Raw genomic sequence first — 283519 nt, 5'->3', positions numbered from 1 at the left:
TTAGTTTTTGTCTCATTCTTTCTAGGCTAACTTGGGCCTCAGGGGTTATCTGTATGCTGAATACACAAGTTGTAAGGAACTGTATTTATATATTTATAAAAATATATTTTTATATTTTATATTTATAAAAACATAAAAATATATGTAAATGTAACATATATATATATATATTCCCTACCACTTTTTATGAGGTTAAAAATAATGTAAATTGTGCCTCCATTTCTCTATTAGAATGAATTAAGTCAGTATAAATTTATTCTTTAAATATATAGTCATTGGCTACTTAATATATAAAGCACAGTGGTAGACCTTGTGGGTGGGAACGTTGAAGAATTATAGCCCAAGTTACTGAAGACTCACAATCGAAGAGAACATACCTAAGATAAGATAAACTGACTTCAATTTTTTTTTGTTTTATTGTGGTAAGAACAGTTAACATGAGATCTACCCACCTAACAGATTTTTAAGTGTACAATAAACTGCTGTTATTTATAGATGCAGTGTTGTACCACAGATTTCTAGAACTTACTCATCTTGCATAACTGAAACTTTAAACCTTTTGATTAGCAACTTCCCATTTCCCTTCCCCCGCTGGTAACCACCATTCCACTCTCTGATTCTGAGTTTGACTATGTTAGCTACTTCATATACAGGAGACCATGCAGTATGTGTTCTGTGGTTTACTTCACTTAGCATAATGTCTTTTAGGCTCATCCCATGTTGTATTACATAGGGCAGAATTCCCCTCGTTTTTAAGGTTTAATAATATTTTATTATATGTATATGTCGCTTTTCTTTTAAAGCATTCATCCATAGATGGACATTTAAGTTATTTTTACATCCTGAGTATTGTGAATAGTACAGCAATGAACATAGGAGTGCTGATATCTCTTTGAGATCCTGATTTAAATTCTTCTGCATAAATATCCGGAATTGGAAATGCTGGATCATATTGTAGTTCTTTTTTAATCTTTTGAGGAGCCTTCATACTATTTCCACAGCGCCTCACCATTTTACATTCCCACCAGCAACATACAAGGGCTCCAATTTCCCCACATCCTTGCCAAACACTTGGCATTTCTTCTTTTGATAACAGCCATCTTCATAGGTGTGAAGCAATATATTATTGTGGTTTTAATTTGCATTTTCCTGATGATTAGTGGTGCTCAGTATACTACTTTTATATGCACTGCAGTTTTGGAGTTATGAAAGTGTAGTGGAGGGAGAGAGAAATGTGGGAAGGCTTCTTGAAGGAAGTGTGCTTTATTATGAAGCTTCAAACATGGATAGAACTTTAGATGAAGGGAATAGATTGAACAAAAGTATATTTCTTGGGTATGCCCTGTGTTTACCAGATTCCAAATGTACTTGGTGATTCTCTGAGAAATTTCTTTACTCTGATAAATTAGATTCCTATGACCTGTATTATAATTTCACTATCTATACTCATAATGATATCTTCAAAGTATTTTTACAAGACTCAAAACATTTTAATATTTATAACGACTTTGCAAAAAAGGCACCATTAACCCTGTTTGTAGATAAGCAACTGGATATCCAGGCAGGTTAATGGAGAAGAAAATAACAGGCTTTGGAACTAAACCCGTTTTTTTAAACCTTAAGACAGATTTTTTTTTCTCATTTAGAAAATAAGCTGTTTTATTTCATATCTGATGTAAGAAGACAACATAGATTATATCATGTCTCTTTTTAATTCTTAGAAAATGAAAAGCTTACTTAATTTTGAGTGTTAATAAAAGTATAAACACCTGTGAACATTTTTAAAGATGGCATTTTAATAGAAAGATAAAATAGTTTTGAATCAGTAATAAATTTATCACATATACAAAAGGAGATACTTAGATGAATCTGAGAAAGAGCAGTAAATTAAAAAAGCTGTACTACCCTATGACCCAGCAGTAGCACTGCTAGGAATTTACCCAAGGGATACAGGAGTACTGATGCATAGGGGCACTTGTACCCCAATGTTTATAGCAGCGCTCTCAACAAGAGCCAAATTGTGGAAAGAGCCTAAATGCCCATCAACTGATGAATGGATAAAGAAATTGTGGTTTATATACACAATGGAGTACTACGTGGCAATGAGAAAGAATGAAATATGGCCCTTTGTAGTAACGTGGATGGAACTGGAGAGTGTGATGCTAAGTGAAATAAGCCATACAGAGAAAGACAGATACCATATGTTTTCACTCTTATGTGGATCCTGAGAAACTTAACAGAAACTCATGGAGGAGGGGAAGGAAAAAAAAATGAGGTTAGAGTGGGAGAGAGCCACAGCATAAGAGACTCTTAAAAACTGAGAAGAACTGAGGGTTGATGGGGGGTGGGAGGGAGGGTAGGGTAAGTGATGGGCATTGAAGAGGGCATCTTTTGGGATGAGCACTGGGTGTAATATGGAAACCAATTTGACAATAAATTTCATATATTAAAAAAATGAAAAAAAAGAAAAAACTGTAGTTGCAATGCTTTTCATTAATAGCATTATTTAGAACTCTCTTTGGGTGTAACTGTCTCTTATTTTCAAATACATGTCCTAGAACTTCATATATTTATAAATGTTAAGAGAGATTCTAAAATATACTTCATTTTTCTCTTATCTTTATTTTCCCCTTCTTCCATATGATAATCTCCAGAAAAGAAGTTCTTATCTTCCTCTATGATACCTTCTTAAAAGCCAGATGTAAAAAAAAATTTTTAATTAAAAAAAGAAAGTCAGATATATATATTTTCATTTTTAAAATGTTTGAAGCAGAAAACAAATGATGAGTATGTCACAGTGAATGACAGGTGACAGAAAAGTTGACAGAGCTTTTTTTGGTTTTTGTTTTTTCTTTTTCTCTAATGTCCCCCATAAAAGTCTTCATTTCCAATGACACTGACAATATATTTCCACCATTAAAAATATTAAGAGTGTACTTAGTGGCTCTTGGCACAAGAAAAGAGTCATTTAAAAGTTACCCTTATTTACTTTTTATAGAGTCTGTCCAAAAGAATATCAATATTTACTGAATATAGCAAAAGAGCTATAGATTTTTCTCATCCAAGAAAGTGGTCAACCTCAGAAATAGCTCTCAAAAATCATTATCTCCAGATATACACTTGGTCCTGGATTTTCAGTCAGGCCCACTTATCTTTTCCAATGCCAACCCTTTCTTTTAAGCCTTGGAGATCTAGAGTAAGGCAGTGCATTACCCAAAGTGTTCGTAAAATGCTCATTAATCTCTGCAGGTGATGTTTCAGACCTTGAAAGGGGCAGGATATCCACCTCACCTCATTCAGCTGTCGTACCTAGAATTCAAAATGTTGTCTTCTGTGAGAAAAACACAAGAGATAGTCTATATTAATCTGTATTCTCAATATTTGTATAGTGAAATGAAAAGGTCAATATATTTAAAACTACATTCTAAAATATTAGATTTGTTATTTTGTACAAAAATAGTTGTAATCTATCATCCAAATGAAATTTAAGTCCGCTTGTTTTATTGACCAAAAGAGGGCCTTTCAAGCTGTCGGTAGATGCATAGGTGTTCATACAAATGCATAGAAACATGTACGCCTGTTTTTTAGTTAAAATATTTTTTAAACTAACTTGTAATAAATTTTAAACAAATAGTATGAACAACATAATTAATTTGTCCATAACAAATATGGTCCCTCATGGGTGACTTGAAACTCTGGAGGTCTAATTTCTTGTTTCATCACCAGTAGCTCACTGTTAGTGGACACAGTACCAACCTGTCTCAATTACAGCTTTGTCATCTTAAATGGGAGTAACTCCATCTGGTGATCTAGAGGGTGGCTGGGTCAGCTGAAGCTCGAGTCACCTCTGCTGTGATTCTATGGTGTCAACTCAAAGTTAAGATTCTGATCAACTATGTACTCATTACCTCTTTTAGTTCTATCCTATTTCTGTCTTTTCTCCATAATTTACCACTTCTCTTTTCTCATGAAAATGTGAGAAAATACATTTTTTGTCATCATGAGAAGAACCTTCTTCATATCCTCGAAGAAGCTTGACAAAAAGAAGCTGCTCCAGCCCACAACTAATCACTGAGATGCTTTTCAGTTTCAACTCTGATATTCTACATTTTACCACCTTCCTCAGCCAATGAGGTTGACCTACCTTCATGTATTTCTTGTTGCAGAAATGTTGTCAGATTGAAATAAACATTTATTAAGGGCTTTGATCTTCTGAAAACAAAAAGCCTTATAAAAGTTTATTAGATGAAAAGCACTTTCATGGTTGGGTGTCTGGGCTTTTTTAAATGCCATAGACAATATAAGAATTTCAGAAGATTATTATAAAGATAGGATGTCTGCCACCCTTTGGGATTTGTCTTACAGTCTCAGCACTAGAATTTGATAACTATTCAGAAAGGAATAGATTTTTTAAGTTGTTGCAGTGTCCCCAAACCATCTGTGTTAAATCTCCATGGTAAGTCTCCCTATATTTTGGTGTATGTATGGCATCTAGGTGGTGACTTTGAGAGACTTCATAAGAAAAATCACCAAGGTATTTTTTAGCCATGGTGTCATTCTGCCTTTAATAGCCACTTAATTCCTCCTTAGTGAGTTAAAGAAATAAATAGAAGCTCTTAAATGGGGCATATTACTTTGGTAGAGTAAATTATTAAATAACCACAACATAATGAAACCATTTGGTTGTTAACATTTATACATGATTATTCAGATAAAAAGCAAGTATCTGGAAAAAGGAGACACTGACGTCTCAAAGTTGGCCTTGTTCCTGAATTGTTTAACTGACTTAATCATTTAATTAACACTAAGTTATGAACATAGGAGTTGTCATGTGAAGACAATAATTAACACATCCAGCTAATTTTGATTCCTCAGAATTTATTCACTCTTCATTTTACCACTATTATTTTTATCATCCTTTGCCTCATTATTCTTGCACCTCTCTCAGATTGCCTTTCTTGCCTCTAACCTCTATTTTGCTGCTACAATGAACAAGTCAATTCTTTTTGAAAAATCCTTCAATTACCCCCAGTGACTATAACAGTGATTACCAAAGTGGGTGTATCACTCTCCCAGGAATGTACTTGGTAAATTACTGCTGTGTACGAATAAAACACCAGAATTTCCATTTATGATTTATCACATCCTTTTAGAACATGTTCTGTTTATTTTTTTTTATTTACTCGTTTAATGTTTATTTATTTTTGAGAGACAGAGACAGAGTGTGAGCAGGGAAGGGGCAGAGAAAGAGAGGGAGACATGGAATCTGAAGCAGGCTTCGGGCTCTGAGCTCTCAGCACAGAGCTCGAAGCATGTCTCAAACACATGGACTGTGAGATCATAACCTAAGTTGAAGTCAGACGCTTAACTAAAACACTCAAGCACCCCAAACATGTTCCTTTTATTTGAATATTTGGTACTGTTTTCAGTATTGGTACACTAATACTTGGATATTATTCATAAATAAATATATTTATATTAAGATGTTTTCTTAAAATATTTGTAATGATAAAGATAAAATAAGGTACCACTATACACCTATTAGAATGGCTAAAATTAAAATGACTGACCTTGGAATGCCCAGGTGGCTTAGTTGGTTAAGCGTCTGACTTCAGCTCAGGTCATGACCTCGCAGTTTTGTGAGTTTGAGCCCTTGTATCTGGCTCTGGGCTGCTCAGAGCCTGGAGCCTGCTTCAGATTCTGTGTCTCCCTCTCTCTCTCTTTCTGTCTGTCTGTCTGTCTGTCTCTTTCTCTCTCTCTGTCCTTCTCCTGCTTGTGTTCTATCTCTCTCTCCTCAAAAATAAACATTAAAAAAATAAAATAATATAACATAACTTACCTTACCTAGTGTTGGTAAGGATGTTGAGAAGCTGGATTTCGTATGTATTGCTAGAGAGAATGAAAAATGGTACAACAAAATTTGCAAACAGCTTGGCAGTTTTTAAAAAAATCTTCTATATGAGCCAGTCATTCCTGTCTTAGGTATTTACTCAAGACAAAAGGAAATGTATGTCCATACAAAGACCTACATGAACGTTTATAGTACTTTTATCTGTAATAGCCCCAAACTGGGAACAACTGAAGTTGCCATCCTCAGGCAAATGGATAAATGAATTGTGGTGTACAACCACTTAATTAAATATTTCCCAGCCATAAAAAGTAATGAGCTATTGATACGCACAACAGCACAGATGAATCTCAAAATAATTACGCTGAGTAAAAAGATGTATGATTCCATTTCTATAAAACTAGAAAATTGAAATTTATAGTGAAAAGAAAGCAGATCAGTGGTTGCTTGAAAATAGGGAGTGGAGACAGGTGGAAGAGAGGGACAGATAAAGGACATCAGGAGATTTTGTAGGTATTAGATACGTTCAATAATCTTCACTGTGATTACTATTTAGTGGGCATGTATGTATGTCACAACTTACGAAATTAGACATATATGTACAGCTTACTGTATGTTAATCACATACCTCAATAAAGCTATTGTAAAATATTTCTTTTTAAAGTTTAGATTCCATTTGCCAAAGAAAAAGTCTTAGTATGTCCTATAAGACCATTATATGACCTTCACCACCTTATTCTCTGGCAGCTATGCAACGCTCTAGTTACCTAATAATAAATAATTACTTCCACACATTAAGTTGTTTCCTATGTTTGTGTCTTTGCTCATCCCCTTCCCTATGCCAAGAACACACTTCCCTGATTCTCTTTATCCTTAAAGTCTCAATTTAAGTATTGACTCCTCTAGAAATCTTCCCATGGCTAGCTAAGATCAAGACAGGTACCACTCCTCTGTTTCTCTAACACGCAGGACATACTCCTATCTTTGTACCAATAATCATTAGCACATGTGTCTCTTCTCCTTAAGGACAGGACCCTCATTTATTCAGCTAGATATACGTGGGTAATATTTTAAAGTAATGGTTCAATAGAAATTTGTTGAAGTAATATAAGAAAAAAGTAGAGTAGACATTACAAGTTCTCATTCTGCAAATCACGCTGTGGTTTATGAGAATATGCTGGGTCAAGTGTTTTCTGAAGTTAAGTTGAAGGCATTGTTAAGGTATATCAAATATTCATATTGTTTTTGTATTTGTAACTAACATCCATGTTCAGAGTCACTAAGAAAACATGCATTGTTTCTCAGTGTGGGTTGATTTATAGCATTGTGTTTCCTGGTTACGTCTGCTAATGCTTAGTTTTTCTACCTATTATATAAGAATCTTTATGTAAAATTGCAGGCATAAGCCACAGGGTATAGTGTGGATTTAGTTTAAAACAAATCAAGTTAAATCACAGCTTTAACCCGCAATTTAGGTTACTTGTAACAGAATGTAGGCTCAATCATTCCTCCACTATAAAATTTTTTGATAAAACCTTAATGTATTTGCTTCCAGATCCAGATACATGACATTTTATTTAGGAGACTGTAAGTCCCTTTTTACAGATTTAAATAATCAATTTTCAAATTTTATTTTAATGTAATTAGCAAACCAAATTGTATCTGGTTATTTTGGTCATTGGATCAAACACTCTAATGCTAACTCTAGTCTCACAATGAATGCTTGTTATTTTACACAAACAAGGTTATTCTTCTCTTTGTTCATCCCTGCTATTGCTAAGTGTTTGCAAGATTTTTGTGTTCTACTATAGTAATAGCAGTTTTCTTCCAGGACTCATTCTACCCCCAATCTGTATTCTTTCCATATGTTATTCAATCTTGGACTTGACTAGGGCAATCAATTCTGTCAGGACAGAGTTTTTTTTCATCTTCATTGCTGTGTCTCAAAAGTATTTTATTCCATTTTCTTTTCAATAGACAAGGGGTTCTACCCTCCTTACGTATTTAACTTTATTTATATTTTCAATTTCAACCATTCCTGTCTCCCTACTTTCATAATAGCACCTGAATTGTATACCTCTCTCCCACTGCACCATACACACATATCCCAAGAGTTCTACTTCAGTTTTTATTAGAGATGCATATAGTTCTTGTTTTGCTTATAGTGAAATAGACCTGACTCAGTTGCCTCTCATCTTAATGAAGCTAGAACATGCCATTTAAAATGACACAATTTGGGGCGCCTGGGTGGCGCAGTCGGTTAAGCGTCCGACTTCAGCCAGGTCACGATCTCGCGGTCCGTGAGTTCGAGCCCCGCGTCAGGCTCTGGGCTGATGGCTCAGAGCCTGGAGCCTGTTTCCGATTCTGTGTCTCCCTCTCTCTCTGCCCCTCCCCCATTCATGCTCTGTCTCTCTCTGTCTCAAAAATAAATAAACGTTTAAAAATAAATAAATAAAATAAAATAAAATGACACAATTTGGGGCACCTGGGTGGCTCAGTCAGTTAAGCGTCCAACTTCAGCTCAGGTCATGATCTCAGTTTGTGAGTTCAAGCCCCGCATCAGGCTCTCTGCTGACAGCTCAGAGCCTGGAGCCTGCTTTGGATTCTGTGTTTCATTCTCTCTCTACCCCTCCCCCCTTGTGCTTTGTCTCTTTCTGTCTCTCAAAAATAAAAATAAATAAAAATAAATAAAATGACACAATTTTAGTTATTTTTAATGTAAATACAGATTACTTGAGTTAGTACTATAAAGTCAGCATGAGCCAAGTGCTGACTTGCAGGTCCCAAATGTAAGCTTTTTCTGCCTGTTTATTGGTGGATTGGACCTGAAATATGTCTTCCTGTTTTTTCCTGCTTAATGTTCCTTCCAATGTGTCTGTTAGAATATATTATTTCAAGAAGGATGGCATGGGCAAGAGAAATTCTTAGAACTTACAAGGAAAGTCTATTATAAGAAAGGTCAACAACGAGTATTCATTTGTATTCCTTATATACAAGCAATAGTCCTAGCCTTAATATATGTAATAGATTGTTCCCCTGTACTGAATTTTTCACCTTCTCCTTGTCCATAGCTTTGCCATGTGAGTTTTCAGTGCCTTTCACTTCCATGGATCAAGTGTTCTTCACCACTACTTGACTTTAGATTTGATCATGTGACTTACTTTGGCCAATGCAACATTAGCAAACATCATACAAGCAGAAGCCTGAAAAGTGCTTACTCTATTGGGCTTAGTTCTTCATCGCCATCATCTCCATGAGAAACATAGGTGCTATGTAGTTCATTGGCACATAGCTTCCAAATCCAGGTACACTTTTTACTCAGTGTTTATAAAATTAATCATTTACCAGGACATGTTTGAATACCATAAAATTCATAAGAGACTGGTACACATCCAAATAACAATTTATTAATCTCATTGTGATTTTTACATACAGTTCACATGTTCTCTCTCTGTTTTCTGACCCATGTGGGAACTCAGTTATAGTTATCATGTCCTTTTTGGATATGGAGTATGAATACAGGTTAATTCAACTAAGATAATTGTAAATATTCTTCCCCTGTATTATTACAAATTATTGTTTTGTTGTTAGAGCTGGATAAAAACTTGAGTCTTGTTTTCTGTCCACTTTCAAGTCCCTCTATCTTTTTTCTTTTTCTAACTTCATATATATATATGTATACATATATATATATATGAATACATATATATATATGAATACATATATATATATATAAACACTTCACATATATATATATATTCACACACATATACATACATAGGTGTAGAATGTGTATAGGTGTATGTATATATGTATATGCACACAAACACATACACATATTTATATTCATAAATGTGCATATATGTACATGTATATATGTAAATAGTTAAATGGAATACAGGGTCATAAAGAAGAACTATATTTTCCATTAACTATCTCCATCTATATTTGTCTTTCTATTTTTTATTATTAATTTTAGTTATTTCTAGTTGCCTCCTGATGTGACAGATAAAAAAAGGACTATTTTTACTATTGCTGAATGTCCTTCCCTTCCTAAATAGCAAAATTGCTATCTTATATTTCTGCAGTCTGTTAGTTTTGTAATGTTATTATGTCATTAGTCCTTTAGCTCTAGTTTGGTCAAGCAAATGATCTATGTCTAGGCTACTCTATAAGATAAGCAAATTAGCAATCATCTCCTTCAACTCCGTTCTACTTCTACCTCTGAACTTCCTTTATTTATATTTTTATTGCCAAGTCTTACAGCATTTACAGTGTACTCTGTAACTATGTGTTCTGTGTTTTGTCTATATGTAGATTTTAAAGATTAAAATTCCATACAATACTTGCTTTGTTATGACTATGCATATAAGATTTTCTATGCAACTAATTAATATATTATTGTCAGGATTCCTTTCTTATACATCCATTGCTTTTTTGGAGTTTTAAATGGCCCCTTTCACTTGTTTTTGTTTGTATTTAATGCTGTATTAATTTGAAGGGTTGAATTGAAAAAATAAAGAACTTGTAGTAATCATAGACCTTACCCAACACCAAACTTTGGCAATGATAAAAAGGTTGTAGGTGAGTGCCAGGCATGATCAGAACTTTATTTTCTCAGAAGAATCCTAAACCATCATAGACAAGCTTTAAAACATATCCATTTCTCCTGTATTTGAATATGTTTTCATAGTAAAACATAAATCTTGAGCAACATAGACAGAAACATTGTTTGTAAAAGAACCATTTCCTTTTCAATAATCCTCCTTTTTATGCCCTATCAAATATTTACCTATGCCCCATAAATTTATAATCCCAGATATACTTATAATAAATATTTTAGTCAAACATGGTATATCCTGAAAGAAAAATTTTACAGGAAAGGGACTGCCAGGTGTCTTTCCACTAGTAATTCTATTTACATTTGCAGAAGAATGCCTACTCAATCCCCTTAACAGATTTATAAGAAAATGTGGTCTTGATCATTCATTTTGCCTGGCCAAATGAAGAAGGAATGAGCACTAGGACTGATGTTAAGATTTTTCTTACCATGTCCTTAAGACTTTTCAATTCCTAAAAGATCATATCAGATCTTTAGACTAGTCTAATTTCCTTTGCTTCCCACTATCTGTCCCACTGTCCCCTTCAGTACCTCGATTGAAGAGACTTCTATAAAATTTTCAAGTAACTTCCCAGAAAAGGTTGCAAGAAAGATCAGTATTTTCAGTTCTTGTCTTGGAAAATGTCTGTATTATATCACATTTGATTGATTTTTTTAGCCCAGATCCAGATTTCTAAGCTCAAAATCATCTTTTCTCAGAATTTCAGAGGCTATATTAAGGTATTCTTCAGCATGTAGTACAGCTAATAAAAAAAAAAAAAGATATATGCCTGGTTCTTATACATTTATGGGACAACTGTATGTTTGTGAATGTGCAGGTGGGTTTTTAGGAGGAAGGGAGTAAACCTGAGTTCATCACTCCATTCCTTACTGCTTTTTAGTGTGTCATCACAAATGACTATCACTATTTGCGAGTTATTTTAGAAACAGTTTATTTCCAGAGTCATGTCAGTTGACTATAATGAATTGAATATTTCATTGGCATCTTCACTGTACAGAGGTAAAACCTTATGGAGGAAGTTCACTTTGGGAAAAATTATACCATTTATTAACCACTTTATGTATAAAAATGTGCTAAATGTTTTACATCATTGTCATAGTTAACCCTCACAGTGATCCTGAAGTTGGCTTATCCTTGCCATATACATTTTAATCTCCTATTACATAAAAGGAAACTGAGGTTTGAAGATCTTAAGTATGCTTTAGGTCACACAGATAACATGCAGCTGAGGTAGAAGTTAAACCTAGAACGACCTTGCCTAGAATCCCACCCACTGGATTAAATTGTCTCCTTCTCACATGTAGAATAAAATGATAAACTTAAGATCCTTTCCAGTTCTCAATTTTTTTGCCAAGAACAACAAATTTTTCTAACACTTGCCTGAATTACTTTCATTTTTTTTTTCCAGCCTGGAGAAATCATTTCTCTAAGCATAGTTGCTGAGGTTCCGTTCCTGTTGGGCAGTAGATAATTTGTCAGTTTTTCATTCTAGCCAAGTGAAGATGCTCATATATTCAAGTCCACATAGTAATGTCAATTTCATAGTAAAAAAAAAAAGTACACTACAGTTTCTTATAAGTACTGATCATGCTAAGATTTTATAATATAGGGCTAATGGCATTCTCTAAAAATGATCCCCACAAAGGTCTGGAGCTAAAAATGGGGATGGTATTGAGTAAGTGCAACACACTTCATTGAGAGCCATTTCCCTGGTAGGATTGGCCAGCAGTCCATAGTTGGAAACGGGAAGTCAGGCAGTGTTGGCTACAACAACATGCGGATTGCCAGGAGGACACAGGAAGATAGAAATTTAGCTAGAATGAATCAGGGAGGATTTTCTGTTTCTGTTCCAGCCCTTTGTTTGTTGCATATTTTGACCAAGGGGCAGGGGTGGGGGGACTTTGTGAAGTAATAAAGCTGTTGTTACCTACCCCAGGGAAACATCATCCATTGTAGAGTTGTGACGCTCCAGCAGATCCAGCATGTTGAACCCCAAAGCAAGCACAGTCCAAAATCTGAAGGGAAGTATTAGATGGTACACAGGGCAATGTATGTGTACAGGTTTTTCAGTCCAAAGTAGCTCAGTAAATCTCATTGTCTGTAACAAACTACAAAATTAAAATTGGGACCATGGTATATGAATTTTACTCTTAATTACATGTTTTAATTTAGTTTTGTGGTACAAGTGCCTGTACTGCAGATATTTCCAGGAATTATGCAAAGGTAAGACTGTGCCATGCAGACATAATCAATGAAATGAATAACCTGGTAACATTCAGGTAACAAGGACATTGATTCAGTGAAGTTGAATGAATAAATGTTAATCCTGGTGCCTGGCATTGAGTAAGTGCCCAATATATTTTAGTTCCTTTTGACTCTAACTTAACTTTAAATTCAAAATTTTTATTTTTATTAATATTTTTTGAGAGATTGAGAGGGAGAGAGCATGAGTGGTAGAGGGAGAGAGAGAGAATCTTAGGCAGGCTCCACGCCCAATGTGGAGCCCAACACAGGGCCCAGTCCCATGACCCTGAGATCATGACCTGAACCCAAATCAAGAGTCAGATGCTTAACTGACTGAGCCACCCAGGAGCCACATAAATTTTTATTTTTTATTCATTTTCTATTTCAGACAATTGAAGTATGCGAGGCAACATTTTTTCTTCCAAAGTTCATGTTAAATTGCATTATAATCTCAGTCTCTCCCAATGGCAAAGCAGAAAGGAATAATTTAGATTAATGACATGACTTTACCAGCCCTAAAAATATGATGATTATTAATTGTGAGACCCTAAGTTAGTAATTATCTCTGTGTCACAGTTTCCTTAATGCAGGTGTATTAATTTTATATTATTACATTAAAAATTACCCACAAACTTACTGGCTTAAAACAACACACATTTATTATCTCACAGTTCTTACAGGGCAGGAATCTGAGCATGGCTTAACTGGATCCTCAGAGCTAAGATCTCTCACATGGCTATAATAAATATTCAAGTGGAGCAGGATCTTGCTTCCAAATTTATTTATATGGTTATTGCAGAATTCAGTTCCTTGTGGGTTTTTGGACTGATGTTCTTAGTACCTTTCTAGCTGTTACTCGGAGGCTGACCTCAATTCCTTGCCATTTGAGACCCTCCCACATAGTAGCTTACTTCATCAAAGCCAGAAAGAGAATCTGCAAGCAACACTGAAGTCATGGTATTTTATAACCTAATAATGGAAGTGATATCTCATCACTTTTGCCATATGCTATTCTTTATAACTCAAATTAGCAAGTCCAGCTTATGCACTCTCTTCCTCTCTCTGTCTCTCAAAAATAAATAAACATTAAAAAAAAAAGCTGACTACTGTAATAAGTTAAAGCAATGAATATCTGGAATATATTCAGTGTTCAAAAAAATGTTAGCTAATGTTATTACTGCTAATAATAATAATAATTGTGTTTACACATTGCTTCCATATTGAACAAATAAAAAATTCAGGTATTTTACTTTATTTGATCCTCTTCAACTATATTAGATGTATGGAATAGATATTATTATGCCTATTTTATAAATGTGGAAAATGTTAATTATTACAAATTAATTGGATATCTGATCCTGAGTTTCAGTGGAAAAGTTTCCAAGGAAAATGTTGGAAGAAATAGGGAAAATGTGCTATATAAACAACCGTTGGTCCCCATATTACCTGAAGATGGGCTTGTGGATTGGTCCTCAGCACACCTTATGTTCCAGTTGTCTATAGTTCTGCAACAAACCACTCTACAACTGTGGTATACAATAAGGACATGTATTTATTTTCCTCACAGATTTGGGAATTGAATAAGCTCATGAGGAAGTTCTTGCTTTGAGTCTCTTGAGCATTGGCAGTCCAATGTTACCTAGAGATGGAGTCGTCATTCTTCTGTTCTAGAGCCTGAGCTGGGCAGTCTGAAACAGCTGGAGCCCAAACAGGAGGGACATCTTTCTGTATCTTAGTTGTCTCTCTTTGTAGGCTTTCTGCATGGCTTACTCGAGATAGTCAGGCTCCTTGAATGGTTGGTGAAGGCTCCAAGAGTGAATGTTCTAAGATAAGTCAACAGAAGCTATTGTGGCCTTTTCTAATCAGATTTAAGAAGTCACACAGCATCACTTTCACTGAAATCTATACATTGAGACAGTCACAAAGGCTCTACTAAGTGCAAGGACAGGGAACATAAAAAAACACTTCTTCAAAGGAAGAATATTGTATAGTGTTGTGGTTTAAAACCACCACACCATGCTCAATTAGGTTATTACTATAAATATAAGAAAACGTCAGCAAATCCTGTTTTTCTCTCTCCCTATTCTCTTTCCCATGTATCACCTTGGTTCCTTTTCCATACTCCTCTCCTTTACACTAATTTAGCTATACTTTTTAAGAGTTCTTTATATTTTCTTCACCTTCCTTCAGTTTTGCAAATGTTTCTCAAATTGTTTCTTGGCGCTGGCTTCCGAATTGCCTAGTCACAACGAAATGCAGAGTTCAAAGCATGACAGACCATTAACTGAGGCCATCATACCTTTAAGTTTCCATGCTTCTCTTTCATCATTTTCAGGCTTACATTTATCTCATCTTGCTCCTCCTCATTACTCCTCCTTATCTCACAGATCTAATGTGTCAGTGAACTGGGGGGAAGTCTTAAACACACAGCATGTGTCTGTAAACAAGGGCTTACAAATTCATATCCAGAAGGCTTTCAGAGCTCATAAATGAAGAAAGAAAAAAAAAAAAAAAAAGGAACACTACTTCCTGTGTAACTACAAACAGCATTGCATTCACTGTGAGCAAATTTGACTTCTGCAAATTGCCAGTGTGCCCTAAGCAAAAGTAAAAAATGTATCATTAAGAAATAAATTTTAAATTCATTACAAGCCTATTAAAATGGAGTTATAGGATTTTCTTGAGATATTCAAACTATTGTGTAACATAGGTGTTAAATGTAACATGTCCGCTTCAGCATGAGGAAGCAAAGATTCAGGAACCAAGATATTTGGCAGTATGGGAAGGAAGACTGTCATGTGTACAAATTTCTTCATTTCTATCTCAAAACCTGCTCTATTATTTTCTCCTCTTTACCTGTAAACAAAACTCCTATATCAATAGTAAACCAGTAACATACCTGTAATTGAATGGGTTGGGTATCCTGCTTTTTGCAATGAGGGAAAACATACCATGGGACTTCTAGTAAGAAGGTGTTAGACAAGAATTATTTTAGGAGTTGGTGTTGTGTTAGTTATTTTGAAAAGAGTTTAAGCAAAGTGAGGCTTTGCTCTGGCTTGGATACTGTTATGAAGTATGGTTAATTTTATGCCTGTTTATCGCATTAACCCTTATCTAGAAGCAAGGAAGCATAGGCTAAAGCTAAAATTATAATTGGTAAAGAAGTAGCAATCACTCATTAGCCAGGAAACGAGTGTGTTTGGTCACTTTGTGATTTGGATAATGTTCTTGTTTTTGTGAGCATGCTCAGGTATCATTTCAAAGAATTCTGGTTTTTTCATGATCCGTCATGATTACAGAGTGGCTGGGCCTTGTCTAATGTTGATGGTGGTGGAATTATTTATGTTCTACAGGTGAGCACCAAAACACAGCTGATGGTTCCAGACCCCATCTGTCAGAAACTGCTTTCTTTGTTCCCACTTTAGACAAGTAGTTGCTCAATTCCCTTGTCTTTAGTTTTCTTCATATAAAATAGGGGAATAAGAATGGTATCAATAAGAATTATTGATATAAGAATACTTGCCTAATAGAATCTTTCTATCTCTTTCTTTTTCTCAGTTAGCTAGAAATCAATACATTTCAGCCTCATCCCATGATTATATTCTTTAAAAATCCTTCTCATTTTACCTCTTTGCTAATATTTATACTGGACTCATAAAGTTTCTCTCGTATTTCTTTTATTTTAAATATCTATCTTCGTTTCACTTTTGTTTTTTTTTTCCTTTTCGTAATTTTTAAATTTTGAAATAAAGCACACATATGGAAAAGTACACAAAACATAAATGTGAAGCTTAATGTGAACACATAATCCCCAGTTTAAAATGGAAAAGAGGAAAAGTAAAAGAAACCACTGCTGCCACCATGGCATTTCCTGTGTTCCGTCCCAACACCAATCATCTTCTCCCAAAAGTACCCACCACCCAAACTTTTGTAATGATGATCTAATTACCATAAATTATGTAATTGCTTTTATAGTCTTTGTTACTATATTAGATGTACATCTTTAATGGTTTTGACTGTCACAGTTGTTCTGAAAAGAACAGATTGAGTGTTAAATAAGTTACTTTGAATGTGAATGTCAAAAAACAAGCAGGAGCAAGTAGAGTAATTGAGGTACCACACTGGTAAATGTGGTTTTAAAAAGTATCAGCCCAAGATGAGGCGAATGGAACTTAATTTCAGCATCTCTGGCATTTTGCCTTTTCTTCAATGTTTGTAGCATTTTAGGTCCTCAATTCTGCTTCTTTATCTACTACCAGGAGAGATTCTTATATCATCATTTTTACTTCAGTACAAATGGATAAACTATAGAGTAAATGTAAATCATTATTCCCTCTCTTTAGAGTATTTGCATTGAAATATTTACTCTTTATATATTCTTGCTGATGGAATTTTAGGATTCAGTCAGTAAAGAAAAATGACATTTTGGGCACAGAAATGTTCCCTTGGCAACCTTAATGTTGTATGACACTCGTATATTTTGATATTACTTTAAAAAAATGACACATTGTCTAATTGGTGATGGAAACCAGGCCTGTACTGAAAATAAGTAGGCTTGAATTCCACACCCAGGTCTAACTGCATGATCTTGAGGAATTCATTTCAATGTGCTTGTCCCATAATTTGATTAGAATTGGCTATGTATCACCTCAATTTTAGGTGACAGGAAGGTAGTGATGTAAGGCACTGACCCTGCCTTCAAGGAATCCTGAGTAAAGTGAGAGACGAGTAAGCAGGCTGCCAATGTAAGCGTGGCATGATATGTAATATGAAATAAATCCCCAGAGTATGCTACAGGAAGTCCAAAGAAAGCACTGGACCCTCACCCAGAAGAGTTAGCCTAGTGAAGAAGGGGAGAGAGGAATTTTAGGCAGTGAAAATACAAGCAGTGAGAGAATGCACAACAAACTGTAAGTAGCTGTTAATATAGTTTCATCTGTAAACTGGAGTTGAAGACTAGAAGTTTCATCTGTAAATTGTAGTTTACAGAGTAATGGTGACTGAAGAGAAAAATACGTCTGCTACATTAACCTTGAGGTCATGAAAGCAATGGAGAGCTATTGAAGGTCATTTAATAGGGTAGTTACATAACCAAATTTTCAAATTAAAAAGACTGTTCTATCTGCAGTGAGAAGTAAGAATTGGACAAAGTAGACTCAGAATGGAGGTCAAAAAGAAATATAAAAGATGGATTCAGTGAAATCTTGATTTTGATATTTCTGGTAGAGGTTTAATAAATGTGTTTTGTTTGAATGAATGGATGAATGAATGAATGAAGTAGCTATTTAGGGCTGGGTTCAGGTTTCTGCCCTTTTTCAGAGCTGGGACTACCAAAATGGGTGATGTCAGCATAGGGATAGTATTTGAAGTCCTGAAAATGACTATTGTTGAGGAAGTGAGAAAAGGGATATCAGACCTCCCTTACCAGATGTGAAGATATGGTTGGGGATATTGAAACCCCCTGCAGTAGTGTCCTTGGTCCTGATCAGAAAATAGGACTACAGCGCCGCCAGTACTAAGTTTGTATGCTAAAACCTGAGGTTATATGATCCTACAGAATTGGTAAGTCCATTCTGTGGCTAATGTCAAAAACTCTTAGAGGGTGTTCGCAAGAGGTATGAATAAGAATGCCAATTATAACAGTGTTTCTAATTTCAAAATATTAGAGGGAAAAATCTTAAAGACTATCAAAAAGACAAAGATAAGCAGATAAATTTTAATACAATTATCAAAGGTTATTCAGTGAAATTGATACACTAGGATTGATTATATACAACAACGTGGAAAATCTCAATGATGATGATATGCATGATACATCTTTTAAAATGCCAATTATTTATAATCTGAAGACATAGAGAACTGTGCAACATATTTTATATGGGTATCTACATATGCAAAAATATCATAAAAACATGAGAGAAACATAAACTCCAATATAATTATAGGGTTATTTTCTGAAGGGGGGAAGCATGAGGATTTCAACTGTACTGCAACCTTTTTAACTCTTTTTTTTTTAAATATATTGATTTAGCATGTCAAAATATTAATATTCAATATTGATAAACATTGCATTATACTTTTGCAGGTTCTCAAGCTTTATATATCATGCTCAATATATTATTCTTCAACTTACTATATTAACTCACTGTGTGTTTTTGAGATTTATCTGTATAGGAGTTGTCTTATTATGCCCTGTTCTCTCCAGTATGTTTAAAATACATCATAAAAATATTTTTAAGAAGGCAAGGGAAGGAAATGAATAAGGAAATACATAATAACCAAAAGAATGTGAACCCAGAAATATTATCTGAGAGTTGGTTGACTTTGTTGCAATGCCTTATATAATAGCTTCACCCTCTAGGGTGTTTGTCCTGGGAACAAATCAGTAAGCTGATGGTACAGATGTAATTCCATCCTATACCATCTCTCTAGTCCCTCTTCCCTGAAGCAAAGGGGGTCTAAGTGCTCTGGTACATTTGGTATGTGGAAAATGGTTTTTGCAACCTTGGACCTGAAAGGCAGTCGCACCATCAGGAGTCCATCAATTTCTGTAACATAAAATCTTTTTTTCTGTCTGATATCATAACCTACTGTAAAGGAGAGATTGAAAAGCTTGTTTTATTATAACAGAAGGCATTGGAACATAGTAATAATGCTTGTGAATGGTGGGAAATTAAGGTCAGAAGTCATAACACTAATAACCAACATCATAATGAGAGTCCCAAGAACAGGTTCTCTTCATTTAAGTAAAAATAAGTAGTAAGAATGTGTCTACAAGAGAACCAGAACATAGCTTTCATTCAGCTGCTTGTTCCGGTGGTCTGATATTTTCCATATCCTGCTCATTGGTTTGACAAAAGATATCTTTGAGGGAATCTCTGAGTTATTTATCCTTACTCCAGATACTAGCGTACTTGGAGGTTATTTGTAGTGCTGAGGATTGTAAGAAAATATCAGGGTTGGAAGACAAAATTGCTCTGAAATAGGTTGTTACAGAGAAAAGGGAAGTAGTCAGTTGCTTTAGGCAAAATCAACCAAGGTGAATCAGGTACACAAATCATGTTATTAGTAGTTAGTATAAAAGTTTGTATAAATGTATGAAAGTTGAGGGTTTTTTTAAGCTAATATCTTAATGATACGTCTTTTTGAGTATTTATTTTTGGGTTTGGGACACTAAATATGTTGATTTTTTATAATAAAACTTGAACAGCCCCATCCAAAACTGTGATACAAACTTTGGGTTACAGATGCATATGCTTGGAGCAGATAATGCTATTAATATAGCATTATCACTGGAATTCAATTAGGGATGATTTTGACCCCAGGAGACTTTTGGCAATTTAGCAATGTCTGGAGACATTTCTGGTTGCCACAGCTTTGGGGAGGGAAGCGTGCTATTGGCATCTTATGACTATAAGTCAGGGAAGCTGCTAAACATTCTCTAATGTACACCACCCGCACCCACACAAATCTCAAAAGATCATTTGGCCCAAAATGTCAATAGTGGTGTTGTTGAAAAACCGTGATGTAGAACATAGTGATGGCTAAAGCAAGTCGGGGCTGACACAAAAGGATCGTGCTAATCTTAAGGCTTCCATCACCACAAGGTTGGTATCATTATTGTGGGAAAGTGATAATCAAAATAGAAACCTTATGTGCATTACTATCTCCTGGATTTCTAAGGTGTCCCTTTCCTTGGACAAAGTTGTCAGATGCCAACATACTGAACTATGCCATGGGACCATCATGAGCCCTTTTTCAAGGCTTTCACCTAAAACATGGTGAAGGCCAGTTTGGCATCATGACCATGGGCGAGGACATACCCAACCTAAATACAGTTCAATTGTCCATCCTTTAGACTAGATGACCTTAGCCTTCATTGTTACCTGGGGTGCCTTTGATAAACCTAAATCTTGGCTTCTTCAAAATGCAGAAGCGTATCAACCCTCCCTGCTGCCTAATCCAGATACTTTATCTGATTAAGCTAAGGACTGGATTCTCTAAAAATATCCTGCCTCCACTTTTCACTCTTAAGTTATGATACACTCAACTCTAAGAATGCCCCACAGTTTATGCGGCATGGGGTGTAGTCTTGCATCAGCCTGAGGTGTTCCAGATAGGTAGTTTTGTCCTTATTAGTATGCCACAAAGGCATAACTAATAATCAGCTGATTCTGTTTCCAAAGTAGTTACCTTTTTCTGCAGTCAGTTTTCTGACGTGGAGATGGAGGTCACTTAAGCAAGTATTCTCCCAAGCCATGGCCTCCTACAATTCTGGCCTAACTGAGTTGGTTTACTATTGGTAAAGACAGGGTAAAGATAAACAGAATGTGAATTTCCGGAAGAGTGTAGCCATGTTAAAGGGCGAGATAAATTGTCTAGCTTTGTTATCACCACAACTGGTAACCCTTCTGAGGATGGGGTCTAATTATTCATTAATGTAAGCCCAAGAGATCATACAACAACATATAATCTTTGTTGATGAATACATCAAATTTCATGATGATGTGAAAACAAGAAAAATTATATGGGAAAAGCCACACATTTCTGTTCCAGATATAGACAAGGTTGCAGGTGCCAAAATACCCACCCCTCTAGTGTCTCTCCATGCTACTGAGCTTGTCTTAAAGGTTAGAGATGAGCATGAAAAAGATAATGAGTCCTCTTAGGTGGTAACTAAACAGAAGTCTCCTTGGAGGAGGAAAAGCAAGTAGTAAAACACAGCTAGCAGAAGGTCCAAGATTTTGTGGAAAACATTATTTCTGAGCTCCTAAAAGAGCATCAGCTTGGCTTGAATGTGTGGCTCCTATAGTAGATCAGTCATGTGATTACTTCAGTCCTGTGGGACAGTTCCTCTACCTCCCATACTTGAAAATATCTACTAGCACATGCTGATACATTTACCTACTTAACACTCACTGTTTATTGGGCACTGAACCTACCACTCTATGTGCGTTCTCTTTAAGTCTCACAATGATCTCATCAAATAATTTCTAGTAGTGTTCACATATTAGTAATTTAAAGTTCAAGGTGTTTTCATTTGCTGAAACTCACACAGTTCATAAGTGGTGGCACAGGGATTTAGCTGCAAGAAGGCTGACTCCAGAGGCCATGCCCTTAATCTCTATGTTGTTCTGTCTATATACAAAAAGAGAAGGTTTTCCTAACTTTTTACACTTATTTAGAATTCTCTTTCCCAGTGGTTCTTAGACTATTGCTCTGGGGATTCAGGAATCCCTGAGACCTTTCAGAGGGTCTATGAGGTCAAAATAATGCAAGCAGGAAAAACCAATGAATTTTAATGTAACACTTTGAAAAGCTCATTGACAGTGTTTCACTTTCTGTTTTGCAACTAATCTCCAAGAAACTACCATTTGTTGACTTTTTATGTAATGTTAAAGAATGTCTGCAATTACCTGAATGATTATCAAAATATTCAGTCACAAGTTGAATACAAAAACCTATGTAAAAATTTAGCTGCTTTTTATTCAGCCATGTGTCAGACACACCATACTGTGTATCCATGCCCTTGTATCATCCTGTACCCTTTGGAATCTGTAACTTTCTCCTACCAAATAGACCATGGAAATGGTGATGGGATATCATGGCCACGATTGTATTTCATGATGCAAGACTTCATCTTAGACTGGAGACAGAGACCCCTTTGCTAATTTTGAAGAAGGAAGCTGCCAGGTTTTAAGAGAATGACATGGCAAAGAATTGCTGTCGAGCTCTAAAAGCTGAGTGGCCCCTAGCCAACAGTCTACAAGAAAATAGGAACTTCTGCCCTACAATGGCAAGGAAATGAGTTCTGCCAGCAACTCAAGTGGTCTTCCCTGCTTGGGCCTCCAGGTGGGAACATAGCTTGGCAACACCCTCAGTGCAATGCTGTGAGATCCTAAGCAGAGGACACAGTGCGGTGAGCCCTGGACTTCTCGCCCACAGCAACTGTGAGGTAATGAATACTTGTTGTTTTAATCCTCAGAGTTAGTGGTAATTTTTTAGGCTGCATAGGAAACTAATGTACCACTCATTAAAGAGATCTGTAAAAAATATAGTTTTCTTCTGAACATGTAATGAGCCCATTATTCTTACACACAAGTGAATAAACTTTTAAGACATTTTTAAATTTTTAACTTATTTTTTTTTTAAGTTTACTTATTTATTTTGAGAGAGAGAGACAGAGAGCATGAGTGGGGAAGGGAGAGTGAGAATCCCAAGCAGGCTCTGTGCTGTCAGCACAGAGTTAAATGCTGGCCTTGAATGCACAAACTGTGAGATCATGACCTGAGCCAAAATCAAGAGTCAGACGCTTAACAGACTGAGCTGTCCAGGTGCCCCTGATTTTAATTTCTAATGCAAAAAGTATCAGTAAATCCAACATAGACAAAAGCTCTCTGGGAATTTTCACTGTTTTAACTGTGTTAAGGGGTCCTTAGACTAAAAATGTTGAGAACCACTGCTCCATCCTAACTTTTAATTTCACTTTCCAACATTTTCTTACCTTTGCAGCATAAACAAACTCTAGCCATGAAGAAGTGTCTCTATTTTCCTAATATGCCGAGTGTTTTCAAGTTTCTGTGTCCTTGCCAATGTTGAATCAATCATGCCCTTCCTATCTTTGCCTAATAAAATCTTGGTCGTCATTCAGGGTCAAGTTCACACTTTGCCTCCACTTCTAAGCTTAGAAAGCTGAGTAACATAGTCATTAAGTACACAGGGACCTGAACTGCAACCTACTCCCAGCCATATGACTTTGTAAAAAGTATATAATCTCTTGGGGCTTCAGCTCCATATTGTGGCGAGAAGGCATAAGTGAATTGGGAACCATAAGAGTTAATTGATACAGGCCATGGCTCTAATAACAATTAAATAAAGTAAATCTATAATAATGATAAGAGATAATTTTTTGAGTACTATGTATATACTAGAAGAAGCTTCACATGACTTACTTTATTGGATTATCCTGAAAATTCAACTACAATAATGCACCTTTCACAAATAAAGATTCTGAGATTCAGAGAGTTGAAATATCTTACCCAGATATCACAACTATTGTTCTGACCTCAGAGTCAAATTCCTGACCATAATGCCCCCTAATGAGACTGCACTTTATGTAGACTTCTATCATAGCACTTACTTCATTATCTTTTGCTTTTTTTTTCAGTTTTGTTTGTTTTGCTTCACCACTTAAATCAATAAATCATGAACTACCCTGTTTGAGCAGGATGTCTTCTTCAGCCTTTTCACCTCAATGCCTATCACATGTCCCTATTTATTTCCTTCATGGCATTTAGTATACACAAATTATTGTATTTGTGTCCTTTTTCTTTTTGTCTCCAGGGACAGAAACTTCAGATCTTTTTTCCACTATATTTCCTTAGTGTTTAGAACATTTCCCAACATAAATTAAGCATTTGGTAAATATTTGTGAAATGAGTAACTATGCCAGATACATAGAAAGTAAGAAATTGATTGCTGTTAAGTGTTACTCTATTAAATTGATCCACCACAAATATGACAATCTAGGCTCTCAACATCTCCCACATGTGTCTCATAATCCAACACATGTTTCTGTATCCTTTCCCCAAATTTAGAAAGCCTTCCCTTGTCCTTTCTAATCAGCTCATACACGTCTTTTGAGACCGAGATTAAAATTAAACTCCACTTGAATCTTTTTCATAAGCATTTCAATATATAATGACCTATTTGATATTTACTCATGTTAGGTATGTATTTATTAAAATTAAAAATTTCTGGGCATTTATTCAATTGTAGACAACGTCTTAGGTCTGAAGATGGAACATGAAATAAGAAAAATGGCTTTTTTTAGTTTCTGCACAGCAAAAGAAACAATCAACAAAATAAAAAGTCAATCTATGAAATGAGAGAAAGTATTTGCTAACCTAACGGTTGATAGGAATATCTAAAATATAGAAGAAACTCACACAACTCGACAGAAAAAATAAGTCAAGCTATTCAATTAAAAAATGGGCAGAGGATCTCAATAAGCATTTTCCCATAGAAAACATGGACATGGCCAACAGGTACATGAACAGGTGCTCAACATCACTACTCATCAAGTAAATGCAAGCTAAAACCATAATGAGGTATCACCTTATAGCTATTAGAATGAGTGTTATCAAAAAAGGCAAGAGACAGCAAATGCTGAGGGGGATGTGGAGAAAAGGGAACTTTGTATGATGTTGGTAGAAATATAAGTCGGTCCAGCAACCATGGAAAAAATTATGGAGATTCCTCAAAAATAAAACTAGAACTACCATATGATCCAACAATCCCATTTCTGGGTATATATCTCAAGGAAATAAAATCATTCTTTTGAAGAGATATGTGTACCCCCATGTTCATTGCAGCATATGCACAATATCCAAGGTATGGAAACAATTTAAAGTGATATCAATAAAGGAATGGACAAAGAGAGTGTGACATACACAATGGAATATTATTTGGCCTTACCAAAGAAGGAAGTCTTGCCATTTGCAACAAATAGATGAAGTTCGTGGGAATAATGCTAAGTAAAACAAGCCAGACAGAGAAGGACAAACACTGCATAATATTACTTATATGTGGAAACAAACAAACAAACAAACAAACAAAAGTCAATCTCATAGGAACAGAGAGTAGAATCATGGTTGTCAGGGGCTGGTGGGTGGTGGGAATGGGGAGAGGTTGGTAAAAGGGTACAAACTTTCAGTGATAAGATGAACAAGGTCTGAGAATCTAATGATGACTATAATTAGTATTTTATAATTGAAATTTACTAAGAGGGTATATCTGAAGTGTTCTCATCAAAAAAAGTAAATGTGTGAGATGATGGATGTGTTGATTAACTGGATTGTGGGAATCATTTCATGATGTATACATATATCAGATCATCATGTTAAACACTTTAAATGTATTACAATTTGTTAACTATATATATATGTATATATACATATACATATATATATAAATATATATATGTATATATATAAATATCATGATATATATCAGAAGGAATCAGTTTTATTGACCGATATATATCCAAAGGAAATTAAATCACTATCTTGACAAGGTATCTACACTCCCATGTTCATTGCAACCTAAATGTCCATCAACAGATGAATGGATAAAGAAAATGTGGTATCGTGATGTCATCAAAAAGTTGAAATAGCTTTCTACCATTTTCTTTTCAAAGAACACTGATATTGACAATCACCCATGGACAAGAGTCCCTTTATGGAAGTCGGGAGTCAAGCAAATAACTTACAGCACTCCATTAGAGAAAAAAAATCCCAGATTGGAAGCATTGAAGAATGTAAGAGGACCACCTTTACTTTACCTGTGTCACTCCACCTTCAAGGTGACACAGCTCAGTTCCAAGAGTAATCTTCTCAACCCATAATTTCTCCCACAGGGGAAAGTGGGAACACGTCTGTGAGAACCAGCCTTCCCCAGCAATGCAAACACTGTCAGAGATCCACTCCTTGCCCCATCCAAAATACTGAGGTGTGCTACATGAATTGGAGACAGAGGAAGGCTAGGAAAGCCATAGTCAGGGCTCTCAGAAAGCAGCATAGAGACCCAGATCCTATTAATCACTTTGCAGATTCCATCAGGATGCATGTCTGAGAGCTGCTGGAGATGCATCACCTGCAGACCCCTGCCACGTGGCTGATGGGTACCCCCAAACTCCATGCACCTCACTGACACACATTGCCCCAGCTCCATGGGCATTACTCTGTGCTTGCTTCTGAGAGCAGTGAGAGTGAGACTTTGTAGACAGCAGGTGAGCAAATGCAGAAAGTTGGACAGACTGGGAGAAAGTTGGGCAGATTGGGAGAAACTGCACAGACTTGAGCATTCAGCACCACCCTCAGGAAAGCAAATGAGAGTCTGTCAGAACCCATCCCAGGCCATACCCAGTGACCTAAAAAAATATTTATATACATAATAAGTTGTTTCTCCCAGAGCCTTTAAAATTCTAAGATGGAATTTTGCACAGAAATGAGAACTCTTTTCAAAATAGATTTTATTAGAGAATCACATTTGTTTTATAAGAATATTCTATTTTTACTCATACTTGGCACTTTTTTCATATTTTTATTTATTAATCATTTTTTTCATTTATCCAACAGGGTTTATTACATGGAAAACTGATGAATGTTTGTTGGATTTGCAGAGAAATGAAAGGTATGGCCCTGCTCTGAAGTTGGCATCAATCTAGGGGTAAGTAAAGGGATGTAAATGAAATGCAAAGAGAGTCCTGAAGAAAGAGCAATTTTTTTTATGTTTGTGAAGACAGATAAGGGAGTAGAGAAAGGAATCAATTTGAACCGTGCTTTCTCATGCTAAAAGGTCTCCACATCAGGGAGCAAATGAACCAGGCATTTTAGTGCAAGGTAAGTGAAATTGCTTACTGATATTTCATGTAGAGAAGCCCCAAAAGTTAGGTTATAATCTATTTAGAAATTTATATCATCTTCTGATGGTATCACACGCCTAGCATTTCATTATTTAAAAGATCTCAGATGGCCATTTCTAAACCAAGGGGTACTTTTTATCCCCCACTCCTGCCCCCTGCAAGAAAACTCAATAATACTTCGGGCTGAGAAAAATTCTGTCGTAGAAAAGAGACATTTATAATGATATCTTTCCTATCTAGTATCAGTTAACTTACTTTGTTCCTCTTTGTTTTCTAGTTTCTGGGCCCTGGATTTTAAATAAAAGATAGCTTTGGTGACCTCAATAGATTTGTGTGGTCCAAGATCAGGTCTGATAAATAATATATGCTTAGAATATCCATTATTAATTCTCACCACCAGCAGTAAACAATGGGAGACTAGCCTCAGCTCTCCTGCCTCTTCCACTGAAGGCGGTTAGCTCATTCCATAAGGTGTTTTCTGAACTTCATCTGCTTATTTATATATATGTTCTGAGATGCTTTGGGAACCTCATCACAAAATGTTTTTGCATTGGGTCCTAATGGAAGTCCCAGCATGCTATTTATTCCCCACGAAATAGAGTTTGTTAAGATGCATTGTGCTGCAGCTTGCTGGACAATGTTCAGAGAAATAGTACATCCTTCCATAAAACTGCAAAGCATGCAGTCCAAAGCACAAACAAATCTCACTGTACTAAAATCCCACTCTTCAATCAACACTGTATTCCAGCCTGTCATATCTCTACAACAGCTGCAGAGGGAATAACTCTTGTATAGAGGTTTAGGGTTTTCTTTTAAAGTAAGATGTGTGTACAAGTGACTTGCGAAAAAGAGGGCAATAAAACTCTGCAATCTTTTCCAATTTTTTCTCTCCATATTTAATGGTGCCTGGCATTTCTACAGATGACATTTAATATTTGAAAGGGCACAATTTCTTTTGGTGCACAGAGGAGTTTCTGTTATGTTTCTGGCAGATAGAGAAAAATTCATATCTCTACATGTGATCTGCATTGAAATCTCTGTGTGTGATGGATGTGTCTCAGTGTTTACACCCTCTGCATGGTACCTCAACTGGATCTACGTAAATTCTCTATTTGGTACAGGTGTAGAATTGCTCATATTAGCCAACAAAAATTAACCAAAGTTCCTAGAGTTGAAAGTAATTAGAGAAAGATCTAACTTGATGCTCTTCAAATTGTGTTCTCCAGAGACCAGGCATTCGGGATATCACCTCAGGGGCAGAGGAAGCTATATGAGGAATGCTGTGGGTAGCCTTCTTCGCTCAAGCAGACAAGCTATGCTTGGGAATGTTACATATGTTAAATCTTTCAGTGAAATTCTGTGAAAAATTAAGATTCATTTATTTAAAATAAGTAACAGTACAGGACTACTGAGTTCAAGTTATTTATTTCACAAGTGGGGGACTTTATGTAAAAGAGACCTAAACAGAAATTGAGTTAAATTGCTAGTGTTAAACCAAGTCCAAGGAAACAAGACAGGAAACAACAAAACCAGAAAATCCCATCATGACTATAAAATAGAGGACTTTTGCTAGAAAACTTGACTGAAGTGAAGTAAGAGTGAGGTCCATTTCACTTGTTATGTTGCTGCAAGTTCTTGCACTCCATATGTTGCTCCTTGCCTGGTGTATAGATAACCTTTTAGTCTTCATTTGATTAGTGGCTAAGAGGAAAGAGAAGATCTCAAAAGTGTATCATTCAGGCAAAGACTTCTTTGAACTTTAAAAGAAAGGTTGGTACTTTGTATTAGTTTATTGGGAGGACATAATGGATTTACAGGAGGAGCTCTTTGGAAAAACTGATTTCCATCTTTTTTTCCCCAATTGAAAACTTTTTAAAGCAGAGAGTTCTATTTTTCCTTCTTATAACTCCAATCAAATATAGCACAATATGTTGCTTGCTTGTGTGTGTGCATGTATATGTATTTTTATATATGAATGTGTAAACACACATAACATGTATTCAAGTGTAAAATGCTGAGTAGATAAATAAATCTATTTCTTGATCCTTTGCTCCTGAAGGAATCTATCAGGAATCTATCTAAACATCCTGAGTTATATGCAGGCAAATGACATAATTGTGGAGTATTGAATAGCCTCAACTGCCTAATTGAATTAATCAACCCATTAAATACCTGTTCAAAGGGCAAGAGACACTCTTTAAAAAATCAGAGAATATATGAAGAAGTCACAGGCCTGATTCTTGCTCTCAAAGAATTTGGATCCTCAGGCAATTGTTGACAAATGGTTGACTGCTGATGGTACTAAAAAAGCAACAGTGTTTCCCAAACGCTGCTGTACTATTGGAATCACTTGGGATTCTTTAGAAAATAATGATGCCTAGTCATCATCCCCAATTATGTGTAGATATATGGAGTACAACTTGAGCATTACTGGTTCTTCAGAGACCATAAGACACCCTTTTCTAAAGAATACCAAATTCTCTGTTATTATTAAGTCTCTGCCAAGGCTGAAACATGAAGACTTCTTCATATTTGATGCTCTAAATTTCATTCAGGCATCATCAGCTATGAGCAATTCATAGTGTTCAATGGGATCATTTACTTTTCTTTCACTATTAGAAAGAACAAGTTGGGGCACCTGGGTGGCTCAGTTGGTTAGGCGTTCGACTTTGGCTCAGGTCATGATCTCGTGGTTCATGAGTTCAAGCCCTGCATCGGGTTCTGTGCTGACAGCTCAGAGCCTGGAGCCTGTTTCAGATTCTGTGTCTCCCTCTCTCTCTCTGACCCTCCCCTGTTCATGCTCTGTCTCTCTCTGTCTCAAAAATAAATAAATGTTAATTTTTTTTTTAAAGAAAGAACAAGTTAAACTAGCCACTTAAGCTTTAGACTTGGGAACAGCTCATGGCAGTTTTTCAACCCCTTTTTCCCATTAGGAACTTATGAAAAGCTTCTGAGATATTCTAATGTAATGGTGCCCTAATTTTATGGCACATTAAAATCTCCTGAAACCAGAAGTTCAAACCTGATACTGATTATATCAGAATGGGGCTGAGAGCCAGGTCTCATTGCTTTTAAAAGATCCTCAGATGATTCCAGTGTGTGGCAAAATTTGAAAATCACTTTTCTAATGTCAGAGACCCATCCCAGAGTTTGTGATGTAATTGTCTGAGGCAAGGCATGGGCATGAAGAATTTTATAAGGTCCAGAATCCAATACATGGATTCCAATATCCATTCAACACAGAAAACAACTGAGTTAGAGAAGTTGTTTAAATATGGTAGCCTATTGGAATCACCCACACAAAGATATGGGTGGGTGGATGGATGGATGGATGGATGGATAGATGACAGATAATAGATAAATAGATATTTAGAAAGATAGATAGAGGTTTTTTTTTTAACATAGCAAAATTTGAGAACCATTGATTCAGAGGCTTTGTTTTTTACAGTATAGCTCATGGGCCACTGGTGATCCCTCTTGAAGATATAGATCATAGAGTCCTTCTATACATTTCCTAAATCAGCTGCAGAGTTTGGACACAGAAATACTCATTTTAACAAGATCCAAATAAAGTTTAAAGTTACTGATCTAGAGCAGTAGTTCTGAACTCAATGATGAGTTTTCCCCTCAGGATTCATTTGATAATGTCTGGAGAAATTTTTAGCTGTCACAACTGGGGTGCATGTTGCTGATATCTAGTAGGTAGAATCCAGGAATGCTTATATACCTCCTAATATGCCAATGTGGGCAACAGCCCTTCACAATAATTATCCAGTCCAAAATGTCCAGAGTGCAGAGGTTGGGACACCTTATTCTAGAGTAGTGGTTCTCAAAGCTTAAAGGGTAACATGATCACCTGGATTGTAAAATGTAGATTGCTGGGCCTCACCCCAGAGCTTACCTAGTAGGTCTAGGAAACAGCCAAAGAATATGCATTTCTAACAAGTTCTGGTGATCTTGATACAGCTGATCCCCAAACTACATTTTCAGAAGCATTGATCTAGAGGTTGCGTCTCATTTGTCATCTAATGCTTCTGTCTCTGCTTTACTAGAAATAAAGTTCATCAAGATATGGAAATTTAAATATAATACGGGATACTACTGGGAGCTTGAAAACATTCATAGACCAGAGCACCCTAAACTTGTAAAATTAGGCTTTTTCAGAACCTGATAAGTTATCCGTCTTCATTGTCAGTATTGGTATTCAACTATAGGGCCACAATTTTGATTTCAAATATTTCACTAACCTCAGTGTAACATTTATAATTGTATTTATTTGATCTACAGGTGATTCCTGACATTATTCTGGTAAGAAGTACATTTAATAATGTAACCACCACACCTAACTATCTGTGGCACATTAGGGCAGAATCGCTAACCTTGTTCAATACCTTTTTCACAAGCAAATCCTGTTTATAAAACTTTTTAATAGTACACTTACCTAACCAAACAAAGACAGGCCATCTCAGACCACCCCTGAGGTCCTTCTCACTGATTTTTTTAGGACCATTCTTTTCCCAGATCATTGTAATCAGCAGCACTGGACATACAAAAAATGTTAACATCTCTGAATTGAGATGAAAAGTGTTTTCATCAGGCCCTCAGTTACTGCTCTCTCCATTAGAGGCGTCAATAACAAGAGAGACAAAAATTATAAATCTGTAACTAGGCAACAAGGACAAAGCTAATGAACATTAGGCTGGAGATGGTAGCCTTTATAAATAAAATCCAAATAGCACCTTAGCTGAATATATTTTTCCAGTTTATTGCTGTTTTGACACAAATGAAACCAAGATATATTTCCCATACTTTGTTTGCTTTTTCTTTTTTTTTTCCTCTAGTTTATGTCCTGCGTTATTACTTTGTGGAAAGAGACAGAGTGGATGTAAAGAAGTCCATAAATTGAAACAAAATTGTTTTACTGTAAATACTTCTACTTACATATATTGTCTTATTTTAATATGTCTATTCAGCAGGTTTTTCAAAGTAATCCTTGGGGCCTCCCTTGTGTTTGGTCATGCTATCTACAATTAAAAATTTTAAATTATAAGGCTATTATAAAAAAATCTGAATAAAAATGAATATATGGAGGAAAACACTAACTTACAGACAGAACCATGTACACTTTGGTATCATTTTCTCCTTTCAAAATAGGGAACAAAGTGTTATATGAAAATCTAGTAAATTCATTCTGTTTATATAAATGTACAATTTTATTTCGAATATAGACACTGTCTTTTTCTGGTTTAGGTTTTCATATGGTTGATATTCACCAAGCACTTGAACTGCAAGAGAACTGGATTCTTTAAAACAATCTTAGGAATGTTTTTTCCCCCTGTGGGTGTTCTCTTAAGGGTTTTCAGTACAATGATGCAAATATTAATTTATTGTCAAAGAAAATAACTTTAGTAAAAAGTATTTTGTGTGATTTTCTTTTGGAATTGCAGATATAATCAGCTAAACATACACACCTATTTATTTATTTTAGTTTAGTAGAAAGACATATGAGACTTCTATAAGAATCTCATAGAAGTATGAATTTGTTATCTATATGTGGTCCAGTAACCTCTAGCATACCAGAAGGGCTCTTTAGAGGTTCAGTTTTCAAGTTGAGTGGTGAGTCCTATTGCATAAATAATAGAACTCCAAATGGGGCCTATAAAAGTACTCAGAGGAGACCTCTCAAAAAACATCAGCCCCAACTAAGCAGAGATTACTTGAGGTGGGAGAGGAGAATTCATTCACCCTTTATCTTAGAATCAAGTTGATTCTTGGCAGAAAAAAAAATATAAGTTGGGTGCATAAATATGTGGTGTCACTTGTTCTATCCCAATCTAGGGAGGAGATGACACCAATTTCCTTGAAATTTCTTGAAAAAGAGAACTGTAAGAAAAATTGTAAGAGAGGCCTTCCCTTTAGTAGACTACTAAGAGTTTGTAATACAATTAGGATGAAAACCCCTCTCCCTATCAGCATTGGTGGCTTTGAGAATGAGGAGGTCCACAAGGTAGAAGAAGGATGACTAATTCAAAACTCCAGATTACAGGAAAGCCAGTCTAGATCAAGAAACTATATAGAACACAAAGCTAAAGCATCTGACCACTGAGTAGACATTAACATCAGAAGATAGAGAGGAAGATTTTGTGCCAGACCAAGGTAATCTTAGAAAAGTGAAAACTTGTAGTTAAGTTTTTCTTGTAAGACTTCAGAGGTCCCTGAGTAGCTTGGTTGGTTGAGCATCTGGCTCTTGATTTTGGCTGAGGTCATGATCCCAAAGTTGTGGGATCAAGCAATGTGTTGGACTCCACTGAGTGTGAAGCAGGCTTAAGAGTCTCTTTCTCTGCCCCTTTCCCCCACATGCACACACTCTCTCTCTTTCAACAGAAAGAAAGAAAGAAAGAAAGAAAGAAAGAAAGAAAGAAGAAAGAAAGAAAGAAAAAGAAGGTTTTTCTGCTAAGACTTCAAAGACTAAATTAATTTCCTTTTTCTCCCCTATACTCAGTGATTGTACTCCCATCACAAACCCAGTTAGTGGAGGCTCTTTGAAAACAGTAGGTTGCACTTTACTCAATAAAAACATACATCATGAGGTTTTCGTAAAATGCAAAAAATGCACTAGCAAAGGAGGACAGGGAGGAAAAGATAAACCAAATGATAGTCACAGCAATATAAAAGGCAAAAGTATGTAAGGAGACAAAAATAATACAACTTTTTATAATAGTTGTTGTCTTCTGGTTAAAAGAAAAGATTTTAAGTATGAGAAACAAAAGGCATCACGGTCTTTAAGTCTATGAGGGTGAGAATGTTTCATTACATCAGTCTCACACCAGGGCTTTTGGCAAGAATATTCCCTCAACATTTTACAAATTGTTTCAACTACTAATAAAGTGATTATGATGCAGCCTGGAAGTGCAACACTTAAGTTTTATAGCAAAATGGCAGAACCAATAAGGAGGCCTTAAAACCATAGAGCACATGCTAATTGAGTGGAAGGAAATATTGATTGGAGTAGAAATGACCAGACTGCCAATTTTCATCTGCTTGTCATATGCCATCGCACACACATTTAAGCAAATGTGCAATTCCAATGATTACAGCAAATGAAGATAAGGATCATCAAAACCAGGCAAAATGCATAGGACAGATTTCCTAAAACATTCTCTTTCTTCCGTTTTCTGCTTTGCATAGGAATCGATGAGTGTATACCTGCGCATCTGTGTGGCTGTTGGGAGTGAGGGAATATTTTATCTTCTTTTTGGCACGTCCCCTTATGAATTAATTTTCAAGTTCCAGGAGCAGCAAGAACAGGAGGAAACACATAGACTGGTAGCTACTTTTGTGACCTAATTGCTTGGAGATATATTGGCACAGATAGGAGAAGGAAAGAGAGTAGAAGTCACAATATTAGTAAGCATCTGCTTTGTCTCATATGTTTTGTTGGAAGTCAAGAGGAAGAATGTTAAATATGCCAAAAAAAATCGTATTTCCTATCCTCAAGAAACTTACAGTCTTAATAGGAAGTGTATTTTCTCCTTTTATTGTTTAGCCATTTATTAAGTAAATATGTTTTGTGTGTCTGCCATGTTTCAGGCACTGAGCAAAGGTACAGAGATACTTAAGATATTTTTCACTTGACCAACTCTAATACTAAAAGAATTTTTAATCTTTTAGAAATAAAAAGTCTAGTCACTCACTTTTGTGATCTACTCTTGCTTTTTTAATGTATTCCAGTTCTTTGGAGTAGCCGCCTCAGGATTGCAGTATCTAATACTTGCTTTATTTTCAGCTCACTTTGCAGAGTTCATCCTCTGCTCTTTGTGTTTTAGTCCCACTACCCTCTTCCTTACCCTTACTACACTAAGCTTCTGCCTATTTCAGAGCTTTCCCACCATCTGTTCTAGAACACTCTCTCCCTTGCTTAACTATGTCCTTCCCATCCTTCAGGACTAGGACGGGTTTATATGCAATCCTAGAACTCTGAACTTTTGAAGCACTTATCATAATTGGAATTGCTTAGCAATTTAGGTAATTATTTGTGTTTTTTATTACAGAATAAACTTTTCACGGAAGCCAGAATTTGTTTAGCTTAAATGTGTAGCCCAAGAACCCAGCACAGAGTTTAATGCATCTTAGATTCAATGAATAGTGTGAATAAATTAATGGAATTTTTTAAAACCTAGAATATGTAATTCAGTAGTTGTTAGAGGACAGACATGGTGCTTTTTCATCATAGTGTTCCAGGGACAAGAACAGTGACTGTGACATGGTGGGGTTTAGTCAGTCGGTGAATAAACAAGTAGTGTTCTGACAATAGATGCATTAGAAGAGGAGAGAGGAAGCCCCAGTGAGCACAGGATGTGTGTGTGTGTGTGTGTGTGTGTGTGTAATTAAAAGTAAATAAAATTAGGAAAGCAATCCAGGTGCTCAGTTGGAAAATAAAAGGGTTCTTAGAGAATGCTTCTTTTAGACATTAACATCTTAGTCCCTACCTGAAAAAGAAGAAGAAGAAGAAGAAGAAGAAGAAGAAGAAGAAGAAGAAGAAGAAGAAAGCAGCCATGCCAAGAGAAGCAAATAGCATTCCAGGCAGAGGGAGCAGTGATTCCAAAAGGCCTAAAGGCAGGCAAGTGATTGGTGTGTTAGAAACAACAAGAAGGTGTTCTTATAGCCTGAAACATGTTGAGTAAAAAGGACAGTGGCAGGGAAAGTTAGGAATTAAGCCTAAGGGTGAGATCACCTAGAGTTTTGAAGGCTATGGTATGATTTTTGGATTTTAAACACAATGGGAAGCCACTGAAAAATGTTAAGCAGGGATGGCATGATTCAATTTGTGTTTTATAAAGGTCACTCTGGCTACTGTGTAGAGTGCACTAGAGGAGAAAAATCCTGGGTACAGGCTGCAATACAGTGACTGAAAATTAGAAAGACAAGTTGAAGTTTTCCTTTATCTTACTAAATTAGTACTATGGTACCCCAAGGTCAGGGAAATTGTTCAACCTATGTTTTATTCCTTCTAAACTTCTGCCGTGTTTATTTTGCTACAAAGGAAAAAAATGACAGTGTAAACATCTCTACTTTTAATTTTTTATCTTAGAAATATGCCAGAAGCAATAGTCTTGAATCTGTAACTTACTGATATGCTGTTGGTTTTGTTTAGGAAGTGGGAGAAAAAAAAAAAAGCCCTGGGCTGTCACCACAATGAGGTGAATACACACCTGGTTTATGCAGATCCTGTCCCTTCTGCTGTGTATGTTTCTCTAGGTCTACGAATATTCAAGGCTAGCAAGTCTTGAGGGGTCTTGTTTTCCTTTCTCATGTCATCATAGAAAAATATATGCTCCGAACAGGGCTCTACTATTACAAACTTCTGGGCTGTTAGATGAATTCCTGCACAACTAAGCTTAGATTTATTTTCCTCATTCTTATGTGTTTTCTAGAAATTCTTTTTAGAAACAAGAGACCATTGGTATAGACAGAAACACTGTGTGGTAAATAGCCTTACGTGCATATACAGACCGACAAACATCCTGCAACAAACAGCCATTCCAATAAGCATATGCGTTGATACAAACGTTCACATGCACATTTCTTTTCCTAGAGTATAGAGTGTTTTAGTAATTGCATTGTCCCAAACACAGCTGCTTATCTCCAAATAACAAATGGTTTTGTGTTTTCTCAGACTTTGTTGGGAGAAAGGGAAGACATAATATGAAGCTGACTATTGAAATTTCATGGATGGTTTTCCATCCTGCTTCCAATCATGTCACTTTGTGGTCTCAATACTTGTTCTTGGTTGAAATTCAGCCAGGGATAGAAGAAAGAACAAAATGTGAAATACATGAAATCTGTTCTCTTGATGATGTTTTCATTTTAAAATGACAATTTGTCAATTAAAGGTGAATATCTGAGAAATACTGATTCTTAAAGTGGGGAAATGTCCTGTGTTACTTATGAATACATAAAGGGCCTCACCATATTTTGTTCAAGTTATTACTTGAGAAACGGTATTTTCTAACAGAGAATGACAGCCGAATATGTGGCCTCCAATAAATAGATGAGGGATATCATTGTGGACTGTTTAGTGAGGTATAATTATCATGTGAATAGCAGTGAACTGATAACTAATGATCAGGTATTTAGGAGTCAAAATTACAATGTCTGGATAGTGTAAAATAAGGTTCTAAAAGTGAAATGTCAAAGAGCTAATGCCTAGGGCTGGGTTTAGTGACATCACAATGTAATCATTTCCTGGAGGGTTCCTTCTCCATTCCTCAGGGGCCACATCTTTTCATTTGATGGAAAAAGCTGGACATTGAGTTGTAAACTCTCTCTGAGAGAAGCAGAAACTGAGGCTCACTGTAAGCAGTAAGTGGCAATCTCCAAGCCTTTCTAAAAATGGGGTTTGATGAGGGAAGAAGAGAAAGCATGAGGATGGTGAGAGCTTGCAAAAAGAGACTGAGTAAACCCTAAAGGTGGAGAAAATAGATACAAAGAAGCAAATGGGGACATAAGAGTCAATATGATTAGTCTGACAATTTTGCTGGTGGCTAGCTTCAAATCAGAGAAAGTATGGACATGGGCTCTTTATTTTATTTTTCCAGAAATGCTGCTCACATTGAGAGAGGAACAAGAAAATTTAATATAGCACTTTTACAAGTGGGTGAAAAAAAGGATTAACTCAGCAGGTTTGGGTTGCTCAAACCTTTTCAAAGAAAGGCTTGTTTTCATGACTGGCCTTTAGTGGGATCCTGAGAACTGAGCTCTTAAAATGTTCTATCTGATAAGAGTGTCTTTTGCATGCCTGAGACCTTGAACCATAGTGCCCAGTTTGTCCAGATAGTTGATTCTAACTGTGATGTATGCTGAACAGCTGCTTTCCCACTAAGGGTCTGGAGCTTGAATGACTGAGGTCAGTCACATAGGTGGCGGTATGCTTATGTGACCAATACCCAATAAAAATCCTGGACAACCAGGCTCGGAAAAGTGTCCCATGTTGGCAACCCTTCCCATGTGTTGTCTCATGTAAAAAAATTAAGTACATTTTTTTGACACTAGTGAGAAGGGACTATTGGAGACTTGATACTGTTTTCTTCCAGACTTTACCCCATGTGGTTTTTTCCCTTTGTTGAGTTTACTCTGTATTTTTTTGCTATAATAAGCCATAGTGGTGAGAATAACTTCGGAGTCCTCTGAGTGAATCATTGGCCTGAGGGTGGTCATGAATACCTCCAGTGAAAATGTCTTTTATAAATGCAACTGTTAGCCAGTCTGACCAGTGGTAGAGCGTCCAATGGGGGAGACCTCCAGTTTCTAAATTCCTCATACAATATAATTTCAAGGAAGTGACAGGAAGCCTATCTCCGCTGACAAGGGATACATATGCTGATGTAACTGAAATGGCCTATTTAATATTCCAACATAACTTCTTACCTCTCCAGACTAAAGTGGAAGAAACTGTTTGGCTATCAGTAGCAACTAGTTGCAAAATAGTTTAGATTTTTTATTGAGTCTAAGCAATAATTTATTGGTACATAAAAGAATCACACTTTCCCAAGGAGATGATTTTGACTGGCGGAGTCAACATCATTAAATACTACTATTGGTCTTGCTCTGGAGTCTGTACCTTTATATTTTGAGCTTCTTGTGAGCAAGAATCACTATCTTCTTCGTCAGGACTTATATATTCACCTTCTACATCATTTATAGTCTATATAAGTGATTTTCCATTTGTCACACAAACAGAGCTATCCTCCTTCCCCAGTTTTGTCCTTCAAGGGACTACCCCCTATAAACTGACTCACCTAGACTACCTTGCCTTGTGGATTTATATTGGGCTGGATTCACAGCAGTCACTCTCTGGAAATTTGAGAGAGGAAAGACAAAGGAAGAAGCAGCTTGCCTTGCTGTCTCTACCTGGGTACTGTTCATATGGCAATGTCTATATTCTTTTACAACAATAACTCCTTCCTGATAGACTGATTCCATAGCACTAATACTCCCTGGGCACCCTTTCCTTGCACCTTTAGGCCTAGAGGTAATGATAACTTCCATTAGACTCTCTTTGCTGTACCAGTGGAGTGTACCTTTTGTTTACCACCGGTCATGAGACTGGCACAAAGACATATACTCATTGAATGAATTTATGAACAGTCAAATGGATGAATAAATTAATGAATAATCCCTGCTTCCTCATGATTTACAGAAGCTACTTTGACACATTAAGCCAAGCCAAATGCTTAATTTGCTGCATTTTTCCAAGTTGTAGTTTGGCAGATGCCCTGAAAGTTAAGGCAAAGACAACATATCTATGTTGAGGATTTCATGTAAAGCTGAAGGAGGAATGTAGGGGGCACACAATGAGGATTAATGTGTACATAGCCTATACAAAGGCCAACAGTTTTTTTCTGCCTTGGCTTCTCTGGGATCCCCATGTAACCACCAGCTCTTACAATCCCAATGGGAACAAAAAATGTCATAGTTCTAGAAGGAACAAAATTCACACTCAAAAGGGTGAAACAAGGGTAGCTTAATGAAAGGGATGTGACAGAGGTGTGGGAAACCTCGTCCCCGTCTGATGAGAGTTCAAATCCAGGGAAAGGTCTTCTGTCAGGCATCAGAACCAGCTATTGGCAGAACCACAGTGCTGAGGCAGGAAATGAGTGAGGAAAATAAGTACTTCAGACTCTTTCACCCTGGCTTACAATCTACTGAGAGTACCTCCCATTGATGCAGTCTTGAATTCAACCCAGAAGATAAGGGTGAGGCAATCCAAGCCTCCCAAGGAATACAGCAGGGTGAGCCTGTATTGAAGCAGTGAGCCACGTGGAGAATAGCCACCATAGTATGTTTAGAATATTTTCCAAGAGCAGTGTTAAACCTTGGTTTAAGCCCTATCTAGTAAGAACATTAATAATCAGGAATTTAATAAAAATCTGCCTTTGAAAGCAAATTTATGAGATTTAGAACCACCCCATGGGGAAGGTTTGACAAATAGTATATAATACCTTAGGTATCATATACACTAGATATTTATCAGACACACCAGGTAAACACTAGTCCCTCTAATTGTGATTCCCTAATGATACAGAAGGGAACCAGGGTTGGCCCTCTGGTCTCTGAAGTCATCTTCCAGTTGTCCTTTTATTATTGCATGCTGTACCACAGTACACTCCTTGAGCACACTGCCTCTTTTCCTCTTTTATCTTGGTATCAGCTTCTGTTTACCCCATTCAAGATATTCTGCCTGAAAATTCACTATGCTTTAGTTTTACCAGCCGATAGCCATTGGCTTAGAAATGATTAGGGTTCCTCCCCAAGAGGAAATCTTTGATCACTGAAGTCAGATCCAGCTGTGAAAGTGTATGTTTTTCTGCTTGGTTCTAACATTTTCTCTTAATTAGGGCAAGAGAGACTGCCTTGGGAAGTTGATTCTTCACCTGTACACAGAATATCTGCACTTATTTTCTGTGTTGCAATGTTCTCCTAGGAAGTACTTGGGGATCCATTGGTAAGACTTGTTTTTGAAGTAATTGCAAGGGAAAAATGAAGCGTACGTCAATGAAAACTCAGTTTGATTCTATTCCTCTCTCTCTCTCTCTCTCTCTCTCTCTCTCTCTCTCTCTCTCAGTACAGCACCCCCAAATATCAGGTTGCAAACAACAGTATTTAATAAATTTCACTGCTGGAGAATAATCCAACAGAACAGCCCAAGGCAGAGTGAACACAGCAAGGTCTTCCTGATCTCACATGAGCAGTACCCTGCCCCCACCTCTGGCTGCAGGAGACTGCTCCTAGAACCACCTGTCCTCATGTCTAGTATCTGGATGTGCAGAAGAGATTCAAGCAGGTCCACATACTTCCAAATAAAATGTCCACATGATTAGCATGAGGTAGTGGAAGGCTTTACATGAAGATAACTGATAAGGTTAGTGCTAGGGAGAAGAGAAAATGAAGTCGAACTTGAAGTTATGATTGAAGTGAAAAAACAGCAAAGACGGTGAGATGAGAAACCAACTCCCTGAATGCTGAACTTGAAATTCACAGCTGAAGTTTGAGAGGATTTAATATGGAGTAACTTTACTCCTACAGGGGAATTGTGCCAATATTTCAAAAATTCATATTATGTATGTTATTAAGGAAAGATACAAGGAGTGGGGAGAGAGTGGAATTTCTGATACTTGAAATTGATATCAAAAAGGCAGCAACCCACTTGTTTGGTATCTGCATAAACGTTGACAATGCAGACCCCTTGGATCTGACTCTTCATAAGGGTTGTGGTTTTGAGCCATACCCACTACCACCTCTAAGTGTGTTTCTTTTGTTGTTGTTGTTTTCCTCAATAAGCCAAGGTTCAAAGTCCTAGCAGCTCTCTGACCATGACTCTTACCTCCCATCCTATTTTTATTTGGTCAGGGCGATGAATTGAGCTCCCTAATTTCATGATCAGGTTAAACTAATCTATGATCACATTCCAACTGGACAGGGCTGTAACAATGACATATTTTACCAGGAGACAAGATCCTTATATTTTCTAATGATCTGGTGTCTTGAATAGTGGGGCTGTAAGAAGGGAGGGTAGGGAATATTTTAGAATGAGAAGACCTCTTGCTAGCCACTGGGATAACTGTTCATTTTGCCTTATGATTAAATGCCAAGGTCTATATGTATAGCTAAAAATGGGCTGAAATAAAAGCTTGGTAAGCAAATTGTACATGTGTTTGTTTATGGATGACTACTTAAACAGCATCAGAATAATGTTTTGATAGAGTAAGTGAAGTGTTTGTTTTTATTTCCAAATGATTTTTTTTTTTCATATGTTCCAGACCAGTTCTTGCAAATCTGGGTTTTTGAGTGACTTTTTTAAAATTTTTTCTACTTTGTACTACATTATAAGTCCACCGCAAATAGATACAAACAAATTTAGATACATCCCAAGCCAACTAGTGAAATTCTCTACAAGTGGGGAGCACAGGTAAGAAAAAAACTTAGGTGAAAGCCGTCCAGACAGACAGGTTGCCTGGAACTTAAAAACATCTCAGTTTAAGTTATCTCCCCAAGGCCTACTCTCTGCATTCCAAATAGCCAGGCATTAAGGTTGTAAAGGCATTAAATGTCTCAATAGGATTAGTGTTGGGGAGATGTCAACACTTTCTCTACCACAAATACATACAGATACCCATCCCCCCCCCCGCCATCACATACTTATACACACATACACAGCTGTACATTTCATCACTTCAAAGAGAATTTTCATTTTAACAGGGATTCTTCATGAATTGATAACTCAAAGGAATGACCCAATCTTGGAATTTTAAGTTGGGTAAAACCTGAAGAATACTATGGGCTCACGTCTCAGTTTATAATTTATAGTTGCTACCTTGCCCTCCTCCACCTAATTCTTCTAATGTTTGACACTTGTCTAAAGAAAACAACCTTGTATTCCACTTTTTCTGTGTTTTCACACATCATCTATTTTGTTTTGCCCAGAGAAGGACTTAATAAAGATTACTGGATGCTAAATTCAACGGTGTTTGGTTTTCAAAAGATACATTTTTCTTTCAACATTCTTGTCTTCAAAGGCTAATGGGATGTGCTGCTCTGTTGGAAGCCAGAGTTAGGTAGGTGGAGAAATCACAACAATTATTCCTAATTGCTGCTGAATCCTTGGCTTCTTTAGCAGAAGGGGGAAACCGGTTTAGTTGACAGAAGTGCATATCTGCTAAATAGGAGAAATGCAATTAGTGGTGAGTTGAGAGGTGGGAAAGAGAGATTTTACTTTGTAACAACTGGAAGAAAAAGGACTTGGAAATTATTTAAATTAGGCAAGATGCATGAAGCAGCACAGAAACTGCACTACTCAAGGTCTGTCGTAATCACCAACTGCCCTTCTCTTTCAAACATATTTGGAAAACAAGTGAATTTTGTTCTTATCATCTCATTAAATCTCATTAATGAATAACTACACTCATTAATTAGAAGAAGAAAAGCAGGAGCTTTGTAGTTAGGTAACTTCAAGTGTGAGCTGAGCTCTGCCATTTATAAGCTGTATGACTTTTCGCATGTTGTTAAACATTCATTAGCCTGTTTTCTCTAAAACTGAACAATAATAGAATATGTTCAGACAGTTGTTATAAAGTTTAAATGAGATGATTATTCTTGATATCATTATATAATTAAATTATTCCATTCACATTTAAATACAGGTTCTTATTAGCTGCAGGATATTAAGCAATTTATTTAAACTCATCATCTGTAAAATGGATCTATTAATGTATAGCTTTGGAGAACAACATGAACAATTAACCAAGTATATAACTATATATACCTCATATATCATGAAGTATCTAATCTGTGCTTGGTTTATACTACTTGCTTAACAGATACCTATTCCACTTTCTTCTTTCCTCCTTTCCCCCACTCTTCCTTTCTTCGTTCTCTATTCCTTCCTTTTTCCTTCACTGTTGAGGTGTATAGTTAACACATTGGGAAAGATGATACCTTGATAGCATCTACTCAAAATTCCTCTTCCAGCAATTGCCTCCCTCTCCCCCTGGATGCTCTGTATCTGTGATTACAGCACCTGACAGAGTTAGGATAAATAATACACCTAGTTCAAATCTGAAACCTTCAGAGGTGAAAGATGGGTCATTTTACATGTGAGGCCACAGCACATCTTTGTTTCCTCTAATAAAACAGTAAATCAATGGACTTCCCCTATCTCTTCTCCTTTTAACTTTCAATGTAAAGTGTCACTTTGGCTTATTAAAGACAAAAACAATAGTCAGAAGATGAATTTGATCAAACCAAAATGTTGTCTTGCCAATAGCCTCTGAGGAAATCAGGTACCATTAGGCAGGTAGATAAATACACAGTCAGGAGGCTCTGACCCTGGAGCTGGGAGAGAGGACTGCCTTTCCTTATGCCTCAGAAAAAACAAAAGTCAGGGACTGACTAATGACTCCTATGTTTTTCATAGCCAGTATTTGTAGGGCCAAAATGCTTCAGAATTCAGGTGGCACTGTTGAAATACACCTGTCCTTCATGTCCAACTCAATACCAACATCATTTAGGAAATCTTGCCTGCCTACTCCAGTCCCTCCATCTCAGAGTTCATAAGCATGCCTGGGACATAGGACTTCAGGAAGACTCATAGTATGTTCTCAGTGAGAGATCCTGGTTTTATCAAGTTTCACATATTTACCTTTTTTCTTCCAAGAGAATCTACAATGCCAATCACATGATTACTGTGAACAATCCTAGTTTATTGATAATAAATATGAACTACAGTTCAAAGTCTTAGAGAACTATACTTGAGAATTCTTTACGTCAAACAATTAAGTTTGGGATATAATTTAAAGTATTGGGAATTATCATGATTTAAAACAAAGAAAGGGAAAAGGTAATGTATTAGTCAACTTTTACTGCAGTGAAACTGCATAACAATTATCTTCAAAATCCAAGTATCTTACAACAATAAATGTTTCTTTTTGCTTACTCATAGTTCTTTGGGTTAGCTGTGGATTCCCTGAGCTTGGCTCCAGGTGTCATACTGGCTTCAGATCTGTTCCATTTGTTTTCTTATTCTCCTTGGGCCAGCAACTACCTGGGCCATATTCTCACAACACGTTGCAAAAGCACAAGAAGACAAGCCAAAATCTGCACATATAAATACTGTCCTTGAATCTTGTTGGCAACATCTATTTGGCTAAGAAATTCATATGGCTAAGATCAACGTCTTAAATTTTATAGAGGAGAAGGAATAAAGAATTGGAAACAGTTGACTTTCCACAGTAACTAATATTTAAGTTTCTTGGCGATCACAGATTTGAATGATTTACAAATATCCCATTTAATCCTTTATCAGTCTTATGATGTGGCATTGAATATCTCCACTTTATAGGTGGGGAAACTGAGGTTCAGATAGGTTTAGTGACATGTTGAAGGCCAAGAAGAAATGATGCATTATGGAGCAGGAGTTTAAGGATAGGTTCCCAAGCCATCTTCTTTCCATTAAGTCATACTGATGTTGCATAGTGGACATTCAAAAATAACCATTATTTTTATTATATTATGTAGCATTACTAATACTGGACGCTGTTGTTTGTACTTTGCATGTATTAATTCTGTCACCAACTCTTTGTGTTATATAATATTATTATTTCCCATTTCATAGATAAGAACACTGAAACACAGAAGGTTAAACAACTTCTCTAATATTCAGACCACCTGTTTCTACTGCTCTGCTAAGCTGCTGTATGATAAGCCATAGTCATTCTGGTGTTATCCTCCAATGGTGATGAGGTAATTAACAAAACGCATGATACAAACTGTATATTCATGCCATATTTACATTCAACCCTCTTGCTCACTTTAGAATTGGTACCTGAAATATATTCTGAATCTGTCTGCTTCTCACCAATTCTGCTTCCAACTTGCTAGACTATTCCAGATCATCTCTTGACTGAAGTTCTGCAGGAACTTCTAACCAGTTGCCCTGACTCTCCTCTTATTCTTTTGCAATGTATTTTCCACATAGCAGCCCGAGTCATCTTTGGGAAAATGTAAATCTGATCATGTTCCTTCCCTATTGGAAACTGTAGTGCTTTCTTTTTTATTTTAAATAACATGCAAACTCTTTATTTCAGCCTGTAGGGCCTCACATGACCTGATTCCTGCCTACCACTTTGATTCCATCAAGAACCACTCTCCACTTCCCAAGTGCCAGCATATAGTTTTCTTCCTCCTCAGGTAACATCCCTGGCTGTTTCCTGCCTTAGGATCCTTATAATACTGACTCATTGTAGTACTTATAGTCCGAACAACCCCCAATTGAATGTAATTCTTAGCATTTACACTATTTGACATTTTTTGCTTTGTATATTTATTTATTTATTTTTTGTCTCTCTAGTACATTGAAGCTTTAAGGGAGGAGGGACATTGCCTGCTTGATCAGTGTTAACTTTCTTGTTTCCATTATCTAGAATACCACCCACACGTAGTAGGCACTGTCAATATCTGTTGAACATGTGAATGAATCTGTAAATGAATACATAAAATTCACAGACTAGATACAACCATATGATCTCATTTGTTCCTTATGAAGAAAAAATCCATTATTATTCATATTCAGAGTTTGAGGCTTAATATGAACACAGAATTACTAAACATTGTAGATAAGCACAAACATTTCTAAATGGTTTAAAATGGCCAATGATAATTCTATTTCTATTCTCCTAGGCATGTGTTAACTATTTTAAATGCAAAATGGTTAAAAATGCCAAGAAACGTGAATGAGTTGTCTGTGTGGTACACATGTTGAAAAAGAGAGAGAGAATGAAGAACTTTTTGTTTAGTGAGATATAATAAAACTCACTTTTCTTTGTACTTTTGAAGTAATTTGAAGACTTTACGAGGGAAATATTGAATATATATGACATAAAGCTTTAAACCAACTTTAATAACCAGACTCTTAAATCGTGCCTTCATTTCCACTGTGTACATAACTGTATATACTTTTTAATATACATTTTTGGTCATTCTCGGGAAAAATGGTTAGTCTATGATGATAATAGATCAGTCAGGATATAATCATTTACACATTTTCAATGTGCTCAGCCCTGAGCACACACAACACACTCAACACACAATTATTCTCGAATGCCCCCTGTGTGCCAAACAGTGTGGAAAATTCAGAGAAATTAAAAATGTATTCCATGTCCCCAGTGAGCTTCTAGTATGAAACAGATGAGAAGCATAATCTTTATAAGCAAAGTAGCAAATTACATAAAACAAGATGCAATTAAAATTTCAATAGTAGTTAATGGCAGAAGTACAAGGAGACAAATACAGGGTTCATAGGAAACGTTATTAAAACAACAAAAGGAATGGTATGACCCAAAGAAAAAGAAAGGAAATGAATTCACCTCAGCCAGGGAAATCATGTGGGGAACTCCAAACTAGAAAACAAGTATGCATTTGTCTGTGTGTGTGTGTGTGTGTGTGTGTGTGTGTACATGTGTGTGTCTGCATGTGTGTTAAGTACTTTGCCACCATGCACTATGCAGGTAGGAAACAGAAAATCCATATAACTGATTACTGTGTCCTAATTCTCTATTTAACTGGTTTTTTCCATTTTGGTTTATACAATGTAGACCTCACCTCACATATACAAGTTACCTCCTAGAAATAAGGGCATGTAAGCTTAATCCTGTGGAGGTGAATTTTCAATACTGTGACGAAGTAACTTAGATCTTTCCCCAACTCCACAGCTGCAACATCTCATGCCAATTCTTAGAAGTGCTGCTTTTCATAGGCAAAGGATTACTATTAATTTCTCCCTACCACCCGCCATATCGATCGCCATCCAATTCACAGAAGGGAAGAAATCATTCCTTATTCAGGAAATGGAAGCAAGTTTGTTCATTTCATATAATGGCCAATTTAAGTTAGAAATCTTATCCATTTCCTACTTTAGTTACCTGTTTCACAAGCTCAGCATTTCCCAAGATGCCTATTTTATGAAGCCAGCAAGGATATTCAGAGAAATTTTCCATCACATATTTCATATCCTAGGATTGCCAAGCTCATCAGAAAGACAATACTGGATTGATTCCAATTATCAGGGAAAATGATAGTCATGTAAAAGACAAGTAGACACTTGAGGATCACTTATCAACATCTAATTCAAATTATTGAATATTGATTCCAGGAAATAAGATATTTAAAATACATATACATTGCTAGATGAATAAAAGAAACTAGACAGATTAAAAAATAACAATGAGAACAAAACAAATAGATCTTAATAAATATTTTTAATTTATACTATTTAAACTTATGTATCTGTTATAGCAATGATACTATTGCTTGAAAGTTTACTGGAATTACTTATAAGACTGTATTTGGAGTAGTTTAGAAAACAAAGACAGAGGTCCTGTTTTTTTAATCAAACCGTATTTTTGACTCCCAAATCTTTGTAACAAGATTAGTCCGTAAAAACCTCCTGGGTATAGAAATTATTTTTGATAATGATAATCAATTAAACCATAGTTCCAAGGACTCTCTTTCCTCTCCTCCCACAAAAAAAGAAAAGAAAAAAAGAAAAGAAAAATCAAGAGAGAAAAAAAAAGGTGACATAGAATCGAAAGACAATCTTTCAATAGAAATCCTAGGAGATATTTGCATAACATCATTATAATAAACTATAAATTATGTATTAGTTTTGATGGAAAAATAATATTTTGGAAATATAAATTCTGCTTTATCTGTGGAAAATTAAATCTCACTAATGTTTTGTGTGAATGTGTGTGTGTGTGTGTATTTACTTATTGGGATTCCTGAATTGTAGGTTGTTCTAGGGGAATCCATCACTTTTCTGTGGTAGTGGGTTTTTTTTCTCTAAAATTTATATCAAGTGATTAAGAAATAGCACAATCTTATGTTGACAAGATAACTGGGGAATAAAAACAAACTGTTAGTACTAATCAGGAGCAAATGCCTTTAAAAAATCACTTTATTTTATCAAGATTTAAAGATATTCATAAGTAATTATCAACCATTTCTTTTAAAAAGTTCTATAGACAAACTGTTTTAAGAAAAAAATTAAATAACCACTCTTTTCAGTATGTGTGCTGTGTTGCCCCTATTATTGACTTGAAAACATGAAACTTCATGTGACAGAAATTGTTGACTTTCTATCAGGAAGAAATTTCATCCTCTTTCACTGGTAAAAGGAACTTGGTTTTATTCCACTATCCCTTCAGCATTATGCTCAGGTACAGTGGATTCTGCCTGATGATAAATCATAACTAGTCATGGCTAATGAATGATAGGAGTCTTCATGTAGCCATTAAACATGGAAAGGAGGTAGATGGGAGCTTATAGGCATGATTTACTGCATGATCAAAGAGATGACATGAGGAGAAACCCTGCTTTTTCTTATTACTTTTGGGCATTGTTGTTATGAGGATACAAACTTGGAGATCTTATAGGTGTGATGTGTCTATAAGAAAAGAACCAACATAAAAATAAAAATGACAGGTGATCCTTATGCACCTTAGCATTTGCTGATCTGTTCAATCAAGCAAATCTAAAACCATCTACTTCCAGAAATGTCATTATGCAAGATTATTAACTCTTATTTTTAAAAAACACTTTTAGACCAGTATTCTGCTACCTGCAGCAAAAACATATCTTGTGAACCCCAAATGAAATCATTAGCTTTAATCAAATATCTTCCAGATTAGTTGTACTATTACATGCACAGGGAGAAAAAACAACAGTAGAATGGCCCTCACCCACAAGAAGTTTCTGTTTAAGAAGCTTCTATGTAAAAGGCTTATATGTTATGTATTTGTTAAAATGCATTCACTGGCATTATCTCTTTCTGTAACAATAAAGCTTTAATTAAGTACTGACAATGTGTAAACACTTTGCTAGATACTATGGGAAATACTCTGATGTTGCTGAGTCCCATTCCCTTCTTAATTTTCAAAGGGAAAATATTTATTTATTTGTTCTACAACTATATTCTACAAGTCTATTGCAATACAATACAAAAAAAGATTTGATGTGGTCTGTTAGAAATTGGTAGAGAAACATGAAAGGAAAGAGAGTCATGTCAGATGAGAGTTCTCTATCACAGTCTTCATTTAAGTCAAGAAAAAATAACATGGTGGAATAGGAATAGACAAGCAGACCAAAAGAAACATGATGCATATAATGGTAACGGGGGGATAAACGTGAAGAAGATCTACTGAGAAAATAACCCATAGGAAAGAAGCAGTTGATTCTTCATCTCTTATGAGCTCCTAATTAGTTGGGCCAAACCAAATAACAGGTATTGGCAAAGATGTGGAGAAAAGGGAACTATAATTGTACACTGGTGGTGGGAATGTAAATTGGTTCAGTCACTATGAAAAACAGTTCAGAGGTTTCTCAAAAAATTAAGAAGTTTTTATGTTAGAAAATATAAAAACTACCTATATGATCCAGCAGTCCCACTTCTGTGTATATATTTGAAGGAAATGAAATCATTATCTTTTTTTTAAAATTTTTTTAACGTTTATTTATTTTTGAGGCAGAGAGAGACAGAGCATGAACAGGGGAGGGGCAGAGAGAGAGGGAGACACAGAATCCGAAACAGGCTCCAGGCTCTGAGCGGTCAGCACAGAGCCTGACGCGGGGCTCGAACTCACGGACCGTGAGATCATGACCTGAGCCGAAGTCGGACGCTTAACCGACTGAGCCACCCAGGCGCCCCTGAAATCATTATCTTAAAGAAGTATCTGCTTCCTCATGTTCATTGAAGCATTATTTAAAGCACACAAAGAATGGAAACAACTTACATGCCCATCAATGGATTAATGGATAAAGAAAATGTGGTATAAATATACTATGGAATATTATTCTGCCAGAAAAAGGGAGATCCTGCTATTTGTGACATGTATGGAATGAGGGAATTATGTAAGTGAATAAATCAGACAGTGAAAGATACATGATCTCACTTAGGTTTGGAATCTCAAAAAATCTAACACATAGAAGCAGAGAACAGTTTGACGGTTGCCAGAATTGGGAATTGGGGAGTTGGAAGGAAAGAGTTAAAATGTACAAATTTCCAGTTATAAGTAAGTCTTAGTAATATAAGGTACAGCATGGTGACTGTAGGCAACAATACTTTTTCATATATTTGAAAGCTGTTAAGATAGTAGATCTTAAAAGTTGTCACCACAAGGGGAAGAAATGTAACTACATTAAGTGATAGATGTTAACTGAATTTACTGTGTTAGTAATTTCACAATATATACCTATATCAAATCATTATGTTGTATACCTTAAACTAATGAATGCAATGTTATGTATCAATTTTATGTTTTAATAAGACTGGGAAAAATAGGTAAGGAACAAGACAAAAAAGAATATGGACCTATAAGAATTTTAATATACTGCTAAAAAATGTGCATATTTCTATAACCAATATGGAAAACATTTTGTCAATATTCAGTAAATTTGAAAAAAAAGCCACACACTATGACTCAGGAGTTTTTATCCTGGTTACATAATTTAGGAATTCTCACACATATTTGCAAAAATAAGCACATAAAACAATTTCTAACGTTTTAGGGGAAAATAAAAAAGAACTTACAAACTAATGCCACATGTTATTTGTGGTTTTATATCTATTTGTCTATATTTTTAATCAAGTTACACATGATATTTGATAGTCACAATATAGCCATCCTTCACTGTTCAAAAATTTAGACCATTTAATATTTTCTTTGTTATTTAATAAAGAACACTGGAATGTAAATTAGTTACCTTAAGGAAAACCTTGAGTCACTGAAATAATGTCGAAGTAAATAACCCACATTTTATAGAAGTTATGAGTTGCAAAAAAAAATGCCTGAGACAGTATGTACTTCATGGATTATGACACACTAGTGTGTTCAAACAATAAGGCTGAGAACTAGTTTCTGGATGACATAAACTAGTCAAAAGATCATGTCGAAAGACTTGGGGAAGAAAAACAAATGTAACCTGCTATATTAGGTTATGTAATCCAGAATAAGGGAGTGATAGACTACTACTAAATTCAAATCACAGCATAATTATGTATATGTATGTTTCTGTATGTTATATGTTTCTATATGTATATTTTATATATAATCAATTATATAATTAGTATTGGATGTTGCAAGGTAAGTGTATTCAAATACGAGCAATAATATCTTTACAAGATAGTAAAATTCTTTAAATGAGGAACAATTAATACAGCTGAGGCCATAGGGGAGATGAGTCTTAGAGAGATTATGATTTCATCTTCAGTTACAAGAAGCATGGAGACCCTGTGGAAGAAGATTTTGAAGTTGGTGTAATTCTGGAAGACAAAACTGAGACTGATTTGGTAAAAATTTCAGGGAGCCATTTCAGCGTAGTGTAAAGAAGACAGGCTAACAAAGCTACGCAGCAATAGAAATGACTACATTGTGAAGCAGTGAATACTAATCTTAGGAAGATTCAGAAGTTTATGCAGTAACATTGCTATTCTTACAGAAGGTGTGACTCTGTCATCTCTCAGGAATCTTCCACCTGTAGAATTATATTTTCATGCAACTGTGATTTGGTAGTGTTACATAATGCTTCATCTGGCTCTGGCACATAACACCTATGGAAAAAATGACTTAACTGTCTTAGAATGCTCAGCGATACAAATGGGAAATACTATCTTGAGTAATTAAGATATAGGATGTGAAATCACCCATCACCGTTGTTAGCACATAAGTAGTAACCAATAAATATGTATATATTTAATTCAGTGATTGGAATGTTTATACAGATTTCATTCATCAACTGTATAGTTTAAGTGATGGTGATCAGTGTATCACCAATAATTGCATTAAATATATTGGTTCTGCCCACACCAATAGAGTTGAATTGAAAACTCATACAGTTTTCTGAAAAAACTGAGAAATCAACTGCACCTTCACTTAACTTTGACTGCATTTTGCCACAGTGCTTGTCATTGCCACACTTCCTCAATTCAATGGAATTTCCCAATGAAACACTTTAGTTTTCAGTGCTGCTGAAGTTGCCAGCAGTTTCTGTCATGGACGGGGGGGGGGGGTGGGCGTGGGTGGGGGGGGGTGGGAAGGGCTATTACTGAGATAGAATATTGCTCAGTAAAATACGATGACTACCCATTGGGTGAACTCAACCACATTTTGTTATGTGAATGCATCAGAATTTGGATTGTTGTGGGTCTAAGGAAATAATATTCTATTAGGTTTGCAAATAGGCAAAATGTAGGGGGACCAAGGTCAAGGATTTCATGTAGTTTCCAAATACCTATTCCACACAGGCCATGATCTAAAGTGCCCTAGGCTTGCTTCTGAAGTTTTCTATTCTTGAATCTATTCTAAAAGGAGTGATTAATTATAAGTGGGAAGATTTCTCATTCCTCTCCCATTTCCAGCTCCTAGGCAAAGGTGGCAAGTTGTGATTACTTTTTAAAAGAAGTTCCAGGCAACTGTCTTCATGGTTTCATTGACAGTGTATTCCCCAGCCAGGGGTCATGGTTATGCCTGAGCAAAGTAGGCAAATGTGGACAGAGAGGTAGCATTGTTTGCCTATTCATCTCTCCTTCCTCCCAAAAGATTAATTTTTCAAAAATAAAAGCATAATGCTCTATTGCTCTTCATTGTGTATGAAATGCCCACTTAATAGGCTTTTTAATATTTCCCATTAGAAATACAAGTTTTTTTAAACACATATTTTGCTTTGGATTTTCAAATTAAAACTTAATTAAAAAATTTAAGTTTATGTATTTATCTTTGAGACAGACAGAGAGAGAGAGAGAGAGAGAGAGAGAGAGAGAGAGAATGAGTGGGGGAGAGGGAGAGAAAGGGAGAGAGAGAATCCCAGGCAGGCTTGATGCTGTCAGCACAGAGTCCAATGTGGGGCTCAAACTCATGAACCATGAGATCGTGACCTGAGCCAAAAGCAGCCACTCTGTACAACAGTGTGGAGGTTCCTCAAAAATTTGAAAATAGATCTACCCTATGACCCAGCAATAGCACTGCTAAGAATTTACCTGAGGGATACAGGAGTGCTGATGCATAGGGACACTTGTACCCCTATGTTTATAGCAGCACTTTCAATAATAGCCAAATTATGGAAAGAGCCTAAATGTCCATCAACTGATGAATGGATAAATAAGATGTGGTTTATATATAAAATGGAATAAAACTTAATTTTTAAAGCAGTTTTCATTCAAAGCAAAATTGAGAGGAAGGTACAAAGAATTTTCATACAGTCCTTCGTCCATGCATGCATAGCTTCCTCCATTATCAACATCTCCCTCCAGAGAGGTTTATTTGTTACAATTGATGAACCAACATTGACAATCATAATCACCCAAACTCTATTATTTTCATTAAGGTTCACTGTTAACGTTGCCCCTTCTATGGATTTAGACAAATGCATAATGACATATCCATCATTAGAATATCACATAGTCTATTGTTATTGCCCTAAAAATTGTGCTATGTCTATTCATCTCTCCCCCATCTTCCATCCTGGAAACCACTGATCTTTTCATTGTATCCATAGTTTTGTCTTTTCTAGAATGTCATATACTTGGAATCATATAGTATGTAGCCTTTTCAGATTGGTTTCTTTTATTAGTAATATGCATTTAAGATTTCTCTGTGCCTTTTCATGGTTTGTTAGCTCATTTCTTTCTAGCACTGAATAATATTTCATATCGTAGTTCATTTATTCACCTACTGAAAGGCATCTCTAAGATTTGCTTCTAAGATTTGACAACTATGAATAAAGGTCTTATAAACTTCTTTCTGTATGCAGGATTTTGTGTGGACATAGGTTTTCAACTCCTTGATAATATACCAAGGGGTATCATTGCTGAATGATATGGTAAAACATTTTGTAAGAAACTGCGAAACTGTCTTCCAAAGTGACTGAACCATTTTGTATTCCCAACAGCAATGAATGAGAGTTCCTGTTGTTTCACATCTTTGCCAGTGTTTGGTGTTGTCTGTATTCCGGATTTTGGACATTCTAGTAGGTATATAGTAGTATCTCTTTGTTGTTTTAATTTGCATTTTCCTGATGACATATGATTTGCTCATCTTTTCATATGATTACTTACCATCTGTATGTCATATTTGGTGAGGTATCTCTCAACGTCTTTGGCCCATTTTTTTAATTATGTTGTTTATTTTCTTATTGTAGAGTTTTAAGAGTTTGTATATTTTGAGTGACAATCTCTTATCAGTTATCTTTTGCAAACATTTTCTCCCAGTCTGTGGCTTGTCTTATCATTCTATTGACACGATATTTCAGGGAGTAGAGGTTTTAAGGGTAATAAAGTCCAACTTGTCAATTATTTCTTTCATAGATTGTTTCTTTTCTGTTGTGTATAAGAAGTCATTGCCAGACCCAACTTTATCTAGGTTTTCTCTTATGCTGTTTTCTAGGAATGTTGTAGTTTTGTGTTTTACATTTAGGTCTATGGTCTATTTTGAGCAAATTTCTGTGAAGGCTATAAGGTTTTTGTCTAGATTCCTTTTTTTTTTTTTTCATACAGATATCCAGTTGTTCTAGCACCATTTGTTGGAAAGACTTTGTTTGCTCTATTGTATTACCTTTGCTCCCCTGTCAAAGATCAGTTGAATGTATTTACATGGATCCAGTTCTGGGCTTTCTATTCTGCACCATTGTCCTATTTGTATACATTTTCATCAGTACCACACTGTCTTGATTACTGTAGCTTTATAATTTGCCCATTTTCTAATTGGGTTACTTGGGTTTTTGCTGCTGAGTTGTATGACTTCCTTCTGTGTTTGTATATTAATCCTTTATCAGATGTATGGTTTGGAAATATATTCTCCTATTTATAGATTGACTTTTCATTTTATTGATTTTTTTTTCTTCACTGTGGAGAAGCTTTTAATTTGATGTAGTTCCACTTGTTTATTTCTGCTTTTGTTGCCTTGCTTTTGGTGTTGTATAAAAAAATTTCCAAGACCCAAGTCAAGGACACTTTTCCCCTATGCTTTTCTCTAGGAATTTAATGGTTTCAGGGCTTACATTTAAGTATTTAATTCAGTTTGAGTTGATTTTTATATATGGTATAAGATAAGGGTCAGTTTCAAAGTAGTATATGGGAAAAAATATTACCCAATACATAAGTCTAAACTCTTATATTTAACCTAATAAAATACTCTCCCTACTCTCTTCTCCATGTTTAATAAAGAAAAGGCAAGGATGATTATTTTATTTCCACTCCCTTCCCCTTCCCTCACTGGTATAAAACCAAATTCCCTAAGTTATATATTCAGTTTCAATACCATTGTGAATTTTATGGGCTTCAATAAACTCTCTTTTTATGCTTTTGAAATCTTAATTTCTGGTATTTGAAGACTTGCCATTCTAGATTTCATGTTTAGCCATATATGTAAAAAATTATCCTTTTTTATTCAGAATAGAGAAAGGGTCTTTCTAAATGGTCTCTGTCCACCTTTGAAAGGTAGACCTAAATGCCACTTAAAATCAAAAGATAAGGTAGGTGTTTTTATTACACTCATTTCACAGATGATAAAACTAAGGCTCTGAGAGAGTTACTGATTTTTCCAAGATCAAAAAATGAAAATGTATCAATGAAATTTGAATGTATTCTTCAGATCTAATGGGATGTAGAATCTGCAAGGAGCTTTTGCATACTAATGTGTTTATATTTCAAAAGGGTATATAAACAGATAAAAAGAAAAGCAAAGGTAAATAAATATAATATTAATTAAAATGCCCCCAAATGAGCTGAGGCAGGAAAATTGCTAAGTTAAGCATAAATGCTGCTTTTTCTTATTTTTAGCACAAAAGATCAAGGAAAGATAGTTCTTCATTCTGGGGCCAAGCGTGTAGCTATTATTTTCTTATTTTATTAATATCTGAGCTTTTTCCAAGGAGGTATTGAAACTGCTGAATGATGAATTAGCTATAAAACCAGAACATTTAATCAATATTTGACTTTTGTCTTCTCTGTCAAGTAAAATGACCATTAGACTCAAATAGGAGCACAAACACAAATACTGGAGGCCGTTTCCCAAGGTGATGTTCATGATAGATCAGGATATTTTATGTGAACAACTAGCTATTTCCCCAGGAGACAAATTTGGCACTGAAGTGAAGAACTAGTAAGCAAGATCTCTGAATGGCCATTGGTGATCATCATGGAGTCATTATTGTAGATAGAAGATTAATGTTTGTAAATGGGCAAATATCATATTGACTTTTATAAACATTTGACTTTTATCAAAATGGAGTAAACAAACTGTGGGCTGGCTCACTTAATGTTGAACCCAGGCAAGGTGCTGTAATCAAGGACCATTAACATAAGTTTCAGTTCACTTAGGATCACATTAAACCCACTCACTTCCTTGGGAAATATGAGATGAGTAGATAGTAGAAAAATCAAGTAGACATAGAGATCAGTAAGGCATTTGGTAGTATTTTTTATAAGACATTTGAAACTGCAAAGGAAAGTAAAGATGATATGCAGCAGTAATTTATTGGATAAGAAATCAGTTGACAATCTTACATAAATGTGAGTTGGATTTTGATCAACTGGCTGGGTGATTTCTTGTGGTTACCTCAGGGTCTTACATAGAGATTATTCTGCCTAATCTACTTTTATAACATGTTGTTGGCAATAGAGATGTCATGTTTGTCCAATTTATGGATAACATATAGCAAATTTAATATTTAAATCGGTACATGTTTTGAGTAGTATATTTGGAATGGTGCTAGAACACAAAATCATATAACATGACCATACCATTCAACTGAATAATGATATCCCATAATGCACATGCTAAAAATAGAGGGAAGGGTACAAAGTAGTAATTATTTTTCTAACAAAAAGTCATAGATGGGTGGAAAATATCTCCCTGGTAAGAGGATAGAGGAGTAAGCTGTTTGAGTAAAAATAGAAGACATTTATAAAGTAGAAGCCCTTTATGAAAGATACATGTTTTACTTCCTATCAACATATTTCAAATTAATGAAATGAGGACAACACACAGATGAGCATCAACAGATTTCAGAAACGGACAAAATAAAACATGATGTAATTGAAAGAAAAAAGGATAAATAAGTGTCTGAGTATGAGGAATGCATTGTAAATGTGTTTCAGGACCAAATCTATTCCTCTTATATTTGGTCATCAAACTGAAATTAAGGAGACAAATATTTAAAAAATATAAATTTGGTGAAGCTCATCATATAAATTGCACAAATACTTTCTGTTAGTCAAAAGCACACTTGAAAAATGAGGCAAATATCTGGAAATGATTTGAGGTGTTTTTAAAGATGTGAATGGATATTACTAGAAGTATTATATAGGAGAAGAGTTGATTTCTTGTATTGATAAGTAAGACAAAAAGAATAAAGAAGACATCTAATAGCTGATGAATAACTACTATAGTGCAGGTTTTTTAAGTGTTTTAATATGCACTTTGGTTATTTATACCTCAAAATTATTCCATTTTTTCTGATTAAGAAACTGAAAGAAAATTTAAAAAGTTATGTTACTTTCTCGGGGTTCCTGGGTGGCTCAGTCAGTTAAGCATCTGACTCCGACCCAGGTCATGATCTTACAGTCCGTGGGTTCAAGCCCTGCATTGGGCTCTGTGCTGACAGCTCAGAACCTGGACCTTGTTTCAGATTCTGTGTCTCCCTCTCTCTCTGTCCATCCCCCACTCATGCTGTCACTCTCTGTCTCTCAAAAATGAATAAACATTAAAAATTTTTTTTAAGTTATGTTACTTTCTCAATGTCATATGACTTGTAAATAATAAAGATAACCTTTGAATTAATGTCTACACTAAGTCCTTCTGTGGACGGGTGTAAGCTAGAACCTGATTCAGTTTACTCTTCAATAAGCAAAAGATCCAACATTCCACCCCCTTTTCCCCACCCCCTGACATATACATGGAATCAAGGATGTAGAATTGATCAGAAAGGTTTGGTAAGGGTCACCTGGGTGGTTCAATGGGTTGAGCATCAGTCTCCAGCTCAGCTCATGATCGCAGGGTTTGGTTTGTGACTTCCAGGTCCAGTCAGGGCTTTGCTCTGACAGTGTGCTAAGCCTGCTTCAGATTCTCTCTCCCTCACTCTGTGCCCCTCCTTCTCTCTCTCTCTCTCTCTCTCTCTCTCTCTCTCTCTCTCTCTCTCTCAAAAATGAATAAACATTAAAAAAATATAAAAAAGAAAAGATTTGCTAAGCTTTGTCTTTATTACCCCTTAGCTTAGCATCTAAACCCTACATACAGGGATTTGGCCTAGCCATATAATCAAAATTGAATTTAGGAGTAAAAGAGGCTCATACCATTTCTTTAAAAGAAAGAGTTAAATTCAGTAATTTACACACCATTTTCACTTCTGTTGTTTCAATCTCCCTACAGACCTGTGAGAGGGGCTGTAATCCTCTATATAGAGGAATCTTTAACTGAATTGTTTCCCAAGGATTCAACTAATTATATATAGAACTTGAACTGGAACTTAATTTTGAATAACAGCCACTTGCTTTTCCACTTATATAAGTGGCAATTAAATAAATTCATTTATAATCTATTTTTTTTAAGTTTATTAATTTTTGAGAGAGAGAGAGAGCATATAAGTGGGGGAGGGACAGAGAGAGAAAGAGGCACAGAATCCGATGCAGGCTCCAGGCTCCCAGCTGTCAGCACAGAACACAATGTGGGGCTGAAACCCATGAACTGTGAGATCATGACCTGAGCCGAATTAAGACACTCAACCGACTGAGTCACCCAGGTGCCCCCTCATTTATAATCTGTTTTTATACTATGTTTATGGATTAAACTTTACTGTATATTAAAGAAATAGAAAAACAAAAACGAAGCACAGTTTTTAACACAATAAAGCCTAGGGTTGCTCTCAACATAATTGTTGCCTGATATATTTCAGACTGGTTTCCTAGCTTATTTGAAATATGATGTTGTTCTGAGTGGTCTCCCAAATTACTTTTGTGATCTTGACACCCCTATCTTCCTCTGAATACTATGTTTTTATGAGCACACAATTTTTTCCAAGTATTTACTTCTTTCAGGTATAAGCATGTTTTTGAAGCCAAAGTTGACTGGATTACTGGGTTAAATACAGGGCAATTTCTTGAATGTTATGATTTTGCCATCACAGATACTAAATGAAGAACAAAAAAGAGATACTGCAAAAGTGTCAGTGATGGATGATGTGAAAGATTGCTTTGGAATCAATAGGATAACTTCCTTAAGATTGCAGCATTATCTGTGGCATGAATGTCATGTTTAGGGGAGAAAATCTGACAAAACAAAGCCTATTAAATGTCAATGCAGTGTTAGTATCTATTGAACATAATGAAGTTAATTTAGCTTAATCTAAAAATCAAAGGTAGTTATATAAGATATAAAAAGTTGTTATTAAAAATAAAGCACATTTCTGCCAAGGTGGCATTTAACTACTTGACCCAGAAGTTAATATATAGAAATATATATTTTGAAAATATTTATAAATAGTATATGGAAACATGCATAGAAAGAGAAGTGATGTTGAAATAAAAAAAAATTACCCGGTATGGGTAAATTATCAGTATGATAGCCTAATGATATATTTTGGAAATGAGAAGCACAGCTCTCTCTTGGAATGTACATTTAAGTACTTCTTCCCCTCCCTTGTCCCTCCCTTCTTATACTCCTCTCTTGCCTCCAAGAAGGAAAAAATGATCACATTACACACACACACACACACACACACACACACACACACAATGTATAAGTAGACAATATTAGTCCTGTTTTTCAGATAAGGAAAGTGAATTATAGAATAATTAAATAATTGACCCATTGTCATATTTTGAGTAAATATTGAAATCTTAACAGTGTATATGTAGTGTCCTTTCCTTGGTGTGTAAAGAAAAAAATCACAGGCTTACAAATTTCAGGATCATGACAGAAATAATTTTCCTGTGTCTGAAATGTTCTCTAACACTGAAAATTGTAGAGTCAGAGAAAGAGCAAGGTGGCCCTTAGAATTTTGTATGTGATGAATAACATGTTGCTCATGCATTAGAAAGGAGAGAGAAGTTCCCCAAACTGGAATGAGATCTACTTCTAATAAAATATATGCTCACAAACAGATATCAGTTTAGACTCTTAAGATAGAAAGCATGGGAAAAGTGGGGAAAAAAGGGGGGGTGGGTAGGGTGAGGAGATGAGGGCACCCATCTAACTATACAAGGAAAGAAAGGAAGCAAAATCGACTGAAGAAATAGGTTAGAGTTTAAAAACAACTAGATAAATCTTCATGGAAGTGTAAGATAGTCACTCAGAGAAATGATAATAGGTCATTAGATAAAAATATTGCCAGGCTTTCTGCTGCATAAAAAGAAATGACATAATGGAATATTTGAAATGCCATTGAAGTCATGATTGTTTTTCTAGTCAATACTGTCAATTCATACTCATTGCATATTATTGTCTGGTGAGTGTATTAAGTTGAAGATAATTTGAGGTCATGAATAGAATAATGTATCCTTTACATGCATATAATGTAAACACAGTATCAAGTTAATGTAAGTTTAGCTTCTGGGGGTCCATATTGAAATCTTCCGGGAACAAGCCAAAGAGACATTTATAATTGTGTTGAGGAATTGAACTTATTATCACTCTTATACTTATATAAGAGTAGTTTATTGGATTGGCAAAAGTGGACTTCTAATGATATTGACAGGACTTTTGAAACAGGTTACTTCTGTTCTTCCAAGGGAGAAGAAAGACCCTTGCTCAATAAAACACCTGAAAGGTTATCACATTTAAGTTTAGAGAAACACTAAAAATGAATAACAAGCCCAAGTTTCAGTATCCTGTCCACTGTTATCCAGCCTGTGAATGCATCTTGTTTGACATTATGGATAGTAAAGGAGACAGGAGGACCAGTTAGAAGGCAGCTCCAGTATTCATGGCAAGACTTAAGATCCATCCCTGAACATAACTATAGAAATAAAAGGAGAAATTTAACAAATATAATAAAAAAATAAAAACAGAGCTTAGTGATGGATTGGATATGAAGGAAGTTAAACAGAAGGAATAGATTAGGATATGGTGATGTCACTCTCTGACATAGAGAACACAGGAGTAGCCCTTAGTTAGGATGGAAAGATTATGAAGTTCTGTTTGAAGACAGTAAATCTGAGAGGCCTGTGGAACATCCAAGTGGAAATATTCATTTTTAAGGGATGGGTATTGAGATTTGAGTTTCAGTCATTTAAGTCTTTAAAACCTTTTAATGACTTCCTATTAATTATTTTCCAAAGTTAATTTATTTTCCTTGAATCATTCTTTGGAGAACGTAAGAGTTTTGGATTTTATAAATTAGGATAAACACGGAGAACTTGAGTAACAGATGTGAATAATTTGAAGTAACAAAACATGATTGCTCAATTTTTATAACATAGTTTATTTATAAATCCAGGAAAGTCAAGACATTTTTGAGCACTAGATTTTCAGAAAAGACATAGAAGAGGTCTGTTATTCTAAAGAATGTATATTTTTCCCCAAAAAAGATGAAATACACCCTTATGCAAAGTAGAAATCACATGCCAGCAATAGAATAAGTTTAGTTAGCATCTGGAAACAAAAATAACAGCAATATCAATGTTTTGTCTAAACAGAAACAGATTGATCAGAGATAACTCCTAAGTTAAAACAGAGAACTTTGTATTATCTCTATCATTATTATAGTGCAGTGGAAAATTTAATGAACAAGGTTCAGTAAATGAAAAATCTGAGGCAATAAATTAAGAAAATATCATAAGACCTGGGACTTATAGAAGTCAGAGATAAACCACTCTATTAGATTTTTAACCACACCCCTTTTCCATTATGTTAATTTGCCTTCAGATGTGGATGTTGTTTAGAGGTGACTATAAATAATCTTTGAAATATTTTTTTCCAATGGTGATTCATATTTTAAGGAATTATCTGATCTCATTTTGGAGACCTTGTTTCCAAAGGTTTCTCAATTCTTTGAGAGACCACACAGAATGATGTAAAGTGTTCATCTATTGAATTTAGTCGGGTTTAGGTTGAATTGTTGCTTAACATTTTGCTAGGCATTTGATTGAGAGCAAATTTTTTAGCATCATTAAGGGGGAAGAAAGTGATTTGTAAAATGACAATAATAGCACATACTTTCTAAGTTTGTGGTAAAAATAAAATGACAGAATAACATGAATAGCCAAACAAGGTAATCTTCAAGTACTAGGTGTGGTCTATGTATGTATGTATGTATGTATGTATTTTACCAGGGATAACACTTGTAATTGTTGAAGGAAAAAGATTAATTTCAAATCTCAGTAGTGCACCTTCCTGCTCTTAATTCAGGCAGAGAACTTCTGCTTTCACTTTTCCTCAGGGAAGAATGTGTCAGTCATGCATATCTTAGAACTCATTTTCAGTGTCTTTGTGCCCTTTGTCAGGAAGTGTAGGCAGAATGCACTTCACTGTAAACATAAATGCTTTGCTCTGAAGTAAAATTTAATTTTAACTGCTCTATGTTTTTAGATTAGTCAGAGTTGACCAGATTATACTGGATTGGGACACTCAGAGATTCAGGCTAATGGAGAAATCATTACTCAGTTTTGAAAACGAATTCGGGTGACGCTTATACAAGGAACCAAGATACCATGGGTATCTCAGAAGATACCCATGTCACTTCCAAGTGTGACTTTTAGTTCCACTCAGCTACTAAATGACAAGGAAGTACAATGTTGTCCTGATTCCGGAAGACAGAGCCACAAATATTTAGGAACTACCAGTTAGCACTGAATACACATGCGTTAGATCTGTTGAGAACATGTTGCCAAAAATTCTGGGTATGGGAAATGCAACTTTCTCTTACAGAAGTACATTATCTCTCTCAAGTTCTCATTTTGCGTACTGGCAAAAAAAAAAGAAATAATAACCTATTAATTGCAGGAAAATTCAGTCACTTCCAGGTTTTCTTAGTCATTCTTAGTCAATATAGATTTAAACTGAGCCAAATTAGCATTTTTACCATCTGCAGAGAAAGATAATCAGGGATATGTGTCATTTACCGCTTGGTTCCTAAGGTCTGGTTGTTTATTCATTGTCTATAAGGTGGTTCTCATAAGATGTACCATAAGATGATATAGTAGCAGGAAGCCAACTTTCCTCTCTTATACTAAAATCAATGGGAGGAAATAAAACATAGCCCCAAAAGTAGAAGTTAACAGAGGAGGCAAGACAGTAATATATGAAAAGATAACACAGAATTCACAGCAAGTATCAAAAAAATTATTATCAATATAGAATGCTGGAAAATTTGCTGAGCAACATAGCTAGCCCTCCAAGTTAGGGAGATTTCAGTAGAGAAAAGAAAAAAACTCAAATCTTAGTCTACCCACAACCAATAACAAGTTATAACAACAGATCTATTTACATTAGATCTAAGCTTTAATAACAGTTAAAACACATTGTTTACCGATGTTGGTTTCTTATACACTTAATGTGCAGTTTTCTTTAATTCTCATAATTATTTTATGAGGTCAGAAGGAAATTTAAGCTCATTTTAAAGATGTGTGATGTTTAAGGTAGCTTAGTGACTGAACTGTTGAGTGTCAAAGAAAGAACTCATGTTTAGATATTTCTTACTCCAACTGCATGCTCCTAACCACTCCACTGTTCTTTATTTGCTGTTTTCAACTTATTTGGTATTAATTTGCAAATATGGCACATTTTCATATACTCAAATTTCATCATTCATGAGTGAATTAGAGGCTCCATTGTGCCCTAAGTTTGTGTTCTGACTTCATCTTATAATAGCCATTTTAACATGAACAGGTCATTAATTTTTTCTGGGTCTCTATTTCCTCATCTATATAATGGAGATAAAATGGAGATTCAATAGTTGCTTTGCCAATTATTTTGGCTAGCAAACTAGCTACTGTATAGAGGACACTTAATAAGTTTTACCAGAAGATGTTTGACATTCCACAAGGAGACAATGAAATATTAAAAAGGTAAGGATTAGCCTATAAAAGTAGTGTTCGTAAGGTAATTCTGGAACTACCAAGCACGTATAAAGCCTCCAAAAGAGAAGCATTTGGAAACTTATCTGATAATGTTGGATTATAATAAGGCAAAATATTAGTGTGAGACAAAAAGCATTTCAAAGACAAATTCAACTTCAAATGGCCAGAGAAGGAAAAAAAAAATTAACCATCTCCAAGTCCCAACTAATTTCATTGTTAGGTGCCCAATGCGTTACTGTTAATACTTTGAAGAAAATAGCTAAGTATTCTGTTTTCATTAGTGCAGTGAGTGTACTCCACCAACTCCACCTCAGTTTCCTGGATTGTAAAAATAATGACAACTTTCTAATTGATGTGTAAGTAGAAATTTGGGTAGCCTAAGGCCATGATGGACACGATCCTCCAATTTTTATTTTATTTATTTTATTTATTTTTATGTTTATTTTTGAGAGAGAGAGAGAGAAAGAGACAGAGTGTGAGTGGGAGAGAAGCAGAGAAACAGGGAGAGAGACTCTGAAGCAGGCTCCAGGCTCTGAGCTGTCAGCACAGAGCCCGACGCAGGGCTTGAACTCTAAAACCATGAGATCATGACCTGAGCCAAAGGTGGACGCTTAACCGACTGAGCCACCCAGGCACCCCAGGATCCTTCGATTTTAAAGCAATGTCTAGAAAATATTCAGTGTAGAGGACAAAGAAGAACAGAACAAAACTGTAAACCACAGTCAATGTGAGAATTATACTAGGAAATGTGTAAGGCTATACATCGAGAATAGCAGACTCATCCTCATAATTGTAGACACATTTCCTCTTACATTAATGGGTCTGTAAGTAATTGTACTAAAACACAACTGCAATACTGGAAAACTGCAGATATATCAGTTTAGGTGATCTATAACACACAAGAATGGGAAACCACAAAGTACAAGTTTGTGTCGTGTTAATTAGCGTAACTCTCCATTTCACACAGTCAATAAAAATTCAAGCTGATTTCCCGTATCTGTGCAGGATGTGAGAGTAATCAATGTTCACAGTCCAGTTGTGAGTTAGGAGATTCCAACATTAAGATTTCTGACAAGAAGAGTCTGACTAAATCTATGTGTCTTTCATCATAGGTAAGTGCTACCAGCGCTAATAATAACAGGTCAGTGAATCAACAGCTAGGTTTAAAATGTCTATTGTCAATAGAATTTGCAAGTACTCAAATAAAAGTCCAAATAGCTTTCTAAATTATTTCCACTAGTGCATGAGTAACTAGGTTTTGACTATCTACCATCTGTTCAAAATTGTGCTGCTGTTAGCTTCTGTTCTGTTTCCTCTTCACTAATTGCTCAGATCTATACATTCACCCTTATCCCCAGCAATGTACATGTTTCAAATCTATTCTAGTTTGAATGTCAAAGCCAGAGCGGTGTGGTTGTCAATAGCCTCAGGTGTGCTCATCACTAGAATTAGTCCACTGATTGTAAACCTGTTCTGCCACAGGGAGTGCTCCCAAGGCACCTGTAGTATCCTAGCTAAAGCTTTCCCATGTAATCTGCTGTCACCTACTCCATTACACAAACACTCTATACTAACTGATTGTGTTTATATTTGGATCTCACTACCTGTAACTCACATATTTTCAAACAGCCTGAGCCCCTAAACCAATGGGAGTTCCCCTAAAATTTTGCTGAGCTTTTGTTAATGAAGTGACCTGAAACTTATTTCCTATAAGTAACACATTCCTCTCTCAGTCATTGCTCAAGATCATACCTACATTATATCAGCTGTCTCAACCTAGGAAAAGAAGATCCCACCTTTCTACTCCTCTGACTTAGTAGGAAAAAAAAAAGTGTCTTAAATTACATGCTGATGGGTATTCAGAAAGTCATCTATCATTATCCTTTCACAGAAGATAATGACCTAACATTCATAGTCACTGAGACATTGGCTGAAGAGAAGACTTCCATGATTCATTACTAGGATAGTCACACTGCAAATCTCATGTTAATTCTCTTCCAGGAGAGCCTGACAGCAATAGAGTAATAGTTGATGTGGAGACATATTATGGAGAGCTCTGAATACCAGGAATAAGAGTTTGCAATATACCTGATAAGTTGTTTCTTGAGTAGGAGAAATCCAAGTGAAAGTAGAGTTTTAGTATAGTGATCATACACTGATTTTCTCAGAAAAGATCTGGTTTTTACATATGTCTGGTGTAACTTTTAATAGTGCTACCTTTCACTCTCAAGAAATTCCCGTTTGGAGAAAAAATTATTATCACTCTGTATTTTATGAAGTTGATGAACTGAGATAGTTTAGATTAATGGGCAAAGTGTTCATTGTGTGTAATGCCCAAAAAAGTAATGTTTTGCTCAGTATCCTTTACCTACCATCTCTTGGCCAAGCAAACATGCTCTTAGTTCACATGTCTCCTCAATTTTCCCACCTCTGCTTAGAACCGTTCTTGTTGTGTGCAGATGAAAATAGAATTTCTTAGTTCTGATTTGCCTGGAGGTTAATATTCTTTATTTTCTTATCATATTGCTCAAAATATTGTTTTTTCCAATAATAATTTTACTATTTTGTTATTGAAGCTAGATGTTTAATTATGCTACTCTCTTTTATTTTCCAGAGGCCTTTTGCTTTACCATCTTGGCTTAAAGAATCAAAAAAAAAAAAAAAAAAATCTGTGCCTGTTTCCTAATGAAGTGTCAATATAATTAACCATTTAAATCTTTGTTAAACAGTTACTAGGAAATGGGGGGATGTGTACTCAGTTAGTCAATCTTCAATTAAAATTCAGATTTAAGTCCCAATAACTTAGAAATGTCTGTATCAGCTGTGAAGACTGTGATAGGTGCAGTGCAAATCTCTTCTAGATATAAAAATGAAGAGACTATACTCTCCCATATCATCACACAATATCATTCCATGAAAGACATAGTGCCTCCTAAAATAAGTGGGATAAAAAAAAATTCATGGAGATATATAAAGAACCTAATCAAACTATATATTTGGGTGCTGTACCTTAATAGCATCTAAACCCACCAGGGAAGCATAGGCTTTTCCTTGAAGCAGTGGACAATAGCGCTGTGTTTATTTATAGGAAACTGTTGGCACATAGGTGGTTTAAGTACAAAGACAAATACGTACAGTTTGCTTTGGTGAAGGGACCTCACCTAACAGAGCAAAACATGGTGCAAAGCAAAACCTGACTGAGGTGGCCTGTACTTCTGACTTTGTACATCATTTTTCGTCCAGGATTAGGATTCTAACAGCAATCATTTACACCAGGAGAAAACCAAAAGGAAATAAACTGACCACATATATGTACAGGTACCAATCATATTAGACATCCTTTTTTTCTTTTTAAGGGACAGTGCATCAGGAAAAAAATGGCTCATGAAAATACTTATTAATGGAAAGACAAAAACATTAATTCAAAGTGCAAAGAAAAAGAATGGTTTCAAGATGATTTACTATATACATAAAAGAATACTTTAGGAATCACAATTCCACATAATTCAAATAGATTTATGAGGTAAAAGATATTTTAAAAAAGAAGACAAATAACTAAAAATCTAAACGAGATATATGAAACAATGAAACCCAAGACATTGGACATCAAGCAATGGAGAACTGTGATCCCTAAGAGATAGGGAAAATGAATTGAATCCTGCATTGATTTTAGCTTCTTGTCTGGAGCAATTTCCAGTTGAGTTCAGGATGGGAAACACAGTCTTCATCAGTTGAGGAGACAGAAGTTTGGAGTCTGGAGAAGCTAAGGAGGCTAGAGTACACAGGGCAAAATAGCAGGAAAAAGCTCCACAAAGAGGGAATTTCATATATCTGCATAGCTCTTATAGCTTCCTGAATATATGGAATATAGTAATAACTTTTAATGTTCTTGTTTATTGATTCTGCTGTTACCACTTATAGGTTAGTTTTAATTTGTTTATTTTTTTTCTTATTATTATGAGTGGTCTTTTTCTGAATCTTTCTGGTAATTTCTGATTTTTATGTCAGACATGATTTTTACCTTGTTGGATGCTGGATATTCTTATATTCCATAAAAATTGTTGAACTTTGTTTTTTTATACAGTAAACTTTGTAGAAACCCTTTTGATCTTTTCAGGTCTTGCTTTTAGGTTTGCTAGATGAGACAAGAACTATATTGATCTAGGTTTAATTTTTTTCCTGCTGGTGAGGTTTATTTCAACATGATGCTCCCTCCAATGTGGTGGTTTGAGTCTGGGTAGTGATTATAGCTGCTACTCTTGCTGTTGTCTGATTTCTGGGTATTGTTCCTGCTAATCCTTTTGGTTGGTTCTTTACTCTTGGGTATTTCCTCAGATGCAGGTAGTGGCCATTACTGAATGACAATAGAATTCTCTGTGAGATCATCAGAATGAATTAAAAAACCCAAGAACTATATACACTGCCTAAAAAAAGAGTCATTTAAGTACAAAAACACAAATAAAGGTAAAAGGTTAGAAAAAAATAGAACACTAACACTGATCAAAGAAAGCTGGAGTAAAAATATTAATATCAGATGAAGGAGACTTCATGGCATAACTTTCTAACCAGGGATGAAAAAGATCATTTCATAGTGGTAAAGGGGTTGATTCATAAAGATAATATAACAATTCTGTGTATGCACCTAACACATAACATTAGTTTTTAAGTGTCTAAAGCAGAACTGATGGAACTTAAAGGAGAAATCTTATTGTAGAGAAATCCTCAAATATAGTTAGAGATTTCAGTACTTCTATCTCATAATGAATAGTACAAGTAAGGAGAAAATATCAAATATAAAGAAGTATATAGAAATATAGAAGACACTATGTTCTTTTAAAAGATATGTTCTTTTATCACAATAGAATTAAAGTAGAAATCAATAACAGAAAATAAAAATACCGAGAATCTCCAAATACTTGGAAACAAAATAACACGATTCTAAATAATGAGTCAAAGGTGGAATCAAAAGTAAAATCTATAAAGTACTTGAAACTCTAAAGTACTAAAAGTAGAGTTTAGTAAAGTGCGAAACGTTAAGACAATCTTGATCAAAAACCAATGTTCAATGTTCAGATGTTTTGAGGGACTGCTCTAGGGACTGGTTTCTGTCTACCCTGAATCTCATGTTCACAGGAAAAGGCTCTAGGATGGAGGCTTGCTGAGGACAAAAGCATGGTTTGGACTGGTACACACATGCTATCATCCTTCCTTCCAGCTCAGTATGGAACACGTGGGAGGAAAACCACCTGCATTCTCCTTGGGAAGAAAGATTGAATGAATGTGTCCAATATTCAGGGTTTTTAAGTGGCCTGCCTGAAGGTCTGGTTTCTGTCTCATCTGAGTCAGGGCACAGACAGAACCCAGCATATGCTAAAAGGGCTGCTTAGAACAAAAGGGTTGTGAGGTTTGTGGAAGTCCAGAGAACCTGCAGTACTGCCTATAGACACCAGAGGGAGCAAGAGATCATAAGATCCTGAAAAAAGAAACTTTCAAACCTTTCTAATTGTGAATTTATAAGCCCAAGTCCAGTGGAGATTCATACACTGGAAATGTCTGAAAAGCTCCCAGAGTCTCTAGCTGGGCTGATTGGGGAAGTTCTTTCCCTATTTGATGCCAGTCTGTAAAGACTGGTAGAGATAGCTCGGGTTTTGTTTTGTTTTGTTTATGTTTTTGTTTTTTTTCAAGTAGGCAGATCCTAACACAAAGTTACCAGGTACATGAAAGAAAAGAAAACCATGGCACAAAGGAACAAAATAATTCTTCAGAAACTAACCCTAAAGAAATGGAGGAATATGAATTCCCTGAAGATAATTCAAAATAAGCGTCATAAAGATGATGAAACATTCAGTAAAACCATTGAACAAATAGAGAATATTAACAAAGAAAACAATGAACAAAATGAGAATAGCAACATAAATGGACATGATAAAAACAATAATGAAACAGAAATTTTGAAGTTGGACAATGCGATAACTGAACTGAAAAATTCACTAGAAGGGTTCAACAATAAAGTTGATCAAGCAGAAGAAAGAATCAGCAAACTTGACTACAGATCCTTTGAAATTATCCTGTCAGAGCAGTAAAAAGAAAAGAGTTAAGAGAGACTAAGGGACGTATAGAACATTAAACATTCCCACATTACTTATATTATCCAAATCCAGGAAGAACAGAGACAGGATGGGGCAGAAAACTTATTTGAAAAAATAATTATCAAAAACTTCCCAAATCTGGAGGAAGAAAATGTACATTCAGATTCAAGAAGACTAGCGGAATAACTATGATGGAATGAAGGAAGTTCAAACTGAGATACGATATATTTAAATTGTCAAAATTCAAAACAAAGATATTTGAAAGCAGCAAGAGAAAAAATGACATACAAGATGGCTACCAAAAGACCATCAGTGGATTTCTCAGAAGAAGCCTTGCAGGCCAGAGGGCATGGGATGATAAAAAGCAAAGTGAGAAATGAAAAAAAAAACCTGCCAACCAACAATAATATAACCAGCAAAATTGTCCCTTAAAAAATGAAAGAGAAACAAAGTCTTAAATAAAAGCTAGGAGAGTTCATCACCAATAGAACTGCCTTACAAGAAATGATACAGAGACTCCTTCAATTTGGAGCAAAAGAATTCTAGATATTGACATGGAAACATAAAAGTATGTTGCTCACTGGTAAAGGAAAACATATAGACAAATACAGAATGCTGTAATACTGTAACAGTGGTAATTAATTTTAAAACAAGTTTTTTTTAACTATAACTATAAAATATATTAATGGATAAACAATATAAAAAGATACAGTTTGTGACATCAAAAACAAAGTGTGTGGGAAGGTAAGTAAAATAATAGAGTTTTTATACTTAATTGAAGTTATCAGCTTAAAGTAGATTGTTATAATTATGCTTTAGGTAGCCCCATAGTAACCACAAAAAATACCCAAAGAAGATGTTGTTTATAAGCCCAGTCAGTCTATGGCATTTTGTTATACCATCCCAAGTGGACTAAGGCACCACGGAAATGCAAATATAAACCACAAAAATACATCACCTCACATTGTTAAGATGGCTATTGTCAAAAAACAGAAAATAAATGTGTTGGCAAGGATGTGGAGAAATGAGAACCTTTGTGCACTGTTGATGGGAATATAAACTGGTGCTGCCACTCGCAAACAGTATAGATGTTTCTCAAAAAATAAAAAATAAAAACAAAGTAATCAGCAATCCCACTTCTGGGAATTTATCTAGAAGAATACAAAAACAAGATATCAAAGAGATATTTGCACTCTTATGTTCATTATAGCATTATTCACAACAGCCACGAGGTGAACACAACCCGGTGTTCAACAACAGTGAATGGGTAACGGAAATGTGGTATATATATATATACAATGACGTGTTATGCAGCCTGAAAAAAAAAGGAAATAACATTATATGCTACACTATGAATTAATCTTAATGATATTATGCTAATTGAAATAAACCTATCACAGAAGGACAAATACTGTATAATTTAATTTATATGAAGTATCTAAAGTACAAACTCATAGAAGCAGAATACAGAATGGTGGTTATCAAAGGTTAGGGGAGAAGGAAATGGGGAGCTGCTGTTTAATGGGTTTATAATTTCAGTCATAAAAGATTTTCATAGGACTGCTGTAAAATAAAGTACACATAGTTAGCAATATTGTACTGTACTCTTAAACAATTGATCGATTTCATGTTATGTATTTTTTTTACCACAATAAAAAAATAATGCTGAGGGAATATAATCTACTCAGAAAGCAAAGAGTGGAGCTTGGAAAGTGAGAAGAAAGTAAAAGAAATGGAAGTAATACCTAAACTTAAATGGGAAGAAATCACTTATTGGCCAAAGAAAGGTTTAAATTCAGATCAAGCAATTTAATAGAATAACAGAATAATGAGAAAAGATAATAAAATGAATTGCTATACTATAAAAATTCTATCTGACAAGAATTCAGAGTTAAAAGCGGAAAAATGGTTATCTTTTGAAAAGAAACAAAAATCAGACCAGTTTAGATTTTTCCTTAGCCTCCCTAAATACCAGAAGCTAATGGATTCAATCTTGAGCAAGAGCAGATTGTGTGATTCACAAAATAATAAGCCCCATCCATAAAAGCAATAGTGAGGCCCAGAATGACAGCTGTACAGCAGGCCTAGAGATCATTTAGAGCTGATGAAAATAAAAAGTCATGGGTAAGAACATGAATATACCACAAAGGCTTCCTTCTTATCTATCCTAGGCAATTGGTCTGAAACATTTGTTACTAAAATTCAAATCTAATCACGTTGTTCTCCCTAATCCAAGGTACTGGTATTCAGGGGTTGCTCATTACCTTCAGAAGAAAACTTAAAAATGATCTAGAAGGACCTACACACTTGATCCCTACTGCATTTTCAGCCTCACCACCTCCCTCTTATAATTCCTTAATTTTTAGCTGTACAAGTCTACTTGCATTTCCCTAGACTCATCATTTTCTCTCACCCTTTTTTATTTTGCTCCTATTATTCTTTATGAATTGATTATTTTCCATATTTGTCCATTTTAAGACTCTGTCTAATGGTCTTTTTATCTTCTAAATGTTTATTAATAGTGCCAGCCTTAGTTAAATATTGCTTTTCTGTGCTCCTTCTATAACATCCCATTGAAAAAAAAGTGAATTTTGTTATAGCACCATTACCACTGTGTTGTAATAATTGATTTTTTTTCTGTCTACTATAAGAGATACACATACCTTGAGGAATATGTCTTATTTATCATTATTTTCCTAAAACATATAATGAATTCAAAATATATCTGTGTGCATGTGTATGTGTGTGTATATTTTTTTAGTAAATACTTGTTAAGTGAACCAATGAATGCAACTAAAAACTGTGGTTTCTTCCATGTTGTTCCAGTGTTTTAGTATTCTTCAGAAAATAATGACTTCATTGAAATATTCTATTTTCTTTTCTGCAGCGAAATAGAAAAACTATTCAATGTAATTTTCACACAATTCCTCCTGTTCTTAAAATATCATTGTCTAGAGAAATGTTAACACTTCATGAAGGTAGAGAGTAACCAGGATCTAGATGCCGAATATTCCCATAGCTCATATAAGGATGGAAGACATTGAGGTCTCAATTGGCATAATAAAGACTCTATTTGAACAACCAGGACATTCAGTAAGAACCTAGAATCATCAAATCATGGTAGTAGGGCTGAAGTTCCCCTAAATCAATGGGTTTCAACAAAGGGCAATATTGTCTACAAGTGGACATTTAGAAATGTCTAGAGATATTTTTGGTGTTTCAACCATGGGGGCCAGGGGTACTACTCTTATCTGGTGAGTAGGGACCTGAGATGGTACTAAATGTCCTACAATTCCCTGGACAGGCCACTGAAACAAAGAATTATCTGGAGCCAAATATTAGTGGTGTTGAGGATGAGAAACATTGTCCTATGCTAAAAGCTACTCTAGATTTTCCCTAACAACACTTAAAAGTCTTAAAGGGATCAAGCTGATTGGCAAGAAACTTAATAGCCTTGCTTTCCAAAACACTCTTAAATGAAGGCATCAAAATCCAGCATTCAAACAACATAGGATTCACAATATCCAGAAGGCAATTAAAAAAAAAAAAATTCCAGGGAGCAAGATTCCAGGGAGCAAGAAATGTGATCTATTCCCAGGAGAAAGATCAGGTGGAAGAAACAAACCAGAAATGACAGAGATGATGGAATGACTTTAATAAAGACTTTAAGCAGACTTTAATAAGAACTTTAAACAGCTTTTTAAAATATACTTAAGAATTTAAAGAAAAAGATTAACATAATTAGGTTAGTCATCAAGGAATTAAAAGAACCAAATGGGACTTTAATTTTAAAAATTTACTAGATTTTATATTAATAGCAATTAGATACTTCAGAAATGATCAATGATCCTGACAACATAGCTGAAACATAGAAAAAAAAAAGAAAATTTGCAAGGTAAGGTAAAAATTAAATAAAGAGAACCTCAGTGACTGTGGCCAAATAGCAACTACTATACTAAAAATTTTAGAAACACATATTTGAAGAACTACTAGCTAAGAACGACAACAGAAAAAAACACCACACTTGATAAAAACTATAAAATCACAGTTCTAAGAACATTTCAATAAGTAACAGCAGAATAACCATTTGTTTCAGGTATACATGGAACCCTTGCTAATATAGAACATATTCTGAATTGTAAAGCAAATCTCAATACATTTACATAAATTAAATCATGTAAAATATTTCAGAATTAAACTGGTTACCAATAAAATAAATATATATATTTTCTAAATCCCCAAATATATGGAAATTTTAAAGTATATTTCTAAATAGCCATCGGAAAACTGCAAAGGGAATTAGAAAATATATTGAAATATTTTGAACTGAACAAAAATGAAAAAATAAAACAGATCAAATGCATTGCTTCTGGCTTCTGCTTCAGGATTTAGAGATCTGGAAGAGTAAAGCTTCTACACTGAAAATAACAGCACACCAAACAAACGGCAGAGTCATTAGTTTTCTTGAACCTGTAAGAGCACTTTGGTCACAATGCAAGCAACCAGTCCAAAATCTAAGGAAGAGACAAGCAATTACAGGGAAGGATGTGACATGAACATCGGCTTATACAGATACAAGCAAGCATGAGAAAGAAGAGTAAGAATTAAGCTGGCAGAATTAAGCTAGGAGTGGTTGGCAGACTGATGGAGCCTCAGTCTGTACACTGGGGCTTTTCTTAGTGTCCCAGGGTGGCCATAACAAAGTACCACAAATTAGGTGGCTTAAAACAATAGAAAATTTTCTCTCAAAGTTCTGGAGGCTGAAATTCTAAAATCAAAGTGCCTGCTGAGCCATGCTCTCTCTGAAGCCTCTAAGGGATGATCCTTACTGCTTCAGCTTCTGTTAGTCCCAGCATTTTGTGGCTTGTGGCAACATGAGAACTCCAGCCACTGTTTCTGTCTTCACGCAGCCATCTTCTCACTTGTCTCTCTCCTTCTTTATGGGCACCTATGCTATTGGATCAAGTACCCATTGTACTCCAGAGTGACATTATCTTAACTGCTTACATCTGCAATGACCCTGTCTCCAAATAAGTTCACAGTCTGAGGTACTGGGGGTTAAGGCTTCAACATGTCTTTTGAAGGGATACAATTCAATCCATCACAGGGCCCAAAAAATTTTCCCTAAGACCTAGGGAAGTAGAACCTCAGCCCCTTGGGAGGTGGCAGAACTCCACCCACATCCTTCTCTCCTATTTTCTCTATGTTAGAAAGCTTTAATCTGTGAAGAAAGGCAAGAAATAGTGTCCCCGATTGCTGCTGAAATGAGGAAAATAAACATTCCCAACTACACCAGAGATGGAGATTGATATATTCTTTTTTGTTAAGATACTCCTATCTATCCTTAGTCAAGTTTAACGTGTGTGTGTGTGTGTGTGTGTGTGTGTGTGTGTGATTATATGGAGGAATAAATTTCACTAGCCTTAGTCATTTACCATGTAGTACAAATTTGGCTTCTTGCATCAGGCAGGATTGAGCAGAACGAAAAGAATATTTTCTTAAGCCAACTCCACCAGCATCATAATTTAGCAGAGGGCATAACTCCATTTTTCACACTAGAGTGTTCTGGTCATCAGTCAATTTTTATTTTAAGTAGAAGTGTATTGGCAGCAGAGTTCTGGAGTGTCATCTGTAGGGGAATGTCTAACTCTGGGATAGGCTTGTTTTCTCATTGAAAGAACCATTGCTGTGATCCATCAAATAGTAGCTCACTCTATACATATTTAAAACCCATCCTTCATGAGAAACTGTGGTGTTGCTGAGTCGTCCTCACTGTGGCAAGACAAGATATTAATGGCCCCTGCTGCCTCTCTCTGAAACATCTCCAGAATATACTATGCATCAAATGAAGAATTAGCATTGGACCAGAAAATTCAAAACAGAGGTCAGTAGCAATAAGTGAAGAGGAATTCTCTTTTCTACCTTCTGAAATTCCATCAATTACTTAGTACAATAATGTTCCAAATTCCAAAGTATGAAACCAATAATGTTACTTCCTAACCTAAACATTATTCTTAAGTGAATAGCAATGTTATTCAAAATCTGTTCATATTTATAAGGACTTAGAAAGGCTGAGCCCTCACTGAGGCAAGTTTCAAACGTGTGAATTAAAAAAAAAACTTTATTTTTGGTAAAATGTATCATTAATGCAAGTGGAAAGTTGTGATCCTGAATCCCTCCAGTGCCATCATTCTCCCTGGTAACATCTGAGGACCCAAGAGAGGTACAGTTATCTTTGAAGCCACTGTGAGACACTTACTCCGACTAGGATTCAGATTCTAATTCTGATGGCTCAAGTTTTAAATAAAAGAATGACATCTGATTTTCAGAGTTATGACAAAGAGTGGATAGTGGATCTAAGTCTCAGGCCTTGATGATTCTGAGAATGAGGAATGTATTACTGACCTCACACCTTACAGCTATGCAGGATTTCTTTCCTTAGCTAAAATGTACTTAGCATTTACTGTGTGTCAGGAATTCTGATAAGTACTTTATATAATTAATTTCATTCAGTTGTCGCAGTTACCTTTTGTGTGGGTACTGTGATTATTTTCATTTTTTATTTCATACAAATCAGGGTACAGTCATACTTTGACCAAGTTCCCACAACTTTCTAAATTCTTTCTTCTTAACTTTAAGAATGAACTCTTTTTTTTTTTTAACTTTATTTATTTTTGAGACAGAGAGAGACAGAGCATGAACGGGGGAGGGTCAGAGAGAGAGGGAGACACAGAATCGGAAGCAGGTTCCAGGCTCTGAGCTGTCAGCACAGAGCCCGAGGCGGGGCTCGAACTCACGGACTGTGAGATCATGACCTGAGCCGAAGTCGGACGCTTAACCGACTGAGCCACCCAGGCGCCCCAAGAATGAACTCTTAAATGCCATGTGCAACAAGTACAACAAAATCTCAGTATCTTACAAAATCCAAGTTTTGCTTTTGCTCATTTTTGACCATCATAGTTCATTTAGGACTTAACTCCCTACTCTCTTCATTCCACATGTGTGCACTCTAGTTGTAGTACACCGTCCTCATGTCAGGGGGAAGACAGAAGATGGCCATCTACAGAATAACTGTCAAAACTTTGGCTTAAAAATGGCATATATCAAATTTGATGGCCAAGTCTGACATTAAGAGGATGAGAATAATAATCTTTTAGTTAGGTTAATATCCTGAAGAGAGGAACAGTAAATATCTTGAACAACAGTACAATTTATTGAAATAATTGCATCTTATTATTAATGGAGTGGTATCATGAATTAAAATATGATTTAGAATCATTTAAAAGAATATCTACTTTTTAAAATGACAATGAGGGGGCGCCTGGGTGGCTCAGTCGGTTAAGCGGCCGACTTCGGCTCAGGTCATGATTTCGCGGTCCGTGAGTTCGAGCCCCGCGTCGGGCTCTGTGCTGACAGCTCAGAGCCTGGAGCCTGTTTCAGATTCTGTGTCTCCCTCTCTCTGACCCTCCCCCATTCATGCTCTGTCTCTCTCTGTCTCAAAAATAAATAAACGTTAAAAAATTTTTTTACAAAAAATAAAATGACAATGAGTATAAGTAATCTAAGAGAAATAGAGTTGATTTAATGTTTCAAAAATTATGATTAATTCAAAAGATTGGGCAAGAAAAAATTATAAAAAGCTTACTCTAAATGTATTTCATGAGATACTTTTAGATAAAATGTCCAGTGGTTAGGTGTGTGCTTGAAATAGGGGTTTGTGAGCTTTTGAAATAGGGGTGAGCTTTTGAAATAGGGGTTTGTGATTAGTCAGCATATAACTCATCATTAAAATACAATAAGTGGATGGAATTCTCCTGGGAGAAAAATCTAGACTAAAAAGTGAAGTGGCTGTAGATGGCACATGAGAGAATAACACAATTTAAGTAGAAATAAGAGGTAAGGAATCTAACAAGGTATATTCTAAAAGAAAATGACAGCTATAGTAAATCAGAAAAACAGGATCAAAAATCAATTTAATCAACTTAAATCTCTACATTTTCTACAGAATTGAGTTTTGATCATAGCTGGAATCTTGAAATTTCATTATGTATGCTGATTATCCTGTGGAAAAATGCTGTCCAATAAAAACAAGCCAAATCCTTCCTTTGTAGAAGAGGAAGTTCAATACCACAGCTACCCTCCACCTCCCCTCCAACTGGTTTTCATCTTTCATTCTCTGACATCTATTTCAAACGTGCTCTGGAGTTTGGGGTCAGTTGGTGTGCACTACTAATCAACAGAGACATGAAAAGGAGTGGTGAATGGAACTTTACTAAAAGTGGGAGCAGGATAGGTGGGAGCCCACCTTATGTGAATATAGGGCAAGTAAGTCAAAGTTCCTGCTTGTAGAATATTACTCTTATAGCTTAGGTCTCCACTGCCTGTTAAAACACAGAGCTCTCTGGGAAACAGAATGCTTTGAATGAACTGTACTCTCTTGGTCATATTCACAAAACACATCCAGCACTTACAAAATGTCTAGAGGCAGGAAGTTCAAAAAATGTCATTAATGGGAAGCAATTTTAATCTGATAGTTTTCTGAGAACAGATTTTGACAGGATATTGATAACACCATTATCCTTTCACTAGCTCAAGCTAACCGTATCGATCTTATCCTTGGTTTTGTCCCTCTCTCTCCTGCCCACATACAATCTATCACCAGCTGGGTGAATTCCACTTCCCAAATATTTCTGAATCCACCTGTTTATCTTCATCTCCTTGTCACCACCCTTTCAAATTCTTATCATCTGTTTCAAGGATGGCTGTTGATCTCTTGGCTTCCATTTTTTGCCACTTTTACAACAATGGATGATTTTTTTAGAATGTAAGTCAGTGTATTTCACTCCTCTCATCAAAGGTCCTCAATGGCTTACATTTTCTCTTGAATTTAATTCTAACACTTTTACTCTAATCCATAATGTTCATCATGATCTCATTCCCCCTGCTCTCTGTTTTCCCCGTGTCTTTCTATATCAAGAGAATTCACTTCTCTTCTTTAAAACACCAATACCCTTTCCTGGTTGTGGATCATTGAACTTGCTGTTCCTTCTTTCTGGCTTGCTCTTTTTCCAATTCTTTGCACAGTGGGCTCATTTCATCCTGTAGATTGGTTCAAATTCTACCTCCTCAGAGGAGTATCTCCAATGTTCATATATAAACTAATTTCCCCTTGCTGTTTACTTTCTTATAACCTTGTTAATGTCCTTCATAGATTTTTCACAATCATCAGTGATCTAGTATATTTTTATAAATTATTTATTACTGTATACTTCCCCCAGATAGAAGGGTAGAGACTTTATCTGACCTGCTTAATGTATCCTCAGAAACTAGCAGAGTACTCATTTCAAATATATATTTCATACACTTGTTGAATAAAATAATTAATGGATGAAAAATAAGGAAAAGACTAGCTTCTGAAAAGCAAATGGGGAATAAAACTGGGAGGTGGAGAATTAAGAAGACAAAGTCCACAAAACTCACAGTTTTGCTGAAGTCTGATTCTGTGTGTATTGCTTTTGTGTATTGAGCCAGTGTGTGGGTAAAGGAGAGAGCTATAGAGAGAGCTCAGATGATGCATCCTTCAGAGAAAAGCTTCCCAGATGCCCTTGGGAACAACAGATGGCTGCTAAGCTTCCATTTGTTCCCTCTGAGCCTTTAAAATCTCACCTTATTCCCAGCTCTGAGTCGAGGGGAAATATCAAAAGGAATAGAAATTTAGAAAAAAATTGTTTTAGCCTAGCATTGCTCCAGTCACATGTCTCCCAGAACTTTTCACGTGTAGCACTAAAGCCCTTGACATATTGCAGGAGCATCAGAGACGTACTTAAGGATATATATAAAGTTAGGAATGTACTTAAGACCAGACCTCTACATGCTAAGATATCTATCTTGCCTTCCTCTTTCTCCTCCTTACCTATTACAAATACATTCTAAACACTTCCCCATGAGCTTTGAAGAATTCAACCACCTCTTGTACCATATTAATAACAACTATTTTCTATACAATGCACTGCAATGAGTACTTCCCATGCATTAATTCATTTCATCCTCATTTAATCAACAAAATGACAGGTTGTCCCCGTGTACACATAAGAAAAGTGATGTTAGTTCTTTAAAGCTTATAGAATTTACCTAAGATCATATATCTGGTAAGTGATAGAATTGGGATTTGAACACTGGTAGTTTGCACCTGCTTAATCGATTGTTTCTCAGTGCAGTATGATCAAAAGCAACAATTCTGCCCACTACAGAGCAGGACATCTAAAAGCCCATCTAGAATATGTAACTTTTCTTTAACCAAGTTTAACTCCTTTCACTCTTTGCAAAAAGCCTACCAGAATGCATTTTATGTCAAATGCAAAAGAAATAAATGTTTTTCTTAGACCCTTTCCATAGGGAGTAAAAATTCAAACCACTCTCCACAACCCCTCCCCCATTTTAGCTTCAGATATTGCATAAATGTATGGGGGAAGCTGGTGGTAACACTGATGGGTAGTGCCGGTGGACTAGAGACATACGGCTTTGCACACACTCTAATGGAAGGCATGATTAAGGTATTAACCCTTGAGGTTATGTAATGATGACTATGTGATCATTACCCTTATGATTACATGAGTCTCTGATGGGCCGTATGGAGCTAAAAGAGGTAATAATTGTATACTTTGCAGGGCCTGGTGTAAAATTAAAATGAGAGACCTCTTCTTTAAAAATTATTAAGAATTTCACACAAACAGCAAAACATTAAACCGAGTTCAGGGCCCTCCTAAACACATGGACTTGTGTGACTACATAGTTGTGCACCCGTGAAACCCTTCCTACTTGCAGACAAGCTCTGAGGAAAATTGTCAAGATGGAAAAAGTTTCCTTTTACTACATTAACATCTGACTCCCTGAAGATTCTCGTTTCCACCTTGCCCAATATCCCTTCTGTGGTTTTCTTCAGGAGCCTGAACTCAGCCAACAGTGCCCTTGTAGAGATTTTCCCTGTGTTGTCTCCATCATCAAACTTTCTTGTCTTTTCCTTCTTGAAACATTGATTAATCACATATTATATGATTCATCTTTAATTAATACTGGAGATTGAGAGACTAAAATTATATAAATTTGCAGGGGAACACAAACTAATGGGAGGTAAAAAGAGTAAATAATAATTTGCTATCTAATGGCTTAGTGCTATTGTAAAACCAAGGAAAAGAAGCCAATACAAGGAAAGAAGGAAAGGAAAGGAAAGGAGAGGAGAGGAGAGGAGAGGCGAGGAGAGGAAAATAAAAGAAAGGAAAGGAAAGGAAACTACCAGTGTTCAAATCCCAATTCTACCATTTAACAGATATATGATCTTAGGTAAATTCTATAATCTCTAAAGGATCAACATCACTTTTCTTATGTATACATGGGGACAGTATGTGCAAGGTCCTTTTGCTGATTAAATGAGGATGAAATGAATTAATACATGGGAAATACTCATAGCATTGAATAGGAAAATAGTTGTTATTAATATGGTACAAAGGAAAAGAAAAGAAAAAAGAAAAGAAAAGAAAAGAAAAGAAAAGAAAAGGGAAGGAAGGAAGGAAGAAGACAAAGAGAAAGATCTTTAGTTGAAAAAGAGACATATGCACCAATTTGAAAATCTCAGTTCTCCATGTCAGCTGTGATATTCTAGGTAAAAAAGACATCATCTTCTTAGCATCCAGTTGTTTACAGCATGACAAATATTTGATGAATTCATTTGAAATAATATAGTGATTTTTCAAAGGGTTTGGAAAGAGAGTGGAGAATCCTCATAAATACACAGGAAACTTCTTGGATCTTTTGCTTCACTCTAACGCCATTGCTCATCAACCCATCCTGTGGGAGCTGATTCCATTGGGACAAAGTCAAGATAGACTACCACAGCTAGCCATGTCTGTTAATAGGAAAGAATTGCAATTTCCTTCAGGTGGGTGATCACAAAAAGTTGAGAATTAATGATAACATACATGTACTCAATTACAATAAAATTAAGTTTTAGTCATGTTTCAGTCTCCATAACTAGCTAAGGTAGTTGGAGGAGGGTTTAAGAGGAAGAGGGACAGATACATGTTCATAAGGCTAGCATTCCTAGTGTTATTTAAAATGTAAATCTGCATTTGTAATACTCTCCCCTCTCCAAAAGATCTAATGAAAATCTTGAGCAAAACAGTACTTTAAGGCCCCAAGGGCATTCCTCTGGAATTTACATTCTGAGTTTTTTGTAAGCTCATGAAAATATACTCTAAAGTAACCCCATTCTTGGTTATGGGACTTTCAATGACTCTGCCCGATTAAAATAACTGTTCTGATAGCTTGAGGCCTTTTTGATGCTCCTTCTTAAGCACATATGGTGTTATGTATCCTAATGTAGTCTAGGAGTAACTTCATTCTATATACTTCTCACATACAGAGAACCCAAATAGTGTGTATGTGTAATAAAACCTCAGGTGATCTATTTTAATTTTTTAATGTTTATTTTTTTTTGAGAGAGAGAAAGAGAGATAGCACATGAGTGAGTGGGGAAGGGACAGAGAGAGAGGGAGACACAGAATCCAAAGCAGGCTCCAGGCTCCAAGCCATCAGCACAGAGCCTAACACAGGACTCAAACTCATGAGTTGTGAGATCATGACCTGAGCTGAAGTCGGATGCTCAACTGACTGAGCCATCCAGGTGCCCCTTAGGTGATCTATTTTAAAAAAGAGCACAGTTAAGATAATAATTCCCCTTATGAGTAGAATAATTGCTTTCCTTGATGTTTTCATACACAGAGAGCCAATGCAATAACAATAGACAAATTTCTGGGAGTGGCTAGACAGGCAAATATAAAGGCAGAAAGTCAGGAACACTGATTAATAAGGAGATGGAATCTTACAAATTAGGCCTCGGTGGCCTACAAAACTCCCTATCAAAGCTGATCCCCAAATCTGATGTCATTGCTGTGGCTAATCAGAGCCATGGGAAGGACCACAGGCATGTGTCTGTACCATAATGGCAAATAGGATAAAGTTACCTTTCTTCAAGATTGTGCAATACCCTGAGTGCCAAGATCAGGATCCCAGTCTTTAAATCTATCAAGATAGAAAGAGAAAATTATTATCTAAGAAATATTCTAAAATTCATAGTACTTTATATTTATTTCTGAGAAAACATTACTTTACAGAAGATCCAACACTGTTTACAATGCACATGACAACACATCTTATGTTTGTGTTGTGTATGTAAATCCCCTAAATTTATGATTTTGCTTCACAAGATATAGAATATACTCCCAAAAGTCCCAAGTAGTGTATATAGAAGGTCAAGGGACTTTTTGAGGAAACTGACTTTCTCCCCAGAAAATGAGGAATATTGTGTGATTTGCCAAAAAGTATACAAACAACAAGAAGAAACACACTCATCCTTCAGCAGTTCTTGAATTCCCTTCATTTTCTTATGGTTTATGAAGGAAAGAGATCATATAAATAAGAAAATGGAACCCTTATGACTTACTGACATTTTTATGGGATCAGAAGTCAGATTTTGGCCCCAAAGGAGAAGATTTCTTTTCAGTGATTAACATATTACCCAGAACTCTCTGGCTTCCTGGAATTCTCAATAAAAATTCCAAATCTCTTGGCAATAACTTTCAAGCATCACAATATCTGCCAATAAAAGAATGATCATTCAAGTTGTGTTAAGCATGCTCTCACTTTGGTTGTCTGAGAGTCCGATTAGGGAAGACCAAATTGCTATTGTTCTGTGAGTATTGCTTGACATGAAGAATGTATCTGGAGTGGAAATCACTCAGCGCTGCTTGGTGCGATAAACTAGGTGTGTACCTTGTTTGGGGAGAATGTTTATCATGGTACAAAGACCTCATTTCAAAAGAGAAAAAAATTCAGGTTAAAAAGTATTTATGATTTAGAGCTCAGGATTTCCATCCCCTAAATTTATGATCTTTGGATAAATAAATGTGGTAAGACACTATGTGCAGCTTTCTTGGAAAACAAAGTTTCACTTAGGGAACCTGAAGGTGAGATACTAAAGGGAACTAAGGCATCTGAAAAATTACAAATAGGCTATGGCAATGGGGAAAAGCTATATGGACCCACCCAGATAAAATCTTTGGGGAATGTAGCACAAAAAGAAAGTGAGCAAAGGATCCTGTGAGAGCCAGATGCTCATTCTTACATGAAGAGAACTACCTCAAGCAAGATCCACTTCAATCTGGTTGGAAAGAAGTTTGATCTGAGTCAGGAAATAATTGTTGTCATGTTCTATGTAGACAAGGAAACTACATGACATAATAAGCCATTAATTGTTTTGCATTCTGGTATCATTTTCCAGATGCATACAGTCAAAATAACTTAATGAAAAATTTGACTCCAGTTGTGTCATTTCATCTTTTTTTTTTTTTTTTTTTTTTTTTTTTTTTTTTTTAATAGAGAGAGAGTGTGTGTGTACCTGTGAATGGGGTAGGGACAGGGGGAGAGGGAGAGAATCTTAAACAGGCTTCATGCTGAGAGCCTGACCTGGGGCTTGATCTCATGACCATGAGATCCTCACCTGAGCCAAAATTAAGAGTCAGAAGCTTAACCAACTGAGCCACCCAGGTGCCCCCCAGTTGTATGATCTTGATAATACCATCTAACTTCTTTGGTTCTTAGTTTACTCACTTTTTTTTTTAACCCAGGAATAACATTTCCTGCCTTCATGGAATTGTGAGTATTAAATGAGTTATTCCACATAAAGGATTATGTATGTTAACGTCAAAGTGCTGTAACATTTTTGAGTACTCAAAAAATATTTTCAGTGGTAGTACTAGAAGTAGCAGAATATATGAACTGAGGCCCAGAGAACTGATGATTTGAAGGTCAATGGTTGGTGGCAGAATTGAGTTTCAAATTAGATCTCCAATCTCCCTTCCAGGGATTTTTCTACTACATCACATCCCCTAAAAAAGCTCATCTCTGAGCTTTGATGATTTCATGTTCCAATATGATCAGGACCTATCTGGCCTCTTCAACCATGAACTTCCCTTATAGTCTAATAAAAAAAAAATGACACAAATATATAGAGGCAAGCAGCAGTAGCAAGTCAGGATTTCATCAAGAAAAAATAACAAAGTCCAGTTAGCTAATGCTGCACTCAATTTGCCAGTTTAGCTTTAACTTCTCCAAGTATTTTCTACATGAGATGCCCATCTTCATTCAAACTGTTGCATTTGAATTTGTAATATTACTTTCAAATTCAATTTTATTAAAATTGAAGCAAAAAAAAAAAAGAAAAAGAAAAGAAAAACAGAGGGTGCCTGGGTGGCTCGGTCAGTTAAGAGTCCAACTTTAGATCTTGCAGTTCATGAGTTCGGACTTCACATCGGGCTCTGTGCTAACAGCTCAGAGCCTGGAGTCTGCTCCCTCTCTCTCTGCCCCTCCCCTGCTTGCCCTTGGTCTCTCTGTATCTCAAAAATGAATAAACACTTAAAAAAATTAAAGAAATAAATTGAAAAAACCAAAGCAAATTGAAAGATGGGTTCTTTGAAATAAGGCAGAAGTAGAATTCAGAAACCACAAATGACCTCTTATTTATGCATTTACATACTTAAGTATTTATTCTCTTAAAAGACGCAAAAGAACTTATAATTAAAATCCTTCCATTGGTCAATTTTTCTGCCTCAACTGCTCCCAGGTGTCCTCTGATATTTTCTGGAGTCCTGCAGGTTGCCAAGCACTTGTGGTGCTGGATCTGTGGTGAATCAGTGAAGGTGTGGCAGCCTGAGATTTTATTCTAGCTATGGACCTGGATGTTGATAATTTACCTTATCTAAGTATATTAGGCAGAATAATGACCTGTCAAAGATGAATACACCCTGATCCATGGTATCTCCGAATACATTACTTTATATGGTAAAGGGATTTTGCAGATATGCTTCAAGTTGAGATGGGAGAGGATCCTGGATTATCCAGGTGTGCCCAGTCTAAGTATATGAGTCATTAGCAGTGGAGAATTTTCTCTGGCCACAAGGAGAGATGAAGCAGAAAGAGGTCAAAGAGATTTCAAGCATAAGAAGTATTTGTGCCATTGTTGCCTTTCAAGATGGAGGAAGGGATCCACTAGCCAAAGAAGGCAGACATCCTCTAGAAGCTGAGAAAGTCCCCCTGGGCCAACAGCCAGCAAGGGAATAGGGCTTGCAGTCCTATAATAACACGGAACTGAATTGTATCAACAAATTGTATGAACGTGGAAGCAGGATTTTCCCTTGAGCTGACACTCTGATTTCTAAGCAGACAAATTAGCTGGACCCACTCGGCTTCTGATTTGAAGAAATGCAAGATACAAATTTGACTCATTTTTAGATACTAGCTTTATAATTTCATCACAACAGTATGCATATAGGTTTTTGTTGTTTGTGTTTTTTTTCTTTTAATTTTTTTAACGTTGATTTATTATTGAGAGACAGAGACAGAGACAAAGCATGAGCATGGGAGGGGCAGAAAGAGGGGGAGACAGAATCTGAAGCAGGCTCCAGGCTCTGAGCTGTCAGCACAAAGCCCGACGTGGGGCTCGAACCCACAAACCGGGAGATCACGACCTGAGCCAAAGTTGGACGCTTAACCAACTGAGCCACCCAGGTGCCCCAATATTTTTTGTTTGTTTCTTTTGTTTTGTTTCTTAATGCTATTTTGACCCAGTTTTGATGCCCTCAGTAGAGGCAGGTCAGTTCTCTTTCTTAAGCAGCTGAATCCAGATCCCAATCAATTCCCCTATCTGGCTCTTACCCTCTGGGCCACCACACACCCACCCTAATACTCCCAGGTTCAGTTACCAGACTCTCAGGGACAGTCCCTGTGCTCTAGAACCTGCTCACCTCATCCATTCCTTTCCATGGAAACCACAACAAATGCGCCTGCCAGTGGTTTCCTTCTCTTTGCCTCCTGACTGACCCCAGCGCTTCCCCCAGAGTGTCATGGCGGTCTTCTTCTCAGGCAACTGTGAGTAAACATAAAACTCTTGCCAGTATCTCTTTCTTCAGCTGTATCTGGTCTCATTATACCTCACCTGAACTAATGTGGGTAGAACACAGGGATAGAAAACTAATACATGAGGTTACACCAAGGTTATACAATGACTGTCATATGTTCCAACCCTCACAATTTACTTAACTGTCCTGAAAAGGAGGCCATAGGTTTATTGGGGTACTTGATGGCACTTTCTTCCCTTCCCCCTCATTAGCAATTCTGCTGCAACTCTGTCCTGTTGTAACATTTTTATTTATTGGTGAGACAGAATTAAGAATATAGGCTTCAGAGTGATGTTCAACCTATTTCTGTGAAACTCTAATATCGCTAAACATGTATTTCCTCATCTATGAAATTAATAAAGTTGCCTTACCAGGTTGCTGTGAGCATGAAGTGAATAAAATGTGTTAGTATATGCCTTTGCTTGGTAGAGTGCCTGATATTCAGTAACATAATATAGTAGCTACTGTTTACTGTTATAATTAACTTTGGGATTATTCTTGTCCCACTGAGTCTCTCCTTTCCCTTTTACTGGCTCTCTATTCTCATCTTTCACTTAAAAGATAGATTCACAGCAAAGTTTATGTATCAGCATTCTCACCATCTTCTCCTTCTCTTTTTCTCCCTTCCCCAACCACATTCAGGGGTAAAGGCCAAAGAAGCAAATGCTTCAGTAATTTGACAAACATGCCAAAAAAGTACCAAAATGGTTTAAAGAACCATAAAAACATTATTCGAAGTGAAAGAAGTCAGGCAAAAGAACCACATATGTTTTCCAGGATTTCCTTTTTAATTCCCAGACAAGTTCTTGTTTCCCCAGCTGAAATCACAACCTTAGGCGATGAGACATTGCCAGCAGTTAGCTGTTGTTTTGGAAATGCCTTGGAGGTAGGCTGCAACTCCTTTGTGAGTTGAGCTTAAATCAAATGAAATAGCCACCATATGTTTGACAATAGAAGTTTACCGGGTAACTGCAAGTTCACACAAATACTGACTATACCCTAGAGATGGTGCTTTTAACAGATCTCCAAGTGGTCATATATTACTGTTGTCCACAATGCTGCCAGATCCTGGTAACAGTAGCACTGGGATGGGAGGAGATATGGGAAAAGCCATACATGAAAATGCCCCAGACTGCTGATATTCAAGTGTCTGTAGATTCCCTGGGATAGAGAATTTTCCGTTGATTCGTGACTTCATTTAATTGCCAAATGTCTGCACTGGTTGATTTTAGTTGTTTTGCTTTTATTTTTATTATTTATACAGAGAGCAAGTTCACCTATTCCTCATTTCACTGTTCTAGAACTGATTAAACATTATTTTTAAATGCATCATTAATCTCTTCTATGTTTGCTGATTTTTCATCTATTGTATCTATCAGTTAATCATAGAAATTTGTTAAATCTCAATTTGATGATAGATTTTTTTTTTAGTTCTGTCAATTTTTGTTTTATATGTTTTGAGACTATCTTGGGGACTTGATTTGATTTGATGAGGATTTTGATTATGTATAGTATAGTTATACCAGCTTTAATTTGATTATAACTTCCCTAGCATATATTCTTCCAATTTCTAAATTTTATGCATAGTTAAGTCATATCTTTTTCTTATAACAAGTATCTGAATTAAAAATTTCTATTCTGACAGTCTTTCAAAATGTAACATTTGGTCCATTTACTTTTATTGTAGCTGTATTACCCCATTTACAGTTCCCTCTGTTACCTTATTTTGTGCTACTTGTACCCCTTTTAAAAATGTCTCTTCTTTCCTACCTTAATTTGAGTAATTTTTCTTAGTTAACTATCCAGTAGTTTGGAGGTTATATAATTTATTTCTATTTTATTATTTTAGATATTTTGATGTGCACATTTAGGGTATAATCGCAACAGTCTTCTTACTTTTCTTACCTTAAAATATTAACAAAGATTATAAAGCACTTCAACTATAATTGGTAAAAGTCCATGGTATTGTTTTTGTTCTTTTAGACCTGCATTGATATATTTTTAAAATTTATTTATTTACTTTGAGAGTGAGTGTAAGTGGGGGAGGGGCAGAGAGAGAGGGAGAGAGAGAATCTCAAGAAGGCTCAGCACTGTCAGCGCAGAGCCAGATGCAGGGCTTGAACTCATGAACTGTTAGCTGAAATCAAGAGTCAGATGCTTAACCAACTAGGCCACCCAGGTGTTCCAACTACAAGTAATTCAAAATTACTTGTTCACATTTACCCATATATTCACCATTTTCATTGTTCATCATTAGTTTACGTTTCTCAGATATTCTACCTTGGATACTTTCCTTCTGTCTGAACTATAACCTTAAACTTTTCATGAGTAAGTGTTGGTTGGTAGAAAATTATCTTTTTGTTTGAACAAATCTTTATTTTTCCCCTATTGCCAAAAGAATGTTTTGTAAGCTATACAATCCTAGATTGAACAAGAATATTAATATATTGACAGTGTCATTTTTGGTCATCTGGTTTCTATTATTTTTGTTAGAAGGCAGCTGTCAGTCCAATGTTTACTCCTTTTTAGAATATCTGTCTTTTCTCCCTGGTTGAAATATTTTTCCTTTGCAGTGTTAGACTCATTCTGATGTATCTTGATGGAGATTCATTTTTATTTGTCATGATTGGGATTTTTGGCATCTTGAATCCATGATGTTCATGTCTTTTATAAATTCTTGAAAATGTTTGTTATGGACTGAATTGTGTCTAACCAAATTAATATGTTGAAGTCCTAATCTCCAGTGCAATAGTATTTGGAGATGCCTTTGAGAGGTAACAGACTACATCAGGTCATGAGGTTTGGGCCCTAATGTTGGGATTAGTGCCCCTCTAAGAAAAGACCTCAGGTTGTTTTTTTAATCTCTTTGTCATGTGAGGACACAGAAAGAAAATAGCTGCCTGCAAGCCAGGAAGGAGTTTTCACCAGAAATCAAATTTGCTGGCACCTTGAAACTTGGACTTCCCAGCTTTAAAACTGTGAAAAATAAATTTTAGTGGTTTACACTATCTAGTCTATGGTATTTTGTTATGGCAGCCCAAACTGACCAAGACAGTTCTAAATCATTATTACTTCAAATATTTCTTTGCCTAATTTTTTCTCTACTTTTTGTTTAACACTTTTCATCTGTTTCACTTTCCTACCTTCTAGACATTTTTCCCCCAAATCTATCTTACAAGTAATTCTTTAGTCTCTCTAATCCTGTTCAATGTGTTCTTTTAAGAAATTTCGTGTTAGTTTTCAGTTTTAGCGGTTATGTTTGATTATTTTGTGAGTATAATTAACTTGTTTTTAAGTTTCAGATGTTAAGTTTGCAATTCCTTCTTTTTTATTTAAGTATATTTAACAAATTGTTATGTTCTTCACTTGATAAATCACAGTATCTGAAGATTTAGGGATTTGATTTTATATTTTCTGCTAGTGTTTTTTTAGTGGTTCGTGTGTGTGTGATCGAGAGAGAGAGAGAGAGAGAGAGAGAGAGAGAGAGAGAGATTTTTGAATGGAAATATTGTAGTTTTTAAAATTAGTCTATCAGGAAGCTTTACTGCCTGATTGAAGATAAGTTCCTCCAAAAGAGAAATGTTTCCTTTAATCAAGAACCTGAGAACACTGAAAAGCCACTTTTTAACTCAAAATCCCCTTAGAACACTAGGAACATGCAAACTGGGACTTCACATACAGGTGATCACACACAGTTTAGTGATCATGAATTATTTCTAACATAGATTTTTCACTGTAGGGCCTGTTTTGACCTGAATTATACACTGTTAGTAACAAAGGAATATCGGGTTTATTTCTAATTCATCTTTACATGAGAGGTGCTGTATTTCAGGGTCAACGTTGTGTCAAGGGTAGGCTTGTTTCTCTTGGACTCTCCACTTGGAAAGTCCTAGACTTCCTTCCTCTTCTCTACACACTGAGGGGCTGCTAAAATCAAAACTCTGTGGTCTTCAGTTTCAGCAAATGTTCTCAAAGGAAAAATTGCTTTAATGCCCAATTTACCTGTCGGAATTCCTACTTCCTTAAGCCATCTTTGACCTTGAAATATTTATTATTAGACCATCAGGTCATTGATACATTTCAAGAAATTATTTTAAAGTCATTTTTTTCAAATGTTTAGAACATGAGTGTCATACAGTTTCCTATTATTTCATCCTGCCTGAAACAGAAGTAAAAAGAGTTGGTGTGATTCTATTGTACATAGAATTTCTGTCACCTAAAATTACTACTCTGTTGTATAATTATCTATATTTTGTGTGTGTGCATATATGAAATACATATTATATATTGTATATATTTATTCTGACCCTGGTATCTTCCCCTCTCTTTACTGGCCCCCACCATATCCATCCTTTGTTAATCACTCTTCCCAGTCTAAGTACCTTGGCAGTTATAACATCAAATGGATTTCACTCTGCCATGTGACCTGACACTACACAGAGCTGATATTAGGATTAGTATCAAATAAAAATTGTTGTTTATTAACTGACTACAGTGCTGGTGGTTTCCTCAAATCTAAAATTGGGGGCCTTAATTAAAAGTGAAGACAAACAGGGATGCCTGAGTGTCTTAGTCGGTTGAGTGACTGACTCTTGATTTCGGCTCAGGTCATGGTCTCACAGTTTGTGAGTTCAAGCCCCACGTTGGGCTCCAGAACCTGCTTGAGATTTTCTCGCTCTCTCCTCTCTCTCTGTCCCTACCCCATTCACTTGCTGTCTCTTTAAATAAATAAACTTAAAAAAAATGTTTTTAAATGAAATCAAACAAAGGAGGGCTATGCACGTGAAGTATTTACAAATGTGATTTTCTAACACCGTATCCCCCCTTCTGCTGAGATCGTTCTCCGATGTTCATGAATCTTGTTCCTCAGTAAATCAGATCTGCTTCTTTTTGTCTTTGATGATTTCAGTAGTTTGTATATATGGCAATTCATGATACACAACATTTAATCTTATTTGGCATTAAATAAACTCTTACAAATTAAAGGATTAATTATTTTTCTTCAATTTCAGGAAATGCTCAGGTTCAGATATTTCCTCCCCACTGTGTAATTATTAGTGTTCCTGGTGCTCTTATTACACTGATGTTGACACTTTAACTTCTGCCTCCCTCATTTCATCGCTTTATCCTTTCCTTCTAAGTGCTGGGTAAAGTTCTTTACATTGATCCACTGACTTACTCATTTATTCTCTGAATGTGTTCATTTTGATGGCCAACCTATCCACTGAATGCTTTCGTTTAACCTCCTGCCTCCACCACTTATGATGAGCTTTCCTTTTCTTAGCCTCCTGCTAAGTGATGAGAGTTCATGGCAGTTTAAGTGCTCTGGCTGCTCTAATGGCATACTACCACCCCCAAATTGCTCAGCCCAATTCTAACCGCATCTTTCAGTGCACTTAACTTAAGATTATTAACGATAAAATGTCTCCCATATAAACGGGGAGATGATTATGGGGAGTGGTTGCTGCTGTTGCTTATTTCTTTTAGTTTTGCTTTTGTTTAATTTACAATGGGATTTTTCACGAATAGTACTATTATAACAATCTCAAATTCAGCTTGGTAATATTTTCATCTCTGTCCCTAGAATTAGCTTCATTTTATAAAATTGAAGATTTTGACTTCTACTTAAAAATAGGATTCATTCTTCTTATAAAAATATATGAAATACTGTATATTAATGTCTATTTAGTCAAAACAAAGATAACACCTACATAGCCTGCAAAAGAAAAAAAAATTGAATATGAAAATGTTTCATTGTATTAGTGTTCCTGCTCTTTTAACAGTGTTTAATCATGTTAATACAACTCCACCATATGTTATTTTTGACATATCAAAGTGGTTTTACTCTCAAAATATTTTTTCACTTGTTTGCCATGAATATAGTCTCTCTTGATGAGTGTCTCACCTAAATATGCACCTGGAAAAAAAAATCACTGTTGTTAGGTGGAATTATCTGTAAAATGTCAATTAGATTAAGTTTGTTGGCCGTGTTGTTCTATATCCTTACCTATTTTCTGTCCTTAAATGTTATATGACTATTTAAATTACCTGTATCATATTGGCTGAGTTGTGCTAGTTTGCACCTTTAGAGGAATTGATCTAGTTCATCTACATTGTTAAATTTATGTTTATAGAATAATTAATTGAATTTCTTTATTATCCTTTTTATGTCTGTAGTCTATAGTGAGGTCTCTAATACTAGTTTTATATTATTTATGGCTTTTTCTTTTTTTTCCTCAATCACGCTAAATGTTTGTCAATTTTCATTGATATTTTCAGAGAACCAATCTATGTTTCATTGACTTTCTGTATTTTATCTATTTTTATTAATTTCTCCTGATTTTTCTTATTTACTTTCTTCTGGTTTGTTTACCCTTTCTCTTCTAAGTTCTTGAGATGGAAGTTTACAGTATGGATTTGAACATTTTCTCTTTTCAAAGATATGCATTTAGCAGTATGAACTTTCTTCTCAGCACTGCTGACCTGCATACCATACGTTGTGATATGTTGTGTTTTTATTTTCATTCAGTTCCATGTACTTTAGAATATCTATTTAGACTTCCACCTGGCATCATGATTACTTAGAAGAGGGGGAGGTGTTATTTGTTTGTTTGTTTGTTTTTAGTTTGGAAATATATGCACATTTTTCTGTTATCTTTATTGGTTTCTAGTTTAATTCATTGTTGCTAGGAACACACTCTATATGACTTCTTTTTCTTTTTAATTATTCAGTTTTTTTTTTAATGGCCCAGAACATTGTCTATCTTGGTGTATGTATTGTCATCACTTGAATGTGCTATTAAGTAGAGTAATTATGTTTAATTATTGATAGTTTAGGACACAAGCCTGACATTTTTATTTTCTATTCTCCATTTTTGTTTCAGTGTTTTCTTTTTTATGCCTTCCTTTCAATAACTTAAACATTTTTTTTGAATTTCATTTTTATTTCCATATAGTGTTTTTGGATGTATCTTTTTCCAACTTTTATAGGGGTTGATATAGGTTTTATATTATATATACATAACATATTCCAGACCACTGGTGTCATAATCTTACAGTTTGAGTGAAGTACAGAAACCCTGCCTTCTTCATGTCTCCATACCCTCCTGCATTTACAATATAGCTTCTTCAATATTTTGTTTACATATATTTAAGCAAAATCAGATGGTGTTATAATTTTTTGCTTCAAACATCAAACACAATTTATAACACACAAGAGAAGGTAAGCCTACTACATTTAACCCATATTTTTGCTTACTGTGTTCTTTCTTCATTCTAGATATGCTAAAGGTCTTTCCTTGTTATTTACTTTCTGTTTAGAGAACATCCTTTAGCCATTCGTTTAGAGTGAGTCTGATGCTGACAAATCTTCATTTTTCTTCATATCAGAATTTTTTGAGAGAGAGAGAGAGAGACAGAGAGAGCGCAAGCAAGGGAGGGACAGAGAAAGAGGGAGACACAGAATCTGAAGCAGTTTCAAGGCTCTGAGCTGTCAGCACAGAGACCAATGTGGAGCTTGAACCCAAAGACCGTGAGATCATGACCTGAGCCGAAGTCAGATGCTTAGCCAACTGAGCCACCCAGGCACACCTTCAACTGAGAAGTTCTTAATTACCTCTTCATTCTTGAAGGATATTTTTTCTGGGTGTATAGGTTTCCAGGTTGACAATATTTACATTTAGCACCTGAAAAATATTCTGCAATTTCCTTTTGGTTTCCATGGTTTCTAATGAGAAATCTACTGTCCTACAAATGTTTTTCCTTTACAGGCAAATTGTCATTTCTCTCTTATTGCTTTAAAGAACTTTTGTCTCTAGCTTTCAGGTGGCTCGTAGTGTGGATTTCTTTGTATATATACTGTTTGGGGTTTACTCATTTTTTAAAATCTGTAGACTTATGTATCTTACCAAATTTGGAGTTTCAGTGATGGTCTCTTTGAGTATATTTACAGCCCAACATCTTTCTCCTTTTTTTCTTTGATTTCAACAATACATTCATGCTAGAGTTTTTGTTATAGTCCCACAGTTCCCTTAGGCTATCAGTTTTATCTGGCTACTTTCTCTCACTATCTACATTTGCTAATTTCTATTACTCTATCTCCTGTTAGCTGATTTTTTTCCTCTGTCTCTCCTCTCTGCTGCTGTGTTCATCTACTAAGATTTTTATTTGAGTTACTGTATTTTCCTGTTTTATAATTTCCATATAGTTCTTCTTTTTATCTTCTATTTCTTTGTTGATTTTTAAATTTCTTGGATGGAACTTTTTATTCTTTTAAATTTTGTTTCAAGCCTGTTTGTAGTTTTTCACTTATATCATACTGATTAGTTATCTTTTTTTGTCAGATGATTCTAAAATCTAACATCTTGATGTTTATTAATTTGTCTAGTCAATTTGAGATCTTTCTGGTCCTTAGCATGAGTGCTTTTTCAATTGTATCCTGATCATTTTTGTATTATGTCAAAGGATCTTAATTATACCATATATTCTAGCTGACTTTTTCTGACACCACTCTGGCAGAAGAAGGGGATTGCTACATAGTTACTGATAGTAGGAGATAGAAGCCTAGATTCTCTACTTGGATACTGTGTATACCTGAGGGAAGGGGGCTCCTCATTACTGTTGAGTAGGGGTGAGAATTCTGGCTCCCTATGTGGTCTCCACTGACACTGTAGTTGCATTGATCTCATAATTGCTGGGAAATGAGGAAAATGCTGACTGTCCACTAGACCTCTTCTGATACCACTTTTTTGGGGAGGACTATGGTTCTTGTTACTGCTGTGGCTAGAAATCTTGGCTTTGCACATGGTTTCTATTGCCACTGGAATAAGTGTCCAATGTTAGTGTCCAGTAGGAATGAAGGTCCTGGCTTCCTGTTCATCCTTCTGACACCACCCAGCACAGTTAGGGCATATATCATTACAGTCTTCCAAGAAAAGATGTCTAGGATTCCCACTTGATCTTTGTTGTCATGAGTACAGGTGGAACCACAGTTTTTTTTTTTTTCTGTGGTGCTTGGCTGGAGTAGAGAATACTGTCAAAGGGTTTTCTTCCTTGCCTGGCTACCACTTCCTGGTCTTTGACTAGGGAATTCAGGTTTTTGTTGTTGTGTTTATTGTCATTATTGTTTTTCCTCTTGGGTCTGTGCCCCTTAGTGTTTCAGTGTCCTAGCTTCTTTGCCTCCAAGACTGGAATATGTGACATAAAAGGAAATTATTTTTTTTAATATTATTTTTTTGAGAGAGATAGAGAGAGAGAGACAGAGACAGAGACGGAGTACAAACAGTGGAAGGCAGAGAGAGAGGGAGACACAGAATCTGAAGCAGGCTCCAGGCTCTGAGCTATCAGCACAGAGCTGGATGTGGGGCTCAAACTCACAAACTGTGACATCATGACCTGAGCCAAAGTTGGATGCTTACTTAACCAACTGAGCCACCTAGATGCCCCCATAAAAGGAAATTTCAGAGAACTCACCACCATGTCATTCCTGAAGTTCCAAGTTCAGTAGGACTTCTGCCTTCTTCTCCACACTTTCTAGAGTCTCCTTTTTGGGTTTCATGTGTAATATTGAGAGTATTTAGTTGTATCTAGGAAAATAGGGAAACATACCTACTCCATTTTCCCGAAAGCATAAGTTCCAGATTGAATGTTGTATATAATTATATTGTATTTCCAATACTGGATTATTATTTATAGCTCTTTTAAAATAATTTTGTAGTTTACCATAGAGTTGCAGTATACATCTTTAATAATAACAGTCTACCTTCAAATAATATTATACTACTTCATGTATAGAATTAAAACTTTATTAAAAATGGACTCCCAGTTTCCTCTATCCTTTTTTGCCATCATTATTTTAATATATTTTACCTTTTACATATGCTATACATATACTGACCATTGATAATCTTTTTGTTTAGGCAGGCATTTTTTGAAGTAATTAAAATACCAAAATAATAGTGTATTTACCTTCAAGTATGTCACTCAGAGCACTCTTCCATTTCTTTGTGTAGGTGAAATTTGCTTTTTGGTGTCATAGTCTTTCTGCCTGGAGAAATTCCTCTTGACATTTCTTAGAAGGGATGCTGGCAATGAATTTTTTGTTAGTCTTTATCTGGAAAAAAATCATTATTCCTCCTTTATATTTTGAAGATATATTTGCTGTTAGGATTTTTTTTCTTTTTAGCACTTTAAAGACATCATTCCATTTTCTTCTGATTTGCATAATAACTTCTAACAAAAAGCCTGTTGTAATACTTATCTTTGTTCCTCTATATATAATGTGTCTTTTATTCCTCATTATCTTCCAGATTTTTTCTTTATTTTTAGTTTTCAAGAGTTTTATTAGGATATATCGTGTGTGGGGGGGGGGGAGGGATGTGGATGGGAGGGGAGATTTATGTTGTTTAGTCTTACAGAAGTTCCTTGGATCTGTTGTTTGGTATCTTTCATTAATTTTCCAAAATTATCTGCTCTTATCTGCTCAAACATCTTTCTTCTTTTCTCTGTCTTGCTCTTCCTTCTGGGATTACAATTACATATGTGTTAGACCAAATGAAACTGCCTCGTCTATCTTGGAAACTTCAATTGTTTTCATTTGCTTTTCTCTTTGTACTCCAATTTACATTGTAGCTATTGATCTAGAATCATATTCACTGATTCTTTTCTCAGCTGTCAGTCTATTGATGAGCTATTGAAACTAGTTTTCATGTTACTGTATTTTTATGTCTACCATTTATATTTGATCCTTTATTATAGTTTCTGCTAAAATTCATCACCTGTTCATTCATATAATAGACCTTTTCCAGTAGATCATTAAATATTTTAATCATAATTATTTATATCTCCTGTCCTAATATCACTGTAATATTTGAATCTTATTCTGTTGACAGTTTTGTCCCTTGACAATATTTTTATTTTTCCCTATTCATTTGTAGGTTTCATCATTTTTGGTCGAAAGAGATATACCTTTTGTAAGGTAGTAGAGATTGAGTTAAATCTTATTTATTCTTGGAAATGGGCTTTCCTCTTCTTTTTCTAGTCCTTTGCATGGAGGATTGAGTTAATTGAGCTGAGATTAGAGTTTTTGCTACTAAGGTTTTACTCAGTACATCACTAGTCTTTAAATTTTTCTAGCATTGCCTTCTGTTTAGAGTGGAGCTAGAGAATTGTTTATAATATTTGCTGAATTCTGCATTTAAATTTCCTCTCTGTTCCTGTATCACAAAGAGCATTTTGCTTCTTGCTTTTGCTCCTTCCCCTGCAGTATTTTGGACTACTCTTACTTGTTCTTTTACACTTGCTAGCTCTGTGGCAGAGCCAGGGGAGGTGGAGGAGAAGGGTCACATGAAGAAGAAAGTCTTCTCTGTTTTTCTGGTTCAGCCTTAGTCTTATGCAGATGGTACATCCCTGAGTCTCAGGGATAGTCTTTCTCAGAGATCTGGCCCTGTCCCCAGTGGAAAGGGATCCTTGATGATCTGGATGTTTTCCTGTCCCTTCCCCAAGGAAAGAGGGATTTCTTTTGTTTCCCTTAAACAGTTGTTATTATTATTATTATTATTTTAATGTTTATTATTTTTGAGAGAGAGACAGAGTGAGAGTGGAGGGATGGGGTGGGTTGGAGGAGGGGCCAAGACAGAGGGAGACACAGAATCTGAAACAGGCTCCAGGCTGACCTGTCAGCACAGAGCCCTTTGCAGGCTTGAACTCACAACCAAGAGATCATGACCTGAGCCGAAGTCGGATGTTTAATGCTTAACCTACTGAGTCACCCAGGCACCCCTCCTTTTGCCAGTTTTGACAGGTATTTATCTGTACTGAGAATATGACAGAGTTTATTGTTCTTTCCCCAGCTGATGTTGAATTTTCTTCCTTGGGGAGTAGAGAAGAAGTATCCGGGCAAGGTTTCAAGTTTTGTTCCCATGGCAGCTGCTGTTCCCCTTACCCAGGTCTTTATAATAAGAGATACTCTTTCTAGTCTCTTGCCCTGCTCCCAGTATTTCTCATGATAACTTAGTGATGCCAGTGGAGAAGAGCCAATGAACTGGAACTCTTGGGTTTGCAGTTTCCAAAATTTCTATACTTTCATACTAGTCTACAATCAGCATTCAGATATTGATTTATATTTATTAAAAATTCACAATGAGTTATATGATGATTTGTGTCTTCCATAGATAAGCAAGCAACTCCTTTACTCTCTCCTTGGAAGAGTATCTTATATTTTGGGCTAGTTGATTTTCTTGTGAGTTCAGCCCTGATACATTCAAGAAGGTTGTAATTTTGTAGATTACTGTTTTTTGTTGTTATTGTAAGTGTGGGTGGGAGTGATGGTCTTTTCAACTTTCCATATCCCAAGACAAAGTTGAAAGTTACGGTGACATTTTAAAGTAAATTGTGCAATGGGATTTGTAACTCTGAGATAAAAGATACACTTTTGCCAAAATTTGGAAATGACCAAGTAACTAAATATGAGGATAAAGATAATACAGCCCTTAGTTTCTGAAATGTTATATGAAGTTAATGAATATGAAACATTATGTTTTAGTTTATCCAGAGTGACCACATTACTCTTTCTGTATTAAATGAGGCTCCATATATCAAAGCTCTAAGAACAGTCTCCAAGAAGGAAACTTATACTACTCATGGTATCTAAAGCTCTCCCATGTCTTTCTGAAGAACAGAGAAAGAGGGATCAAGGAGGTGTTTGTAGCCATTAGAAAAATAAGCTGACTCTAAGTGCTAGCTAAATTCCTGAAATTAAATATATATATATATATATATATATATATATATATATGTGTGTGTATATATATATATATATATTTATTTATTTATTTATTTATTTTTTATTTATTTATTTTTTTTTACATACAACGATAAATGATGAAACTTACTTCCCAGAACCTTCTCTACTTGGGGACTTCAATTTACAAATCTCTCTCACAACATGCTTCCCTAAACTTCCGGGATAATTTTATCCATAGACACAAGTAGAAAACCCACCTTTGGCTCACTTTCATAGCCCCATGTGTTTTAGGACTTCTAAAGGAAGTACTGTTTCGATTCTTGCAAGAGGTATAATACAATTACACCCTCAAATATTTCTATAAACAAGTGGATTTTTTTGAAGGAGGATAACATGGATTACATTTCCAATTAAACTAGTCAATCCTAAATTTTAAGTAACAATCAATATTATAAATATTTTCTTTCAAAATCAACCTGTACTTATCCTTGAAAAATTCTTGCCCTCAGAGTATTCTAGAAATTATTACAAAACAACAACAACAACAACAACAACAACAACAAAAACCAAACCAGACAAGCAAAAGGGTGAAGGAAGATTGCTGAAACCTTGACTTTCATTTTGCTTTAGCTTTGAGAGAAGCAGCTATTTTTATCTTGCTGATTTATTTATGAGACATAAGAAAGAAGTCGGTAGTGGAACATTTCCTCTGAACTGGATTTGAGCATCAAGGAGAAAACCATAAGGGACGCTTTGGTTACAATAAGAACCGACCCTACTAGTACCCTGATTGTGAAACACAGCTTTTGTGACTGATGTTGTTGTTTGAAAGGGTTTCCTTTCTTGATTAGCTTTCATTCTCACCTGTTCTATACTACCTGGTCCCTGCTGAGCTGACCCTGAGAATAAAGGTGTTTTTGTAAAGTTTTCAATTCTGTTCCCTGCCAGTTGGAGTTCAAAGTTTGTCTGAACTCCATGGAGCTTTCTTGATTCACATGCAACTTTTCGGCTTTTGAAATTTACCCAGTAAGAAAAGAACAAGGTTTGTGGCCAGTATCAGATGAAAATACTAGGACAATTGTGAGATCTTGTAAAGCCCATTGTATGCAGCATATCTCACAAATGTAACAGGAAGGACCCCATCTGACATTCATGGTTCCTATAGGTTACTCTGTCCACAGTCCAGCATGTATTAAAGAAAAATATATCTCTTATTTACTTGTCTTTTCTGAGTGGTTCTTTATGTGGCTAAATATTCTGCACTTTAAGAGATTTTTTTTTTTTAATTTAGTAAAACACCTCAGTTAGTTTCAAGATATGTAAATAATGGCCTTGTCCGGAGATAGAGAACTCTTCTTAACAGGTTAATGAAAATGTTTAGGTTTTTGACTAACACCTGTGGGAAAGGGATAGAGGAAATCTAATAATATGGTGAGAGACTGGGCCTGGAGAGTAAATACATGAAGATGTCTGAGGTACTGTAATGAAGAGAGAGATCTAGTATTAAATTTAGAGTTTTTCTTCATCATGCACTAGTATACAATTTCCCAACCCCTGCTACCCCAAACCTTCAATGACTACCTGCCATACAATATTATTTGTTGTAATATTTGATGCTAGAGATGGGTGGATGAAGCAAAGAGAGACCATACAATAGAAGAATACAGCACAATGGTGAGTCACTAGATGCAGGAACTAAGTAAACAGGCAGGCTTAAAGGCTTCTGCTTTAGCCTCTGGTTTTCTTCCTTGACTAACAGGAAAAGACTATTGAATGAATTGCTGATGCTTATGCTCAGAATCATAAAGCATATCAGTTTTCTTCCAACAGTCAAGGCCAGTAAGAATGGAACGAGTCATTAATAGCTAGATTCTAAGCATTGTGGCAAATTAAAATGTCTTTTAAAATATTTGGTATTTAAATGAAAAGTGAGAAAACAGGTAACAAATATAGGGATAAAATGGGTCAAATTAGAAATTTGCTGGGCAAAAAAAGCAGCATGAAGTTGGGACATGCTCAGACCTTTACTCATTTACCACTGTGGTAGATATTAGTGCTGTTCACCAATATTTCCGGTTGCTTTCCTTACCTGTTTCCATGATCCAGAAAGTAAATATTTTTATAAAAGCGCAATCTTGGTTCTTCAGATGAAGGACAGGTAACCTGGAAAAATGCGTGGACTCTCAACATACTTTATGTAAGCAAGAAATCAATCTTGGTTGTTTAAAACCACTAATATTTTGAGATTGTTACCAAACAAATCCTAATTAATGCTATCACCTGCATTCACATTGTTTTTAGAGATGTCACAAAGTAGTTGTATGATACACTTATCCTATCTTAGGCTTTAACAGACTTCTTTCCTCAGCATTTGTAAAACTTGTTTGAGAATTATTTTTATTTGCAGGGAGCATCACTACATGTGCTTAATCCTCCCGCTCCTCAAACATCAAGCCATTAGCATTATCTAAGGCATAGATCAATTCTTGTCAATGGTGTCTTAATGAAAGTGTGTTGCAATTATTTTGAGGTATGTCTCAAGTGATCTATTTACTAATTATTATTAAATACATAAGTTCATGAGTGGAATAACATTTTCCAAATTAAAGTGGGTTCAAATTTATTATATAATGGAAATTTTACTTCTTGCATTCTAATATTGAATTGAGGTGAAAGGTGTAAAAATAAAGTTAGTTCATAGAGCAAACCTGGCTATACCCATTGGACCACACTGCATTCAGGACTGCCATCTTGTGAGTTTCATGATGAAAACAAGTGTTGCAGTTCTCTGTCGCTGGTTGTAGAATACCAGAGGTGGAACAGACCTTGTACAATCTACTTACTGATTTTATATTGTTTTTTGTAGTCATGTGAAGGCCATAGAGCAGGCAAAATTAAGTTCTTATTGGGCAAATGTCAAACCCACCTTTTCTACTTCACACAAAACATTTTCATTTGTGTTCACATATATATCATCTGCTTAAAATATAATCTGACAATACAATGTGACACATTGTGACAACACAATGAAAATTCTTGATAGGTCAACCCTCTTATTTACTGGTTTAAAAAGCTTAAAAAAGTGAAGCACTGCTTAAACAGAGTAAATTTTATAACTTAGACTTAAACTTAATTTTCTTAAACACTGTTTAGTATTATCCAAATAATATTTAATTCAATAACAGACAGCAAACCCATTTTGCTTTTTATTTTATTTTCTCTTTTCACCTTCCATGGATACATCAAAACCAGGCTATTTACAACCACGATTGTTAGATAAAAGAGCTTTCTTTTTTTAATAAGTACTCTACTTCATCCTTGTAGTTTCAAGTAAAAGAAAGCTTAATTATTCTTTTTCTTCTGACCTATGACCAAATTTCAGAAAACATTCAGAGGCAATGTAATTAAATAGAAAGAACCAGGGCTTTAGAATGAACAGATCTGAGTGGCCATCTGAATTGTTAATTAAGATTTTTCAGAATCATTTTCTTCATCTAAAAAGTGAGGAGAATAAAACCCTATCACATATATGAATTACACAGATCATCCAGCAGGGTTCCTTGAACACAGTAGACAACTCACAAATACCAAATCCCTCCTCTTGAAGTTTACCTTTGAATTTATCAAATAATAAATATATCAGACCATTTATTCAAAGGCAGAGTAGAACAGTGCTCAGGAGAAGTGGGCATATGGGCAGCCTGCTTTGGTTCAAATATGGCTCCAATATATGCTTGCCATTGGACTGTGGTCAAATTATTTAACTTCCCTGTGCCTTAGTTTCTTTACCTGCAGAACAGGGATGGAAAAGTATCTACTTCATATAATTGTTATGACAATTAAATCAATGTATACATTTAGAAAACTTTCAAAAGTACCTGACACCGATTAATTAGCCAATAAATTATGTGTTGTTGTTATTGTTAAACATTCACAATATGTAAAGACCTACCCTGAGATTTGGGGCAATATGGAAAAGGCAGATTTACTTAACTAATTAGTCATGTCAAAATGATTTTGAAGATAATGTACAAATTTCTTATGAGTATAGGCTGCTTTAAAGTACTTTTGATACCTTGAAAAAAACCTCATTAATAAGCTGGCATCTTTTGAAAAACTATTGATGGCAATGAATATATTAGCATTCTAATTTTATCACAATACAAATGTAATAAAACCTGTTTTATTTTAAAATATTTCATTATTCAAGCTTCAAAAGAATTCAAAATCTGCGTTAGTCCGAATTTACTCAAATTAGCCTTGTTTGACACTTTTCTATAATTTGATAGACTCTTGACTGCAGAAAGAAACCCCAATTATTGAAGTTATATTGTGACTTAACACACAAACACACCCAAGAGATGAGGATTTGCCAATGTGTTATCCATTCAGGTTAAATGATTTTGGGTTCCACTCCAGTAAAATTCTGCTTGAAGCATAACTGTGTTGCCAATGTTCTCTCATATGATGAAAAATGAGTATACCAGCCAACTCTGGTCTGAAAACTAAATTAGAAATGAACTTTGAAGAAAAAAATCCCTCACTTCTAGAGAAAAATAAGATCTTAAAAATGAATTAAACCTAGAAATCAAACATTGATAAGGGCCTTGTATCCATTAAAGCAAGTACTATTAAAACTATTCATTCATCTGAGTTTAAAAGGTAATGCTAACACTTTCAACCTAAAGGCCAATTTCATCCTTGATGTCTTGAAAATTATCATTGGAAGCAGTGATAGCATTCAATTATAGGGATGCTTTCCAAGAGAGCACTAACAATCCCCACATGTACCCCTGATTTTGCCAAAGTCCTACAATATTTTTATCATAAAATCTTATCTGTTTGCTTTACAATTTTTATTAACAAATAATGGAAAGAATAGCTCAGATTTAGCGTTTGATCTGTTTCCAAGTGTTGACTGTTGGACTCAGTGAAAATCAAGCAGGAGAGAAGAAAGGAAGGAAGAGGAAAGAACAGTCATTAGAGTAGATGGTAACATAGAAAAGAAAATAGGCCAAAATGAATTGTCAAATGGCAGAAGGTAAGTGTTAGTAAAGGACAGGGACATGTCAATTTAACTGTCAGTACCTAGGCATATCCCTCATAAAAAGATAGTCACAAGCAGGAATGGATCCAAGTTTTGATTTATCACTGATGCCAGACAAAGATAAGGACTCCCATAAATAGTACCCCTGTTATCTTGCAATAGCTTGACAAGCCTCTTCAAATGAGGAGAGGGGGAAAAAATAGGCAAATATACTATTCCTCACAGGATCAGAGAAATGCAATCTGACAGAAAGTTAACATATTAACTCTTGGGCATCAATCAGTTGACATCAGGCCAGAACACAAAGAGCAAATTGCTCTCCAGGTATCTCAAATATTGAGCAATAGAGCTGAATACTGAGACCATGGAGAAATCATCATTTTTGGAGAATTATTAATGGTTAAAAAATCTTGAGTACCCATTGTGACCATACATTGTCCTTGGCACTTGATTTGTGATGTAGAGAAAATAATTTGTACTTGGATGAAAATCTATGCATTGTCTAGAACATACCCTTTAGAGTTTTCTGGTTCTGGTTTTATGGGGGGCCATTTTACAACTCTCTAAATTGTAGATAACTAATAGCAATGAAAAACATGCCTACAAACATGTAAATTTTTTGTACCAGAGGTTCAACTGACTTCCCTAAGGTGGAAATAGCTAGTTGGACCTCTGTTCGTATGTTCATGATTCTAGGTTTATAAATATTTCTCTTCTTTGTATTCTCCTATAAACTGGTTGTAACATCTCACCTATTTCCTCATTGAAATGATGAGTTAAATAATATATTTAACACATACTTATGTTTTATGTACTTGGGAGTCCTTTTTTTTTTTTTTTGAGAATTAGACTGAGATGAAAGGAAATTTACAAATACCCTTTTTCAATCCCATCATCCTATAGGTAAACAAACTGAGTCCCAATGTGATAAAATGACTTTTGTGAAGTTGCCCACTTACTGGCAGAGCTAACACTAGAACCTAATCCTTTCCCAACCACACCCAAAGCCGCATGAATTAGCCTTTTTATTTATTATTAAGACTTTACTTTTTAAATATAATTTTTGATTTTTTTTTTTTTAATTTTAGAGAGAGTGCAAGTGGGGGAGAGCAGCAGAGAGGGAGAGAGAATCTCAAGCAGGTTCCGTAGTCAGCGTGGAGCTCCACACGGGTCTTGATCTCATGACCCCGGCACCATGACCAGAGCTAAAATCGAGAGTCATATGCTCAGCCTACTGAGCCACCCAGGAACCCCAAGCCTTTGCATTAAAAAAAAAAAAAAAATTTAACGTTTATTCATTTTTGAGAGACCGAGTACAAGTGGGGGAGGGGCATAGAGAGAGGGAGGCACAGAATCCGAGGCAAGCTCCAGGCTCTGAGCTGTCAGCACAGCGTCCCACATGGGGCTTGAACTCAGTGAATCGTGAGATCATGACCTGAGCTGAAGTCGGACGCTTAACCGACTGAGCCACCCAGTAACCACCCCCCCAAAGCCTTTGCATTTTAAAGCAGTTTTAGGTTCACAGCAAAACTGAGGGAAAGGCAGAGAGATGTCCCATATACTCCCTGACTCCACATGTGAATAGCCTCCTCCATTATCACCATCCCCCACCAGATGGTACATTTGTTAAAATTGATGAGCCTGTATTGACATACAATCATTTGGGTTCACTCTTGGTGTTGTACATTTTGTGGGTTTGGTCAAATATATAATGACATGTAACTATCATGAAGGTATCATGATAGGGTATTTTCATTATCCTAAAAAAATTTCTGTGCCCTGCCTAGTCATCCCTACTCACATACACACAACCCCTGGCAACCACTGATCTTTTAACTGACTCCAGTTTTGCCTTCTCTAGAATGTTGTATAGTTGCAATCACACAGTATGCAGCCTTTTCATATTGGCTTCTTGAATTCACTTTTTAGTTAGCTTTTTAAAGAGAGAGAGGCATATAGCCCAGAGAATGGATGGATCATAATAAAATTTCAGGCAACTGTACACTGGTGTGTTTGGGAGTACAGGATTTTGAGAGAGAAAGGAACCTTTTTGGACATCTTTTCATGTCTGAAATAAATCTTTCAAGATGATACCTAATTCACTTATATGTAAACTTAGCTCTGCGTGTATAGTAGAGTAAATGGCAAGACCTGAGAATTAACTGACAGTCTGGGAATCACTGGGAGCTAATAATTATGCTGGCTTCCCCTCCTGATTCCAAAGTGCAAACATGCTTTAAACAGATTGCCAGTTCCCCCAGGGAAGAGAGAAGGAAATGGCTGGATTAAAGTCAGAAAGCAGGGAGCCAAAAAAATCTAGTATTCATTACCATCCCCATCAATGAATATTTATCGAGCTCCCACAGAGAACCTAGTATCAGGGCTCAGGAATTCAGAGAAGTAAATACAATTTAGAGCAGTAAAAGTTCTCTCTATCCAAGTCTGCCACATCGCAGTGGGGAAGAACCCTAGATGCCAAAGGAAAGAGAGGAAAGAGCCAGGAAAAAGCAGACTTTCTCTTCCCTCTTCCTCAATGTTCAGAAAGGAATACATTCTGTCCTGTAGGCTTGATTTCTCATTTTTGTTTAAATACCTGAACGTGAAGATGTCCATTTTTTAGTTTCAAAATTTATATTCACTAAGGCTATCTTGGTGTTTTTTAAAAACTTCCAAGTGCCTTCAGACTCTCAGGTTTGGTGATAATTTGACCCGTAATGTGAAGAATAACAAAATCTGTGTGATGGCAGATATTCTTGACAAAGAATTCCTTTACGTAAGATCTTAACTTTCCAAGAAATGACACTTCATAGACAGACTTTTGTACCTAAGCAGGATGGTGTGGCTTTGAAAAAGGGTGGAATTTTGCATCTTCTATGAAAATCCTATCTTTGAATTATAAGAGTGTGTGGCTTATAGTACTATAATTAGAAAGGATCATTGGATTACTTGTGTGCTGGCAGTCATTCTTATGAAAGCCTACCGATTCTTGATGAGAATTTCCAATTATTTCAAAAAAACAGCAGGCTCTGTGGCTCCTCCTCCGGGGGTTCCTCGTATAACAAGGTAAATTCAGTTCATGCTGATGCTGGAAACTGCTGGCACAACTAGAGTCCCCCTTTTGTCCAGACAAGATAGATCTGGTGGTCGCTGGAGAACTCAGGCTTCTCAAATGATGCCCACCCTCCCTTCTCCATCATGCTTGTCTCCTGTCATGGGCCTCAGCTGATTTTTACTGGAGTGAGACAGTTATGCTTCATCTCTGGGCTAGCGATTAGACCTAGGAAGGGAGAAGGTTTACTTTGATATTATTCATTCCTGGCAATTCTGTGTTCTCAGTGGAAGGAGACACTCAATTTTAAGAAAAAAAAAAATTTGCTTTAGGTTTCATGTTTGAAACTAGGGTAATAGAATTAAGCCATTTTTTTCACAAGATCATTTTCCATGGAAATGCTGCCCCAAAGTGAAACATGCATAATTGGTGTATCTCGTTTAAGTCCTCCAAAACAAGTGAGTAAAGAACATGCCATCATGCCCCACATCTCTCTATTCTGTCTCCTCCTTCTGTTTACTGTCATTCTGTATTCATCCTTCTTTTTAAAAATTTATTTTGAGACAGAGAGAGAGAGAGAGAGAGAGAAAGAGAGAGAGAGAACAAGCAGGGGAGAGTCTGAGAGAGAGGGAGAGAGAGAATCCCAAGCAGGCTCCACGCTGTCAGCACAGAGCCCTGTGTGAACCTCAAACTCGCAGTGAGATCATGACCTGAGCCGAAATCAAGAGCCAGATGCTTAACCGACTGAGGCACCCAGGCATTCTCATCCTCATTTTTATGTTCTTTCTCCATGCCAGAGTTTCTCAACCTTGGGACTATTGACAGAATCAAATAATTCTTCACTATAGGGGACTATCCTGTTCAATATAAGGTGTTTAGCAACATCCCAGGAGCTAGCACCAGGAGCTAGCTGCACTCCCCAAAGTTGTGACAACCAACCAAACTATGTTTCCAGATGTTGCCAAATTTCCCCTGGGGGTTAAATCTCTCCTGGTTGATAATTACTAATCTAACCCTGGATATAATTCTTCCAACTCTGCGGTAATCAGCTGTATAATCATGGCCATGTGACTCCACCTCTATGGGCAACAGTTTTAACACTTTAGCAGTTGCAGAATTTTCTACACGGCATCCCTCTTCATTCTTTAAACCCATTCTCCTGCTCAGGGCTTAAGCTTACCAGTGGGCCCAGTTCATATTTCCTTTAACACCTCTACATTATATATGTATATACTTTACACATTCTACCTGCATTGTAGCCAAAGTTAAATCTGCTTTTTTCACTAACATAGTTCTGCCAGCTTCACTCAACATTTCAGTAATATGTATTCCAGAGACACTGAGTTTTGGATAATAAATGAATGAATGAAATTATGAAATGTTGAATTAATTGCTGAATCAATGAAAGAATGTATTAATAATTTTAATGGCTTGAGTTACCTTCACATGACAAAAGTACTGCGCACCTTCTAAAAGCAATTTTTCCTCCGTTTCTTCTGCTTATGTCTAGAGATTGACTGAATGAAAATATTTTTAAGTCATCACATCAGTTTTTCCTACATTATTTTGTCCAAATATCAAGGCAACCTTATTGCTAACCAAACAACTCTCATCTCACTTTCAATCTCCGTTGTATATGGCCTCTGCTTCCCCAGGTTACTACCCCTGGATTATATAATAAGGAAGCTGGACCAAATAATAACAAAAAGGAAAAAAAATCTTGTTAAAAACTTACTAGTGAAAACACTGGAAGGGTTATTTAGAAAGTTCCACTTCTGGGGCGCCTGAGTGGCTCAGTCAGTTAAGTGCTGGACTTTAGGTCATAATCTTATGGTGGGTTTGAGCCCTACATCTGTGCTGACAGCTCAGAACCTGGAAGCTATCTACGATTCTGTCTTTCCCTCTCTCTCTGTCCCTCCCCCACTTGCACTTTCTCAAAAATAAATAAACATTAAGAGAAAAAAAAGAAAATGCCACTTCTAATTCATTAAATTATTACCCCTATCCAGCCTTATATATCTTGATTCTTCTCCTTCCCCTGTCCCCTGGGTTAAATCTTTCCCAACAAAATACATTTCTGAAGAAGTTATAAAGAAGCAATTATTTCCATTGGGGTTTTTGTCTCTAGAGGAAAGCATCATTTCCGATGGCCAAAATTGCCTGTCCTGCCTGTACAACTTCCTGAGCTTTTATGTAAATATAACCACAGCTTTTTTTTTAAGCTAAAAAAAATCACACACTTTTAGTGAATCCATAGTTTAATAAATAAATTTTTCCAGGGTGCCTGGGTGGCTCAGTCGATTAAGCATCTGACTTCAGTTCAGGTCATGATATCCCAGACTGTGGGTTCAAGCACCGCATCAGGCTCTGAACCTGCTTCGGATTATATCTCCCTCCCTCTCTGCCCTTCCCTGACTCATGCTGTGTCTCTCAAAAATGAATAAACATTAAAAACAAACAAACAAACAAACAAACAAACAAACAAACAAACCTTTCCTTGGGGTACCCAGGTGGTTCAGTCAATTAAGTGTCTGAATTTGGCTTAGGTCATGTTCTCACTGTTCCTGAGTTGGAGCTCCATGTTGGGCTCTGTGCTGACAGCTGAGAGCCTGAAGCCTACTTCAGATTCTGTGTCTCTCTCTACCCCTTCCCTGCTTTCTCTCTCTCTCTGTCTCTGTCTCTCAAAAACAAATGAACAAAAAAAAATTTTAAAAATATGTAAACCTTTCCTTTACAAGCATCAAATATAGGTTTAAACTGTATGCCTTGAAGTTGGCTTAAGATCCTATGGTTTTATCATTTCAAGCTCCAATAAGTTTCAAAGTTGAATGGTTATATCCTACTCTGAAGGTCTTAGAATTTGGATACTTAGGTACCCATGAATAAACAATTAGTGCTTCTCAATTATGTAAAAAGCCATAGATAACAAACAAAATGAATGGGCTCTCTTCCTAGGGGCAGGAAAATGAACTCAACTTGACTGAGAATAATGCTAAGGAAAATGAGATCAATGCTTAGATGCATATGAGAAAAACAATTACTGCATAGGCTAGACTTGCTTGGCCAGGACCTTTGCCTCCTATGTTATGGTGCAAAGTCACTGGGGGAAAGATTACCTTTGAGATGACTGCCTCTGCACTGTTGAAGACCTTGTTTACAGTGAATACCTCAACTGAGTGTTCCTACTTAGAGAATCATCCTCATCAATGTTATTTGGGTTGTGTTAATGGTTTGAAGCATGAAAACATAGTATTATTGAAATATAACTTGTGGGCTATCTAATGCAATCATTTTTTATAGTCAAGGAGTATTTAATGCAGGAAAATGACCCATAAACCATCTCTCCAGCAATATACTGTTTGTTTTCAAAAATTTAATGTAAATTTCACCTAAATTTGGTAAAAAGATTGATGACAATCACAGTGTAGAATTTTGACTGTTTGATTAATGTCTTTTAATCATTCAAAATCTTTCCTAATTTCCTTTATGAGCCAAAGGACATTATTACAATACAAGTCATTCCTAATATTCTATATAAATGGATACTATAAATCCAGTCAACTGGTCTTCTGCTATTCCTTGAATAAGAATTCAGCCTTTGTTCTTGCTGCTTTCTTTGCTTGGGATTCTCTTTCCCTAGAATCTGCATTGATGGCTCCTTTATTTTCTGTTCAAACTTCATTATATCCCTGAAGCCTTCTCTGTCTACTGCATGTAATATAACATCATGCCATTTCTGGCATTTCCTATCTCTTTATTCTGTTTTATTTTTCTCAAAAAAATACATTGTATTATTTGCTTGTTTTCTTGTGTCTTCTAATAGAATGTAGGTGCCATGAGAGCAAGGGCTTTGTTTTGTTTTCTGTTGTATTAATGGTACCTGGAAGAGGGACTGACACATCATAGGCACTTACTACATATTTGTTGAAGAAGTCAACTAGATCATCAATTATCAAGTCAAATTAAAGTTGTATTTTTAAAGAAATCAATCAGAACTGAAGAAGAATATTTAGTAATTTAGATCTGTTATAAGACTCTCCACCAGATCCCCAGACTTTAAATTAGAAGCCAAATCCTTCTGATACCTTATGATGTATTTAAAAAGCATATTTCCTTACTTTTATCAAACATTTAGGAAAATAAAGTTCACATAAAAATAAGGATTTCTGGATTACTTTGAATATCTGAATCCCACTCTCTATAGTTGGAGCCAAACAGTGGCTCATTCACATACATCAGTTGTATGCTCTGTTGACCATCACAACCTGCAGACCTCTTACGGTTTCTTTAATCTGGCCGCTTCTAGTTATGTCATTTGCTTGGCTACTGAAAGCATTTAAAGTTACAAAGTTTGCTAACTGAACTGCTGAGTGCTTTGTCTAACCACTTAGAGGAATTAATGACTAATCACTGAAAAGGTGAATCATCACAACTAGAGTTATTAATGGTCACCAACACACCTTTAATACACAACTCACAAAACAACACTAAAGCAGAGAGTTGGGGGACCGGGCTTGTTTGGCAGTGATCACGCGAGTGGAATCTGTCAGACACTATCAACACTTCTGCAACACATCTGTGCCATCGCATTCTTCCCTCATTGAGCCCTTCTTTCAAGTTTACACACCCAAACTCTCAACCCTGAATAGAGTTAACATACCGTTCTTGAAATGGTAACCTACAGTCTTTAGCTATGATTAGTCCAGTGACTTGTATAGAGAAGTGAAAGAAGAGGACATGGAGCCGGTTAAAATGACAAAATAGGCAGTAAGGGAAATTTCAGACTTCTCAATTTGGTCAAGTAAAACTGTCTCAGATGCCACATCTGTGAAATAATCACTGTTGCTTATTGAGAACTCAATATACATGATTCTAGATACTTTATACATATTAACTTATTTTACCTTTGCAATGACCCAATAAGCAGTTAATTAACTAGGTCAAGACCTAAAGCTAGGAAATGTGAACCAGGATTTAAACCCAGATATTCCAGCATTAGAGAACATTTTGCCACCACATTCCAGAGCATTGTCTTCATAAAACCCACTAATGTATGTAAAGTTCTTTTTAAATTAAAAAAGATTATTTTACAAACCTGATTACCCTTTATTCTTCTACAAATGAACTTTGAGAGTTTGGAGGTTGTGGCAGAGAAGTGCAGCTACTCTTATACCCTGAGGGAAGAATGGTCTTCCTCTATGGAGAAGGTCTCCTCCTGTTTGACCCAGTGCTCAGCTTCAGAAGGGAAGCACGTGGAGTGGTGTCAACATGAAATGAACAAACCTTTTAGAACTCCTGTAAAAAGGAAGAGAGTTTAATTCAAGCCCAAGTTAGGACAGCTTCCCTGCCTGAGATATGTAGTCTTCACAAAGAAGAGAATGCTCCATAAGGGAAGGTTTGGAGGTGTGGGGTTATGTACATTTTTTTTTTACATTGAAAGTTACAAATTATTAAACAAAGGACATTTCAGAAAGTTGCAGACCTTAAGTTCTAGTGTATGCAGGGATATATGACTTGAATCTTATGGAAGTCAGAGAAGTTTCTTACTTTTTCTTATCTTTTGTGTTCAGAATGTACCCTTTTGGTCATTTTCTTTAACGAAGCAGGTGTACAATGTGTGCTTGGGGCAGAAATAGAGTCCATGCTTTGGGGTTTCGCAGAGTCATTTTGACCTTGGTAAAAATGTTAAAGTATAGCTTCCCTAGGAGCCTAGGAACAGGGCCCACAACCAGTAAAAGTTGAAAATTTCTTTTATCAATAGTGAGAGAGAAGGGAACATTTGCCTAGATAGACGATTCAGCCATATCAACCTGGCTGTCAGTGGGGTGACAGATGTCACAGCCAGATAGTCCTTACATCCCTTATGTAAAGTTCTTAGCATAGCTCCTGACAGGTAAGTTGTCAATATAGTCGAGTTATTATGTAACTTAGAACTTTGAAGTCCCAGTGGGTTTCTTTTTTAGTTTCCTTTTCTTTTTTTGTTTTTCGGTATAGTCTCCTTTGCCCCATTTACAACATCCCCAAAACAATGCTCTTGTTAAAATTCAAGACTCCTTCATTGGCATTTCCTGAGCCAACTGTGGAACCTGAGTCTCTCTCCATCTGCTTCTAGCTCCTATAACTGGATTTCTATTTCATTTTGGTCTGCTTTCTAAATTCGTCATCCAACAACCTGTCTAATACCCCCAGCAACACCTGCATCCATGAATTAATCTTGCCAGGCCCTTCCCAATTTCTGGAGCCCTGCCCCTGGGACTTTGTGTTCCACTTGGTAAATAGAGTTCTGAAACTGGTCCAAGCTCTGTTCTGTAATAAAATATGCAAGCTCAAGATGCTATTAATGAAGCTACGGCAAAAACCCAGGGGTTCTACCTCCAAGCTGCTGTCTGAGTCAGTGATTAAAATAATCTAAAATACCAAATCTAATTTTCCTACACACATGCTTATATATCCAAACAAGTATATTAGAATTCTGTGGGTTTTAGACTATCCCTCAACAGAATATTAGACAACAGGAACATACACATTTATTAGATAAGAGAAGATTCTTTAAATTATTCTATCATCTCAACTATGCCATTATATATTTTGTACTTGATTTTTCTCATACAAAACTAAATTGAAAAATTATTAAAAAACAAAACTATCTAGGCATCTCTAGAAAAAAGAAAAACAGCAAAAACATTTTCTCCATTTAATCACCCAGCTATGAAATCAGCACGTGATTTCTCAGTTCTGTTGGCTTTAAGTGAGCATGAGGAGTGAGTTGTCACAAAAGACTCCTCAGGTTGCTTCCATATCCTGGTTATTGTAAATATTGCTGTGATAAACATAGAAATGCATATATCTTTTTTCATTAATGTTTTCCTTTTGGGGGATAAATACCCAATAGTGGTATTACTGGATCATATGGCATTTCTGTTTTTAATTTTTTGAGGAACCACCATAGTGTTTTCCACAGTGGTTGCATTTTTGCATTTATATTCTCACCAACAGTGCACAAAGGTATCCTTTTCTCCACATCCTTGCCAAAAGTTGTTATTTCTTGTCTTTTTGATTCTAGCCATTCTAATTGTTATGAGGTAACATGTCATTGTGGTTTAAATTTGAATTTCCCTAATGATCAGTGATGTTGATCATATCTTCCTGTGTCTGTTGGCCATTTCTATGCCTTTTTGGAAAAATGTCTATTTAGGTCCTCTGCCTATTTTTTAATCAGATTGTTCTCTTTCTTTCCTTCTTTTCTCTTTTCTTTCTTTCTTTTCTCTCTTTCCCTCTCTCTCTCTCTCTCTTTCTTTCTTTCTTTCTTTCTTTCTTTCTTTCTTTTTTGGTGTTGAGTAGTATAAGTTCTTTATATATTTTGGGTATTAATTGCTTATCAGATATATCATTTGCAAAAATCTCCCATTCAGTAGGTTGTTTCTTTGTTTTTTGATGAACTTTTTTTTTTTCTGTGCAAAAGCTTTTTTCTTTTGTTATATATAGTCCCAGTAGTTTACTTTTTGCTTTTGTTTCCCTTGTGTGAGACCTATCCATAAATATGTTGCTAGGAGTGATGTCCAAAAGACTACTGCCTATGTTTTCTTTTAATAGTTTTATGATTTCATGCCTCACATTTATGTTTTTAATCCATTTAGAGTTTATTGTTGTGTGTTGTGTTAAAAAAAATAGTCTACTTTCATTCTTTTGCTTGTTAATTATACTTCAATTAAAAAACTATGCCAAAAATAAGAAAAAAAACATAAATCATACATAGCAGGAAACAAAGTATTATGGGCTGGTAATGCTAAGAGAATAATAAGGTGGCATTATAATAACATTATAACAACAAAAAGTCTTTTCAATGTATGCTGGGTCTTCTCAAACTATAGCCAAATCCCAAATTATGATCTATACAATTTAAGGGAACTTCACAATGTAAGAATATAATCTTTATGTTGTGGAGACTAAGTTTTTAAATAGTAAGATCCCAGGAAGTTTTCAAGAAGGAACATTTTATCCACCAGCATTGCAACTAGGGCAATAGGGAGTATTTTGAGATTGGACACAAAAAGAAATGAACTAAGACACAGACATAGAGAGCATAATAATGGATTGTGGAAGGAGAGAAAAATAACTGAAAACCAATGGCCAAAGCCAAATGTATTCAAATGTTGTAATGTGAAAATAACTTTCATATGATCGTTTGAGGAGTAAAAAGACTAAAGATTTTATAGAGTAGATTGAGGAAGGTAAGTCAAAGTTCAGTTTTGTCCCATGAATTATTCACTGTTCGAATTCTCCAATGCTGTATGACAATAATCATAAGGATATAGAGGAAGCAAAGCTAGGGTCACAGCATTTGGGTCGACAGTTGGGATTAATGAAGAGGGAATTTGAGGAGTAAGGATGGAGGCTTAGGTTTTACAGGTTCACAGTGAAGAGCTTATGGTCCTTAAGGATCATTCACAATACACAAGGAATATTTTTCAAATTTTGATAGCTTGAGAATAGTTTTAAATCTGGAGACAGGTTTTCTTTCTGTTCTTCTCCTCTTGTTTCTGAGAGTATATGGATAGGGCAAGAGTTAAGGATACCTAGATCAGGATTTCCTTAGAATTTTAACCAAGAACTAGAGTTGAAATAATTGTGAGGTTTGAAACTTCCCTGTGACAGCAATGGCTGTAGATCATTAAGATGTTCCATCAAGAGAGAATCTGCTGTGAGGAGAATTGTTGCTGACAGACTGCAGCTGCCACAATTTCAGGATCCAACCGAGCATTTTTGATGAAGCTACCGTACCCTTTACTGCTCCCAACCAATGACTGCACACAAGGATAAGGCTAGGGATGGGCAATCGCTGCCTGGAGCAGGTCTCCCCTGATGAAAAGCTTTGCTTTGGGGGCTCTCAATAAGCCTGGACAAGACTTTGTCTCCATCCATCATCCTCCCTCTTTCCTTCCCTTCTTTTCCAAGGTCAGACTGCATTATCATCCAAAGGCTCTGCTTGACTGCTCCTGCTCCTTCTTTCATTACTGTCAGAAATGTTTCCCCCAGTAAATCTTCTGAACTTTTAAATCTGTCTTGACGTCTTACCTTTTGGGAGACCCAAACTGACACATTAACTCATTTATCAAAATAGTGAAAACATATCTGAGGAACTGTGTTTAACTAATGGATACATCTCTACTCCATATCCAAAATCTTCTAGAGGTCATGACACCACTACAAAGAGGCAGGCAAAGCAATCCACAGTAACCACATTGATCCAGAGAGGTCTTCAAAAACTTCCTTGGTCTTTCTTAGAAGAAAGGAGACACTATAGCTCACATCCATATAAGTGGATATAGCCATTTTCCTTGTAATAGCCTGGATTATCTACAGAGGGATTCTGAAATGTGAAACAAATTAATTTGGAACAAGTCAATGATGATTGATTGTATTTTCAACCTGTTTTTCCTTCATATCTACTTAAACATAGGCATTAGAATATTATTTTTTTCTTTATTTTGTACAAGTGAGTTAGTGATTGTTGTAGATATTTTCAAGAACATCTTCTTATTAATTGCTTTTTTGTAAGGCCAATTCCTTTTGTTCTTCTTAGTGGTTAAAATTCACTTAAATACTGTGTTGGGATAACTGGCAAGGAAAGGTACTCTATTTCCTACATGTAATTAAAAGTATGTTGAACCCCAAAGTCTGAAACTACAAATAATAAATCCTAGCAGTAAACATTATAATATTTCTTGATACTTCAGTAAACAATAAGTCAAACACTATAAAAAAGAGTTTACACAGTAAATGAACAAACATATTAACAGCATTAATTGTGATGATTAATGTATATTATAGTAACTAGGGTGAGACCAGATGCTTATCTAACGATTTGGGGGAGAAAAACAGCTTATTTTAAGGAGGGTTTATTTGGAATTGAGATGGCATCTTAGAACCAAGAGAAAATACCAGGCAATGCACTATGAACATACCCCAGTATTAAAACATATCAGATAACTAATGTCATGTTTCAGTAGACTCCAATTACCTTTAGACCCATTATTACTGCTATTCTTAATGCTTCATCAGGAATACATTTTTTTCCTTCAAGTTTATTTTCAATTTTGTTACTGTATTCTTTAGTTCACTTTATTAAGCACCAGTCAGGTATGAAGCCTTGTGAATATCAACAGCAACAAAATGAACAAGATATAGTTTCTGAACTCTGAGATCTAATATGATTATTTTAAATACATCATGGAGTATAGTTCCCTGTTAAAAAGCAAATAGTTCTACAACTACAGACAAAGGAGATATGTGATTGCCTACCAAAGTGACAATATATTATTTAGACCAAGACACTTTTGAGAATGAAAAGATGAGCCATTAATTGTTATTCTGAATCCAAGGGCATTCACTGGGACTGACCAGACAATCTAGGATATTTAATCATCTATCTGAAACCAAATTCCCTGGAATGTATCTTTTTCTATAAAATGTCATATGCACTCTGCTCTGCTGTGTATCCACATCTCTCAGGTTTGGCAGATTCACCCTAAACAGAAACAGAAGAAGGTCAGGCATAGTGTTGGTGCTTAACTAGTATCCTCCTGAAAGTATGGAGAGAAGTTAAACTCGTCTGAATTGTTAATATCACTTTCATGAAGCATCCAATACATGTGACTGACTCTATGAGAGAATGAAAGGACAGCACATGAGTGATTAGATATTTTATTCTTATTCTATCATTTTATTAGATATATATATTCAGTGGTGAGACACCAAAAAACAGCCTACCAGCAATTTCAATAGGGTTAAAATTTATTTACTTACTATTTTTATTCTCAAAGAATAGGGGTAAGAAGTCTTCAGACTGACCTAAACTTATCCACAATTGGGAGATCCAGTGTGGTCTAAGTCACTGGAGACTTAGATCTAAGTCTAAGAGAATTAAGTCACCAGCTTTAATAAAAAGCATCTTTTGTGAAAATTTCAACCCACCAAAATATCTGTCACCTGAATTCCACCAGACTTTACAATATTCTTTTATACTTATGTCTTTTTAAGCTTACCTTCATATGTTTTCTATCAACTTAAATATTAACTCACTTAAGTCAGTAATAGGACTCAGGGGTCACACAAAAGCTTTATGAATAATATTTTTTGCTCATCATGTGAACATTTAATCCTTTCCTTGACTATAAATAAGCAGCCAAAGTTTATAACTGACTATTCATGTACTACAGTAAAACAAAGAACATAAAGAACACTGTAGCTGCTCATAAATTGAAGCTTTGGTCTGAATTACATCATTCATATTATTTCTCAGAACTGAGTCCACATGAAATCATTTTTTTACATTCAAATGATCAAAAAGTCCTTTTCACATATTGAAAAGTTACTTTACTCCTATGGCTCTATGCTATAAATACAGTTGAATGTGGAAGACGAATATTATCTTAAGTTCCTTAACAGCAGACATGATGGTATATATACACTGGGTCAACTGTGGCATCCCTGGAAGGGTTGCCATCCCTGGCTCTCCTTTCAAGAAACAATTTATTATTCAACTGCAAGAAGTGTAGTTAGCCAACAGCTTGGAGCTGTGAGTGCATTTAGGATCCACCTCAGCTTTTGGGTGATGGCCATATATTTCTGGGGCAGCTCCCAGACAAGGAGTTAGATAGTAGGCTAGTATATCTTGGATATTTCTCTATACATTGAGATTCTTCTAATGGGCAATCTCTTCTCTGGAGGCCCCCAGTTGAGTTGGCCAAGACTTTGTCAGTACTGTATTACTCCTGCCCAACCCTTCTTCCTCCCTTTTGTTATCTTTCACAGGCATTAATCTCCAATAAACCTCTCCACTCTCAGCTTCATCTCAACACGTGTTTTATAATAGGCCCAACTAAGACACACAAACTATTTTAAAAAGTGTCTGTGCCTTATGTCTGGTGCCATTAGTTCTTCCTTCATAAATTATTTCAAGGTCTGCTATGTAGTATTTTTCAATAAGCCAGCTCTGGGATTGCTTATCCCTAAGCTTTTTTGGACAATAGTCCTCACAGAGAGTTTTATGAAAGCTATAGGCCATCTATATTAGAAAAACATACATAAAAATTAAAATTGATATGCATTTTCAGGGTTTCATGGAGCCATGTTTTAAAACTGGCAAGTGGACCCATGCAATAAAAATCATTCCCTTAAAGAAAATGTCAAATTTTGTGTGGTTTGGAATACAGAGGAGAGATTGAAGGCTTCTCACTTGGTGACCATGCCTGTAGGGTCTGAACTGCCTGGTGTGTTAAGTGTCTATTCAATATCCAGTTTATTGGTCAGAAATTTTCAGTGGCTCCTATTGTACACATACAGAAAAAAAGCAGTCTTTTGTCAGCCAACATTTACTTTAGATAAGGCCAGCCAGTGTTTCTTGCCTGTCACGCCCTTTGTGTTATTCTTCTTCAGTTATACCAGATTCTAACTAGTCCCTTTGTGGACTCAATTCCTAAACTTCTAAATCTTTTCTCACTGTAATACCTATTCATTGAATTTATTTTATACTACTTCCTCCCATTTCTATCAGTTCCTATTAATTTTTTAAAGATCAAATGCAATCCATCCTTCTTCCTATGGCTTTCCTAGAATTTACACATCAATCTGTTACTCTCCCAATTTATTCACTCTTTGTATATTAAAAAAGAAAAAGTAGCAGGCATATCACCCAGTGTTTGTCTCCAGAAATAGGTTATATTGAACTTCTTTTGCCAGAATTTATTATTTCCCACCCCCCAGAAGAAGGTCAAGGACACAGAATTAGAGTACATTAGCTGCCTAGCACCACAAACAAATGACATACCTTCTACTTCTTCTTCTTTTTTTTTTCCTACTAGTGTTTTTCCAGTAATTTTGGCTGGTCATTTTAAACAACAAGCCAAGGAAAAGTAAGGAAGAATTGCACATTAGGCACCTCGTGGAAAAATATTTTTAATATGTATGGAGATATTACCATACATAAATGCATATTTGTTGTTACATTTTGCTTCACTGTGTTTCATTCTGCCTACAAGGAACTAAACTTACTTATGAAAGAATCCCAGAAAATCACTTTAAGTTTTGCTACTATAACAAAAGAAGTTTCAGAAAGAAGTAGAGGCATGCCCATAACCCCTGTCTCATAATAAATTCATGTACAAGATAGTTTAAAAGTAGCTCCATTTCATGGACTGTTCTATATCAAGAGAAAAGGCTGTAATTGATATTTGGAGCTCAATGAGAATGAGCTTATCATATCCTCACCTAAGTACAGGTTTTATTAAGAGAGGAAAGGAAAACAAAAAACTGTGAGGATTCTGGATAGGGAAGGAATGTGCAAACAGATAAAGTAGAGAAAAGAGGAGTGGGAAGAGGAAAAGAAACAAAATAAAATAAAAGGATAAAAGGAAATTCTAGTTGTGAAAATACATGGAAGGAAATGAGAGTGGAGGGAGAAGAATGCAAATATTGATGACTGTATATTTTTCCTTATTAATCTACATATTCTAAATCCAAAAGAGCTAAAAAAAATCCATCAAGTTCCACTTTAGGCAAGTGGACCAAGAAAAACTCACATTCCAAGAACAATCAAAAAAGCTTAATAAGAAAAATAAAATATTTAAAGTCACTGGAGAGTTACTAAGATAAAGATCCCAAATAGAGAAGTCAAGTAACTTGATCTTGGAATATGGGCTCTTTTTGTTCTGGGTAACTGGTTATTAGGTAAGCAAAAGTGGTGGTTGAGAAGCTAAAGTGCTGAATTAACTTTCAGTAATCCCAGGACTAGAGAAGCTAAATTGTACTTAAGGAGGGATCCTAGTAAACACCTTAAGCTTTCAGTTAGACCCAGACGTGCTGTCTTCAAGGACTTAGGGTGAAACAACATAAACAACCTGGCAAGAATGAGCACCTCTCTGTATAATTTTAACTCTTGGAAAGTAGAGGTGATCTGTCCTAGAAGACACATTTAATTCTCAGTGAAGAATAAACTCATATACATTTTATTTACAATTTAAAAAAAAGTCCAAAACTTAATCAACGACAACCAGGCCTAACAAAAGAAAAGAAATAACCAAATGTAAAAGAAACAATACAAAATAAGCAGACCAGGGTGTGGAATACTCTTAAAAAGTTAAAAGTATACCTAGAACTCGATCATTCCACTGCTATAGGTGAATCTCATTTTCTAGAGTTTTATGTCAATGGAATTATGTAGTATATACTCTTTTTCATTTGACTGCTTTTATTGAGTATCATTATTCTGAGACTTATCGATACCACTAAGTGTAAGTAAGTCCATCTCTTTTGTTGATTGGTTTAATGTTCCACATTTGTTTATAGATTTGTACATGTATTTACGTACCATACTTGTTTATGCATTAAACTGATGAGAGGCATTTGGTTGTGTCCAGAGTTTGGCTATTATAAATAAAGCTGCTATGAATATTTATGGACAAATATTCATAAGGTATAAGCTTTCATTCACTTGGATAAATAGGAATGGAATGACTAGATCATCAGGATATCTGTTCTCACTGCTTTTAGTCTATATAGTATTGGAAGTCCTAGCTACCATAATAAAGCAAGAAAAAGATATTAAAGCATAATTAGAAAGAAAAAAATCAAACCGTTATTTCAGTGGCATGATGGTGTATATAGAAAAATCCCAAGGAAACTACAAAAACTCCTAGAAAAAATAAGTTCAGCAAGTTTGTAGTATACCAAGTCATCACAAAAAAAAATCACTCGTGTTTCTACGTACTATCAATAAACGCTGGAAACCAAAATTAAAAATAAAGTATGAGTTGCAAACATTCTAAAAATAAAATCCAGGGTGCCTGAGTGGCTCAACTGGTTAAGCGTCTGACTCAATTTTGGCTCAGGTCATTATCTCACAGTCATGAGATACAGCCCTGCAATGTAGGTGAGCACAGAACCTGCTTAAGATTCTCTCTCCCTCCCCCCCCCCCGCCCCCTAATATTAAAATAAATAAATAATAAATAAATAAATAAATAAATAAATAAATAAATAAAATAAAATCTAAGAAATCTAACAAGATGTATGCTGAAAACTACAAAAGACCTTATTATGGTGGCTAGGATTTCCAGTATTTTCCACTTTTCCAGACTAAAAATGATGAGAAAAGATATCCTGACCTTCTTCTTGATCTTAGGGTTATAGAACTTAGTTTTTCACAATTAACAATGGCCATAGATGTAGATATTTTATAGATGCTACATATCATGTTGGGGAAGTTCTATTTCTAGTTTCTGACAATTTTATCATGACTTGAATTTAGCCAAATGCTTTCTTCTGTATTAATTAACAGGACCATGTGATTTTTTTGTCTTTATTGTGTTAATGTGATGCTTTGCAATTGATTGATTTTTGACTAATGATCTAATCTTTAATCCCTATAATGAACTCCACTTGTTTATGGTGTATAATTTTTTTATGTATTTGTCGTCGTCGTCTTCTTCTTCTTCTCCTTCTCCTTTTTTAGAAAGAGTGCACATGCGTGCATGAGTTGGGGAGGGGAGGACAGGGAGAGGGAGAGAGAATCTTAAGCTTTCAGTTAGACCCAACATGGAGTCTGACATGGGGCTTGATCTCATGACTTGATCTCAAGATCATGACCTGAGCCAAAATCAAGAGTTGGATGCTTAACTGAGTGACCTAGGGTCCCCTATATATTTGTCTTCTATTTGTTAATATTTTGTTGAAGATTTTTTTTAAGTTTGTTTGTTTATTTTTGAGAGAGAGCTAGAGAGAGAGAGAATGTGGGATAAGGGCAGAAAGAGAGAGAGAAAGAGAGAGAGAGAGAGAGAGAGAGAGAGAGAGAGAGAACAAGAGAGAGAATCCCAAGCAGGCTCTGTGCTGTCAGCGCAGAGCCTGAGGTAGGGCTTGATCCCACAAACTGTGAGATCATGACCTGAGCTGAGATCAAGAGTTGGGTGTTTAACTGACTGAGTCACCCAGGTGTCCCTGTTGAAGATTTTTTAACTATATTCACAAGTGATCTTGTTCTATAATCGCTTTTGTTTGTTTGTTGTACAGTCTGGTTTTGTGACTGATGTATTACTGGTCTCATAAAATGATTTGAGAAGTGTGATAAATGTTCCTCTTCTGCTAATTTCTGCAAGAGATTATTTAGAATTGGTGTTAATTCTTCTTTAAACATTTAGTAGAATTCTTTGAAATCATCTCGGCCTGGAGTTCTTTTTCAGGAGTTTTTTTTTTCTTTTGTTTTACTAGTGAATTAAAAGTTTTAATAGTTATAGGGGCATTTAAATTGTATATTACATATTGACTGAGCTGGTTTATGCATTTACAGGAATTGGTTCATTTCATCTATGTTGTCTAATTTATCTGTCGAGAGTTGTTCATAGTGTTCCCTTATTATCTTTTTGAGGTCTACAAGGTTAATAGTGATATCTGGTACTTCATTTTTGATACTGGTTATTTGTATCTTCTTGTTCTTTTTTTTGTTTTGTTTTGTTACTCATGTTAGAGGCATGTTACTCATGTTAGAGGCACGTTACTCATGTTAGAGGAATGTTACTCATGTTACTCATGTTTGTTACTCATGTCAATTTTATTAAGGTTTCCAAATAACCAGCTTTTTCTTTCATTGACTTTCTCCATTATTGAGCTGTCAATTTCATTAAATTCTGCTTATATTTCATTTTGTAAAAATAGTTATTTGTGTTGAGAGAGAGAGAGAGAAAGAAAAAGAGGGAAAGAGAGGCAGAAAGAGAGGGAGAGAAAGAATCCCAAGCAGGCCCTGCACTGTCAGCATGGAGCCCAATGTTGGCCTCAATCCCATGAACTGTGAGATCATGACCTGAGCTGAAATCAAGAGTTGGACACTTAACTGACTGAGGCATCCAGGTGCCCCTGCTTATATTTCTTTTTATATTTTTTGCCTGATTTGGGTTTATATTACCCCTTTATTCCTAGTTTCTTACAGTTAGAGCCTAGATAACTAAATTAAAACTTCTTTTTTTCTAGTGTAGACATTTGGTGTTAAAGACTTGCCTCTCAGTACTGCCTTAACTGTATGCTGCAAATTTTTATATACCCTATTGCCATCTATATTTGGTTCAGTATAATTTTTAATGTTGCTCTAGACTTCTACTTTCATCAATGGATTATTTAAAAGTGTAACTCCAGATGTTGGAGATTTCTGGTAGATCTTTCTATTTTTACTTAATCTGACAATCTCTGCCCTTTATTGAGGGTGTTTAGATAATTTATATTTAATATGATTATCGATATGCATAGGTTTAAGTTTGTCATCGTGCTATTTGTTTTCCATTTATCCCATCTGTCTTTCCCTTCCTTTTCTCTATTTTCTTTCCTTCTTTTGATTGAATGCTTTCTGTATTTCTATTTTTCTTTATGGTTTAATAGGTATATCATTTTAGCAGTTGCTCTAAGGTTCAGATTATGTATCTTTAACTTATACGTATAGTTTCCTACAATATTATACTTTTATTTCTTTCTTTCTTGTCTTTGTGCTATTGTTTTCATATATTTTGTTTATATATATCTTATAAACTACACAGCAAATTATTACTATTTTAAAAGAGATTTTAAATATAAGAAAAATATCTCACTGTTTACTCATGTAGTTGGCATTTGTCATGGTCATCATTTCTTTGTGTAGGTCCATATTTATTTTATTTATGATATCATTTTCCTTCTGCCTGAAGACGTTCCTTAACATTTCTTGAGTTCAGGCCTTTTGGTGATAAATTCTTTCAACATTATTGCTGGATGTAGAATTCTAGGTTGACTCTTTTTTAAATTCAATACTTCAAAGATAGTGCTCCACTTCCTTTCCATCTGCATTGCTTCTGAGGAGACATGTGCTCTAAACTTCATCATTATTCTTGTACACGTTATGTCTGTTTCTCTTGATGTTTTTAAGATATTTTTCTTTATCATGCATTGTGAGAAATTTGATTATGATGTAGTTTTCTTCCTATTTCTTGTGCTTAAGTTTCATTGAGATTCCTGGAGCTGTGTTGCTTTTTAAATATAATTTGGAATGCTTTTAGTCTTTATTTCTTTGGATAATTTTGTAACACCCTTATCTTTCAGGACTTTGAATTACACACACATTAGTCTGCTTGAATTTTTCTACAGCTAAATGATGTTATTTTTATTTTAAAAAACTTTTGCATTTTGAGTTTCATTTAGGTAGTTTTTAATCACTAGGAGTTCAAGTATACCAATCTTTTGTCTGCAATATCTAATGTGCCATTAATTGCAACCAGTGTATTTTCACCTTTAATGTTATAATTTTCATATCCATAGAGTCAAATTGACTATATTTTTTTATATTTTCCATGTCTCTATTTAATTTTTGAACATACAGAATATAGTTATAACTATTGTTCTAATTTCCTTTTCTGCTAATTATAATATTTTTTTAGTTCTGATATGGTTTCAATTGATTTATTTTTCTACTATGTTAGGTCATATTTTTCTACCTCTTTGTGTACCTTGTAACTTTTTTTTATTGGATGCTAGACTTGAATTTTACCTTGTAGGTGTGGATAAATTTGTATTTCTATAGATATGTTTAAGTTTTGATTTAGGATACAATTAAGTTATTTGGAATCCATTTGATCTTCTCAGATTTCTTTTTTAGATTTGTAAGTGAGAACAGAACAGTATTTAATATACCATTAGTCATTCCCCATTACTGAGGCAAGTATCTTCTGAGTATTCCATTCAGTGATCCATTGATTGTAATGTTTTCCAGCCTGGTTTGTAGGAATAGGAAATAATCCTATCCATCTGCCTGCTGATTAATGTTCTCTCTAATCATTTGGCATGGTTCTTTCCTTATATTTTCCTAATATTTTCCACTGTTATTTCCTTATATGTGTGCAGTGATCAGTCTTAAATGAGCTTTGTGCTACCCAGAGTCTCAGTTAAACTCCTAAATTCAAGAAGTCCACTGAAAGAAGTTCCATAGTCTGTAAACTCTCTCAAGATAGTAGTCTGTGGCAATTGAAGAGCTTGCCTATTTGTCCCCATACCTCAGGAATCATTCTTTTTAATGACCTGGTTTCTAGTGTCTTGAAAATTATTTTTCGTACAAAAAGTTGTTGTTGTTGTTGTTGTTGTTGTTGTTGTTATTGTTATATGCAATAGGATAAATCTTATCCATGCTGCTCCATCTTGGAAAGCAATGAAAGTCCTTTCAGCAATATCAGTACAGCAGTATAAAGGATTGGGGAAATGTCAGTCTTTTAAATAAATAATATTATATTAGTTAATCTTACTCATACCTCATACCATATAAAGAAATCAACATTTGTTGACTTAAATTTTACGATGTACATTCTATATTAATATACATACTTAATTTTTAAAAGATTGAGACACAGTGTATGCATAGAAAAAGAAGCTATGAAATCCATATCAGTACAGAACTTCTAATATTATGGAGAAGATGCAGAGAGTAGCCAAAATGGTATGACCTATTTTCTGATTTATTTAACAAATATGAATCAAATACCTTTCAGTGAAGTGCTTTTGAGTAACATAAAGAGGATAAATAAGGTCACTGTTCTCTAGAAACTTAGTTGAAATAGATAATAGCTATATAAAAGATTTTTTAGGTGAGGAGGAAGCAAAATGCTAGCTTTCAAAGAAAAGAAATGCTATTATAGTTGAATTGACCAAGAAAACAGATAAATAATAGAAGACGTGGGTAGATAAGAAGCCATAAGCAAAAAAGTATCAGAGAAGGAATTTGGGTTATTTGGGGTCAGAAATTGGTGTAATATTATATCAAATATTTTGGAATAGAAATTGTGCAAATAAATGTATAAATAAATGCATCGTCGTAGGCACGTATATAAAATGAAGGGTTTTATCTCAAATATAATGGCTGGAGTTTTATAAGCTTAATCCATTTGAGCTTCAGTGGGAAGCTGGTTTGGTATAGGGTTAATTAAAAGAGGAGATTTTGACAGAGAGCATCAGGAAGGGTATTCAGGAAATAGAAGTTAGAACTCACAAATAATTATTTGGAATTACAAAACCAAAAATAGTTACAGAGTTTGGAAATGGCAAAAAGAAATATATATCTGATTAAAGCAGAGACACGGGGTAAAAATATACATGAGATTAATCAATCAAGAACTAGTAAGTGAATGACAGCTGCATCTTTAGCACTTGGCAAGGTGTGCTCTGGGATACAAATGTGTCCTCATCAATTTTATTCAAGAATTATTGATGCTTATGATGTGCAAGATAGAGAGAACTACTTCAAAGGGCTTAAATCAAGACCAGCAAAGAGGGGCATAAATAATGCAGAGATAGAAGCATTTTAAAGCAGTATCAACTAGGTCCAACTGAGAGGTAGGAATAAATGGTGCTGGGGGAATATACTTGATGGGCTGGAATTGTTAGTACAGATTTCATGAATGAGAAGATATTATTTTATCCAAGCCTAATGTGAGATTTGTATAAGAAAAGTCTTTCAGGTAGAGGAATTAAAAAAAGGGTAAATGATAGGTGAAAGAAGAGTGGAAAAATAACTCACCAGAAAAATGGAAGATGCAAGAGTACCAGGATGTAAGAAAGAAGAATCACTCCAGCCCCCTAAGCTCTCTATTTCCCTTAAGCTCCTATAGCATTAAACCCCAAGTCCATTTCTGTTGGCCCTCAACTTAAAATGTTCCCTAACTGCTCAGTTTATGGAGCTTATTTCCCCTACCAAGCTAACAATGTCAGTATAGGCACCTACAGTCCATGTATTCCCAAAGTAATATGTTTGGGTTATAAAGAGTTTAAGCCCTGGAGTTGGACAATGTGCATTAAAATCTTGAATCAACTTCTTGCTAGATAAGTTATCTTGGGCAATTAACTTCATGTTTCCGAGCCTCAGAAAAATATGTTTACCAACCATAAAAATGAATAAAAATGACTTTATCATTCTCCTAAATGTTGATAGTAATAATATTAACAGTAATATTATTGATGGTTGATAGTATGAATTGATAGTTGATAGTAATAATATTAATCTATCTGTATACTATCTTGTTTGAGGGTTAAATGACTGGTATAAAGCTTTTGTGAGTACAGTGCCTTGAATAGATATCACTGCCATAATTTTATCGCTTGGCACCAAGTGGAATGGTATTTTAGGTTGTATTATCTCTCAAAATAGCAAAACTAATCAGAAAGATGTACCTGCTCAGCTATAGAGAAATTGTTCTATTAATTATGGTATAATCATTCAATGTAGTAATATAATTTTTACATTATAATTATAATTAAATTATATTATTATTTTTCTATAATTATGCAGCCATTAAAAATCACATATCTACTGGCTTTATAACAATATGGGCAAAAGCTCAAAATATGGAGCCAAGACAAAAGATGGAGTACAAAACTCTTTAACCCATATCAATGTTTTTAAAGTCTAGAAAGTAAAATAACATTAATAGTGATTCCATCCAGGTTATAACTTTGTGAGCAATTTCTTTATTCTTAAATACTATTTTTATTTTCCAAATTATGTTACTCAATGAATGTGCATTAATAAAACATAAAAATACATAAAGTATCATTTTAATTTTTTTTTAACATTTATTCATTTTTGAGAGTGAGACAGAGCATGACTGGGGGAGGGACAGAGAGAGACACAGAATCAGAAGCAGGCTCCAGGCTCTGAGCTTTAAGCATAGAGCCTGACACGGGGCTCAAACTCACAAACCGTGAGATCATGACCTGGGCTGAAGTCAGATGCTTAACTGATGAGACACCCAGGTGCCCCTAAGTACCACTATTTTAAAACAATACAACTTACCCACAGCATGGAGCTTGAAAAAGGCATCAGAAATCTAATTCTTTGTTGTTTCTGCAGCCTTATTTGCTAAACTTACACATCACTTTCACTCTTCATTCACAGGTACTCAGTTAGTGCTAGCACATACTTTAAATACATCTGCAGGTGTAATTGAACAAAAAAGACAAAATATATTCATGTAAGCACAAAATGCAACATCCTTGAGAAGTATGCAAAATATCCAAAAATCTATTAATGGCATTGTATCGCAATAGGATTGGCAGCTGTGTAAATTCAATTTTCTGATCTATTCTTTAAACTAATTAATTAGAATTCTTGCTGACATATGTTCATGTAGAGGACCACATGTTCACTGCTGATATTCCCACAATAGCTAGTCACAAAGAGTTTCTCATTTGTCTCTCTAGGTTAGGCAGAAAGAGAAAGAAAGGTGAATTCCACAGATTCCAGGTGTGTGAGAAGCAAAGCTAAAATTCAATACATTCAACTCAAATATGAGATTATTAGGGAAATTTAGAAAGTAGCAATCTATAAAAGAGAGATGAATTAAAGATGCATTGATTAAAGACAGGGTTTTTAAAATTGTTGTTCTTGTTGTTTTGGTTTTTGGTTTTTTGTTTTGCATGCCCATCAGGATTTTAATTAGTTAACATTCATTTTGAATATCTAAGAGGAAGTTGTGGTAAGCAGATTTTCTCATACATATTTGACCCCTTTGCTACAAATCTCTCACCTTATTTTACAATTTAATTGAGATTGTTGACATATTATAATGTGTATCCATTTGAGTTTTGACAAATGTGCACAACTATGCACCACCATAATCAAGTTACAGAACATTTCTGACTTACAAAAAATTGTCTAATGCCTCTTTCAGGTCAAATGACTCCCTCTACGCACCCATACTTTGGGCAACTACTGTTTTGTTTTTTGTCATATAGATTAGTTTTACCTTCTTTAGAGTTAAATGAAAATAGAACTATATAGTGTGTACTCTTGTGTCTAGCTTTGTTCACTCAGCATGTCTTTGAGATACATTCATATTTGGCTTTATTAGTAGTTCATTCTTTTTTATTACTAAGTGGTAATTCATATACTTAGGTATTCCACAAATTTCTCTCTTCACCTGCTGGTGGGCATTTAAGATGTTCTGAGGTAATGACTTTTATGAATGAAGGCACCATGTACCTCTGGGTATAAGGCATTATGTGGAAACACATTGTCTTTTCTCTTGAATACTCCATCTAGAAATAGAATTTCTGGGCCATATGGTCAATTTATGTTTATGTTTATGTATTTGGGCACTTTTATCCTTGACATGATGTGATTATTTATGTACACTCTGGGTTCTGTTATATTGTTCTGAAAAGAGTGGATGGTTGCTTTAGTAGGCAATTAATTTGACTAAACACAAATTTAAAAATCTCATGCCTCTGGTGTATGACAGCTAAAATCTCAATTTCTTAAGTCTTATTTCCAATGAGTTTTGTTTTGCCTTATGTAACTATGATTCGTAGATGAACTAGAAATTTGGGCTGGGTTTAAATATAGAAATAGGAGTAACCATTCTCTTGCTTTCTTATTTCTGGTGTTTTCTATGCATACACACTTCTGTACCCAGTGTACTTCCTCTGGTTCTTTCATGCAGAACTGGTCTTTCTATGAGATTTCTAGCTGTCTGACACTGAAGCCTTTGGGATTATCTCTGTCCTTGTGATCAAGTTGCAGAAAAGGGAAAACTTACTCCACACTTGTCACTTGTTCCACGTTTTGACTGCCCCTTAAAACTGCTATTTTTTCTTCAGTTGCCAGACTCTGAAGTTGCTTCTGGAATTTTAAAATATTATTTGTGGGAATATTGGCTTACTAAAATGTCATACTTTTATACCATGTATAGAGAGGATTTTTAAATTGCAAGGATTGAGGATTTTAATTCATATAAGGCTATATTGGTTTCCTTTTTCTTCTCGAAAATTCACTTTTGCTAGTTTCTGGTTTTTCAGGGATTTTTTTCATTTTATCTAAAGTTATTATTAAAGTGTTGCTGAAAACACTTCCCTTTTATCTATTTAATATTTATAGCAGTGATTTTCAACTGGGAGTGACTATGCCCCCCTCCTCCAGGAGACATTTGGCAATGTTTGGAAATGTTTTTGATGGCCAGGACTTGGGTTGCTACTGGCATCTAGTAAGTAGAGGCCAGAGATGCTGCTAAACGTCTTAAAATGTGTACAACAGCATTGCCACAACAAATAATTTTCTGGTCCAAAATAGCAAAAGCCAAAGTTAAGAATGGGGTCTGACGTGATATTCCCTCTTTGATTCCTGATATGATTAGCTTGTTAATTTTATGCATTTTTATCAATCTAGCCAAAATTCATCAATTGTACAAGCTTTTGGTTTCATTGAATTTTATTGTTGTTTGTTTTCTATTTCATTGAATTCCATTCTTGTTTTTATCATTTTATTTCTTCTACTTGAAGTTAAATTTGCCTTTCTTTCTCTACCTTTTATGGTGGAAGCTTAGATAACTGATTTTAAATCTTTCCTTTTCTAATATTAACCTTTAAAGCCACGTATTTCCCTGTAAGCACTGCTATAGCATCTCACATATTTTTAATCAATCCGAAATATTTTCTAATTCTCTTTAGATAGTTTTTTGGCCAACAGATTATTAAAAAGCATGTTATCTAATTTCCAAATATTTGGGGATATTCTAAATATCCTATTGTCGGTTGAGTTCTAGCAAAGTCTGTTCAGAGACAAACTATGTATGATTTCTGTATTATCAGAGACATACTCTCTATGATTTCAATCTTTATAAATTTACTGAAAAAAATGTATATTCTTTTGGGTGGGTGAAGTGTTCTATAAATGTCAATTAGGTCAGGTAATTTGATAGATTTGTTCCACTTTTGTATATCCTTACTGATTTTCTTTCTTTTTTTTTTTTAATCACTTACTAAGGGAATAGAGATTAAACCACAGCTATAATTGGAGACTTGTCTATCTCTGTTTTTAATTCTGTTGGTTTTTGTTTTATGTACTTTGAAGCTCCATTATTGCATGCTTGCACATTCAGAATTGTTATGACTCTTATCATTGTGTAATTGTCTTTGTATCCCTGGTAATATTTCTTTTTATGAAATCTATTTTGCCAGATATTAATTTAACCTCTATATCTCTTTCTTTTTCCATTCTTTTACCTTGAACTTATTTTTATCTTCATATTTACAAGTTTTTGTAGACAGGCTAAAGTTCTATTTTAGTTTTTTATTCACAGTGAGAATTTCTTCCTTGTATTTGGACTATTTTATATTTAAGGAAGTTATCAATGTTGTTGGTTTTTAAAGGTCAAAGTATATTAATTGTTTTTAAATCACCAAAATGCTTTTTGTTTTTTATTTATGTCATCTGGCTTTGTTCTTTTATCTACCTTATCCTGACTTCTTTTGGAGTAATTGTACACTTTTTCAAGATTACACTTTTTTCTTTTTCAATTTTTTATTTAAATGCTAGTTAATATAGAGTATAACATTGGTTTGAGGAGAATTTAGTGATTTATCACTTACATATAATACCCAGTACTCATCATAACAAGTGTCCTCCTTAATGCCCATCACCTATTTAGTCATCCCTCCCCCCCACCTCCCTCCAGCAACCCTCAGTTTGCTCTCTATCATTTTAAGCATTACTATTAGCTTATTTGCTATTTATTTTAATTTAGTGGTTACCCTATGGTTTACATTATGCATCTTTAACTTATGAAAGTCTACCTTTAAAAATATACCACGTTACATACATAAAACTTTATAACAGTATACTTCCATTCCTCCCGGTCAGTAACCAGTTATTTTTTTTGTTAGTGGAGAACTAAGTCTCATAGAAGTTACATCCTTATGGGAAGAAGCAGGTGTTTTTCTCTTTATTATGGTTCCTTGTTCACAAGCACAAATTAATTTTGTAATGTTCCCTATCATTTCTTTTAATGTTTTAGCCATTATTCTATTGTTTCAGAGAGTACTACTTTATACTCTCCAAACCAAGTGAATCTGTAAGCTCTCATTTCAAGAAGTTATCATTTATATATTTCCAGATATATGAAAGTTTTATATAATAAGATCCATTAAATATCATGTTTAAAACAATAGTGAGGGCATCTCCCAAGTAATGGAGATTTTAGTTTTCTGTAACCATTGTATTTTCACATTATTCTAGAAATCACATGTTGTACTGGCATTGAGAATTTGGAGATATGAACTTGATATCCCCAAAGCGATATAAAGACATACACCTTGCATATGTTCTACTTTAGTTGATGATTCCTAAATTTTCTAAAGAAAGGAAGCTCATCTATTTTAATTCTGTTAACCTGCCATAGCATTCAACTACATTAAGGAATGAGCAAAGGTGTTTAAAGGTAGCAAAAACATCCTGTTTATTGACTGTTGTTTACTTCTAACTGAAGGAAGAGTTTTGGTTTCGAACTATGTAAAACTGAACACTGCCTGATGATAATGGCAGAAGTTCTCAGTAGGCAAAATAATGACTGCTTCATTTAATAGTTGTGTTGGGCACATAGATCTATTGAGAATTCCTAACAATGCCATCGCTCAGTGTCAAGTACACACATTTTGTGGCATCCTATTCAGTGAGTTCTTAGCTATATCCTTTAAATTACTGTGCAAAAAGACATTCAGGGCAGGAATCTTTGAATATGCTACCATTACCATTAGGGGCTTTGATTTGTTTACTTCCTGTAGAGTCACCCAATGTAGAAAGGCTGTTAATAATTGAGGCTAATAGCAATAAATTTATTTCTATGCCAACACTACATAAATTATTTTAAGTTTATTTATTTATTTTTGACACACACAGAGGGAGAGTGAGTGCATGAGTCAGTGGGGGAAAGGCAGAGAGAGAGGGAGAGAGAGAGAATCCCAAGCAGGCTCCACGCTGTCAGCACAGAGCCAGACATAGGCTCAATCTCACAAACCAGGAGATCATGACCTGAGCCAAAGTCAAGTGTCAGACACTTAACTGACTGAGCCACTCAAGTGCCCCAACAACACTAAATAAATTAAATCAATTCTATAAAATATTTGAAAGATATTTCAAAGGACCAATATACAGAATATGTGAAGAATTTATAGAAATTAAAAAAAAGTTTGAAAAAACCACAGAAATTGAACAAAGGATAAAAACAGAAGTTTTACAATAGAAAAATGTAAATGATGTAAATTTATAATGGTGATCAAAAAATGCAAATTAAAGTAGTAACTAAAATAGTAACTAATAGTAACTAATAATAAATGAGTTTTCCCTCATTATTAGATCAACAAATTTTTAAAGAGACAGAATATTATCAAACATATGGGAAATGGTTATCTTCACTCATTGTGGTTTAGAAAATAGTTTGTTATGGCTCTTTTAAGGGAAATTTGGCATTATAAAGCCAAAAGAAAAATTGAATTCTTTGTTCTCTGGATGCTTTGTCCAGAGGGAAAATGCCAGGTGCAAATGAGGTGACACAAACTATAAAGAAGCTTATAAATGAAGAATGACCAACATCTTGTTTAGTTAGGAGGAAAAATAATCAGAAATCAAATGTAGAGCATACAGGATTTCAGTTACTGAATGATTTATAGATACAAACGGTATCCAACATTTGCACTTCTGGTCCAGCTCTGGAAACTACTACCTGGGCTTACATCCTCATCTCTTTTTACCAGATTGGCTTTGTCACTTATCATGCCTCAATTGCAGTGTTTTTATCTATAATTGGAGATAATCATACTACCTTACTTTTATTGTAAAGATTAAATGAGACACAAAATACTTAACATAGAGCTTGACACATAATGAGCACTAAATACGTGTTACTTATCATTATTATACTTAATATCCTACAGTAATGATTCATTCTGTACATAAATATATATGTGTAAAGATGCTTTTTGAGTCATTGCTGATTATTTGAAAAATGTTAACAAACTATGTGGCCATCAATAGGTTAATAGCTAAATAAATGACCACATATCTGAAATGTTTCATAAAATACCAAAGTGAGTTTTTATGTGGTGAAAACATCAAGTCACAAAACAAAATGTGTAGTATACAAAGGATATTTATGTGAAAAATTATTTGTATTCATACATAACATGTATGTAGTGCATAAAGAACTATCAGGAATGGTATGCCTCAAACTATAAACACTAGTTATCTGTAAACAAAGGAGAAGGGGTGAAATGGCAGTTTAATACCATGTTTTGTACCTTTCAACACAATAAAAATCTATTCACATATCCTTTGTGTAATTAAGAAACAAAATAAACCCAGCATCTCTGAGCACTCCCACTGCTCTCTCCTCTTGGTTCTCTGATGCTCAGACTGCTTTTGCTTGGGTCATAAACTTCAGCTTGTGTTATGTGTCTCACCCTTGTTTGAAAGTTATGTTCATAGTGACTCTTCCACTTTTGATCCTTTCCTCGATACAAGCTCCATATATAATTCTGGGCAAGAGACTCTTGAAATGAATTAATTACCTGACGGTGACCAACTGGTTCTAGTTTGCATGGGATTTCCTTGGTTTTGGCAGAAAAAAATTGTCATTCTTTACCGGACCCTACTCCTTATACCTTCATCTCCAAGGGCATCATGTCAAAGATGATAGTAATGATATATTTTCAGAAAGACATTTTAAAAAATTAAATACATCTTCTTCTTTGGAGACCATCTCTATTCCTTTTCTCACTATTTTATAATATAGATATCATAACCTACTCTGCATCAGTTTGCAGCACAGCAAAATTTGTGTGTCTTACTTTCCTCTAAAATTTCAAAAGTAAATCAAAGATTTGGAAAGTGAGTGCCCAGGAAGATACACTTATAAAATTGCTGTTTACTGTGTGTCCCTATGTATGGCTCGGAGCTAGAATGACCCCATGGACCATTGGTAATAATAGAAAGAAAGAAGAAAAATGTCCTGCCAAGTAGAAATAATACATTTTGCAAAAGTGGCTTTTAGTAAATATCCACTTCCTCCCAATTTCTTCACCTATAAAATGCTTTGACATGAATGTAGTCCCCAGAAAGCCCAAAATCTACAATTATGTCTTTGGCTGCTTCTTTGAAGGGTGAAATGCCAGGTGCAAATAAGGTGACAAGAAGAGAGCATGAGTTTTTCTTAGGGTTGACATTCTGTTTAGTTAGAAGGAGAAATGTATTGTTGTTTTTTAAGCTTTCAGTTACATTTATTCTTTTAATACATTCTCCATCTGTGTTTACTGTTTTCTTGGCTTGTGCTAGATACTAAAGATACAACAAGAAATATGATTAACATGGTTCCTGATCTTAATGTCCCTAATGTCTAGTGGGAGACAGGCTTTGGATAAGCAGTTATAATAAGATGTGAAAAGTGTGCTTATATGCAAAATATAGGGTCTGTCTTAGAGCTCATAGGAGGGACACCAAATTTAAGATTCTATCATACTGGTCTTTAGAAGCAGAAAATAATATTTGGGATTGAAGGGATTTTAATTATTGTATTAGTCTGGATTCTCCAGAAAAACAAAACGAATAGAATAGGTATATATTCCCTTACACATATGCGTGCACACACACACACACACACACACACACATATATCCTCACACAATTACGGAGGCCAAGATCTGCAATTGGCAAGCTGAAAACCTTGGAGAGCTGATAGTATAGTTCTATCCTGAGTCGATAGGCCTGAGAACTAGGAGAACCCGTGGTATAACTTCTAATCCAAGTCCAAAGGCAGTAGAAGACTAACGTTTCAGTTCAAAGACAGGCAGAGAGAAAGAATTTTTCTTATTCAGCCTTTTATGTATTCAGGCTTTCAGTGGATTGGATGAAGCCCACTTATATTGGGGAGGGGCAATCTATTTTACTTAGTCTGCTGATTTGAATGTTAATCTCATCTAGAAACACCATTATAGACACACACAGACATATTGTTTAGCCAAATACCTGGGCACCCTGTGACTCAGGTCACATCATAGAAATCATATGGCTTAGAACCTTGTTTTACTAATGAGGCCAAGGTAGATAATGTAACTTGGCCAATGACACAAGAGATTGGAACGCAGGTTTTCTGTTTCCAGGCTAGTATCTGTTCCACGGAAACATAGGATAAATTTGTTTTCAGTATTATATTCTCTGTGGGCACAGAACTCCTTACCTCACAGATTTCACTTCTTTAGTGCTCACATGGAACTTGCCTCTTTGACAAAGCCTGTATTATGGACCAAGGGTGATGTTTTTTATCTTCATCCAACCATGAGTTCTAATTCCTCAGGGCCTGGCTTTCTGAATGAAATTTAGCATCAAATCCATTTAGTATTATCCACAAGTGTATATCCACAAGTGTATAAAAGTGTATATTATCCACAAGTGTATAAAAGTCTAGGGGCTTTTTCAAAATATATATTCCTGGTCCCTGGGTCTAGTAGTTTGGTTTAAGTCTGATAGATCTTTCAAATACCTTTCAAATATACAACAGATCAGGTCACTACCTCTACTGCACATATGACTGGCTCCAGTGGAAAATTCATGGGATTCATATGTAGTCCTTGCTGAGGAAATGTTGTATCCCTAAAGCCTCAACATGTTAGCATTTTATCAAACCCCTACCATGTTTTCTCTGCCCTCAAGATGAATTTCTTTCTTTCTTTATGTTCTCCTACAAGAGGTAAGTATAGACACTTTCCTAGCAGCCAACTTAATAGTCAATGATCTCTACCTTCTGTTACAAGGATTCAGTGACAGAACTGTATCCCTACCGGGATTCAGACATGACTCTCTGTTTCAGAGAATCTGGTGTTATGGGCTTATAAGCAATAGGTTTGCATGGATACTTTGATGATTACTCTTTCTGTTTAGCAGAATTGGGGTGACTAGTAGATCTATGGCAATAGTAGAAGTGTTCTGGACCAGTTATGAGATAGCTTCAGGGACCTTGAGTAAAACTTGAGGAAGAGGCTCAGTAAGGACTGGAGAATCTGGGACAGTAAAGTTGCAGAGGCAACACATTGAAATCAACATATTATTTAAACAGGGCCTATGGTAGGTGGAATAATGGTGCCTCAGAGATAACTACACGTGTATCCCAGAACCTATGGATATGCTAGTTTTCATGTCAACAGGGATTTTGCAGATGTGATCTTCATTATGCAGGTGGGCTGAATCTAATCACATGAGTGCTTAAAAACAGAAGAGGACCTTTCCCTGCTACAGTTAGAGAGAGGTGGTTAGGATAAAGGTCAGAGAAATGCAAGGTTGCTGGCTTTGAAAATAAATGTAGGGACCAGGAGTCAAGGAATGTAGGCAACCTCTAGAAGATGGAAAAGGCAGGGAAACGAAATCTCGCCAAGATCCTCTAAAAAGGAATACAGCCTGGCCAGCACCTTGATTTTAGCCCGCTTAGAACCATGTCAGACTTCTGACATCCAGAACTTTAAAATAATAAATTTGTATTATTCAAGCCAATAAGTTCATGGCAATTTGTTACAACAACAATAAAAAACTAATACAAAGTCTTTAACCAAGTATGATATTTTATGTCAAGATTAAGATAGAACTACTGGAAAACATTCCCCTCCTGGTGAAAAAAAAAGTCCCTGTCCTGTTGTATAAAACTGTTTTCCAAGTTTCTTTTTGTTTCTTTTTTAAGTTTATTTATTTATTTTGAGAGAGACAGAGGCAATGTGAGCCAGGGATGGGCAGAGAGAGAACCCCAGGCAGGCTTATCCAATGTGGAGCTTGGAACCCATGAACTGTGAGATCATGACCTGAACCAAAACCAAGAGTCAGATGCTTAACTGACTGAGCCACCCAGGCACCTCTTCTTTTCCAAGCTGTTTTGATGGTTTGAGTTTAACCTGACTGCAGAGCTTCTCATGCCTGCTAGCTCTGACTATAAAGCAGCAGGGTGTGGCCTCAACCCCTGTATTTTCAGCACAGAGCACCAGGCAGAACAGCTGTGGGTCTCATCCACACCTTCTCATAAAGTTGAACTGATGTCATGAACAATCAGAACTATTTTCAATTGAGTGCATTCGAGGGGGTTGTTCTCAAACGAAGAATTAAGTCAAATTATTCATACTAAACTAGGAACATGAGGGCAGGAAGCTCCACAGTTGGAAGTCACATTAGGAGCTCTGTTACGTTCTACAGCCTGGTGAATGTATGTCCGCTTGGTGTAAACTCTTTTCTATCCAGAGGTAGCATGTGTACCCTATGGGATTTCATTTTTGTGTACCCTGAATTGTACATAACAATCAGAGAGAGACATTTAGACAGTAGAGGTTGCACACATCTTTGTATTCAATGAAAATTTGCCTTACACAGTGTAGGTAGGGGAGATGAAGACATGAATCTGCTCTTTCCAACTTGTTCTCTGCACTGAATCAGCCTTTTACAGTGTAAGCATCTCACCCTGCTGAATATCATTTTACAATTTTCATTTAAATCATGGCCCCTAATCATAAACCAGCTATTTTAACAGGTACTTAATCAAAGGCATTCTTTCAGGGTTGATTTTATCTTGATGCTATTGTTTCCTTATATAATGACCATAGAAACTTAACTCTAAAGGAAGATTCATCAATGCATGTGTGTGAACACACATGTCTCACAAGGTCCCTAAATTCCAAGGACTTCCTATCTAGTTGCAAGAAACCAGCACATAAAATATTTAAATAACAACAGAAGTGTTAATATGCTCCATAATGGGAAATGTGGTCAGAGCTCCCTACTGAATTTCAGATGATAGAGTTGCTATTGCTGTACTAATCAGCAAAGGCCATTATGGAGGAATCTAGCATATAAACAGGTGTTGCTTTATCTCTTCTGTTTAATATGCAACTTATATGTTAATTTATTTTATGTTTTAATCTGAACTTAAAATGTTTTAGAGGCTACCATGTATCATGTGTTGTACTAGTTTCTTTGTAGATAGCAAATAAACATTAGTAGGCAAATTTTTATTATTATTATTTGTTATTATTATTATTATTATTAATATCCTCTATTTTTTTTTTATTCTCACAGTACGTGTGGAATGGCTAGATTCTACAAAAACTCGCCTCTGGCCCTGTCAATTTAGAAGTGACATTATGCATAGATAGAGGCAGAATAGCTGACTATGACTTGTAGCTTATACCTAGAATGATATTTATATCCTCTAAAAGACCCCAGATATCTCCACAAATATGATCTCAATTCATTCTCAAAATCCTCTAACATTAGTGATTTTTCCTTTTACTATAGACCTTTGATCCTTTTACTGATTTGATGTAAATCACCTTGAGGGTCATAGTTATTTACACCTCAGAGTGAAGGAAGAACCTGACAATTGATGGACAAAAACAAGAGTTGAAGACATATGAGTACTTGGATGCAGGTGTGAATTGACTTTGATAAAGGAGGAAAAGGAAAGAAAGAATAAATTTGAGACCTCTAAAAACTCTTTTCTCTTGCTTTACCTTTACCAAGAATTCCCTTGCTTAAAAACAAATGCAGTTAGACTTTTCAATGGATGCAACTTAAAAAACCCTGAAAGATGGCCTGAAATAAAATAATAAATGTCAAGAAGATGATGGATGCATGAAGAACCCTGAATCCAAATGGTACCACATTCCATTTATCTGAAATGATTCATAGTCAGGATTACCAGACTGTAACAGGTGGCTACTTTTAAATACAGATGCTAAATGTCATACCTGCAGATGGTTCATCAGTAGAACATGTAAAAAACATCTTAATTATATATTATGAAGTCTTTTCATAAAAAATTAAAAGATAGGCATTCATTATGCTTGTTTGAGTTATATCACTGAGTACAGATGCTGTTATGAGTTAGCTGGTGCTTTAATCAAAACAAGTATCAGTGGATCAATTTAATGATATGAAAGTTCTGACTTAGGTTGAAAAGTTTCTGGTAATGCAAATTTCTTGCAGTTTCCTGATTTATGCATCAAAAGAGAGGGCTCTCCTTCACCAGAATCCCACATCGGTATGTGTTAGAGTAAAGAAAAAGATACTCAGCTAGTTATCCTTAAATAGAAGCATTTCAGATTGACTTGGAATACTCCTGGAGGCATATCACACCTGAAGCCTAAAACTGGAAACATTTAATTCCTTACATGGACTTTGGAATCATTGTGGCTGATTTATAAAAGAGCAGAGGTCACTCATGCACGCATATACTTTATAGTCAAATTATTTTTTGTTTTACTATGTCTGGCCAATTTGTGCAATAGACATTGCTGGAATGACTTACTATTGCCACTCAAAGATAGAGATTTAATTCAATTTAGCATATTAAAAAAAGTGTGTTAGACTCTGAATGTGATTCCTCATAGAGATAGCTCTCCAAATGTTGTGAGACTCAGCAAATCCTCCCGGATTGTATATGGCCCCAGGTGATATCAATAGTGTATTTGTTAACTTATTATTCTCGTTACCTGATATATTCATGTCTTACTTCATTATAATGAGCAATAGATGTTTAAAGCCCACCTATAATACAGTGTTAAATCCTCTAGATCCATTGCCTTGTCTGATAAATAGGGGAAAAATGAAAGCTGTGTGTGTTATTGTTTAGGTGTGTGTGTGTGTGTGTGAGAGAGAGAGAGAGAGAGAGAGAGATTTAGACATATTTTCATAAACTAAAAGTACCTTTTAAATACGAGGTTTACTATGATTGGTTTTGACATAAAATCAAATCTAAGGGAACTTCCTTAGAGCTCTGAGCAAGTTGATTTGCAGGCAGGAAGCTCAGAGTCAACCCTGCCAGGAATTAAGAGTAAATGCCTGGAAATTTCTCTAAGGGAAGTACTATTATTTCTTTCTTGTCCTCCTATTTTTAGTTAAAATGAGAAAGCAAACAGAACACTGCATTTTTAATTATGATGACATAAACAATATAACGACATTAAAAAGTAAACCACTACAGAATCTAAAAATGAAAAGTAGTATTCCAAATTCACTGTTCCCATCTCCCAGAAGTACCACTGTAAAGTGTTTCTTGTATATCCTCCTTGTAACTTTCTTTGCAAAGCAAGCACATATATTTACATATCTACTGATATTTATAAACCTTTCCTTTACATATATAGTAGGATGCCTCACCAGAAGAAATGCATGCCAGAATTTCAATTTGTATTTTTTATTCTTACTTGCCAAGAGATGTACCAGCTATTTCACCATATTAACATAAACAGGTAATCACCTTATAATCACAAACAGTGAGTAGATGTACAGTGAATTGACTGATTGTCTAAGGAAGTGAGGTATAATAAATTTCTATACTTTGAAGCTGTCCTACTACCTTAGTAGCTGTGGAACCAGATGGGTTTTCTAGGTCTATGAGGTGGCAAATTCTGGAACCTATATCAGTGCAGCCCTCTGAGATCCACCTTATAGTTGGGGGGCTTGCAGTGAACTTAAGAGAAAAGATAGACTATAATAACTCAACTTGGGGAAGTCAGGCTTATCACTGTTGTGGAAGAGAGATTGGCATGTGCTCACAGTGGTCAGAGGCAAGCTTCATCTGTTGAATCATGCATGTCCAGACTTAAAGTAAGATAATGGTGAAGTACATGAACACATGTTTTCAGTGGAGAGGATCACAGGCATTCCAAAGGTAAATCTTAGAGTTCATGATAATAGGGCATGTGAAGGTTGCATAATTAACTAACACAAATAAGATTTCACCTTCTCTCTTAATGGGCAACTCTATCTGTCAAGAATGTAAGTGACAACAGGGATCTGTTTATTCTGACCTATTGCTAATTCTCTGAACAAATGACATACATTTTAGCTGGTTTAACAGTTAAAAGTTAAAAGTTCTGTTCATGCTTGTGTAGCAAATTTGGGATCATACTATCCTCAGATCATTACAAGTTTCTTTTCTCACTTCAAATGCCTCCCATATCTTCTCACATCAGCACATGCACATCCGTACTTCTTTATTCTCAATTGCTGCATAATCTTCACATTGTGCAAAAGTATCATGAATTACTTTTAAAAATCCTGATTGTCATTTAAATTGTTTTCAGTTCTTTGTGAATACAAACAATGCTGCAATGGCCATGCCCATACATGTATTTATGTTAATGTAATCCACAGACTAAATTCCCAGCAGATGAATCCTTGGGCAAAGAGATAATGCATTTTCAGTTTGATAGCTATTGCCAAATGGTACTCCAAATGATTGTATCCATTTATACACCCAGCAATGATATGTGAGAGTCAGGATTTCTTTCTAAGTAGTGAAACATTGCAGATGCGGTCTAAAAGTTCTGAATAATGTTACTTAAGGTCAAGATTACCCATCTCAAAACACCTACACTCCCCACCCCTACAAAGCCTTGATCCAAGTCAGTTCTTTCTGCACTGTGAAGAGATGAAGTGGATGTTTTCTGCTTAGGTCTTTATCTCCAAGGCTAAATTTAGCCCCAAGTATATTTTTCTTATGAAAGCAGCTGCTGTTTTGTTGTTGTTGTTGTTGTTGTTTGGCATTTTTTTTTAAATTTTTGTAAGCACCTACACTCACAATTTTGCAGGCACAAATGTCAAGAAGCTGTGTGGCCTACCTACTGATTCACACCTCTGTTTGAGAAAAACACCTCCGAGCAGTCTAAGGTGTTGGCCTAGTGCTACTTGGACACTACCCCTTCTTACCCACTCCCCCTTAACACATCCACACACAGGTACTGCTCACACCTACTCATTTGTGGCATCTCAAGTTAATCCTGTCAATTCATTTACTTGTCACATAAGCATGAGAAAATAATATCACTAGGAAAGAAACGGTCATTAGTGAGGTGATACATTTCTAGATGCTTTTTCAGCAGGGGAAGAGGACAGTTTCAGAACACTTGCACAGACAAGTATTTAGATCAAATTTAGCCAAAATGATCTCTTTCCTATCAAAATCCATCCGGATTTAGTTGCTTCAGGAATGATTATTGCTCATGTCACATACTTTCTTTTCCACCTGGAATTTTCCCCTTTCACTTGATGGTAATCAAAAGAGTAGCTATCCTATGTGTAGAAGAACATATAAAAGAAATTTGGGGAAACACTGCTGGGTTTGCTGTTTAAGAAGGTGAATCTGCATGAAGACCATTTCACCTCCTGTCTTTGACTTGAAATATTTGGCATCATTATAGCTCTATTGCTTCTTACCATAATGCTCCACCAGAACAAGTGTGATGGTTAGGATCTGAATTCCCTTATTATATCTAGGATATTAGAGAGTTACTTCACCCACAGTCAGACAAAATTTTGAGCACTGGGGATACTGAATGAAACAGACAAGTTTTCCCCAGTTTTATACCATGGGAGTAAAGGCATTAAGTTACGGAGTAATTAATGCAATTTTACATAGAGAAAGAACATGAAAGTAAAATAGGATAATATAATACTTTGGTCCAGGCTGTGTAGAGAACAACATTAGAGGGGAGCATGATGAGCAGTGGTGAAAGGAAGATCACACAACATAAGGTTAGAGAGAAAGCTGGACCAGCTCATAGAGGACCACAGTAAGGAGGGTGGACATTAGCTGTTATGAATACAGGCTCATAGTATTGTCAGATCCAACTGGAACAGTTTGGTAAATGCCTGCATATTTTCTTGCCTTCCAACATTTTTAGGCCATATTTCTCATGATTAATATGAAGGCTTTCTGCCTTTCCAGGTTTATATTACCTATTTGCTCTGAACATGGGCTCTAACCCACGTTAAGTTTTGGTACCTTGGTGATGATAGAAATTTAATCCACCTGTAAAGTCTTCATATGCATTGCCTGATACCACAGAGCACAATGTGTGAAGAATGTATAAAAAAAAATTAAACATTTTTGATGATACCTCTGAAAACATTTTTTTTCCTCTGAAGTGGCACTGAAGAGCAAATTAAAAGACTCATATTTCCACACTTTGTTGCCATTTTATCATGAAATGTGTATTGTTAGGGAGAGAGAAAAGACTGAACTGGGAAGTTATTGTTAAAGGTTATCCAAGGTGAAAAGTTATCCTCACTTCAGTTAAAAGATGTTCCTTTGAGCCAGGCTTGAGCCACTGGTCTGTTCTCATGATGTTATTAGCATCATATGGTCAATAAATTATGTATGATCTTTTGAGGCAGAACTTTACTGATCCTTTCTGTATTATTTCAGACCCTTAGGAGGTGATATATTAGGAGGATATATATTAGGAGCACAGAGTAATAAATATGAGGTGGCTGTTTTCTACCACCTTCTACTGAGTGCTTGTCACTCTTTTCTTCTCACTGCTTATATTATGGTCACCATTAATAATATCCTACTGGGTGAATATCTTTACATATATAAAAGGAAGATGCAAATCCTATCTCTCCATAATTTTTAGAAAACTATAAAGGTGTAGAAAACCAAACTGACTACTTAAAGTTTATCAGACACTTGTTAGAGAAAATGCACATATTCTAGCAGAGGTTGATTCCCTTCTTCATATACTTGTAGCCTTCTAAACTACTGAATTTACCAACAATTATGTAGTGTCTTCAAGAGGCTGACAGCATGTCACCTTATGCCCCTGTCTCTCCCTTCTCTACCTAAGTGCTCTTTCTGTCACTATAAAATCTTTCTCCATTGTAATCAACCACAATTTATAAATATAGAAATGTAAGGGAGTTAATACTGCAAAAGTCAAGAGTGAACCAATAGAGAATAAAATCACTCAAATGTCTGGCTGTTGGCTCCATGTTAGCTATGGCAATGGTGGGGTAACTTGGCCATGTGTCTCTTTTTATTTAGCAGGCTAGCCCAGGATCATTTCCATGATGGTGGATTGTAGTGTTCTCAAGAGAGGATAAGAGGACAGTCCTCACTGCACTAACACTTTCGAGCTTATGCCATTTGCTAAAGAACACTTTTAGCCATTTGCTAAAGAAAAGCTCATATCCAATTCAAGTGATGGTGAAGTAGATTACACTCCATCTCTTAATGAAAGGCACTAAAATGTCATGTGGCAAAGAGACATGCATACAGAGATGAGTTCAACTTGTGGCCATTTTTGTTTGTTTGTTTTGGCCACAGGCCATACTTTTAGAGCAGTAATAAAATAATAAAATGTTTAGTAATAAAAAATGATAGCAAATACCATTTTCTTCATTTTTACTTTAATAATAATAATTTTAATTTTTACTGGTGTGTATGATATTGGTTATAGGATAAAATATTGTTTCTCAAAATATCTCCCTGATATTTTATAATTCTATTACTGTTCTCTTTTTCCTCCTATGACTACTGTTTCTAGATCTAACTACTTAATTTATCTTAGTCATCCTTATATTTCACTAAACTTTGGTATCTACTTGGTTTCTTTCTTGGCCTTTTTCCTACATAGATTTTCTTGAAAAGACCTCATTTACTATAGGGTTTCAAATATATTATTTATAAAATAATTTCCAAATATTTATCCTATTCCAGATATACTCTAATGTCTAATTTTCTGAAGTACTTAATGGACATTTCTGCTTATATAATATTTTGTTAATTAAAATTGAGGAAGTCCAAAAACGTATGTCCATATACTTTATCCACTCTGTTCTGAGTCATAATTTCCAGATGCTGAAATTTAAACTTTATTCACATTATTTTTTTCTCTCCTTCTTTCATATACAATTTCACCTATTAATAAATGATCAAAGGGTCTACTTTGGGCATTGTAATAGATAGCCAGTGGAGCTGACTTACTTTACAACAATATAGGAACTCCTAAAATTTATTATTATTATTTTTTTAATATTTATTTACTTTTGAGAGAGAGAGAGGCAGAGCACAAGCGGAGGAGGGACAGAGAGAGAGGGAGATACAGAATCCAAACCAAGCTCCAGGCTCTGAGCTGTCAGCACAGAGCCTGACACGGGACTTCAACCCACAAACCTCGAGATCATGACCTGAGCCGAAGTCAGACGCCCAACCTACTGAGCCACCCAGGTGTCCCTGAGCTCCTAAAATTGAACCCAGAAATGTCCTGGTCCAAATCCTCACTAATGTTCTCATAGTCAACTTTCCTTTCATTTATTGGCAATACCCCAATATATGTCAAATAATATCCCCACTTTCTCTAATTTAGTAAGAGCCCATTTCTATTGCTTTTTAACCTAAGAATTCTGGCTAACTTAACAACTGTAACTAAACAAGTGATATAGTCAATCGATCCTCAAAGATCCTATTTTCCATAGTTTGGAATTTAAAAATAGGTGAAATACAGTGAAAATCCTATGTACATAGTGAGGCTAGGAAACTGACGGTGCATGTTGAATGATTCTTATTTGTATGAACCTAAGATAAAGTCACCGTTGAAACTTTGAGGAAGTAAGATAGGTGTTACCATTCCACCTATGTAAAGTAAATGAGGAGTTAAAAAAAAAAAAAAGATAGAATGGTTGTTTCTAAATGGCATTAAATAACTGGGCAAGAAAAAACAAACTTTAACCTTAAAATCCTTGCCTCAGGTCAGGAACTGAAACTGGGAAAGTATGAGATACACTGAAATAATTTCTTATTCCTTATAACTGCAGGCTGGCACTCCCAAAAACCAAGGTCACAGAGTCATTCTGTGGGTTAATGAATTACAACTCTAGTTGAATGCACAACATTGTCAAATCTCTTACATGAAAGTCAAGATCCTGATTTTTTTTAAGTTATAACCTAATAATTGTAATCAGAATTTCTTGGAGGGCCCAGAGGACTTCTGAAATGTTGTCCAAAAGAGCTGCCTTGCTTGAGGAGGTCATGACCCTCTTTTCATTACTGTTCACTTGGAAACAGGAATTTGCATTCAAAATTGTGTACAGAGTGAAAAGCAGAATCAAACTTATATCCAAGAAGAAATACAGTAGTTTATTAATTTATATTATTAAAAATAATGGATTGATTTAGTGGATGCTTAATTAAGGAAGTAAGGTCATTATTTTTAATCAGGGTCAATTTGTTGAGATATCTACACTTATAGCACATTCCATATTAAATAAGGTGTTGATGCATTGGCTGCTTTATTATTTTTTTAACAGTTTGCTAGATTGGCCAATGAAACTTCAGTTTATAGCTAACCTACAAAAATGACTTATGAGGTCAGAGAAAATTTGGCATAATGTAGGCAAAGATTTGTAAATGTTTGTGAAATAGGAATATTGTGTCTCCTGCCTTCCTATACTTTACTTCACTGTGTTATCTGATAGTGTTTCACAAGACTCTTATTTTTCTTATCATCAGGAATAAATTTATATGGTAAACACCAAAATGTTTAGAACACAACTTATAGCTATTTTCTATTGACCAAAATAGGTAGGAAGGTTTATAGTTAAAATTGAATACCTCTTCTCAGCAGAACTGAAGGAAGTTTAAGACTGTGGAATGGAAATGGAAGCAATTAAACTTAGAAGCAAAATGGACCTTATCAGCATTATAGACCTAGCTGATGATGGAATGTAACTGTTTAAGTACAGATATGATCATGTAAACATATTTTTGGAAATAGGTTGATCCATAGAGATCCCTAGCTGAAGTTAACATATCATAAATGACTGAGGAAGAAAACCAACAGCTTGTAAAGGCTTTACTTAATTTACTCATCTAAAATAACTTCAGCTATAACACTCAATGTAATTCCAAGGGCCCATGTAAGTTCACAGACACTATGTCTTAAATGAAGTTAGTGTTTGTTGCTTAAAATCAATGAACCTTATTTGACATAGTCACTCTATGCACCACTTTTGGCTGAAAAGATACTTTCGCATTCTCATTTGGTGATTTCCAGGTGGCCATTTGATAAATTAGCTATTTATAGGATCTTGTTCCAAAGGGTATAAAGTGAGGAGAGGTCTCTTCCACTACAGAATTATCAGGTAAGAAGGACATCATTAGCCTTAAAAGCCATAGAATTCTAGGATATAGAGGAAAAATAATTAGATCCTAGATTTCACTAAAAATAAGTATAGTTATGTGCAAAAGACAAAGATTAAAGTGCACATACATAAGATCAGGGGATTGTCAACATTTATTGCTGCTTCTAGGTATTGGAGAATGAACAAATAATAATACTTAGTTTCACTATGAGGAAGTAATATTTGCTGAGTTATTTGTGAGGACTATTTACTATTACTAGCATATAGTAATATGCTAGTGCATACTAGCATATGCACAATAATGGTTATGTGTAATATAAGTATGTGCCAGATTAATTTGAAAATTTTTATTTGATTATGATTCTGAACACTGCTCCTGTGTTCAGTTTTCTGTTGCTAGGCTGGCATGATCACCTGATCACACTGTAAAAAATAGAAAAGAATACTGAATATAACATTTTATAAATGTTTGCTGAAAGAACTGTGCCTCCCACTCCTTAACATAGGCATCAGGGACAGTTTTCATTTTTAAAATCCTATGTAGAGTTCTACTCTGAAAGCTCTGGAGCAGATGAGGAGGGAGGAGACATAAGGGAGGTTTCATATCTCATGGGTCCAGTGCAGGCCCAGGTGTAGGTGTATTTGGGATGCAGCCCTACAGGTAATCAGGTGGGAGTTGACCTAGACCAGGAAATATTAAGTATAGACTCATATCTAAAAAAGAAAAAATGAAAGGGATCAAAGCTACGAAGTCAAACCTATTGTCAAATCCAAGTGGAAAGCAACTCAGATTAGAGAAACAGGTCAAAAGTTTAAGGGAAGGTGAGTTCCTTTTATCAAACATTCTGAATGTCTGCAGTGTTCTTGGTATCTGGGGATAACTACTCCGAAGAATTTACAGCCTCATGGGAGAGACATACACGTAAGTAAGTCATTAGAACACAACCAAGGAAATTTAATCTTAGAAAATGGAACATAGTATTGCACAAGGGTCATTTAAGGCAGCTGGAGTGGAGGAAACCAAAAGCTTTCAGGTACTCAAGCTCAGACTTAAAGAATACATATGGGAGTTAGATCAATAACTGATATCTGTATGATCAATTTGGGGATACTCCAGCATGGACAGTTAGGATACCGAGAACAAAGTCAAGATAGCACAAAGAATGCTAGAAACTGTGGGTAGGTAAGTGCTGCTAGACTGAAATGCAAAAGAATATATAGCAAGAGTTGATGTTAGAGATGGTGGAGGCCAGAGGATGTGGGTAGAAGAAGAAGGTGATGTCTGGAAAATTAAATAAAATTCTGTAGGTGACAGGTACCCATTGAAAAATTTGAAAGGTTTTGTTAGGAGATAAATATTTTTCTTCGATCTAGGACTTTCTCTAAATAAATTCCCCTTGCCTCTTTCTTCATCCTTTACTCACAACTTTCCACTGAATGTAAGTGGGAGTTATCTATTGATGATTCTGAGGGAAAACATCTGTTCTGAGGTTATCTTTTGGATATGCATGCCTTCTAAGAAAGTGTCTTATGATATGCTCCTCTGGTGAGTGGTTTAGCTTAGAGGGAGAAGTTTTGACACTGTGGAGGAGAACCATTCACCCCACTGTGCCTCTGACTCAGCAGAGTTGTCTGCCTAATTGAGAGGAGAGTGTCAGCCTGCCCCTTCACTCTGGGTATGAAGCCACATTCATTAATCAGCTATTCTATAATAAAGCTAATGTTTTGATCTCTAACTAATTTGTTCTAACATAGGTAGGGAAGAAAAATAGTGATGATATCCAAGTGGAAATATCTGGTTGAGGTTGGATATATGAGCCCAAGAACCCATAGGAGGTGATTTGGTTGGGAGGTGGTAAGTGAAATCATGAGAGTGAGGGAAGTTACTCAGAAGTACTATAGGCTATGAGAGGAACAATGAATAAGAACAGACAATGGACAAAACAACATTTGTATGACATGTGATAACATATGACCCCCTTAATAGACAAAGATCTACAGAAGAGGGAAAGCCAAAAGGTACTCACTTAAGCAAAAGGAGTAGTATTTGTAAGAAAAAAGGGATAACCAAATATATCAAAAGTTATATTAACAAAAGTAATGTTCACCAACAAAAGTATTGAAAAACTAATTGAACGTAATAATCAGTACCTCACTAATGGTATTTGAGAGTACTTTTAATCTCTGATTAAGGATGACATGACCAGACTCCAAAAGAATGAAAACTATAATGAATAATAAATTCAATTATATTAAAATTAAGAACACTTATTTATTGATTCAAACAAAACAAAACAAACAGAAAAGCCAGCTCATAGATAACAGAGAAGAGATTGGTGGTTGCCAGAGGAGAGGGAGTTGTGGGATGGGTGAAATGTATGAAGAGAGTCAAGAGGTATAAACTTCCAGTGATAAAACAAATAAGTCATGGAGATATAACATACAGCATGGTGACTATAGTTAATAATACTCTATTGCATGTTTGAAAGTCGCTAACAGAGTAAATCCATCCTAAGATGGATGGTAACTGAATTTATTGTGATGATCATTTCTCAGCATTACAAATATCAAATCGTTATTTTGTATACCTGAAATTAATATAATGTTATATGTTGATTACACCTCAATTTTAAAAAAGTACTTTTGTTCATTAAAAGATGCCATAAAGAAAGTGAAGACACACCACACTCTGACAAAAAGAAAAAAAAAATTGCAACATCTATAGCTAATAAAGACTTAGTATCTGATATATATAGAATTTCTATCTTCACCAACAACAAAAAGCATGATTCATGGAAAAGAAAATGTGAGCATTTAACTATAGAAGAGAAAACATGAATAAGGGATAAACATGAAAAGATGGTAAAACTCACTAGTAGTCAGGGCAATGCAAGTTAAAATACAAAACAAAAAACAAAAAAAAGTTCAATGACTGATAAAATTAAATGTTGACTGAGATACTTAGCAAATTAATAACTCTCATACCCTGCTGACAGGAGTGTAGATTGATAAAATCCTTTTAGAAACATCTTGGGCTTTCTAGCAAAGCTGAATATGCACAAGTCCTGTGATCCAGCATGTCAGCTGACAGGTGTGTCAGTATCTAGAACAAATCTTGTGCAAGAAGATATGTTTAGAAAGCTTATATTAACATTTTTAATAATGTAAAACTGTATAAATAATCATAACATCTTAATGAATTGATAAAAATGATATATGACACCTCACATAAAAATCATAACTGCACAGGTCAACATGAAATTAAACATCTTAGGGGGACCTGGGTGGCTCAGTCAGTTAAGCGTCCCACTCTTGATTTCGGCTGAGGTCATGATCTCAGTTCCTGAGATCGAGACCCACATCGGGCTCTGTGCTGACAGTGTGGGGAGCCTGCTTGATATTCTATCCCTCTCTCTCTGCCCTTCCCCCTGAATGACCGTGTGCTCTTTCTCTCAAAATAAATAAACATTTTTAAGAAAGAAATTAAACATCTTGATAATTTAAAAAAAATCAAGAACAAGCAGTTAGACAAAACATTAAGTTAAAAGCTAGGCAAAAGTAAACAATGCATTATTTAGGGATACATCCACAGGTGGTACAACTATAAAGAAATGGCAGGGAATTATTCACTCAAGAGTTAAAAGAGTGGTCACCTGATGGAAGGAGCGGTTTGGATCAGGCTATGATGGTCGACAGGCATAGAAGGCTTCTGAGTGAACAAGTGACATATGTTCATTGGTCTAGGTACACAGGTGTTCGCGTTATTTTTCTTTAAAATATATATTTCCTAATTTCAAGAAAAAATCCAAATGAAAATAAATAGGATGTTAGAAGGAGGTCATTGCTTTGCAACATCTTGCTATTATTAAAAGAAATTATTTTTAGAGAAGTCACAGTAAATGGGACTTCTATATTTTGCAATCAGATATTTTGGAATGAAATCACTCCTGCTATAAAACAGTTGGAAATGCAAATACAACAACATTATTTTACACGTACAGCTGAGCTTGCAAAAGAAGTCAAGAAGAATTCATGGAGGCCTAAAACAAAGCTGCAACTCTGAAATCTCGAGTGGTAAGCACAACAGAGCCAGAACTACAGTACTACTAACAGCAGTGCAGATTACAATGGTTGTCACAGGGACAGGAGAGAAGTCATTGAACCGATAGAAGAAGGTGTGGTGGAATCAAGAATCTTGCATCAAGTTGGAACTCTCCAAAAGCTCTGTCTCAGTGAAAGTCTGAATAAGAGGGACAATAACAAAACAAAAGTATTCTGACGAATAAAATTTCTTTGTCTCTGCGTTGAGTCAGGATGGGACAATTATATCAAGGAATTTTGCTCTAAAGAGAACAGAGATTTGGCTCAAGCAAAACCAATAAGCAGTAAAGAAAATAATGTCATAATACATTATCGACCTTCCAATAGGCCCAGGTGATTTCACGGGTAGGATCTAGGAAATGCTCAAGCAATACATATAATCTCAATTTTATACAAGTTGTTTTTAGGAAAAAAAAAAAAATATATATATATATATATATATATATATATATATATATGTGGTAGTCTCAACAGATGCAAAAAATGTATTGTCTGAAGTCCAGCATTTTTTTTCAAACTCTCAAAAACCATGAGTTACATAAAAAATCCTTTTAACTTAATAAATGCCAAGTAACAAAACCCCAAATCTATTCAGTGAAGAACAGTACATTTGCCATATATCAGAAACAAAACTTGGGGTGCTTTTTTTTAAATCACTGTATGGTTCAAATTTCCTTTAGATTATAATAATTCAAGGGGAAATATGAGGTATGAGCTTTAGGAGGGAAGAAATAAAACTGTCAATATTTTCAAGCAATAAAATCATCTACATTGAAAATCTAGCAGAATCTACATACATCAAGCTAGGAAGGAATTTGCAATGTTCAGAAATCCAGGCCAAGTGTTTCATAAAGAGAATGCTCAACAGAATCTAATGCTGGTCAGTCAAGTGAATGAGGTATAAACAATGAACGTTTGATTTGGTATTGTGCGCATGATTGGTATCTTGGATAAGATTAATTTATGTGGAATGGTGGGAAAAAATAGATCAAGAAAGGCAAGAATATAGTGAGTTTTTTGCTTTGTTTTGTTTTCTCAAGGAGTGTTGTGGTAAAGAGAAATAAATTATGGAAGCAGCTAGAGGGAATATGTGTTTTGTATTGTTTAAAGATGAGAGTTATATGATGTAGGAAATAATCCTGGGGATGGGGCAGGGGAACAAGAGATACAAAAGAAACTAGAGCAAACCACAGGGAAGTTGTTGTGTAGCCACGAGAAGATGACATTCATTTTAACACGAGTTAATGTGGACTCTATGAGTTCAAATAGATAATTGTTAACTTTGGGAATAGCAAGGGGAAATAGGATTGGGAGGAGTGTACAGGGGAGTTCAAATACCTGAAATGTTTAATTTCTAATCTTAAAAAAATTGGAAGTGAATAAAATGGGGTTGTGGGCACATGTGTGGAAGTATTTTTCTTGAGTTGAAGACAAAAGGAAAAAAAAAACAGAATAGGTGGAAGTACAGAAAAGTGGTTAGATCATTTCTAGTAAACTCCTATTGCCCATCCGGTAGGCATCACGGCCCTCTGAGAGATGTGGAAGGCTGGATAGGAGACTTTGAATGGTCAAAGTTCAAGTCGCATGAATTCGTAGCCACACAGATCGGCTTGGTTGATGCTTTCTCCCAGCAGTACTCAGATATGAGGGGATAGAGAACTAGCTGAGGTGTTAGGGTAGAGTTGCAATTTTGCTGATGAGCCCCACCGTTAAGGAAGGTGTCGAGGTGAAGGAGTAAGAGGGAGAAACTAGATCATACATTTCTCTGGGCTGAGCAACAGAACAATGGCCACTAGTTTACCTCATTTGGGAACATTAAATGGTTACATACCAACCATGACACAAAAGTGCAAAATTACATTGAATTTTAAGTATAACATAACCCTTATATTTATAATGTAAGTTGTTTCTCCTTATATTTAATTATTAAGGTAATATATGCTCAATATAAGGTAATATATGCTCAAACATACAAGGATTCCCCCCCTTACACATCTGAAAATTATGAAGTCTTCATTTCTTCTAGTTATCTTTTGCTCCAGTTTCCTTCTTCCAATGAATTTTCAATCTTAGAATTGTATTATTTCTCTGCAAATGGCAGGTTGCAATAAATTGCACCTTTGGAATTATGCAGTGTAGCAGCCTTAATGGCTATTGTTCTTTTTCTGGGGTGCTTTGTCCTTTATAGGCTTTATCCTGATTTCTTTATTCTAAGTGCCACTGACATAAAGCAGTTGCATGATAAGACTTTCAAAGATTTAGCTTAACAAAGGAGGACTACTATGGAAGAAATCACTTAGAATTGATTAATAAATATAATTACTATAAAAAATCCATCTGCCATTTCCTCCAGTGGGAAATGATCACTGCCTCTGCCCAGAGCTGCTTTTGCATATGGTGAGAAAATAATGTCATTCATTCAGTGCTTTACCAAACAGAGGACCCCCACCCCCACCCAAATCAAACCTCTGCCCAAGAAGCTTTAATAATTTGCTAATTTAATATGACATATTTTATGAAACATAATCAAAGTTTTATGCAGGGATCCTTCCTTCTACTTTTCTCTCAAAGAAGAATGGGCAGCATTAAAATTAATTCTCCCATTGTCCAGAACAAACACACATACATCATGATATTCATTTATTTGAACATACATGAATTTATGTTGTACATGTGTGTAAAAAAATTTTAATGTAATCAGTATATTCATACCATGTGTAAATGTTTAGGGCTGGACTTGGATTTTGTGGTTGAATGATGTATAATGAATATCTTTCCATGTTAGATTTATACTAACTTATTGTGATGACGATATAGCATTCTATGTGATATATAATTCTTCTCTAACAATTTAGTAACTAAGGACTTTTTCCCCCCCTAAAATTTTGCTAATTACAAACATGGCTGCAAATAAGCTCCTTGAAAATATACTTGTAAAGGGTTATGCAACACTATCATGATTGGATAAGGGACCAAGTAGGTGGGTCTTGTTTCTTGCCTGCCCCCAGCTTTAGTCAAAGGAGCACCATTTTTACCTGTTGTACACATTGGGTTTCCATAAATATAGCTAGTTGATTAAAAAAAAGTTTTTGCATATTAAAAAATATGTAATACATAACAACACAATTACAATATATAAAAGTTAAAGAACTGCATTATAACACGCCATATTTTATTTTCATGTTAAATGGATAAGGGCAAGGCTGTATCAATGAAATTCCAATGCTTTTCTGAAAGGTGTTCATCTATAAGGAGTCTTAGTACAATTATTATTCCACAGTTGTCTGCTTATTTGGTTTTGTAACATTTTGTTTAAAATCTCCATTTACCATTCTTCCCAATTTGGATGAAGACTTTTCCAATCTTAAGTAACAATACATTCTGTCATTAGATGTGATCAGAACCTGGAAGCATCAAAGTGACCTAACAATAGAACTTTTAGAACCAGCCATATCAGGATAGTAGGAAGAAGAATCAATCCTTGAAGCTCACATAAATTCATTTTGACACACTTGGATACCACATGTGAGATCTATCTCTATGTGTTGTTCTGTGAGTGTGTGTGTACGTGTACGATATAGCTAAATATGCACAAAGTCCTTTGGTCAGCTATACTAAGTGGTCCTAGCATGTCACTTTTTGAATTAGTAGATTTCACTTTAATGGTTTCCCCAGCTACCTTTAATTGTATCTGATAGTGATGTTGAAAAAACTCCAGGAGAACTGGGCTGCAAGCACACTTCCTGTTGCAAATAACAAGTAAACTGGTTCTTAGCTCTCCTGGACTAACTGTGCCTTGACTTTGTCCAGCTCATTCTACCTTCAGTTGTTTTACAATATAGCTCTTGCCATCAAATACCATTTTGGTAGTACTTTATTATATAAATTGTTACTAAAATTCACAAAATAATGTGAAGTCACTTGATCTGTTCTTGGATCTCAGAATGTTTTGTCTGCTCAGTAATTTGTATGGTTCTTAAGTCTAAACTGTCTTCCACATAGATAACAAGTATGTTGAACACATGACAGCACAGTTCTCTCTCTGTTGCCTCAGTATGCAGAACTTAGGCTTAAGGACAAAGGAACGCATTTTCTTGGGGAAGAGAATAGTTTGACTAATATACTAATTAATATTAATTATAATTTACTACTAATAATTAGCAAATTAGTCAAAATTCACCAGGGTAAAATTCTATCCTAAAAGCTGTCTTGAATTTCAAGTGAGAAGACCTGTTTTCTAGCCAAGAGTTGGTATGTTGCCAATTGTGAAACTGAGTTTTTCTTCTCAGGAATGGGGATTTCCCTATGCTCTTGACTTAATGAATGCTTTGTAAGCATAGAAGTGTTCCATAAACAGAGGTGGATTTTTTTTTCTTTTTTCATTTAGGGAGATTTTTCCAACCATGAGTAGTTTGAGATGTTTTAGTCATTGAAGATTTACAGTTCTCATTTTTTAAAAAGGCCATTTCTGTTAAGGTTTGAACAATCTTATACAGACAAAGAAGGGCATTTATGCCTCCAAAGGGTAGTTTTCCTTTAACTTTGGTCTAGAAAGCACTGTCATCAAGCAAGTTCTTAACAGTTAAGGTAATGAGAGCCCATCTATAAGAAGAAGGGATTTATGATAAAAATATAAGAAATGGCAATCTAACTACATCAAAGTCAAGTCCACAGGCTTAATCCATCAAAATCTAGCCCAGTGTCAGACATAAAATAGGCATTTGAAGAGTACTAAGCAGTAAGCTAGATAAAAAGATGATCAAGTCATGGATTCTGTCATTGGGAAGGTCTAAGTACAGTCAGGACAACTAACACATGGAAACACAAGATGTACAATTCTATGATATTTTTGTGTAAATCTGTATGATGTAATTCAGTAAGAGAAATGTGGCAAATATTATGGGAGCAGAAAAGAATAACTGATTGGTTCTCCCTGCTGAAGTTAGATAAGTGTTCACCAACGGTCATAGTTATTCCTTGGACCAGCTCTGGGTCACCTAATGACCTTAAAAGGCTGACTGCAGCTTCCCCAGATACCCTCATACTCTTTCTCTCCAGACAGGAAAGGAAAAGAACAAAGACCAGTCAAGATTTTGCATGGTAGCATTTGGAATAGTAAGTTTACAATGAAATACTTTTCTTGTATGTTGGAAAAAAAACAGAAGTCCCAGATCAGCTACCTAGTCTGTCCTTGAGGATGTATGTATTCTTAGCAAGTTATTCCTATTACTTAAAAGAAATCCCACAGGGACAGCATCACTCCTTCCAGTCTATCAGTTGTGATCAGTGTGCTTAACTGTCCATTGATTTGCTGACAGCCTGTAATAAAAATTTTTAAATCTACCACATGGCTTGAAAGAGAAAAAATGTCTACATTATCTTTTTCAGCCTTGAAAGGAATACATTTTAAAAGTATAAACTTTAGACACCAATAAGCTTTACAAGGTCATAGTCTGGATGTTTATGCAAATGTATTGGGAGATTAGTTAAGGAGAACCCACCCACAAAAATTTTTATGTCTAAAATTTTGAAAACAGGAAATAATTGTCAATGAGAATTCATTTTCAGTTATTTTTTAAAACAAAAGTTATTTAAATTCCAGTTAGTTAACATACAACATAATATTAGTTTCAGGTGTACAATATCACTATATTCAACCCTTCCATACAATACCCAGCGCTCATCACAAGGGCCCTACTTAATCCCCATCACACATTTCACCCATTTCCCCATCCACTTCCCCTCTGGTAACCATCAGTTTGTTCTCTAGAGTTAAGAGTCTGTTTCCTGGTTTGCCTCTCTCTCTTTTTCTCCCTATGTTCATCTGTTTTGTTTCTTCAGGTTCACATATGAGTGAAGTTAAATAAACTTATTTGTTCACTTAACATTTATCATCAGAGAGAATCCTCTCTCCATTGTAGGTCCCATGACAGGCCAAAAACTTTTTTTCCCTCTCCATTTTTGCCTCTAGCATCTTGAATGGTGCCTGCATTTTAGTAGACACCCCACAAATACGAATATTATGAATAAATAAATGGCAGGTTTAATAGGTGGCATGTACAAGAATGTTTATAACAGCACTGTTCCTAAGAGCAAACATTTAAAAAGTGAGAAAAACAATCTGAACACCTCTTAATGGAAGAGTGGATACATGAACTGCACTATATTCACACAATGGAATATTATACAGAATTAAGAACAAATAAGCCATAGATGCACATGACAATATGGATAAATATTAACAATATTATACAAAAAAGATAAATTTGAAAATATTACATATACCCTAATATCCTTTTTATAAGGTTTAAAAAAAGTGAATAAATTTAGAGATACCTATATATGCAGTGAGAAACTTATACAAAGAATTGTAAGGGAAAGATAAACATGGGTTTGAGAGTGATTGTTCTCTTGGGTAAGTGGAGAAGGATGGGGAGGATAAATTGCTGAAGGAGTATCATATAGTTACATAAATAAAGATTACTATAAAGTTCTAAACTTTTGTTTTGAGTAATGAGTTCCAATAACCGATTAACTGAACAAATAAAAAAAAACATAAATAAAAACCCATGATCAGAATGTGTCATGAATTAAGGATTACAGTCGATTTAATTCTGTGAACTGAGATAATAACACACTAAATAGAAGTGACCCTCACATCCAAGCTAACAATGTGTTGAGCAGAATTTAAGCTAGACTCTAACATCAAATACTCTCTAGCTGATTCTAAAAGGCCATAGCTAATGGCATTTCAAGTATCTGCCGGATCAGGTGCTTTTCAATCGAACTAGGATTATTTCTTTAGGTTTTTGTTTCCCTATTTCTTCTTTAACCCATGTTTTCTTTCATTGCTATAAAGTGATTGCACTAATGGTATCTGGCTTTCTGAGACAGTAAATAGAGTTTCATCTCAGGTTACCTTGGTCTTGCTGACACACAGTTGCCTCTCTATTGCTTACTGCCCTGTTTTCTGTGCCCTGACTTTTCCTAGTTCATAACAGCTCAGTTCTCTGATGTAACTACTCACCCACGTCCCACAATTTGTGAACTCAAGAGTGCTTTTGTTCCAGTTATAACTGTGTCTGTAGGAATCTATCATCAATTTCAGCCTCATTTCTAACCTGGGGTGTAGGATCTTATCCATTATATCCCCAGTTTTTGTTACTGACTAGGTTTGTGAATTCTAGAGTTAAACTTTGGTGATGAACATAGGTTTGGGGGGGAATCCAAGCCCTTCATATTTCTACCATGTTTTCAGTTCATTTTCTCCTTACTTCCTCCTGCCAACATGATACACTGCATTTCTAGTATGACATTCAACATATAATTTGGCCCCAACAACTTATTTAAAGTCTTATTTCACAAGATGTATGAAGATGAAGTTTTTCTCTAGCCAGGCTAAATGAATCAGCTCCAAGGCTAAATTATAATTTTCTTTCTTTCTTTGGACTGTTCCTTTTTCTTGAATATGTTTTACTATGGGTAGCTGAATATCTCCATTTAGTCACTCAAGAAATACTTGTTGGTTTACACCTATGTCCAATGTATTCGTTAATTAAATGAAATATATATTTAACATTCATTATGTGTTAGTTACAAGAATACAGCAGTTAACCAAACAAAGTCCTTACTCGCAAGAAAAATATATCCAGGGAAGAGAGACAATTAAAAACAAGTTTATAATGTGTTGGATGTCAATAAGTGCTATAAAGAAAATTCTAACAGGATGAAGAAGGGGAAAAGGAAGAGAGTGCTATTTTAGGTAGAAAGGTCAAATTTCCTTGATAAGGGTCAATTGACAGACATGAATGAAACAGAGGATGAGCATATACAAATACACGGGAGAACTTTCCAGACAAAAAAGAAAACAAAAACCGAAAAACCCAAAAGGCCCTTAGATAGGAGTGGTCATTGTACTTGAGAACAACAAGGAAGGGAATGAGGAGTGAGAGGAAGGGTTGTTTTTTGGGGAAGCAAGTATTACAGCATAAAAGGAAGGTAAGGGGAAGGGAGGAGAGGATAAGGGGTGGGAAGCTGAGAGGAGGGGAAAGGAAAGGGAGGGGAGTGGAGGGGAAAGGGAGGCGAGGGAAGTGGAAGGGGAAGGTAGTTGAATGAATGAGTTTGTCCTCCTATAGCAATGATAATTCAAATGAACCTGAAATCCTTGAGTCATTATCTTTATCTACCACCCCTTTTAAAACCTCTTTACATTACTGCATGGCTTCTGGCATTTAGTGCTTTTATGATTTAACCCTTATCCTTTCTATTATAGAATTTAACCAAGATACATGTAAGTTAATATTGGCTGGTGCATAGTGAGCATTTAGCACAGGGAATATTATTTTATATTATTAATTTGATAATTGTATCCTCTTTTCATTTTCCTTCCATTCTGAAATTTTTATTGTATTAGTATATTATTTCCACTAGATTTATCTGCCACATCACTCTTTAATTTTTTTATTGAGGTAAAATACACATAACATAAAATTAACAATTTTCAAGTGAACAATTCAATGGCATTTAGTATATTCACAATATTGTGAAATCATCATCTCTATCTAGTTCCAAAATATTTTAATCATCCCAAAGAAAACCTCATACACATTAAGCAGCTATTTCCCACTCCATTTCCCTAGTCCCTAGCAACCACCAATCTGTTTTCCTTATGGATTTACCTGTTTGAATATTTCATATAAATGGAATCATATAATATGTGATCTTTTGTGCCGGATTTCTTTCGCTTAGCATAATTTTCTTGAAGTTCATCCAAGTTGTAACATGTATCAATATTTCATTTCTGTTTTAAGGCTAACTTTTATTTGTATGTATATAAGATAATTTCTCTTCCATTCATCACTTGAAATTTTGAGTGTTTTCATCTTTTGATTGTGAATAATGCTGCTATGAACATTCAGATAGAGGTATTTGTTTGAGTGCCTGTCTAAATCTTTTGAGTAAATACCTAGCAGTAGAATTGCTGGGTCATATGATTATTCTATATTTAATTTTTGAGGAGCTGACAAAATATTTTCCTCCATGGCTACATGATTTTATATTCCTGCCAGCAATGTACACGTGTTCCAGTTTTGCCACATTCTTGGTAATATTTTAATTCCCACTTAAAAAAAAATCATTATTAATGTAGCAGTCCCAGTGAGTGTGAAATGGTGTCTCATTGTGGTTTTGATTTGCTTTTCCCTAGGGAATAATGATGTTGAGCATCTTTTCATGTACATATTGGCCATTTGTATATCTTCTTTAGAGAAATATCTATTGAATTCCTTTCCTCATTTTTAAATAACCTTGTTTGTATTTTTTGTTGAATTCCAAGTGTTCCTTATATATGCTTAATGGTACACAATTATCAGGTACATGATTTGTAAATATTTGTTTTCCCATTCCATACATACTCTTTTTTACTTTCTTAATGGTATCCCTGATATACAAATATTTCAATTTTGGTGAAGTCCAATTTCTCTATTTTTTCTCATTACCAATATTTTTGATGTTGCATTTAAAAATTCATTGCCAAATCCAAAGAGATGAAGATATACTCCTATGTTTTCTTTTAGACAATTGTGGTTTTAGTCTTTAAATTTATGTCAGTGATCCATTTAGATTTCATATTTTTATATTTTGTGAAGTAGGGATAAAACTTTTTTTTTTTTTTTTTTTTTTTTGGTAGATGGATATGTAGTCATCCCAGCACAATTTGTTAAGGAGATTATGCTTTCCTTGTTGAATTGTCTTGGCACCCTTGTTGAATATCAATTGACCATAGATGTATCATTTTATTTATAGATTCTTATTTCCATTCCATTAGTCTATATATGTTTATCCTTATACTAGTGACACCCTCTTTTTTAATGTATCTTTTTAGTATATTTTGAAATTAGAAAGTAAAGTGTGTGTGTGTGTGTGTTTCAATATAGTTTTGGCAATTCCATATGAATTTGAAGATTGATTTTTCCATTTCTATAAAAAGGGCCATTGGAGTATTGATAGGAGTTTCATTGATTCTGTAGATTTCTTTGGAGTAGTATTGATATTTTGACAATATAAAGTCTTCCAATCCATGAGCATGGGCTATCTTTTCATTTATTTAGGTCTTCTTTAATTTTTTTAGCAATATTTTTAAGTTTTAATATACATGTTTTTACCTTCTCAGTTAAGTTACACTTAAGTATTTTTTTCTCTTTGTATGTTATTTTCAGTGGAATAATTTTCTTAATTTCCCTTTAGGATTGTATATTGCTGATGTATACAAACACAACTGATTTTTGTGTGTTGATGTTGTATACTGAATATTTGCTGAATTTGTTCATTAGCTCTAGTAGCTTTCTTGTGGATTCTTATGGATTTTTTGTATATAGAATTATATCATCTTCAAATAGAGAAAGTTTTGCTAATTCTTTCCAGTCTGTGTGCTTTTTATTTATTTTTCTTACCTAATTGCTCTTGCTAGTATTTCTGATAAAATATTGAATAGCAGTGGTAAAAAAAAAAAAAAAAGAAAAAGAAAGAAAGAAAGAAAAGAAAGAGAAAAGAAAAAAAAAAGTGCATCCTTGCCTTGTTCCCGATCTTAGGAGGAAAGTTTTAGTATTTCACCATTGACAATGATGGTAGTTATGGGTTTTTAATAAAAGCCTTTTTTAATGTTGAAGTTGCCATTTATTAACAATTTTCTGAGTGTTTAATCATGAGAGGGTGTTAGATTTTGTCAAATGCTTTTTGAGTTAAGAGAGATGGTTATGTGGATTTTTTTCTTTATTCTATGATCTAGGTGAGGTACTACACTGATTGGTTTATGTTGAACGACCCCTGCATTCCTAGGACACATCTATATTTTTAAAGGATTTTGGTCTTTAACAATGTTTTTTGTTTTTTGGTTTTTGGTTTTTTTTCTTGTGGAGGAGTCTTAGGTATCAGGGTACTTCTGGTCTAACAGAATGTATCAGAAAGTGTTTCCCCTTTGATTGTTTGGAAAAGGTTTAGAAGGATTAATCCTTCTTTAAAAGTTGGGTGGAATTCATCAGTGAAGCCATCTGGTCCTGGACTTTTCTCTGTTGTGATTACTGATTTAATCCCTTTACTTGAAATAGGTCTGTTGAGATTTTCTTTTCTTTTTTTTAATTTGGCTATTTTAGGTAATTTGTGTGCTCCTAAGAATTTATCTATTTCATCTAGATTATCTAATTTATTGTTATGCAATCATTCATAACATTCTCTTATAATCCTATAAGATCAATAGTAATGTCTATTTCTATTTCCATAAGATCAATAGTAATGTCTCCACTTCTATTTCTGATTGTAGTTATTTGTGTCTTCTGCATTTTGCTTTTAATCTTTAGCTATCAGCTAAAGGTTTTTCAATTCTCTTGACATTTTAAAAGAACCAAACTGATTTCATTAATTATCCTTGTTTTTCTATTTCATAAATGTCTGGTCTAATTTTTATTTCCTTCCTTTTGCTAGCTTTGGTTTAGTTTCCTTTTTTTCTAGTTCTTTAAATGCTAAGTTAGTTATTGATTTAAGAACTTTTTTCTTTTTTAATGTAGGCATTAATTTCCCTATGCATACTGCTTTCATTGCATCCCATTGTTTTGATATGTTGTGGGAGTTTTTGTTTGTTTGTTTCAAAGTATTTCCAATTTCACTTAGGATTTTTTCTTTGACCTGTTGATAGTTTTAAAACATGTTAATTTCCACATATTGGTGAATTTTACAGTTTTATTTCTGTTATTGATTTCCAGCTTCATTCCTTTGTGCTCAGAGAAGATATTTTGTATGATTTCAATCTTTTTAACCATAGATACTTTTTTGTTGATATATGATCTATCCTGGATAATGTTTCATGTGTACTTTGTCTCCTTTATTAGAGTCCTTAACTTATTAGTGATGGTTGTTTCAAGTCCCCAGTCTAATTCTAACATCCCTACCACGGTTGAGCCTGGTTCTGATGCTTGTTCTGTCTCCAAACTGTGCTTTTTACTTCTGAGTGTGGTTTACAAATTTTTTCTTGATAGCCAGACATCAGGCACCAGGTAAAATTAACTGCAGTAAACAGGCATTTAGTAATGTTAGTAATGTGATCATAAGGTGAGGTATTGTTCTGTAGTCCTCTGATTAGGTCTTAGTCATTTAGAGAAACTATGCATCTATACTATAAACTTCAGAAGTGCCTCTCAGTTTTTTCCCCCCCGCTGTAGGTAGGGCAGAATGGCTAGAGTCATTGGAGTTGAGCATTTCCCTTTTTCTGGGTCAGCTAGGCTCTGTTAAAGGCCAAATAGTTTAGGCTCTGGTAAAAAATAGTTTAGGCTCTCTGAGGCAATCTTTTGTAAGATTAGAATATTCAGGCACATTTCAAAATGGCTCCTTCTCCCCCACTCCTGCTGGAAGCCCAAGGGGATTTTTTTCTAATATTCTTTGTGAAAACCTGGTTGAGTGAGCTTCTGGACATAAAACTCACAAAAGTGTAAGAGTCTCTTTATGACTGGGTCCTCCTTGCATTTTAATAACTTAGTTTTGTCCACTCTGAGCCTCTAACAATTAATCAGTTACAGTTCAGGTTTTACTACCCCAGTACTGGTTCTTCCAGAGGTTTCTGCTCAGGGTTTCTGTTCCAGTAACTTTTGAAACTCTGTATTCACCTATCTCTCCAACTTGGGAGGCAGAGGTTTGTCCTGGGAGCTCACTTCTCTGATGGATCTTAGAAGAGTTGTTGATTTTTCAATTTGTTCAGCTTTTTATTTTTGTTTAAAGGCAGAGTGGTAACTTCTAAGCACCTTACATGATGAACCAGAAAACGGGAATCCTCTTTTGTCTCTAGTAATATAGCTTTTGACTTAAAACCTGTTTTGAGCAATATTAGCATAACCACTCCAGTTCCTTTTTGGTTACTATTTGCATGAAATATCATTTTCCACTTTTTTTACTCTCAACCCATTTTGTCTTTTGATCTAACATGAGTTTCTTGTAGAAAGTGTATAGCCGAATTATGTTTTTAAATCCATTCTATTTTTGCCCTTTGTTTGAAGAGTTTATTCCATTTACTTTTAAAGTATTTTTTTGATTAAGGAAGGACATACTCCTGCCCTTTGCTATATATTTTCTGTCTCATAGATTTTTTGTTCCTCATTTCTTCCACTACTGTAATCTTCTGTGTTTAACTGATTGTTTGTAGTGTGCTATTTTGATTCGCTTCTAATTCTTTAATGTACATTTTTAGGTATGTTCATAGTCATTATCATGATGATCAAAGATAACATCTTAAATTTATAAAAATCTGGTTTGAATTTATATTAACTAAGTTTTAATAACATGCAAACACCCTGCTTTTATACAGCTCTATTATTTCTCCCTTGATGTTGTTATTGTCACAAATTACATATTTATACATTATATGCCCATTAGTATAGATATATAATTGTTTTATGTATTTGTCTTTTATCACATAGGATAAAAAGGAGTTCGAAATAAAAAATACAATAACACTGTTTTTTAATTGACCTATGTAGTTCATTTTATGAGTGGTTTGTTTTGCACGCCTTCAGGTTGCTATCTTGTGACATTTCATCTCAGCTTGCAAATTCCCTTCAGCATGTTTCATAACGTATGTCTGCTAGTGACCAGCTCCTTCAACTTTTGTGTATCTGAGAATGTCTTAATTTCTCCCCTACTTTTTTTTTAATTTTTAAATGTTTTTATTATTTATTTTTGAGAGAGAGAGACAGAGCATGAACAGGGGAGGGGCAGAGAGAGAGGGAGACACAGAATCTGAAGCAGGCTCCAAGCCCTCAGCAGAGGTGTGGAACTCACAAGCCAGGAGGTCATGACCTGAGTCTGAAACAAAATAGGTCACTTAACCAACTGAGCTACCCAGATGCCACTCCCTCACTTTTAAAATAAGCAGAGTTTTGCCAGACATGGACTTTTTGGTTGACAGTGTTTTCACTTAGCATTTAAAAAATACTATCCTTCTCCTTTCTGGCCTCCTTGATTTCTAGAATATTGCTGTTAATTTAATTGAGGATCATTTCTACATAATTATCACTTCTCTTTTGCTGCTTTCAAAATTTACTTTGTCTTTAGCCTTCAACAATTTAATTATAATGTGTTTGCGTGTAGATCTCTGAGTTTATCCTTCTTGGAATACATTGAGTTTCCTGAATGTGAAGATTCATGTTTTGTTTTTTGTTTTTTGTTTGTCAATATCAGGAAGTTTTATTTCTTTAAATATTCTTTTTGCCCTCTTCCTCTCTCCACTCATTCAGGATACCTGTAACCCATATTTTGGTAGGTTTATGATGTCCCACCGGTCTCATTTTCTCCATTCTTTTCTCTTTTTGCTCCTCAGATATCCCCAATTTAATATAAGTTCTATATTCAAATTTACTGATTCTCCTTTAGTCTGCTCAAGTCTGCTATTAAAATGAATTTTTCATTTCAGTTATCCTTTTAAGCTCCATCCTTTTTATAAATGGACATTTTATTGATATTCTTTATTTGTTCATACACCATTCGTGTGGTTTTCTTTAGTTCTTTGAGCATATTTAAGATAGTAGATTTAAGGTATCTAAAAATTGCAGTGTCTAGACTTCCTCAGGAACAAGTTTTGTTGATTTCTACTGTAACTAGTCCATGCTTTCTTATTTTTATATATGCTTTGTATTTTATTATTGTTGAAAATTGGACATTTTGCGTATTATAATGTAGTGACTCTGAAAATCAGATTCTTGCTCCCCCCCTCCCCCACTCAGGGTTTGTTTTTGTTGCTTGCTGTGGGTTGTAGCTCTTTGTTGTTTCATAATTTTTCTAAACTTGTTTTGTTAAATCTCTATATTTTGCTATGTATAGTCTCTGTAGTCTCTTTTTCTTTAGCTTATGCTCAGCTAGTGTTTAGAGAGAGAGAAAGAGAAAGAGCTTCCCAATTCTTCACACATCGGCACTGGACTAGAGCACTCTTCAACTTGGCCAGGCATTTTGTAACTCTTTCTTAATCTTCCCTTCTTGTTTTCACTGAGTCTAAGGATCAGGATCACTAGGAGTGAAGGTTTGGGGTCTTCTCAGGATTTTTTTAAAGCACACATCCTGCCACAGGCATGCATGTGACTTTCTAAATCCTCCCGTGTACATGAACCCTTTGAATGTCCTAATTTACCAAAGACCACACCCCAACACTTTCTCCCAGGTATTAGACACTCTACTGTTTGCCTCAATTATAATCCTTTTCCCCCAGGTGGTTGTGGGTTGGGTGTTTGACTTACAATATTTTGGAAGAGTGTCTTCTGCTTTTCTGCCAGGAGTCATGTCTGTAGTTTGAGGAAAAACAAAGAAGCATGCACTTGTCTCAGCTCTCTTGAGGTAGCCCCCTTCAGGCAGTTAGAACACACAAACACAATTTCTTTTTTTATAAATAAGGTCTGTTCTCCTCTCTCTGGAAGGAGGGACCAGAGGTCCACACAGGGATTGTGGGAATAGTCATCAAAACAACCCATTGAACCAGGGAAGGGGTAGGGTCAGGCAAATAAAAAAGCCACAAAGTTTCCCTACCATTTTCAGTTTTTTCTTTATTCAGCATTCAGTGGGTTACATTAAACCTTTGTGTGACTGTTTTCCTGAGTTCTGAGTTGACTATAATCATTTTTCCTTGATTAATCCAAGTTTCTGTGAGAGGACAAGCCTCCTAGAGTTATCTAATTTGCCTATTTTAGGTGATGTCATTTTTCACACATCAGTTTTTGCTCTTCATATTAATCTCTTTTTTAAACCTTTTTTTCTGAGTTCTAGGAGATTTGCTCAAGCTAAATAATGACTTTTTTTCCCTTTTACTTTAAATCTTGTATTTACTCCTTTTAGTGGGTTTTCATTCAAATATTATGTATTTCATCTTCAAACTTTTCCACTCTCATATTTCTCCCTTCTGCTACATATAATGACTCATAGATTCCACATAAGACCAATCATTAGCTATTTCCTAGGCCCTTCTCTTATGTTTGTGCCATATATAAGACCAGTCCTTGTTTTTTAACAAGGTAGATTTCTCTTACTGCAAATATATTCTCATTATAGTTAGTAAAAAAAATTTTGAAGAGCGCATTGTTACATTTCTCTTTCAGTCTTTTTCTTTCCAATTTTAAGAGCTGGTTCCTTTTCCTGTGTGTTTAAAACTATCTTATTAGAAAAGTGGAAGATTTTGCATGAGCCTACCACCAAAAGGCAATTTATAATGAGAATCTATATTTCCTTAGCTATTTTAATGCTACACATTATGTCTCTTGATTTTCCTGATTTTAGTTCAGAAATTAGTTTTTCTCTAAGATGCTAGATATAGTTTGTGACAATCATTAGGATTCCATTATATCACTTTAAATCATTAAGCAACTAAAGACAAAGAAACAAAGAAAAATGTATCTGTATGTTTCCTTATCTATCAATATTATCCTACATCTATATGAGCAAAAATTTCTGAACTCTGAAGTATAAGGAATTACTGAAACATAGAAATAAGCAGCATTTCTTAAAGCAATGCAACTGCTTGGGTGAATGTAGAAAGAGGTAAAAAGAACTTTGGTATACCCAAAAGGGAGAAGGTAGCATTTACAGAAATATGGAATTTTTAGAATCACCTGGATCCAAAAGTTATTTGTTCCATTCTACTTCCAAACAGAAAACATGAAAATCTCTCTTTAAAAGATAATTAAATGAAATAATAATTTAAAAGGAATTCCACACAAAAAGATTTGGCATATAATTTGGTAACTAGTTTAAATGTTTCTTAATGTTTGGAGACAGAAAATTCCTCCCAAAATCTATTACTCTCTCACCACACACGCACACACACACACACACACACACACACACTTTAAAAAATATATCACCCAGCATTTTACCCTTTTGGCAATGCTCTGAATCAGTGGAATATTTGAATGTCCCTATCAGTAAGTTAAGGGAATTAATATAAAATCCTGGGGCTATCATGACAATGTTGTAATCGTCCCTGGTGACTTTTAGATTTGTGTCAGAAAGGCACAAGATCAACTAAAATTCCAATTAAAACGAAGTGTAATAAAGTTCTGTACAAAAGGCTGACTTCATTAAATGCCAGCATTAAATATGTATTTCTTTTAAGAACAAGGCTTTTGGACTCCATGAAGAGAACTTTTTTTTTTTTTTAACTGAATAAACAAGGCAATTTTAGGCATGGAATAGACTTAACTCATTCCAAACCTGAATCCTGAGAAGAATTTCTTAACTTGCTATATTTCTTAACTTGCTATTATAACTAACTAGTCCCTTTAGCAAAGTTCTAATTTTCTCAGACATTGATTTAAATATTGTTTAGAACAGTGGTTCCCAATTGTGCTTACATTAGTATCACCTGGGGAGATTTTGTAACTCCTGATGCCCTGATTGTACCTCATACCAATTAAATCAGAGAATCTGTAAGTGAGAGCAAATTATCAGAAACAGTTAAAGATTCCTAGGTGAATATAATGTACAGTAAAGTTTAAGAACCACTGTTTTAGAATTATCATAGAGTACAGATAGGTAGAAATCATCTCATATGTTATAATTAAATTTCTGGCCTCCTCTCCCAAATAGTCTGATTTGGGAGCATTTGAGTCTGGTGTGGAGGATTACAGGTGATTTGGATGTGAGTGATCCAAGAACACAATGAAGAAATACTAGTATATAACAAAGGGATATTCAAAAAGCAGTCCTTGGAACCACAGCAACAGGATTAACCTTGAGCTTGTTAGAAATGCAAATGCATAGTCCCCATTGCCACCTACTGAATGAGAATCTCTTAGAGGCATAGAAACCTGTTTTCTTTCAAGCTTCCCAACTGGTTCCTATACACACTAGATCTGAGAACCATTGAGCATATAAAACTAGGGGATAAACAAGTTGTTACTGGTCAGGACCACCTTTTAACCCACTATACTAATTTTTTGGCTGTTTCACACCATTCACTGTGGTGCAGCTACATGCACTGTAGAAAGCGATGGGGAAAGAGAGCTAAAAGACCATCTTTACATGGAAGTTTGTGTGTATCATAGGTACTCAAAAATTATACTACATTGAACTAGCTTTTTCTAAAAATATAGAATAATTAGGGTTGAGCATTATTCAGTTATATCATTAGAGACAGAGAAGATAAGAGGTCATATATTCTCTAGTTTGTGTTCCCTTTTTCTCAGGTACTTCTCTATATCTAAATTACCTCTCTTGCCAAAGAAGGATAAATTGGAGAAAATCACTTACTAAGATTTGTTATAATTCAGATAGGCTTTGACTCTGAGGAATGTTGACAATCTAGATGAAACCAATGAGAAAAGCAGTACTTAATCTGGGGTACAGAACTAGCATCAAAGAGGTGTGGCAAAATGAGTCTTGTTGTCTAAGCCAACACAGGTTATAGACAATAAACATCTCCCAACAACAGTGATCATTGAAGTGTGGTGTGAGGTAGTGTCTGTGGTATCTTTGGAGCAGGTCCCAGCCACGCACGACTTGATAGAGACAGAAGTTAAGCTCTTATTTTGCTATCAAGATTTAGATAAGGAATCAAAGCTCTATCCAAATGAACTGAAATTCACAGAAGTACTTCTCTCCCAGAAGAAAAGAGTATTAGAGAAAGAAGCCCATGTTAGGAAAGCAAGGAGGGGTTAAAAGAAGGTTATGCCTTTATGGGGATGCATATGTCAAAGACTAATTCCAGATATTCCCAAAACAAATGAACTGACAAACAAAATAATTATTTATGACAAGATTAATTCAAATTCCCGTTTGGGGCATTTGAGCTAAATCTCTGGATTTAGTTCCAACACCTGTTTCAGAGAACGTATTGAAAGAAACAATCTCTAAGATTTCCTCCTGCTATGAATGATTCTGTTTATGTTCCTCCGAATTCTATTTTTAAAAAGAGAAGAGACTCCTAGGGAAATAATTCATAGGGAAATAATTGAGATATAAAGGGAATTATAAATAGAAAATAATGGCTTCAAGCATCTGTAGTGATTCTTTATTGCTTTGCAGTTGGAAAGAGAATGGGGTGAGGTTTTATTTAGTTTTGGATGTATAATATTTCACAAGGTAAATTCAAAATTTATTAAAGGGTGTATAATTAAGGGTCTTCCCTTCCCCCCCCCCCTTTTCGATGTATGATTATGGCTTTTAAGCCTTATCCTCTTCTTCCCATTTCCATATCTGGATAGGATATGGAGAAAGTTTGCTCATTTTCCCTCCTTTGGTGCCTGTGAAAAATTCAAACCTGATTAAATCCCAGCCAATGTACATGTGCTAGCCACTATAAAAGCCCAATCCTTTCCTTCTGCCTTGCTCAAGTCAGCTAGAACCTGTTTATGCCTTCCTACACTCTCGAGGAGTCCCTTCTGTAAGTAAAAAGTGTTTTCATAACTTCTTGGTGTGTAGTGTCATTGGTCCCGGCATACAAACCAAATTTGGGGTGGGGCTCTATCTTCTTTTTGTGGAATGTTTAGAACTTTGGTGCTGTGGGAAGGATGTCTAGCCAATGACCACCACAAGCAGGGATCTTTCTTTTGCTTTGGTTTACTAATCAGCTCTGCTGCCTGCAGGTGAGCAATAATTTTGAGCTGCTGCTTGCTAGCTAGCATGCTCTTTGAGCTGTATTGCTGCCTGCTGGTAAATGTGTGCTTTGAGCTGGGTGGCTTTGTGCTGCATTTACTGAGTTCTACAAAGCCTCTGTTACACAGTACTATGGGAATGAAGCCCTCCTTAAAGTGCCCCTGAATTGTGTGTCTCAGCTGAATGACTGTGTATTTTGATTCCAGCATAAGCCGTGACAGATGCTAGGTTCACTAGAATGACTTTCACCCGATGACCCTTGGTTGCATGTCTCAACCCAGCATTGGCCTCTGTTAGATACAGGACTCAGAGGCAAGTCTCATAACCTGCACCATATGTAGACCCACTTGCTTAGAGAAAAAGTTGTTACTATGTAACATGCTGAGGTCTACACTCCTCAAAGCAGATGATTCACTAGGACTCTATTGTTTGCTGTTGTTGCTGCTGTTGCCTATGCTTCTAACACACACAAAAAATCCCCATCCCCAGAACTCTGGGGAAATATGTATGATATGCCTCGGGCAGAGCCAAGGGGTTAATCATCAGTTGTGTTGGGGGGAGGCTTTAACTCTGATGAAACTGATTTGAGACTCTCTGGAGGAATAATCCAATAAATATGATCAGGGTAGAAAGGATCCCCCCAAATATATCTAGTAACCACAAAAAAGAAGGAAGGAAGGAAACCTGGATACAGATTAAGAAAAAAAGATGAAACAAATGTTCATAATTGACCTAATTAGAAATCCCAAAATTTACCAAAAAATTTTATACACCAAAAAGATAAAAAAGTATCATTGGTTTTTATGCCTCCACATTGTAGAATTTGAATTAACTTTAACATTTCCTAAAAAATGCATCAATTGGCAAACATTCATGGCCTTAATCAATAGTGGAGCTCAAATTAGAGTTACACCTGGGTATCCCACTAAATTTAAACAAGACATCTTAGGGGAGTTACTGAATATAAAATAAAGGACAAATAGTTATGCTTTACCTTAACCATCAGAACGATTGCCTTGCCTAAATTTCCCATGGTCATAGAACCCAGTACCCTAAAATATCTCAGAGTAAGCACGGTGGCTCTGACCCAATGAGTAATAAGATATATTTTAATTTAAAATTAAATGAAGGGGCACCTGGGTGGCTCAGTCGTTTGAGTGACCTACTTCGGCTCAGGTCATGATCTCACGGTTTGTGAGTTCAAGCCCCGCGTCGGGCTCTGTGTTGACAGCTCAGAGCCTGGAGCCTGTTTCGGATTCTGTGTCTCCCTCTCTCTCTGCCCCTCCCCCACTCATGCTCTGCTTCTGTCTCAAAAATAAATAAACATTAAAAATTTTAAAATTAAATGAAGGCTTTGGAATTTAGGCATTAGCTTGACCACATAACTGGAAGACCAACCCCCCTTCCTCAAGTAAAATAGTTAACATAGATCAATATAAATCAAAGCAGATTTTCTAGATTGAAACCCATTTATACAATAACTATTTGGTGAAGGGATGATTATCTCCACTATTTTTCCATTTAACTGCCAATTTGGTCTGTTCTTAAACTTGAAAAGAACGAATGGTGGATTATTGCAACCTTAATGCTGTGGTCCCATCGATATTATTATAATGATTCAGTTCATCCAAACAGCAATGGGTAAATATTTTGCGGCTGTAGATTTGGCCAAAATGTTCTGTTCAATGCCAATTTCAACAGCATCTCAAGCAATTTACCTTTCAATGTGATACAGTGCCCCTTCCCATGAGGTACCTCATCAGCTCTGCCATCAGATACAGTCTTTCCAGATAAGATCTGAACCACATGCAGCTTTCTTTAGGAGCACAAGTATGACATCACACTAATGATAGCCTCCTCTGAGGATATCCATTTGACACACTCATTCAGAACATACAAATAAGGATCTTACAAAAAAGAGGGGAGGGGTGGGTAAGCTATTGCCCCATAACAGAGTGAAAGGTTCTGCCACATCAGTTTAATTTTGGAAAATTACTTGGTAAACCAGGGCCACTCAATTCCTGGTAATGTTAAGGTACAGCTATCAACTCTTTCAGCTTCCATATTGTTAAAACAAGATCAACGTCTTTTCAACTTTTTGGGGGTTGTAAGTAAAATTCAAAAATTTTTAAATGGACTTTACAAATCTGTTTAGTATGTTATTTGCAAATTGTACTACCTCAAAGGGGGCTCCTCCAACAGAAGGCTCTAGAATCTGTCCAAATTGCAATACAGTATGCATTCCCATTGTTGTCTCCTATAAGCTCCTTCACTTTAGAAGGCATACCAATTTCTTTTCATATGTCCTGGAATCTCTAGATGACCCATGGTGGCCATGCATTTACCATAGGCTTCAGATACAAGAGTCTTTCCACCTCAACCCCATGCTGTATGCCATTAGCAGTTGTAGCTGGCTACACTCTGGGCTTTACTGGAAGTCGAGGCTCTTCTAGTCACTGAAACTGTGACCCTCCCTAATGGCTTGATAGTCCCAACCCCATTTCATGAGTATTCTCATTGTAGCACTGCTTTGTGATACCTCCTATATTAGATGCTAAATTTCCATATATAGAGAGACCCCTGTCTGGACTTTATTTTTTCTATTGATGTTTATCTCTTCATGACTAAAACCTCCCAGAGTTAATTATTGAAACATTATAGCATACCTACTGCTAAATATTTAATAGGGTTATTCCCCGTTCTATTTCTGATTCCCAGTTAATACTAGGGCTTATCCTGGCCCAAATCTCTTCTCTTCATAGGTTAAACCATTTCTCTAATGCCATATGATGACTGCTATATTGAATGTCTAGGATGATTCTGTCAAGGATTAGACTACCACCACCATATATACTTGACAGTGACCACTTATATTAAGTGCCCACTTGTGCCGTCTTACTGGTATGCCTATTAGACCAAAAGCTATTGCTAAGAACATATTGCTACAATATCTTCAGATATTGTACTTAATCTGTTTTACTTCATTTCCTTTAACTGCCTGTTGCTGGATGTTTCTGCCAACATAGTCATTCACCTGCAAGTGGGTCTAATCTTAAGTTCCCAGTCTGGCACAATTCAGGGAGGACCAAGTCCTTACTATCAACCTATTCCTGCAAGATTATATTGGGACACTCACTACTATAATTTAAGTTGTGTAAAGCTCTCATATCCTATCACACAGAAGGAAAATTTATATATATATATATATATATATATATATATATGAATTTATATGTATATATATACACAAATATATGTATATATCAATATATATATCAATATATCAATTATATATATATATATATATATATATATATATATATGAAAAACAGAAATAATACTTTAGGAATCTCAAAAGAATTTCAGAACAGCTTCTTTGGAGACTTCTTTTTATTCTTAAGACTCTTAATGGGAGTTAAAACATTTATATTTCACAATAAAGTTTCATAGTTTTATTTTTTAATTGCATTTTATCTCTTATTCAAGTCTTGGCTGAGTTTCAAGAGGTTTACTAATTTGCAGTTGGTGTCTTAATTATTAGTGCACTTTGCTGAGCCTCTCCAGAAGGAAGCCAACTCTCCACATTTGGTCAGGTTCCCTTGTAAGGTAAATATGTCAGGTGTACATGAGTGAGAAGAGCCCCAAATATTGTTTTTAATCGAAGCCAAGTAATCTCAGCAGCTGTTTATTTTTTATTTGTTTGTTTTTAATTAGAACAAAGAAATAAAATTCCATTTGTTCAAAGTTAGTCTTAATTGCACTTTCTCAAATTTATTTTCCCTGATTTTATTTTCCTGCAGTTAAGTAGTTTGTAATAATACACAGTAGTATTGTTGGCTTTTATCTGTTGCCTACAGTTTAATTTTATACATGACTTTTACATTAAGGGATTTGAATTTTGTTTTATGGGTATTTGTTTTTGCTGCTGTTTTTCACTGACTACAAGTCTCCCCACATTTATTGTTTAAGGTAACATATGGCAACACCTAGTTTAATATGACAGAGCTCTTCTTATCACGTATCATTCTTCCCTTCCCCCATCTTTTCTGCCAGTAGGTTTGAGTGATGAGTAGCCAACATCACTGGGTGCGGGTAGAATGTCTCCAGAAGATGGACATGGATATCCCATTCTCCCAGGCACTTATAGAGAAATGTTCTTGATTTGGAATGCAGCACAATGTATCCATAGTGCTGCCATTTCAGAAGAGGATTCCACATACCCACTGACCATTCTACACTCATTCCTAGTCTATCCTACATGATGCTGGTTGATGTACAACAGCCTATCACAGGACATTCACCAATGCACATCGCATGACCCTCCACCGCAACAGACAACTTAACCACAGCTCTTCAAGGAATTCACAGAAAATAGTGATTATATCATCTCTGTTTATTAACATACTTAATTTATTTTTTGGTCCTGAGTCATCACATCTTATATTCAATGCAGTCATTTCGATACATTGAGGACCTAAAGATACCAGGGTAATTGGTAAGATCACAAGCTTTACAGTGAAGCAGGAATGGCTCCCATCTGAGCCATATCATAGCACTTAAGATCCATGTGACTTTGAACAAATTACTTAAACCTTCTGAAGTCTAATATCATCCATAAAATAGGAATATAGTGCAATCCTACTTGTGTTAAGAAGATTATATATGAGTGGTTTTAAAATTTTTCTTCTCAGCAGAATACTCTCTAAAAATGAAATTATGCATAGAACTTACATGTAGAAGCCTAACATTAAAAACAGATATTAAAAAATTAAGTATTTAGCAAAAATTTAATGTTGTTGAATCATTTATTAAAATATTTAAGAAAGAGAACACAGGGTACGTTTATTTGGAAGTTGTGGAAGTTTCTAGATGAGCCAGACTCTATTCACTCAAGATACTTCTGATGAATGCCACACCTTTTGTTTGACATTGTAATGTATGCTGGGGGTACAGTGATAAATGGGGCAGAAAAATTCATCCCCCCCCCAGGGATTTTACACTCTAGTAGGGCAAATGGCAATTGACAGATAAATGTATTTATGATACCTATCTGGGAATAGTAGGTTCTTTGATGGGAATAAAAATGAAGTGATGTGCTAGAGAATGAAGAGATTTATTTCTGAAAGGATGGTAAGGTAAAGTACCTCAGAAAGGAGGTAACATTTGAACAGAAACATTCTTAACTTGAGGGATTTATGTTCATATGTGAAAGAAGGACACTGTCAATATATGGAGAAAGAATATTCAAAATAAAAGGACAACTCACCTGTGCTAAGGCAGAATTATTGTTGACCTATTTGAGAAAAAGCAAGGACACTAACCTGGCAGGAGAGAAGGAAGCCAGGGATAAGTGACATGAAATGCAATCAGAGCTAAAGGCTATACCAGGTAGGGTCTCTATAAGTTATAGTAAGGGGTTAAAATTTTATGCTGAATGAGATAAAACCCCATTGAGGAAAGTGAGAAGTGGTATGATCAGACTCATGCTTTTGGAGGATTAATGGCCTATTTGAGAAGAGTCTTTAGAACACAAAATAGAAGCAGGAGTATAGAAGACAGGAGTTGATTTGGATCAGTGTGATCACAATGGAGAGCTATGGAGTGACATGATGTGAGACCTATTTTGAAGGAAGAACCAACAGATTTGCAGACAGATTGGATTTGAGCTCAAGGATATCTCCAGAATTTAAAGCCTGTACAAAAGAGAACCAAGCAGTGGTGGTGGAAAAGTCACAGCTCATTTTCTACAGGATTATTGCAAGGAAAGTTTGGGAACAGAGAACATTTGGAAATTCTTCTACATGTTGCCATGCGATATCCATATGGAAGTGGATCATTGGAGAAATGTTAAATATTAAGGCATCTATGCCCATATAGGTGTGGCTGTATATGCCTTGAGGAGGAAGTGTGGAGACGGGACCAGAGATCATAAGGCTGTGCCATCCTTTGTTTTGCCTCACTTCAGTAGAGTGGTGTCTCCAGAAACTGTTTTTTTTTTTTTTTTGGGGGGGGGGGGTCTGTGGTCTTATTGGATGTGATGACAAAGGGACTTTTCTTGAAATGTTTTTGAAACTCAATATGGCTTTTGAAGTATATTTTATAATTAATAAAAATAGCACAAGTTTCTAAGAAGCATATAAGACAACTGAAATGATATGAGGCTTGGTCCCATCAGAAGCTCCCAAATTGTCTCTCCTCACTTCATATCACCCCCAACATCACTACCAGAGTATTTTGCCCCAAACACAGAAATCCTGTATGAAATCACTTGTGGGAAAACTACCATGGAAAACATTTTGGTAAACACCTCATAAAATGAATTTTTCATATATCCTGTGATCCAGCCTTGTATATTCTAGAGAAATGCTTACTTATTCAGAAAGCAGGTACACAAATGTTTTTAGAGCCTCTGATCACAATAGCAAAAACCTGAAGTTGCATAAATGCCTGTTAGTGTGAGTGGATGAAAAAATATGGCATGTCAAACAATATAATATTTTCTAGCAGTCAAAACCAATAAACTACAGCAGCATGCAATGATGTAGACTTAGTAGTACAGTGTTAAGGGAGAAAAGTAAATCCCAAAATAACCCATAAGTGTGATACTTTTCTTCTAAAGTTATAAACAGATAAGTAAGCTTCTGAATACTGAAGTGAAAATATAATTCAAAAAATCACATTTAGAGGTGCCTGGGTGGCTCATTCGGTTGAGCGTCCGACTTCGGCCCAGGTCATGATCTCGCAGCCCATGAGTTTGAGCCCCGCATCGGGCTCTGTGCTGACAGCTCAGAGCCTGGAGTCTGCTTCAGATTCTGTGTCTCCCTCTCTCTGCCCCTCCCCCACTCATTCTCTCTCTCTCTCTCTCTCTCTCTCTCTCTCTCTCTCTCTCTGTCAAAAATAAATAAACTTTAAAAAAATAAAAATAAATAAATAAAAAATCACATTTAAAAACAAAAGCACGATGAACACAGGATTTAAGATGTGAGCCCTGTGATTGTGGAGAGCCAGAGGATATATTGGTAGAAGTGATGTGATTCAATGCAGGTAACTGTTTAGGTCCTTGGTTTTCTGTTTGGGATAGTGGGTTCATGGGTAAATATTACATATTTTAATATATAACTATCTATCTTAAAAACTTAAAGGGAGGAGGTTACTCATGGAACAATGGATAGAAGTTGTCATGGATCAAAGATTATGATTTATCCAAGTCAGTTCAAGGTCCTTTGTAGAAAACAAAGGACTCATGTTCTCCAAAGCAGCAGAATCTAAATGTTTATTTATATAGGCCTATTTATGAAATATTATTTCCATGCCCACTCAAAATTCATACACATGATAACCTTAAAACTTATATACATATTCTTACACCTATTGATTTATAAATTTTAAATAATTTGTATATTAGAATTATTTATGTGCTATAAAATTATCTCACTTTAGTATTTTATATATTATATATACTTCAAAATAGATACTTTAAAAGAATTAAAAGATAAGTATATTAAATATTCTTAATACTAAAAATGTGTTAGAAACAGTGCATAAATTATATACAAATTTTGAGTTTATTTATTCTGAGAGAGACAGAGCATGAGCCGAAGAGGGGCAGAGAAAGAGAGAGAGAGAGAGAGAGAGAGAGAGAGAGAGAGAGAGAGTCCCAAGCAGGCTCTGTAGGGTCAGTGCAGAGCCCGACATGGGGCTTGAACCCATGAAACTGTGAGATGATGACCTGAGCCGAAATCAAGTGTGAGATGCTTAACTACTGAGCCACACAGGCACCCAGGCATAAATTATATAAATACATATGAAGGTAAGACTATATGATTAAAAATGGTTTATTATTTTGAATAATAAGTTTTGAAAAAATTCATCTAACTTGTTAAATTACTTCAAAATGAACATATGGTTCTAAGCCCAAAGTATTGTGATACTTGATCTTGATGGCTATGTACCTGAAAATATGCCTCATGATGAAAATGAAGAATCAAATAGAAAAATTTGTTCATTGGTTCATGTTATGAACCACATTTTACAAACTTGTCCACCAACTATACAAAGGCTTGTAATTGCTTTTGAAATTCAATATGTAAACTTTATTATACTGAGTTGTTGAAAAAAAATGAAAAGCTTCCATCTTTTATTTTTTAATGCTTATTTATGTATTTTGAGAGAGTGCACACACATGCACACGTATGTACATGAGAGAGGGAGAGGAAGCAGAGAAAGAGAGAGGGAGAGAGAGAGTCCCAAGCAGGCTCTTCACTGTCAGTGCAGAGACCAAGGAGGGGCTCAGTCTCACAAACCAATAGATTATGACCTGAGCCAGAATCAAGAGTTGGACACCCAACCAACTGAGCCACCCAGGTACCCCAAAAGCTTTGATCTTTTATTTTTTATATACTCTTTTTTAAGTTTTATTTATTTATTTTTTGAGAAAGAGAGAGAGAAAGAGCATGTAAGCAAGGGGAGGGACAGAGACAGAGCGAGAGAGGATCCCAAGCAGGCTTCATGCTGTCAGTATGGAGCTTAATGTGGGGCTCAATCTCATGAATTATGAGATCATGACCTGAGCCAAAACCAAAAATCAGATGCTTAACTAACTGAGCCACCCAGGTTCTGCACCCTGGTCCCTGACCCATTTTTTATTTTGACACAGGTTGAAAATTCTACTCCCAAGTTCTTTGAGAGGGCAAGTTTGAAAAAAATTTATAGTTAGGGTGTGTGTGTGTGTGTGTGTGTGTGTGTATGTGTGTAATTTTCAGAGATAAAAATCACAAAACAGAGAATATTCCCAATCACTTTTATGTTTTCTATGTTGAAAAGTTAGTTTTACTTGTAATTTTACATCTTCTTTACCTTCAAAGGGTATATTTTGGCTTCTCTTTAAAAAAATACAACTAGATGGATGTTAAAAATACCTATCACATAAAAATACAGCAAAGTTGGTACATTCCTTATTTTTTTTTTTTTAATTTCTTTGAGCTTTTAAGCTCAGCAACTCTATAGAACTTTGTCCCAAGATAACTAGTAAACTCATGTGTGGAATAAAGGATTTTGTTTTTTTTTTAATTTTTTTTTTAACATTTATTTATTTATGAGACAGAGAGAGACAGAGCATGAACAGGGGAGGGGCAGAGAGAGAGGGAGACACAGAATCTGAAGCAGGCTCCAGGCTCTGAGCTGTCAGCACAGAGCCTGACGCGGGGCTCGAACTCATGGACCGCGAGATCGTGACCTGAGCCGAAGTCGGCCGCTTAACCGACTGAGCCACCCAGGCGCCCCAGGATTTTTTAAGCCAAGTGCTGTGCTTTGCAGGTGAAGGGCCTACAGGACCACATCCAACATGTCTCCATTAACTTTGTAAACTCTCATTTGTCTGGTCACAGCCTCCTTCCTAAGCCACATTTGGGAGCCTTTCCTCTCTTCTAGATGCACCATGTAGCTAAACTTTTCCCACATTCCACCTATTTTTCTGAGCATGGTAAATTCTTGGCAACCCCCTTTCTCTAGAAAACTCTCACTGATTCACCAACATTCAAAATACATGACAGTGCTTCTTTGAAATCTTTCTTCAACTTCCTATGAATAATTAATCTTTTTTGGTGGTCTATGTATTTACAGTCACTGACTAATCTCTACACAGTGCATATCACAAGATATTATGGTTATCAGTCCATATGGCTGCTTCCCCTGCCAGACAGTGATCAACCCAGAGGAACTCAAATTTTCTAAAACATGAACCAATTTTATTTAACTCTATACTTCCTCTACAGTATCTGGCATATAGAAAGAACTCAATAAATCCTTGTTAAATGATTAATTAATTAATATACAAGTGCTTCAGTAAGTCAGTGATTGGTTAAATGGAATGTAAAGAAGGGACATTGAATTCCGGTGAAAATTCTGAGACAGTAACATAATTTTATCAAGTTTGGGCATTGAATCTATTTGGATAATGAAGATGGTACCAATACATGCTTTACAATCATCCTTGGGGTATTTTGATAAACAAGCAAAATAGCCCATCTTATTTCAACTTCTTATCAACACATGTTGAGTAGAAACATCCTGTGATTGACCCTGAGAATTGAAAAACTAAATGATAATGAGAAAAATTAGTGCTAGGTATAGTAAGGATATAATATACATATAACAAGGATAGTGGCATCCAAGAGCTATTATTCTCATAGAAAACAACCAGAAAGCATCCAGTTAGCAACAATCAAGTCAGAACATGCCTGACACATGTCCCAAGAAAGCTAAAGAAGAAGATAGGAATAACTACCTTCTGATGTTTTTATGAGGTAGAATTGTTAAAAGGGTTTTATAGGCGCACCCGGCTGGCTCAGTCGGTTGAGCATCCAACTTCGGCTCAGGTCATGATCTCACGGTTTGTGGGTTCGGCCCCTCATCGGGCTCTGTGCGGACAGCTCGGAGCCTGGAGCCTGTTTCAGATTCTGTGTCTCCCTCTCTCTCTGCCTCTCCCCCACTTGCGCTCTGTCTCCCTCTGTCTCAAAAATAAATAAACATTAAAGAAAATACATGTAAAAAAGGGCTTTATAAATTTAAAAACACCATCAGTTGAAAAAAAAAATGTTCAGAGTGTTACAGGGGAAAAGTTTCAACAGGCCAGTGGAAATAAATACTCTTTATTCTAGAGAGTAAATGGATAGCAGTTGGGCTGGGCCTGGAAATGATTCCATATCCTGTAGTCACATACATAAAGCACCACAGTTGTGAAGCTGCCTCCATGCCAAGACATGATGGATGACAAGGGAGCTTTCATTTGTCCATAAGAGCCAACATTCGAGCTTGGGAGGGCCTTAGCTCATACCGCCATTTAGGATCCCTCTGAAAATTAAAGGTTCTGAAGGCCCACACTGTCACTTTATTGAGAAACATTTAATGTATTGACTCATCTTCAAAAATGATGGGTGATGTTGTGTGCCCAGCCATGACATCTTTTTCTAATTTGATGTATTAAGTAATGATACATCCAGCCTCATTAAGTGATCACCTTAATTATGACAATGGATAACTACGATCATTAAACCAATGACATCTGTCACCATCAGCCACATGAGTAATGAATGAATTATAAGATCAAATTTATATCAACTTCCTAATGTCTGGTGATTGAGAGTGAGTGGTGACATAGCAGGGTTAAGAACATATCTCAGAAGCTTTAAAGATAAAACATGAGATAGTATTTGATCTAATTCTCCATAACATTAATGGAATGAGGTAATTCATCTCCTAAGGTGGATACAGTGAGGGAAATATTCATGAACCATCCAAATCAACATATTCGACCAATCTCTTGTTTTCTCCACCAGTGGTATAGACCAAGTGAAAAGTCAGAATGTAACAATGGTTGTCTGAATATTAAAATTTTTTCTTCATAACCCATCACTCCTCATTGCTTTTTTAGATATCTCTATTCAACTGCTATCTGTCCAAGCAAGTGATATGTAGCAACCTCCTCTTCCTTTCAGGGCCTGGCCTTCCAGACTGCCTTGCCATTGTCCAATATCAAAACTAAACTCCCCTGTTCTATGTCACCTGACAGGATCTGTCTTCTTTTTAAAAGTGTCAAGAAGTAATTTTTAGTAATATTGCAATAAATTTCTCATATTTTGACAAAACTGACTAGGAACAGTGAACACACTGTCATAGATCCAATTATTTTTGAATTCTGAGCTGAACCAGCAAACTGATGTTCAACAGAAATAAATATAAAGTTCTAAGTTCAGACAGCAAATATCAAAGGAGATGATGTCACACTTCTAGAATCCCCTTTTCTCTCTCTCTTGACTACTGGGCAGCTCAGAATAACTTGTGTAGTCACTTCCCCAGGTACCATTATTAAATTATCCCTCTGAATGTTTTTGTCTTGTCTTGTATCATTTTAAGTTTTATATTTAACTTAAAATACAATTTAATTTTTTTCTTTATTTTATACTTCCACATGTTTTGTTATAATTGTCCTCAATGTTTTAGAAGTCGGTGGAATGCAATTGAAAATTAATTAAGAAAAGAGAACTAGAATAACTTAGATCAGCAACCATTCCTATGTAAAAATCACAGAGCTAGGTGTTAATAGTAAGTTAGTGTGAATACAAGTATGTCTAACTCTTAAAAATTAGTATAAATGAGAGTCAAATGTATACATCAGAAGTAGTGCTTTCACCATACTCTGTACTGATTAGACCATATTTAGAATATTAAGTTTGAATCTAAAAAACATATAAGAAATCTGTTAACTATTGGTGATACATTCCTTCCACCAGAGTAGTGGTAGGAGGGAAGAGTTTGCCTTGAAAGGCTTTGAAGTCATCTTGGCAACTCTGTCACATAAGCCCCCGGAGGGAGTCCTCCATATAAAGTACGTTAGATTCAGATTGAGCTGAAGAAAATACATTGGTTTATCAGTACACAGTACAGATTCAGCCAACATGTGTCCATCTAAAATGCTTCTTCATGTTTCTGCTTTCTTGTTGCTTTTGAGGTTGTCAGATGGGATGGGGCTAATAATGTTCATAAAATATTCCAAAAATTTTAAACATGAACACAAGTAAACCATGCATGCAGCAGATCAGCAAACACATGAATACACAGATTGAGATGACTATCACTGAGCTAAGGAAACTTCCTATGAATGGAAAAGAATTGATCAGCTTTACTCTGGAGAAAGCCATGGTAAAAGCCTTGGAGGTTGAAAGTATGTGAATAGCAGGTTTGTTTGGTTTTAGTTTTGATTTTGTTTTGAATTAAGAAGAGACTCAGAGTAGGTGAATAGATGGACTAAATGTCTTCTAATTTTACCCCAATTTAACTTCAGATTGTGATAGATTACTATGGCATTTCCCAAAACAGTAACTCCCATTTTTCTATCATCCTTAAAATATGATTTCAATTCTTATATCTGGTAATCAAAATCCTCCAAGATCTGACCTCAATGAAAGTACTCTATTGCCCATTCTGACTCAATAAAAAACTTGGATAAAAAGAGGCATCTATCTATCCCCCCATTGTAGAAAGATTAAACAATATAACATAAGGAAAGGACATAGTTATTGAGAAGCAGCTATCATCATCATCATCTTCATTATTTTCTTCCTCAGGTGTTCTGTCATTTCACAGTTTTTATTGATCTCTTTCCATAAAGTACACACAATTCTGGGCACTGGAGAGAGAGAATATTAATCTATTCATTCTGAATAAAAGAATTGTAATATTAATACATTTATTTTAGATAATTTTAATGTTTTGCTACTCTTTACCTTTAAGACAGGACATGAGTCACAAGAAAACCATTGATATTAATGGTAACAACAACAAAAAACAAACAAACAAGCTCTACTTTGTTTAATGTTCTGAGGCTAATGTCAATGTAGCCTCCCCACCTTACCTCTCTCTCTGATCTTGAGTAGTCCTTAGTCCTCGAGAAAGGCAGAATCACAGAGTGGTTAGGATTTTATATTCTGGAGCCTAATGACCTAAGTTTGAATCCTGGTTCTGTCATTGACTAGCAGTGTGACCTGGGGCAAGTTACATTCTTTCTCTGTGCCTCAGTTTTCTATGTTGTAAAATGGTGTTTCTAATAATGTGTCTACCTTATAGAGTTATTGTGAGCATTAATGAGGTAAAATCCTTAAAATAGGTCTTGACACCTCATATGTTCCAGATGGGATGATGCTGATGATTATGACAATCACAATGATGATGGTAAAGTGAGAATTACCTTTGAGATGGTTACCTGAAAGATGTCCCATAATAAATACAAATGTAATTACACTTACTAGGCTGAGATTACTGAGACAAAATAATAGACTTAGATATTTATGGAAAGATTAAAATAAGAACCACAAAAACAAATATATCTCAGTGAGCCTTTAGTTAAAAATAAGTTACTAAAAGCTCTTCTACCTCCTCACAGCCCCAAAAAGTCAGCTAATGAAAGTATATTAGATATCTATTGCTATGTAAAAGATTAACCCAAATCTTAGCATCTTAGGGGCATCTGGGTGACTCAGTCGATTAAGCATCAGTCTCTTGATTTCCACTTGGATCATGATCTCACAGTTCCTGAGTTCAAGCCTTACATCAGGCTCTGTGCTGACAGCTCAGAGCTTGGAGCCTGCTTTGGATTCTGTGTCTCCCTCTCTCTCTGCCCCTCCCCGGCTTGTTCTCTCTCTCTCTCTCTAATAATAAATAAATATTAAAAAAGTTTAAAAGCAAAATTTAGCATCTTATAAAAATACATTTATTATTTCATAATTTCTATAGGTCAGGAATTTGGGTATGGCTTAAGTATGTCCTGCTCAGAGTGTCCCAAAACATTGCAATCACGTTGTTACCCAGGTTCACAGACATTTCAAGGTTCAATTGGCACAGGATTTGCTTCAAAGCTCACTCAGTGGTTGTTAGTAGGATTCAGTTCTCTGAAGGCTGTAGGACTGTGAGCCTTAGCTCTTCACTGGTTGTTGGCTGAAGATCACGGGCCTCTCCATTAGTCCCCTCATAACTTGGCAGCTGGCTTCCATCTGAGCAAACAGAGAGCAAGTGAGGATGAGCTCTAGAAGCCTGAATCTGTCATAGCCTAATCTCAGAGTTGATATCCCTTCACTGTGGTCAAATTCTATTCCTCTGAAGTAAGTCATTCAGTCTAGCCCTCCTGCAAGGTGAGGAGATTAAATCGTGTGAGAATGGTGGGGGGGGGGGGGGTGTATCACTGGGGACCATATGAGAAACTGCCTAACACAACCTTATATGAAACATAATTGGCTCATAGACTGCTACCATAGGAGGTTTGATATTCTGTGTATACTTATATAACTTGACTTAGTTGGTCATGAAGTGACCAGGCAGCAATCCTTCAGTTGCTCTAGTTAGAAAGGATGGTGAATATGAAATGTCTATTGTATATTTTTGTTTTTTATATTTTGAAGAGGGTAGGGAAAAGGTGTATTTCAAGGTTGGACTAAACTTAGAAATGCTTTATTTTCCCAATCTCTAGAATCTTTGAGAAGAGGATAATATAATATTCTTCCTACTATTATATCATAGATCAAACAAGAGAGAAGGAGGGAAGGAGGGGAGGGAGAGAATCAGAACTGAGGGGGTACATAACAGAGAGCACAGCTTGGGAGACACTATTCCCACTTTGTAATTTGTAACTCCTTTTCATATTTACAACATTCCTGGGTAGGTCCTATTATTTTTCTCTTTTTGCAGATGAGGAGACTAAGGCATAAATAGATAAAACAACTTGCCTAAGGTCCTAGGCAAAGTGAGGATTGTTAATGGCAAAGCTAGTATTTGAGCAGAGACATCAGGCTCCAGATCCAGCACCCCAAACCATTGGTGAAGATTCTCTACTTAAAATGTGGTTGTACCAGTGACCATTCCATCCTTTGTTCATGCAACAAGAACAGCACAGGGCAAAGGTAAAATCAATGGCCTTGAACACAAAAGAACATTCAAATAAGCCAAAGCAGAGGCATTTTCTTTAGCTGTCCTTGGTTATAGTTTCACCAATTGCCCATGAAGATGAACACTGTTCAGGTGAGTCGTTTGTTGGTGTTATGTAGTTATAACCAATTTAAATATATAGTTTATTATTCTTATTCTATGGGGTGAGTTCAGTTACTCTCAAGTAATTTTTTCATTGACAGTATAAAGCTCCTATAAATGAGACTTTATCTGGGATTGTAACAAATGAGCAGATAAATTTTGACCATAAAGTATTATATTGTTGTCTGTAGTGGGAAAAATTTATAATCTGTAATTCATACATAGTGATATCTTAAAAAAGACTTATTCTTGCCTTACTGTGTAAACATATTTCTTCTCTCTCTCTCTCTCTCTCTCTGTCTCTCTCTCTCTCTCTCTCTCTCTCTCTCTCACACACACACACACACACACACACACACTTCTTGTTAACTGACAGGGTAGTAACAAAGGGAATAAAGAAATTTGCAAAGTCAAATTATCCCCCAAAAGTGCACTGAATTTCAGTTATGGTCTTCCAAAATTTACTGAGCATTCAGTATACTCCAAGGAGTGTTCTCTTGATACCCTAGCTCAAACACAACCTTATTTTCACCACTCAGGGCACTATAACGCTAATACTGTAGAAGTTAATCAGGTTTGAAAAAAGATGATGGCCACGACGTATGTGTGTGTCCATATGAGGCATAAGACACACCAGGTGATTCTGAGAAAGAAAATAATGAAGAGCAGATTGCTAAGCATATAGAAGAAGGTGAGTGCAGGGGAGAATAGAAGGACTAAGTCACCTCACCCTGCTGCTTCTCTTCCTGCTTCCTCTGTTTCCCTCCCTTTCTCCTACAAAAGATTATGTGTTCCTTGGGGATTTTCAATTAAACAGGAACATGAATACATTAACCTTTCTTGTTTACAATACATCCATCAGAACAGCCTTGGCATGCCTTTGAATTCCAAAGCTAGGCTCTAAAGGAAGCTACTATGATATCCAGCAAATGCAAAAATTTGTCCAGATAAGGCTGGAAGAACCTACAGTATGGTGCATAAATGAAAAGACTTATTTTAAAAAGAGTATTTAAAAGTTAAGTTTCTAGTTGGAAGAAAAGTGCCAGAACTCTGTGCTTATCTGAAGAAATTTTCACTAAAATAAGATTATACTAAATAGCCTCTATCCATATTTTATCTATGATACACATGGGTGAAGCTCTTCTTATTTACCCAGTGGTTTCACAGGTACTCCTCACAACAACCTGGGAAATAGGAGAAATGAAGGGAAAAGAAAGGAAGTAGTGTTAATTGAGATATGTATCAGGCTCTGTGTTAGGGGCAAGTATTTTTATATTCCCATTTTTATAGATGAGAAAGTCAAGATCTAGTAAAGCTAAATGGCCAGCTACAGGAGCTCTTAAGGTGGACATTTTTGGGTTTTGTGGACAGGATAGGTCTTTGATGTATGGGACTGCCCTGAACATTGCTGTACATGTTGGGTGTCTGACGGCCCTGCATGCAAAGCAGCATTGTACTCCCCAATCAACCTGACAACTAGAAGTCTCCACATGTTTTCACATGCCATCCATTAGCATAGGTATGGGAAGAGGGGCGTACACACCACCTCTGTCTGAGGATTGGGACTGCAGACTGCATTTGCTGACACAGAGCTCTCTTTGCCCATATCTGCTGAGAAGTTTTCTTGACTTTCTTGCATTGGCATAGACAGGATTGCTGGCTTTGTCACGCTGAAAGAGTTGGGACCTAGTCTAGAGTCAGAACTTGCATTGTGTGGGTATGAATGAGCAACACCATTTAGGGGTTGGCCGTTGTAGGAAATGAGTGGAGTAGGAAGAGAAAGAAAGTTCTGCACAGGGTCGTTGTCCTGGGTAAGGAGTTCGAGTGTGGTTCTGGGCAGCAGGGCAGGGTTCATTTATGGTGTCAGTTTGGGTCCAAGATACCAAGACAGAAATAGAATGCAAGGGATTTGTTAGGGAAATGCCTATGAAGGTAGAGCAGAAAGGACAGGCAGGGAAAGTCTTCAGACGTGGTTCCAGATCTCAACTCATGTGAAGGGAGAGATGGAATCAAGAGGACTGAATAAGAAGAGGCTTGACTACAGAGCAGTTTTGAGAAAGTCTCAGTCAGGCAAGAGATGGGCCTAGACAGTTGCCTGTCAGAGTTTCCTGTGAGGCAGAAATAACTTTACTCAGACATTGCTGGAGGCAGCCTAGGCATGAATGCTGAAGCAAATCTAGAGGTTGAACCCCAGGGGCTCTCAGCAAACCATACTGCTCACAGCAGATTCTCTCTGGAAGGGGATCAGAGCAGGCACTTCATGGCTGCCTCCATCATGCTTCAGAGAGAGGGTCCTCAGAGGAAGGAATAAGGTAGAAAGGAAATGGGTGGGCATTACTGTGGAGACATAAAGTGTGTTCTCTTTGTATAAATAAATAGAAAATGACCATAAGGGAAGCTCTTAATGGCCACCCTTGTGCAAACAGAACTAAATGCCAAAACAGCCCTCTCTGTCAATCTATGCAAGCAAGACCAACATTACTTGAAGGTGGAAGATGAAGCCAGATACCAGGGAGGATGGGGAAAGACCAAGAAGGTGGCAGGGGTGGGGGCGGGGGGCACTGTCCCAAACTAACTCCTCCAAGTATATCTTCGCTTCTACCTTATAGCATTCTACCTTTTATTTACTGGGTTATGTGAGGCCAGCAGCCCAATTCCATTCAAGAACATCTTTCATTTTGAATATATCTATTGATGTGCTTATAATCAAAAGTATTCTCCCAAAGTATTTGAGAAAATGTATGACTGGAAGCAGTATACCACACATATTAAGAACCCAGAGCACTCTAGTGAAACTGTCTGTAAACAGCAAATTACTATTCTCTAAGCCATAAGGAGGATCATGGATAATAACAAAACCTACAGCTGAAAAAGTAGGTTCCTGTTAGTGGAGAGATCTAGGTGGAAGAATAAGATATGGCAGCTAGAAGAAATGGACACAAATACAGTTCATCACATTTTTGCTGAGAGCCACTACTACATACAGAGTATATATAGAAGTGTGGCTTAAACCAGTGGTTCTTGAAGCATGGTACTCTGACCAGCAGCAACAGCATTATCTTGTTAGATGTGCAAAGTCTTGGGCCCTACTCCAGAAATCCTGAATCAGAGATTCTGAGATGGGGGGCAACAACCTGTGTTTGAACAAGCCTTCCAGAGAATTCTGATACAACTCTGTCCCCACGCTTGGGAACAACTGGCCTAAATCATATTTTCACAGTAACCTTCATAATCTGACCCCTCTGCCTGTGTTAGTGTTACTTGGACCTTGGCTTATCTTTTCCCTTTTCCCTTCAAGTTAGACATACCCTACACTCCCATTTACCTCATTCCACCACACTCTCATCAACATTAACTACACACACACATTCACTCAGGGACCACACAATTGACTTTTAATTTTCCATATATATAATCCATCTATCTCCATAAAAAGTTTACAGGCTCGCATCAATTATCCCCACAGTCTGGACCTCAACCTCATCCAACAGTCTTCCAAGAAAAGCCCATTTCCCCAAATGTAAGAAGATAATATCTTACCTTTCCTCTGTAAGTAGACATAGGTCACACCTATGGTTAGAAAGTATCCTCCTATTTTGATGAGTACTAGAATAAGGATTGTTTTGGGTTGGAGACAGTGTGGGTAGTAGAAAGTGGTAAATCCATTTTGACACCTGCATTTTCCTAAGAAGTGTGGAAAAAAAAAAGTGAGCGTGTATGTAAAATGATCCTCAAAGGGGTGTGGTTGAAAGAAAGGGATTGAAAGACTAAGCTATCATTTGAGGATACTTTTACTGCAAACAGCAGGTAAAGTGGGGTCCTAACAATTCCAGGTAAATTCAGAGTTCTTTATGTGGTGAGCTGGATAGCATTATGCTTCATGCATTTTCCTTTTTATTCCTTTTGTTCCTTGTTGGTGATCTCCCTTAGCCTTTAGTGAAATCTTAGCCTCCTCTAGTTGTTAAGAGAAAACAAGAAATGGACTTGGTATAAATATTTGCATAGTTTTCAGGAAAAAGAAGAACACATCTTGGGGGCCACTGTGGTTGTAGCAATAATAAACATTGTAAGAGACCCCAAGTATATGGTAAACTTTGTGGGGAACTGTAAATCCACAGTTCACTTGCCTATGGATTCTCCTTCATGCTTCCTGACTTTAGCAGATTCTAAAAGCAATGGAAATTAGAGTCCAAAATATAATTTTAAGTCATTTACGTGGTTTGCATGACGCCCATAGCATGTGTTTCAAATTGCTTCCGAAAAGCAACTTTCAGTACTGCAAAAATACAGTCATGAATTGTTGGCTGAAATTAGCTCCCTAACTTAGCTACAGGAGCATAATTACTCACATCAAGGAAAAGCAGACCAGACACACAAAGAACTTGTTGAGGGGGAAAAAATGCACCACTGAGCCCTGGTAGACTGAACACTGCTAAATGGTTTTGTCGGATCCAATTTTGATGATTATTTAGCAATCTCCTACCCGCAGCATCAAAGTTCCCAGGGCATATCCTAAATTGAAGGATATTTGTAATAAAAAGATATAAGCCTCCAACTCTCATTTTTACCAAACATTAATAAAAATCGAATTAGAAGCAAGTGCCTTGAAAGGCTACTGGCAAAAGGTTTGAGGATTGTAACAATGTGAATCTGATAAGAAAAGGAAATGCTCTTCTTTTTTTCTTCCTTTTTTATTATAGTAATAATATAAAAAAAACTTCTTTTTTTTAAAAAAAAGTTGTGAAAAGGGCAAAAAAAATCTCACACTCTAATATACCTAGAAAGAATGGATTCTTTTTTTTTTCACTTTGCAGAGAATACACAGATCTGAAAGGCAGCTACCATGATTAAAAGCTGCACAACTACCTCAAACCACAATAGAGATTCTGACTCCAAATGCCCTTTTCATTATTCTTAATGAAATGCAACTTCATTTTCCCACACTCTTGAAATTGTGTTAGCTGAGAGTTCAAACATGCAAATGAAGCCAAACACTCAAAAGAATACCTCCATTCTCTGTTTCAAAGGCCATGTGAGGACACCAGCTTGTGCCAAGTGAACACATGAGAGGCAGAAAAGGAGGATGATGGATTATTAACTTTTTACTTAATCTCTTTTGGACTTAGACTGGTTCTCTGGCTGATTTTGTCTTCATACACTCTCATGAATATAGTTAAACTGGTTTTAGATCCTATCAAGCCAAATTTTTCAGAAAGACTACCATTTCAGATTGATATCCTTCTAGGACCAATGCCAAGGTCCTTAGAGGTCCCTTTGTGCTCTCCTATTTTATCTAAATACACATACCATGTTGTTCCCAGAGGTGCAGCAGAAAGATCATTGGATTCGGCATTGGAAGACCTGAGTCACAAGTCCAGTCCAAAGGATTCCTTAATCTATGTATGCTCTTAACTGGAAGGACATAATACAAACAGGAGAATGCTCCTATTGCCCTTATATGGGTTAGCAACACCAAACAACTTGATCATCCCGTTTATTGTATCCCTCCTTGTTTCCTTGCCTTATTTCTCAATAGAAAGGAGTTTGAGATGATGGACAGGTAGAGTTAAGGATGCAGGGTAGAGGGTTTAGAAGAAAGTCTGGCATCAGACCTAAGCGGTGACTTATACCTCTTACAAGCCCAGAAGACTACACATACATGACTTCCTCTGTCATCTTACTCCTTCTCCACCAACCCCCAACAGGCTTACCATTGATAGAGCAGCCTTGTTTCTGTTCCTTGATATCGTCAAGATCCTTCCAAACACAGTATTTTTGTTCTTGCCAGAAAACTTAGCCTGGAATGTTCTGTTTCCAAATTTTCATGTAACTAGCTTGTCCCCATTGTTCAAGTCTGCACTTTGATCTCCCCTTTTAAGAGGATCCTATCTGATCCACTCTTCTAAAATAACACCTACACACACATACACTCTCTCTAGCCTATTATCCTCTCTTACCTTCCCCATAGTACTTACTCTCTAATTTTATTCTGAGTATTTCTTTGTCCATTGCCTGTCTCTCTCTGATCACACTAGAAGGGAAACATCATTTGAACAGAGATATTGTCCAATTTGTTTACTGCCTTATCTTTAGGGTCTAGAATATTGTAAAATCTGTCTCACCATTGAGTTCTCATATTGCCTTGTATCAAAATACCTAGATCAAGAAATGAATTATTAGAAGCATTAGAAATGATCCATGCCCCTGGTTTGCTTATAGTTAAGTTGTGAAGACTTGCATTAACTATACAGAAAACTTGATAGCAAAAGTTTTAATACGATTTCAAGAAAAACAAAAACAGAGACCCATCACAATGCCTAATGAGGGAGCAGAGTAACAAATAGGTCTTTTTTTTTATGCCCCCCAGGACAAAAGACCACTAGAGAATTTTGTTCCTTTGATCTATTTTTATAGACAAATGGGAAATATATTCTTAAAGCTATTTTTCTGAGAATGGATTTCTTCACATGTTTTAAAACTTTTCCTTCTGCTCCTGTGATGGCCCTTAGCTTATTATTTCCATTAAAGTGGAAGCACTAATGGTTGACATTCTCAATGCCGTTTTAAAGATACTTGGAATTACAGGATTCGGATTTGTCTGCTTCCTTCCCCTTGCCACATGAAGCATTTATTTAGTTGAGCCTATTCTTCACTGGCCTGAGAAATCAACATTTGGCACCTTACATGAAGTAGCCCAGGGCTCATTCAGAAAATTGCCTTTTGTTTTCTTAAGAAACTGGAAATAATCTTGGGGTAATATCATTTTCTCTGATATGGTTTCCAACCATACATTGGACATATTATGGATATATTGCACATATATATCCCCAGTTTCCATCTGAGAGAAACACTCAGCATGTCTACCACTGCAGAAGTGCTAGATTTCTTATTCATATTCTGTCACACAAGATAGTGCTCCCTTTCCCACAGCTGATTAGATGGTACCAGTGGCCCTAGGGTTCGTAAAGTAGCTGACCTCATCTAAACTTTCTGATCCCCATAGTTGTATTCTCTAATGTAAAATTATGATCCTTGCCTTTTTTTCACCAGGCTGCCATGTCTCTGTGTCACATTCACATGTGAGTCTGAGAGATCAGAAGAGTTCTACTCCAAGATTTCAAAACTTTTGGTGGATCCAAAACAAGAAAAATGACTATTTTAAAATATACCAATTTTGTCTAGTTCTGCTAACAAGAGAAACAATTCACTTGTGGGGAGGTGTAATTCTTCTCTTACTTGAGGATCCAGGTTATTTGGTTACCCAGAGGTAAGGTCTAGAGCCTGGACTAGAAGAGAGAGGCCTGATTAATGCTGCATAAAACATAACATGTTGCCTTTACTTGGGAGAGGGTAAGCCATTAATTACCTTTCTTCAGTGGGACCTAGAGAAAGGAGATTTTGTTTTTCTACTTTCTTTTTCCTTTTTTTTTAAATTTATTTTTTTATCATTTTTTTCTCTTTTCTCACTTTATATCCAAAGGTGAAAGAAGATATAAAAGCAGAGACTAAAGAGAATTAGATGGATAATATGCTACAAGGGCCTTAGCAGAAAAACAAGTCCTTAGGAAGTCCCTGTGAGGATAGATTTTTTTGTCTAATGAACTCTAGTAGCAATTCAGCCCAGTACTATGGCTTGAGTTAATTTTTTTTCATTCTTTCTCCATTAGTAAATGCATCTGTTGCTGCCAAGACTTCAGTAAAATTTATAAGACACTAGAAGTTTGTATCAGTAGTGCTACCTTAGTGGCAAATATTTATGGAGAGACTTCAGCAGCATAGAGAGGACTTGAGTCAGTAGGAGACTAGAACCTTGTAGGGTTTCCACCAGCATAGACGCGTGCACATTCGCTGAGTCTGGGAGGCTTATACCCAGAGAGGAAACTGAACATCCTGAATTCACAGCATGGAGTTAAGGCAAAGGGTATTCTCAGCAGGTGGGGCAATTTAGAGAAACTCAGTTTACATATGTAAAAGTGCTTCAAAGTCTTCATTACAGGAGTGTTTTAAAGATTGTCAGTCCTTTAAGGGTAGATTTAAGGGCTCCAAGTAATGTATCCACATGGTCATACACTTGGGTAAAACTTGTATGAGATTTTAACTAGGTTTGGCTAAGGCCCCTGTCCTCCCACTTTGATTTCACACCCCCATTCTACTCACTGTCTTGTACAGTAAAATGGGAGCAGGATGGAATCTTTAGGATATTGTTAAGAGAAACTTCGGAATATTACTGCATCATGAAAATGCATTATGAAAAACATTATGAAATGTTTTAACAAAACAATAAATTAGAAACATTTTAAAGATATTGTAGCAGATGCTGTGGGACCCCATCCATGTACCCCCGGGTCTTCATATTGTAGTGCCTAAAGCTGATGTCCAACTGCCATTATTTGCTTTTTTTCCCCTGGGATCTTTTATTGGTAGCCAAAGAATATCAATATTAGTCTGGGGTAACTAATCTCAAAATGACTGAGGATGCTGACATATCAGTCCTTCAGCTCCCACACACTTAATCACTCAGATTGGATACATCTGAAGCACCTACTTATACTGGGTCCCCAGGTTTCCAAACTGGTTTAAGCTCAGTAACCCACAATGGTTACTTGCTTGATAGCATTGCCTTTCATTCTCTTTCTTTTCTTCCCTATGGCTTTTCTCCACTTCTTACTGATACTTCCAGGAATCGGTGCCCAAATTAAACTACTTACACTGAAATCCTTATTTCAGATCTGCTTCTAGGACACACCAAACTAAGATGAGTACTCTCTTTTGTCATGTTTCCATCAATTTTTTTAACTGAGAAAAAAATCAGGTAAAAATAATGGAATATGTGTGAAACAGAAGTTGTAAATAAGATTGATAAAGTCAATATAAATCATTCTGACAAAAAATGAATTGTAACAAACATATTCTTCAGAGCATACTGGAGCAGTATTTCTTTAAGAGGTATTCTATTTTGAATAGAAATAATAATACGCTGTTGGATTTTTGTTTTCTAATTGATGAAGAATTTTTAATCATAGGAACACATTAGAAAAATATGAATTGTCTGCTGATTTGACACACTCACAGAACATGAGACTAAGAATAAACCACCATAATGAGGACATGGGTGACACATGGGTTAATGAGCATTATCAATTAAAAGAGTGTTTAAGATGAGCCATTGCACATGAAAATCTGAAATGCCCAGAAATTGTGCAGTCTCTTGTGGGGAGAAGCAATCTTCCAGGAGCCCTGATCATCTTTGCATGTTCACACTGGGTACAGTAAGAATGCAAACCTTGGCAGCTCTTTATCTGGGCCATTTCTCAGGGTTGTGTTTAGAGTGAGGAAACTTGAAGGATGAGGTAATGTCTCCCCTTGGACAAATAGCGGGCTTACTTTCATGTACTATAAATGTGGTGAATCCCTCAAGCTTTCCTGCAACACAGCTCACGGCAGGTGCATGCATGCTTAAGATCTTTGTGTGACCCCCATAGAAGGTGTAGTGAAGCTGCCCAAACCTGTACAAACCTACATTAATCTCTAGCTACTGCTTTTGCTGTGACTAATAAAATCCTTTGTCCTTTGCCTCTGACCCACCATAAGGTCTCTGTTGCAACTCCTAATCTCTGCCACTGAAGCACAGAGACAGCTACATGCAATACACAAATGAATGGGCATGGCTGTGTTCCTATAAAACTAATCATGGACACTGAAATTTTAATTTCATGTAATTTGGTTGTGCCATAAAATATTTTTCTTTAGATTTTTTTCCCCAACCATTTAAAAGGCAAAAAATCATTCTAAGCTTGCAGGCTATTATTAGTAGGTTCCTGATTTAGACCTAAAAAAGAAGTAGATAAACTAGATTAAATATAGCCATTGAGTAGGCCAATCTGAAAAATTAAAATGATGCCAGGCATGAATGTGAATGCTATAAAGAAAGAGAACAAAAGGAAGGTGTTTTATTCTATAAATGCATATTTTCAAGACTGCATGCTTGAGTATGTCTATGTTCTGAGCATATCTATCATTTCTCCTATTCTCGGGGATACTGCAATGAAAATAAGTCAGATTCACATTGCCTCATCTTCTCCATCTTTGGGATTCACTACTGGACTGAGAGGCAGGGAGACGCACCATTTCATAGTATTGTGCTCAATAGATGGGTATTGTAGTTGCTGGGGTGACATGTTGTCTCAACTGTTCCTAATTATTGCCAAAGTTATTTAGGTTGTCTTGAGTAAGGAGCCAAAAGAGGCTTCTCTACATTCTATCAAAGGTTCTCATGATACACCAAGAAATAATGTAATATAGAGGAAAACATGATGCTGGATCTGGGTGAACATTCCAGTTCTACAAATTATTGTATGATTGTGTACAAGGTAATTACCCTTTCTGACCTCCATTATCCAATCTGAAAGATGGAAATAGTAGTACTATCTACTTCACTAGACTTGTGGGGAGATTAATGATATGACCTATATAAACTACCTAGCTAACTTCTATCCCCTAAACAAGTAGTTAATGTGTTAAAATTATCTATCACTCCTTCCTCCCTCCCCCCCAACCCACATCAAGTCCTTGCCCCTAATGAAGAACTTTCACAGTTTGCTTCAGGTCTGGTCCTCATTCATGTTTTCATTTTTCTATTCGGGCAAGTGTAAATCATGCACTATGCCAGGTGCTGGAATTACACAGATGGAAAGCACCATCCCTACTCTCAAAAGTTCACTGTTTGCCGGATGTCTGGGTGGCTCAGTGGGTTAAGCATCTGATTCTTGATTCGGCTCAGGTCATTCTCCAGACTCAGGAGATTGAGTCCCATGTCGGGCTCTGTGCTGAGCATGGAGCCTGCTTGGGATTCTCTCTCTCTCTCTCTCTCTCTCTCTCTCTCTCTCTGCTCTTCCCCTACTCACATTCTCTCTCTCTCTCTCTCTCTCTTTCTCTCAAAAATAAATAAACATTAAAAAAAGTTCATTATTTGCAGTTGGGGGTAGGAGAGGATGGGGGAAGAAAGCCAAACAGACGCATCCACTGTAACCTACTGTCAATGAAGCATTGATACAGTAAATATATCTGGGAACAAAGAGTATTGGGGGGGGGAGTGGGGCATGAAAAGGGAAAGGAGGAAATAAAGAAACCAACATGTCCTAATGTCCTACTATGTGCCAAGTGCTCTATCAAGAGCTTTGTATCTGTTAGCTCACCTAAGTAGATTAGGCTCTGAAAGACCTTGATTTTTTTGTTGAAGAATATTGAATTGAACTTTGAAGAGTGCTGGAAATATGCCTCATGGAGAACAGGAGTGGTCAGACTTTAGGAAAACTCCAGAACATCACAGGGAGCCAGAATCATCATTGGGGGAAAGGGGAGAAGGCTTTATAAAATTTTCAATATTTAAAACATGCAAAAATTCTTTAGGAATAATACAAGGAATATCTGTATCCACCATCCAATTTAAGAAATGAAAATTTGCCAACAAAGTTAAATCCCTGTCAGTTGCATAGCAGTTCTGAAGCTATCTCTGAACCCCTTTTAGGCAAGCTATCAGCAAGTGATGGCTTCAGTGGTAGGAGGGGGTTCTACACAATATGGCTCAAGATGCCTCACCTTAATTTCAGCTCTGGCTTTACAGACATGTTTTCAAATTCTGCAGCATTAAAACTTGGGGCTTTTAATGTATCATTTTAGCCAAATGCTGTGCAAAGCTATTTTAAAAAGGTGACAAAGTCTCCTTCTCTAGAGGTTATTAAAGATAATACAGAAATACTCATTTCCTGGGATGGTTTATATGTGGAGCTGCCTGCAGACAGGGCTTTGGTCTGAATGATCTTTGTATTCATTTCTCCTTATTTTAATCTTATTACTAAATCCCTAGGAGTTAATGCTCTTCTGTTTGCTATAAAAGCAGGCAAACTAAAATGGCAGATAAAAATTGAAATTCCTAGTCTGATGCTTTTTATTAAAAGAGAAAAAAGTTAAATAGGATTCCATTTATTATGGTCAGTAAACTTATATAGTGGAATCATGTCTACATGAGAAAAGAGAAATGGAAAATTGAAGTTGTTAACTAGATCATTCAAGTACCTTTCAAATACTTTTTTGGCTCTCAATTATCTAGTTATTTTAAGTCAACATAATATTTGGTCATATTTAGCTGACTTAAGCCTTTGTTTTGATGAGAATAGACATATTTTATTTATTTTTTTAATTTAGCTGCAAGACAAATGTACCTAACTTTTGTATTAAAACAGAGGCCATAGACATAATCATTGTAGAAATTATGTATCTTTACTATTTGCAATCAGCATTTCTGCTGTGTTATAAGTGATGGAATGTTTACTTGCAACAAGGTTCACCTGTTAGAAGCTCACACTCATCATGAGTCTCTTTTTTCCCAGGCCAGGAGTGTAGGAGTTCACAAGGGAGGAACTGTCTGTCGGCAGGAAATAGCTGTGAAATCTATTTTAAGTTATTAATTAGAAGTGACATTTGGCCTTCTAGCGAACTCTGCACCCCATTTCTACAAAACCAGCCCAGTGAAGAAATGCTTAGCAAACATGACCAAAATAGGTCCTGAATATGCCAACAGGATCCTCAGTTTTTCACAGGTTTATGTGAATTATTTCAGGTCATTTGTCCTGATTTTTATTCCGGAATATACGTTATCCGAGTACCTGTGTCCACAATAAGTCAATATTAAGGATGGCTGATGCATTTCCCAGCAGCTTTTTTGGGTCTGTTGAGATGTGGTTAAGTACACTGGTTTTAGAGCCAGAACAAACAAGTCCTGACCTCATGCTAATTGGTGACATTAAGTGATTTACTTAATTGCACTCATCCATGGTTCCTCATTTACAAAAGGGAGTTTAACATCCTTTTCTGAAGCCTGTTGTGATAATCAAAAGAGATAAGATATGAACTAAGCCCAGCTCTGATTAAAACCTTGAGCAAGTTAGTTCTCTGTGACCAGTTTCTGCACTTATAAAATGAGGATAATATTAATGTCAAGCTGACAAAGTTATTGTAAAAACTAAATTAGTATACACTTACACATATATTTACATAAATTTTACTTCTATATTTATATATGTGCATATACTAATTTGATATATATATTCCCCATATATGTATAAAATATATGTATCATATACAGAAATAACTCAAATGAATTGATCATACTGTAGAGGCTCAATACAAGTAGCTATTGTTTGGTGGTAATAATGTTGACATTCCCAAAAAAAGTAATTATTTTATTATTATTAATAGCCTCGGTCTAAGAAAAAGAAGACTACTTCTAGGTCAGCCACCAATTAGTTTTTTGATCTGCGACAATTCACTCCTTAGTAAATATTGCTTTGTACATAGGTAGGTGATAGTAAGCCCTGAGTTCCCTATTGCCATTGATTTAGCATACAATATGGTTTTAACTGTGGTAGATACCAACAGTGTGAAGAAAAATACCCCCTTCTCTAGTGGAGAATATAATCTAGCAAACACCCAGACATGCCTATTTCACAAGCTGACATGGGCAGCCGTGTGTGCTTGTGTCCGTGTGTGTGTGTGTATGTGTGTGAAGTGCTCCTGAAGGACATCTGCAGAAGCAATTCATTCTGACAGCAGTAAGATACAGTTGTGACTATGTCAAAAGAACATTTAAAAAAATGTAAAAACTATATGCAAGGAGATAAACTCCCATAAAAATTTAATGCAGAAATGGATCAGTTCCTTTTCCAATGGAACATCCACTGTCAAAGATAAGGAAGTACTGTTACCACAGTTTTACCACCACAGGCTCCAGTGAACCTCTTTAAAACTGGAAGTAATGAACAATTCAGAGGATTTAAATACTAATCTCCTAAAGAGAAATTAACCCTCTAAGTGTTTTGATGGTCATAAAATGTTAATCAAATTTAGTCTCTTTAGATCCACCATGTTTGACAGGAAAAATAAATGTATTCAAACCCTCAAGAAGTTCATAAATAAGTTCTTACGTAAATTTTGAAGCAGGTAAAAGCCTGCCAGCCTGCCATCTCTGCCTTCCAAATATTTTGCATCTCAGACCTTACTTCTGCTTTTCTATCTACTATGGTCAACTCTAGGGCCTTCTGATTACCTGGGAACCAGTCTCTACACATCACTTCCAATTACACCTGCCTTCCCCAACCTCTGGCCCTGCCTGGGTCCTTTCATACTTAAATTCAGAACATTTTTCCAGTCTGCTTTACTTGAATGCAATTTCTCCTTGTCTCTATGATCTACTAATTAACCTGAACAGGTCTCCCACCTAGATGTCAAAGATAGATTTGATTTTCACACACTTACACAGTGTCTACTGTCCATAAAGATCTGCTCGAAGCACTAGCAGGATGGACTGATACTGAGATTATGATAGGAAAAGATAGGATAAAATAGGAAGAGAGGGAAAGGTTAGGACCTGACTTACCTAGGTGGGGAAAAACAAGTATTTTGTTTTTGTTTTTGTTTTTTCCATTTCTGGGAATTTGTCCTTTAATTCTTTCAACCGATTATATATACAAACAATGTATACAAGGATATACATCGAACTTAACAACAAATCCCTCTGGGTAAAGGGTTGAGAGATGGGGTAGGAGGAGGAGCCTTTGACTTTTTACTTCAAAAATAAGTGTTTTGGAACAATGCTGGCAGTGTCTGACTGCAGCAAACACCCTCAGGCTTAGGGTTCCCCTTAGGAATGTAACAGATCCCACTTACTCCCCCTCAGGCTTCCCTCAGGAATTTGTCAAGAGACCTGACTAAAAATAAGTAGCCAGTAAAATGTATGACCCACAAGGAATGATATGGCCATAGACCACCCTTCATACAATGAAAATGAGCCAACCAGGAATGGACAACCCAGCACCTAGTTATCCATCCAATAAGGGTAGAACCTGAAAAGGAGCAAGGGGGAATGTAAGGGGAGGTGGCCAGAACCATATAAAAACAAGGACCCTTGCCAATAATCTGGGGAATTCACTTCCAAATTCCCCCTCTCTATAAAGAGAGCTCTCATACTATTCTTCCTTTCTGATCTTATCCTCTAATAAACTTTTGCCTGCTGCTCATTTTGTGCCCACCTCTTCATTCTTCAAAGCAGTGAGATGAGACAAGGAATCACGGGTATTGTGGTAAAAAATCCTACAACAGGATGACTTTCCAACCCTGTGTTTGAGGACCTTAAAATTTAGCTGAGGAAGTAAGACACAAGTTAAACAATTTAGAGAATTAAATAGAACAGAATTGAAAAAGAGGGAATTTTTTAAAAGAACAGAAACATGTTAAACCGTTGTGTCTCCAACATTCTTATGAGACATTTATTTGGTGTCTAGGAGGCTTCTCCCAATAAAAACCAAACAATTTATGTTATTAATGACAATTATCAATTCAGTCCAAAAAACTATTCAAATATGAAATGTCTATAATATAACACCTCTGTATTATTTTAACCACACCTAATTGTCATAAAGAAATTGTTGCTAAGGAAAATATATTAGGAATGTTAAATTGAAATTTCTCACAACTATAAGCTTTATTAAAGGTTTATAGTGTGTTAGCACTTCCCTGGAAAATAGGAGGAAAGAGGGCTTCTCCTCAGAGTAGGGAGAGTGTGTTATAAACTGCTGGAATCCAGGGACATATTCACTTCCTATCTGCATAAGAATAAGAGGAAGCTTTTTTCCATTTGCATAAAGAATGACACCTCTAAGGTCAATCACTCCCCTGGTGCTCAGAACTAGAGAAAAAAGAAAAAAAGGATTGTCCCTTTGAGGGAGCAGGGATTCAGTTCCTAAGAACAAGTCATTCATAAGTCAAGTTCTCCCCAAATATGGAACTGCAGGTGAAAGTAATAAATAGCAGTGTCCTCCACTGTACAATGAGGGGTTTGAACTAGAACATTTCTAATTTTCCATTTAGCTCTACTACACTAGGCCTCCTTGCAAGGCATTATGAGCCTGAAATGGTTGATATGGATCCTCCATGCTGTATGAGTGGGGGAAAGGGAGCCATCCTATTTAAGTACAAGTATCCCTGGCTTTTAAAAAGTTCACATGATGCCACTTCATTTTTACAGAAGACTTGAGTTATTACCTGTTTTCTGTATAGAGGTAATGCACACCCTGAGCAGCAAGACTCGTACCACCAAGTCCCTTGGGCTGGTTCTATACTCAGCATCTTAGCATCAAACTGCCATAGCTTTGAACTGAGTCTGTGAGCATCTGTGCTTTATTTCAATTTATTTTGTGCATATGTTAGCAAGATGTGTCCTGGGGCACCTGGGTGGCTTAGTCAGTTGAGCGTCGACTCACTTTTGGGTCAAATCATGATCTCATGGTTCCTGAGTTTGAACCCCATTGGGGCTCTGCGCTGACAGTGCAGAACCTGCTTGAGATTCTTCTCTCACTCTCTCTCTCTGCCCCTCCCCAGCTCACACTCTCGGTGTCTCAAAATAAATGAACAAACTTAAACAAGAAAAGAGTGTAAATTTTTCAAAAAAAAAAAAAAGATGTGTCCTAAGTTACTATCAGAAAAGCCTAAGAGAGGTTATTTTGGGGGTCTGGAAATGCTGAAAAATTTTTCTATATAAATTAATGGTAATTGCTTCTTCACTTTATGCTATTTTGGCTTACAAAAGCTCTACCTTTGGATAGTAGAGGAAACGTGTATTATGTCAAAAGTTTTCATGGGTGGGATGCTTGGGTGGCTCAGTCCACTGAGCATCTGACTTCAGCTCAGGTCATGATTTCGAGGTCCATGAGTTTGAGCCCCGCATCAGGCTCTGTGCTGACCGCTCAGAGCCTGTAGCCTGCTTTGGATTCTGTGTCTCCCTTTCTCTCTGCCTCTCCCCTGCTCATGCTTGTCTCTATCTCTCAAAAACAAACATTAAAATTTTTTTGTAAAAGTTTTCATGGGTGAGATGGAGCATGGGCTGAGATTTGAGGTGGTCAATAGCACTTGTCTTTGTGGAGAGGAAGTAGCCAGGAATTCATGAGAGGGCAAACATAGGAACCAAGACTTTGGGGTGCTCTCGAGGAAAATTAAAACTCATACAGAAGATCCAAGGGAAGTAACAGAGTCTAGGGAGGAGTCTGGAGAGGAAGGAAGCTGTGTTTATAGAAGGGCTGCTGACCCTACAATGCACTATCGAGTTTATATGACCATCATAGATAGCTTTACACCAAAGGAACTAGTAATGTGAGAATGTCAACTAGAGGCAATTCAGATACTTTTTATCCCTCCAATTATAAAAGATTTTATATAACTTATTGTTAATATTGCAAGATCTTAAAACCAGTTCAACAGACATATTTATATAAGATCCACAACATTAAAATGAGTACAAATGGAGGCAAACTGGCTTCTTCCACAGTGAGGGAAAGAAGTCAGTTGACTGAATCTATGTATCTGTAGACAGAATTACTTTGTATTGTTATCAGCTGCAATACACAGAGTCATAAAATAACTCAATGACAATGAAAGACTAAATTCAGAGAGCCTGGAAGGGTATGTTTTTAACAATGCATAGTTTCCTCTGAAGCATGATTTTTTCTCTATGCAGCTTTGATGATTTTTAATGGCAGCTATATTTATAATGCTGGAACCTTCTCTGAAAAGCTTTGATTTCAGTTCTCCATCCATAGACCTAGGTCTCTTGTAGCATTTGTAATGTCAAGACAAGAATTGTTAACAGTTTGCAATTACTTAATAAGCCCTCTCTGTTTAGGTAAAAACAAATTCACAGTCTTTCAGGGAATTGTTCTGATAGTAAAAGAACAGAAAGAAGTATAGTGGATGATAGAGTCCATCAGAAATGGAGAAATAAGGCAACATATGGAGAGGCAGGAGATGAAGAGAAGGGCAACCATGATAAATTTATGAGGACGTGATTTTTAACCTGGGACTAGAAAGATGAGTAGATAGGTGGGAATTTAGGAAGGTGAGTAGGCTCTAGGGAGATGGAAGCAAGTGTTTTTTTAAATATTTTTTTTTAATGTTTGTTTATTTTTGATAGACAGAGCGTGAAAGGAGGAAGGGCAGAGAGAGAGGGAGACAGAATCTGAAGCAGGTTCCAGGCTCTGAGCTGTCAGCACAGAGCTTGATGCCTGCTCTTCTCACAAACTTTCTCACAAATCATGACTTGAGCCAAGATCAATTGCTTAACTGACTGAGCCACCCAGGCGCCCAGAAGCAAGGTTTTTAAAGCCCCAAAGTGACTGAGAGTATGGACTGATGGGGGAACTTGTATAATGTAACTAAGAAATGGAAAGATATAACAAGGAAATAACACCACCACCCCAAGAAAAACACCCATATTCAGTACAGTCAATTCTAACTCAATTGGTATTCTCTCTAATATACAGGGCTGATTTTTTTTCTTTTCATTTTTAGTCTTTAAGACTACTTTTTTTAGAGCACCTTTGGGTTTACAGCAAAACTGAGGAGGTACAGAAATTTCTCACATACTCCATACCCCTACATTTGCATAGCCTCCCCCATTATCAATGTATCACTCACCAGAGTGGTACATTTTTTTACCAAGGATGAATCTACATTGACATGTCAAAATTACCCAAACCCTGTATGATTCACTCTTGGTATTATAGATTCTGTGGGTTTGAAAAAAACGTACAATGATATATATCCATCATTTTAATAACATACAGAGTATTTTCACCTCCTAAAAATCCTCTGTGCACTGCCTATTTGTCTCTCCCTGCCCAACCCCAACAGCCATTGATCTTTTATTGTCTCCATACTTTTGCCTTTTCCAGAATGTTATATAGTTGTAATCATATATTATGTAGCATTTTAAGATTAGAATATTTTGTTTAAAATGCATTTAGGATTCCTCTGTGTCTTCTCATGACTTGTTAGTTCATTTTGTTTTAGTGCTGCATAGCATCCCATTATCTGGATATACTACATTTTTTTTTTTATCCACTCATCATAAACATCCAAACAGGTTTTTGTGTGGACATAAGTTTTCAACTCCATTAGGTAAATGCCCAGGAGTATGATTGCTGGATCCTGCGATAAGAATATGTTTAATTTTGTAAGAAACTTCCCAATTGTCTTCCAAAATGGCTATACCAATTTTGCATTTCCAACAGCAATGTGTGAGAGTTCCTGTTTCTCCACATCCTTTCCAGCATTTGGTGTTCCAAATTTGGGCCATTCTAACAAGTGTAGTGGTATCTCATTATTGTTTTAATTTCCATTTTTCTGATGACCTATGATATGGAACATCTTCCCATATGCTATTTATCTTCTATATATCTTCTAACTATGGTGATGTGTCTGCTAAGGTCTTTGGCTCATTGTTAAATTGGGTTATTTTCTTACTGTTGAATTTTAAGTCTCTCTCTCTCTCTCTCTCTTTTTTTTTTTTTTTTTTTTTTTGGATAGCAGTCTTGTATCAGCTATTTCTTTTGTGAATGTTTTCTCCAAGTCTGTGGCTTATCTTCTAATTCTCTTGACTTTGTCTTTCACAGAGCAGAAGTTTTTCATTTTAATGGAGTCTAGCTTAGAAATTATTTCTTTCATGGATTGTATCTTTGATGTTATTTCTACAAATGTATGTATCATCATACCCAAGGTCATCTAGATTAGAGTTGATATTAAGAGACTTCTTCCTGGGGAAAGAGTTATGGAAGAGCTGAAGGGAAATCACTGTCATTGAGCATCTAAGTGATTCAAAAATAAGCAGTTAACGTTGCAATTCAATAACACCATTGGACAACTGAAAAGGAAAAAAAAATATTTAACACAACTTGGCTTGCTATGTTTGTTAATAAAATGAAATCCTTAACCATTTCCCTGGAGTTTTTAAGTAAAGACTTTAAAATACAATGTTTAGGTTTATATCGCCCAGACTTAATGTTTTTCTGAAGTCAAAAAATGCTAGAATATTTTATAAAAAAGAAAACTGAAGCCCCATGTGGAAATAATTTGTGCAGTCATATACCTGGATGGTGGGATAGTAGGTACTGGCTAGACTTATAGTCTCATACACCCATTCCAAGCCATCTCTGCTTCCTGAGAAAACACTGCACCAAAAAGGTTAATGTTTTTTTTTTGGGGGGGGGATCTCAAAGTCTTTGTTATGTTCCTGTGGCTGTATATTTCTAAGTCAAGAAATACTATGAAACATTTCCTAAGTGCTCTATTGAATGAATAGAGCATCCAACATTCTTGAATACATACGGGAAAATGTTTTGTGCTATGCTCTCTTCCTTATGCAATCGTATTTGTCCTTAATTTCTTTCCTAGTGTACATTTAATACAAGTTTTCTTCTACAAAGATCATAATAAGTACTAATTAATAAATAAGTAGTAGTAGCAGTAGACTAGTATTCCAACAAATCTAGAAAATAGTGTACAAAAGTAGCATGACTAACTTAATCAAGAGGTTTTTATTTGTTTGTTTGTTTGTTTGTTTTTTCCTGAGTTACATCCAGACTAATCAAACAGCCCTGAGCCCTGACCAGTGGCTGATTAAAGATAATGAACAGAGGGGCGCCTAGGTAGCTCAGTCAGTTGAGCTTCCGACTTTGGCTCAGGTCATGATCTCACGGTCTGTGAGTTCGAGCACTGTGCTGGCAGCTCAGAGCCTGGAGCCTGCTTCGGATTCTGTGTCTTCCTCTCTCTCTGCCCCTCTCCTGCTCATGTTCTGTCTCTCCTTGTCAAAAATAAAACATTAAAAAAAATTTTATAAAAAAAAAGATAAAGAACAGAGATTGTGGCAAAGGAACATAAGACACCTGTCATCAATTTGTAAAATCAAAACATGCCCACCCACCCCATCCCAAAAATAAATAAACATTTTTTTCATCTAAAAATAGTGGGGGGGTGCCTGGGTGGCTTGGTCAGGCAAGTGTCCAACTCTTGATTTCAATTCAGATCTTGATCTCATGGTTCAAGGGTTCAAGCCCTGAATGGAGCTCTGCATCAACAGTGTGGAGCCTGCTTGAGATTATCTCTCTTTCTCATTCTGCCCCTTCCTCACTCACTCTCTGAAAAATAAATAAATAAACATTTTAAAAATCTAAAAAAGAATCCAACACATCTCCATTCTGATTGTTTTTTGCCCTTTAACAATAAGAATATTGAACATAACTGAAATTATGAAGAATTTATTATATGCCAGGAAAATTTAAAGCACTTTCCATGCAAATAAGCATTTATTCCACAGAATTAGTAAACATTGTTATCTCTATTATGTAGATGAGGAACCTGAGGTTGAAGTAAATTTCCAGCTGTGGGCCCAAGATTTAAAAACTAAGCCTTTTCCTTACATCTAATATTCTTGTTCCCACACATGTTCCCATCTCCACGTATGTTTTTCCTATCAAACCTCCAGAAAAGCAAGCTAAATCTCATTCACATTGAAGTTTACAGGATCAACAATGACATGAGATTGGAGGTCAGAACCTTAAAACCATGACAGAATGAGAAGGCAAAATCAATCCACAGAAACACAAGACGAAGGGTTTTCTTATTGTGGAGAGGTCTGGTGGCGGACACACAATACAAAGATGTAAGGATGGAGAGAAGGGGTCAGAGAAGAACTTTGCCCTTTAAAATTTTAAAGAAGATAAAAAGTCCCCTTAACCCTTAAATAAAGTAATAAAATTAAAAAAAAAAGAATAAAAAGCCCTGCTCTCTTTAACATCAGTAAGAAAACCGAAGAACTCAATTTCCCTTTTTTTTTCTTTTTTTTTTTTTTTTTTTTTTTTTTACGACAGGGAAGCCTAGGCACTGCCCTCCTCCCAAAGGCAGCAAGCAGGAAATGAGAGCTCAGCGTTTCCACTTTCCACACCTAATCACAGTGCTGAAGCTGAGGGCATAAATGCCAGGTTCTGTCAGTTGTGATCACAGTCATCAGAACTGGAGGAGGGAGCTGAGACCCCTGACACTCCCCAAACTTGAGACAGCAGCTGCCTCACATCTTTACCACGTGGACATGGTTGCCAAGCAGTGCCAGGGAGTGAAAGGCAGTCATGCTCCTCTGGTTCATCTCCAGTCCTGTGTTGTCCAATTTGAACCCCTGTCCCTTCCCATTTATCACACCAGTCTTGACAAAGCTGAATGTTGTTTTCCTCTTGCTTTAACCTGTTTCAGAAATGCTGACCTTGTTAAAGCAAGTCCTTCTCACATCTTTTTTTGACATTTAATTTTTTTATTCCAGTTGACAGAGCAAAGTGTTAGGTACAGACTTAATAGATACGCAATTAGTCATTCCTGAAATAATTTCTTGCTAATTGGGCAATTATTTTATTTTATATTGATGGAGGAGAAAGGATAAATGCACTTCAATTACAGGGTGAAAGAAGGACAAAGGTCAGGTCAATTAATACTTGACTTCACTACTCACTTATGAGATAGCCAGGGCTGAGTGGCCCTTCATCCCTCATCGATACCTACTGGGGAATGGAAATAGGTGAAAGGGGAGTTTGTGATCAAACTCTGTTAAGGATGCACAACTGGGGGCTAGAATGGGAAATCAATGATCTTGGAAAGAGTGTATCTATCATGGATAGAATGGGCAAACTCTCATTTGGTTAATGTGTATCTTTCCCTTAGATTTCAAACATACTTTTTCTTTGCCTTTGATTTCTAAGATTTTTAAAATAACTTTTATATTATTACTAAAGCTACTGTTTTCCTGTTGTTGCTACCACACAGTGTGTGGCTTTAAAACAACACAAATTCTTAAATGGGTCTTATGAGCTAAAACCAAGGTGTCAGCAGAGCTACATTCCTTCAAGAGATTCTAGGGAAAAATATGCTTCCTTGTCTTTTTCTAGTTTCTACATCCCTTTGACTGGCTTTTTCCTCGGTCTTTAAACCCTATCACTCCAATCTTTGCATCCTCAAATCTCCTCTCTGACTCAAATCTCCTGCCTTCCTCTTACAAGGGTACTTGTGATTCCATTGAGCCCACCTGAATGATCCAGGATAATCTCTCCATCTCAAGATCCTTAACTTAATCACATCTGCAAAGTATCTTTTGCCATTTAAGGTGACAAGTTTACAGGTTCTGGGGAAGAGGACACAGACATCTTTGGGGGACCATTATTTTGTTTTCCACAGTGGCATTCTCTAAATTTCCACCAAGAAATTGCTCACTTATTTTATACATTGTGCCAATATGCTCTTCTTTTTATCCCTCCCTTCACCTGCTCAGGTCTGTGTTACAAGAAACTATGTTTCCAAGCCCCCTTACACTTCTAATTTCTCCGTAGATTTAATTATGTAATGGAAGGCAGTGGTGTGAGATTAAAGGGCTTGGGAAAGGGAGAAGCCAGGGTATTTCTCCTCACCCTCTGTTTTGTGTGATTTGTTTTGGTATTGACTACATCTCCATCTCCCCTACCTATAGTCAGATTACCTTCAGACTTCGATTATCAGATAACCTTATTGTCCCTCGCTCTAGGGTAAGTGGCAACTTCTTGACAATTGATAGTCTACAGTTTTATCCCATCCTCAGTATGGTTTATTAGGTCTGTTGTATTTATAGTAACCTTGAGTTAAATTCCCTCTCTCTAAAAGACCTAGACTGGTTTCTGTATTACTAACCAAACCCTGACTTATATGCCACCCCATGGAGAGGCTAAATTGGTGAATTTACTGAGAGAGTAATCAGCCCTGAGAATGGGGGATCATGGAGCCTCTGCACTCCAAGCTGGGAAACAGCACCCTGCTGTGCATAGAAGCAGCATATGGCAAGACTCACACTCCATTGCATTTATATTTGATTCTTCCTTTCATATCTCTACAGTGATGCTTATGAACAGCCCATGAAATGAACATGCTATATTTTGATCTTTTATTCCACAGTCTCTGAATTCTGAAAGGTGGCCCTGAATAAGCTGGTTTGACAGTGTTTAAATGAGAGCATTGAGTCTGGTGGCCATATGGAAGGTACTGGTTTCCTTCTTCATATCCTTAAGATCTGAATGGGTCCATCTGCTTTCCCAGCTCTGCTTCAGTTGTAAAGGACACTGGGATTATTTTGTAGGGGAAAAGAAAGGCCCGTTGAAATCCGAACGCAGCAAGGTGCTCTGAATGGGTCAAGGTTACCTAATACATACTGCAGAGTTTTGAGAGAGCTAGGACTCATGCTGCACTCAACTGAGTCCTCTTGCTGTAGCCCCTTCACTATACAAGGCTTCACACTACAATCCTATGTACAAATTTCAACTTTCATACACGAAGAGTAGAAAAATTTTGTTGTAGCAGTCCCAGATAAAATAAACAACCTAGATGGGATTGAGAGGCACAAAAGAAAACCAAGTTACCTGTGAATTTGTGACGATTAAACTTCATTTCTTCTAGTCACAGTAATGAGTCCTCCAACTTAACTTCACACTTGGGCAATTACCCACAAGCATCACAATATCGAACAGAATAGTGTTAAGGAAACTTGAGCAGAGAATATTACCCTTGTTGATTGATTTAACATGGAGCCATACAACTGGAGCTGAAAGGAACGAATGGTCCCTCTGCTGCCAGAACACTATAAACCATTCTCAGCGGGTATTTTCAAAACCTGACTCAAGCATGTAGAAACTGGAGGAATATTGATCTTATATTTAAGAATAAGAAGCTAGAGAGTTAACTATGTGTCTAGAACATAGCAGACACTCAAAAATTATGTTGACTTAATTTGCAAAACAGTTTATAATCTTATAGTAATTTATTAGAACTTTTCATTGCTATTGAAATAATTTTATTTCATTGGTCTATTTTTTTAAAAATTTATAGTTTGTACTAAATAAAATATTTTAATTGCAGAAATACTGCAAAAAAAACTAAATAAAAGAAAAAGAAATGACTCATAAACCTACTATCCAGAAATAACCATTGTTACCATTTTGTTACATCTCCTTTCTAGGTTCTGTTCTCTTTTGGTACCAAACTATTTTTTTTTAGTTGTAAATGTATATTATATCTGAAGGCCCCAGGGGAAATCAATTAGAAAATCAAGGCAAATCCTTGCACATTGTTTCTATTCTTCAAAAATTCCTAATTATTCTTATTTGTTTAATTTTTCAGGCAAGTTTGTAATAATTTTTCCAAGTTACAAAATAACAATATTAGGATGTAGTTGAGAATTGTGCTTAATTTATAAATTAATTTGAAGAATAAATGAAGTTTTATAATATGGCACATTCCTTGAGGGAATGTTTTATGGAAACAAAAGATGTAGCTTTTTGTTTGTCCACATTCTAATGTTTTTCTTGGAAAAAAAGCAAAGATGTCATGTATTTTGGATGCCATTCATACACTGATTTATTCATACACTTGATTTATACTAATTCATATAGGTATACTCTATATACTCATAAATATTCATACATATTTTATACATATGTAAAACTGTGCTTCTAAGCAAACCTGTCATGTAATGACCAGGAACGCACCCTGGTTGGCATATTCTGACAGACAGACCAACAGAAAAATTGTCCATGTTGGACTTGCTGCCACCCACATAACATGGGCCATGATAATATTCCACTTAATACTCAGCTCTTTTTTTTTTTTTTTTTTTTTTGCCACCACATTGATTAAGAAGCACCAAGTCATTCATTAAAGATACATGCTAGCTTTAGGTGACCCAAAACTCCTATCACCACAAACGTGATGGGAGACTCCGTATCTTCTGGTTTCTCAGTCTATAGTGTTTACCAATGCATCTATTGGAAGGTAAACAATTAGAAGGTCAGTAGTAAAAGAAGGCAGAAGCAACATCAAAAGTTATCAATAAGATAATGAAAAATTGTGAACCTGTGTGCTTTGGGACATGGGAATGTAAATCCTGTTGACTATAAAAATAAAACTTCCAGTTATTTTACCAGCAAAAATGGGTTTATTCAGGAGTAGCAAAGAATGGCAGTCTTGGACAAGCAAGCTGCACCAAAGCCATAGGCAACTCCACAGAACAAAGGAGAGGAACGCTCTTTTATAGAGGGAAGGAGGACATTGAGAAGGCAGTTAAAAATAAAAAGGTTATTGGAGTAAACTAGGAGTTTGAAGTATAGCGGATTTTCATTGGCCAAATTGTGACTGTCCTGGCTAGGCTGTTGCCAGGGTAGGAAGCTTCTTTCCTCCTGCTGGGGTATTATCCACATACAAGATCTCTCTTCCTCTTGGGAGTGCATTTGATAAGGAGTGGTAGGGGGTGAGAGCTCCCCCTGCTGGCCTCTCAACTCCATTCTAAAAGAGATTTCCTTTTATTGTCACAATCCCATACCCAGGCTTTCATCACAATAGCATGGTCAGTCTACATCTGTCCTTGTCAGAGCCTGACTGACTACTAGGGAAACAGTCCAAATTAAGTGTTTTATCAATTCTTTTTCTTCAAATCCTATTTTTATTCTTCCTAGTATATGTTTTTGAAAGGAAAAATAATCCAAAGCCCACATACATAACTAAATAAGAATTGTATTATTCATAACCAAAAAAAGTTTGCTATTCCCAAAGTGTGACAGCTTTTGACTATCCACCCTTATAGCACCCTCTTCTTGCCACTTGCCCAATATTTGTAGATAAATCTTGCATCTGGCTGAGAATGTACTCAAGAGCATGTTATTTCTTAACTCATGCTGTGATAAGGACAAAAATACTTGAATCTATGGTCACCGACTCAGATGACTAACAGTGTCTTTGTCTAGGTCAGCAATAATTGAAACTAGAAGAATGCCACTTGAAAATAAATCTGGCTAGATGTTTTTTGTTTGTTTTTTGGTTTTTGTTTTTCCAACTAAGTAGTGGAATTCCTCCTCTAATTACTTGAAAACAAGATGAGGTCAAGTCTATTGGTTGCATTTCAAGCTTCAGGAAAATTCTAGAATTGGCTGTTGTCTTTTCAACAATGATGGGCATCCAAACTGAGCATCTCAGTCTACAAGTTAAGATCATCAAACAATGTGGAAATTTTAGGATAAAAATGGATCTAGTTTATTCTTGCTAAGCCATTTGACTTACATATCTTTAAACTAGAGACCAACCAAGACATTTTTCTAATTGCAAAAGCAGGGTGGAAGTAAGGAGAAAGCCTTTTTTTTTTGCCTTCCAGTTTCCATAAGTGATCTCCCAAATATATCTCTGTTCACTTGCATTGCCACTGAAGAGGTGGAAAATATTTCTGATTGGTAAATTTGGTGAATATAATTAGACATTCTTGAGTCAGTTCAACCCTTCACATTGGGAAGAGTTATCCTCAGAAAGGGAATATTTTGGATGCTTCTCCAGGAGCAAGCTCTTCTGTAGGCTTTGGGTGCCTACGTCTCCTTTGATAAATCGGCCTACCCTGGGGTTCAGGCTCAAGTAAATGGCCCATTTGGCTTCCACACCAAGAGTTTTCTTTCTTAGCATTTATACAAGAATAAAACATTTAAAAATAAAAAAAAATAATAATGTTTATTTACTTTCAGGAGAGACAGAGACAGTGTGAGCAGGGGAGGGTCAGAGAGAGGAGGGAGACACAGAATCCGAAGCAGGCTCCAGGCTCTGAGCTGTCTGCACAGAACCTGACACGGGGCTCAAACCCACGAACTGTGAGATCATGACCTGAGCTGAAGTCAGAGGTTTAACTGACTGAGCCACCGAGGCGCCCCAAAACCGATTTTAATCTCTTAACTGTTTTACTCCTCAACATGTTCAGACCCAGGAAGGAAAGAGGTAAAAGGAACTCCGGTTACTTAAAAAAAAATTTTTTTTTTAATGTGCATTTATTTTTGAGAGAGACAGACAGACAGAGAACGAGCAGGGAAGGGGCACAGAGAGAGACACACACAGAATCTGAAGTGAGCTCCAGGCTCCAAGATGACAGCACAGAGCCTGACACAGGGCTCAAACTTGCAAACTGCAAGATCATGACCTGAGCTAAAGTCGGATGGTTAACCAAGTGAGCCACCCAGGCATCCCCAGGAACTCAGGTTATTTTTTAACTCAAGACTGGATGTGCTATACCAGTCATTTAAAAAGCTAATATCAAGGATTACTATGAAGAGGGCATTAAGTCTTGTGCCCCTGAGCAAGTGAGCATGCATATACTGAGCATATGAAATAAGTATTGCCAAGAGCTAAATCCACAAACACCATAATTTCCCCTGGTGGTTGTTTAGTCTCATTTCTCAACATCTCAGCAGTTAGGAATTTTCTTTGTCACCCTCCATGCAGCATTACATCAAGGGAGAATAAAGACTTTAGACTAATTATTTTCTAACCAGTTTATTTATCAGCTAATGACCAGATCAGTGCTTGAGAATGTCAGGAAACTGTTTAGAACCATTGCCAAATATTAGAATTTAGCTCTAATTTGAGATAAGAAGATTATATAAATCATCATTTTATTTAGAATTGTTTCTACTTTGTATGCCGTTCATGATCAACTAGTGTTAATGAAAGCTTAAAAAACCAACAGAAATCCTCAAACATGTTCTGTTTTTAAGGATTCACAGTTTTACAAGTCCAATGTCCATTATGATCAACCATCTCTTGATTGTTTTCTTTTTAATGATCTTAATTTGACTTTATACATGAATTTTTCAGAAATGGCCTTTTTATTATAGACGAATCTTTCTATATAAGTGAGTTCCTACCCATAGAAAATAATCTATTGGTTAAGTGGCTGGCCAATAAGGTTAAAAAAGAAACCATGAAAACAAGATCTGGGTTAAAAATAAACTCCAAGTAATCTAAGAAATAGTGATAGAAACAATAACTCGTACTATGATAATTGTTAGTACAAATATTTACACAATCCTTTTACAGGCAGGCTTATAATTAATTTATAATTGATAAAACATTTATGCAAAATCCAAATGACGCTTATATTATTAAAATTTTGCTGTTTAGTAGATCATATAAATTTCATTACTTGACATACTATGTTCTTGGATACAAAGACTCAACATTCCAAAGATGTCCAACATCACTAAGTTCTAGAAATCTATGTAATCCAAATAAAAATACTAATACATTTTTTGTAACTGGGAAGTAATCCTGATGTTCATATGAAAATATGCAAACATAACTTAGAAAATTAATATGTGAAAATATAACTCAGATATAAAATAATTAAGAAAATGAAATATTGGTGCAAAAATAGACCTGCTAATCAATTCAACTAGAAAATATAGAAGTAGTGCCTCCAAATGTCTTAGATTTTAGTGAAGAAGATGTGGATAATTTACTATTTCCTATTGAGATAATTTGATAACCATCTGGAAAAGATGAATTATTACCTCCCATCAAAAACCAAAATAAATTCTAGGTAAAATTTTGAGTTTAATGAATAAAAGCAACAATAACAAAACAACCCAAAACACAATAGTAAAGGAAACAAAGAAGATGTATATGTAGTCTATGGCAAATAAGGTATAAATGAAAGATGTTCAATCTCTTAATAAAAGCAATAAGAAACTATCATGAGACTTTTTTATCCCTATTACATTGACAAAATTCAAAATGATTATCATGGTGAAGAAGTAAAAACACTCATAAAATGAAGATGGAGATATGAGAATATAACCTGGCCCATGCTAGTCCATCATTTTAATGGAGAACAATTCAGCAATATATTGATATTTAAAATACACACCTTCTTTGGTCTATAATTATTCTATGCTACATCCTGCAGATAGAGAATATAATTAACAACATTTGAATCAGATCATTTATTATGATCTTGTTTGTAATATCAAAAGACAACATATGCTAAAGGTTGGGCTCTGTGGTACTTTTGTGGTATGACTAAGTTCTATAAACCCGGTTTGCCTAAGAATAAATACGTTTTCGCGAATTAGCAAAGGAATAGTATGCTTTAATATTTTAAACTTTTACCTTGGTTCCGAAACATACTATTTCTTAATGTCTTGTTATTGTTAATATACTCAGAACTTCCTGACCCTTCTCAAACTAATATTTACCTTACAGACTGCTCTTTCACATGAGAAGTCATCAGTACCTAAAGTACAGTAACTTTCTAAAGAAAGTTACCTTCTGTTTAATTATGTGTTTTTGAAAGTTGAATACACTGAGCTATTTACATTCTAGTAACCCTTTAGGTTACCATTGTTCAAAGTATATTCTATGGAGCTTTAGTACTATAGGATACTATGAGAAAAGAGGTTTCAGAGTAAAATAAAATGTGAATTCTACTGCATAAACCTCCTCTTGAAGTTCAGTTGAACACATTTACACGTAAAAGTCTCAGTACTTCTATAATAAAGAAACTACTGCAATCCTGTTTTATTTAGTTCTGGCTAAAGTTACCTGGTGACAGAACCCTGTGTTCTTGGGAAAAACAAATTTAACAATCTGTATGGCATACTCTTTGGAAAACCTGATTAATCTATCAGATTTGTTTTCTGGGTCCTAAGGGAATAATAAATGAAATAAATCTGTAGATGCAGAGGCATTTGTATTTGGACCATCCAAAAGCAGGAGAGGGAAGCATCTGAGGTAAAACATAGGAGTCAGTGACCTTGGAGAGAGGATAGGGTGGCAAAAGGAAGACCCACAGCATGAAAAGGATAGCATACAACCATGGGATATTCAGAAAGGAGAGAGAGAAAGTGCAAAGAAAAAGGAACAAAAATTGTTTTTTTCTACCTTCACATTTTATCTACGTAGCTAGTTTAATACCTGTAAACAGATGGGGACAAGAGCCACACAGGAACAGTAGGCAACATTCTTTAAGGTAGTCAAAGGGTCTCCAGACTGATCTTTAGGAAGACCCTTGGACTCTCTCTTACCACTGTGGAGGTGCTAACCCAATGCTGAATTTGTGCTGCATGCAGTGCTTACCTGGCCTTGACCCCAGTTGTGGTTGGAGCACTGCATTCCTTTTATCTGCTTCTTAAGGATCACATAATTACAGACTTTCAGGGCTGGAAGGAGCAATAAAGATCATCAAATTCACTGCCTCATTTTTATAAAAGCAGGGAAACCAAAAAGGGAAAATAAGGACACATTTGTCCAAGGGTACCCAGTGAGTTAATATTGGAGCCAAACTGGTTAAGAATGCAAAGTTTGAAATCAGAAGACTATAGATTCAAATATAAGTTTTGCCTTTTATTAGCCATATAAGCTTAGGCAGGTTATTATTTACCCAGCTTCAATTTTTTTCCTCAAAAATTTTTCAAAAACAATGAATGAGATAAAATGGGTAAAATGGATAGTACACTGTTTGCAGATAGTGAACAATAAATGACAGCATGTAGTAGTGGTAATTATTATAACAGTGGTGTCAAAGAAGAAAGGAAGCATACAAGTTGCAAATTCAACTTGAAAAACCAGGAGGTTCTCTATCTCTATTTTGTGTCCTTGCTTCATTTGAGTCACTGTATGTATTAGAGTTCTGCAGAGAAACAGAGCTGATAGATATGTGTAATGTAAAATGTGTACATGTATATATATATATATATGTACATGTATATATATATATACAGGCATATATATGGAGAGATACATATATATACGTGTACACATATATATATATACATGTGTACATGTATATATATATGTGTGTGTACACGTATATATATATATATATATATATATATACAGGCATATATACGGAGAGAGACAGAGAGAGACAGAGGCAGAGAAAGAGACAGTAAGAGAGACATAGATTATAAGGAATTGTCTTACGAGATTATGGAAGCTAATAAATCCAAAGGTCTGCAGAGTGAATTGGCAAGATGGAGACCCAGGAGAGTCAATGGTGTAGTTCCAGTCTGAGTGTGAAAGCCTGAGAAACAGTCAACCAGTAGTGTAGTTACCATCTGAAGGCCAGCTGCCTTGACACACAGGAAAGCTAATATTTCAGTTCAAGTCCCAACGATGGAAAAAGCCAATGTCCCAGTTCAAAAGCAGTCAGGCAGAAGGAATTCTTTCTTACTTGGGGAAGTTTTGGCATTTTGTTCTAGTCAGGTCTTCAACTGATTGGATGAGGCCCATCCACATTAGGGAAGGCAATCTGCTTTACGCATTCTAGTGATTTCAATCTTAATCTCATCCAAAAACACCTTCACAGAAAGTATCAGAGTAATGTTTAATTAAATATCTGGGCACCATATATGTGGCCCAGTCGAGCTGATACATAAGATTAACTATTGCCTAATTTTTTAATTTATGAGTGAAAAACAGTTCTCATATATTTCACGAAGAATCATGAAAAGTACTTTATACTTATTCATTCTTTCATCCCCTTCATCCTTCTATCCATCCACCCATCCATTCACGCATTCATTCGCACATCACTTAACAAAATTGACTGACTGTCTTTCACTTTTAGATATTGTTCTGTCCTCTTGATTCAGAAAAAAACAAAATAATGAAATGTGTCTTTCAAGGATTTGATAATGACTTGAAGTAACCAGGGGAAGGAATTACTTGGGAGAATTTCTGGTATGCCATAGGTATAGAAAACAATTACTGGGCTGGATAAAAGCCTAAAAAGTCACTTGATCTCTACTCTTCTAAGGCAGCTTATACTACAAAGGCAAAGAAATTCAATATAACACTATGTGTGAAAACAAATCTATGCAGAACGTCTTTGAAATGAACCCTGACTTCCGTATCACAGTCATTTTCAGGATGTTAATCCAACATACTCTCTATCCGGTATTTTACTCTGAACATTTATACTATGGAAAAAAATTAAGAAATGCAATTTTAGTGTTGCAGGAAGTACTATGAGCTATGCAAATTTTAATCTTTTGTGCATATGGATGGCTATTTTTTGAGTTCACATTGAATCTCAGGTTCTGTGAATAATAATTTATTTTGAAAAATGAATGTGACTATGGAAACCTGGTTGTAACAATCTAAAAACCTATGCCTTAATTATAATCCTATCATTTTTATATCCTGCTATGCATTTGCATCAGGTATTGGTCAGTTGAACTATGGGAAAGGAGGAAGATCTGCTATCAGTTCCCATCACAGCAATGATCTCAATTTCAGGGTTTTTTAAAACTTTTTTTTTCATTTATTTATATATATTTTAATAAAACTAGTATATTCTTAACTTGTACAAAATGATGATTTGATACACAAATATAATCAAATACATAGTGAAATAATTACTATAGTCAAGCTTATTAACATATCACCTTATATAGATAATGCTTTTTGTGTGATAAGTGTACCTGAAATCTACTCTTTATATGTTACCATTTTTCAGTATAAGTAAGTAGAGTCATCAAGCTGGTAAACCCTAAACAGTTGATGTACAAACAGGCTGCATTAATGTTTAGGGAGAGAAGGTGAGAGGATATGAATGGATTACTACACATCCTCTTCTACTACAAGAAATAAAAAGTCATATCACATAAGCCTCTTCAAAGCAGACCATACGTCTTTTGCTACTTTATATACTGACTTCCTAAGTGCCTTGCTCATTCATAGCAGATAGCATTTATTCAATGATTGGTAGTAATGAACACTTACTGGCAATGGATTATCAGCATTATTCCCTCATTTCCCATTTTAAAAAGTCAGATTATTTTTAATACCACCTCTTGGAGACTTCTGTTTGTGTTATTTCCCTCTCACCTAAATAATTCTTATCCTTTAAGGATCAACTCAAATTCCACAACCTCAAGGAAGTATCTTGGTGAGAACTCAAACTTATTTAGTACTTTGGAAAATAAGGTTTATTATTTTTATTATTTTTATTTTTATTTTTATTTTTAATAGTTCAATGTTTATTTATTTTTGAGAGAGAGAGAAAGCATCTTCTCGGGAGAAAGCCAGAAAGAGGGAGACAGAGGATCGAAGCAGGCTCTGAGCAGTGAATGCAGAGCCCAGCATGGGGCTTGAACTCACAAACCATGAGATGATGACCTGAGCCAAAATCAAGAGTCAGCCACTTAAATGATTAAGCCACTCAGGCACCCCAAAATGCAATTTAAAAGCAATTCTAATTCAAGCTAGGAAATGAGAACATCCCCAGTGGTACAAATAAAATGGTAAACAGTGGATGGTGAGTTCAGATGAGAGAATCTGAGAAGGCTTGAAAAGTAATGTGTCTTTGAGGTGCTTTCCTAGAATGATAGGTAGAATAGATTTGTGGTGAACATTGGAATGTGAGGTAAATCACTCTATGAGAAGAAAACAGTAAGTACAAAACACAGAGGCAAGGAAAACTCAAAATATTTTAGTCTAAAAGTGAGAAATAAAACCATTACTTTCATGACTTTATGTGCCAAGCTCTACACATATAGAATTCGGTTATTTCTTAAAACAGACCTGAGTGGTAGGTATTAGTAACATATTTTACATATTCTTGTGATTAGAATACTAATGCTTACAATGAATAAACAATGTATATATTATAAAAAGTAAGAACTTTTTAAAAATCTGGTCAACTAAAATTTTGATAAATGTCCATTTTACACATTATTTTGTGTATCCTGAATCTTTAAAGCTTCTCATCATGGAATTGGGAGGATCTTTTCTGGCCCATGTACTCTGCTGGTTAACACTAGTCTCAATAACCCCAAACCCATTCTACAAAGGTTTAATTTCCTTCTGGGAAAAAAGGATTGGAATGGAATACTGACCAACAGCCTCTTAAAATGTTTGCAGTGATCATTACTAAAAAGATAGTTATCCACAAAAATTCATCCTCAATTTTTTCTTGGCTCACAAATGAACTTCATTTTTTTGCCCCCTTGAAGTTTTCCCTGACTTTATGGGGATAAGTTCTAGCCCAAGTAATGATAATTGAAGTAATGTTTGCCTATTTGGGGGCAAAATGTTTTTTTTCTAAATCCATTTTGGACTAGCCAAGGAGCAATAAAGTGGCAAATTGTGATGCTTCCCTGTATAGTCATATCTACATTATTTCTAGGTTGAGTGCTGCGTAGATATAAATTATCCACCTTTAGGTTTCAATTTCTTCCTACTTTAATCTGGGATATTGACATTTTCTTACCTACAAAGTGAGACCTTCAGTAAAGATAAAATGACATACAATAATTTTATAGAAACAGATTGAGACTATTCAAAGGGGCTTTAAAGTTGTTTTAATCTTATCATGCATTTAATTTGGCATCATCTCTTTAAGTAGTCCTGGCTGAAAAAAATTTCAGCTACTGTTTTCTGTCCCCTGGAGAGAATGAGATAGTTCTTCAGTGATCACCAAAGACTAATCATTAAAAATTATTTATATAACATGTTTCCCTGGTCTCTTGGTGAATTGTCTTCTGAAAAGCTACATCACATGCTTTTAGAGACATCATTTTAAGAAATGTTCTTAGGTATATTTAAGGAGAAGGTTTTTTTTTTCCTTGAAATATACAATCATCACCCTCCCTCCCAGCAGGTATAAGATTTTCATTAATGAATCTATCTGAGAATCACCTCAGAAATAACTATTCTAATTTCCTACCATTTCAGCTTACATTACAATAAGTGATATCGCCTTTTCTTTATACCTTTCAAATTTGCTGAGGTGGAGTAGTCTCTTCTTTTTATTTTTAAATACTGTTCCACTTGAAAAAATTAGCTTGAATTTATTTTTTAGAAATCAAAATGTATCTCTAATTATTCTGATCTATTTTCCTGTCTCTTCTATCATTAGGGTTGATCCCTAATGGAACAGTGACAAAGTTGGTCAACAGAGCTCTGCCTCCTCTCTAGTTTTTTTTTATTCCCCTTTATAGCTTTCTGGAGTATTTCTGAACCTGACTCTTATAGTGGGGATGAAAGATGATTTGAGAATTTAAAGAATACCATATTTGAGTTATTCAGGATCAGTGATGCCTATATGTCAGGTAAGATCTAGATCAGACAAAGATAGATATTTAGAGGAAAGTTTTAAAAGGTACTCTTTAGAAAAGTATCGGTAAGATTTAAAATGACAATAAAATCAAGAAGACATAGCATAGTATTCCAACTGAGGGTTTTGGTAGAAACACACAGTCAAGTCATTACAACCTGTCAAGAAAGGAGCTGAGGAAAAATACCCTGACTTCATATTCATCCTAACCTTCAGTCTCCTACCAGAGACTCCCATTGGACAAACTCAACATATAGTGATAGGGCAAAATGACTCATTAATGAATACCCCAGGGCACACAAAGTAGATTGGAGATTTTAGCCATTGGTCTGGAGAAGCAAATGGAAGACAATTAGGAGAAGGCAAAGAAGCCCACCAGCAGAAACACAAATGTGGTATATGTAATATACAAAGAGATCCAAGACAAGGAACCAGAGAGAAGTAGCACCTAGAGGGGCTACTCTGTGTCAGCAGATGGCATCTTTATTTAAATAAACCTTCAAAAAAGCTTTATGAGATATTACTGTCCTATTTTATACTATTTCAGTAACTTATATATGTAAGTTCAATAGCTATTATATGTTATTGAAATAAATTTATCCAAGTTTATAATGGCCATGCCACAATTTGAACCAAGGTTTATCAAACTTTGAAGTCATCCTGTCTTTCAAATTGAAGGAAGTTAGCCAGGCTCACAGAGAGCCAAGAAACTGGCGGTTAAGACAGGACTGGAAAACAGATATCCACAGAACGGCTTAGACGCATAGGACACACAGACTCTGGATGAAAAACAAAAGTAGATTAGACAACAGAAATTATAGAGCATCATCCTCCTGTAGGAAAACAACCAGCAACATTGAAACGAAACCTTATTCATAAGAGTTCTCATTCTCAGGAGTAGAGAGGTTGTACCACTATTTAGAAAACATTGTTATGGCAATAGGATATTTCCCTGTTCTTCCAAATCCCCATATGTGAGGATGGCCAACTATCTTTTCTATGCCTGATAAAAATAACTTGGGCTTCCGGTTGCTAGAGTGTTCCACACTTTATAAGGTAAAATCTGTACTTTCTACTGACAGTGTGTAAGCTGCAGGGATATTAGCTAAGAAATCTATTAAAATCTGCATTTGTAATGCTAATTATACTAAAGCATGTTAGAAGCATAACTATCAAAAATGAAGAGCATTGCTCCTTCCTAAGAGGGTTTCTTAGGCACATCAGCATTAGAATTAAAATGTAGCATTCCTAAAAGTGTAGGTGGCGAATACAAGACCAGAACGAAATGCTGGAGTGATTTGACTCCACCATGATTTAGAGGCCTTTGATTTTAAATTTAACTGCTTACAGACATAGAGTCCGGAATGTCAAGGCAAAATCGCAGCTCTAGCTCCCCACTCATATTGTATACTAGGGAAGTTATTTCACCTCTCCATGACTCACCTTCCTCACTTGTAAAATAAATGATTTAGATTGTATAATCCCTAGTAATAGTTCCTTAGTTGTGGCTAGGTTGTCCATAGTTATGGTTAAGTGCAAAGAAAGGAGTTTAATTACATTAAGATTATCCCTGAGAACTCTCTACATCACCTGCACATATTCCCTATTAAATAATATCAAGCTCTCAAATTAATCACATAAATTTGTTAAGTTTGAATTCAAATTCTACCACTTCCATGGAGGCATTTTTTTCTTCAGCGTTTTTCCATACACATCCATAGTTGTTGTTTTTAACAGGTATAATTTAATGTAGTAATATTCACCCTTTTTAGTGCACAATTCTACAAGTTTGACAAGTGAAACAGTCATGCAGTCATCACCATAATCAAAACCCACACCAGTTCCACCACCCACAAAAATTCCCCAGTACCCTTCTCTAGTTAACACCATTACATCTGGAAACCACTGATATGTTTTCTGTACTTATAGTAGTTGTGTAGATTTGAAAATGCCATATAAATAGAATTACACAGTATGTAGCCATTTGAGTCTGGCTCCTTTCACTTGGAATAATGCGTTTGAAACTCATCCAAATTACAGAATGCATTCATAGTTCATCCTTATTTTCTCTGACTTCTTCTTTTATTTTCATCAATTTGAATATTATGTGCCTGATGTGAGCTTTTCTGGGTTTTATTCAGTTTTGTATCCTTAGATCTTCTTGGATCTATGGTTTAGAGTCTTTGTTTAGTTTTGGAAAATCCATTGCCATTATTTTTTACATGTTTATTCTGCCCCTCTCCTTTTTTCTTTCTCTTAAGGGAGTCAAATTGCATATATATTAGGTGGTTTTATATTGTTTCATGGTTCTTGAATGCTTTGATCTTTCCCCATTTTTTTGTTCTCTTCAAGTTTTAGTTTTGCATAATTTCTATTTACATATTTTCAAGTTCGTTAATGCCTTCATCTGTGTCAAGTCTACTGACGGGTCTTGAAAATAATTTTTCTGTTCTTGTTTTCAGTTGAGGTATAATTGACACATAGTATTTTATTGGTTTCAGATGTACAACACAGTGATTTGATATTTGTATATACTGCAAAATGATCACTGCAATAAGTCTAGTGTTCCCATACAAAGTTATGCAATTTGCAATACACTATCATTGACTATAGCCACCAATACTATTATATCCCCATGACCTATTTGTTTTTTAACTGGAAGTTTGTACTTCTTGGCTCCCTTCTCCCATTTCACCAACCCCTAAATGTCCCTCCCATCTGAGAACAACCAATCTGTTCTCTGTGTCTATGAGTTTTGTTTTGTTTGTTATGTTTTTTGCAGTTGTAAATGAAATCATGTGGTATTTGTATTTTTTCTGTTGGATTTATTTTACCTTCAAGGTTTATCTATGTTTTTGAAAGGGCATTTTTAAATCACATTTCCTTTATTCATTTATCAATGGTTCTTAGGTTGTTTCTATATCTAGGCTATTGTAAATAATGCTGCAATTAACATGAGGGTGCATGTATCTTTTTGAATTAGTGTTTTCATTTTCTTATGTTACCAAGTGGAATTGCTGGATCATATGGGTAGTTCTATTTTTAGTTTTTTGACAAACCTCCATACTCTTTTCCATAGTGATCATACCAATTTACATTCCCGCTAGCAGTACCTAATCCTTCCATTTTCTCTACGTCCTCACAGACATTTGTTATTTTGTCCTTTTTATAATAGCCATTCTGACAGATGATATCTCGTTGTGGTTTTGATTTTTATTTCCCTAATGACTGGTGATGTTGAGCACTTTTTATTTGCCTGTTGCCCATCTGTATGTCTTCTTCAAAAAAATGGCTGTTCAGGGGTGTCTGGGTGGCTCAGTTGGTTAAGCCTCAGACTCTTGATTTTGGTTCAGGACATGATCTCATGATTCATGTGTTCGAGCTCTGCATTGGACTCTGCACTGACAGCATGGGCACTGCTTGGGATTCAGCGTCTCCCTCTCTCTCTGTCATTCTCCTGCTCATGCTCTCTCTTTCTCTCAAAAATAAACAAACATTTTTTTAAAAATGTATGTTCAGATAATCTGGCCATTTTTAAATTGGATTGCTTGTTTTTTTGTTCTTAAGTTGCTAGTATTCACCTTATTGAATATACAGTTTGCAAATATATTTTCCCATTCAGTAGGTTGTCTTTTCATTTTGTTGACCATTTCCTTTGTTGTACAGAGCCATTTTAATTTGATGTAGTCACATCTGTTTATTTTTTCTTTTTGCCTTGTCTTTGGGGTCGGATCCAAAAATATTGCCAAAAGCAATGTCAAGGAACTTACTGCCTATGTTTTCTTCTAGTAGTTTATGGTTTATGGTTTTATATTCAAGTATTACCTCTCTAGAAACTCTTATTCTAGGTAATTTCCTTCATTAATTCTAATTTTATTCAGTGCTAACCCAGGTCATCCATAAACAAGAACCAAACATATGTATTTTTCCTGGCATTGCCCTTCATCTTGGGAAGGAGAAATGCCCACTTTTGATTAACATTATGTTCCTGAATTTGCTCACAAGGCAATCTTATTGTTCATAGACTCTATTGGACCAAAATAAGGGGCTTGAATTTTTTTCTTTGGCACTCTATTACATCAATGGATAAAGATGTAGAGGAAGGAAAGGAAGCTTCTAATGTGAAGTCAAAGAAACAGTGAATATGAAGGAAAAGAAACAATCTCTAAAAAGTGGAACACTTTCATGCTGAAGAAAAATTATATAATTTTCACATATATGTTAATAAAAGCTTTAGAACAGTGCTTCCTTAGGTCACTAAGGAAATACTTAAGGGAGACAATTAGTGAGAAAGTAACTGTTTAGTGCACTAAATGTTGCCCTGCTGACCTGAAAGAGTTAATACTAATTTTACAATCTTAAATTATTCCCAAGGAAATTATTTTAAGTAGATATTCTCTGAAAATGCAATGCCATATACTCTCCACCTTCATGTCTCACACAGTTTATGTAGAATTATTTTATAATGAATTCCAGAAGACGATCAAATTGTTTGGTTGCATCATAATTTTGTGATAATGTATTTGCTACTAGACATTACATTTTTACTGTGCTAGAACTATAGATAAAACCCAGCAAATGCAAGTACTTCTGTAGTGAATATTCAAGCAAAAGGAAATGTTTAAAGAGAAACAGAAATGCAGTATGCACAAGCCACTGTCATCCATCAATTGTCTATATTTCTCAGGTTCTTTGACTTAGTTACTTTATTCAAAGTTTTATTCAGTTTGATGACTATGCTGCTGGAAGATATAACAGAGAAAGAGGTTTAATACTAAGTGCAACCTGGTGCCAGGAAAAAACGGCAAAGGAACTCCTCTCCTCCCTTCTCACATTGCAGTCCACACAGTTAAACAATATCATTTATAGTGCTATGACTATTACATAGGCAAGGACCAGAGAAAGTACTTACATTATGGGGACTTCACCATATGCAAGGCATTGTAACCAGATATCATTACTATATATTGCCATTTGAAAATTGTCTAACAGAATCTGCCTATAAAATGAAAGCATAGTGGCTATAACTGATATTCTGAAAAGCAAAAGCATCCTAATGCAGATTAAAGGGAGCTGTCATTAAGACTCTTATGGGACTGGTGAAACAAATATATTTTAACTGCAATTGCTGCCATGAGTTTAGTTTTAGATAGATGTTGATCTCCTAATCACCTCTGATTGTAAGCGTTCCCATATCCCCCACCCCCACCCCTTTCACACTCTATGTGCTGAATTGCTTCCTTCATCTTCCTATTTTACTGTATTTATATATATTGATATGGCTACTATTGCATTTGTCCAATTCTATTATTATTTTATGTATGTGTACCCAAGTGTTTTTTTTTAATATGAAATTTATTGTCAAATTGGTTTCCATACAACACCCAGTGCTCATCCCAACAGGTGCCCTCCTCAATGCCCATCACCCACCTCCCCTCCCTCCAACCCCCCATCAACCCTCAGTTTATTCTCAGTTTTTAAGAGTCTCTTATGGTTTGGCTCTCTCCCTCTCTAACTTTTTTTATGAGCAAATGAACTACAAATATTAGTTTTATTAATTATTGTATTTCCCATTAGCCTAAATGATGTCAAAGGTTGAACCAAACTCTGAGTGGCCTCAAGGAACTTATAGCCTATTGAAAGAGAAACATAAGGAATATAAAAATACATGCTAAAGGAAATGAGAACGATAACTGGGTATTATGGGAAGAGCAGCATCACCTTGTTTTAGAGAGTCAAAGGTTTCCTGGAGAAGAGAATTATTTGACTGTTTTTTAAAAGAGTAGATAAGTCTAACTAGATTACTAGTTAGTGAGATGAAGAGGTGGAGAAAATTCTTCTGGGCAGAAGGGAAATCACCATAATGTGAATATATTATAAAATTTCAATAATTCTAGATTATACTGAAGACTAAATGACAAGACATAAAGCCAAACATCATCAAATAGGAAGCATATCAGATAGGAGTTGCTGTAGAAGTTGTTAAAAGAGCTTAGACTATTCTTTTTTGATGGGCAGTCACGGAGTGATTTATTTTTTAAGTAGAGAAAGGTTGTGTATCTATATCTACTGTGCATCTGTGGAAAGGATGAATTTGAAATGAATAATATTGGAAACCAGATGCTAACTGGTTTTAATGGTTTTAATAATCCATGTGAGAAATTGTGGTGGCCTCAAGTAAGGCGATAATGAAAGTGAGGAGACATATGGGGCAGTGTTTGTTCCTCCACTTTGGCTTCACATTAGAATACCTAAGGATATTTTAAAAATCCTGATGACTCATACCCCCCTGCCCCCCCACACCATTTAAATAAAAATTTAAACTGAAGCATCAGTATTTTTTAAAACTTGTCTATGTGATCCCAATGTGCACCCAAGGTTGTGAACTCCTGGACTAGAGACATTTTTAGGAGGTATGATTAGCAGGTCTTGGTGATGAGTTGATATAGGAAGGTAGAGAGAGATAGGCATTAAATATAAAGTCCCGATTTCTAGCTTGAGAAACTGGGTAGATGCTGGTACTAGAGAGAGAATACAGAAAAAAGAGAACAGTTCTGTGGGACTACAGTGAAATCAGCTGACACATGATATCTCTGAAGTAGGAGTACAGGTGCTGTCCAGCCAGCAGTTGGTGGTATAGCAGAACAGCAAAGAGTCCAGGGTACAAGTTTACAGAATAGCAGAAAAGGCCCTCTCTGAATAGGGCACTGTGTTGTTCAGAAAAGCAGGAATAGCCTTAGCTTGTTGAAAATGTTCCAGAGGTATATTGTAACACATGAGAAAAACTAGTTGAGTGTCTAAAACGGCTGTATTTATTACAGTCTCTTTGAGCAAACCAGAGAATATTTCTCTAGGATTTTTCAAGCACTGAGTTCAGGGATTGTACCAATCACAGAGATGCAAGTGTTTCATGATTGTTTAGTCATTTAGCTGTGGAGCTGTGGTTGTCAGAGTGTCTGTTGCTGGTGGCCTGGCTTTCAGAAGCATGGCTAGTGAAACAGCTGTCATTTGTTGACTGAATGGTTTTCAAGAGAGTTCTGGTAGTAACATGTTACTGAAGCTACTGAATAATTAGTCTTTCCAAAAAGTCAACTTTTATCTCCTTGTTGGCACTTGTTACTGGATAATTGTTTTCCATTGTATTAATTTAAGCACTTACTGTATTATTTCTCTTTTCTATTCTCTTTAGACTTTTTGCTTCATTTTATTTGTTATTGTTTAAAGTTGATGTTTTAGATCTCTTCAGCCTTTATTTTTTTTTAAACTAGAAACCTTAAAGCATAAATGTCTAATAATTACTTTGTGCTCCACAGTACTCTTTTTTTTAAAGATCTTTGTAGATGGTATTTCTTTTATAAAGTCAGGTTTTAGTTCCAATCTACAAGCTAGTATTCACTCTCAGATGTATAATTCCACAAGTTTTTGACAAACATATTCAGTCATGTATCTTCACCAAATTGAGAAAAAGAATATTTCCATCAAGCAACTCTTTGATTTCTTGATACATATTATGTATTCTTATTTGAGAGTCTCCATCAGATACAATAAATAAATGATATATTTGTGTGGCTAATTGTAATGTTTTTTATTTCCCCTCTGATTTTACTCATGGTTCTGTTTCTGTATTGTAATTAAAATTTTTTAATGTTTATTTATTTTTGAAAGAGAAAAACAGAGAGAGAGAGAGAGAGAGAGAGAGAGAGGAGAGAGAGCAAGCAGGGGAGGGGCAGAGAGAGAGACAGACAGAGAATTCAACCCAGGCTCTATGCAGGCTCTGAGCTGTCAGCACAGAGCCTGATGTGGGGCTTGAACTCATGAGCATTGAAATGATGACTTGAGCAGAAGATGATGCTTAATCAACTGAGCCACCCAGGTTCCCTCTGTATTGTAATTTTTTTTTTAACTCTGACTTCATGTTCCTTGAAAATTGTGGAAATTTTTTGATACCTCTTTTGGATGGTGTTCCTTCTGAGAGGAATTTAATTTGCTTCTATTGGTTATCTGTCACTTCCAGCCCATATCGCTTTCAAATAAATTATTTTCTTGGGCTTTTTTGGGACCACATTCATTAATATCATATTGTAAAATGTAAATTTATAATAAGGGAAATTCCTATTACCCCCTGCCCTACAACTCTTCAAGTTCAAGAAAAGATAATTTCCTTGTACTCCACTTAATATTTAGTATTTTATTAATCTTTCTCCTTATAATGAGCTTTTGCAATGATTTTCTACTAGATTTCTGTCATTATTAGTTACCTCTTGGTTCTTGTACCTCATAGCTATCAAATGGAAGTTCAGGGTACAAGGTAAAAACTAGCTTTGGAACTCACTTCTCCAAGTCCTTCCTTTAACTTCATCATGGCATCTGCAAATGATTTACTATTTTTCTCTGATCAGTGATGAATTTAAAATATAAAATTCTCATTTTAATACTTTATCAACTTACACAGTTTGTTTTAACCAAGAGTAACATTCAGAGTATACATTATGTTATATTGTGGAAAATAAAAACCAGCTTGTACATTTTGCAAACAATCCCAGGAAAGTCTATATGTATAATAAAATTTAAAAACCATTGTACTAAACCTCATAAAGTTTGTTTTAAATGCCTGTATGTTGAGTAGCAAGAATCTAAGCATAAAGATTAAAAAAACACCTATAAAACATTTATAAATGTTATAGTAAGGCTAAATGAAAAGCAAGTGGTCACTTAGATATATTCAACCCAATTTAGCAAGAGTGTGTAGACTAGATGCATAGAACCTCCTCTGTGCTAAGGAGGTTCAAAAAAAGTGCCAATCATAATTCCCTGCAAGCTAAGAGTAATAATCATAAAACCATTAGACCTAAATACGCTAATAATCATATATCAAATGAGTTAATGAGCAATCATGACTCTAAATGCAAAACTAGATGTAGTTGCTGGCAAATAATTAACCTCCCTAGTCCTCTCCATATCTTCCCTACCCCACCCTCAAGCTTCATGAGAAAAAGTGAACTTGAACTAAATCTAAGAAGTTGAGAGAAGTTGAATATGTGGAAGTAGAGAAGGGGTGATAGGATTCTAGGCAAGGGCAAAAGTGTAATCAAAATCCCAGAGATGAGAAGAGACAGAAAATCTAGGCTGAATTGAACCAATCAACCTGGCTAATAGAGCGGTATGGTGACACCCCATGTGGTATATGGGTATGGGATGAGTTGGTGTGAGCTCAGGTCCTCCTGCCTTAACTAACTTTATTATGCACAGAAGAGGAGATATATACTTCTTGACTTGTAATAACCTTGAACAGTTGGCTAAATTGTTCAATCTTTATCCTTAAATAATAAATATAATTTCTTAAGCAGGGGATGACAAGATAGACAGTAACAAAAGCAAGACCAACTCAGAGAGAAGGAAGCTATTCTGAGATAGCGTGGGCTCAACTAAGTATTATGGAAGTAACTTTCATGTTACTTTTCATTCCAGAATATCCACACATTTCGTAATAATTGAGGGATCCTATTCAGAAATATGTTTCAGATGAAATTTAACTGCTATTTCTTCTCGAACCCAAACAGAACTCATATAGTATAGATGTTAAAAAATGTTTTGCCTTACCTATAATGTTTCCTTGTGTGTGTGGTAAATGAGATCCATTTCAGTTTTGATAAGGAAAAGGCATAAAATCATATATTCTTGTAAATAATGTGCACAGTATTATTTGTTGATGCCAATGCTATAAAAAATCTGCTAGTAAACTGGCAAATATCTATGATTCTCATGAAATACAAACAAATCATAGATTTTATGTTGATCACCTTTATATATTTGATTGTTTTTTTTTTTTTCCTTTTTCATTGTATGTGTTACCTAAATGCTAGGACAAAATACGTGGATATGCATTCTGCCAAAAACACATAGTTTTCTTGATGTTCCCTATTATAGCAGCCATTTCTTTAATCAACAATATAGGCTAGCAGTTTATTGAACAATTGCCACATATCATGCCTTTTGTATACATGGATTAGCATTAGCACTCACAGAAACCCTACTATGTGAATATATGTGCCCTCCTGTTTTCGAAACCGATTCACAGAATTCAAATGACTTGCTTAACTACACAGTGGAACAGAAAACAGTTTGGGGAAAATGTCAAATTCTTGAGTCTCCTCCACCCCAGCTAACCATGGCAATTTTATAGTGATTGGATCTCTGGCTCAGGAGTACAATGGGAATATTGTTTATGAACAATAAATACAATTGGCTATGAACACAAGTATGTGAAGACTGAAAATCAGGAAGTCATTTGTGTGTGTGCAAGTGTATACACACATATAAACACATACATGCATATACACAGGAGGTTGCGAGTCTGAGCAGGCATTTAGAGATCTTAGAAATCTTATTTGTACCACTAAATAAAATGTTGTGTTAATATTGACAGGCAAAGTGCAGAGAATCTAAGAGAAGTGAATCCATGATGCAAATAAGGTAAAGAAGTAATGCTTACCACCTTAGCAGAGGTTCTGATGGGTGGTAAGGGTGGTCCAATCCTCTGTTTTTTCTAGCCTAAGTCATGGCCACATATTAAGTGGATATAAAAGTTAGGCACCCCATATGGCACCTGGGTGGCTTGGTCAGTTGAGCATCCGACTTTGTATCAGGTCTGATCTCACCGTTTGTGAGTTTGAGGCCCATGTCACGCTCTGTGCTCACAGCTCAGAGCCTGGAGCCTGCTTCAGACTCTGTGTCTTCCTCTCTGTCTGACCCTCCCCCACTCTCACTCTATGTCTCTCTCTCTCTCAAAAATAAATAAACATTAAAATTTTTTTTAAAGTTAGGCACCCCAAGATAGGAACAGTCTCATGAAAAGCCTCCAGAGTTCTAGAAACTTGTCCCTATTGACTACTGCTCAGCCAAAAAACTATATAACCCCAAACTACCATGGCCTATCTTGCTACCCATAGGAGAATCCCTATGTCACCAACACCAAATGCCTATTGATCTTTATCTTTACTTCTTTTTCCTCCTTGAAACAAAACTTTCAAACTGTATTCAGTGAGATAAAGGTTGGTGGGCTGCTGAGAGTGGTGTTTGAATAGGGGAGTTTGAGCAGATGGACTGATGGTCCTCTGCCATGCTTCTGTCACTTAAGCAAAACAGCTTTAGTTTATTTACATAGATATTAAGATGCTGTACAATATTTTATTTTAAAGAAAAGGTAGGCTAAAATTAGTTTGAAAACATCTGTGCTAGTAGATGGTGAGTGGGAACGGATTAATCAGATACAGTAAATGTGATTGATTTTAGTGCTTTCAAGTTTAAGGGGATTATTAAAATGATTTTCAAATTGCCAAGGAAGGCTGAGTCACACCCTGGAGACAGCCATATATGTTGCCTAAAATAAGGCTGGCTGATGCTGGAGCAGACAGTTGGTATTTTTTGATTTAGCTCTTCAACTTCCTTTTTGATCAGTTTTCTGGCTCTACTCCTGATTGGTAGTTACCTAAGCTAGATACCCGGTTTCTCTAGACTTCAAATCTGGTTCTTTCCCTTGGCATCTTACTTCCATGAGAGATTGACTGACTGATGAGGCCCCTCCTATTTTTTTGAAACACTTAAAATAAAAATAAGTCCTATTTTTTCTTTGAATAGATATATTATAGAAAAGATACAAGAAGGTATAAAATAAAAAGTAAATCTTTCCTCAGATGGAACTTCCAGTAAATGAGTTTTGTTCTCCCGGAGCCAGTAGATTCTTCTGTCCATGTTCAGTCATTCTTTGCATGACAAGTGGAATCTCTCCATGTTCAGAGTCATTCTCTGCATGACAAGTGGACATGTGTGTTTTATTTTTTTCCTTTTAACAAATAAACAACATACTCCTCAGCATATATTCTGGGGATTATTCTATATCCATATACAATGATCTTCATTTTTTAAAGCAAATTCTTCTGTTATGAAGATATATAATGATTGAGTTAATCAGATGTAGTACTTAGAATGTTTTTTATATTGAGCTCTTATAGACAATGTTGCAGTAAATATATGCACATGCTTATACAAGCATGCCTATGGAACAGATTCCTGGAAGTGGAATTGCTGCTTCTGCATCAAATTTCCATAGATATCGTCAAATAATTTCCATAAATAGAGCACCATTTTACATTCCCTGAAAAATACACAAAAGTGCCTATTTTCCATACCACCCCTCAACAGTGTGTTTGCAAACATTTTAATCTTTCCTAATTGAAAAAATTATCTTATAATTTTTAACATTTATTTATCTTATTATGAATAAGTTTGAGTTTGAGCATATTTTCATTTGCCCATTTATGTTTGCTTTTCTCTGACCTGTTTAAATCTTTTGCCCATTTTAACTTGAGTTGCTGTTATTTTTTCTCAGAGATTTATAGAAAATTTTTACCAAGAAAGGCAATCAATTTGCTTTTGTACGAATTGAAAATTTTTATTTTATTTCTTACTTTTTTTAATGTTTTTTGATATATAGGATTTTTAGAATTATATAGTCAACATCATTTTTTTTTCTTTTATGACCTCTTTTATTCCATAATTAAAAGGAACTTTCCCATTCCAACATAAAACAAAGTTTTTCCAAAATTTCTTCTTTTATTTTAAGTTTCATTTTTCACATTTAAATTCTTATTGCACACGGAATTTATTTTTGTATAAATTGGTAAGAAAGGATACTTCTACTTAGTTAACCAGTTGTTCCAATTAAATTTATTAATAATCTATTTTTTTACCTATGATTTAAAATATTAACTTTACCCTATACAAATTTTACCATATTCTATATATATTTTTTTCTATTTCTAAACTTTTGGGACTATTCCATTGATCTGCCTATTAATGTGCTAATAAATCACTGTTTCATTTAGAAGATATAGTTAAGCATCTAATAGGACTATCCCCCATTATACTTCTTTTTGAAAATTTTCCTAGACTTTATTTTGCTTTTTAAAATATAATGTTTAAAATTATCTTGTCTAAATGCCACTGGTATGTTTATTGAAATCATAATAATTTTATAGGTTTATGTCATGATATCTAACATTCCTAATTGACAACAAGATATACTTTTAAGTCTCCTTTTGAAGTTTTTCTTCATCTAGAACCTGTCCACTTCTTAACAAGTAAATTCTTTGGTAGTCTGTTCATTTTTTCAAAATTACTTTGGTAAATGGGGTCTTTTCTTCTACTACACATTGTCTGGGTATTTCTATCTCTTGTATGGTTAATTGATAATTTTCCTTTAGTATGTGCAAGTAGTGATGCACTCGTGGTGTGTGTATTTGGTGTATGTTAATTTTCATCTCTACCCTATGAGAGGTTTATACCTTTTGTAATACACTCATCGCAAATATATACTCAAAGTTATTTCTTGATCACTTCAAATATTGTTATGGAAATGGCCAAAAAGTTTATTGATTCATAAAAGAGATATCAGAAATATACATTACCTAGTTAAATAAATGGTGTTTAGGATATGTGATAAGGCAGAAAAGCTTTCAGGAACCCTAGTGCCTTAGCATGAATGAGGTAAGAGAATCCCAAGAAAAGCAAGCCCAGCTTTGCCAGCAGCACATGAGATGTAGAGCCTTGTTCACCTTGTATTCCTTTATTTGATGGAGATCTCTGTGGAATGACCCAATGACTGGCCCTTCCACCAAAATGCCATTGTGTACTTCAGAGTGGGCCTTTTGTTCAAATATTGTTAGACATTGTTCAGAATGTATCTTGCTTTGAGATACAAAACCAGTTACATGACAATTCTTTGAGGGATTGTTGGTAATTGCTTGTACCTTTGTCAGAGCTTCTTCTGAGACATAATTTCATTGTTATATACCATGAGGCAACAGAAACTGATCCAGGCTGGTGCCCTGATGATTTTGCATAAATCAACAGAGGCCACATGAGGAAGGTTTAACCACAACAAATCTTCGCAGAATGCCCTGTGATCCTCCTGGAAAACAAGAGCATATGAATCTTCTGAGTTGTTGCTACAAGGCAATTTCTTACTTATCTTACAGAAACAATCTTTGAGATAGTTTCTCATCCTCTCCCAGGTTCTGACAAGGCATGAGGATTTTGGCCTTGCTTTCACCCTTACATTACAGCTGCAAACTGTACAATGTGTTAGCTATCGCATGCAACCGGTTCTTCAGCAACAAGTTGCCCTACCACTCATGTCTCATTGTCATCTGTTCCCTTCTGTTTTGGTGCTGTCCTGTGGAAGAAGAGATGTAGTGAGCTGTGACCTGTGTTATTCTTGTTTTGATTCTCCAAGTAAGTAATACAATATCTGAATCTGAAAAGGACTTATTGTTTCCTTACCATCCAAATATGTTAGATTTGTTGGACAGCTTTCAGGGGTATAAAGGTCTAACCTCCAAACACCTTTAATGATTGGAGGCTGCTGCTATTTCCTGAAATAATCTAACAATGTTGAATTGATAAAATAGTTTTAGATAATAATATTTACATATATGAAGAGTATTATTCTTATACATTAATTTTTTATCCAGCCTTTTTACTGAATTATCTTAACATTAATAATAGATTTAAGTTTTTCTCTTGGGTTTTCTAGTCTCTCTTGCTCTGAGATGACAATGGACTCCCTGCTAAAAATTGTGTTTAACTAGTTTTGATTGGATGAATCAACCTCTATACAGTTGATTCTCATCATTTGCAGTAGTCACATTCTCTAAAGTCACTGTGAACAATGAATTAGTGAATATTATACCATTATTCACAAAGGGAATCTCTGTCATCTATCTATCTACCCACCCACCTACCTATCTACCTACCTAGCATAAATTATAATATCAAATCATAACAATAACTTATTCTGCTAGATTCCATTTTCTTTATTCTACAAAAGAGAAAAGAAGATTCTGAAGCATTATGTGGCCTGAGGCCACCCTCCAACAGGAACTATAATTGGGATTCAAACCCCATCCAACTGGCCCTGAGCTAGAATCACTACATTGCACTGCTCCTTACCGTCTCCACAATTGGTCATCTCTATATAAGGACTGAAATGAAAGTCAGTGTTGTCTTGTTCAGCCTCAGTTGGGAATGAATGTGTGTGTCAGGCAATTTATTTTTGCTATTTTGTGCATGTTTGCAAGTGACCAAGAAAGTGCTGGTCATATTCATTTTGAGATTATGAATAAATTTTAGTGAGTAGGCCAGTTCACAAATAGACATATGGGTTCAAATTAAGTAATGTGTTAGTCTTCACATTTGGGGAGGAGATTAAGGGCTAAAGTCTATCAGAAGGAGAGACCCAATTCTGAATTTGGTCAGATGTACTTGGATATAGGGGCTGCTAAAACTTTAGCTCCAGGATTTTAGTAACTGTTTGCTGAACTGATAAGATGAAAGTCTGGGACAAAAGAAAAATGTTTTGCATAACACTAAATAGTGTTATGGCTTATAGGAAGAAGGAGACCAGGGAGAAGAAAAGGGAGAATTCTATAGGACAGAGATCAGATATGATGTGATAATGTGATTCATACTAGAAAAATATCTAAATTAATATGAACATGAGGGTGGCTCAGTCAGTTAAGCAACTGACTCTTAATTTTGGTTCAGGTCATAATCTCACAGTTGGTGAATTTGTGCCTTGCATTGGGCTCTGCGCAGTGTGGAGCCTACTTGGGATTCTCTCTCTCTCTCTCTCTCTCTCTCTCTCTCTCTCTCTCTCTGTCTCTCTCTCTCTCTCCCCCTCCCCCCTCTCTTTCTCTCTCTGTCTCTCTCTTCCCCTCCCTGCTCATGCTGTCTCTTTCTCTCAACAATAAATAAATAAATAAATTTTTAAAAATATGGACATGAAAATAATGTTAAAATTCAAAGGGAGAAAATAAAGTGATAAATATGCATATTGTCAATAAAACAAATTTAAGGACTCAAATGTACATTTTTAGTCAGCGTTTCAAATGAACAAAAGTAACCTAGTAGTGAATTGTAATTATCAATGACTTTCAACAAACATTTCTAGTAGCCCAATTACCCAAACCAAAGGTGGCAGGATCATTCCATCTGCCATCCACAGGCAGACATAATCTCCCATGAATTATCAAGTATGTAGTTACAGGCCTCCTGTGGGGCATTTGGAAGATATTTTTAATGGTTTAAACCTTGTACTTCCTAGGAGGGGTAATTCCTTAGCAAGAAGTAGTATAAGTTTATTTAACTAACTTATTCAGTCTTAATTTTATGTAACAGAAAGTATAATATTATGTTGTTGGAATATAATGTGAGTGCATATCAATTAATGCAACCAAGAAGATAATATTTGGTGATAGTCAACCACCTGGTTGAAGCTTTAGTAGCCAAAAATGCGACATGAAAATACTTTGGCAATATTTTGACAAATTCAAGAAATTTTATTTTCCCTTACTTCATAATTTTCTTTAGGACTAAATTATAGGAAATGGTATCAGCACATGCCTTAGTTCCTAGTTTCCCAGATGGTTCACCTTTAGCAATTATTCTCTATTCAGTGCCTAAAGGAAACCCTGCATCTCTGCATTTTAGGATTTTAAAATTGTGATGAAGACACATAAAAATTATAAGATGACCCATGATATGCTTTAAGGCCTAGTAAGAGATACAGGTATAGTGCTTTGATACTGAAGACCAGATCTTGCACAGAATTATTATAGAGTTGTCATGGGAGTTATTTCCTAGAAAAACAAAAAGTTTGGTTTTAAGACGGACCTTAAAGGATTCAGTTTTGGCCTAAGAACCACCTATTGCTAATAGACAAATCTGCAGTCATAGGTAAATTCAGGCTTCCTTTAAGATCTTCCCATTATCCTCTCTTCCCCAGAGTCACCTTCTTAGAGTCCACTTTTATAGCCAGAAAATGCTCCTTTTTAGATAAACAAATAAAAACAAGATCTACTCTGATTGCAGAAGGCACTTCATCATTACTGGGGCACATTTTTCTACATAAACAGAAAATACAAATTAGCACTTCCTTCCAAGAACTCTAGATCAGATGAACTGGATTGTTCTGAATGCGTGGTACAAAGCAACAAGAAATCACAGGTAGCATAACTCCAAAACAGAAGTACTGATTAATCTGTCAGATGTTGGGAGATCAACATTGGTGCTTCTTTGGTTCACCTAAGGGCTCAAAAGAATCAGATGAGTTAGAGAAAGTTCTAAGTAACAAGCTATCCTGGCTTCCAAGGAAGCAAAAAATAATCTTTATTAAAAATTAAAGACTAAAGAAACACTAAACATAGTATCCATGTCTATTGTCAACAAAATATTTTGAGTCCCTGAAATTGCTTCCCAGCTTGAAGGAATGACAACTCAGATGTTTCAATAAAGGTCAGACAAATTTAATGAGGAAACACTGCCTAAGTTAAAATTTGCAATATTATACAAGCAAAAGAAAACATTTTAGCATAAACTAGAGAATAAAGTTTGTATCTTGAACACAATCTTGAACTCTCCTTCTCCCTCCCACCCCAATCCCCCTCTCTTGTCTAGTTGTTTTCTCCAGAAAGCAATGTGGAATTCACTGCATTTGGGCAAACTAGAAATCCTCTGTGACTGTAATAATGTTTTTCTCATAAAAATATTTCTAAAAATAGAGAATTCTGAGAAGGAAAGCTGGTGGATTCTTAAATAGATTTTAAGAAAAAGTATATAAAACTTGGAAATAGGCAAAAAATAATATTAGATGTTCTTTCGGTGCAGTGGTGGTTGGCTTGCATTTGGTTGACCCTCTCTTGACTGCACTTTTATACAACTCTGTAAGGCCAAGATGAAATTGCAATTTTTATCTCAGTAAAGCGGCAGAAAATTTCTGTCTTGTGGAAAACAAAACCTCCAATGTTGCAGTTTATTATTTTCACGGATGTTAAACTATGTTGTATCAAGTCCAATTGTCTTTCCTCACATTTCTTTATTAAACTGCTTATGAATATCAAATTCCTCAAATTCTCATTTAACTGGTCCCAATAGCCTACTGATTATCTCCCTCCTTTCATGTGTTTATTTTATATTTACATGAGGGTCATAATTTTACATTTTTGAAAGTTATATTTTAACAAAGTACTTATAGGCATTTATTAATTTGGTGAAACCACTTTGCTCAGGGATTATGTCGTTAGTTTGAAAACTACCCAGAAGTGACCAAGCTCTTGAGGAGTGATTCATGATAACCAATCTATTTATTGACCAATATATTTATTGACAACAGGAGAGAGATTGTATTTGTGACCAAAAGACTTGGATTGGCTCAATAGGCTCCTTACCTCTGGCTACCAAAAAACCCAGAAAGCCATGCTAATTTATTCAAATATTGCTTGGAGAGAAAAAAAATCAATAACAGTAGGAATTGAGAGATCTTGAATGAAATATCTTTTTTTCCCCCCTTTGGAAAAGTCAGCTGATATTTTTTTCTTCTCAGTCTGTTGTGCTTTCTAGTCTCCATTTGCCATTGACCCTATCCCTTCTCTGATTTGTTCTGTGCCCCAGGAGTCTGATCCCTATGGGAGATCAGCCCTTCCAATTATTTTCAAGTTACATTCAGCCAATGAGAGTTACCAACAGAAGACTGGAGTATGGGAGGAGAGAAAGATTGGGGCATTTTCCCCCCTGTTCCCTCATCACTTCGGTGCCATATCTCACCACCACCACCACAGCTACCATGAGTCCTCCCCCCTTTGTCTTTATCTCTTATTAGGGTCCTATAAGTATTATTTTTTCTCTTTCCTCTTCCTGTGTTCAGTAAAGGATAATCTTTAGGTGCCTTAATATCTCCTGTCCATTCCTTTAATGTGGGAATGGTTCTAAACAGTATGTAAAATTTTTCTGGATTAAAGTCTCTTATTTGAACCATCTCTTCCACTTAACCAGCCTATCACAGAGATGCCAGAATCAGTTCTTCATTCACCATATAGTTATATTAGTTCTCCTTTTATAACATTTACAACCCACCTTAATTCTATTTTTGCCGCATGCATTGTCTCCTGCCATCCCAAAGTACTAAGCAGTATTTCAAATCACGTACTTAATTGAAATAGGTATTTCCAAAAACATTCCATATTCTTTCTTGCACATTTCTTCTGTGTTCCTTAAATACCCCTTTCCCTCTTTTTCCCACCTATAAAAAAGACTAAGCATAGTTTCATATCAATCTGCCAAACCCTGATTTTCAAAGACCGTCATGGTCTATAATGCAGTAAATTTGGAGGGGAGGAATATTAATATCTTGTATACCTCTGTGGACCACAGGAACCCCTAGAATTCATAAAATTCAACAGTAAATTATAAAGCTCTCAGCACAGTACCATGGATATCTCTTACCCCTTTCCAAACATTGAATGTACCCCTCCATCAATGGTACTTCTAGTACACCTGCTACATTTCATTTACGTTATCCAAAAATAACACCTTTATATTCAAAATAAACCTGTTTTGCCATGCCACCTTCTTTGTGTAGTTCTTTAACCTTAATATTATGCCACAGTTTACCCAAGTATTCCTCAGACCCTAATCAGAACTCACTTTTCTATGGTCACTTTTGATTATGTGTACTTTTCCTACTTAATCAACACCTCTGGGGCCTCTTGCCTGCTTGGGCAACACTACCTGCTCTTAATTACCATTATCTTGTTAAAAGTGAGTGATGTCTAGAAATTTAGTGTTATAAGTTATGTTCAGTATCCCTGACCATTATGATGGGACTACAGCTAGAGATCCTGACAACATTAAGTCTTGAAGGACTGGCTCATACTGAACCTCCTCTGTGAGTCCCTTCTTGACCACCTTGGGTTCTAGACAGTGTTTGTTTCCTTCTCTGTGTTACACACACTTTTAAAATGCCTGTATTTTAACACTTCTCACGTGGCACTGTCACTATATATTGATATATTTGTATCTCTCACTGTGTTGTGAATCCTTAAAGCCTAGACCATTTCTGAATTGTCTGTGTATCTCCAACCCCTAATATTGAAATGTCTGTTGCTTAAAATGTGATCAATAAAAAATTTGAATAAATGAAGGAATGAAAGGCTTGAATGGTATTGATTAGGTTAGCACTTGCTTCAGTGGTATTCAGCTTGAATATATATCCTGGTAACATTAATTGGACTTGGATATGTTCTTTGTCTCCTAGCCACAGGGGTACTTCCATCTGATTGATTTTTTCCCCATTTTGAGCTTATACTTGGTTGTTTGACTCTTAGAGAGTAACTTTATCATTTTCTTTGAGGGCATATATTTGTATCCACTAAGACTTAGCTTGTCAGTGGGGCTGACAGGGAGCTGAGCATGTTGATAGCTTAACTTTGTGAAGTGGGAATCCTCAGTGAATCAAACATCCTATTACAATCATTTGTCACCAGAGGCCAACTCAGTTCACAGTTGAGGGACACAGCTGATAACTCTTATTTATCTCTACCAAACTAAGTTCCCCCAGTCCCTGCCTGGTAGACTAGATACCTGTACTGACAAAGACACAGAAGTATTTCCTTATGATGACCATTAGTAGCATCTATAGTGCTTTTAAAATTATGTACTACATCAAGACAAAAATCAATATTATCATTCCAAATGATACATATGTCACTTGAATTATTTAAAAAGGCCATCTAAAAATGTACATTAGTGTGACACTCTTCAGGATAAGGTTGCATGCCTTCTGGGCTGCATGTGTCCCTCTTTGTTTACACGGATCATCTCATTGGTATATTATGGACAACTGTTAATACAATTGTCTTGCCTTCCAGGGAAGATGTGAAAAAATAACTAATTAAGGAAGAATATAGAGAAATGTGAAGAGCAACAACATTATTACTTCTGGACATTGTTGAAACATCAAAAATAATGGAATCTTAATAGTTTCCAATTCTCCCCCTGGAAAGAGCCAAACTTGCTTCTGTATATTAGGTTCTAGCATTTTATCTCTTGTTGCATAGATGCTATAGAGATAGAGATAGAGGTAGAGATAGAGATAGAGATAGAGATAGATAGAGATAGAGATAGCTTTAGACGTATACATGTCCTATTTTGCTCACACTGGACTTGAGTGCTGGAATTCAACTCTTCCTCCTTTCTGATGTGTTGAGAAAACTTGAAATTTCTCTAACCAGAAACCCTGGTACTGAACTAGGTTATGCCAACATACTGTTGAATATGACATGAAGTCTGTTTTTAGTCAGTATACAGTCTAGTATGAAATTACAAGATTTTTTTAAGGAATAGTAATAATGTTAGGTCTATATAAATATCTGAGGGGGAAAATCCATAATTATTCTTTATTATGTAACCAAGAACTGGGCTTGCCTTGCCTGCCTTTCTCCCTTCCTTCCTTCCTACTTTCTTTTGGTCACCCCTCCCTCCGTTCCTCCCTCCTCCTGTCTCTCTTTTTCTTTCTCCAGACTTTCCACTTCAGCTAATGTAATCAGTTTACTGCACTCACTAAATGATCACCAGTTCCAACGTGGAACAATTGGTCAGGTCTGATGCTAGAAGTGATTCTTGTAAGAAATGAGTGTCATGAACTCTCAGGATAAGAGGTATTCATAAGATTTATTTGACCATCCTTCTCACACAGTGTAATTTAAAGCAGGTATTGATTGAACAACCTGACTCATCCAAGAGGCAGTAGACTTCTTATCAGTTAGATTTCTAAGAAAGTAAATAAAATTAAAAAAATAAAACAATGCAAAGGCAGATGTAGCTTCAGACAACTTTTTTCCATCTTTCAAATCTTGGCTCAACATTTGCTCAGTACAGAGTCCATTCTCAGGCAGTTATAAAATTGAGGATATAGCCCTGAATTCCAAGAATGTTTCCTGAAATTCACTCCAGTCAAATGTTCTAGCTCACCTGATCTCTGAGCCATGGAGAAACAGACTGGGTTTTTCAATATTATATACCCATAACTACAGATGGGAAAATTAATAGGGGAAAGGAAGCTGCTAAGACAACAAAAATACAGAGCCACAAAGTGCCTGATTGTAGTGCTACTTATGAGGCCTCAATGGATCCAGTCATTCTTGTATTTACACATAAGGGACTCTCCTCTAAATTTCAAGGGCTTTTTTTTTGACAATATAGCTGGTTTTTATATTCATAATGCTGCATTATTTTGCCATTTTGCCTTTCTGGTTAAGTTGCCCCCATTCATTCAGCAAGATTTTGAGTTCCATAGCAGAATATGTTTCTTTGTATTCTCCTTAAATGCACTGTAAGGGGCCAGGGATCCAGTAAATAGGTGGTAAAAAGATGGTGAATTGGTATAAATTACTATCCAGCAGATTATTTTCCTCTATCAGGAGGCAGTGTATCTTTTTCAGATTTTTCTTCCTGTACTAAGCAGAGATATCCAAGATCTGTGATGATTTAGGGCCTGTTCCAACTACTTGACTTTGAATTTATCATTTAGTTTTGGATTTTGCTTTTTTAAGGGAAAAGAATCACACTTGGAACACATTCTTTGTCCTGCATGCATAATTAAAATTTAAGTAGTAGTCATTTTCATTTGGACTTTGTCATCTCAATTAAAATATTAATTTGGGTGATTCTGTTTTTGTAGGCTTAATACAGATTGAATTTGCAGCTAACATCATAGATTCCATTGATGTAGAAACTATAAGAGTAATAACATTAGGAATTATAGATGCTCAGGAAGGGAAAAGGAACTTGTTTTAGAAAAATAAGTTCCTGAATCTCTATCTTTGAAATTTTTTTCTTCCCTTCCTGCCCACACACACCTGTCGGTAGCTGTGGGAACATACTTAACAAAAAGGAAGAAACCGCAGAAACTCTTTGAGCATTTATATATTGCCAACAACATTAAGCCACACCATAATATTGTTGCACAGATACAACCTTTGAGTGAACTTTCAATATTTGGATGAAACAGGGAATATTAACACAATAATGGCAACACTGCCCAGCCTGACTCTCCAGGATCACCTGTAGGCCATACTCGCTGGACCCATATGCTCCAGCCACACTGAACTTTCAGCACTTGGAACACATTTCAGGGTTATACCATGTGCTATTGCCTCTGTCTGGAATGTTCTTTCCTTTTCTTTTTACATGGCTACCTCCAACCCAGACTTCAGCTCCCAACACAAATATCACTTGCTTTGATGCTTTTCTTGACCCATCATACTAAGTTAAACCATTGTGCCTTACTTAGCACACTGTAGTTTTCCTTCATAGTTCTTTCCCAAGTTTATAATCAAATGCTTACCTGCATATTTATTTAGTTGATATCTGGCTTTTACACCACCACAAGTCATAAAACAACATCTATTTTGTTCACAACTGTATAACCACAGCATAGAACAGTTCATCTATAACAGCTGCCTAATAATTATTTGTGTTGAAAAACATGAAACTTTCAGTTTCTTAATAAATATTCACAATAGCCACTAAAGGCTGACTGTGGTATAATTTCCAAAGGTGAGTACCATTAATATCTTCCCTTCCTGTATGTGCCTCCTACTCTACCCATCAAGAGATGGATTCAGTTTTCCCTTCCTTTACATCTGGGCTCACCTGGAGACTTGGCTTGGCCAATACAATGTATAGGAAGTTATGTGTGCCAGTTTCTGGCCTGGCTTTTAAAAGTCTGATATCTTTCTCTTCCCCTCCCCTGAAAATTAGCCGCACAATGAAAGGGACATCAGGAAAGACTATTGGATTATGAGACACTATGCAGAAAAAAGACAAAGAGACAGAAAGAGACAGAAACAGAGACCACATGAAGGAGTACTGAGGTGCCAGACATGTTTAGGAAGCTGTCTTAGACCTTCTAGTCCAACCCGGCTGCTAACTCAATGCAGCCAAGATAATGTCCACAGCCAATGTTAAGTGTGACAGAAAAACCTCCCTGCTGAACTCTACTTGAATCCCTAACAGCAGAATCATAAGAAATAACAAATTGTTCTTTTAAATTAAAATGCTATTATACCACAATAGAAAAGTAAAACTGTGGTCTACCAGGAATCTTCAGCATCTCTTTGAAGAAAAGAAAAGCACATTTTAGAGAGGTTTAGACAACCTTCCCAGGGTAATGTAGTTAGTAGAAGATAGAACACAGATAGTATTGTATGTTAAAAAAAAATTTCCTAGTAGAACTTTGTCTTTAATATCACACGCAGTTTGTGGCCAATCAAATATATTCTCCATGTTCCTAAACAACTGCAATGTTAGAAATATGTATAGTATTTTGTAGCATACAGACCATAAGAGCAGGATGATCGAGTGATTTGTGAAATGAAAAATCAATAGGCTAGGAGTCAAAAGCCCTGGGTTGGGTTAAGGGTCAAAGTTACTGTCCTTAGCTTCAAGCACAGTTACTTCATCTATAAATTAAAGATGCTAGCACTCATCTCCAAGGACTGTGATAAACTTTAAATAGGATCATGACTTTAAAGCCCTTTGTATTATAAAGAGCCATAGATGTGTTAGTAAATAATTATCCTGAAATTTTAGAATCTGGTTTAGAAGCATTGAGTTGTTTAAAGGTTTACCCATTTTGCAATTACCATTAACCTTTGGGGTGTGATGTTTATGCTGATTCATTAGAATGAGAATAACACCATTTCAATTATGATTCTGGAGGGAACTTACAGTCTGAAGAAACAAATTATTTGTCTGAATTTTAGTAATAATTAAACAAAATTAGCCTGAATTTTGATAAGGCACAATCAAACTGACACAATTTTGACAGTTTCGCAGCACAAGGACAGTCCTCTGTTCTCTATATGCCATAGGCTCAGGGATAAAATTAATAGACAGTTATTAAACACTCATATCTAAAAATTATATTCCACTAACTGATTGATTTTAAGGTATAGGTTCATCCATTTATCAACTGACTGATAATGCAGATTTTTTTCTTACAACTGAAGTAAAAAGAATTTGTTCAAAGTACTAGATATTAAAAAAAAAGGACCAATCCCCCAGTGCTTGGTCGTGAAGTGGAAACAAGAAGGTAAAGATGGGTGGAAGAAAAAACTTTTTCTGTTCTTACCAATTATATGTTGTAACCAGGCATCAGAGTATCTCAGATGTTAATTGTGTGAAGATAATCAGTGTTATATTTTCACTAGTCATTGACTTCACCTAACTTAGTTTGACTCCTCAAATACCTCTGCATAACCATTCAATTATCTCTGCTTCCCTTAAATATACCACACAAGGTGGAAGGCAGTACTAATCAATTTTGCTGATAAAAAACCAAGAGAATTCAAAAATAGTTGTAGCTGACCTTGACACTTTTCCTGTAGATTTGTAGACTGAAAAATAATGGCGGCAGCCATGATAGACTAACTAGTCTTCCAGGATATGAATCTCTGTTGATTTTATACCCTGCAGCCATATATCATTTCTGAAACTGAACTAATCCTACTACTCTTCACCTGTCAGCTCAATGAGTAGTTCATCTTCCTCCATAGCATTAGGGGAGAGAAATCTTCTAGATGGGCAGAAAACAATTTAAACTCAGTGACACCTAAGAGAAGAAAAACAAATTGACTCTAAGCCATCTAGACTGCAGCCCAGAGATGAGGATGGAGTAGAAATTAAAACAAACCTATAGCCATCATTTATTGTACTAATATGAAGTTTCAAAGAAAGTTTGCAGAAAGGAATGGAATCTTTGAAGACACAGAATCAAACCCCAGCCCAAATTTTGTTTATTCTACTCTGCTGTGGGTTGAAGCATAACTGAATACTGTCCTCTCGTCGATGAGGCCATTCAAGTACCTGAAATGTAAGACCAAACTCAGTGCTTTCCAAAACCTTCTATTCATCAAAAGCACCAAAGAGCTTTTTGAAAAACACAGATTCATGGTCTCTACCCTAGGTATTTTAATTCGTTGGCGAGTAAAACATTAGACTAAAAGATTTTGATTCCCTTAGTGTTCCCAAGGCCTATAAGTTATATTCATTGTCTACACAGAGCCTATTATCCTCCACAGAAAACCAAAATTTTATAAAATCTATGGGGTAATGTCAGAGGGAAAAAAATGTCAACACCTTCTTCTTTTATACCCTACATTTACTCTGGAAGAAAGGTAGTAATTAAGAGTCACAGTGTATTTGTAAAATTCAGTATTTATTATTGTATTATTTTACTGTCTTTTCATAATATGGTTTATACTCAAAAAGCACTATCAGCAAATTGTGAATCCAAGATCTTCTAGGTCCATATTCCTTCCCATGGAAGGACTGCCTTGCCTTGAAGCAAGTCTACAAAACTAAGTTTCTTAAGATGTAAGAGAACATGGATTAGAAATTTTCTGCTTCCAAATACACCTCTTACTTCAATGTCATTTTCCCATATCCCATTGCCCTGACAAACCTTCAAAAGATCAGTGCTATTGCTATTTCTATGGCTACTGCTCTTTATAGCTAAGATATCTGCTTGGGGAAATGCTGTGAAAGAATACTTTCCATGTTTCTACTCACAACTATGGCAGAGAGTAAGCAAAGCTGGAAGGAAGACAGCAGCCCTACTACAGTACAATAATTGGTCTTGGGAGTGTTTGTTGTTTTTGTTCATGTGTTTGTGTCTTATACTCTGGCACCTGCATATTTGGATATTGCTATTCTTCCTCATACCCACTTCACTTCTGCCTGCATCCTCTCCCACCCATGAAGCCCCACTACTTTTAGGTTCTCTTGAGAGACTAAAGCATTATAGAGTTAAAGTCTTAGCCAAATTCCTGAAGTAACTTCTATTGAAAAAACAATCCAGTGTGTAAAATGCTTAACCCCAAGGAAGAGTCTCAACTGATACATTTTAGGCCTCAGTAGATGAGATATTTGGGGAAGGGTTGTCACACCATATGGGGAAAATATGTTATTGCTTTTCCCCCTTTGTACCAGGCAAGGAAAGTCTTCCATGGTTTATCTGAGATAATATATACAGCACAATTGTAAATTTTTAATCTCATACACAAACAATGTCAATTTCATTCACAGATGTCTTGTAGAACACCCTTCCAAACCCACCTCTTAGAAATTGCTTGAAATGGTCAAGGGAAAAAAACATAGGGGAAAACAAACAAACAAAAAAACCAAACCTTTGTGAGTCATCAAGTTAGATAATAATTAACTACTTATTGTAAAATAGGAATTTATACAAGCCACAGAACAAGTGAATGTATTGAGGGAGAAGTCACAAAGGACCAACTTAAAAGATTATACTAATAGCTATACTAGATGGCAAACAAATCAGAAAAAACGATTTCTATTTTTTTCAACTGGGATCCTTGATTTTTCCTATTACCTTACCTTTCTCTGTCCCTTGGTAATACCATATGCAAATCTCATTTCTGACGGATCACTCTCAGTGTTAAAACAAATTAAAGTACAATAAGGTTTAAACAGCTAACTCTTATAAAGATAAAAATTTCTTTTCAATCCCAGGTACATAACTGACTCAGGGCTAAGGGTGTTACTGCGGAGAAGAAAGTCATGATCTATTTGCCTTTCCTTCATCTTGTCCTGCTGCTGGATCTTCCAGGGTCAAATTGGTAGAAAGACTTTTCATAAGAAAAGAGAGAAGTCCTGTATTACTGGTCCTGTAATACTGTGATTTATAATTAGAAATATATATTGGTCTTGGCCCCACTTCTGACACAGAGCTCCTTAAATCCTTAGAATTTCCTAAATGATGAAAGCAATAAAGGTGTCTTTTGCTACATTAATGGGTAAGTTTTGGAAGCACCTAAGGATGGGAGTTGGTTGACAGAAGAACCAACCTCTTGGGAGGGAAGAGGACAGAGTAGCTGGAGACTGAGATCAGTTGCCAGTGGCTAATGATTTAATGAACCAACTCTACCTATGCTTTGACCCTCCATAAAAACCCAAGAGGACAGGGTTTGGAGAGCTTCTGGGTTATATAATAACACGTGCAAGTGCTGGGAGAGTGGCACTCCTGGCGAAGGCATGACAGCTCTGCATCCTTCCCCCATACCTGGTCCTATGCTCTCTTCCACCTGGATGTTCTTGAGTTCTATCCTTTCATAATAAACCAGTCATCTTATGTGTGAATGGATTTCCTGAGTTCTGTGAGTCACTCTAAAAAATTAATTGAACCCAAGGAGGAGGTTGTTGGAATCTCTTATTTATAGCCATTTAGTCAGAAGTACAGGTAACAAAGTGGACTTGCCACTGGTGTCTGAAACCCAAGGAAGAAGATATTGAAATCCTCAATACATAACCAGTCTATCAGAAGCACAGATAATCTAGGCTTATGACTGGCATTTATAGTAGGCAGAGGGGTCAGCCTTATAGGATTGAACCTTTAATCTGTGAAATGTGATGCTATCTCCAGATAAATAGTGTCAGAATTGAGTTGAATTGTAGGACACCTAGCTGATACCCAGAGAATTGCTTCTTGGTGTTTGGGGGGGGACCCCTCCCCACATCGTAATTGGGTCCAAGAACCCAAAAGAAATATTGATGTAATGTTGTCAGTGTCCTCTGTGGCAGCCACTCAATTCCTGAGTGGCTGAGGTTCTTTGGTCATGCATTTGTGGGTTTATTTGGAAGCACCATATGGATTTCTATACTGTAGAGTTTCCAAACTTAGGGGATAAGTTTTCTGAGTGACCCTTCACAATATTCATATTAGTCCATTCCTAATAGTATAACCTGCAACCTTTTGCCATTCAGTATCTTTCATCCTGGTCCACCAACATCTTGGGATGGGTAATCTTTAAGATGACTAATAACGGATAGCTTCTGTGGAAAACTTAGAGATTCTGGCCTTGTCAACTGGTTGGAAAGCAGTGTGGTGCTACGGATTCCTCTTTCAAACCCCTTCTTCCTGAGCTATTATAGCCAAAACCCAGACCTTTATAAGCAAGGTCAAGAACAGTCTCTTCATTCTTATCCTTTCCAAATTCCAGGAACACATGAAAGGCTATTCTAAAAAGTCTCTAAACTCAGTGTGTGTCAATGAGTTTCAGCTCTTCGGCAGGTGTGTAGATAAGAGATGCCAGTATTCCATTCTTCCAGAAATCCTCAATATCTATAAGTAATTTTCTTGGAGCTCTTATCACTTGATTTGGTTGGGGTTGGGACAATTCTTCTCTCTTCCACCATAAAAAGGGGGGAAGATAAAACCCAAAATTTACTCCCACTAACTAGGGTTATATCATACTATCTCAATACTTCTCTCTAGTTTCTGGTGTCTTCTTTAAATGAATGATTGGTAACTGACATAGAACTATTGATAGCTATATCATTTTTCTATTACTTAACAACAAATCACCTCAATTGTAGCAACATTTAAAAATACATTTTTGTTATTTCACAATTTCCTATGGATCAGGTGTCCAGTTATGGCTTAATAAGGTCCTTGGCTTATGGTTTTACAAGGCTATTGGGTCAGGTTGTGTTCTAATCTTGAAGTTCAATTAGAAAAGATCCTTCCTCCATGTTGATGCAGACAGTTGGCATAATTCATTTCCTTGCAGCTTTAGGATCCAGGGCCCCAGCTTCTTACTGGCTGTAGATTAGAGTCTGTTATAAGGCATTAGTGACTACACATAGTCCCCTGCCATGTGGTCCTCAATATAGCATTTTACCTCTTTAGTACCAACAGAAGACTATCTCTGCAGTCAGCTAAGATGGAGCCTTAGAAATAGAGTCTTATGGACTTATATATAAGTGACATTCAGTCACTTTGACATATGGCATAAACTAATCAATGGAGTTACATCTCATCACCTTTGCCATATTGTACAGATAAGAAGCAAGTCACAGGTCACTTAAAGGCAGGGAAATATACAGATGTAACACATTGAGGATAACCTTAAGGTATGTCTGCCAAGATAGTTAAACCAACCCTGTAGATATGTATCTAGAAACCCCATTTAGAATGTGCTAGTGCTTATCTATTTAAGGCAGCTTGAAGTTATAGCTATAATTCAAAGCAAAAGGAAACTTTTCAGCCAACACTCTGTTAAAAAAAAAAAAAAGAAGAGTCAAAACTTAAGATTCTATGAAAGGAAAGAAAGATTTAAACAAGGCATGAAAGAGATATGGGAATTGCATATGTTTGAAAAAGATTTAGTCCATGTATCAGAAGTACATTTTAGACATACATTTATTTGTGATCTTAAGGAAATTAAAATACAGCTAGTGTTAAGCAAGAAAAATGGGAGATAAGAGAGCATACTACAATAACAAATAAAAATGACCTAGTTAAAGACTTTAAGGACAGAAAAAAATGCCAGAGCAAAATTTCAATATTATTAGTAATAAAAAGGAAATCAACTTTGTAAAAAATATAACAAGTAGAGGACAATCTTATTAATGACAATCAAAAGGTAATATTAGCATACATAATATGTTCATCATTTCCATGTAATCAGATGATAATTTCATTCTGAAGGTTGATAAGTTGATAAATACAGATTTAAATGTTTTGTAAAGAATTGAATATAACCATAAGTAGAATGAAAACCCATCTATAATATATCACTTTACCAGAGGAACAGTATTCCCTGGTTTATACAATGCATAGGAAGGAAGTGGAAATAAAAAATAGAAAATAAAATCATATCACTACAATAAGAGTAATAAGCCTACCGTGATACTAAGTTTAATGTGATTAACTTTCCTAATTAAAGAAAAGAATATTTCATATATATAGTGGTAAATATAATCACAACCAAAACATAGATCCAGAAAGTTTAATTATATTAATAAGGCTGACCTGTTTCAAGGCTAGGTAAATTGGATGCCATTTTTTTGGTAGGAGGAAGGTGAAACAATTTGCAGGTATGTTTTAAAACTGGAACAACTTTCTCATGTTCCTAGTGTTGTTTCTTCCAGGATTATATCACAAAGGAGATGAATTAGAATAAATAGAGAGTCATTATAACCTGGCTATTGATAATTTCTGCCATAGCAGGCATCCATCTTTCATGAGGCACCCATTTATCATGAGTGCATTTGTTTATCTTGGAAAATTCTTCTGTAAATTTCTTTTGAGGCCACATTCCATATTGCCCTAGTTCCCTGAAGAAGTATTGCAGTTTTTGGCTAAACTCTTGTAAGCTTCCTTTCCAAGTTCTGACTATATTTGTACCACCGCCTACAGGCTCTTACTATAAATCTCTACCCATATAGGCAAACCACTATGTTGGTAGGCATACTAGTGCTCTGTAGTAGTTACTTCCCCATTGGTAACAAATGCCTCTCTGTCTGGCAAATGATAGAAGTGATGCTTGCCCAACACTATCTGCTCTTTCCTTGGCCTGCCATCCCAGAAAATTCTTGCCTTTATTATTCTCTGTATGTGACGTGGGTGCTCATTTCTTTGTTCAGGTATACCCTCAAAACTCAAGGGACATATATGCATTTTCCAGATCTTTTTCACCATGCTTCACTCACCCTCTTGTATATGGTTGGAGTAGGGGACAGGAGGGAAGCCAAATATATCTATACTTGCACAAATTCCTTTCAAACAATCTAAGTTTTTTAGTGTTTTACATAGTTTGGAGGTTTAAGGTCATGATGGAGCAAAGCAGAAAATTTCTGGTACCTTTTCACATTCTTCATAGATGTATCTAGCACTTATTTTTAAAATACATAGAAAATGTTTGGCTCATAAAACTAATCCTGAGTTTTGTGGATTTAGCCAAAGTTCTGAGTATTGAGACGATCCCTTTTAAACATCTTATAAAATAATGACTAACATTTATTAAGCATTTATGTTATAAACACTATATCTAAAACTTCACTGTATATTTACAACAGCATTAAGAGGTGTTAGTATGCCAATTTTACTGTTTCTTTTGGTGGGGTCAGGCCAGGGGAGTAAGCCAGGAAACATATTCTGAGAAGAGGATTTGGCCGCAAGAAGTTTGCTGGGGTGTGCTCTTAGGAACAATGCCTGTGAGATAGTGAAGGTCACAAGACTGGTCAGAGGGAGAGGCTGAATTTAAAGGCATTTGCAACATAAGCCTCAGTTGATCCTGGAGGATGCTCCTGAGCTGGAGTTACTCTTCAGATTTGTCCTGACTTAAGTTAAAGATGCCTGGACTTTGTATCTGTACCCTGATTACTCTAGGTCAGGGAATTCCCCGAGTTGAAAGCAATTCCGTCAAGGGACTCAGCTCAGTCATCATCAAATGGAGGAAAGGAATGCCTAAGTCCAGAAAGCCTGGTCTGGATGCTAACCCACTAATGACAATAATGACAAAACTTGAGATAGATTATACTTTCCATTTTTACACAGACCAGATTGGAGACAGATAATTATGCCCATCCTAAAATCTAGTAATGATGGAAGAAGAATGAGAAAGCATGAAGACCCATATAATAAAGGGGTATAGGACATGAAAAAAGAAGGAAAAACGGAACAGAACAAGAAATTTTACCCTAGACGAAGTAGAAAAATTAAATAGACTATTGCCACTGAGTAAAATTGGAAAGGGACTAAAGATTTCTTACAGAAAAAAGCACAATGACCAGATGGGTTTTTAGATGAAGGTTACATAACCTTTAAAGATAAGATAATTTCAAAATTATTTAAAATCTACCAGAATGTTGAAAAGTTTAAGAGCTTAGTTCATATTTTGAAGCCAGAATAATTTTATACCAAAACCTGACAAAGCAACAGTACAAAAAAGAAAACTATACATGTTGCGTTGATAAATATATATGTAATTGAGCCAAATTATATTTTCAAAAATATAATCTAATAATTCATAAAGAGTAAAATACATTTTAGACAAATGTAGCTTATTTCACAGATTCAAGAAGAGTTAAAATATCAGGAAATTATTATTATTATTGGGAATTGAGACCATTCATGTCAGAATGACTTCGATTAAACCAGACCAACTATGCCAATGTCACTTGGCTATTTGATCCAGGAAGAAAGTTTGCCCAGTAAAAAGAAAACTATAAACCAATAAATTATTTCATTGCTTGCTTCAGAAAATTTTCTCAAAAGTATTTAGTAAAGATGGGGTCTGCTGACCTGGGCAGTTTACTTATTAAATATTTTACTTATCAAACTTGCCTCAAGGCCCTTATTTTTCTGTCTATTAATCCAAAATGATTATATCTTAAAATGTGCCTGATCCCAGTCAGCACTCTACCTTGAAAGATCTACCTTAAATTACTTAGGCCCAGACACCAACACCTTATAATTATCCCACTTGTGACTTCCTCCTTCTGAGGCATTGCTAAACCTCTATTAAGTGGTTTTCTCCCTTACTGTAGTGAGCTTAAATAAATAGTTTTGTTTTACTAACAGGTTTTTGTGATACTTTGGCAACTTAAACAATGTAAACAAATATTATAAGTCACAACAATATACATGAAAATATAACATCTTTTGCCATTCAGGGGATTCAGATTTAAAATCATAATGATGTATCACCATACACCTAGTAAAACAGATAAAATAGAAAATATTGATAGTATTAAGTGCTTGTGAAGATGTAGAGAGAGTTGGTTTTTAATATATTCTTTATGGGAATGCAAAATGGCACTGCTACTCTGGAAAATTGTTTGGAAATTTCTTATAAAACAAAACATATATTTCTCATATACCTCAGCAATCACACTCCTGGGGCATTTATTACAGGGTAATGAAAATTTATGCCCACACAAAGTCTTGTAAACATAGCAAGTTATTTTTAAAGCCTTATGTGTAAAATTGTCCAAACTTGGAAATAATACAAATGCCCTTAGTAGGGAACTATTTAAACAAACCATTGCAAATCTATATAAGAGAATGCTACTCAACAAAATAAACTACTGATATAATTACTTAGATGGAGCTCAAGGGCATTATTTTGCACGAGGAAGAGCCAGTCTCAAAAGTTTACATACTATATGATTCCATGTATATAATATTCTTGAAATGACAGAATTATAGAGATGGAGAACAGGTTAGTAATCACTAAGGATACAGGAGTAGGGATGGGTGCAACAAAAAGGAGTAGCACGAGAGAGATAGAACAGTTCTGTATCTTGATTGTGACGAAGATTTCATGAATCTGAGTCAACATATGTGATAAAATTATGTAAAACACACACACACACACACACACACACACACACACATTCAACTGATAGACACTAAAGGGCATCTGATAAATTCAAAAGTAATTCCTAAGAAACATTGAACAAGTATAATGTAAAGAAAGTACCTAACTCTATTCGCACTATCCAATAGTGAAAAACAATAATAAATCTTACTTAACATGACAACACAGACTATTTCCATTAAAATAATTTTTGCAAAAAGTTTAGTAGTAATTAGACAACATATCATTCTGTTAAAATTGTTTTTATTACAATGATATATTTTGTTACACACTGGCACGTTGATTTAATGAAAATGATGGATTAGTGGTTAAAAATAAAACAACTGATAAATTGAAAAGTTAACAAAAATAATAATGAAGATAATTACTGGTCCACTATGCTCTAAATCAAAATGGTCAGATAAGTCTCAAGTGAAACATAGGATATGCAAATACATTTCTGTTAGTAAATTTAAGATTGCCAGTTTAGTTTTAGGAAAATAATTTCATCCATCATACTAATAAAGTTTATTTAAATGTTAATGCATTTGTGATTTTATTTTGAATTTTTTCATTTGCTTTGACTTTATGATCATGGAGATGCATGCTTAAGGCTTTTATGGAATTACATATTTAAGTGAAATTATTATGAATAATATTTGTGTCCATGAAGCTTTTCTAGAAGTTCCCTTCTCTATACAAGCTTGATGAATATTATTTTTCTGGCTTATACTCCTGGGAACTTTCCATCACACAACCAGAAAGGATTGAAACTTTCATGTAGGATTATGGTGTAATAAATCATTATAAGTCCAATTTTGCATCATAAAACTATAACAAATATTTAAATGCTAATTTGGTAAGCATGCTATAAACATACCAGAAAATAATTTTATGTCAAATGATTGCAGCCGAGAAATAAAATTTGTTACCAGTAGATTTGCAAAAGAAAGGAGACACATAATAAGCATAATTTATTGTAGGACTGTGAAACTCCATGGTTATAAAAGCTCTAAAGTGGGAAGCAGTATACTGAATGAAATTTTTTGTAACTATGCCATTAAAATACAAGCTTTTGTAAATTGAGCCCTTTTCTGTTTTTTTATGAGATTACTAACACTGAGAATTAAATTATATAGCTTTTATTTTAAAGCTATATCGAAAAGAGTAAATTTAAAATAAACATTGCTTTTGGTGGGCAAGAGGGATTCAAGGTACATGATAAGCAATGAAATAGAAAGGAAGTGTTACCATTTTCATTTAATTTACATTTCCAAGGCAGAAAAGTTATGTTTGATTACTGAAGTAATTGCCAAGCCTAAAATCACTATAATCTTTAAGATATCATAGATATTGGGAAAGGTAAAATAAAAATTATTTTAATGTGAAGAAGTTGTATCCCAATTAAAATTCTTTTTGATGTTTATTTATTTTTGAGAGACAGAGAGAGAGAGAAAGAGAGAGAAAGCAGGGGGGAAGGGTAGAAAGAGGAGACACAGAATCTGAAGCAGGCTCCAGGCTCTGAGCTGTCAGCACAGAGCCTGACATGGGGCTTAAACCCAAAAACCATGAGATTATGACTTAAGCTGAAGTCAGATACTTAACTAGCTGAGCCACCCAGGCACCCCTGTATCCAGATTTTGGAATATAGTAAATTTAGTTTCTGGACACCACAATTCAGTGAACTTGACATTAATTAACAGCAAAATTATGAATTGCCATTTTTGAAGAAAGAAATTGATAATATCAAAAATATCAATTAAGTACACACACACACACACACACACACACACACACACACACACACATGTGTATTATATTCCTAGAACCCCTTAATAAATTACCACAAACTTGGCAGCTTAAAATAACATAAAGTTATTCTTTCTCAGTTCTGACACCCACAGTCTGCGGTCAAAGCATTGGCAGGGTTCTTCCTTTTGGGGTCTCTGGGGGAGTATCTATTCCATGACTTTCTTTTAGCTTTTGGTAGTTGTCAGCAGTCCTAGGTATTCTTTGCCTTGTAGACTCATGACTCCAAACTTTGATGGAGATGGGTTTCTTCTCTGTGTATCTCTGTCTCAAATCTCCTCTCCTTTCTCTTATAAGGACACCAAACACAGGATTTGGGGCCTACCCTAAATCCAGGATGATTTCATCTCAAGATCTTTAACTTAATTACATCTGAAAAGACCATATTTCCAAATAAGGTCACATTTACTAGTACAGTGAGTTAAGATTTGGATTTATCATTTTCATGGACACAATTAAAGCCACTACAATTCCCTTAAGAATCTTGATGATTTGGGGTCACTACATGAAATAAAAACTTGAAGAAACCAAGAATATCAATCTGAAGAAGGAAATGCTAGATCAAGATCACACATTAATATTTGAAGCACATTTGTTCTTCCAGTCAGCTGAACTTTGGATGTATCTGTTTTTGTTGAGATAACTGTACATAAATATTTGTAGTGTCCATTTTAAGTTTAAGGTTTCCTAATACAATAAGAGCCAGTGCCAGGTTTATATGAACTTTCACTCACTCCTCAGTCCTGCATATCAGAATTGTAAGTTAAAGTAGGCAAAAACCTTTTAGGGATCAATTTTTTTTTTTTTAACTTCCACAGTTCCTGAGGGGTTTTGCAAAGGGATGGAAAGGGATAGAAAAGATCCTGTGACTATTATCTTAAAATGGTTTTCCAGATCACCCAAGTTAAAACACTGTCATTCTATATGATAGACTGTTGGAGAGTTGAAGTCATATAAAACCATGCAGGAGAATGAGGAAGGTCACGTGAATGAATTCCCTGGTCATTTGTTAACATTGGGGGCATAATTATCTCCAGTGGAAAATATTAGATATTACAGGGCTAAAGTTGGTCTGGATGCAATTCCAGGAAGGTAGTGTGGGAGAACAGAGCGTGACCAGTACTATGTAAGGAACTTTGAAGGAAATACCAAAGAGAGTGAACTTACGCTTCAATTCCTAAGAATATTTCATTCTCATTGGAATAAGGAAATCAAGGAACACATAATTTTTAATGATTTATTTTATACCTTATGCCCACAATATAGCACTTGGTGTTTTACACATCATATAAAGCCAACAAATTATTCTGAAGACTCAAGACAGAGTTCAAAATTAACATGCCAACCAATACAAAATAATAGAATGTTTTTTCAACCTAATATACCCAACCAGGTACCTCCCCTTTATTTCTTTCCTTTCATAGTCAACATTCTGGAGAGTTAGATACAGTTTCTGTTTTAATTTCTTTATATTCTATATACTCTTCAACTAACTTTTACCTGAATTCTGTACTATCATTCTAAAACAGCTGTTGCCATCCTGATCATTAATGACCTTTAAATGATTAAATCCAACAGGTAATTTTCATTTTTATATTTGCTTACCAATATTTGACATTGTAAACCATGTCATCTTTCTAGAAAAATTCTCCTCCCTCCCGTTCTGACACCCACTACTCCTGATTTTCTTCCTACCCATATAAATACATATTTAATCCAGTTAGCTAGTTTCCCTCTTCCACTCTATCTCACTGAGGCCCTATCTTAGGAATTCTATAATATTCCACTCATCTCATCTCTCTCCTGGCCTCAATTACCATCTATTTGCTGGGGACTGGAAACTTTCAGATGGACATATTCCAGACATCTGTCCTGTGAACCAAACCCACATAATGCCAACTATCTATGTGACATCTCAGATGCATACATAGCAGGCATCTTAAATATGTTCATTCTGAACTTATCATCTCCCCACTCCCAAAATGTATTTCCTCTAGTGATTTATAATTTGGTAAATAGTGCAAACAACTCTCAGGTTGCTTAAGCTAGAAACTTGAAACTCATACCTGATTTCTCTTCCTTATTCTTCCTACCCTCCATGTAGTTCCTCAACTTGCATTGCCTGAATATATTGTACACACACACACACACACACACACACAGTGAATAAATGAAACTTCGATTATCTCAAGAGATAGTAGATACAGTTTCAGAAGTTCAGTAATCTTTCATGTTTAGATAAAACCAGATTAGCCAACATGAGGATGTAGACTCTTTTCTATATGAGTATAGGCTGCACAAATGTGCCCAGGTCAATTTGTTTAACCCTTAAATTATGTTCTAATATATTTGTAAAGAGCAATGGCTGAATAGGTGAATTGTTTTTTCTATGATGCTGAGCCATTTGCTTAAACACAGCAACATAAATGATTTCCAAATTTGTGAAACCACATCATCTGCTCCGTTGACAAACAGTTCACGGTTCCATTTATTCATTTTATATATATACTCATATATATACACACATATATAGGTATGTATGTATGTGTACAAAAATGTATATATAAATATATATGTTACTTTGCTCAGGCATTGAGATTTGAATACATTGTGGGCAGTAAGGATGAGGAAGGGGTTAAGTACAATTCCCAAGTTCCTGATTAAGCAACATGGAGATAATTTTCATTGCTTATTGAATTAGTTTTTAATATGTCTCAAAGTCTAGGGTTGATGAGCTTATTAGGAGGATTCTCACTTGGTGTCCCTCATATGTTTGTAGCCAGATGGTGGCTGAGACTGGAGTCACCTGAAATATTCTTGAATTATATGTGTGGCATCTGGGCTAGTATGGCTGCAACAGCTGGAGTCACATGTGGCATTTCTATACATGGGCTTGGTTGAGCTTCTTCACATGAAAATCTCAAGGAATTCAGTTTCCTTACTGGGAAACTGACTTCTTCTGTATCAAGCATTCCAAAAGACAAAGTGAAAACTGCTAGTCACCTAAGTTCTAGACCTAGCACTTGACACAGGACCATGTCTATAATATTCTATAGGTCTGATCATCACAGAGATCACCAGATTCAAGAGGAGAAGCTATGGATCCCATATCTCAGTGGGAAGAGAGTTAAAAAATTTGTGGCCATCTTGATTTTACCTGTTTCCTACAAGACAAACCATTTATAAAGTATATAAATTTTAAATTTATATATTTTAAATTTTCTATTGCCCTTAGTATTTTAAATTTTCTATTGTCCTTAGGCATGCAAATATCCATACATAAATCTCTAACAATTTTTCAGAAAATTCTAACCCTTAACCAAAATTGTTGATTTTGTTCTATGACCCAGCATTTATTTCTAAAAGTACATTTCCTCTAGTTTAAGCCACCAATCTGAGATAACTCTTTAAAAGCTCCAGCAAGACAATCCAGAGTGGAAGTTGGAACTCCATGTTCTATAGAAGAAGATCATTTCAGAATGTCCTTACCGTCATGACCTGCTGGTTATTCAAGAAAGATTCTTTTAGCTCAGTTCCCCATACCCCACCCCACCCCCATATATACTTCCCATAACCCAAGAGAAAACATTAGTTTTCAAAAGTAGTAAAATCAAAGCTTTGATTGATAAATTTAGTGACATTAAAGTGTCGGGAACTAAATATAAAGGATTATGATAGCCCAATCTAAGAAACAGAAAATGTATGTTGTAGAAAATAAGACACTTCATTTTTCTTCTGAAAGCAGATCTTTGATAAGATCAATTGTGGCATGGAGAATTACAGGACTAGCTAGCATCATCAAAGATTCCATGTTGCTAAGAATACAAGATTGTCTTTAACGGAAGCATGTACTATTTCTCTTACATAAAATATAGGCCCCAGTATTAGCTTATTTTCCCAAGTAAACATTTTTTCCATTATTTTCATCCATGTCTCTCTTTTTTTAATTTTTTAATGTTTATTTATTTTTGAGAGAGAGACAGAATGTGAGTTGAAGAGGGGCAGAGAGAGAGAGAGAGAGAGAGAGACTACAGAATGTGAGCTGTCAGCACAGAGCCTGACACAGGGCTCAAACCTGAGAACTGTAACATCATGACCTGAGCCAAAGTTGGACACTTAACCAACTAAGCCACCCAGGCACCCCTCATCCATGTCACCTTTAGTTTATATACTCAGGGTGATAAAGTGTGTTTAAAAACTATTATAGACATGGATGAAAATATCTACTGTCTATGAAAATATCTACATGCCAATGTCTATAATGATTAATTTATTAATATAGTTATGTATACTATTTAAAAACACACATTACATACAATAATATACTAATTTAGAAAGTTTTTTCACATTTCATGAAAAATATTCTATTTCTTACACATGTATCTTCAATATTAGTATAATTATACAGTCAATTTTTGAGTCATCTAACTCAGATTTTTAGGTTATAACATGTTCTCTGCTAAGTTGTCTGAGATATAGATTTCTTTTATAATCTGAGCTGGGTTTATTTTCAATTAAAAAATACTCGAAGTGAGAAGTAACTGTTTATTTAATGAAATAAAATTAATGCTCCTAATCTCCTTGATTTTGTGGGTATATCTCCTTAATTTTTGCAAAACCATCAATAATATATTGCTGTTTGTGGTAGTCTTTAAAATCTTCCAAAATACAAGTTTACAATGATAAGTAACATTTGAAATAGTGACTTCACATCCCTAGGAACAATTACTAAGTTTATGTTAACTTTATGTGGCATCTTTTAAATCAATTCCTTGAAAAGAACCCAAAGGAGATCCAAAATTAGCTTTGTTTGATTAAATGTATATATATATATATATATATATGTACACACACATATATAATTATATAATTATATATTATATTATATATTATATTATATATTAATATGTTATATTAATATATTATTATATGGTATATTATATGTATTATAATTATATATAAATATATATTTATAATTTTAGTTTATTTTATTTATAATTTAATTTATAATTTAATATAATTTAATTTATAATTAAATATAAATATAAAATTTTACTAAGTAGTAGCTGTTCTTTCAAATCTTGAGAAACTTAACAGAAGACCATGGGGGAGGGGAAGGGGGAAAAAGTTACAAACAGGGAGGGAAGCAAACCATAAGAGACTCTTAAATATAGAGAACAAATTGAGGGTTGATGGGGACTGGGGGAGAGGGGAAAATGGGTGATGGGCATTGAGAAGGGCACTTGTTAGGATGAGCACTGGGTATTGTATGGAAGCCAATTTGACAATAAATTATATTAAAAAAAAACAAGTATTTCAAACAGCACTCTGTAAATGAGAACATTGATAAGCACTTGTATATAAAGTAATTTGTATCAGTCAATTTTTGCTAGGTTTTGTTGCAGTGACAAACAACATTATAATCCTAATGGTTTATCACAACAGGGTTTATATCTTATTCAAGTTACATGTCAGTTTATGACATTCTGTTCCCTGTATCTTTTCTTTATTCTGAGATTTAGGTAGGAGGAATAGTCCCTACCAATGACACACATTCCCATGGATGATTTGTTCATAGCCTTAGAACTTTTGCTTAGATGTTGCATAATCACATTATTTATATTCCGTAGATCAAAGGTCACACTGCCATGCTCAACTTCACTGGGGTGGGATGTGTACTCATCACATACTGAACCACTGCAAATCACACAGCAGCTGGTGGGCATACAGAATGCTCTCCCTGCAAGGGAACCAGGTAACTGGGATAAAAAATCTAACACAAGCTTTTCTGAGAAATAATTTTGAGGGGCAACCTTGACTTGTATTTGTGCATTTATGGAGTCTCTTAATGTCTGCTTTTAGCTACGTAAAAATCCAGCTGAAACACTGACCTCAGCAGGCTTAAGGATTACTTAAATTCTGAGTCAAATTACTATCCTTTACCCTAACCTGGCTGGAGATGGCAGAGTATGTTGAGGGTACAGCAGCTTATTATTCCCAGATATAACGACAAAGAATACTATGCTGTCATTTCTATGGCTATAAACTTATTTTTCCACTCCCAAACTTGCCATTCTCAATTGAATCCTATGCTTACCGATGTTAGAAATTAATTACATTTATTATCTTTGGGGAGTTTAGTTGCAATTTTGCCAGAGTACAAGATTGCAAAATCTGCTCTTGGGAAATGTTTTTACTATTTTCTTATGATTAATTCTATGTGGATCCCATAACATTTATTATTTAACCATAACAATCATAGAAAACAATATAATCGCTTAGGTGATGGTCATCAATCTTTTATGGAAATTTAAATGAGAAAACATAAAAAGGCACAGAATTTAAGTGGTGTTTCACACCACTTTTTCCCCATTAACACAACTTTTAAGTTTAGCTCTAGTATGGTGATTTAAAAGACTTGTTTTACACTGTCTGGACTGGGATCACCAATCAGGTGAAATCGAGACACCCATTTAACTTTTTTTTTTACATTTATTTATTTTTGAGAGACAGAGTGAGACAAAATGAGAGTGGGGGAGGGGCAGAGAGAGAGGGAGACACAGGATCTGAAGCAGGCTCCAGGCTCTGAGCTGTCAGCACAGAGCCCGAGGCGGGGCTCGAACTCACAGACTGTGAGATCATGACCTGAGCTGAAGTTGGACGCTCAACCAACTGAGCCACCCAGGCACCCCTGAAACACCCATTTAACTTTTATGCCTCAGTATCATCATGGCAAAAATAGTTTATTTCATTCATTTATTATTAGGATTAAAAGAAGCACTGTCTATAGAAAGCCTAGCCTATCAGAAAATAAATATCTAATAATTGATATTAATTTCTACAGATGCAAATGTTACTAATACTATCTGAATAACTTTGAAGATTAAAGGAGTTAATATATCTGTGTGAATCACTTAGAACAGTGTCTTGTACATAAAATAAATACTATTAAAGTATTAACTATATCATTACATATTATTACCATCAAGATGTACCTTCCTTTTTCCTGGAATTTTCCACCTCATTGGTTACAAAAAGATAGTTTGGAAAAGATCCAATCACTATCACATTTTACCTCTAACATATTAAGATATACAATATTTATATACTCAGTCTTTGCTTTCTAAAACTCATCTTACCATTTTCTTTTTGTCCTTTTCCAGTACTTCTTAGTCTAGGTATAGTGGGAATGAGATTGTTCATGTATTTATTTTAGTATTAGATAATATTTGGCCAAATCACTACCCTACCATTTAGTACTCATAACACCTTGAAAAGTAACTTAACTTTTTGTATCCTCAACTTGCTCCTATGTAAAATACAGTTTTTTATTACACAGGGGATGTTGTATGATTCCGAGGAAATTATGAATTAAAGGAACTAACATCTCTTGAACACATACTATTTGGGAAGCAGTTCCGATACTTATTCATAAATGTTATGCAATTAAAAACAGTAATATGGCCTACAAACATTCACTCAATGATAAATACTCCTACTTCCCAAAGTTTTATAAACTGAAAGGGCCTTTTCCGTTTTACATGAGGGAAAAGACTGAAGAGCCAGGCAGAAAGCATCTATTGATATACAAAGAAGCCCTCGGAGCTTTAGGAAAAGTCACAAGGCTGAGGAGCATATACTGGAGTTGAAGCTTACTAAGGGAGGCAGGACTGAGGGACTCAGGTCCCAGAAGGAGGGAGACACAAAGAAATGAGACTGACACTAGGCACAGGTTTTCCCCTCAAGGTAACCCCTCTGCTTGTGGAATTGTGCAGAGTAAGAGGATATGAATCTAAGAAGAAAGTGGCTGAATATCAGAGCAGAGATTTTATTTTATTTTATTTTTTTAAGCCTTAGGTAGATAAAAAATGAAATTCAGGACCCACAGAGAAGGAATACCCTAGATAACAATGTAGGCTTTTAGTTGGCATCTTTGCAGTTCTGTCCCTGAGGAATGTCATTGAACCAAGTCTACAAATACTGAAAAGCTGCCTCAAGTTCCTGACTACACTGAGGTAGTCTGTCCTTCAGCTGTCTGCCAGAGAATGGGATGAATTCCTTGTGGAGAAACATATCATTTTGAAGTGCTTCAACTTTTCATATACATAATTCAACATTCCGTAAAATTCATTACCAAAAATAGGACCAAAATAGGAAAACAAAATAAACATTAGAAAAAGAATCATAGATGACCCAGATGTTAATGTTATTAGACATGGACTTTAAATTGTGATTAATGTGTTGAAAATAATAGATGGCCAGAATGGAGGCTTTCTTCTTTTTTTTTTTTTTTTTTTTTTTTTTCAACGTTTTTAATTTATTTTGGGGACAGAGAGAGACAGAGCATGAACGGGGGAGGGGCAGAGAGAGAGGGAGACACAGAATCGGAAAGAGGCTCCAGGCTCCGAGCCATCAGCCCAGAGCCTGACGCGGGGCTCGAACTCACGGACCGCGAGATCGTGACCTGGCTGAAGTCGGACGCTTAACCGACTGCGCCACCCAGGCGCCCCTGGAGGCTTTCTTCTAAGAACTATAATCTATAAAAAATAATGGGATAGAAATTGATTTCATAATTGAAAACCACAATAATTTTAAGAACTCAATAGATGGGATCAGGGGCGCCTGGGTGGCTCGGTCAGTTAAGTGACCAACTTCAGCTCAGGTCATGATCTCACGGTTTGTGAGTTGGAGCCCCACATCTGGCTCTGTGCTGACAGATCAGAGCCTGGAGCTGCTTCAGATTCTGTGTTCCCCTCTCTCCCTGCCCCTCCCCCACTCATGCTCTGTCTCTCTCTCTCTCTCTCTCTCTCTCGCTCAAAAATAAATAAATATTGAAAAAAATTTTTTAAAAAGAACTCAATAGATGGGCCTAATAACAGTTGGATACAGCTCAAGAGAGCATTAGTGAGCCAGAAGATAAGCCTGTTGAAAATATTCCTCTGAAACACTGAGAAAGATAGAGTCCCGTGAGGTAAGATTTACCCAAAAGAGAAACTCAAATCCTTGGGCCTGATTGAACAGAATGATATAGAAGATGGGTTATGCTACAAGTCTTTCAATGCAGCTTGGGAGCATTTACTTTCCAGAGTGCACCCCATTGTGTCATATTGTTGTTACACATGTGTGTTTGTTTCTACCTTCACCTATTATTGTTCCTTCTTTTGGAATTGCAAGTAGTTTGGAGTTGAAAAAGGAGCCCCTTCCCAAAGCACTGAAAATTGCCTAGTCACCCATTATAATAAGAAGATAAGAGAAACATGTTCAAAGATGGCTCACAACTAGTTGTAGATATGCTGTATCAACACTGCTTAACACTAGAAAACGATTACTGGGAAGTAAGGATAACTTATGTATTGTATTTCTTAATGTTCTTTATTTCATTCTAGGCATGAAGAAAATAAGATTTACACTCTTGCTTTTTCAAAGTTATCCTTGACTTAAGTAAATGAACCTCTGTTATAATATCCCCCTTGAAGTCAGGAGGAATTATTCCCAATTGTTAACTTTCCTCCTACAGTTGAAATATTATAAACTCAATGGCATTATATATACCCTCCTCTATGTCTCCACCTAAGTTTCTCATCCTCTTCACCCTATCTTCTAATGGGGCAAAGTGAGTAAATAATATGACTTAGTATAGTTCTCATATCCCTGAAAAACTACTGTTTAAAACAGTCTAGGAATCATACTCTCTTTCTTTACAAGCAGTTAAAATTATTGTATAGAGCTGGATTGTAGAGTGTCATTTAGAAGTGAGGAGAGACAAGACCAAGAGATTTGGTAAGGTGTTCATCAAAAGAAACATTAAATTACTTAATTACCTAATTCCGAAGTAGAGATAGGTAATATTCTTTCATTGGAGAAAAAGCTGCCCTGGTATTAATTACTGGGATTTTGGATATAAGATAAATTGATAGGTAAAGGATTCCAGTAGGATATTGGAATCAAAGAAGTAATACTCAAGAGGAGTGGGGTATATAGGACTTCCATATTGTGAACTGAAACAGTAACCCCATGTATCGTTTTTTTAACCTGTAACTCTGTGCCTTGAGATTGGCACAGATTGTGTCCTGGAAACCTCACTTGGCCAAGCAACTGGGAAATAGGATAAAGTAACTAGAGGAAACTGGAGTGGAGCCTGGAGGCAAAAACTCCAAATGGCAGTAAGCAGTGATGTCCCCAGAAAGTGACTGGACATTTACTCATCCAGTGAACTGAAAAGAACAAAAATTATTCTTCTTATGGTGATGGAACCAGGGCATGAGAAAATCTGATTAAATAGTTCATAATCAACAGAGTGCAGTTGGCCAATTCAACAGAAATCATTGGAAGTAAAAAGAAACACATCTTTTTAAGACTCATGACTCAGAATAGAACTGAAACAGTCAAAATACATAAGGTCTCTTTTGATTCCTGTGATATGAGTTCAAGACAAAGTCTCATCAGTGTATCAGGGTTAATCAGACAATCCCTAGAGATATATTCACTCAGCTACAGGAAAACCATTGGAGAAATTAGTTATCTGTGTTCAGGGTATTCTAGGGGTTAGAATAAAGTTTATTCCTTACTCTACATATTTTCCCCCAAGAATTTCAAGCACTTTATGGGCTCTAGAGTAGGAGTTGAGTAGCTCCTAGTCCTTAGAGGCTGTCATTTCCAGTTGCTGTTTAATGAGCCTCTGTGGCCTTGTGGGCACTGCTAAAGGGCAGGTTCACAGGTTTGTCCATTGGGTTCTTCACCATCATTGAATTTCCCAAATAAACTCTCACCACTGCTATTAAGATGCAAGGGTCTTGCCATAAATCCTTATCTGGAAGGCAGACTATATTTAAGAAGGATTTTTACCTTGCCTTGTACAGATATCCCATTTCAGCATTATAAAATACAAGGCAATCCTCCTCACTCAGTTGAAACAACTGTTCCTCTCTAGAGATGGGGTATGTAGACAGTCAGGGCTTCCCTAGGTGGGAGCAGAACTTAAGAGTGCTGCAAACTCCTATTGTGTTGTGAATGTTGGTTTGTTTCTTCCTCAGCCCATTGTTCCTTCCTTTGGAGTTGTAAGTGGTTTGGGGTTGAAGTTTGCATGTTTGCAGATCAGTTTGACTGGAAAAATCATGGAACAGGGTCAGTGGAAAATGGGGAAGCTGTGAATGAAGCTTAAGAACTTAGCAGTGTATCACCAGAACTCTAGGGGGAAAGCTTAGCCTGCTTCGGCAATCTTGGGGTCAACTTAGAGTACACAGGGTTGGGAAGGCAATTCAGGTGTCCGTTGCTAACAGATTACTCTCAATGCCTTTGAGTCAGGGCAAAGTTCCAAACAAATCCATATTGTCAGGCAGAGGAACACGAACATTCTCAAGAAATCTGTCTCAGTCCTGGAGATTTCAATTTGAAAATGCTGCCTTTTCTAACCACAGACAGGAACAACATCTTTCTCCCATCAAAGATTAGCTTTTTCTCCTATTGGAATCCTTCCCTCAAGCCTTGTGTTAGCCAATTATTCTTCTCATCCTTTCGCTACAGACCAGCACCCAAACAATCCCACACAGCTGGGAGCACAACCAAATGCACTTTGAAAAGAGGAGAATACACAAGGGAGGAAGAAATGGTTGCAAGGAAACCTTGTTTAAAATATTTCAACTACTGCTGGAAAGCTAACAGGGATCATTAGGGTATGGGGAGAAGGCTTTAGCCTCTTCCATTTGCAAGGAGAGGGGTTATTACATTTATCAAATGAATTATCAAATTTATCAAATTGAATTACTTAGGATTCCTTTGAGTGCCAGCGGCAAAATCCCAGTTCAAAAGAGAAATATATTGGCTCATGTAACTAAAATAGGGGATCCAGAATCTGAAACATCTCTTGAAAAAGATAGCATAGTATACTGGTTACCACAAGGGGTTTAAAGCCAGACACTCTGGGATTAAATCCCAGTACTGATAGGTGCCCCCTGATCATGTAACTTGGAGAAAGTTACTACCCCTTTCAGTGAATGATTCCACTTCCTTTCCTCTAAAGTGGAGATATTAGTAACTTTCTCCTAGAATTTTTGAAAGGATTAAGTAAAGTTGATATCCAGAGCACTTAGAACAGTTCCTGGCACAACTAGGAGAAAAGACAGCTGCTTTTTCCCAATAGTTGTAAGACATTTGACTTCTCTGATTGCACTGATTGTCAAGTTACATTCCAGTCTCAGGGGTGGGGAGTAGCATGGGAGAATGGTCAGGAGGATGGGCAGTTCTCACTTGTTATGTCCAGATCAACTGCCATCCCTGCTGCCAAGAGTTAGTTTCAACTCCACACAAACTCTGCATTCGCAGTAGAGTAGGATGCTTCCTCTAAGGATAACTGAAGTGCAGTTGCTAGAAAAAGAGGAGATGGACTTTTGGTGGATGAAAAATAACAGATGTATACTCTCGCTTAGAGGACATCCTGACATGATTCCACACTGGTTGGGAAGCACTGGGTGAAGAACAGGAAGAGATTTTAATAATTTCTCAACTAAGCCACAGTTCCTCTTTTATCAGCACAAAAGTTGTCAGAATTGTCAAGCTGCTACAGTTCCTCTGTGATGTTCCCATATTTTTCTCTAAATTAATAACTATTACCATTTATTCAGTGCCTGCTGGAGCCAGGCATGGAGCCAGAAGTTTTATTTACATGCTCTGATTCTCTAACGTAAATTTTGCCATCTTTATTTGAAAGCTGAGCACTTGCCCATCTCCAAAAGTTGGCAATTTCAATGTTTATTTTTGAGAGAGAGAGAGGGCACGAGCAAGAGAGAGGCAGAGAGAGAGAGAGAGAGAAAGAGAGAGAGAGAGAGAGAGAGAGAGAGAGAGAGAGAAAAGAGAATCCCAAGCAGGCTCTGCACTGTGAGCGTAGATCCTGACATGGGGCTTGAAATCATGAACTGTGATATCACTGAGTCAAAATCAAGAGTCGGTTGCTTAACCAACTGAGCGACCCAGGTGCCCCCAATAGTTGGCAGTTTAAAGTCAATATTTAAACTCAGGTGTATCTGAACCTCATAACCTTGCTCTTTGTACCATATTGTGAGCCCTCTGTGTCTGTACCATTTCTTACAGGACACTGCCTCCACCTTAAAAATGTGTCACATCTTCTGTCATTTTCAGGCATTCATACTCTATCTCTACTCACCAAACTGTCTTCTCAGAAAAGCCTTGGCCATCAGTCACTTACCATTCCATGACTGTCTGTCTATATGTACCGTCTTTCAAGGTCCTTGACATTTGAAATTTCATTCCTCACATCAGAGGGGAAGACTTTGTTTCTAGCCAAATGACCTCAGAGGTCATCAGGCAGATCAGGGGATAGATCTGGGCCAAGTGTTCTACTCAGCTGGTTTCCTACTTCAGTCAGGCAGTAAGCCCTATTTCCTATAGCCAATAAAGGGATGTTACCCATGGTGGTAAGTCAGGATGAAGACCTTCAGAAAGCCTGTAGCAGCTGTGTCTTTGCATGACTGGCATTTGTGACTATCTGCCACCAACATTTTAACAGAGACCTTCTGCTGTCAGCTGGTAGGTCTCCTGAGTGCCCCTTCCATCGTTCCTGCCCATCTACATCATCCCAGCCTCATTTCCTGAGACCCCACCCCTTCTCTACTTCTCTCCATACTCTGAGATCTTCTCTGCATATCTATCTTGTGCAAGAAACTTTCCCAGATTCCTCTAACCCATGTTGGCCTTTCCCTTCTTCACAGTCCTATAATCCAGTTGAGCCACATAATCAAGTCCTTGATTCTAAACATCCTTCCTATTTTCCAAACTAAATAACATATAATGCAGAATGAGCCTTTTGTTCTGTTTTATTGTCTTTTTTATTTAGTGTCCCAAAACACCTAACCCAGGGATGGGCACATGGCAGACTCTGAGTGGGTAAAACTCCTGTTGATTTTTCCAACAAATAAAATGCTAGTTTCCTTCCTCTTTTGTTTTCAGACTGTAACTAAGTTGGTTGGTGGCTGTAATACCATCACTCCATTTCTCCTGTCTGCTTTGCTATTGCTCTCTACCAGCAGAAAATCAATTAAGTCTCAGTACTGAGTCTTATCTAAAATATTCTGGTGTCACAAAGCAAGGACCTCTTTTATTGCCCTGTCATTTTTCTATACAGAGCAAACTAAGCCTACTATTAGAAAGAAAATGCAATCTATTGTAGAAGTTTTCCTAGTATATATATTTAAAAAATCATAAATTCTCAGTTTGCAGATCACAGTACAAATTCAGGAGTCCTAAATTTATGCCTCTGAGCATAAGTACAATTCCCATCCTCACTGTCGCCTGCCTTCTCTGTTGCCCTACTTAATTTACAGTTTTTCAATAACAATTTAAAAAAATACTCTCATCCTGGTCAGTTGCAGCTGGAAATCATTAGAAGCTGACAGCTTGTGGGTGATGATGTTGGGAGGCAGAGTAGCTATAGAAGAGAAGAGGCCAGCGTAAGGAATTTGGTACAGGGGTGGGGAGAAGTAACAGATCTGAATGGCCATCACCATCCATGCCACTTCTCTTCAATGAAGTTGAAACAGTCATTGATTTTTGGAGCAGTCTTTCTAAGTTTGCTGCAAACATTCTAAAGCCTGTCTGAGATTGCTTCGTTGTCTCATTCACCTGGGAAAAGGAAAAGGCAGCAGGAGCGGTGGGAGAGGTGTCCAGTGACTAGAGCAATAGACTAGACTCATGCACTCTTCTGGAAATAACATTCTGAATAACCCAAGAGAGTTGTTTGGGACTTGACTCACTCTGCATGATTACACTGACAGATGCTTACAGCCCTGATGTGAATGTGCTGCACTAAAGGAAAGGAATTTCTGGATTGGTCCTGCCTTTGTTCCTGTTTAGCAGTGAAACAGAGGTAAATCCCTTAACCTCTCATCCTCAGTTTCCCCATCTATAAAACTAGGAGATGTGCAGGAGTTGGAAACTTGAATGCTTTCAGAGACAGGAGAGAATTTCTGGAAACTCAGTGGCTCAAGAATACAAGCAGTGCTTAGAACAAGGGCAAGTGGGGCATGCATACCTGGTCTAGAGGCTTTAGTATTCAAATTCAAATTTCAGCATTCAAATTCAAAGTTTTAGAAACAAACAGTGCATATCTCAGACCTCCAGTTTTTGCCTCTAGACTAAATAATTTTTTAATCCTTTCCCACCAAGGTATTCCTTGAACTTGAGTTCCTGGGGGAGCAGGATATCATGGTCTGACCAAATCACCATTTTCATCCCATCACCTGACCAAGTGCCTGGGACACAGTGGTCTCAAGGTTGCAGTTTGCTGTTGAATGGCTGACCATTCTCTTTACCTTTACAGAATGAAGTCTTGCCTTATTATTTTTAGGCTGTTTCTTCATTTGACAGTTCTTGGCTTTCATCTGTTTAATTACTTTACCATCATTCTAGCTGGCCCTCAGCTAAGCCTTTCCAGAGCTGTGAGGAACACAATTCTTAAGGTTTTATGTGGAATGCCTGAGACAATCTCAATGACCGCAGTCCTTCCGGAAGCAAAAACAGCACAGCAAAGGAGCCTGCAGGCACACAGCAGCCCTGGCAGAAGTATCTTTAGCCTGCTGCAAGATGTCCTGTTCCCTCTTTTAAGAAGCAACTCTTCCTGTCTTGTCCCCATCTCTTTCTGAATTCTTCTTCAATAATCCTTTCTGCACAATGGCTGTTTCTCTTTCTACTGCCCTCCCTACAGAGCTGACCCAAACTCTGAGTGCTTCCCAGTCATTTTGAGATCGCTCCCTAGATCAGCTCCTTGGAGATGCTTCACAACAGAGCAGAAGCTCTCTTAAAAATGGGCCAGAGTTCCATCCAAACAGCTCCAGGGAAATTTCCCTTATTTACACTTCAACCACACAAAAAGACTCACTCTCCCCTTTGGCCTCAAATGCTTGCGACTCAATTTGCAATATCCTTTTTCCATAAAGCCACAAATGTCTTCTGTAGAATCCATCTCCATGGAAAATCTGAAACTCAATCCCACAAATGTATAGGTGACTCTCTTACACTATAGGTGAAGAATGGAGGTGAGCTCTCATAAATTTTTCTGTTATTGAAAATACAGAATACATTTTAAATTGGGGTCCCCGAAGGAATTAGTTTAGCACTTTCCTTCACTTAAGACCCAGAGCAAGGAACAGAGTTGGTTAACCTGCCAGGTAAAGAAATAAAGTCTCAGAATTATAGCAGGTTGTTCCTCCACTCTGGAGCTTCTCCTCTTTGCTTTGCCTACAAATAACGGAGATGTGTTTTGTGCAATCCCATAGTGTGTAGGGTGCTGCTAAGGACATAGGAAACGTGTTGTCTTCCCTACATTTATTGAAAACCAATACAGATGGGAGACATTTTAGGAAAATAAGATGGTTCTGAGGGTGGGAGCAGTGGGAAGCGTGGTGCAGAGCAAAGGGAATGTCAGCTAGACCATCAAGTGTGGACAGGATTTGAATGAGGGAGGTAGGCATTGGTTGAGCAAAAAGAAGGGAGTTCATTTTGATAGTAAGAAAACTTGTCTGACTCTAGGAGGGGTGTGTGTTGAGACCCAGTGGCAATAAAGTAAGTTCTAAGAGGTAGAAGGGAATATGTCTAGGATAATTTGAAAGGCCAGGCAAAGCAGTTAAGATCTGATGCAGTAGACGGGATGTGATAAAATACCCTGAAGACAACAGTAATGTTTTTATTTACTTATTTTTAATGTTTATTTATTTTTGAGATAGAGGGAGACAGAGCGCGAGTGGGGGAGGGGCAGAGAGAGAGAGGGAGACACAGAATCTGAAACAGGCTCCAGGCTCTGAGCTGTCAGCACAGAGCCTGATGCGGGGCTCGAACCCACAAACCGTGAAATCATGACCACAGCCAAAGTCGTACGCTTAACTGACTGAGCCACCCTGGCACCCCTAGACAGCGGTAATGTTATGAGAGAATAGTTGTTTACAGTTGGAAATGGGCCTACTTTTGATACTTGAAACATGGCCAATTAGATCCACATTAAGGTCCTCCTCTCCACCTTTTCCACAACCCTTGCTTTTTAAAATGGAGGAGAAAAAAAAGATAAATTAAAAACTTTTTAAAAATTAAGAGATCACCACTCATTGTGATCACCACTCTATTGAACATCAGGAAAAAAAAATTGATAATTTATTTCTTAAGACAGGATGATATAATAGTGATTATTCTAATGAAAATAAGGTGTCCCCTAGGATTTTCAGTTTCTGAGTAAGCATATGACACGTCACACTGAGTGAGCACACACACTTCTTCACTTTAAAGTCAGAAGAACTCTTACTGACATGGCTTTTTATAGTCTTTTAATCCAGGTCTCAATATTTCAATCTGTAAACCGGGTTAAATAGGCTGACTTTTCAAAGCATTGTGAAGAATCAATAAGTATATGAACATATTCTGCCTAAAGCAAAAGATCATACCATTAAGTAATTTCTAACCTTGCTTTAGAAAACCAAAGAGGTCTCCCCCTCTATGCACATCTATGTCTTGTACAGTGAGAAATGCAAGAAGACAAGTAAACAGCAGCTGAATCACAGTCCAGTGCTCTCCTGGATGACATTCAACACTAGAGTGTTAGAGAGTTCACAGAATCTGGTGAGCAGAGAGTGTTCCTCTTCCCCCATGGTTATCCTGATGAAATGACTGCTGTGCAGTGTGGTTTATTTGTGATATCCTAGGAAGCACATGTAAGAGAGTGGGGAAAGTGAATCAAGAGAGAAAGAAAATCAATATAAAGCTATGCTAATGAGCAAGTCTCCATTGTGGACAATTAAGACTTTCCTCCTGGGCCCTTCCCAAGGTGTCTGTAAATGTGTTTTGGTATTATCCTACGATGGATGAGTACCTAGGGCATTTATTTACCAACTGTAGTCCCTCATCTGTTGACAATTACTCTTGGGGGTGTTGAATCTCCAGTCATCCTGGGCAGCCAAGATTACTGACCTCTCATTCACAGCTCTAGAGCAAAGCCCTCAAAAAGGCACAGGCCTTGTAGGGGAGGCTGTCCGCATGTATAGACACTGTTAGCTCAGGTGTAGGTGAAATTCAGAGATGGGATGAGGGAACATGAGCCATCAATAGCTTCTGCTACAGGAATGATGTTTTGTTTAAACATAGGAGGCAGCATTATCATAGAAAACAAAAAAAAAGTTAATTAAATTAATTCTCAAGTTAGTTAAAGGAAGCTTCTCTCAAATGATGGGAATGGATGGTGAGATTAAGAAATAATATTTTGGCTATGGAACCTGGGAAATGCTGACATACTGACTTCAGCTTGTTCAGGGTCCTGCTGGGAACAAGGACAGGATAAAGAACGTTTTAATGTCTAAAGTTTAAGTCTCTGGCAAAAACATAACAGACTAACTCTGAAAATTACACTTTAGCAGTTCCTATCAGCTAAAATTTATAATCTCACACAGTAAGAGATTTATGCATATTCCAAATTGTATTAAAACCTTAAAGGACTCCTTATAGATGATTAGCAACAAGATAAGGGGGAGGGGGGAGCCAGAATGGTTGCCAAATACTTCGCATATGTTTTTCAAAGAACTGGAAAGTATTTACATTTCCAAGGGAATGAAAATCAAAAGTGCTTCAAATCTAGAGGAAAAATCAGAAGAATTCTTTCACAAAGTCATAGGACCCAAGTCTAAAGTAGCTCATCAAAATGTGGACTCCTTTACGTAATAACCAAAGTCAAGGTGTGAGCCTTAATTATATCCCAGATTATAAATTATACAGGACCCTTGTAAGAAAGGAAGGAAGAAGGAAGGAAGGAAGGAAGGAGGGAAGGAAGGAAGGAAGGAAGAGAGCCAAATAGGTAATAAGAGAAAGCAGTGAGCATATTTTTTTTATTTTTATTTTTATTTTTTTTAATGTTTATTTATTTATTTATTTTTTAATATATGAAATTTACTGTCAAATTGGTTTCCATACAACACCCAGTAACAGTGAGCATATTTTACGACGATGCCATCCTTAGGAGCATCTACACTTCACATATTTAAGTGCCAAGTTAATTAAATAAATAAAAGAGTGATTGAATGTGTAATTAATTAATTACTTGACCTAACCATCCATTCGGACAAAATAATCATGGCAACAGTTCTGCCTAAACTGCCTGATTTTGTCAAGGTCATTGTCCAGAAGTCATCTCAGAACAAATTCCCAGTGCACGTCACAGAGTTCACAGTGACCCTGAAGACAAAAGAACTAGTTGGACTCTTCTCAGTTGGCATTCTTTCCTGGTTGATACTGGGCTCAATTCTTGGCCAATTTCCAAAGTCAGGCTGAACTTATAACATTGGGAAGGAACTTTCCAATTAATGATTTGCTAATGCATCTGGAACTGACTCTAATATGCACATGTGCCCATGCATCCACACCTTTGCTGGGGGCATAACAAAAATGTCAAAGTCTGCCTTCAAGGCAGGACATGAAGAAGTACATGCTTACAGATTATATACTGATTTCAAAGTCCACTGTACTTTGGGTCTGCTCTCCTGCCACTCTTCTATTTAGAACCATTTGTGAATCTAGGAAGCCCTGCTTTTGTCACATCTTTGGACTGCTAGAACTAAAGTTATAAGAAGATGTGCTATGGTGTAAATATTCTTTATAGAAAACTCTTCTTTAAATGAAGTAAAATATACTAAAATGTTCTATTTTTTTCCTTAATATCATGACTTCATTAATATTTTAAGTACCCTAAATTATCTATGCATCAGTGAATTTCTTTAGTTTTTGTAAACTTTTAATCTATTTGCTATTCAACAAAAAGAGGTACAGCTGACAGAATTGCATTGACAATTGAAAGGCTACTCTTTAGGACAAATTTAATGAAATGCAAAACCTGTCTTTCATCATAGCATTACAGTGCCAAAAATTGCTTCAATTCTTTTAGCTCATGGGTTGGCAAATGACAGCTGACCAGACAAATCTGTTTTGCTGCCTGATAGATAGATAAATAAATAAATAAATAAATAAGTTTTATTGGAAGATAGCCACACCCCTTTGTTTACAGATCGTCTATGGCTGCTTCTTGGCTACAACAGAGTTGAGCAGCTGCAGCAGAAATCATATGAACTAGAAAGCCCAAAACATTTACTATCTGACCCTTTATGGAAAAAGTTTGCCAACACTTGTTTGAGACCATTATGGTAAATACTAACCACCTGTGACTACTAAGCACTTAAAATGTATCTGGTGCAACTAAGAAACTAAAGAGTTAATCCATTGACAAGACACCTGGGTGGCTCAGTTGCTTAAGCCTCCAACTCTTGGTTTTGACTTAGGTCATGATTCCATGGTCTGGTGCATGAGATCAAGCCCTGAGTTAGGCTCAGGGCTGGGCATGGAGCCTACTTGGGATTCTTTCTCTCCCTCTCCCTCTCCGTCTGTCCCTCCCCAACTATCTCTTGTGTGTGTGCATGCGCATACTCTTTCCCTTTCAAAAAAATAGTTTATTGAATTGAGATGTTTCGAAGGTATAAAATATAAAGGTTCTCCAGAAAACAGAATCAATTATCTATCTATATACTATTGATTCTGTTTCTCTGGAGAATCTTTATATTTAAGGTTCATTTTATATTGAATTTATATAGCTATAGATGGATCTATCTATAGATGTATGTATGTGTATATACCTATAAGTATATATGCATATATATCTGCTACCTATCTATCTATCTAGAGAGACAGAGAGAGAGATTGAAAAAAAAGATTTATTATAAGGAATTAGCTCACATGGTTATTAAGGCTGGCAAGTCCAAATCTACCATGCGGCTGGCAAGCTAAACACCAGGAGAGCTAAGTACCAGTGTGAAGGCTGGTAACCTGAATATACAGGATAACTTATGGTGTAGGTGAAGTTAGAAGGCAGTCTGCTAGAGAATTCCCTCTTGATAAGCTTACTTTTATCTTCTATATAAGCCTTTCACTAATGGAATGAGGCCCACCCACATTAGGGAAGGCAACTGCTTTACCCAAAGTCTATGAGTTTAAATGTTAATCTCATTCAAAACACCTTCCAAATCAACACATAAAGTTAATCATCATGCTTACTATTTTAAAGACATAGAATTGCAAAGACTTATTTTTTTTAATGTACAAAACATTGATTACATGTTGAAATTATAATATTTTGGATATATTGGTTAAATAAAATATATGAAAATTAATTTCCATCTGTTTTTCTTAACTTTATAATCTGGCTACTCCAGTGTTCAAAATCATTTATATAACTTACATTTATACTGAACAGCACGGCTCTAGAAACGATTCTCAGCCTGTGAAAATTCTTGTTCCCCTCTCACCTATTTTGTAGAGCACTCATCTAGCCAGTTTGAATGGCATCTATATTTATTTATATAAACTTATGGAGAACTGGCATAAGTTACTCAAGCAGGATGTGAGATACAGTTTATCTCTAATTTGGCTATTCTTGTTGCTTCTGTGTTTTGGGCTGGTTTTTTTGTTTGTTTTCCTCTCAAATCAGGTAAAAATTTTCTGAGCAAAGTCATCTGAGAAACAACTGAATTAGTGTGTTCATTAGTTAATTGAATGTAAATATGTGTGTGCCCATGTGTGTCTATCAAATGCTAAATGTACTACACTTTATTAAGGACATTATATGAATATGGTCTTCCATTTCTTCTAAAGCGTAGCACATGCCTTTCTTTGTATTTCCACTCACCACAATAAATATTCTGTAGATTTTTTTTTACATTTTAAATCAAATTTACTAAAGTCTGTTATATAAAATGAAATTAATCCTTTTAAGTGAACAACCTGAGGCACATTGGAAAATGAATACACCTGTGTAACCACAACCCCAATCAAGATGTGTGTTAGGCAGAATTCTAAAGAGTCCCTCTGCCTCAAGATTCCACCTCCTGGTTATTCAGCCAAATGCCAAGGAGATACTTCAGTGAAGGTACTTTACAGATGTTAAGGTTACTAGTCAGTTGAGGGAGATTATCCCAGATTATCAGGTGGCTCCAATTACAAGTCACACAAACCCTTAAAAGCAGAAGAGGAAGGCAGAAGAGAAGAGGGGAATG

The 283519-nt window shown here is 35.8% G+C and overlaps 2 long non-coding RNA genes across 4 annotated transcripts; both read left to right on the top strand.

The window, feature by feature from the left end:
* Window positions 1-37401: 37401 nt before the first annotated feature.
* On the top strand, window positions 37402-65863 carry LOC122237041. 3 transcript variants are annotated; one of them, XR_006215238.1, is made up of 6 exons: window positions 37402-37501; window positions 40537-40643; window positions 45309-45436; window positions 45781-45883; window positions 54635-54712; window positions 65763-65863. It is a non-coding gene; the product is annotated as an uncharacterized LOC122237041 (long non-coding RNA). The 3 variants fall into 3 exon arrangements; XR_006215240.1 differs by lacking the exon at window positions 54635-54712; XR_006215239.1 differs by lacking the exons at window positions 54635-54712; window positions 65763-65863 and adding an exon at window positions 46373-46540.
* Window positions 65864-87651: 21788 nt separating this feature from the next.
* On the top strand, window positions 87652-198440 carry LOC122237366. The gene is made up of 3 exons (XR_006215839.1): window positions 87652-87826; window positions 189420-189749; window positions 196809-198440. It is a non-coding gene; the product is annotated as an uncharacterized LOC122237366 (long non-coding RNA).
* The last annotated feature ends 85079 nt before the right edge of the window (window positions 198441-283519 follow it).

Source organism: Panthera tigris, chromosome A3 (assembly GCF_018350195.1).
Source record: "Panthera tigris isolate Pti1 chromosome A3, P.tigris_Pti1_mat1.1, whole genome shotgun sequence".
In the NCBI taxonomy this organism is placed as follows: Eukaryota; Metazoa; Chordata; class Mammalia; order Carnivora; family Felidae; genus Panthera; species Panthera tigris.
Note: the sequence above shows the minus strand (reverse complement) of the source record. Positions and strands in the feature narration are given on the sequence as shown.